This window comes from Doryrhamphus excisus, linkage group LG5, assembly GCF_037039965.1.
Source record: "Doryrhamphus excisus strain RoL-2023G ecotype Guam linkage group LG5, RoL_Dexc_Guam_v1.1, whole genome shotgun sequence".
Lineage (NCBI taxonomy): Eukaryota > Metazoa > Chordata > Actinopteri > Syngnathiformes > Syngnathidae > Doryrhamphus > Doryrhamphus excisus.
The window spans coordinates 10015990-10258252 of NC_136361.1; the positions used below are offsets into that span (position 1 = coordinate 10015990).

The 242263-nt window shown below is 43.4% G+C and overlaps 10 protein-coding genes and 3 long non-coding RNA genes across 19 annotated transcripts; 7 read left to right on the forward strand and 6 right to left on the reverse strand.

Annotated features, from left to right (window-relative positions):
* Window positions 1-34237: 34237 nt before the first annotated feature.
* On the reverse strand, window positions 34238-47808 carry LOC131105497 (uncharacterized). The gene is made up of 3 exons (XR_009119946.2): window positions 47485-47808; window positions 35293-35523; window positions 34238-35230 (listed from the first exon to the last, which is right to left on the reverse strand). It is a non-coding gene; the product is annotated as an uncharacterized LOC131105497 (long non-coding RNA).
* il11a (interleukin 11a) lies at window positions 34567-44670 on the forward strand. Its single transcript, XM_058053656.2, has 5 exons — window positions 34567-34866; window positions 35414-35571; window positions 42470-42565; window positions 42691-42852; window positions 43913-44670. Exons 1-5 carry the CDS (start codon window positions 34860-34862, stop codon window positions 44090-44092), a joined length of 603 nt encoding a protein of 200 aa, XP_057909639.1. The 5' UTR covers window positions 34567-34859; the 3' UTR covers window positions 44093-44670.
* znf628 (zinc finger protein 628) lies at window positions 47007-59779 on the forward strand. Of its 2 annotated transcripts, XM_058053655.2 has the most exons (8): window positions 47007-48037; window positions 48124-48196; window positions 50332-51258; window positions 51375-51545; window positions 53173-53506; window positions 53665-53819; window positions 56475-56717; window positions 57508-59779. In XM_058053655.2, the coding sequence occupies exons 1-8, from the start codon at window positions 47670-47672 to the stop codon at window positions 59278-59280; spliced, it is 4044 nt and encodes a 1347-aa protein (XP_057909638.2). In that variant the 5' UTR covers window positions 47007-47669; the 3' UTR covers window positions 59281-59779. The 2 variants fall into 2 exon arrangements, with proteins under 2 accessions (XP_057909638.2, XP_078646802.1); XM_078790676.1 differs by lacking the exons at window positions 47007-48037; window positions 48124-48196 and adding an exon at window positions 50040-50231 and having other exon boundaries at window positions 57508-59778.
* Window positions 59780-59951: 172 nt separating this feature from the next.
* nat14 (N-acetyltransferase 14 (GCN5-related, putative)) lies at window positions 59952-67244 on the forward strand. Of its 3 annotated transcripts, none has more exons than XM_078790677.1 (4): window positions 59952-60275; window positions 60543-60646; window positions 60764-61069; window positions 62248-67244. In XM_078790677.1, exons 2-4 carry the CDS (start codon window positions 60566-60568, stop codon window positions 62686-62688), a joined length of 828 nt encoding a protein of 275 aa, XP_078646803.1. In that variant the 5' UTR covers window positions 59952-60275; window positions 60543-60565; the 3' UTR covers window positions 62689-67244. The 3 variants fall into 3 exon arrangements, with proteins under 3 accessions (XP_078646803.1, XP_057909993.2, XP_057909994.2); XM_058054010.2 differs by having other exon boundaries at window positions 59952-60273; window positions 60523-60646; XM_058054011.2 differs by having other exon boundaries at window positions 59952-60273; window positions 60538-60646.
* Window positions 67245-82802: 15558 nt separating this feature from the next.
* aicda (activation-induced cytidine deaminase) lies at window positions 82803-89804 on the forward strand. Of its 2 annotated transcripts, none has more exons than XM_058053471.2 (5): window positions 82803-82877; window positions 88511-88657; window positions 88716-88998; window positions 89093-89208; window positions 89286-89804. In XM_058053471.2, the coding sequence occupies exons 2-5, from the start codon at window positions 88535-88537 to the stop codon at window positions 89334-89336; spliced, it is 573 nt and encodes a 190-aa protein (XP_057909454.1). In that variant the 5' UTR covers window positions 82803-82877; window positions 88511-88534; the 3' UTR covers window positions 89337-89804. The 2 variants fall into 2 exon arrangements, with proteins under 2 accessions (XP_057909454.1, XP_057909452.2); XM_058053469.2 differs by lacking the exon at window positions 82803-82877 and adding an exon at window positions 84713-84808 and having other exon boundaries at window positions 88492-88657.
* Window positions 89805-91370: 1566 nt separating this feature from the next.
* LOC131105635 (beta-1,4-galactosyltransferase 3-like) lies at window positions 91371-101537 on the reverse strand. Its single transcript, XM_058053987.2, has 7 exons — window positions 101408-101537; window positions 101287-101334; window positions 98801-99036; window positions 94760-94947; window positions 94554-94676; window positions 94386-94490; window positions 91371-92059 (listed from the first exon to the last, which is right to left on the reverse strand). The coding sequence occupies exons 1-7, from the start codon at window positions 101496-101498 to the stop codon at window positions 91852-91854; spliced, it is 999 nt and encodes a 332-aa protein (XP_057909970.2). The 5' UTR covers window positions 101499-101537; the 3' UTR covers window positions 91371-91851.
* A 2821-nt stretch (window positions 101538-104358) lies between these two features.
* On the reverse strand, window positions 104359-105145 carry LOC144898513 (uncharacterized). Its single transcript, XR_013627396.1, has 3 exons — window positions 104943-105145; window positions 104849-104876; window positions 104359-104751 (listed from the first exon to the last, which is right to left on the reverse strand). It is a non-coding gene; the product is annotated as an uncharacterized LOC144898513 (long non-coding RNA).
* Window positions 105146-113534: 8389 nt separating this feature from the next.
* Window positions 113535-122857, forward strand: dync2i2 (dynein 2 intermediate chain 2). The gene is made up of 9 exons (XM_058054025.2): window positions 113535-113758; window positions 114509-114769; window positions 114844-114953; window positions 115034-115191; window positions 115263-115372; window positions 116779-116946; window positions 117106-117338; window positions 117406-117563; window positions 121924-122857. The coding sequence occupies exons 1-9, from the start codon at window positions 113681-113683 to the stop codon at window positions 122160-122162; spliced, it is 1515 nt and encodes a 504-aa protein (XP_057910008.2). The 5' UTR covers window positions 113535-113680; the 3' UTR covers window positions 122163-122857.
* A 1496-nt stretch (window positions 122858-124353) lies between these two features.
* Window positions 124354-137202, reverse strand: ptpn2a (protein tyrosine phosphatase non-receptor type 2a). Its single transcript, XM_058053591.2, has 9 exons — window positions 136978-137202; window positions 136410-136500; window positions 133334-133434; window positions 131419-131517; window positions 130374-130511; window positions 128678-128887; window positions 127034-127195; window positions 126196-126365; window positions 124354-125090 (listed from the first exon to the last, which is right to left on the reverse strand). The coding sequence occupies exons 1-9, from the start codon at window positions 137032-137034 to the stop codon at window positions 124898-124900; spliced, it is 1221 nt and encodes a 406-aa protein (XP_057909574.2). The 5' UTR covers window positions 137035-137202; the 3' UTR covers window positions 124354-124897.
* Window positions 137203-137923: 721 nt separating this feature from the next.
* On the forward strand, window positions 137924-143640 carry seh1l (SEH1-like (S. cerevisiae)). 3 transcript variants are annotated; one of them, XR_013627397.1, is made up of 10 exons: window positions 137925-138131; window positions 139154-139204; window positions 139360-139506; window positions 140890-141101; window positions 141217-141315; window positions 141410-141550; window positions 141619-141773; window positions 141932-142076; window positions 143019-143175; window positions 143299-143413. XR_013627397.1 is itself a non-coding variant. In XM_058053589.2 (9 exons), exons 1-9 carry the CDS (start codon window positions 138021-138023, stop codon window positions 143471-143473), a joined length of 1236 nt encoding a protein of 411 aa, XP_057909572.1. In that variant the 5' UTR covers window positions 137924-138020; the 3' UTR covers window positions 143474-143640. The 3 variants fall into 3 exon arrangements, 2 of the variants coding, with proteins under 2 accessions (XP_057909572.1, XP_057909571.1); XM_058053589.2 differs by lacking the exon at window positions 143019-143175 and having other exon boundaries at window positions 137924-138131; window positions 143299-143640; XM_058053588.2 differs by lacking the exon at window positions 143299-143413 and having other exon boundaries at window positions 143019-143233.
* Window positions 143641-144347: 707 nt separating this feature from the next.
* Window positions 144348-190668, forward strand: cep192 (centrosomal protein 192). The gene is made up of 51 exons (XM_058053670.2): window positions 144348-144572; window positions 145358-145561; window positions 147578-147688; window positions 148416-148573; window positions 148652-148713; window positions 148788-148929; window positions 150180-150301; window positions 150498-150647; window positions 150744-150888; window positions 151827-152035; window positions 152097-152219; window positions 155617-155706; window positions 155851-156034; window positions 156100-156237; window positions 157441-157505; window positions 158517-158741; window positions 159151-159292; window positions 159396-159478; window positions 159544-159747; window positions 160872-161328; window positions 161426-161537; window positions 162211-162361; window positions 162913-163492; window positions 164646-164831; window positions 165501-165649; window positions 167138-167368; window positions 167508-167633; window positions 167749-167889; window positions 167975-168038; window positions 170774-170913; window positions 173393-173485; window positions 174110-174222; window positions 174896-175072; window positions 175147-175237; window positions 176280-176459; window positions 176545-176805; window positions 176873-176994; window positions 177810-177919; window positions 178170-178332; window positions 178464-178554; window positions 180267-180345; window positions 181542-181665; window positions 181819-181921; window positions 181988-182204; window positions 183942-184018; window positions 184230-184325; window positions 184557-184676; window positions 187259-187371; window positions 188190-188316; window positions 188476-188534; window positions 190157-190668. The coding sequence occupies exons 2-51, from the start codon at window positions 145410-145412 to the stop codon at window positions 190293-190295; spliced, it is 7497 nt and encodes a 2498-aa protein (XP_057909653.2). The 5' UTR covers window positions 144348-144572; window positions 145358-145409; the 3' UTR covers window positions 190296-190668.
* Window positions 190669-200566: 9898 nt separating this feature from the next.
* LOC131105624 (uncharacterized) lies at window positions 200567-209505 on the reverse strand. Its single transcript, XR_009119967.2, has 3 exons — window positions 209461-209505; window positions 209173-209341; window positions 200567-201019 (listed from the first exon to the last, which is right to left on the reverse strand). It is a non-coding gene; the product is annotated as an uncharacterized LOC131105624 (long non-coding RNA).
* A 9766-nt stretch (window positions 209506-219271) lies between these two features.
* On the reverse strand, window positions 219272-226122 carry LOC144898485 (uncharacterized). The gene is made up of 2 exons (XM_078790507.1): window positions 224318-226122; window positions 219272-219866 (listed from the first exon to the last, which is right to left on the reverse strand). The coding sequence occupies exons 1-2, from the start codon at window positions 226120-226122 to the stop codon at window positions 219272-219274; spliced, it is 2400 nt and encodes a 799-aa protein (XP_078646633.1).
* Between the last annotated feature and the right edge of the window lie 16141 nt (window positions 226123-242263).

Below are 242263 nucleotides of genomic sequence, written 5' to 3' on the forward strand. Positions count from 1 at the left end.
CCCCACTAGGGCAGAAGGGCATCGAGGGCCACACACCAGTGGGCACAAGGGCGCCCCCGCCAACCGGAAGGGAGCCCGCCCACAGCCGAAGGCGCCAACCCCCTGCCCCCCCCCCACATACCCACAGGAAGCGGAACCCGGCCCGCCCCAGGTAACCCCAAGCCCGACCACTGACAAAGGACTGCCCTGGCCGGGACAGAAGAGGCCAGGACCCACTACTCCATGAGGCCCAGACAGCAGAAATGGGACACCCAGCGCCAGCCCCCTTCAGAGCCGTATATCAGAGCTGTATATCTACATATATATATATATATATATATATACACACACACAACATACGTATATGTATATACACCATCCAGCCAGCACTTCTGAGGGACAAGCTGGAGCACACAGGGGTGGACCTGTACCTCACATCGTGGATACTGGACTACCTCACCAACCGTTCACAGTATGTGAGGACACGGGACTGTGTGTTCGACAGTAAGGGGGCCCCGCAGGGAATGGTCTTGGCTCCATTCCTTTTCACCTTCTACACGGCAGACTTAACAATACACCAACCTGCCACCCGCAGAAGTTCTCTGACGACTCTGCAATCGTCTGCTTCATCACAGATGGGGACGACTTGGAGTACAGAGGACTGACACAGGACTGACACATTGCTAAGAAGGTACAGAAGTTTGAAATATGGGGCAAAGTGGAAAAGATGGATCAGAAGGTGGAGCAGACACTGGAAAAGATGGATCAGAACGTGGAACGAAACTTGGGCGCACTGATGCAGGAGATCCAAGATTTGAAAGTGGTGAACAAGAATTACAGGAGAGTAATGCCATATTGAGGGCCACCATGAAAGGCGATAATGAGGAAAAACATAAAATAATTGAGGAGCTGAAAATCACAATCGCCGACATGGATCAGAACACAAGGATGAATGACATAATAGTGACGAGGATGATGATCAAACCCAGGTCTTATGTCGGAGCAGTTGGGAAGATGAACCAGACAAAATGGATGTCGCTTCTACAGAGCAACAAGTGGTTGATTTCGTAAGATCTGAAAAGGTAGATGTAGACATCCAATCCATCAACACTTGCATCCCACTGTATGGCAGGAACATCACCACATGCATTGTCATGGTCGAGTTCACTAACAGGAAATTCATGACCGCTGTACTGTTACAGGGAAAGAAGTTGAAAGGTACAAACGTCTACATGAATGAGCATCTGACAAAGCGTAATGCTGAAATCTCTAAGAAATCATGTGACCTGAGAAAGCAGGATAACTGCAAAATTTTTATCAAGCCAAATGAAGGACCGGAGGCCAGAGTGCCCGTTGCCAAAAACATCAAGGATTTGGAAAAATGTGGATTTGGAAAAAAAGATTACTCCAATGTGGAAATGGAAAAGGGCTTAAACATCTTCAGTATACCACAAGAAGATCTGCAAGTGGGCCCCTTTTGTTCTACACCTCACAAACAACTAGAATTGGTCAAGGTCTTTTCTGACCAGAGCGGTGACATTCCATGTGCCAAGAACGAGATTTGGCCGCCGAAGACCAGGTCGCCCAGGCACCCGCCCTTGACCACCACCCAAAACACAATGCGCCGGACCCTTATGCTTGCCCCAGCAGGGGAGAAAAGCAAAAAATGCGTGTTCACAATTACAACCGTCATTATAAGAAAAGACTGATGGAGCCTACCAAGACTGTCCAAAAACTACGTTCAGAGGACAGGGTCAATGCTTTCAAGAAGGATCTAGAACAGAGGTAGGGAACCTATGGCTCGGGAGCCAGGTAGGGCTCTTTTGATGACTGTATCTGGCTCTCAAGCATTTCTTACCACAATAAAAATGTATTTTTGCTAACATTTTAAAGTAAACATCACAGAAATGATATTAAAAATCAACAACTTTTTTATGCATTTTAATTCGTCCATCTATATTCTGCTGCAATACGGCCAACCATATCTATCTTTCCTGATATTTTCCAGGTCAAACACCAAAACTTGATTATTACTGGGTAATGCTGTAGTCTACCTCGGTCATTGAGATGTCAACATGTAAATATAAACTTTTCTCCTTTAGTCAAATAGTCACCTAGCTAAAGCTGCAGAACCAAGCCTTCTGGCAAAGATGGCCAAAAGAATGAAATATACTGAGTACGGTGCAAAATTATGCAGCAGCAGAAGTTGTATTAATGGCAACAAGTATTTGATTTATTATTAGACACTGCGCTGCTCACGAAAGTGTGCTGGCCACACCCCATTGGCGTGGGGTAGTGTGCCTGGTCTACGTAATTAGAGCCCATTATATCTAAAACTGTTGGTCTTACATAAAAATGCACACATTTTATTGCATTCAATGTTTAAAAAAATGTATATGGCTCTCACAGATACACATTTTAAAATATCTGGCCTTCATGGCTCTCTTAGCCAAAAAGGTTCCCGACCCCGGATCTAGAAGAACAAAAACGGGAGTGTGTGTTCAGTGCTAATGATGTGGATGAAGCATACGTATGAACACTTTCTACATACTTGTATGAAGCTGTACGATAAGAACTGTACCTGGAGATAAATGTCCAAGAAGCAAAAGAAACATAATCAGCCATGGATGACAAAGGAAATTGAGAATGCTTGTAAGAAGAAAAACACACTATACAGGAAATTCATCGTTCAAGACTAAAAAAACAGCATGAATATATCCATCCATCCTTTTTCTGTACCGCTTATTCTCAGGAGGGTTGCGGGCATGCTGGAGCCTTTTCCAGCTGTCTTCAGGCGAGAGGCGGGGTACACCCTGGACTGGTCGCCAGCCAATCACAGGGCACATATAGACAAACAACCATTCACACTCACATTCATACCTATGGACAATTTGGAGTGGCCAATTAACCTAGCATGTTTTTGGAATGTGGGAGGAAACCGGAGTACCCGGAGAAAACGCACGCATGCACGGGGAGAACATGCAAACTCCACACAGAGAGGCCGAGCGGGAAATCGTCTTCTAGCTGTGTGGCTTTCGCGCTAACTGCTGGACCACCGTGCAGCCTCCAAAAAACAATTAGACAAGTATGAAAACAATATTAGAGAAACCTGGGGCATCCATCCATCCATTTTCTATGCCACTTATCATCACAAGGGTCGCAGGGGTTTGCTCGAGCCTAACCTGGGGCATTTTAAACAGGATTATTAGGAAAAGTAACAAGAACTCAGACTACCCTCATTATGTCATGGTTGGAAACACCTATAATGATGATATGGATAGTTCAACAACTACTTTGTCAATATTGGTCCGAAAATGGAAGAGGAAATTTCAAAATTAAGGTCAAAGGAGGAAAGGAATGAAACAATAGAAAGGAATCCTAATTCTGTGTTTCTCATAGATGTAACAAAAAAGAAAATCATTCATATTTTTAATAATTTCAAAGCAAAAACAACTGATGGGATCGAAATGGAAACTACAATAGTAGTTTCATTTTTTTTAATTAAATTAAAATAGAGACAAACGTCAATTTACAAACGACTGGCCGTAATATCTCCTTACCACACTTCTCTAAAATTATTGAGAAGCTATTCAATAACAAACTTATGAATACGAATGAATTACTAGAGAGAGAGCTAGAGAGCTAGAGAGCTAGAGAGCGAGATAGACTTTATTGTCATTGCACAATAACAGCAGTGAAATTACCAACAAAATGTTGTTGCCTTACACGTTACCGTGTAATAATAATGATAATAATAATAATAATAATAATAATAATAATAATAATAATAATAATAATAATAATAATAATAATAATAATAATAATAATAATAATAAAGAGAATAAATAGATGACATCAAGTATGAACAACAATGTACAGCGTACATTAATTTGTACAAATAATTTAAATAATTTTGAATAAATAATAATAATTTAAAGTTTTGCGTGTGGGCAGGTAGAGGGGCTTATTTGGCATTCAGCAGTCTGATGGCCAGGGGAAAGTAGCTAAAGTCGCTAAACCTGGTTGTTCTACAGCGGATGCTGCAGAGCCTTCTCCCCGACATCTGCAAGTTAAAAAATTACATGTGGAGTACCCCAAGGGTCAATACTCGGACCAAAACTGTTCAACTTGACATCTGCAAAGTCACAAAAGACTTAAAGCTGGTATTATTTGAGGATGATACCACTGTCTTTTGTTCCAGAGGAAATCATTAGAAAGGTCAGAGAAGAAATGGCCATATTAAAACGATGGTTTGATAATACTAGATTGTCCTTGAACCTAATTAAAACTAAAATCATGCTGTTTGGTAACAGTAGAAAGGACACGCACCAGCAAATGCAAACAGCTGGTGCTGCTAGATGAAAATATGAGCTGGAAACCTCATATTACAAATATACAACATAAGGTGACCAAAAATATTTCAGTATTGAACAAAGAAAAATTTGTTCTCAATCAGAAATCACTCCACACTCTTTATTGTTCTCTGCTTCTACCATATCTTACTTATTGTGTGGAGATTTGGGATAATAACTATAAAATCACTCACCAAATGTACTGCAAAAAAGGTCAGTAAGGATAATTCATAATGCCGCCTCCAGAGAACATACTAACACCTTATTTCTAAAATCACAAATACTAAAACTTGCTGATATAGTTAATTTTTCAGCTAAAATAATGCATAAAGCTAACAATAACCAATTACCTAAAAATGTCATCCAATACTTCTCTACAGCAGAGTAGAAATATGATCTCAGGGGAAAACTAAAGTTGAAACACTTATAACGTTAAAAAGCCATGGCATTTCAGTATGTGGACTCAAACTATGGAATGGATTGAGTAAGGAACTCAAAAAAATGCACAACAATGAGCGAATTTAAGAAAGAATACTGTCATGCCTGTCATCGCCTGCCCCGCCTTCACCTTGGAGACCCCGCCTCCTGCCTGATTGCGCTCAGGTGTCCCTCATCACCTGATTTCCTGCTTGCTATTTATTGCCTCTGATTCCTCCTGTCTGGTGCAAGTTCGTTGTACGCTCATGTCTCGTCCTAGCATTCCTTGTGATCGCCTCGCCTGGTTTTCGACCCTTGCCTGCCTTTCGACCTCTCCTTCTGCCTGCCGCTCTTGGATACCTTTGCCTTATTGGACTGACTTCCTGTGTACCGACCCTCACCCTCGTGTAGAACCTTACCTCGTGTAGTGCCTGCCAATTCTGCCTTTGGGTCCTCCTTCTCACGTCCTGCCTTGACAAATACAAGCAGTTGATGTTTGCTAAATACAAGATGAGTCATGTTGTGTTAATTTGTTACTATATATCACCATTTTGATGGTTATATCTATGATTATTATTGCTATGGTTGTAAAGAAATTACCATTATGTCACTATATGGTTACATTACATTATACTTCTTTATGTAAGAAAGTACTAAAGGTAGCAAATGGGGGGGGGTCAGGATTAAAAAAAGCTTTGCTTTTTCCTACTCCTTTTGGACATGTGGAGCTGTGAATTGATTTATGTGATGTATTCTTTTATTACCTGATGCATGTTCAAATAAAACTAAACCATTACGATTACTATTACCAAGATATTATGGGAATAAAGTCATAATATTATGGTAATAAAGTCAGAATATTATTGGAATGAATTCCTAACATTATGAGAAGGAAATGTAGAAAAACATTTTTTGGGCAGGAAAGTTGAATTCATGTGACCTGATGATGGGTTATTGTTACGTCCCAAAAGGTGTCTAGAGCAGAAATGGGGCGTAACAAAGGTGTAGAAAGAAAATACCAGGCAACAAAAAGCACAGCGCACAGTGACACCTGGGAGACCTGGGCACTACTTGCTGTCTGCCTCCTATATGCCAGCTCCAGCTGATTGGCAACCAGGTACACCTGGGATGCACCTTTCAGGTGTGTCACCACTGTGCAGAGAAAAAGGGACACACACACACACACACAAACAAAAGCATCCCACACACTACAGGACATAACAGTTATTGTTATGCCTGCATTGAAAAAAAAAGAATGAGTAGATACTAATGTTTTTTTTTTTTTACCTACATGAGGTGAAATATATACATATAACATCTTAGCATATCTCCAAAATATCAAAGTGACAATGTTGCATGCTTTGATTTTTCATGTTATGTCATGATGCACGTGTCCTTTGGTCCCATGACAAAAATCCCACGCTTAGCAACCAAGTATGTCTTTTTAAAAATATATTTGTACCAGTAGTGAGCCACAAGTGTGAAGGCAGCCTTTTAATTGGACACAGATGGAGCCTGAGACGGCTGCTGGTTTCATTCTTTGATCTTTTCCTGATTGGGATTTAGTAACATGTCAGCTTTAGTCAGCATGTGACACACAAAAAGCTTCCTGTGATTCCACACAGACCACATGTCACCCACACTTTCACTCGGAATTGCACGGCCTGGCCTCACGCACACACCGGGGACCAACCAGGTGCGCGGCCCCCCACACCTGTTGTGGCGTTTGTCTGTAATTAGCCCGCTGCACAATTACCAATGCCGGCTGCAGGGAAGCTCGCGGACAATGGGGCAGTTCTTCTCTCCCTATCATCTCCTATACCTTGCCTTCCCTCGGCCTCGCACGTCCAGTAATGAAAGATCTGTCCCCGCTTCAAAGAGACGGAGTTTCCTACAAAAACAGCTGAGTCAGAAAAGAAAAGGATGAGAAGAGGAAGAAAACAGTAGGGAGGTGAGTAATGCACACAACACTGCCGCACCACAGCACACGTTTTACAATGTTTGCTTAACCTTCACACTGGAATTGGCGTCATACATTTCTAAGCATATTTCATACTGATATATACATTCAGGTGGATGGGTGGTTTGCATGTTGGCCACACAGTCAGGAGAAGGGGAAGACCTGGGTTCAATTCTCCACTTGCGCATGTTTGTATGTTCTCCCCGAGCGTGGATTTTCTCTGGGTACTGCACTTTCCTCTCACATTCCAAAATGCATGTTAGGTTCATTGGGGACTCCAAGTTGTCCATACGTATGAATGTGAGTGTAAATGGTTGTGTGTCTATATGTGTCCTGCCATTGCCTGGCCAGTAGTCCAGGGTGTACACAACCTCACACCCAAAAACAGCTGTGATAGGCTCCAGCATAACCCCGCGACCCTAGTGAAGATCAGTGCCAATTCCAAAATGTACCATGTTTCTAAATTTTCACGTTAAGCTACAATATTTCACATAAAGTTATGCGTTTGCGCTGTGCTCTGTAGCATTGTGTGGAATGGAGGAGCCAAACAATGAGCACCCTTCACGTTTCTGACTCACTGTCTGCGCCAACATTAAAGGGACACTGCACGTTTTTCAGAATGCTGCCCATCATTCCCAATCCTTGTGTCCTTGTGTAAAACATGAACATATATATATGTATTTATATATTAGCTGTCAATATATATATTAGCTGTCAAAGTTAACATGTAAATGACACGTTAACCGAAGTTCCCTTTAACACTGCAAATTTTTTGATGTGCAATTAACTGCACTCCTCTTCTTTGACCCTTGGCCCCCACCATAGTTTGATTGAAGCAGGTAAATCTGGAGCCACAAGCTGGAACAAATATTGATGGGAAATAGAGAAAGAAAAGACTATTCAGATTGGTAAAGTTAGCTTCAAAGCCCTGGCAGATGGCTCTTGTAGTGAGACCAAAATTATTTGGATCTACTGTCGCTGTGTTTGACTTAACACGGATTACATGGTAATGAAATGACATTAGGTTTGCAATTTGGATGAAATGTTTTATGACTACTGCCCTATATTTTAGGTATTTTCATTTGGACATTTCATGAAGGAAAGGTGCATTGAGGCAAATCTGTCAGGACTACGCTGCGTGGCGCGGAGGTCGGATCCCAGGATGCAGGACACAGCAGGCTCAGGTAAGGTTTATGACATTTAATACCAGTTGAGTGAAATGCAAGAAACTAAGGGCGACAGAGCACAAAAGAGGGGGCTCTGTGGCTGAGTGCACGCAGGCACAACACAAATTACCACAAGCAACAGTAAACAGTCTTAGAGGCAAGCGGGCTACCGGACGGGTAGGAGGTGAGTGGCGGAGGCGTGAGTGGCTGAGGGGTGAGCAGCGCTGGAGGGGCACAGGAGCAGGGTAACAGCTAGGAGCTGGTCTGTCACGTCCACAGAGGAATAATCCAGCACCCTCCTGCCGCAGCTCAGTGCATTATGAAGAAGACTGGGAATGAGGTCGATTGGCGACAGCTGCGCCCGTCTGGTAGCTCCGCCCGACTCAAGGGAGGTCCACATCTGCAAAAGCACAAAAATAGCAGAAAGGGTCCAAATAACAAAATAACCCAGGACGCACCCCCAAACAGAAACACAAGGAAAAAGCACATGTCACAGCGCAGCGTGACAATATCTTTAATAATAAACGTTTCTGAATGTTCCTAAATAGGCTTTTTACTCACAAACATTTAGAATTTAAAACCAGTATCATAAATAAACAAATCTTATTTTGAGCTGACGAATAAACGAAAACATATTAGTGTGAGAGGTCTCACTCACTCACATTTTGGATTTGCTGAACGTTTGTGGGCGAGTTTAAGAGCTAATACGCTAATAATAAAAAAATTGTAATACAAAAGTATGCTTGCTGACTGTATTTTTGAAATAATGGCCCAGAGTTCCCAAATTGATATCCTTGTACATAAAATTTATTGTCATTATTGTCGTAGTTGCACATCGAATCATTTATCACAAAGAGATTTCCCCTACTTATTATAGATAAAAACCTTTTCCATCTGCGATTAAATGATTAATTGTGAGTTAACTGTGGTCAAAATGTGATTAATCACGATCAAATAATTGTATCTATTGACAGCCCTAATATATATATATATATATATATATATATATATATATATATATATATGTATGTATGTGTATGTATGTGTATATGTATGTGTATGTATGTGTATATGTATGTATATATATATATATGTATATATATGTATGTATATGTATATATATATGTATATGTATGTATATGTGTGTATATGTATGTATATGTGTATATATATGTATATGTATATATATGTATATATATAGTATATATATGTATATATATATATATATAGTATATAAACGCCTAAAGCCCTGTGTTCCATTGACAGCTATATATGTGTATATATATATATATATACACGTTTATATACTATATATATAGAGAGAGATAGATAGATCAATCATAATATATATATATACACATATACATATGAAGAGCTTGCAACCAAAAGGCGCTAAATCCATTTTGACTGATTTTGAGAATATCAATGATTTTTAATTACGCACATATCAATCTATTTGGTCATCAAGTCTATATTGCAAATGAAAGAGCTATCAATATAGATCATAAAAATGCATGCTATAAAAATCCTGCACACACCATGTATTTTATACAGTAAAGTCTCGTTATATCGATATCGGTTATAACGAATTACTACTTATTACGATACTATTTTCATTTCCCAGCAAATTTCTAGTCTTTTATGATATAATTAGTTCCGTTAGTACGATACCCGGTTATTATGATAATCCGGTTACTACGATGCCCTTTTCATCTCCCGCCAGCCAATTTGGTCTGCTTATATCGATACAAAAGCAGCTTAAATCAATCTTTGCTTAAGGATTTCAATACCAAAAAAGAACACGGCGAACGGCTGCTTCCAGTCAACTTTATTTTTCACACTTCCACCACCAGAGCACAGCACACACACCGATTCCCGCACTTCCTGGTTCACAGGTCATGCTCAACCCGCCCCACATTGCTGGCCAAACACATGCCTGCAACAGAAGAACCAACTGACATAGCATACACACCTATTCCAACAAAGACACAAGCGTTGCAAAGTGTTATGGAATTACGAGGTTACTTAGAGTCGAGAGAAAATGCATCAGATTGTTTAGAAATGTTAAACAATATTGAATCGTTTGTGTTAAAAGGTGAAAAGAGGAAGCAGAAGAAGATGGAAGATTTTTTTAAAGTACGTATTGCAGAATAAGTACAATAATAGTAATGTAAACATTGCAGTTTTTGTTTTCCATACATGTACTCATACATGTACTGAGTTGCAAGAGTGCGTTATGAAAATAATAAATGTTGAAAAAAAATGTGACCCATCTGACTTTAACCGAATTGTGTTATGTATATGAATGCAATCATTTTTTGCAACAATGTTTATGGTTTTGTCTGCTGAAGCGTGAGGATTTTGCATTGGTTGAATTTTAGAAAAGAAATAGTCATTAAAAAGCGTAAAGACGTTTTTATTTAATGCATTGAAGCGCCGAAGAACTGGAGTCTGAGGCGGAGTGTCGAATTTGGGAGAAAACTTTATTTTTCTTGCCAACATTAACTTGCACTCTCTTGCTACGTAAAGGCATGAAAGACATGAAAGCCACAACAGGAAGCAGAAAACCCCCGTCCCTCGCGCCTACCCCTCCGGGTGGCAACACCTTCCCTATCGATAGTTCCGGGGTGAATTATGTCCCGGTAACCTATCACTACAGCGTAAGTTTATTTTTATTTACTGTAGTACAAAATTTATTGTAGTACAAAAGCATGCTAGATACGCAATCCATGAACTCAAGGAGAAAATTACATGCCATATCAAAGATCCGCCCACTTTTAATGCAGTTCGGCGCAGGATCGGATATATGGATAGTCCGGTTATATCGGTATTTTTTCCGACTTGGTGAAAATTGGATTTAGCGCCTTTTGGTTGCAAGCTCTTCATATATATACACATATATATATATATATATATATATATATATATATATATATATATACACACATATACGTATATATATACATATATATATATATATATATATATTTATAAGCCCTGTGTTCCATTGACATAACTTGTAAGGCTGGTGCGTGCGGTGTGCGGCAGGCGTTGTGGCCCCCAGAGCAGAGACGAAAGCAAAGATGGTAAAAAAAGGTATTTAATGCTAACAAAACGCGCTTACAGTGGAGAGAAAAACGCAGTACAACAGACGCCAGTAACAGAAGGTCACCGGGGAGCTAAAAGTACAACAAAAAGCCATAAAGCAGCAAACAAGGAAAAACTAGGGAGCTCAACTACCCTAAATAGTACTAAATAATAGTAGTAAAGAAAGTTAGGCAAAGGTGTCATGAGTCGCGAGGCATGAACTATGCAGGGAAAACGAGAGGACAATCTGACAGGGGCTCGAGAGGCCGTATGGCATAAGAAGGCCTAACTGAAGGGGGGGGGGGGTCCAAGTAGCAGACCAAGCAGAGTAAATCATGACATAACTGACTTGTATATTAACCAAGCTAAAGCCATATTATAATTGTAGCAGCTAACATGATAAACAAAATTTCTCTGGCGGACTAACACCATGCGTCACTAGCCGCTCGTGTCAGCGTCATTTACAGATGGAAGAGTGGATACCTAGCTCTCAATTTCACTACCAAGACTCAACGAGATGCTGGTTTGCCGTCAGCCTTTTCTACCTGAGGACTGGAGCACACGTCTTGTGCTGGAAGACACAGCCATCCCAAGGACAGCAGACATCGTAAGTGTTGTCACTGTACGTATGCTTACATATGCTTACACTTACGTAGTGTAAGCTCCGAGCCTAGTATGTGAAATCAATGCGCCGATGTTTTAAATCATTAAAATAAGGCAAGATACTGTAAGCATTACATGTTATCATCAATGTACTTGTTCTTGCATGATCACAGCATGTATACCAAACCATAAAAGGCTGTTAGAGGTTTTTTTAGAGGGCTTCGCAGTTGAAAAAGTCCCAATGATGTGCATTGTTAGCTAGCTCATATTAACTCGTTTTCTGGCGTTATAATGCACAGAAAAGGGAAAGAAATATGTGTTCATGTTACACATAAGGATTGTGAGGTGTTGTAGGCATGCCCAGCTGGGAAGGCTCCAAGGAGACCTAGGGCACGCTGGAGGGATTATGTATTATTGGGGATATTATCTTGGCCGGAGACCAGGAAGTCTAGACTTCCCAACTGCCCATATAAGGCAGTCCGCTCCTCTGTGACATCACAAAGAGGCAGTTTTAACACGCCCTCTGAAACAGAGCGTTTTGAGCCATTCCAAACTTCTTCCAGTGCTCACTTCCAATGTGCAATTATCTGAAACTTTGGCATCATTTAACACCAGAATAACATTCTTACTACATTTATTGGTCAGAAAAGTGAAAAAGCATAATAGCTCCCCTTTAAATAAGAATCTTTTGTGACTAATATTGAGTGGTGTCAACCCCAAAACAGCAATCAATTATAAATGAATGAATTTTGAAATTATTGATTGAAATCTAGGCTTTGGTCCCCGGTTAAAAATGTTAAATAACTTATTTGCTATTTGTTTGTGTATGAGCGCAGCCTTTCAAGCTTGCATTTAGTAAAGGCCTTCTATCTATTTGTGAACTGGCAGCACGTAACCTACACCCTACGTCACCCTGAAGCCGGCGGTATGAGGAGGTTTTTCAAGTGGTACATCAGGGCGAACCATAGAGGCTGTGAGACATGCTTGTATCAGGAAATTGGAGGGAAAGTGTGTGGGCTCCTGCAGCTCCAAGGAACTCATCATTACCACACATTGCGGAATCTCTGAATCTGGACTTCAATTGTTTTCGTAACCTGGCCTCATCAAGGGGCAGGGAAGGAGCCAGGAGGGAGGGGGTGGCTATTGAGTCTGGCTCCCACATAAATGGCCTTTTGGGTCTCATACTGAAAATATTTGAAGAGTCTGGCTGTATCAGACACAGTCAGACAGTCAGAGAGTGGAACATTGTTCACAGCTGAGTCCTGTGTAAAGGTGAGTTAGAAAAGGGGGTTGGGGGGGTTCTCTGTTAGTTCACAGACTGGCAAAGAGACAAGACTGGGGGTGTAGACAGACGGCTCTTGTAGGCCAGCAAAGGAAATAGGTCATGTTCATTCAGACAGACAAACAGGCAGCACAGACAAGACACTGGGAATGTTTTTTTTCCTTCTTGCATCAACCAAACGTGCCACGCACGTATTGTATGATGTAATACATGGGTGTCCAAGGCACAGCCCGGGGCCCATTTGTGGCCTGCAGCTGTTTTTTATTAGCCTGCATGACACAGCCAAAAAATATCATTTAATAAGAAAACTAACAAAAACAATAACAGCAATCATGGAGGAGAGTCAACATAATAGTAGAAAAAGTGAAATATTAAGAAAAAAAAAGTTGTCATCTAACAAAAAAGGTCATTGAGAAGACCGTGTGAAGGCCCAGACCCAGAAGACTATGAATAACCACAAGAGGAGGGACTGCACCTCACCTGGACATGGGATACCGGGAGGGCTCGAGGGGGGCTGGATCTTGTTCTACTGCACCTTTGCGTTTGACTCAAAAATCACAAATCTCTCCAGCTATGATTTTTATTGGTAAACGAGACACAATGAGAGATTACGTCGCACGTCAATGGAAAGCCAGGATGTAGGTTGGGCCATGTGGGGATACATTTGATTGGTTTGGGACCTGACGTGTACATGTGAGTGCTGCTCAGAGGCAAATTTGATGACTGAAAATAACAATGATTGGCCAAAATGTGGAGATTGGCTGAATTTGAGTGAATCGCCACATAGCTGCCTGCTGTTTGACACCCCTGCACAACCTGATGCTCCATTGTTCTAGTGAAGGAGGATGATGATGTGGAAAACATCTCAGGTGGGATCTCTTTGTTACGCCAGTAAAATTGGAAGCCATCAGGTTCATCAAGGACCGTTTTTAAATGAAGAAAAAAATTTTTCTTTAATATTTAGACTTTATGCTATTTATGCTTTATGCTATATACGTATACCCTTACTCTTGTAAAAAATACCAACTTTTTTCTCGTATAATTTTGACTTCATTCTTGTAAAACGACTGCTCTTTTTCCAATTTTTGCTGTTGTTTGTTTTTAGTGTTCTAAATCTAAACACTTTAAAGCAGTGGTTCTCAGTTATTTTCCGTCATGCCTCCACTGGGTGACAGAAATGTTTTCACACCCCTCAATATGAAATACTCTTTCACCGCACCGCACCACCTCCAGGGGAAGCCACCCCACGATTAGAGAAGCACTGTTAAAGTAAGTTTAATACATTTTCCTTGTGTAATATTTTAAATCTGACCGATTATGCTAATTTATCGGCCCTTTGCATTGAGTTGTGGACTCCTATAGAGCAGCTACACACCATAACCCGCTAAGAAAGCTTTCTAGTTCTTCCAGAATCTTGGCACAACATCGGTGGTGGAAATTTGGTCAATACACGTGTTTTGCAGCACTACTCATGTTTAAGAAAAATAGGGTAGATCCACCAACTGTGGTGAAAAAGGCTATTAGCAACTCCAGACCTTGGCGAGCTAGTAATGAGCATGCATGCAGGAAAGATGCTCTCTACATGCACACTCTATAATGCTACACAGGCAACTGCTTACTTATACAAAATGAACACACATAGGACACTGACAAATTACAACTTGTGCTTCTGACTCCTCAACATGACCAAGTAATGTTGGAAAGGCATGTGGATTCAGTTTGGTGGATAGCTCAACTTCCCCAATGTTCACAAAACAATCCCATGTTTTTCTCTTGCTGGAAGGGAATCTGCAACTCCAACCACTTCTGCCTGACGCTTGCCTCTTAAGGCAAGTTAGCGTTCCTTCAAACCTGAACAGTCATTTCCTGGAAGCCATTTCACCATGCTAAAACGGTGAAATCAGAGGCATCGCATTTCTTTCAGAGCTCACTTTGAAATGCACAAACCTCATTATCTGAAAGCTTTGAATCATTTAACACAAGAATACAACATTCTAACTATATTTATAGGTCAGAAAAGTGGAAAAAGCATCATGCTTGCATATTAATATGCATATTTACTTGCATACAGTATTATAACTTTTTGCCAAACCTAAATTTCCCCCAAATCACAACTTTTATTTTGCTATTTTTTGTTTCACATGTTATGACTTACAACCAGTCCAGGGTGTACCTAGCCTCTCGCCCGAAGACAGCTGGAATAGGCCCCAGCATGCCCACAACTCTTGTGAGGACAAGCATTATAGAAAATGGATGGATAGATCTTTGGATTTTTTTGTCTTAATTTTTTTCAACTCTGTTAAAATTACATTATTTTCCTCACAATATTAGCAGTTTATTTCATAAAATTTAGATTTTTCCTCATTAATTTTTTTCTTTTGTATTTTGACATTAGTTCGAGCTGCACAGTGGGAGATGGGTTGGAATCTCCACTTGCGTATCTCTGTGTGGAGTTTGCATGTTCTCCCCGTGCATGCAAGGGTTTTCTCCGGGGACTCCGGTTTCCTCCCACATTCCAAAAACATGCTAGGTTAAATGGGGACTCCAAATTGTCCATAGGTATGAATGTGAGTGTGAATGGTTGTTTGTCTATATGTGCCCTGTGATTGGCTGGCGACCGGTCCAGGGTTACCCCGCCTCTCGCCCGAAGACAGCTGGGATAGGCTCCAGCACCCCCGCGACCCTCGTGAGGATAAGCGGTAGAAAATGAATGAATGAATGAATGAATGTTAAAATTACATTATTTTCCTCACAATATTAGCAGTTTATTTAATAAAATTTAGATTTTTCCTCATTAATTTTTTTCTTTCGTATTTTGACATTAGTTCAAGCTGCACAGTGAGGAGTCAGGAGATGGGTTGGAATCTCCGCTTGCGTATCTCTGTGTGGAGTTTGCATGTTCTCCCTGTGCATGCGTGGGTTTTCTCCGGGGACTCCGGTTTCCTCCCACATTCCAAAAACATGCATGTTAGCTTCAGTGGTGACTCCAAATTGTCCATAGGTATGAATGTGAGTGTGAATGGTTGTTTGTCTATATGTGCCCTGTGATTGGCTGGCCACCAGTCCTGGGTGTACCCCGCCTCTCGCCCGAAGACAGCTGGGATAGGCTCCAGCATACCTGCGAACATAGTGAGGATACGTGGCATAGAATATTAAACGATGGATGGATTTTGACCTTAATCTTGTAAATTTTTTTCCATTTCTGCATTTTTTTAAAATAAATATTATTTTCCAATTATTTCTTGAATTTCTTGAATAATATTTTTCCTTTTAACAGGCAATTTGTGGCTTTGAAGGAGATGAGGCCTTTGAAGATGTTTCTTCTCTGACAGATTGCTTTTGATGGTGATTGGACTGAACTCAGGATGGACAGACGAACAGTCAATGGGATCCTCCGGCAATTTTTTTGGGTCCACCACTTTTTTGTTCCATGACCCTCTGGATGTTTTTCAAAAGTTTGGAATGACTGTCTTACTGCATCCATCTTCAGCAGCAAAGGCGCATTGCGAGCGGCCTTGCCTGTCATCAATCCATGCTGACTTCTGCAATTTGTCACCTGACATCACATAAAAATGACCCGGTGGGGTGTCTTCACTTTTTCACAAAGTATAAACATGTACCGAAATGGGAGCAGTACACAAGCTGGGGTATAAAGAAGCCCTGTGAGGTCAGATCCAGCCTCAGAGTCTCACCACCACCACCAAACCGCCACGCCCTCCCCCGGCCCCAGCCCCGTGTGTGTCCCGGGGGCTGACGTTTGGGGCAGTGCCACCAATTTGGAATGGTGGTGTTTTTCTCAGCTCTACCTTTACCCTCCATTCCCTGTCCTGGCCTGCTTTCGCCCTCGGCCAGGGGACCTGTGGGCCTGCGGGCAGGGGCCTTATTCCATCAGTTTGGGGCTTCTGTCAAACGCTTGTTCCATTTTGCGTCATGGTGTTGACTGAGCAGACCCCACACTTAACTCCCATAGTGCTGAAGGGCTGGGCGTCAGGGCGGCCGGCGCATGGGGTTAGCATGGCCCCCGTTTTCAAGCGTGGTAATCTGATGGCTGTGTTTATTTTATGTAGCTCTCCTTTGATGGAGCAGAAAAAGTCTTTGGGCTTTTTGTTTCGGTAGTTTCCCTGTCAGGTCAGAGGTGCTCGCCGTGGTAACGGTCAGGAAGAATAATATTTGCCCTTAAATTCGCTCCAAACAGGCTTTTTTCCATATTAGTGTCAAGGATACTCGTAGGGATTTCTGCCTTCCATTGATTGGGCACATTGGAGGTAAAAGGATGGCATGGAGGGAGGGCAATGCTCCCCCGAGGATACTCGGGGTGTTCCACAGGTCATCCCGCTCGTGGATACCCTTCATGTCTTCCTGAGAAAACTGGGTCTCAGTAGTTCAGGAAAACACACACACACACAAAAACTGAGGAAAACGCTGCTTGGCCGCCCGCCCCCGGGCTCCACCTCAGCTGTCAGTGGTCCAAACGTCTTTTATCTAAAAACAGTGTTACCTTTCCCTCCTTCATTGCCTCACCCCACCAAGTCACACAGCCCGCCCGCCCCCTGTCTCCCGCCCGCCGCCTTGCGTCAGCTGCTTCAGTCACAACCGCACTATGTCATTATGCGAGAATTTAACCCAAACCAATCAAATTCCGACCCCAATTTGCTTTGTGAAACCACACGGTGACACAAGCGACGCCTGGCGTATTGTCTGTCTTCACGGTGTTCTGCGCCCACTCACCCTCCCAATGTTGATCTGACCCACCAAAGGAGTCCTTTAAGTGGCTGTGTTTGCTTTTTCACCAAAGGTCAACTCCCAAGTCAGACAATGAATTCGTAGGACTTTGCAGTGGAAAAAAGCGCTCCAGATCGCGGCTGGAATATTGTGATCCATCTCAATTTGGTTATTGCAGTTGGCCAAGGTCTGCCCTGTGATCTGTGATATTTTGGAAGAATTCAACATTTTCATACAAAATAAGAAACCCTTGGTGGTTTTAAGGGGACAATCTTTCATTTGCTTTAGTAGTTCTGATGATGATGATCTTCTGCAAACAAAGAAGTCTGGGTTTGCCCCAAAACAGAACAGTGGGAACAAGACATCCTGGTCAGGGTTGAGGCAGGAAGTTGGAGCCTATCCCAGTTACTTTGAGTGAAGCATGGATCTGACCTTGGACTGATCAACATTCAAAAGCAGGATGATCGTTAATGGGGCATAGACAGGGAATGAATCCCACAATCAGCTATGTGAACCACTAAAAGTCAGACAGAGACCATGGTTTATTCTGCTATTCTTTCGCCATTCTATTCGGGGTCACGAGGACGTTGGAGTCTATGAGAGACGGCACATACTGGGAATTCAACCCTATTGTTAATCCTGTTCAGGATTACTTGGGGTGAACGGCAGTTTCCACTGTTGAACTGGGGCATAGACTGGGAATAGATCCCACACCAGCTGCAGGAAAGGCATCAATGTGAACCACTACACTCACAAAAGCAGGACAGAAACAGTCATCCAATTTCTTTTGTACTTATCCTGGTAGGCAGTCTACACAGTCGTTCCTTAGACCTGGAACAGATCCCACGCCATTTGAAGGAAAGGCAGCTATGCAAACAATTACACGACCATCTACTTTTTCAGTATGAATCAAGGCAGAAAGTCTAGCCCTGACTTTGGATGAAAGGTGAACTACACCCTGGACTCATCAAAACTCAGTTCATACCCCTGGCATGAAAGTCAGCAATGTGAACCACTATATCAACAAAAGATTCTGTACTGCTTTTTCTGATCGAGATCACATTGGAAGCTGTAGACTGACTTTGGGCAAGAGGCAGACTGAAAGAATCACAATCACAAGACAGGACACAAACAGTCGTGTCCATGCAGTTTCTGAAGCACTGATCTCGTTGGTGTCTGACTTGACTTAACAAAAGACAGACCACTGCTTGGCCTGATCAGCAGGAGAATTGACTGGGAGTTGATCAGCAATGTGAACCACTAGGCTACTGACAGTTAGCCAACTCCATCCACCTGTGGGCATTTGTCCCAGCTGTGTGAACCACTAACAGCAGGGCATGGTGACCAAAGAGATAAGCAACAATTCCCATTTGTCGGTCTTGTTAGTCACCAGTGCCTGAGAGGTATGTGCTCACTCACACATGCGGGAGCGCCAATTACTGAGGTAATACAGGAGAAACTTCCCCTGCTTGTAGGTAATCTGATCCCTCCGGGCACACTTCCGCAGTTCTAAACAGTTGAAGCAAATAGCTTCTAAATTTGGTGGCCTGTTCCAAATGAGACGTGAAATGTTGTTTTAAAACACCGATGTGTGGGCGAGCATCAAAACGTCGGGTGGTTGACTCATAACGGGACGCTGTCAATCAAACAGAAGGACTCAGCAGCCAAACATCTGCCTGAGGAGCTGTCACCCAATCAGGTGTTTATCCTCACCAAATATCGTCTTCCTGTCTCACAGATGCGCCTTACTGTGACCCGACACCCTTCACACAGGCCTGTTTTATGTCTCTGCCCTCACTATCTGCCATTGGGTCATCCTTTGTTTGCTCTAATCCGACTGCATCCCATCCATCACTGCCCATTAAGTTCTTTCTCATGTCATCCCCACCCATAAGACCCCCTCCACTTTCCCCCTTTTCATGTGTCATCACTCCACCTTCGTCATGAGGATAGCTGCTGTCACCATGTTTATTAACTTAGCCTCAAACTCACAGCCCCTCTTTGTCGTCATCCTTCTTTCTTCCCAGCGATTATCTCCACAGACCTGTTGTTTCCCCCAGCCTGCAGTCCAATCAGATGCGGGGAATTTCCTTCCTATCACTCACCGGAGTCATTCTTTGGATTCCTGGCGTGTTTCCTGCCACTACCGGGGGTCTGGGCCAGATGCAAGGGCATTGGTAAAACAACACAGTCGCGTCTGAGGCCCGACCGGCACCATGCTTATAGTTACAGTATGCTTGCACAATGTTTCTGTGAACATTTACTTGAGTTGTACCTTCTTTTTTTTACTGAATGAGCCATCTTCTTATTTTCTTATTTCTCTTTCGGCTTTTCCCTTCAGGGCTTCTTCACCTCCTTTTCACAATCTCCATTGTTCTGAATTGTTGCTCCCAGGTTATTTTTTTAAATTTCTGTATCTCTTCTCCCTGTAACCTCACTCTTCCACTCAGGTCCCTCTCATTCACACACATATACTCCGTCTTGCTGCGGATAATCTTCATTCCTCTCCTTTCCAGGGCAAACCTCCACTCTTCTAGTATCTCCTCCACCGGTTGCCTACTCTCATTACAAATCACAATGTCATCCGCAAATCTACTGAATAATCTACTGAATAAGCCATCACCTAAAAAAATACAAACGCAAAACACGTCTATGTGCAGAAAATACCCTTTTTTCCTCAAATATTACTGACAAATCCATATAAATATGTTAGTGACCAAAAAAGGTATCCATCTCACACCATGGTGAGGTGGCCTTAGAGGTGGTTCGCGTGCAGGCCTCACAGCTAAGAGACCCGAGTTCAATTCCACCGTTGGTCATCTCTGTGTGGAGTTTGCATGTTCTCCCCATGGGTTTGCTCCGGGTACTCCGGTTTCCTCCCACATTCCGAAAACAGTTTAATTGGCCACTCCAAATTGTCCATAGGTATGAATGTGAGTGTGAATGGTTGTTTGTCTATATGTTCCCTGTGATTGGCTGGTGACCAGTCCAGGGTGTACCCCGCCTCTTGCCCGAAGACAGTTGGGATAGGCTTCAGCCCCCCCGCGACCCTCGTGAGGAAAAGCGGTAGAAAATGAATTAATCTTAACTTCTTGTCATTGATTTATATTATGTGTTTATCTAATGTAAATAAAATGTTATTATTTCATTTGATTTTCATTCAATTGAAATTCAATTTGATTACATAATTAATTCATTTTATTTTAATTGAAATTTGGCAGTTGACAACCTGTGCAATAATTCCTTATACCTTCATGAAGTCCAAACGACAAATAAAGAAAAAAAGATCCCTTCCAACATCCAGTGGGTGACTTTCTGGCACAGCGAGTGTGATTGATGAAAAGAAAGTAAGGCAGCAGCCGGGGAGAAAAAGGGAGGGAGGGCTAGACATTACAAAAAAAGACGGCGGCGACAGTGGTGTAATGCTAACACGTGTGAACTCGCTGCCAAAAATAGAACATTCCAAATGGCTTTCATTTCAAAGACCTTGACTCAAACAGTTATTGATAAAAGAAGACATGTCAGGCATTCAGATCCTCCTCCGCCCCTCGCTTCACTTCCCCGGCAGCACAGCCATTTGTGGCAAATTGGGAACAGTGGGAGGTCAAAGTGCACATTAAACAGTGGGAACTAGAGGGATTAGAATACCGACCGTGTCATTCCCCTTAGTCACGGCTCTCTTTGCGATAAAGGTGGCCCTGCTAACAAAGCGCCATTCAACTGCCAGCATCAACAAAGGATGAAATAGAAGTTGTGCTGTTGTTCCTTCGGAAGATGTGCTGTGGAGATACTGCTATTGGCGCTGAGCAAGAATGCATGCAAACACATTACTTCCATATCGTGCTGTGCCACAGATAAGCCTTTTGTTTTGTTTGTTCAGGAGGAATGATGCTTGTGTAAACAATTACTGTATTATACAATACTGTATTATACCATTAAAGTATTATTGAAGTACTATTACATTAAAAAGTAGCATCGCCACATAAAAAAATGGACAAAACAAACGATTCACTCACACGTGCTGGTGTCTGGTTCTGTGGAGTTGCTTTGCTGCTACCTGTATGCTTTGTCTTGCAGTGCACCGCAGCATGGCGGAGCTGCCAGTCGCACCTGTTGCCAATTAACCTCTGGCTTCTGAAGCATGGCTGAAGAACACCTTTGTTGCCAGATGGTGCCTCTGGCTTCACCCACTCTGCGCTCTGGCTGGCCTTGTGGTGTTAGCGTTTTATCCTGTGTCCTGGCTTTTAGCTTACCTTAACTAATGTACCTGCTTGGCCTTCTTGGTCTCTTTATCCTGTTTGGCTCAAATTTCACTGACTCGCAGGAGCTCAATGAAGACTCGAGGTTCACTAATTCACAGGTGCTCGACAAAGGCCCAAGTTTCACTGACTTGCAGGTGTTCAATGAAGACTTGAGTTTCACTCATTCACGGGTGCTTGATGAAGACTCATCTCTCCACTGATTCATGGGTGCTCGACGAGAAGACTCGAGTTCCGCTGACTTGTGGGTGCTCAACAAAGACTCGAGTTTCACTAACTCATAGCTGCTCAACAAAGAGTCGTGTTTCACTGATTCATGGGTGCTCGACAAAGCTGACTGAGCTGCATCACACACTTGACAAAACAAACAATTATTTGGCTCAGCCCGCAAGATTTGAAAACTTGACTATCACAGGACTCACTGGTGCAACATGTTGCACATGTATGTTTCTGCACATGCCTCCCCCCGTCCACTCCAGAACATAAAGCTCGGCAACGTGCGAATATGAAATTTCCTTTCCTGTGTTTGCTTGCTGCCGTGACGAAATGTACACACTCTGAGATCTGACGCACAGGAAGCCACCCGCCAGGAATCAATACAGCTGTGATGTGATATCCGCGTTTGCCTTATCTCTTGCAGCAGCCTTGATTTACAACGGCCCGGGTGTAATGAGCTTTAATTTAATGAAAAGCGACCAAGACCGAGGGTGAGGGTGGGGGCTGAAGTGCGTCAGTAAGGCGCTGTCACATTAAGATGGTAGTGGGTTATAAATTGCTGGAAACACTGGACACACAGACGTAAGCATATTTGTGTTGTGCTTATGTGCGTCTGCAACAGCCAATCCTTCAGTGCAACGACATCACAAAGCTTCTCATTTTATCTCCTGACTTCCCACGAGTACAAACACAGGGCTGCGCATCGCTGACGTCTGACGTGCCGGTAAACGACCATCAGCTTTGACACGTACAAACTCTCCAGCACAAAAGGGGGACAGCACAGAAAATGTCTCCAGGGGCAACCTTTCAGCCCACTTAAGGAATGCACCCAAAATAGGACAAGGAGTTGAAAAACTGGTGAAATAATCTAGTGTTGGATTACAGGATTGCACTGTTTATGCTTTGGAGAGAGCGCATGGGTGGCAAGGGAGCAGAAGTGGAGGCGTGTGGGAGAGAGGGGAAAGTGAGATGAAGCACTTTGGAAAGTCGAGGAAGGGATGAGGGATGCAGACAGATGGGACAGTGCGAGCGGTGACAGACGAGGAAAGAATGTTTAGGGCGACTGAGAACGGGGGCTCTAAGGTGGACGAGGGAGCTGCTGAGGCTCGGCACTCATGGGCCGATTGACACCAGTCTGAGAAGGAAAGGACGATGGAAAGAGTGTTTGCAAACGAAAAGTTCCTTTTTTGCAGTTCCTCATCTTTCCCTTTCTCTCACTCTCTCTGTGTCCTGTTGCTTCAGGTTGATCCATAGAAGCTTTCCCCATACATTCGCCATTCAGCATTCACGACCCCACAAATTTGCAAAGTTTGTTATTTATAAGTTATTTATATTTTCTTTCTCCCAATATACGCCATTTTTCCCTACAGAAGACATGCCGTTCATCATTATGCAATTATTTATAAATTGGTGATGATATGTCTTTAAGCTTCATTGATGATGTTTTTTCATCAAGCATTGAGATTTTGCACTTTTTTCAGCGGACAGATGGCCATCTTACATCAGTGGTAAGAAAGTCATAATTACAAGAAAAACATTTACAAGAAGATTGTCAAAAAGAAAGTTCAAATAATTTACTGTTGCTATGATGTTCTTTTTCTGAAATGCCAGATGTAATAGGGCACACACCTTCCTGGTCCGAACGCAGAGTATTTTCCCAAAGGTCTTGGGGATCATCAAAATGGGACAGGACATTTTTGCCCAGTGTCTGTCTTATGGTGGAGTCATGAACACTGACCTTAACTGAGGCAAGTGGGGCCTGCACTGGCCGTGTGGGTTTGGAGTTTGTTCTCCCTTAGTTACAAAAGGTTTCATTTATAACCGCATTTTGTGTTTAGTTGTGTGACAAAGTGTGACAAACATGCCACACTTTGTAACAGTATACACTGTATACTGCATACATTTAACTTTTGTGCTTGAAAAGGCTTCATTTATACAAATTAATAATAGGGTTTATTCAACCACGTTCTTATTACAATGGTGTGTGAAAGTGTTGTGCAATATTTCACTTTGCCTGTTTCTGTATGAAAGGCACTGGTAGATAAATGCTGGACCTCTTCTTACAGAATGGTCCTGGAGTGCTGTGTGTCGTCGCAGAGGGCTGACTTCACATGGCTCAGCATCTCCTGCAAGAGTGACACATGTGCATGATTGATGCCATACAATTCTTAAAGGGGACTTATTATGCTTATTTTTCGGGCCTTTGGATTGAGTTGTGGAGTCCTATAGAGCACTGGATTTTGTAGTTTCCGCGAAAACGGTCTGTTTTAATGTATTGCAACTATGGCCCGTGTTCAGGCACACCCACTCTGCTGTGGTCGGTCACACTGCTGAGTGCATCTAAAGAGGTACGATTAGGACTTGACAAACGGTACAAAAGTAGATAATAAACAGCGATTTATTACAGCGACACATAAAGACTTCAATTTTTGCCCCCTGCTTTATAGGAGTTGATAAACGGTGATTTATCTTTTTAAAAAGTCTGCTTTTAACAGACAGCCATATGTGTTGGATCCTGAATCCGATCCGGAAGAGGAGACTGTAGAGTCTGAAGTTTCTCAAAAAAAGAGGTTACTTCGTCTCTCAATTGTAAGTCGCTTTCGCATTTTAGCTAATAATTCTACAGCATTGATAACAAGTGAGGCTAATATAAACCACGCTTCCTCAATGCTATGTGCATAGAGGAAGATACATACGTACATACATCCATACACAGAGAATCACTTTTGCTCCATGACAAAATAAAAAAATATACAAAATAAAAACAGTTCGGATACTGATAAACTGTTACTGCTTGCTCTTCTGACCCTTCCAAACGACCAAGTAATGTTGGAAAGGCGTAGGGTTTCAGCAAGTTTGTCGGCTAGTCCAGCTGCATACTGGCCCATGCTCGCAAAACAGTCCAGTCTGAAATGCCGTTGACAAAATTTCTATTGCTGGTAGGGAATCAGGAACTTCAATCACTTGTACCTGATTGTGGCGTCTTTAGAAATGTGGTGTTCCCTTTCTAGGCATTGCTAGCAAGTATACAGCAGAGCAGCGCTTGGAGGAGGGCAGAGAGTTTATATGTATAAGGAAGTCCGCCCCTCTGTGACATCACAAAGGGGCAGTGTTACCACGCCTTTTGAAACCGAGCGTTTTGAGCCATCCCAAACTTCTTTCAGGGCTCACTCCCAATTGCGCAAACCTCATTATCTGAAACTTTGGCATCATTTAAAACGAGAATACAACATTCTAACTACATTTATAGGTCAGAAAAGTGGACAAAGCATAATAGGTCCCCTTTAAGTCATTGAAAATACAATCACATTTGAATAAAGTTTGAAAACGTGGTGTGGTTAAAGGGCTGTACACTCCATAGCACTTACCTCTTACCCCTCTGTTTAAGGAGAAGTGGGACACCACTTGATTGTTGTGAATGCGCAAAACCCAGAGGTAAGGTGTAAGGTTAGGGATGAGGGGTAGAATTGGGATTCAGCCAAAGTCTCTCCAATGTGTCCTGGATTTTCCTGCTTCCTCCTACCAGTCAGGGAGAATCCTGACCAGTGTGCCACCATCCCCGGACTTGGACTTGGAGGTGCTGATTTTCTTCCTGGCCGCTTCACACTTGGCTGTGAAGGAATCCAGTGAGAGTTGAAGATCACGGTCCGATGAAGCCAGCGGGACCACATCATCTACAAAATGCAGAGACCCAATCCTGCAGCCACCTGGCTGTGCCTAGAAATTCTGTCCATAAAAGTAATGAATAGAATAGGATTCTGTTCATAGCATAATCTTGGGACTCAAACCTGGAGCCCTTTAATTGCAGATGGCCGTGCAATGACTTATATGATTACCAGGGGTGGTCCATATCTGTACAGAAATCCTTACTTCCGGTTTTGTCACAGTTGAGTTTTTGAGTTGTGGACTTCTATAGAGCAGCTACACACGATAACCCGCACAGAAAGCTTTCCAGATATTCCAGAATCTGCACCTATTCCAGCTGGATCTCTTTGGATTTTGTTTTAATTTATTCCCCCTACAGCCCGCTTCTGGGCAAGCCCACTCCGCTGTGCGTGGTCACACTCCCAAGTGCTACCAAGGGCTTCCGGACTACTGCTGAACCCAAATGTCTAATTTTGTGGGTATAGGAGTTGATAACAAATAAATAAAACCTTTGGAGAGCTACTTGGAAAGTGGTTAGGAGCTACTGGGTAGCTCATGAGCTACTGTTTGGAGAGCCCGTGTATGAACTCCGTGTATTTACTGCGTGCGGACAATCTTGACACAACATCTTAGATGAACGGAGCCTGTGACTTCTCACAAGGCCGGTGTTGGAAAAAAAAACTCTCTGAAAGCGAGCATTCGGACCATTCTAAACTTCTTTCAGGGCAAACCTAATTATCTTAAACTTTTGCATGGTTAAACATGAGAGTACAACATTCTAACTACATTTATAGGTCAGAAAAGTAGAAAAACGTAATAAGTCCCCTTAACACCTTTGGGTGTCTGTGGACAGATGACTCGGATTTACATTATTTTCTATGGGAGAATTTGTTTGGGTTAGAGTCCGTTTTGGTTTGAGTCAGACCTCCTGGAACAGTAACTGTATTTAGTATATGATATACATAGTCATGATATGAAAGGGGGCTGCACGGCGGTAAAGTGGTTAGTGCACAGACCTCAGAGCTAAGAGACCAGTGTTCAATTCCACCCTTGATGTTTGCATGTTCTCCCCGCGCATGCGTGGGTTTTTTCTGGGTACTCCGGTTTCCTCCCACATTCCAAAAACATGCTAAGTTAATTGGCGACTCCAAATTGTCCATAGGTATGAATGTGAGTGTGAATGGTTGTTTGTCTATATGTGCCCTGTGATTGGCTGGCTACCAGTCCAGGGTGTACCCCGCCTCTCGCCCAAAGACAGCTGGGATAGGCTCCAGCACCCCCGGCACCCTTGTGAGGAATGAATGAATGATATGAAAGGGTCTATATTTGGAAAGCCCAGAGGACTGCCAAGACCATGTAGACGTGTCCTTGAACATGTGAATGGATGTCTGAGCGCCGCACTTGTGAGTCACTAATGCAACAAATGCTACTCTCCTGTGGCGTCGTTACACATCACATCTGTCTGGGGGTAAATGAATTGAGGAGGGTCTCTTGTACAACTTTGACCGGCACGTTGACCCCAAAGAGACGTCACTTTATTGCCCAGTGAGCGCGGCCCCCTTCCTGTGTGTGACTATTTCTCCCCGTAGGACCATTAACACACTCACTTGCTCTCTGACGTACATTGAAGTGTAAGGGGGGTTTAGGGGGCAACAAGCAGCAGCAAGTTGGGTTACCATGGCAGTTCCACAGATAGGATGCCCACTCTGAATCATAACATAGGAGAGAGTTAGAGGGAATAACTGAGGGGACTGAATGACGGAGGTGAGGGGGTGGGGGGACAAGGTCACGTGGAAACTTAAAAGTATCCTGTTATAGGAGAGTAAATATTAACATTAAAAGGTTGGACCTTTGCTTTTGCCTTTGAACGTAATCACCGGCTTTGTTTACACAAGACCCTGCTGGAATTCCCAGGAGGAAATGAGCGTGCCGCATGTATAAAAAAAAAAGAGTGATGAATTTATGACTACTTCTCATAACCCCGTTGACCATCTGAGCGGTGTTGCGTCATGGCCGACATTCTGGTTGTTTACAAATGACGCCTGAGGGAAGGGGAACATGAAACTTGCTTCATCATCCACTTGGACGTGGAAATACTCACAGACATAAAATGGATGGGAAATAACAGAATGGACTCACAAGCTCAGCGTCATCTCCGAACTCATAACTGTGGTGCATTATGATGGCAATAGTTATTGCTACTCATCACAACACAGCCATTTTGTGGTCATCAATAACACGTTTATCTCATTCATTCAGTTTTCTGCATGTCAAGCAGTAACACAATTAACGTTTTGCCTTTCTGAAATGGATTCATTGAATTTAAATAATTTTTAGGGGAAAAATTTATTCGGGTAGCGTCAGTTTCAGTTCAGAGTTGGACTTTCTGGAAGGAATTGATGGAAATGATGTTAACCAAGGTTCATCACATCATGAAACATTAAATTATAGATGTACAAAGTCTTCGCACCACACTGATAACTTTCTGCTTTTCTGGACCAATATGGTACCACTAACTTTTTACATCATTTTTTCAAACTTGCACATACATATATACTGTATTTATTTATCTGTTCTGATTAAATGTTGGTTAAAAAGGAGTTAGATGTGGGCTAACACTGCTAGCTTATTTCATTATGGACATTTAAGCTAACAAGTCTCAAACTATCTTGTGTATCAGGGGGTGGAGCAGGGTGGGTCTTGGCGGGATTGATTTTATTGTTTTTGACTACATTTAAAACGGACCTATTATGCTCATTGACTTGTTGACTCCTATAGAGCAGATACACACAATAACCCGCACAGAAAACTTTATAGATCTTCCAAAATCTGCACATATTCCAGCTGTACTTCCATTTGTGCTTCCAGCCAAAACAGTCTGTTTTAATTTATTCCACGCCCAGTCCATTGTGATTGGTCACACACCCACAATACTTCCTGACTACTACAAACCCCACTTTCTAATGTAGTGGGGGTAGGAATTAAAGATAAATGAATAAAGTCCTTGAAGAGCTAATTGAAAATTCTTTAGGAGCTATTTGTAGCTCACGATATGATGTACTGGCTGTAGACTCCTGACTTACCGTGTGCTAACTTAGAGGGCTAACGTAGCTGTCAGGTTCAAAAACCCGACGCTTGTAAAAAACACTGCCTGTACAAAGGAAGACACAGAGAGGTGAGTTTCTTTTTACTTGCAAGGAGAGATGATGGAGACTGCACTGTTACAATCCTCCTACCAACTCTGAAACAGTCTCCATTCTCCTGCTATTTATTGAATCAGGAATGCCCGAGTTACACGTGGTTTCACCTGCTAAGGGAAGGGGTGTCTAACTATTCCAGTTGAAATCGGTTCTTTTGCACAACATGTTATCCATAGTGTGTGGGTATCTCCTCTTTGGCATGTGATTTTCCGGAGACACTCACACACACACATATACATTGTGGGTCACATGTAGCTATTTCCTGTCCACGAGGGTATGATAGAACTATCTGGTGAGAGAATGTTCTGTCACGTTCTGTTTTCTCTAATCATGATATACACCAAATGTGCAGGCGTCACAGCATTAATCTTACATTGCTATGTGAGTGATATGAAACATTTGTAGGTCATAAGAAAATAGGTCATAAGAATATAGTAAAAATAGAATAACTTTATATCAATTCTTCCAACAGTAGCACAGTGGTACTGCGGTGGAGCTCAGAAGCCGGACGTGAGGGTGCCACATTTACTAACTGCAGACAATCTTGGCACAAAATCGGTAGTGGAAATGTGGTCATTTCACGTCTTTTGCGGGACTACCGTGTTCCAGACAGTGAGCACAGTGGTTCCGACATAAATGCACCTTTCCCAGCGAGAGCGCCCTGCTTCTGGCTTCAGCAACAGTTTGGTGGATATTTCACGCTCATGTTCACAGTCAAATTGTGCATAGGTGTGAATGTGAGTGTGAATGGTTGTTTGTCTATTTGTGCCCGTCCATTGGCTGGCCACCAGTCCAGGGTGTCCTCTGCCTTTCGGCCAAGACAGCTGGGATAGGTTCCACCATACCCCTGTGATGTTAGTGAGGATAAGCAACATCGAAAATGGATGGATGGATCGAACCCGCAACCACGGAGTCCTGTCCCAAATATTATCAAATTTGTGTGAATGCTTCCGAGCAATATCCACACTGGTGTATGGATAGTGTTGGAGATGAAATAGCGATATGGCGACACTGCTGGTGGCTGTGAGCAACAACATGAGTATGTTTACATGATAGGAGAATACCAGCCAAATGACTGTGAATGTGTTTGAATCTGTGTGTTCAAGAGGCTTTGGCAAACACTCCAATGAATCGAGCGCCTGTGCGGGCATAGCCGCCAAAAGGTGAGCGAAGAGTGGCGGGCATTGAAATGATGTGAAGCCTGTGTAATAATGTGTATCGCGCCACTGGCGCACAGGAAACCCAGTGTTGTGCCGCTGAGAGAAGCTTGTGTGAGTGAAGCTTGTGTGAGTAAAGTTTGTCTGGCGGCGAGGCCGTGTCACAGGTTCCCCTTCCTCCCTGCCCGATGCCTTTGAGGTCGCAGCCTAAGTGTCTCACTCTGTTTCTCCTCCCGTGGCGCTTTAACACACACACGGGTGATGTCATGGTATACCGTAATGGGCATAGGAAGGCCACACACACGTAGGATGCACACAAACACCGATGCCCTCGCGTGCGCTACACAGACACCGCATTTATTCAGCCACATGCCCATAATTACACACGTGTACAGTACGCACACCCACGTACGCAAAGCCTGGATTCCCCCTTTTCCAGCAGGCTCCCACACACACAAGCTGGCAAACAAAAAGCATGCCCTTGTGTTGCATGCACACACACACACGTAGCGGGTAACTCCAGTTCAAAGTGGACCCCAGGGGCATCATAGTGATAATTATCAAACTAAACAATAGTAATAATAATAAAACACTTGGAAAAGGTCTTGTGTCCCCCATGGATTCAATGATTGGCCTATAAAAGGGTGTGTGTGTGTGAGAGAGAGAGAAAGAACCACCCAGGAGACCCCCATCACTAGCAGAGAGAGTGACTAACTTCACTCTTTCTTTTCTTCTCCTCCACAGCTGCGTCTTCAAACGCCCTTTTCATGTGGTAAACGAGAAAGAGCGAGCGAGTGTGTCAATATCTTCCCGTCGTTCCTTCCTTCTCTCCACCTGGGAAGAAGGGAGCGCGACCTTTTCGCACCACTGGAGGCCTCGTGACCGCTTCATTCCCATTTTTTCCTGCTCCGCTCTTCCTCTCGTGGTGAGTCTTTAGTGTGCATTTCCTTGCAAGTCACGCTGATGCGTGATCCCTCTGGCATGACTGGAAAGTCATTTTGCCCCTTTTGCAACTGTGGCTCACACTTTGCTGCACCTGACGGACTATTTCCAGTCATCCCGACTCAGCTCCACTCTGTGTGTGTGTGATTGGGAGACGTATTGTGTAGCATTTACTAAGAAGTCATACAAAGCATGATTAGATTTCATCTTGAAATTGGGGGGAATCAGGACTTGACAGACTCAACTTCTGCCCTTTGAAAAGCCCTCATGTCATTTCTACATATCTTATATTTAGACTTCATAAAAATTAGACATGATTACATTTACCCAAATTAATAAAAAATAATTTTTAAAATATTTATCTATTTTTTATTCTTTTTATTTCATACATTTCTCATAATGCTAGTGACATTTTCTCATTAGATTCCAACCATTTTTGTTGTTTTTAAATTAAATTATGGCCCCCACTTTGCACACTCCTGACAGTATCCAGAACAGTGTCACAATTGTCACATTGTTGCACTGGTTACGTGCAACGCGTCGGATTCATTTTCCTCCTTCTCTCAGATTCACAATTGCTCTCTCTGCTTTTTATGCTTTTCATGTTTTTCATCTCTAAATGCCGCCATGGCAGACATTCAAGCCTATCTACGGCCTGAAGACGTCATGGACTAGGACACAGCTGTCAATCACACATGTCAATACTTGGGCTTCCATGACAAATGGGTTGTGTCAAACAAAAGGTTGAAGTGCCACATTCATACTTTGTCCAGCTTCACATGTAGTTTACATGTGCTGAGAACAGTAGTTCATCATCATCTTTTTCCCCCATCTTTGCTGTTCATTTTCCAAATATTCTTCTTCAAGAATCTAGATCTTCTTCTCATCATATTCTGATGTTGTTCCCATCATATTATAAATACATATTTTCCCAAACCAAACTTTCTTTTTGTAAATATTTGAACTCCATGCTGCTAATATTTTTTTCACATATTATTATTTCCTCGTTAGAATCTGACTTTTGCCATCATATTTTGACTTCATTCATCAAATAACAGCTGTTTTCCCAGTTTGGATGCTGTTTGCTAACATTTCCATATTTTACTTTTTTCTTGGAAATGTTCTTCTCATATTTATGAATTTATTCCCATTACATATTCTTGATTAAATAAGATTCAATCTCCAAACAATCTCACATTTTTCCACAACCTAATTTTCCACAAATTACAACTAAAATTATGTTCCTTTTCTTTTATGATATGTTATTCTCAAATGTTATTTCTCTTAACATTTTGACTTCATTCATATCATATTGCTTTTATCAATAAATAATTATTTACAAAAGAAAACTTATAGTTGTTATAGTTTTTCATGTTAAATTATATTTTTACAATTAATCTACTGTCAACAACAGTAGATAAATGCATAAATTCAAATATCATCCTTGAATATTACTCATTCATAGTCAGAAATATGCATATTTAAGCACATGTGGCTAAACAAAGCATTTCCAATCATAAAGATGTAGTATTCCACACTGGCCACTATGTGTCAGTAATGTTACTGCAACCTTGGCTCAGACACTCAGGCACCAGACTTGATTGCCTTAACAGGCTTTTATTTTAGTATGGAATGATCTCACAACACGGGCTACTAACCCGTGCCACGCAGAGCTAAAACTCAACTTTGAACCCCCGACTTCCTGTACCTTAGCACTGGAACAAATTTATTGTAACACACACAAGAATGAGTCTTATCTATGTCTTATTTTCTCTTATGATGTCTACTATATTGGGTAATATGAGTGTAAAGGTGACTCTAGGGGTGTTATCTTGTGTCTATATGGCTCTAATAATGTTAAAAGGTTTATTTAGAAGGTCGTAAACAGATTTTCCATGACTTACAGGTGTTATTTTCTCTACTATGTTGGGTTTTAAACAGATTTATTATGACTATTGCGTCTTATCTTCTCTTATTATGTCTACTATATTGGGCAATAGGAGTGTAAAAGTGACTATAGGGTGTTATTTTATGTTTAGAGGGCTCTAATAAATTTTAAAAAGTGTGTTTAGAAGGTCATCAACAGATTTTACATGGCTTATATGGCATATCTTATTTTCTCTCATTATGTCAACTACATTGGGTAATAGGAGAGTAAATGTGACTATAGGGGTGTTATTTCAAGTCTAAAGGGCTCTAATAATGTTAAAACTGTATTTAGGAGGTTTTGAACAGATATGTAAAGACTAATGTCTTATTTTCTCTTGTTATGTCTACTATTTTGGGTAATAGGAGTGTAAAAGTGACTAAAGAGGTGTTATTTCATGTGTAGAGGGCTCTAATAATTTAAAAGGTTGTCAACAGATTTCTTATGACTAATGTGTCTTATTTTTCGTATTATGTCTACTATATTGGATAATAGGAGTTTTAAGGTGAGTATAGAGGTGCTATTTCATGTGTAGAGTCAAGTCAGGTCAAGTTTATTTATATAGCCCTTAATGACAAAAGAGCCTCAGAGGGCTAGAGAGCTCTAATCACGTTAAAAAGCATATTTAGAAGAAGTGGAAACTGTTTTTTATGCCCTAAGTACCAAAATATTTCATTTATGAATAAATTGACCTTGATAAAGAAGGGACAATACTGCATCTAATCAGTTTTTAACCATATAATCTGGCCCTCCAGTCTTATGGTAAATTGTGGAGGACCCGTGCAGTAGAAGCTGACTGAGGTGACGTCACGACAAGGCCGCTCTTACATCTGTAAAATGGAGTTGCTAGTCATGTATAGTAGGCTACATTGCATTGCTTACAAGCTGTGTTGGCTTGCATGTTTCGGGCATGTCCTGCATGACCCCACCCACACATCGTGTGTGCTCATGGTGCCCCCTACATGAAGCGTGTGTGCTCACTGTGTCTGCTCTCCGAGGAGGCCCCTTCTGGTCTTACGGTCCGCACAACATCTCTCTCCTCATGCTCCTATCCGCCGCTCACTCCTCACTCTTTCCTTCACCCCAGGGCGGCATGGAGAGAAAATGTGAGGTGGATAGTGTGTGTGTGTGTGTGTGTGTGTGGTGGGTGGGAGGCAGTGGAAATAACAGGCTGCTCTCTCAGAGAAAGGTGTTTGCAGCCTTCAAATAAATGGAATATGATGAGAAAAGTGAGCATGAACACAGGAGTTGATGAGCGAGGCTGATACACGTGAAAACAATAGGCTAGTTTCCTTTTTTGATAGACGGGGGGGGGGATTGATGGCCTGATAAGAAGAGATGGGAGCATGATGTGGCCGGAGGAAGTAATGCAAGATATGACGGGACAGGGAACGGGATGGGACGGGAGGGGAGAAAGTGATAGAGCAAAGAAAACAAGGGGAAAAAAACACAAGGGAAGGTTTTTTTTGCAAGTTTCGCAAAGAGAGAGAGGGGGCAGGAGAGAGAGAAGGGAGGGGAGAGAAAAAGAGAGAGAGTGTGTGTGTGTGTGTGTTTTTATGAATGAAGTGAGTCACTGCCGATGTGTCATAGGCCCGACGTCTTTATAAAGGAAGTTTTAAACAAGCCTAAACACTTCACTTGCAAAAATTGGGACTTAGCACACATCGCATCCCTTCGCTCTCTGCATTTTCTCTTTCCGTCTGTGCGTCTGTCTATATACCTCCACTCTATCCAAGTGTCTCTCTAACCTTCCATAAAGTCATCTCACTACTTTGCTCCACACGCAGAAAAAAACAGAAAAGAACAGAAAAAGTTTTTTCACTTCTACTTGTCTTCTCTGGACACATTTTGCTCCTCATTTTGACTGACAAGGATAACACTGACTGGAGTTTCATATTTATTGATTTTGCCTGCTGATTGGGGGTTGTGTTGGATTTCAACCAATATGAAATGTACGTAAGTGGCTGCGTTCCAGTATGAAACCTTTGTTTCTTTGTGTGTGTGTGGGTGCGTTGCTGTCCTGAAATTATCCCGGTGTGTTATTTGGCCTTGCGGTCCACCTGTAATTATCAAGCACTGCTGTGGTCCAACCCCTTTTTTTAATACTTTACACGGGCTTGTATTTGAAGTTGAAAGGCAGAAAGAATGAATGAGCTGACTGTTTTGTAGAGTCTGACTTGGCCCCCGTGCCGCTCTGCCATATAATTTATAGCAGCAACACATGCACCTATCCACTTGCAGGTGTGACAATCAGCAGCATTCATGGCGCTGCTTCTTCCCCGTCCAGGAGTGATGCTGATGTCTTTCATGATCTGCCTGTAAAAACAGCAATCTGTCAGCAAAACGCTGCACCAGCCAAGTCTGGAGTTATTGTTTACATTATGCTGCAATATCTTCCCTGGAGTTGACAGCCGTGGCCTGAGGTCATCATCATTACGGCCAGATGACGGCGCTTCCACCGCTAATTGCTTCCGTTTTCTTCCTCTTCTCCTGCCGCAGTGCTGCTGGACTCCTCCTCGTCTCTGCTCTTGTCGCTGCTGTTGGCCCAGCTGCCTGTCTTCATGTCTGCCTCCCCGATGCCTCAGCGGCGGCCCGGCGACATGGACAAGCTGTCCAATCAGACCAAAAATCTCATGAAGCTCACCCAGGAACTGCTGGTAAGTGCAAGCCATTGGTTCGTGTGTCATTGGTTCATGAGATTAGGACCGGGGTGTCAGGTGCATTGCTCAAGACTGTGCCGTTTAGACCCGAGTGTTGACACCATGGGGGACCACGAAAAGAAAGCTTGTGGGGCGCGACTTTGACACTTTTCACATGTTCATTCATTTTGAGGTCTTAAACATACCAAACACATAGCAAATCTTGTAAACATCACAACAAAGTTCGAGACTTAAGGAAACGGTAAAATTTCAGCAATAAAAGAAGCTGAACATTTACCGTTAACACTCAGGGTGTCCAAACTTATTCCACTGAAGACTGCAAGTATAAAAATGGAAAGCTTATTGGGCCCTGCTTTGATACTCACATTTTCTCCTACTCAAAAACATACCAAAACTTCCAGACATCGGCAAAAAGCCAGAGACCTAAAGAAGCCGGGGAAATGCAAGCAAGGGATTCTGTATAGATGGTTTTCTCAACCAATCTTGCTCAAATTTGACACACACGTTTTACTGCAAAGTTGTGTACCAAAGTTGCAGGTGATTCTACTGAACACCTTAAAGTTACAGCAGGTGTTTTGTGTGCAGCAGTAGAAGAGTTACACCATTGGTTGTGCTGACACTGATAGGAATGCTGTGGAAAATGTAATGCCAGCATATGTGGAATACACTTTTATACTCATCAGACCTATGGACGACTAGTTGCCAAATAGAAAGATGTTTTCTTTCACAGTCGTTTCCAACCAATCTCGCTCAGTAACATTACTGACACCTAGTGAACAGTGTAGGATACTACACATCTTCTCAATGCCTTATACTGTATTTGTATTTTACTTCATCCAGACATTTTCATGCTGACTTTAGGCAAAATAATATGTTATACCTGCTCAAAAAATATACACAACATTTTGGACTACAGATGTACAATATCTTTTAATATCTTTTAACACTGCCCAAAGACTCAAAATGGTACCAATAACTTTTAAATGTGTAGTTTGTGTACACCTGGAGGTAAGATGGACTGGAACAAATGAGGACGTGGCCAAGTGTAACTGTTGATTAGTCCTAATCAAATATCCTGACATGACTACTAGCACATGACTACTATCGGGAGAAGCAGAATATGGGGGGGAGGAGCCACCTGCTGTGGCCCAGCAAGGTGCACTGTATTCGGGCACATGTTACGAGCAGCCAACAGAAAGCCATGGAGGTCTTTGGGAAAACCTTTGCACTTTTCAAACACCACGGCGCTGCTGTTTCAGGTGGCTAAATTCATGTGTATTAATCACATTATTATGTATTATTCGCAATTAAACTCACTAATTGAATTCATATTATTTGAAATTAAATTAATGAATTTAATTTAGTGCCATCGCCAATGAGTGGGGGTGGCATGCACATGACAGCATTCTCGCTGGATTTGTCACTGGTACAAGGTTGCTGTCATGTAAACATAGCCTTCATCACCAATGCTTGTGATGCAGCTGACCTAGCTAAACGCATGAATTCCAGCACTAATGAGAGCAAAGGTTTGCAGGCATTCATCAGCTGGCGTCAGACTTAAGCTGATTGAACTGATGACAGCCTGGCCGGAGTCCATGTGCGGGCTTTTCCACTGAGTGACCTCACACCGAACCAGAAAGCATGACAGGCCTGACTCAGCAACCTCTCCGCTTTGTCACCTGACTTGCAAAACTCCACGTCAATGGGCTACAAAAAACAAAGTTCTGAAAAGCATGCCAACATTTCTCCCTGCAGCCAGGACGCATTCCAGCCCTGAAATGACAACAAACGTCAGATGTTTACATGAAAACATGTTTGCCTTCTGCGGCCAGACGCTGGAAGTGCAACACGTCTATGGCTGGAGGTGTAGGTAGGGAAATCAGAACTGCTTTGGATCAGGTGAAAACAAATGGGGTTCATATCTTTGGTTTCACATGACTGATCCACATTCTAGTTTTGCATCATGCAAAACCCCAAACGCTTTTGTTTGAGAGATAAAGCTAAAAATAGACGCATACTCTCTCTAGTCTTGATTGTGTATGGTGACAAAGTGAGGACATCCCATAATGTGCAAGCTAACTGTTCTTCTTCACTCCTGACGCGCTGCACACAAAAGGGTGAAAATGAAGGCTATTTTATCGTGATTAATCACATTTTGTCCATGGTTAACTCTGAATCACTCTTGATCACAGACAGAAATACGATTTTTCTCCATAACAAGTAGGAATGTAAATCTCTTTCTGGTAAACGATCGGACACGCATCATCAAACATCACATTTCATGTAAAGGATATCCATGCATTTTCTATACCCCTTATCTTCACTAGGGTCGCAGGGGTATGCTGGAACCTATCCCAGCTGACTTCGGGCGAGAGGCGGGACTGGTCGGCAGCCAATCACAGGGCACATATAGACAAACAACCATTCACACTCACATTCATACCTATGGACAATTTGAAGTCACCAATTAACCTAGCATGTTTTTGGAATGTGGGAGGAAACCGGAGTACCCGGAGAAAAAACACGCATGCACGGGGAGAACATGCAAACTCCACACAGAGATGCCCAAACAGAGAATCAAACCCACGTCTTCCCGATCACCTGAATATGTGGCCTCCATGCTAACCAGATGGCCACCATGCGGCCGTAAGGACATCAGTTTTATTCAAAAGATAATATTACTGTTGGAAATCCCACCGTTTAATGCCAATGGCCTTTAGTTCCACTTTGTTGGATGGTCCTTGAACCCACTATGTAACTGCACAGATAGCTTATTATATCACTCAACACCCACCAGATGCATTCACTGACAACATCTTTACTATGCATGTCAAATAAACAAACAATCATTGGATATACTTATCTGCCACTAAAAGTATAGTTGGGATTTTTTGACATGAAGTTGTATGACACCTCCATGAGCAGAGAAGTCCTTCAACAGTGGTTCACTCCACACCTTCGTGTCCTGAGCAGACTTGTGGTCGGATTTCGGAGCTGAGAAATAACACAGAGCGATTTGTGAGATCAGATTTTTTATTAGTCGGCATTTTTGTGATGCAGATGTATTATGCTTTTGAATGCATATTGTTTTGAGAAGCCAAACACTTTACTTAACTGTCCCCAGCAGCTAGCTGGAACTACTTTCCTCTACTCCGAATTCCGACCAGAACTCGGCTCAGGAGTCGGCTCAGTGAGTCGCTGTTGATGGACTTCACTGCTTATGGGGGTGTCATTCAACTTCATGTCAAAAAAATCTGAATTATACCTTTAAGTATGCTCAGAAATCCCAGAAAATACAGCTACGCTCAAAACTGAGAGTCAAATTTCAAAAATGACGTGGTTTCTTTGAATGCAACCCCTCAGGGCTCCTAATAACCCGGTTACATTGTGATTCCAATCTTGTGTTGCTATGAAGAGATCACAGTTAAGCGTGATTTGGAGCTCTTAATACATACAAATGTCTACAAATACAAATCATGTCTTTTTCTTCATCAACTACAGTAAAAGGGCACATCTTACACAGAGTTGCAAGTGGTGATTAATCATGATGAAATAATTTGAAAACTGTGATTAATTCCATTCAAATTCTTAATCATCTGATAGCCTGAGTAAAACAAGGTTTCAAACGGGCACCCCGACTGTGTTGACTCCAAAGTTGACCCTTATATAGACCAGGCACAGGCGCAGCCAAGCCATTAGTGCCAGTGGGAAAGAGGGAGAGAGAAATCAGACGTGAGAGGATTTAACACAGTCGAGTGTAATCTAAACTAATCAAATGAATGCCTCTCATTGTCTTTAAATGCACAGAATTGGACTGCGCATCTGAGGCCACCGTATGCATCATTCACCACATACATCACCGCGTGGGACACGTCTTTTGTTCTTGACAGTTACATTAAACACAGCATCAGGCTAATCCAGGCATCTTACTTGTTTCCCACCAGCATTCCATATAGGAGAACCTTTGATGGTATATTCGTGGTATCTCCTGCTCATCCTCCTTGAGAAAAAATGACTTTATATGAATCGTTGGTTTTAGTTGTTATTAGTTATTAGTTATCTAATCACTTTCTCAGTTTCCACAAAGTCTGCGCTGCGTGTTGGCTCATTTCTGATTGGATGGTTAATAAGGGGTGGGGGAATGAGGGATGGGGCGATCTGGCGTGCATCCAACACAAATCCAAGATGTAAGTGGAGCTGTTTTGAAATGTTGATTTCAGGGGAGTAATAAGTAATTTATTTTGGGGGACACACCTTTAGAGGGCTGAGTAGCATGTGTGTAAAATTTGAGCAAGATTGGTTGAAAAACAGCAACTGAGTGATGTCACAACAGGCACAATAATCCCCAAAACGGCCCACACGAAGCTGAAACTGAATTCACTTCCTGTCCGGCCCCTCTTATTATGTCTAGTATATTGGGTAATGGCTGTCTATAGGGGTGCTATTTTATGTCTGGAAGGCTCTGATCGTGTGAAAAAGTGTATTTAGAAGATCATAAAATCTATGCTCTAACTACCACAATAGTTTGTTTCTGAAGAAGGTACAGGTGCTGTAAAGCCCACAAGGTTATTTGTGGCGCCACGGGTGGAAATGTTGACAAATCACTACCATAGTATTTGCACTTTTTCCCCAACCTAATTTCCCTAAAAAAAGGAAAAAAATGAAACTATTTTATTTAGCTTGGCTATGACATTATTATATTCTTATTCTCATAAAATTGCAACTTTTTTTCTCCTAATATTTGGACTTCTTATGAGAATATTTGGACTTCTCATAAGATAATAACTTTTTCCCCAACTTTATTCATTGTTTCTCATAATATAACAACTTTTTCTTTAACAATTTTTTCTTTAATGGTTCAACTTTATGCAACTAAAATGATGTCATTTTTTATTATTTTACTCTTTTTTTTAGTTTCCTTTTTATATTTTGACTTTATTACCATAATATTTTGGATTTATTCTCTTAACATTACAAGTTTTTCCGCAGCCTAATTTTCCAAATATCACAACTTTATTTGTTGTTTTGCTTGGTTCTCCTAACATTATGACTTAAAAAAATGTTTTTCTTTAATGTTAGAACTTTATCCTCCTAAATGTGTTTCTTTTCAAGTTTTGACAAGTTTTTCCATTTCTGCTGTTTTTTAGTTTTCTTGTTAAAGGGGACCTATTGTACTTTTTCCACTTTTCTGACCTATAAATGTAGTTAGAATGTTGTATTCTGGTGTGTCAAGGTTGCCAAGGTTTTAGATAATGAGGTTTGCGCTGAAAGAAGTTAGGCTTGGAAAAAAACTGCCCCTTTGTGAGTTCCTTATATGGGCATGTCAGCCTGTCAGCCAAATAAACCCATTTCCCTTCAAAGTTTTTATTCATTATCAACTCCTATACCCACCATATTAAAAAGTGGGGTTTGTCTGCAGTTTGGAAGCACTTTGGGCGTGTGACCAATCACAGCGGAGTGGGTGGGGCCAGAGGTGAGTCATGGGTGGAATAAATTAAAACTGAAAAACAGGAAGCACAAATCCAAGGAAACATAGCTGGAGTAGGTGCAATTTCTGGAAGATCTACAATGTTTTCTGTGCGGGTTATGGTGTGTAGCTGCTCTATAGGAGTCCACAACTGAATGAGCATAATAGGTCCACTTTAAATGACATATGTGAAGGAAAAAGCCATGAAGGTGTGTTGGGGGGACAGTATTAGACCCTGTTCACTCACATGGAAGACTGGCTTTTTTCTTATTGTGTGGAATTTTGCTAAAAAGAGGACATCGTTTGGAAAGATAAATAGAATAGGAATCTGTGGAAAGTCCCGGCAAGAAGAGCAATGAGACTCATGCTTTAAAAAGCGTGGTGTGTATACAGTACATATAGGAGTTGACATAAGTTTATGTGACAAAAACGGTGTAAATGTGGCAAGTGTGTCTGTACGATGGCAAAGATACATTTGTATGTGTGCATTTTTGCGGTGCGGCGTGTGTGAGTTGAGGTTTCTGGAAATAGTCGAGGTTGTGTCGGTGTGGTGTTTAGTGTTTTTACTTCTGGTCGCTACAGCAGAGGGACTTTATAAAAATCAAAAAAAGATTTATCACATTCTTGCATTTGCATTCAGGAAGAAAGAGGCTGGACGCTCAGTTTTGCTGGGTGAGGTCATGGGCCGCAGTGGGGAGAGAGAGCGACAGAGGGAGGATTAAAAGGCTGAGAAAGACGGAGCTGAAAACCACAAGAGATGAAGAGATCATGGAGCTGGTGTGTGTGTACCTGGTAGAGGACAAAAGCAGCAGAGACAAAACATAAGTGAGCTTTTATGACGCTAGACAGCAAAAAACCATCAACACACAAACAAGCAGACAGCAAAACAGGCTAAGGAAACAACATGTTTGCAGGAAAGCATTTCCCTAATCACCTTAATGTTGTTATGTTCCTCTCATCTAGTGGATGGAAATGACTCATGTCCATATATTCACGTTCATTAGCCTGTTTTTGCTCAATTGTCCTGCTCCAAGTGCCCCCATAGACCCGCATTCACATTGTTGCGCCCCCTCTGGCGGCGCAGATGGGAACCGCAGGCGCTGTAAGCAAGCCCAGACGTGGATGACAACCCAGCCCGGAGCCGGGCAGTGGGCAGCATTGCGTCATTGCATCTTTTTATAGCGCCCCTGGAGTTTCCCTTCAGTTGTGTGCTGTCGTTCTTGCAGCGTTGGAGTGCCTTGTTGTGTGCAGAAAACATCCTGTGGCTAGTGGGATCATTTTGTTCCTCGTTCTTGACATTGGGGGGGAGTGCGGGTGAACTCACGCCGAACCCGTCCACCGCATGTCCCTCAAGTCAGCGCTACTGTCTGAAAGCGCAGGAAACCCGTCTCATACTTTCACACTGACCCACTGCTTTTCCCCCTTCAGAGGGCGCATGCTTTCGACTCTGACGTGGAACCCCACAGGTTCAGGTCTCTGCCAGAAATGAGCAACAGATCGGCCAATGATCTCCACAACCTTCAGGTAATGCTCTGATGGGGTTTCTTCCTCCGAGAGAGGGAGAGAAAGCGAGAGGCCTTGTTTTGGTTACAGCACATCTTACCACACCCATGCTTAGTCTCTGGTGCTTTTTTGTCCTTTTCCAAAAGCTCAAGCCAACACTCTCTCAGCTCCATGCCGACCTGAAGCTGTACGAGCACCACTTTGAGTGGCTGAACAAGGTCTCCAAGAAGCACCACCACCCCGCGCTGCCCAAGCTGGTGGAAGTGATCAAGGAGATGAAGTCGCTCATCAACCTGCTGCACCATCAGGTATCCCCCAGCTTTTCACTTTATCAGCTTTATTCATCCAAACAGAAGCACCTGAAACTATTTTCCCAAAATGGCTTCCTTAGTAACAAAATCTGAAAATGCCAGCTTGCAGTTTGCGTATGATGGCTAAAACGCTGACGTCACATGAGCAGACGTGAGCTTTGACGACAAGGCGAGATAATATATAAATATTTGGACGGACATGACTTCCCAGCTGACATTCTCCTCATATGTTCTCTCAAATGAATCGAGAAGTAATTCCGCTTCCTCATCGGTCTAGACAAGCAGGCAGAAGACGGACTTATGCGCATGCATCCTTCTTCTATAGTTTTGGCACAATGGTTCCTTGTTCCTTGAGTACGGCATCATTTTCAGCCTGTGATCGGTCCCCGTCCTGATGCAACTATTTACTCATCCGGGACAGCGTGGATGCCAATTTTCTTTCCAACCCATCGACCTTGCCAAGCAGGAGGTCACCTACAGCCATTGCTGTCACTGTTTTCTGAGCAAGCACTAATTAGAGATGCAACCCGGACACTGACGTCATCAATCATTAACGAACCATGGGCCCAGACCACATGTTGCCAGATGTCCGCCAGATGTCCGCACACCCACCCACGTGGAACTAATTAGAAGAGTAAGACAATGTGAAATCCCTTTCATTTTTCCCTCAAGTTCCCTTTTGTTTTTTCTTAAATTCTGTTTCTTCTATTTATATTTTACACTTATTTTATCTCCGTAGATTGCGTGTTTTTTGCGTTTGTGAATAAAATGACAGTCAAGCTTTTATTTATAACGTGGCAGCAAAACGAGGCAGTTGAGCACAAACAGATTAGCACTGCAAGGTAGCCCCTCTCACTTCTGCCTTCCTGACCCCTGACCCCTCCACCTACAAAAATCCTCTCCACTGACCCCTCCACATACCCAAGGCCAAAGCTCCAGTAAGCCCCCCTTTATTATAGCTGTCTCAGACAATGTCTGTAAAGTTCCCAGTTTCAGCCATAACTGCTTAAAACGGTGAAAAGCAGGTTGTTCTAATCGATGCTTGATGTGCCGACAGATGCTGAGGGTTCAAGCGCCGAAGCTGACCCCGGCTCCCCCCTCCCTGCCCCCAGAGCTCTCCTACCAGTTTGACGTGCTGCAGTCAAGCCAGGAGCTCCTCCAGCACTTCAAGCTCTTCTGCGATTGGGCATACAGAGCCTTCATCAGCCTCAAGACCAAAACCTCCGCAGTTCAATGATGACTTGTTCAACGTGAGCGGCGGCAGAGCAAGAGGACACGCAGACAGGGGCCCTGCCTCGGGCAGAAAAGTGAACCAAGAGACCCCAGAGGTCTAAACATCATCAGCGAGCCAAAGAGCATACGCTGTAGAGCGACTAGGACACCCTTCTGCCCGTTCAACCTTATTTCCTCAACCCTGACCATGTTATTTATCTATTTATTTATTTATTGACTGTCAGTCCTTTATTTAATGTTATTTATTTGAAGTTGTGTGTCACTCTCATCTTTGTTTCTTTATTGACGTGAATCCTTTTTCCTTGTGCCTAAGGTAGCGTTTCCTGTCTTCTTTTTTCACTGACTATTTTATTTTATTCTTCCAGTAGATCTGACACAGTCACGTTTAGTTTTGGGGTTTTTTTGCAATTTGTCACACAGCAGTGCCCTTCAAGTGAGTGCAGCTTTCATCTAACTCAGTGATCCTCACCTGGTGGGTCGGTGAGTTGCTGCTAAAAATAACGTGATGACCCAATGTCCCCTATGCACCTGTCGGGGCAGCGGCCTAACCGTAGTCAATATAAACCGTGGTCACTTGTCATTGACAAGTGATGGTGGGGCCTCTGTGCCCAAACCAGTTGAGAAGCAGCTGTCTAAGTACTGTGCAAAAGTCAACATGGATGAAGACAAGTGCAGGCTTTTTAGTAGCAGAAACAGCGTTTCCGTGTTTAAATGGCTGTTTCTTTGCTTGGGAAGCATCTCTAATGTGGTCAAGTGGCTTGTATGGGCGCTGCTGCTGAGCACTGATGGTCCTGATTAGATTCTTTGCACAGACTTGTAGGATCAGCCTCTTGGATGGAGAGATGGCTGATTTTTATAATATGTTTTGGGAGTTTTAAAATAAAGATTTTTTAAAAGTTAAACACTAAAAGTTAGGGGTGCACGATAATTATCCACCCGATATGAGTGAATTCTGACACTATCTGATAACTATATTCTAAATAGCTCCAATGAGAAACAAATGCTCCAATGACACTCCAATGAGCAAATCAAGTGCTCCTTTTTTCTCTTGCCTGTGACGTTAATGGCCCGTCGTAACTTCCTAAACTCACTTGTTTGCCAGAGACCTCGGTGGCGTCACACCAGCTTCTCGGAGTGTGTGTCCGAATACTCTGTAACCTTCCTGGGCCGCAACAGGTGGCTCCTCCCCCATCATTCTCCGCTTCTCTTGATGGTAGTGATGTGCTAGTAGTCATCTCATGATTATTCATTAGGACAATCATCAGGTACACTTTGGTCTAATCCTAATTTGTTCCCGTCCGTTTTACGTCCAGGTGTACACAAACTACACTTACATCTACATTTTCAAAAAGTAGATATTAACAAGTCATCTTTTGGTTATCAGTATCATATCAGTCTTGAGAAGCAGAGCGTTATCGGTATGGGTTTGATATCGTGCATCCCTACTAAAAGTCTTAAAATACTATGTATTGTGACACTCCTGTTTGTAAGGTGTACATAATTGTACATGAATGTAAATGCTTGTACAGTGCTTTTGCGTATGATGTTGTCTTCTACAATATAATTCAGACGACCAATTTTGTCACTATCATGTTTTTGTTCATTCCTATCTAGTATTTGTTACAGTATTGGATATTTATTTAAGTCACTTGGTGGAACTATTTATTTTTGTGCTGCAAGGGAGCAAGTCTCCTATCTTTTTATACTTTTATACAGTTTGTATTCCTATCTACTACAATTATAATGTTTAAATTATTGTAACATCGAGATGCCTCTTCCAAACACTGATTGGCCTCAATGTGAAATCCGTGCCTTGGTGAAATAAATACAGAATGTGCAAAAAGAACACGTTTGGCCTTTTTATAAATGACTGCAACTTATTCATGTTCTTCTTTTCGGGACTTCATAAGAGTCCATTCTTCAAAGTAAAACGCTACCTTGACACACTGGAAGGATGTTGTGTGATGATGAAAGCCTCTAAAGATAGAAAGCATGAAGTTATGGCAGGGAACCTGTGGCTCCTTTTATTCCCTCCTTTTTATATCATATTTTATAAGTGAAATAGCATGTTTGAGGCTTTGGTCTGCAATATAATGAATATGATATAATTTTAACAATTAAATGTGTTTTATTTTTGAGCAATTACTATTGTAAGTTCAATTTTTTTACCTTATAATTAAACATAAGGCGGAGGTCCAGCAGCAACCACCCCCTTCAAAACTTGCTTCATCCACCTCACGTGGTGGACGTTTGATCACGTTTAGGGGTGGAGTATTTATTTATTATTGGCTCGCTTCAGAAGAACACATTCAGAGATTTGCATTCTAAAATTGCTAGTCTTGATTAAAAATCAACGCGTTTAGTTGTTTTATTTTTTAATATTATCCAACCCCTGAGTTATGGTCGCTATTTAGATTTAGATTTAACATAATTTGAGACACCCCGCCTCTCGCCCAAACACAGCTGGGATAGGCTCCAGCACCCCAGCAACCCTCGTGAGGATAAGCGGCAGAAAATGAATGAATGAATGAATGAATAATTTGAGAAACAACGTTAGATATAATTCGCACTTCAGTACTTTTTACATTCTGTAACTGTGATATTGTTTTTACCCATTTTGCTATTAATTGGATACGATTAAATAAAAACGTTAAAAATATATACGTTCCCGGTATGGAACACTACATTTCCCAGGGGACTTTGCGCCGTAGAGCGAAAAAAAACAAAACGCCATATTTTATTCTGAAACGTGGACAAAAAGTTTTACATTTTCATTTAAAAAGTGTAAATTACAATGAAATAGTTTAATCGCGCTTCAAACAGCTACGCAGTCATAATGAATTGACATTTAAGAGATCGAAAACGTGACAAACATGCTGTGGGAAGTGGACATCCAATAGGAAGAGTTTATCATTTCCCGTAAACAGCCAATCGCTGTCGTCGTTCTTAGCAGGCGGCATCGGGTGGAGGATGTTAGTCTGTACTGTGTTTATTGTTAAGGTTGTGTGGATTAGCACTGCGGTATGCATCTCATTCTCATATTAATCATGAATATCCTTTTCAAACGACTTATGAAGATAAGCGGCGAGGTCCGCTTTTAATGCATCGTAGTTTTTGTCTATCACTGTTGGGTCATTCTTCAGTTTGAGACGGGGTAGACGCAAGGCCAGCACCGTTTACTGTAAAAAGCCGAGCAGGTTTGGTATGTTTATTTTCAGAGTTAGCTTGCTTTTAAGGTGTTAGGTGAGGACAAATTGTTTCATGGTAGCTGATGCTTGTGCTATTGCTAGCAAACACCGCAGTGCGGATTGAGAAGAAATGGCAACTAGGCAGAGAGACGGTGGGGAATTAAAGCTTGCAATACAGGGAGAAAAATAAGCGAGGGGGCGTCCTTACCTCGAGTAAATAGTGACGCTGTGTTTTTCTCCCACGTCACCTTTGACTTGAGCCGGACTGTTTCCGGTGCCTGCCAGGAAGGAATAGAACAGTAACCCAACAAAAGATGGAGAGAAGAATACAGACTGCAATAAGGCTCTAAAACTGATCAGCATACCCTCACCTGTCACCAGTACTATCTGCCCATGGCTAACTCAGTAGCCACTCTGGTTGTCCAAGCAGAGCTCTTAGCGCCTCAGTCCTCAGTATCCCTTTCCCCTTTCCCATCACTTCTTGCCTCGGGGGAGGAGGATGACCGGGAGAGGGGGGAGCTGCTGGAGGGAAACAAGGGCGTAGTGGACGGGGTGGAGGAAGTGGTACTGGACATGGTGACGTCCTCGGAGTCAGCTCAGCAGTCCGAGCATCCTTTCCAGTGTCTGGAATGTGGCAAGACCTTCAGGTGGTCGTCCCGGCTCACGCACCACCAGAGGAGCCACAACAACGAGAGACCCTACCGCTGCAACCTCTGCCCCAAGGCCTTCAAGGGCTCCTCTGCACTGCTCTATCATCAAAGGTACACAGCTTGTCATTGAAAGTAGTTGCTGGCGACTATGACCTTTTATGACCTTGGCATCTGTTTGAAAATGACTTGTGCTGCAGGTCTCACTCGGGGGAGAAGCCGTACAAATGCCAGGATTGTGGCAAAGCATTCAAACGCTCGTCGCTTCTCCAGGTGGGCTCTCAAGTATGGAACCTCAGGTCCAACACAAGAACGTTCAGGTTTTAGTATTTTTGTGTGTTGTAAAAACTGTAGTGTGGAGATTTTCAAAAACTCCAACTGAATCCGCTACGGCAGAGATACTGATCCAGTTTTCAAAGTGACGCTCATACTGACGGTAGGCACTGCGGCGAGTGTCCTCGCTGGCTACGGAAAGCGCGCTTGTTAGACCAGATGTTCACTCGTGTTTTTTTTTGGTGCCTTTTGATTTCATACAATGAATAAGTACAATACTGTATCTTTTTTTAATGTTTCTTATTTTTAAATAGCTTTTAATGACTTCATATTGTCGTTTGTTCCTTGAGTGTACAATGGTAATACAGTGTTATGAAAAAGTTTGGCCACCGCTGATGATAACTTTCAGGTTTTCTTTTATAAATCACTGGTAGTTGGGATGAGCCATTTCAGTTAAATACAGTGCATTCATATTCACAGCGCTTCATTTTTGCCACATTTGTTTATGTCACAGCTTTATTCCAAAATTGATTCAATTCATATTTTTCTAAAAAATTCTACACACAACACCCCATAGTGACAATGTGGAAAAAAATGTTTTTTCAAATTGTTTCTAATTATTCTTGTTGCTTTTGCCGTGAAGCTCAAAATTTAGCTCAAGTCCATTCTGTTTCCACTAATCATCCTGGAGATGTTTCAGTAGCTTAATTCGAGTCCACCTGTGGTAAAGTCAGTTGATTGGACATGATGTGGAAAGGCACACACCTGTCCATGTAAGGTCCCAGGGTGTGCACAGTGCATGTCAAACCAAAACCCAAGAATGAAGACAAAGGAATTGTCAGTAGACCTCCTGGACAGGATTGTCTCGAGGCACAAGGCTGGGGAAGGTTACAGAAAAATCTCTGCTATTTTGAAGGTTGCAATGAGCACAGTGGCCCCGTCATCCATAAGTGGAAGAAGTTTGGGACCACCAGAACTCTTTCTAGAGATGGCCGGCCATCTAAGCTGAGTGATTGGGGAGAAGGGCCTTACTCAGGGAGGTGACCGACAACCCGAAGGTCAGCCCAGACTTCTCGGTCCCCAGCCACCTCCTCCAGCTCCACCGGGAGGACACCAAGGCGTTCCCAGGCTAGTTGTGAGACATAATCCCTCCAGCATGTCCTTGGTCTTTCTGGGGCCTTTTCCCGGCTGGGCATGCCGCCCAGCATGTGTTATACTTTTGAACGCATATTGTTTTGAGAAGCCAAACTCTTTACTTGTCCCCAAGTTGTCCCCAGCAACTAGCTGGAACTACTTTCCTCAGCACCCAAAAACCGACCAGAACACGGAGTGGGGAGTGAGTCACAGTTGATGGACTTCACTGCTTATGAGGGTGTCAAACACCATCCGAACTATCCTTTTAAGCCAATGACACCACTAGTCATTTAGTCACGCAATCATAAAAACATGTAAAAGGAAAAAAAAAGACATTTCTGCAATGGGCACGATCGGTGACTTTTCCACCCAACCTACACAAGATAGCGGCTTCAATTATGAAAGTTGTGTGTAGCTACGAAAAATCGTCGCAGCCCTGATAAAAGGTAGAGGAAACACTGAGATGACGGATTTACTGCACATGCGTGTCATGAGTCTTGTGCAGTCTCCGGGCAGTGGGGCCTGTGCTGCCGGTGGCTTGCATGCCTCGGTGGCAGCTCGGGGTTGCTGCGCTGTGATGCGCCTGCTGGGGGGGGGGCCAGGCTGTGTGTTGTGGTGGGGCTTGGTCTCACTCATGGGGACCGGGGGCCTGGGTGGAGATTTGCTCTAGCGATTTGTTATGCACCAGGTGTCGGCTGGTGCTGAGTGGGGGGGTTTGCCTTGTTACTGGTCTGCTCATGTGCTGGCTTTCCCCCTCGCCCACTCTTTTGTCTGCCTCACTGTTGTCAGTTGGGGGGGGGTGTTCTTGTCCCTTAGCAGTCCTCAATCTCTGCGGCTCGGGGTCTGGGGTCTGCCCCATCGCGCCTCGGGTGCTCCCTGGCAGAACATATCTGTTTAGCATGTAAGGGCATTTAGATTAATAATACCATCTGTCCCAATGCGGGGTTGTACAGTGCCATAGATTTCAAATGTTGATTTTTCTGCCTGTCCTCCAACAAAAGGTCCATCAGAGTGTCCACACAGGAGTAAGGACTTTCTTGTGTCCATACTGCCCCCTGACGTTTAAATGGAGTTCCCACTACCAGTACCACCTGCGCCAGCACACTGGGGAGTGCCCGTACCCGTGCGACACTTGTCCCAAGGCCTTCAAGAACTCCAGCAGTCTCCGGCGACACAAAAACGTCCACCTGGGACTCAAGCCGTACACCTGCTCCGAATGCAACAAGTCCTTCACTCAGTCCACCAACCTGAGGCAGCACATGAGGATCCACACGGGCGAGAGGCCCTATGTGTGCGACGAGTGTGGACGCAGCTTCACGCATTCGTCCAACCTGGCACTGCACAAAAACTCTCACTCCATCAACGCAAGTGCAGGAGGGAAGGAGGGAAAGAGTGGCGAGGATGCGGGGAGGAGGAGCGGTGTGGTGGAGGTGGTGGTGGCATCCGAGGAAGAGGCGTCATCTATGCTGACCGCCATGGTGGGATATGTAAGCCAGGAGGGCACCGACGGAGTCGGGGTGGGCGTGGAAGAAGTCTTCTTGTCCACCACTTCGTCCGCTCAGAATCCAAACCTGCTCGCCCTCGCCCCCTCGGGGGCGACCGAGTGCGCATCCAGGCCGATCGGCACGGAGGTCCGCCTGAGCATGGAATCCGGTGCTAGCCTGTTGCTGTACAGCTGTGGCAGCTGCAACCACACCTTCGCCACGCGCACCGACCTGGAGGAGCACCAGGCCATACACGCGTCTCCCGAGGAACACGCCTCTGGCGGGGAAATGGGAGCTGCGGCGGCGGGGGTGCAGGAAGGGGACAGCTTGGTGGGGGCCAGCCACCTGTTGGCAGACTTTGAGGAGGTGGTGGAGACAACCACAGCAGCGGAAAGCGGACACACCACAGAAGTGCTATTGGGACTTGCGGACGGAAACAACCCAGTGAGTGTTGATTAGCTTAAGGGGACCTCTTCATCAGTTTGGAGGCATCCCATGCGATTTGACCCCTGTCATAGTGCAATTAATAATGTGCATGACTTCCCTTGGTCTGTTTTCAGAGTGTAGGCACCACCCAGGCCCAGCTTGACCTTCTGCAGAGCTTCAGCAAGGTGACTCAGAGCTCTGAGGTGGTTCAGCCTGAAGTCCCAACCACATGGGCTGGGCTGTTGTGCGGCTACTGCAATAAGTCCTTCAAGACCAGCGGAGGCCTCAATAGACACATGTCACTGGTGAGAAAGATCTGTGTGTTTACCACAGGACTGCAACCTATCTGCAACCTAAACACCCAGCTGTAATTTTACAAGATTGTTTTTATTTTTGAAACGTTGAGGGAATAGATATAATATTATGGGAATAAAGTCTTAATTTTAAAGAAATTTTTACATTTAAAAAGATGATTTAAGAAGTAAGCTAAAATAAAAGTACATACGTACAAGTTCAAAATAAAAAGAAAAACAGCAGCGAGAATGGGAGTTGATTTTAATAATATGCTTTTTCACCATGACAAAGCTGAGATGTAATATATATAATTAGGGCTGACCAATAATTATTGGCCCGATATCGGCCTAAAAATCGAAATCTAAAAATTGTGATCTTCCATGCAATGAGAACTGATGTAGCACATGCGTACATTGCATTTGTGGAGATTGCAGCAATAGGCGGTTAGTACTTTGCACTGTGCCGCATAAACGTTTTTTGGAAAAGCAACAACACTACTTAAGCAAGCAGAGCAGTATCAGAGTTCACAAGCAGCTTAACAGCTGCAAAGAAATCGTGGACAGGTTAATCAACGTACTGTTGTTACTGTGTGTTACAGAACGTGCTACAAAAGCGATGTGATAAGTAGATAACAAGAGATAGGACACCATCAGCAAATAATGCAGAATATCCAACAACATGGAGCTTATTAACCATGTACACCACCAGTACAGCAAAGCACACTGGGAAACAGGAAGAGATCCCACATTCAGCGCTGAGCATACGTACGTCAACGTAGCTGCCATATTGGATGTGCTGCCCTGTAAGTGAATACAAGTAAATGTACTTACTTTAATTACGCATTTCTACAAAGACATTTGAGAAGGAGTTTCATCCCGTAGACCGCATGCAAACCCCATTGGAAGAAGTCCTAAGAAGTCCTCCCCACCTCCGTGTACGCACAGCAGCATAGCATATCCGACATTAATGCCCCTTGTCCGGCCACTGTGAGCAACTTCTCCTGCTGTACAGCCATAGGTGGCATAGGAAGCTAGTATGTCCATCTTGCAATGAGAGTGATGCCCTCCGATGCACACACACCCTCTGACTACCCTATTTCCTCTATGTGCTGGCCATGGCCATCACATTTCCCCAAAATTGCGGCGCCCGTGTGTATGGTAACACATGCGCAACAAAGTCAGCTGTCTTATCTTTTTCAGACTTCTGATTGTCCAAAAACATGCATGACAGTCGGTGAATGTGTTTTTATGTGGGCATACAATTTTTTTTTTAAAACACTGGAGTGGGGGAAAGAGGAAGATTAATGTGTTCCTTCATATTTGTCTCCAAAATTGTCGGAAAATATACGCTTTTTTGAGTTGCTAAGCCGGCAATGCTATGATGTGCGTTGTCTTTTACCAAATTCAAAGCAAAGATGGGATGCCATCTTCTGTTTGAAGAGTTGCTACATGCTACACGTGTATGTTCATGTGCCATGGTATATAGAAATGTACTATCTGTGTGGATCTAAATGTGTTTGTGGTGGCTCACCACAAATAAATGTAAGTAAAGGTACAAAAGTGCTATGTTGTTTATAGAATCAGTCCAGCAGTTTATTGACCATCCTGGAATACCTCTGTTTGTGTGCCTCATCCCTAGATGCACTCCCTCTCCCACTCCCAGTCCCGTTCTCAGTTCAGCTGCTCTGCCTGCGACCGCTCCTTCCCGCTTCTGTCCTCGCTTCTCACCCACCAGCACTCCCACACCCCCGAGCAGCGTCTCCTGGCCGAAGCCGAGGCAGAGATCGTGTGCCCCCCTTCCCTCTCCTTGTCTCTCCCGCTTCCATCCCCTCCCGGCCAGGCTGACAAGCAGGGAAATAAGAGGGAGATCCACGCCGGCGTCACAGCCTCCAGCGAGGACCAGGAAGAAGCACTTGCTAAACCGGTGAAAAACTCCAAAAGGGCCAACACTGGCAAGACCGCTACGGCTGGAGGTAAGCGCCTAATTTTTCTAATGGTGCAGTTAAACGCAACAGGTTTCTTGGTGGAATTCAGGTGTATCGAATGGTCAGGCCAGTCAGTCTATTGGAATTGAATACATTCCAGCTTCTGTGGTAATCTCCCATTCTGTTTTGTGATTTTTTTCACCCAGAGAGGCCGTATCGCTGTTCAGAGTGCGGAAAAGCCTTCAAAGGCTCGTCGGGGCTCAAATACCACATGAGGGATCACACTGGCGAGAGACCTTACCGCTGCACCGAGTGCGGAAAGAGTTTCAAAAGGTCCTCACTGCTCTCTATACACCAAAGGGTAAGACATCCCTGCAGGAGAAAACAAAAAGACATACTTACAATAGTGTACAGTGGATTCCTGAGCAGGCCGCACAGTGGAAGAGTGGTTAGCATGTAGAGGAGATCGTAAAGAACTAGGTTCGATTCTTCACTCGGACATCTCTGTGTGGAGTTTGCATGTTAATTGGCAACTCCAAATTGTCCATAGGTATGAATGTCAGTGTGAATGGTTGCTTGGCGGTTGCTTGAATGTTGCATGTGCCCTGTGATTGGCTGGCAACCAGTCCAGAGTGTACCCCGCGTCCTGCCCGAAGACAGCTGGGATAGGCTCCAGCATACTCATACCCTAGTGAGGATAAGCGGCATAGAAAGTGGATGGATTTCTGATCATTCACCGCTCTGCAGTGTTTGTTGTTGTTTTGAAAATGGGCGTTTTTGTGTTCCGCAAAAACCACACGACACCTCTCATTCACCCTAAGTCATTTATAAATATAACATGTTTTAAAAACCCATGATGATTATATTATTATTATGCCTGTTGTGAGAACGTTTAAACCTGCAATAAAAGCCTGACAATGAAGTCTGGCGTTTGTTTCACCGGACAATTACTGACACCTGGTGACCAATGTAGAATACTACATTCACAAATTGAATGTTGGTTTAATGGCTCATATCGTATTTGTATTTTAGTACAGTTGTTTATGTTTGGAAAGGCTTAATTTGTGCAAAAATACATCATTTTCTTAAATATACAGTTGTGCCCAAAAGTTCCCCTGCAGAATTTAAGATTTTTTTGGCCTTTTCTCAGAAAATATGAATGATAAAACAAAAACCTTTCTGTCACTCATGGTTAGTGTTTGTGTGAAGACATTTATTGAAAAAAAATTCCTCCTTTTAAATCATAATGACAACAGAAACTTCAAAAATGACCCTGTCCAAAAGTTTAGACTCCCTCGTGGTTTTGGCCTGATAACATGAACACAAGTTGACACAAATGGCTTTGAATGGTCCCTGAAGGTAACCATTCTCACCGGTGATGTGATGTATGAGCTTGGAATCAATGTGTGTGTAGAAAAGCTTAGAGCTGCGTTGAAGCTTCTGGTTTCTGTGTCATGGGGAATGCAAAAGAATTGTCAAAGGATCTGTGAAACAAGGAAATCCAATTGTATAAAACAGGAAAAGGACATAAAAAGACATCCAAGGAATTGAAGAGACCAGTCAGCAGTGTTAGAACTCTATTCAAGGATTTGAAGATGCCACTAAGCAGTGTTAGAACTCTATTCAAGGATTTGAAGATGCCACTAAGCAGTGTTAGAACTCCAATCAAGAAGTGGAAAGGAGGGATTCTTGAAACCAAACCACAGTCAGGCAGACCGACAAACAATTTTGCACCAGCTGCAAGGAACATTGTTCGAGATGCAAAGAAAAACCCTCAGATAACTTCATCTGAAACACAGGCCTCTCAGAAAAAAATTGGGATGGCTGTTTCCAAATCCACAATAAAGAGACACTTGAAGAAACTGAATGGGCAGGACGCCAGAAGAAAGTAATTTCTATGCAAATACCAGAAAATATCCCGCTTACAATACGCCAAACAGCACAGTGACAAGCCTCAAAACCTTTGGAACAAAGTCATTTTGAGTGATGAGACCAAAATTGAACTTTTTGGCCACAACCATAAACGTTAAATTTGGAGAGGAGTCTGTTTTGGAGATGTGTGAGCTACAAAGGCACAGGAAAATTGGTCAAAATTAATGGAGGGATGAATGCATGAATGTTATCAGAAAATACTGGAAAAAAATCTACACTCATCAGCCCAGAAGCTGTGCAGGGACGTTCTTGGATGTTCCAACATGACTGATCCAAAACGCAAGGCAAATCAACCTGCCATTGGCTACAGCAGAAGAAAGTCAAGGTTTTAAATTGGCCATCTCCGTCTCCTGACCTCCATATCATTGAGCCACTCTGGGGAGATCTCAAACGTGCAGTTCATGCAAGACAGCCCAAGAATTTCCAGGGGCTGAGTTTTACCATCCGAGAAAATAAAGACCCTCATCCACAACGACCACAAAAGACTTCAAGCCGTCATGGATGTTAAAGGGGGAAATTCAGGGTATTAAAAACTAGATTTTTTAAGTTTCTGTTGTCATTATGATTTAAAAGGCATAAGAAAAATTTCAATAAATGTCTTCACACAACCACTAACAATGAGTGACAGAAAGGTTTTTGTTTTATCATTCATATTTTCTGAGAAAAGGCCAAAAAATCTTAAATCCTGCAGGGGGTTGTAAACTTTTGGGCACAACTGTACATGTATGTATTTTTTTTTTTTTACTAATAATAGACTGTAGACAAACAGTCATTCATTCATTTAAGCGATGTTTGACTTATTTAGGGCTTAAATCTGATTTGGAGTGAGCTGGGTGTCAAAACGTCACATTTTTTTAGCCGTATCAATAACTCTGGTTTTTCGCCATTCGCTGGTGCTCCGGGATTGGAACCGCGACTAAAAGCAGGGCTCCGCCATTATTCTCAGCCAAGAGCTAATGTTTCAATAGTGTTTTATTGTTTATAGATCCCAAAGATAATTGAAATATGAAAGAATCCCATTTGTCCAATTTGAGCAGAACATTTATGTATGTATCTTACATCCTATCCTATATATCTTATCCAGGTGCACACAGGTGTGCGAGCATTCCAGTGCACCCACTGTGCTCTCACCTTCAAGTGGAGCTCCCATTACCAGTACCACTTGCGGCAGCACACGGGGGAGAGACCCTACGTGTGCAAGGAGTGCGGCAAGTCCTTTAAGAACACCAGCTGCCTGCGCAGACACAGTCAGATGCACTCGGGGCTGCGGCCTCACATCTGCACCGTCTGCTCCAAGTCATTCTCGCAGACGTCCAACCTCAAACAGGTAAGCACCCTTCACAAAGTCAGGGCGTCTCTAGTTCACTATGACATGTACGATCTTGTGTTAGCAGATATTCAGTCATTTACAGCACATAGTAAGACCACCCATACATGGGTAGTCATCAAAGAGAACAACATACTTGTGCAACAAAACGAAAACACAACACATCCATAGCAAGTAAACACATCACTACTACTGCTACTACGCGGGTGACAAACAGCAGCTAAGCGGTAAATATAACATGTAACAAACTGTTATTAGCAAGTGCCCACAAGGCATGCAGGGTAGTCCAACAACAATATGAGCTACTGTATGAACTATAAAACATAGGCATCAAGAGTATGTTAACGTCCCTCCCTGACTACGTCCTCAATATATTTTACAATCGAGCAAAAATGCAACAAAAACAGCAAAATGCTGGCAAGAACATGCCTTGTCTTTTTGGCATGGGCATTGTGCGTAGGTATTTCTTTGTATGCACGTATGGTGCAGTTTGTTGACGTGTTGTGTTTGTGTTATTGGATACAGCTCCGATGTTAAAGGTTAAAAAAAATAGATACAAATTTAAATAAAAGGATTTTGGATATGCTCAGTGGGCCAGATTAAGACACTTAGCCGGCCCGATGTGGTTCGCAGGCTGCAGTTTGCCCACAACTAGTCTCTTACCGCTGTACAAGATGCACACTGACTACTCTACAGCATACATGTTTCTCTTCTGTCACATTGCTCATTGCTGTGTTTTGAACAATTGTCATCATGTGTTTTCTGGTGTTTTTTCTCTGTGTCCCCACAGCACGAGCGCACCCACTCTGGTGAGAGACCCTTCCAGTGCTCGCACTGCAGCAAGAGCTTCACACACTCCTCCAACCTGCAGCTCCACCTTCGCACGCATTCCCCGCAAAAGGACTTCAAATGCCCGTATTGCAGCAAAGAGTTTGTCATGCATTCGTACTTGCAGAGGCACATACGGACGCACAGCAGCTCTCTCCCGCTGCCGTGCCCAGAGGGTGTGTCTCAAGACGGCGTGGCGGTGAAAGCCAGCGTTGGCGGGGTTACCACCACTACCACGCTTCTAAACCCCATCACCCTGGAAGCGTCGGGCAATAGTGGGAGCCTGATCGTGTCCCAGCCGGCTCTCAACATCCCCCCAAACACCTCTCAGAACTATTTCATGATTCAGACAGCCAGCGGCTTGCAGCTCATCCCGCTGTCATCGCCAACACCGCCGGCCCCTCCACCGCCACCACCGCCTTCATCCCAGCCCCAAAACTTCTTGCTGCTGCAGTGTCCGCCCACCAGTGGCTCTCAGTCAAGTTTGATTCTGATCCCGACATCCAATAACCCTCCGTCTGCCCCGGAGCCTCCAAGCGTCCCCGTGCTTCACACCCTGCAAGCGTTCAACAACCACACTCAGGTCCAGCACCAGCAAACCCGCATCGTCATCACCAGCAATAATAAGAGCACAAGCTCTCCCGTCACCATGCCGACACACACCATTCCAGCTAATTCGTTGCTTCGCAGGCCTATACTGGGGAAGCGCAAGCACATAGCGAGGGGCAGACGGGGACGCAAACCAAAAGCGTCTCTTCAGAAAAGCACAGATTTAAACTGTACCCCGAGCGGCGTGTCACAGGCTACCGCTCCCGCCCCATCTTCTGTCCCATCTTCTGCAGCCATTGCATCTGACACTACTCTCCAAAGCCTCTCGTCTTCCACCAGTGTAGCATCGGAAGCCACACCAGCCTGTCCTCTCGCTTCCAACAATAAGCCGGAGATGACATCAGCGAGGACCGAGAAGCAGTTTGTCTTATGTTTTGAAAATGAAGAACATGCCAAGGAGGATTTGAACGTCAACGAGAGAGAGGAGTCGTACATGTTACACTTTGAGGAAGGGGGCTCCTCCGAAGAGGCGGGCGGGGAGGGGAAGTCCCTGGTGCTGCAGTTCAAGGCAGATGCTAAAGTAGGTGCAGACAAAGAGGGAGATAAAGAAGGCATGATGTCCCTCCTGCAGGAGTGGGGTGGAGATAAGCCTGGCCATGGCCAAACAGGAGAAGCAGAAGGCCAGGGAGGGTCCTTTGTCTTCCATTTTCACACCCAGAATCAGGAGAGCCATCCCGGAGAGCAAGGGCCTTTTGACCAAGAGCATGACAACAGCATGTCCAGCCACGCTTTGGTGCCCCTGGACAGACCAGGCGTGGTGTTCGAGGTCAGTGACGAGAGCAAGATGGAGCAGGACACCGAGGAGGGTATGCAGATGATAGCGCTGATAGAAAGTGAGGGGGGGGTGATGGGAGAGGACAGTGCAGGTGGCAGCAACACGGGAGGCACCAGAAGTATCTTTCAGCTGGAGGGCGGGGAAGAAATCGTCATCATTGAAGTGAGCACCAGTAACTTAATAGAAGAAAGGGTCCCTGCGGGCACCTCCCAGGGCAGGCTTGAAGGTGAAAACGAGGACATCACGGAGAAGTCGGCAAAGGAAAATGGTGGTACGCCATTACAGACAGCAGAAGAGCACACAGGAAATGGAGCGATACCCAAGAGATGCACGTCTCTTACTGAAATATGAGTTCCATGTTGTGGGCTGGGCATGCTAGCACTTTACTTTCAGTTGAAGGTGTCCTGGTTCTGATGCATTCATGCAGTTGGGGAAACAACTGTTGTAATGCCACGGTGCCACTAATTAGAAATGTTATACATTCAAATTGGCTGGGCATGAACTTTTCAATAGTCTCTAATATATTAGTTGACATGACACTGTCAGAGGCAAGTGTATTTGTTTGAAATTGCTTTGAATTATTTTTTGTTTTTATGTATATGTAAATGATTACTTTTGTTCACAATTGTTAATAGGAGCTTAATAATAAATCTCTTCATCCTTCGTCTTTCCTTCTGTCACATACCCGCCAACATTTGCAGATGTGTGTTAGATGATGTGTGTGTATATATATATATATATTTGTACGGGGGACTATAACTTGCATATATGTTCGAGTTCCCCATATTAAGATTACCGTATTGTCGTATTTTCCCCATATTTGTATGTGTGTGTGTAGGGGGATAATAACAATAAATGCCGTAGTTTTCGGGTAAAAAGACAAAAATATATCATTGACATGTATGCTGTGTCGCACGTGAGACATTTCTTTTATTTAGAAGGCTTGACTTTACCGGCGACGGGATGTTGCCGAGCAAACCGGAAGCTGTTCTCCTGCAGAAGCGGTTAAGTTGTTTTTTAATGAACTTCAAAGTACGGTGAACTATGGTTTATATAATATTGTGGGGAAATTGGAAATTCCGGTTAAAAACTTGATTTTTGACAGGTATTTTTTGTCGCACGTGTGCGTCACGCTGCTTACGTCGTTACGTCGCGTGTGCCGTTACGTAGTCAAACGGCGTAGGCAGCCAAGTTTCCGAAGACAAAACTGCGTAGATTGTGACAAGAATATCTGAATTACTACTACACAACTGCGGTCATTCAATCAAATGTGCCAACACGCAAGAGGAAACCCTTATTTTTGTTACATTTTGTCAACGTATTTTTCTTTGCGCTGCAAAGCCGGTAAGTAGAACCGTGTATATTCGACGGGTTGAAATTTAAACGACATCGACTTTCCCTTTAATGGTCACCAGCAGCACAGTGCGTTTAAAAAGCAGACAAGAGAAAAATTAAATACATGTCTCTTCCATTATAATCCCCCATCTGCCATTTATTGAAAAGAAACATACATGAACAGCTCACGAAAGGTAAAATCTTGCATATAGTGATTGTAGGTTGACAGCCCACTGTCCATGTCACTCTCTTCTGAAGGATTTTTTTCTTTAGGTGGCGTCAAACTTAAGACCAAGTAAAGATGGTGAAGCTGGAGCTGGGTCAAGTGGTGATGAGGAGGATGAAGGAGGACGACATTGAAATGATTAAAGCTCTCATTAAGGTTTGTGCAGCAGGGGGGGATGGTGGTAGCCTTATGGTCTGGAGCCCATCAGTGCTGCTGGCACTGGGGACTATGTATTGTCTTGTGTTGTCTCATGTTCCTGTCATGTGTCTGCAGGAGGGCTGTGAGGGCACAGAGAACCGCCTCATTCTGCACATCCTCACTCGCCCGCTCTGCCTTTTTGTGCTGGCCGTGTTTTCCTCCGGCCTGCGCTGCCTCGTGCACTCCTTCATCCTGGCCCTGGCCATCCCCGTCTTCCTGCTCATTATCTACCTGAAAATCACCATGCCATGCTCCACGGGGGTTCTGGGCAGCAGCCGCCCCTCCTGGGACTATGTGGGCAGCAGCTTCCGGGGGACGCATGATGAAATGCTGCAGAATCCTTACGCCAGGATCAGCGACAAGAAACCCACGATGAGGAAGGTTGGTTGAATTGGAAAAGGTAAACAAGACAATGTGTAACCTATGTTATACCTGTGAAATATACATTTTCCCATCACATCCTCAACTAAAATTCGACTTTCAGTGACTCACGGGTGCTCACTGAAGACTCGAGTTTCACTAGCCACGTTTACATGAGGAGTTGTTCCTCTTTTCGAATGGAATCTTTCCGAATGACTTCTCCGAAAAAAATGGTATCCATGGAAAGGAATATTCCAATCTCTTGTCGACATGCGCTGCTATAATCAGACAGAATAGTCAATAGGGCATGCCCAGTGAAGCGTAAACATCAACATCACGTTATTGCCAGTTTTTCGTTCGTCCAGTCCTGAAATTTAGTTTGGATCAAAAACAAACCTTCCGCGGCAGTCCGGTGCCAATTGTTCACCTCCATTTTTAAAACTGAAGAACGTCTCGAGCTGCGTGTTACGTCATATCTGAGCATGCGCTGAAAGAACGCACCCAGGATAAATTTAAACAGGAAAAGATAAAAATTCAATCTTGCTAATATTTTATAATTAGACACGGGATATGTTTTTATATATTTTCTTCATAAAGAAAAGCTGGACTTGTGAATAAACTATAGAAGGCTTTAGATTCTGTTCCACAGATGGCAGTAATGCACACCGAAAGATGCTTGCCAACCGGCAATAAACAACAGAAGAAGAAAAACACGACGAAGAAGAACACACCGTGAACCCTGAACACATCTCAACTTTCTGTTTCAGCGGATACAAAATACCTCAATTGGATTGGGGAAAGGAATATTCCACCCTTGTGAAAATGTGATTATATGTTCATTCGGATTGGCACTTTTCTTTCGGAATGAGGTGTATACAAAGGTTAAATTCTTTCCATTTGCGCAAATAAACCGAATGCAATTGGAATATTTGGGTCCATGTATACGTGGCTACTGACTTACAGGGGCTCAAGGAAGACTCGAGTTTCAGTGACTCAGGTACTTCAGGTATTTAACACAAACGTGAGTTTTACCAACTGGTGCAACTTGTTGCGTATGTGAGAGTCCCTGTGCTTGTACTCTAATGGGTCAGCGAAAGGAATGGTTTTCATCATCTAAGTTTCCCACTAATAGAAAGCCATGTTGGTGGAAAAGCAGTTTGTGATTGTTAGTCCTAAAATGTGTTGTACCTTTTACACAGCCAAAGCGGAGGTTGGTCTCCAAGGACAGCGAGGCATCAACAGAGAGCATCACCCCAGAGAGGGAGCAGGCTGCAGGGCTGGTCTGGGTGGCAGAGTGCCAAGGCGAAATCTTGGGCTGCCTCTTCCAAGAGAGCGAGAAGCACCCGGGCATCCGACGATTCTGTCGACTGGTGACGAGCAGCTGGTACCGCAGAGAGGGCCTGGGCCGGCTCTTTGTGCAGAGTTTGGAGCAGAAGGAGAGGGAGGCGGGGGCACTGCGAGTGTACACGCACGTCCCGTACCCTTCTAAGGTGGGCGAGGTGTTTTTCTTGAAACTGGGCTATCAGCAGCTTGGGGAGAAGACTGATGAGAGTGCTGAGGATGAGGATGCATGGAGGGAGGCTCCTGAGAGAGGATTTCTGGGATATCCGCTCACAAAAGTCTTCTACAAAGACTTATGATGGGGTTTGAATCCTTCCAGGACTTCAAGGGATGGACATCAGGATATAAGCCCCCTGCAGTACATACTGTACATACTTAGTATGTACTGTAAGTATTATTTATACACTTATTTATCACCTTCCCCATTCAAACGTCCCTGCTTCAAATGAGACTTTACCATGAAATACACTGCTGATCAAAACACTCACCACAGTTAAAATATGGCACGAATGTACATTTTGCACTGTTGAATGTGAAGGAGGCTCTAAGTAGAGCTTCAAAATGCAAAAAGAAGAAATGGGACTGAGACAAACACAAACCTTTCTCCTTCATGGCGACAAATTGTTCGTTTGGAATGAGCAGGAGAAGAAAGTTTTCTACTCCCTTGATGATCCCTTGACTCCCTGATGGCATGACAAAGAGATCCCACCTCCTCATCCTTCGATGGAACAGTGCTTCAGCTTGTGCAGGGGCGTCAAATGTTCTTTGCCTTTTTTCCAATAAGTTGGTTTTTGTCTACCTCCCTTCTTTTTGCATGTTGCAGCTCTACTTGGAAGCTCTTAAAGATGCAACATTGATACAACAGTGGTATGAAAAGGTTTGGCCACCCCTAATCATTTTCAAGATCAGCCATTTTAATAAAATATATCATATAGCAGATAACAGTGATACATGACAAGTGAAATCAAGTTTATCGCATTTACAGAAGGTGTGTAATAATTAGGTAAAAGTAGGAAGATGCATAAATCAATATTTAGTAGGTCCTCCTTTTGCAGGAATAAATGCTTCCTTTAGCTTCCAATGAGGGTCTGGATTCTGGTTGAAGGTATTTTTGACCATTCTTCTTTACAAAGGTTCAATGGTTTCCAAGCATGGACAGCCCGCTTTAAATCACACCACAGATTTTCAGTAATATTTAGGTCTGGGGACTGAGATGGCCATTCAAGAACGTTCTACTTGTTCCTCTGCATGAATGCAATAGTAGAATTTGAGCAGTGTTTAGGGTTGTTTGAAGGCTCCAGCCCCGGCGCAACTTCAACTTTGTCACTGATTCTTGAGCATTGTTGGCAAGAATCTGCTGATACTGACTGGAATCCATGCCACCTTCAACTTGAACAAGATTTCCAGTACCTGTACTGGCCACACAGCCCCACAGCATGATGGAACCACCACCAAATGTTACTGTGGGTAGCAAGTGTTGGTCTTGGAATGCTGTGTTCTTCATCCACCATGCATCCCGCCCCATGTTATGTCCAAACTCCATTTCCATTTCTGTCCACAGCACCTTATTCCAAAATGAAGCTGGCTGTCCAAATGTGCTTTAGCTTACCTCAAACGACTCCATTTGTGGCGCACTCCTATACAGCGTCCCCTTGTGCAAAGTGCACTGAATAGTTGAACGATGCACAGTGATACCATCTACCGCATGATCATGTTGTAGGTCTTTGGAGGTGGTCTGTGGGTTGAGTTTGACTATTCTATTTGACATTTATGTTCACAAAAACAGTCTTGTGTGAAATGCCGTTGACGGATTAAAATATTTTTCTCTTGCTCCAATAACTTCTGCCTCAGCTTGCCTTGTAAACAGAGAAGCAGAGCTTGGGGGAGGACAGAGAGCTTACATTACAACGCAACAGTTTTGCCCTCTGAAACCGAGAGTTGAATATTTTGGTTAGAAAAAATACTCATGAGAATTAAGTCCAAATTTTATGGAAATAAAGTTAAAATAGGGGTGCTTGGCGGACGAGTTGTTAGCGTGCAGACCTCACAGCTAGGAGACCCGAGTTCAATCCCACCCTCGGCCATCTCTGTGTGGAGTTTGCATGTTCTCCCCGTGCATGCGTGGGTTTTCTCCGGGTACTCCGGTTTCCTCCCACATTCCAAAAACATGCTAGGTTAATTGGCGACTCCAAATTGTCCATAGGTAAAAAGCAATCTTCACTCACTAAATGTACTGCAAAAAAGGTCAGTAAGGATAATTCATAATGCCGCCTACAGAGAAATACTAACTATACTAACTATACTTAACTTACTCATATAGTAGTTAATCTTCAAACAGCTAAAATAATGCATAAGGCTAAAAACAACCAATTAGCTGAAAATGTCATCCAATACTTCTCTACAAGAGAGGAGAAATATTATCTCAGGGAAGAAGTACATTTGAAACACTTCTATGCTAGGACTACGTTATGCTAGCCATAGCATTTCAGTATGTGGAATCAAACTATGGAATGCAGTTGATGTTTGCTAAATACAAGGATGAAGAGTCTTGAACCAGTCATGATGTGCTATATATATCACTATATTGACACTTACTATGGTACACATTATGACATTGGATGCTCATATCACCTCGTAATTCAGTATGAGGTACATTATTTAAAAAAACAAAACAACAAAAAAAACCTTAAACTGTATTATGGAAAGCAGGAAGTGAACAAATGTAACAGTTAGTGATTGTAAAAGTACCAGATGGAGGGGTAGGATTTAATAAGCTTTGCTTCTTCCTACTCCTTTTGGACATGTGGAACTGTGAACTGATTATGGGATGCACTCAATAGTAATCTGATGCATGTTCAAATGAAATAAAACCATTACCATTACCATAGGTATGAATGTGAGTATGAATGGTCATTTGTCTATATGTGCCCTGTGATTGGCTGGTGACCAGTCCAGGGTGTACCCCGCCTCTCACCCAAAGACAGCAAGGATAGGCTCCAGCACCCCCCGCGACCCTCGTCAGGATAAGCTGTAGAAAATGAATGAATGAAAGGAGTGAAATTGATAATGAGATAAGTTTTGAGATGAGATGAGATGAGTTTTCACCTGTTAGCATGCGTAGGCTACATGTGTTCCTGGACTAAACTGTGCACTGTGTGGCCCCCAGCGGACACCCCTGCCCTGCAGTTATGACTGCTATGAAGCTGCATCCTGCGTGGGTGTGTGGTTGTTTAACACAGATACAGCCTGTTAACAGTCAGAGGTGTGTTGTGAAACCATATACAGTATGTATGCTATGTACTGTACCGCATGTATCGGAAGTGTTTAGTGGTTGACGTGAATGCTTTGTCTTAAACCACATCTCACCTGCATGCACACAGCAGCTACACTGCTTCCCAAAATGCCGTACTTCTTACACCATGTACACAACTAGTATATTTGCATTGATGGATGCTGGGGCTACTGTTGGACACAACATTAGGTACACCTGTGCATGAGACCTCCATCTGATACAAAAGCTGGATTACAAATTTACTTTTTATGACAGTCCCTGTTTCTTTTTTTAAGCTACAAAGAAGCCCAAAATGATTCCTTCCCTGGACAAATTTGAGGTGAAGTGTCCCCAGCCAAGCTGCCCCGCCTGGGCTGTGCCACCGGTGAACCTCCTGCCTGGGAAAAGCGGAGGGGGGTGGATGGCCTCACACTCCAGGAATCATTCAAACTCAAATATTGAAGACTCAAGGTCTATTTGTGTACACAGATGAAAGCAAAAACAGAAGCGTGCCGAAGCGGCTGTCTTTAACTGGTCCACGGCACATTCTAAAAGTCCTAATTACAAGAAGAAAGCTGAAATAGTTGGAAAATTAAAGCAGCACAGCAGCAGAAATTGGGAAAAGCTGTCATTTTACCAAAATATTAGGATGAAATTTTAGTGGTATATCCTTTTTAAGTCATGCTCTAATGAGAAACAAACAAAACAAATTAAGTTGATATTTTGTGAAAATTAGATTGCAGAAAAAGTTTTACTGGAATCATCAACTGATTTTAATGGAATCGAAACGGACACTATAAAAACGGTAATCAATGAGACCGTAGAACCGCTGATGTACATCAGCAATTTATCTTTTCAGACTGGAAGATTTCCCCAAGAAATGAAAACAGCAAAGGTTGTTTCAATATTTTAAAATGGTGACAAACACCAATTTACAAACTATTGGACAGCCTCCTTACGACCACAATTCTCCAAAATTATTGAAAAGCTATTCAAAAATAGTCTGGATAAATTTATTCATGCGAACTAATTACTATCAGAAAGTCAGTATGGATACAGAGCTAACATTTCTACCTCCATGGCACTGATCAAAATTACGGAGGAAATCACTAACGCTATAGATCATAGGAAGTGTGCAACCGCAGTGTTCATGGATCTGACAAAAGCCTTTGATAATCAATCAATCGTGACATCCTAATAACTAAATTAGAAAGGTACGGAATAAGAGGATTCGTTCTGAACTGGGTCAAAGGCTACTTAGCTGACAGGAAACAATACGTAAAGCTAGGAGAATACACATCTGCAAGTTCATATAGTACATGTGAAGTTCCCCAGGGGTCAATACTGGGGCCACAACTGTTCATCTTATACATCAATGATATCTCCAAAGTCACGAAAGACTTAAAGCTGGTATTATTTGCGGATGATACCACTGCTTTTTGTTCTGGAGGGAGTACAGACGAAATCATTAGAAAGGTCAGAGAAGAAATGGTCACACTAAAAAGATGGTTTGATGATAATAGATTGTCCTTGAACCTAAATAAAACTAAAATCATGCTGTTTGGTAACAGCAGAAAGGACACGCACCAGCAAATACAAATAGACGGTGTGGACATTGAAAGGGTGAAGGAAAATGAATTTCTGGGGATCACAATAGATGAAAATATGAGCTGGAAACCTCATATTACAAATATACAACATAAGGTAGCGAGAAATATTTCAATATTGAACAAAGCAAAATTTGTTCTCAATCAGAAATCACTCCACACTCTTTATTGCACTCTGGTTCTACCATATCTTACTTATTGTGTGGAAATAAGGGCTAATAACTATAAAAGCAATCTTTACTCACTAAATGTACTGCAAAAAAGGTCAGTCAGGATAATTCATAATGCCGCCTACAGAGAACATACTAACTCCTTATTTCTAAAATCACAAATACTTCAACTTGCTCATATAGTTCATCTTCAAACAGCTAAAATAATGCATAAGGCTAAAAATAGCCAATTACCTAAAAATGTCATCCAATACTTCTCTACAAGAGACTTCGGTATGGGACAAAAAATTACAAAATTAAAAAAACAAAAACAAAAAAAACCCCTTAAACTGTATTATGGAAAGCAGGAAGTGAACAAATGTAACAGTTACTGATTGTAAAAGTACCAGATGGAGGGGTAGGATTTAATAAGCTTTGCTTCTTCCTACTCCTTTTGGACATGTGAAAAAAGTATAAGATACACTTGTAGTCAAAATGACTAATGACCCTGTTGATTAGATTAATTACCCTGATGATTAATGACCTGTCATGACATCATCACCATGTGCCGGAAGTGGTATTATCACTCTGTACCGGAAGTGGCGTCATCACCGTGTGCCGGAAGTGGCGTCATCACCATGTGCCGGAAGTGGCGTCATCACCATGTGCCGGAAGTGGCGTCATCATCATGTGCCGGAAGTGGCGTCATCACTCTGTACCGGAAGTGGCATCATCACCATGTGCCGGAAGTGGCGTCATCATCATGTGCCGGAAGTGGCGTCATCACTCTGTACCGGAAGTGGCATCATCACCGTTTTCCGGAAGTGGCATCATCACCATGTGCCGGAAGTGGCGTTATCACTCTGTACCGGAAGTGGCATCATCACCGTGTGCCGGATGTGACGTCATCCCCGCGCTCCGGATGTGATGTCATCACCGTGCGTCAAACTGCCGGACATGGCGCCATCGCCACGTGGCGGCCGTGACGACGTCGCCACGTGCCGAACATGGCGCCATCACCGTGCAGCGGCCTACAAAATACCCGAGATCGATTTATCGACTAATTTGGATTAAATATTGGTGTAATTAATACAATAACATATATTATTTATAATTAATTGTAAACCACCCCCCTACCCCTCCCGTCAGTCCTCACACAGCCCTTCTTTGTCGATCCATCGGGCCGGTTTTCTCTTATGTGTTTTCTGTATGTGAATCAATTTTAAAAAACATGTGAAGGAATTAAATAATGAACGCCTTACCTCGTAGATCCACCGGCATCTCCGTCCGTCCATCGGGCGTGTGGGTATAAACTCTGATAGAACCGCTTTTGGAGATCCTCAGAATCTAACCTCAGATTTTAACAAAGTATTTTAACAAAGGGCCGACTGCAGCTTCAGGCGTGAGCGTCTTAACAAATGGCCGTCCGCTTCCTCAGGGATGTGTGTGCGTGTGAGCTGCCTAAGGCAACCCGTGAATGTGCGACCGGATGGGTTAATTTGATAAAAAACATAGACGTTTGACCCCCCTCGTACTCGTCGACAGCGTCTCCGGATGTGTGTGACTGGGGGTTGCCTAAGGCAGCCCGTGACCGCGCGACCGGATGGTTTAATTTGATAAAAAACATACATTGTTAAAAAACCTCGACGTGTGAGGGGCCGACTTAGACATGTGCGGGCATGTCCGGATTTTAAAAAACTACCGCTGCGTCAGCATGGCGTATCGGGGGGATGTGGGGGCGTGGGGCACAATAAGCCACAAAACCTAGCTCCGGATGAGAAGGCCTCATTGTACTCAAAACTCGTCCGTCTTCATGAAAGCATTCTACCCCCGACAGTATTCCACGGGTATAAAACAAGATCAACAGTCAACCAAAAGTCATTACCTACATACACTTCTGCAGAGAACTCAACACATTTGTGATGAAACCTGGTGACTATGCGTCGTTTTGTTTTATAACTTAAAACCAAACCTTTAACTTCAAGAATCCAATCAATTACTGGCGTTATATTTTTGTAGATATTGTAAAAGCAGGAGTTCATCCACAACGGGGAAATCACACTCGTGAGTACTTATGACAAAATTTAAGTCTGCGATATTCACATTGTTTTAATTGACGTCGTTATGACTTGTAGCGGACTTTGATGAGGAGTTGCCGCAGGTGGAAGTTGGTAAGTACTGATTTGCATTAAGTTTGGATCATAAGCCTAGTAAAGCTAATTTTAAAACATCAGCTACAGAGCTATGTGATACAAGATGTATGACTTTAAAAACATCAATTACAGCGCTACACAAAGTTGCGGAAGGGCAATTTTGCGGAACGTTCAAAGACCGGAGAGAAGGTGATCATACAAAGGAGAATGATTTTGAACCACATGGTCACCGAATGAGCGTTGAAGCGCATCGACGGGACTTGGGTATGTATCGATCTACATCAAGTTAACAACGAGGCTCGTGATGACATTTAAACATGAATTACAGGGTTAAGCAACATCGCAAAGGAGTGTGTAGAAGCGGATGGAGGCCGTGAGAAAGATCCGGCTTCTGTGGTGATAGAGTCTGTGGTGACAGAGTCAGGGGGGTGTGACCAAGACTCTGATGATAAACCAGGTAATGTGTGTAATTGATGATGCAATACAATATCCGATCATTATAATATGGTGATATCCGATCATTATAATAACGACGGTGATATTATTCATTCGCAGAAAGAAGCAGAGGTCGGGGTAAACGACAAAGCAGAGGAGCGGCGGATCGAAAGAAAAGAATCAGAGCTCGAAAGTTGTTGATGAAAAGTCTTCTCACTCACGCGCTTCACATCTTAGCTGAAGTCTGGTAATGTGGAGCGTTTTTTTGTTTTTGTCAGACCTATGGATTTTAATATGGATGAGGGTTACCCCGCTGATGTACCGTGTGGACTGGCGGATGTCATAAACGAGTTAAATAGAATCCCCAACGAGCAAAATGACCCACTACCCGAAACAAACGATCATTATGATGCTGGTGATGATCCTTTTTTTGCTATCAGGCAAATCGCAGACTTTGAAGACTTTTTTAATCCGCTTGAAAGAGCGCTCGAGCGGCTTAATCAGCCATCAGCGTCTGGTTGTATACACGACGAGCCGTCCTCACAAGCCGGGGGAGGTCCGGCCGAGCCACTACCCCAAACAAATGATGGTTATGATGATGGTGAAGATCCTTTTTTTGCTTTTGCCAGACCTATGGGTTTTAATATGGATGAGGGTTACCCAGTTGGTGCACAGTGTGAACTGATGGATGTCATAAACGAGTTAAATAGAATCCCCAACGAGCAAAATGACCCACCACCCGAAACAAACGATCATTATGATGCTGGTGATGATCCTTTTTTTGCTATCAGGCAAATCGCAGACTTTGAAGACTTTTTTAATCCGCTTGAAAGAGCGCTTGAGCGGCTTAATCAGCCATCAGCGTCTGGTTGTATACACGACGAGCCGTCCTCACAAGCCGGGGGAGGTCTGGCCGAGCCACAGATTGTGAACAGAGACCGTTTCAACAATGTGGAAATAAGACGTGTGCTAAACATTCCCCCTCCTGAGCGTGTACCTAACTTTGCGACCTTCTACGTAGGTGTTATGGAACATGTGAATGATTTAGTCGATAGAGCTATAGGTGTTTCAGCACCGGGCGATGTTGTGCAGCTGGAGTTGATGGGGGAGGGATTGAGACAACACATAGTCGTCCGAGCGACGGATGACCCTAACGATATCAGATCAGCGTTTCAAGATTTACTGGATCGATTGGTACAATCCAATCTAGAAGTCATGACCGATGCTGGTTTAGAACTCGTCATGCAGGTGGTACGTGACCAGAGAGGTGGGGGAAAGCGCAAGTTGGAGAATACACTTGATTGTGAAATCATCCAAAAGAAAAAACGGCATTTGTACACTCTGTACAATAGAGATCAATTATGCTTCGCCACCATTACAGCTCTGATGCTAGATAGCCATCAGACGGTAGAGTCTGCCAGGCAACGGGGTCGGCACCTACAGCATTGTGTAGGCTTGAGCGAACATACCCCGGTGGGTTTTAATGACATCCATAAATTTGAGACGGTTCTGAATCGTAAAATTGTTGTCTTGTACAGAAATGAGGGATTTACACCGCTTTGTCATTTTGAGACAAATTTCACCAAATCGACAGACACATTGTTTTTGTTTTTGGCGCAGAATCACTACTACGGTGTAAAATCAGCAGCGGCTTTTGTCGGGCACAGGTATTTCTGCCATTTTTGCTACAAAGGTCACGACAATCTCAACACACATCGTTGTCAATGGCATTGCCCCGTTTGCACCACACACGACTGCATGCGGCAGGAGATGGCCGGAGTTTACTGCTCCGATTGTCGCAAAGTATGCCGCACCAAAGTTTGTTTTGCCAAACACAAGGAGCGCAAACACACGACCAAAAGCGGGGGCTGCGTTAGCACGTGCGACTTGTGGAAAAGGTGTGATCGATGCAATATGACGTACTACGTCAACAAGAACAAACCCCCCAGAAAGCATGTATGTCCTGTTAGACGATGTCAGACCTGCAACGAACAAATGCCTCGTGATAATGATGCAACCCCCCACCTGTGTTTCATGCAACCGCTAACGACAGAAAAACCATGCGATAGCCTGATATTCTATGATTTTGAAACCTACGTTGATCAAAACAACAAACACGTCCCTTACCTGGTGTGTACAAAAACATTGGGCGGAACTGAGTTGAGTTGGTTTGGGGTGGACTGCGTCAAAAAATTTCTCCTCCACTTCAGGAGAGATAAGTTTAAAGGGTCGACTTTAATAGCTCACAACGCAAGAGGATTTGACAGCTATTTGATCCTCAATCAAATGATAGAGATGAAACTCACGCCATCCATTATCATGACGGGGAGTAAAGTTCTGAGTTTTACAGACCAAGATTACAATTTAAAGTACATCGATTCGCTGTCGTTCCTCACCATGCGACTCAGCGCCATGCCCAAAGCCTTAGGGTTTGAAAATCAAACTAAAGGTTATTTTCCGCACGAGTTCAGCTCCATGGAGCATCTAAAGTACGTAGGCCCATACCCGCCGCCCGACGCTTACGGCCTACAACGTATGGCTCCGGCTGAGAAAGAGTTGTTTCTTGCTTGGTACGGTAAAGAGTGCGGTGGCACATTTAACTTTGAGGAAGAAGCTTTGCTCTATTGCAAAAACGATGTTGACATTTTGTTCCAGGCGTGCTCTAGATTCAGAGATGAATTTCTTAGCGAGACGGATGTAGACCCGATGAGCTGCATCACCATAGCCTCAGCCTGTATGAAAGTGTTCAGGACCAGGTTCTTAAAACCTAACACGGTCGCCATACCGCCGCCAGACAATTATGCGCGTCAACACAAATCATACTCACAAGCGGGCATCCAATATTTGGAATGGGTTGCTCACAGCGAAAAAGTGTTCATTAAACACGCGCTGAACTCTGGTGAAAAAAAGATTGGCGAGTACTTTGTAGACGGTTATGCCGAGTCAGGGGGTATAAAATATGTCTGGGAGTTCCTGGGGTGTTTTTTTCACGGATGCTCCGATTGTTTTCAACCGTCTGAGATTTGTCCATTGACGAATCGCCCCTTTCAGGAGCTGCGTGACAAAACTGAGAAGAAATTAGAGGCGTTAAAGACCAAATACGGGACGCGTGTCACGGTAATGAAGGAGCACGAGTGGGATAACATGAAAAAGACGCATCCGGGGGTGCAGGCATTCCTGCGTAACTATAACCCTCCGGAGCCTCTTTCACCGCGGCAGGCCTTTTTCGGGGGTCGAACGAGTGCGTTTACTCTAAGGTATACGGCTGCGCAAAACGAACGCGTGATGTACGTTGATGTCACTTCCCTGTATCCTTATGTGAACAGCAACTTTGCTTACCCGCTAGGTCACCCCCGCGTTATCCACAGAGACTTTGATGACCCGCGAAACTATTACGGTCTCATTAAAGCGAAAATTTACCCGCCTAGAGGCCTTTTCTTTCCTGTTCTTCCGCACAAAACATCCAAGGGGAAACTGGTGTTTCCACTATGTCGTACATGTGCCGAAACAAACAACCAGGAGGGGTCGTGTTCCCATGATGATGACAAGAGGGCTCTGACCGGTGTGTGGGTCACGGTTGAATTCAACAAAGCCGTTGAATTAGGTTACAGGGTGGCCGCGATTATGGAGGTGTGGCATTTTGAAAGGTCTAGCGACGCCATCTTTGTGGATTATATGCATACTTTTCTGAAGGGGAAACAGGAGGCCTCCGGGTACCCCCCAGGTGTGGTTGATGACGAAAGCAGAGAAAAGTACCTACGCGACTACCAAACCCATCAGGGTATCCGCTTAGACCCGTCTAAAATCAAACCAAACCCGGCAAAGAGACAGATGTCTAAACTCTTTCTGAATTCTCTTTGGGGGAAACTAGGACAGAGGGATAATTTAGCCCAAACCCAACTCGTCAGAAACCCTGACGATTTTTTCAACCTCATGTTTTCGGGTAAATATGAACTCAAGTACTTTTCCTTCCTCAACGATGATGTGGCGATGATACAGTATAATTACAATCGGCGTTACATCAAGCCCTCCGGTAAATCCTCCAACATCTTTTACGCCTGTTTTACAACGGCGTACGCCAGGATGTTAATGTACAGGTACCTGGAGCAGCTACAGACGCGGGTTCTTTACACTGACACAGACAGCCTTATTTACGTCGTTAAAGAGGGGGAGACACCTCTCCCGCTGGGGGATTACTTGGGTGATTTGACGGACGAACTGAACGGTGACAGCATTCAGGAGTTTGTCGCAGCCGGTCCTAAAAGCTACGCTTACCAAACCCGCGACCGTATTGCACAGGTGCTCCGTGAAACCCCGGAGTTGACCCCCCGGCTTGATTTTCATAGTAATGGACGAATCGGTATAGATCAGGACGAACCTCGATCATCACCATCTTTTATTTATTTAGATGCTTTAAAATGTAACGTCACAATCACTTTTCCGTGTCTAAAGTCAACGGGTTGGTTCTGGTCGGTCTTGATTTCAACGCCTATGTTTTCAATATGCCTTCTACAAATAGGTATATAGTAAGCCGGGTTAAAAGAACGAGATACGATCTCTCCGTATTCCCCTTGAACCGGAACCGTCCTTAAAAGCGGAGCGAACGCGTCTCCGACTATCTGATGCGAGGTGATGTCGGTATAAATGAATAAATTATAAAACCCCGCGTTTATATCGGCTGTGTGAGGTGATTCGACCGCAAACGGACCGCACGTAAACCACCGTCCGGGGTTCAAACCGAGTATGTACGCCAGCGGCGGGGAAAACCTTAATTTAAAACGACCGCTCCCCTTCCATGTGAACTTGCGTTTGAGCGTGTTGTAATGTAGACCAATTTCTGGAGCAATTTTTTTAATAGCATGGTTTATCTCTTTCGTAATGATTTCTACCGTGTTATAACATCCGGCATCCGTGGTTAGAGTTTGGATTTTAAATCGATTCTCATCAAGAGTTTCGGGGGACTCGTATTGCAGCGTCTCATCGATGTAAGTATCCCCACGCCCATGGCGTACGTTAAAGTCTTCGGGTTTGATCTCGGTTGTCTTGAGTTCGGGGGCTCCGTGTTGCCACATGTCAACGATGTGAAATACCCCGGACCCTCGTTGTACATTGAACCAGGTACGGGGGTAGCATATCTCTGTGAGAGCCACCTGCCATTTTCCTTGGAGGTGAATATGTTGAGCTAAATTTACTCTGTAAGCGGCTGTTGTATTCCCTGGAAACACGTCGTAGCTGGAGTTTGACGGTAAAGTCACATAAAAACCTTCCTCCGAATTGGACTCCATGACCGCTTCTGCGGGGGTTTCTACTGTAGGGTGAGCTTTATACATCCGTTATCTCAGCGGCTGGGACCCACGAGTCAAACTTTTCAGGCCAACCCTTCCAGCGTATCAGACACTGCTTCTGACCTCTAAACGTACGTCTTTTAAGAATTTTTTCAATGTGAAACGCCTTATCTTTTGATATTTTAACTTTTTGTAGCTCCGCCTCATAAAATGAGCCTTCAATGGGGTCCCCGTCGTAATCCACAAGCTTGTACACGGGGGGAAACCTATGTACGGTTTCGGCTATTGTAAACAATTCATTTGTAAAACTCTGCTCATATTTCTTATCAAATACACCCCTCAGTTTAGAGATTCTTACGAGATCCCCTTTTTTGAAATTCATTTTTAATTGTTTTTGATACCTGAGGGGGATGGCTCCGTACAGATTTTGAAAAACCTGCAGAGTATTTTCTGAATTAACTTGATTGGGTTTTCATTTTTATACTGCTATGGTATGCGTCATTGTAGCTATTGACTAAATCCTGTACGACATCGATGTATCGCTGCGTGTTGTTAGCCGTGAGGAATTTAGCCATCCTGGTCTTTAGACTTCTGTTGAAGCGTTCGACAACCGACGCTTTCAGATCACTGGCTGTGGCAAAATGATCGATGTTGTGCTTTTTTAACAGAGCGGATAACTGTTTATTGAAAAATTCTTTGCCTCGATCCGTTTGCAGCTTCTTGGGTATTTGACTTTCTAAAAAGATGGATCGAAAAGCTCCCGCGACTTCTGCCGCGGTCTTGTCTCTCAGCACACGCACGTAGGCTTTTTTTGAAAACACGTCTATGACGTTTAATAAATATTTATAACCGTCGTTGTGATCAGCGAACGCCTGCATATCGCAAAGATCTGCTTGAAATTGGTTTAAAGGTCTTGGTACAAAAACTTTATTCCTGGGGAAATGAACTCTAGCCGGTTTATGCAGAGTATAAGCGTCTTGCTTGGATAAAAAATCTTTAACTTTGGCGATTTTGACTTTGCGACCCGTTTCATCCTGCAGGGCTTGATGTAATCGGTTTACACCGCTAAACCCAGCGGGGTGTGCGGGATCATAAAACATTTTACGCATGCGACGGTCACTCATAATGGAAATGGTGTATTTCTGATTTAACACCCTAATTTACCAATGATGTGACACACACACACCCCGCCCACCCCCACAAGGAGCTGGCATGTGGTCGCACGTTAACTTGGTTTAAATGCAAATGAATCAATACACAACCAACAGGATACAACTTGTATATTTTATTAAATTGTCACAAAACATACATTTTCTACGATCTAATGAGCGTTAAACCTTGAATCAAAATTGAACGTTTTACATTCGTATCAAGAAAAGATTGTAATGATTTCAACTCTGAAAGAATGTTTAAAGGCAGGTTGTTTTGCATACGGTATCTTACAGCATCCACAAACAAGGTGTAAATTGTAAATAAACGACCGACATTAAAATCATTCTGCCAGTGTGCAAGTATATCTTGAATTGTGTCAGACAGACTTGTTTCAGACATGTAAACCAGTTGTAAGACCAACGCGTCCCACGGTAGCTCCGACAGATCGAGAGATCTGACTTTTTGCATGGTTTTTTCCAGTTTTTCAACGACGGCATCCCCGTCCGAGGTGGGTCTTAATGCTCTGTCCAAAACGTCCATCCACCGCTGCGATATGTACCGGCTTTCGAGCCGGTTGTAAAGCGTTGTAAAGTAACCACCCATAATTTAGTCCTGATAAAATCTGTAGACCTCTTCAAGGAGGGGGCGATGCTCGTCACATTCATCGGTCTCGACGTCTGTAATATCTACCTCAAACTGAAGCAGTGATAGGTAGAATTCGGCAAGGTTTCTCACAGTGGCGGGGTCGGCTTGGCTGTCGCCCAGACGGATCATGCGGTGAATAGCCGGTAGAAATCTTGGTGTACAGACCCTCTTCATCAAAGGATAAAAGTGATCTCTGATCCAAAAATGGCGGTCCACATAAAGACACATGTGCTCGGTCTGGCTGGGGTGGTTCACTAGGCATCCGTAACACTCGTCTTTCACATATCCCCGCATTACACGCTTGAAAATGTGGCGGGTTGCCCTTTTAACGAGGTACATAGTGTAGGGGGATGGAAAGTTGAAAAAAGGACGTGCTCCGGGACCATCCTCATCCGCCTCGGTCTTTACAATGTTTAGACCATCATCATCTTCAATCTCACCGTCCTCTCTCTCCGGTGAGTTGGGTGGGGCGATGACGCTCGCCTCTTCTTCCTCCCCCTCCATGGGCTCTAGTAGGACTCTGTTAATACCTTCTCTCGGCCGGTTATTCGGCAATGTCGGCGGTCTGGGTGAATCGGGCCTTGGCCGTGGTAAAGTTGAACCCTCTGTCGCTGTCCAGGGGTACACCGGTGGTGGAGGCCTTGGCGGGGAATCGGGCCCACGGGCGGCTGTCTCAATCGCCGATGCCCCTGAGATCTTTAGCTCAGATTCAACCATGGCCTCCCAAAAAAAGCGATCGGCAGGAAAAGCTGTCTGTGTCCAGGCGTGTGTCTCTGGTTGTGAGTGACCATTTTTATACCCCATCTTCACAAGAGGTTACGTGTTGGGGGGTGTGCGACGTGAAACGACAACCCCCTAAAGCGTTTTCACGACCTGGACCAAATTCTGCCATAGGCGGGCCTGATAATATAGCTCGGTGAGCTCCTCCTTCAAGGGGGTAATCATATCGATCCAGGCTCTCAAGGGTAATTTCAAAATGTTAAAAAAAACTCCACAATCTGAGTTGTATGATTCTAACATGAACTCTGCATCGTCCGCATCATCATCCATCTCTGGCTTTTTGGTTTTCTTGGATACCTTTACTCTGAAGAACCAGCGTCCGCTCGCAGATTTCCGAGACATCCACACAGCGCTGAAAGCCGTTTGTTGCTGCATGATCAACGGAATGATACAATCGAACACACCCCAGTCATTGGAATTCAGCGTTGCCACGTCGGGGAATGTTGTTATTTGAACATCTTCGGTTTGAAAAAAGGACAACTCTCCCAGACCGTAGTGGAACTTGTAACCCCAAAAACCACTTTGTCCATAATCCTCCAGACTCCATCTCGCCTCCAAAGGGTAATTCGGAAGCTTCTGCCTCCGTTGCAGAAACATGAGGGTTTTACGTGAAGCATTTTTGTCGTCATCTTCATCGTGGTGGTAAATAGAGACCGAAGTTTCACTGATCATACTGTCGGGGGTAGAATGCTTTCATGAAGACGGACGAGTTTTGAGTACAATGAGGCCTTCTCATCCGGAGCTAGGTTTTGTGGCTTATTGTGCCCCACGCCCCCACATCCCCCCCCCCCCGATACGCCATGCTGACGCAGCGGTAGTTTTTTAAAATCCGGACATGCCCGCACATGTCTAAGTCGGCCCCTCACACGTCGAGGTTTTTTAACAATGTATGTTTTTTATCAAATTAAACCATCCGGTCGCGCGGTCACGGGCTGCCTTAGGCAACCCCCAGTCACACACATCCGGAGACGCTGTCGACGAGTACGAGGGGGGTCAAACGTCTATGTTTTTTATCAAATTAACCCATCCGGTCGCACATTCACGGGTTGCCTTAGGCAGCTCACACGCACACACATCCCTGAGGAAGCGGACGGCCATTTGTTAAGACGCTCACGCCTGAAGCTGCAGTCGGCCCTTTGTTAAAATACTTTGTTAAAATCTGAGGTTAGATTCTGAGGATCTCCAAAAGCGGTTCTATCAGAGTTTATACCCACACGCCCGATGGACGGACGGAGATGCCGGTGGATCTACGAGGTAAGGCGTTCATTATTTAATTCCTTCACATGTTTTTTAAAATTGATTCACATACAGAAAACACATAAGAGAAAACCGGCCCGATGGATCGACAAAGAAGGGCTGTGTGAGGACTGACGGGAGGGGTAGGGGGGTGGTTTACAATTAATTATAAATAATATATGTTATTGTATTAATTACACCAATATTTAATCCAAATTAGTCGATAAATCGATCTCGGGTATTTTGTAGGCCGCTGCACGGTGATGGCGCCATGTTCGGCACGTGGCGACGTCGTCACGGCCGCCACGTGGCGATGGCGCCATGTCCGGCAGTTTGACGCACGGTGATGACATCACATCCGGAGCGCGGGGATGACGTCACATCCGGCACACGGTGATGATGCCACTTCCGGTACAGAGTGATAACGCCACTTCCGGCACATGGTGATGATGCCACTTCCGGAAAACGGTGATGATGCCACTTCCGGTACAGAGTGATGACGCCACTTCCGGCACATGATGATGACGCCACTTCCGGCACATGGTGATGACGCCACTTCCGGCACATGGTGATGACGCCACTTCCGGCACACGGTGATGACGCCACTTCCGGCACATGGTGATGACGCCACTTCCGGCACATGGTGATGACGCCACTTCCGGCACACGGTGATGACGCCACTTCCGGTACAGAGTGATAATACCACTTCCGGCACATGGTGATGACGTCATGACAGGTCATTAATCATCAGGGTAATTAATCTAATCAACAGGGTCATTAGTCATTTTGACTACAAGTGTATCTTATACTTTTTCATGTGGAACTGTGAACTGATTATGGGATGCACTCAATTGTAATCTGATGCATGTTTAAATGAAATAAAACCATGGCCATTACCATAACCATTACCATTACCATTACCATTACCATTACAAAGAGCCAGGGTTCGAAAAAACTCTCTGAAAGCATTCAGAGCCATCCCAAACTTCTTTCAGGGCTCACTTCCAAATGTGCAAACCTCATTATCTGAAACTTTGGCATAGTTTAACATGAGAATACAAGATTCAAATACATTTATAGGTCATAAAAGTGGAAAAAGCATAATAGGTCCCATTTGAGAGAAACAAGAAATGGTGTCGTAGCAAGAAAAAAAGTCTAAATAATCTAACTCTACTGGCAGTTGAAAGAGTCAAGGTCAAATATCTTTTTTTTTTAAAGTCGTAACATGAGAAACAGAAACCCAAATAAAGTTGTAATGTTTGAAAAAATACGTTGGGGAAAAAGCCATACTATGGTAATACATGTAACAGGGTTATAATGTTATTTTAAATATTGTATATATGTTAATATCATAATTACACAAATTTCTGTTTAATTTAAGTAATACCTGATGTGTTTGTGTTGTCATGTTGATGTGGAACGCTAAGAACGTCACTGTGTACCCCCTACTGCTCCTAATTAGTGCAACACCTCTGGTGTATATTGTCATGATTCACTCAGCTTGGTCTGCTGTCCTCTGCTGTCTCCTTGCAGCCCTGCTGAGGACTCCACCCCAATCCTGCGTCTGTCGTCACTCTTCGATCACAACGCAGAGAGTCAAACACCACCAGTTACATAAATTCCAAATATGATGGGAATAAAGTTGAAGAAAGGGTCTTTCCCTTTTTGGGAAAGTGGAAAGGGGTGGAGCTACACCCCCATTGATTCCGTGTGATGTCGTGGAGCCGTCCCACGAGCAAAGCCTAATCTCTGCCAGACCTCACAGGACTGGCACGTCCTACCTCGCCCTGCCATCATCTGGGGTTTCCCATGCTGTCAAATGTGGGTCGGCACGCACGTCTGCTAGACTGGACGTCCCGGCCACAGCCCCTGGAGAGGCACGGTCCCTCCTCGCCAAGGGTGTGTGCTCGTTTTGTCTTCCTCTCTGCTCTCTGTTACCTCCCCTCACCCTCTCGTGCACTCTGCGGTTTGGGGAATTCACCATTCCCAGGGTACTTGTGTGTGTGCACATCATGTGGAAGAAATGAATGTGTGCTTCATGTCTTCAAATTACATTAGCAGACTGCTGTAATCCCTTTCATCTTGTCAATTAAGGCGCTTCACACGCTGACCAGGCTCCACGCACTTCATTTGGATGTCACGTACGATCAGACGAGCAGACGTCTCATGCATCCACTGAACCGACGAAGGAAATGCCGAGTCATAATTTCCGGGAAAAAACAACTTTCGCCCACGCTCTGCGCACGCGCATGACAGCAGCGGCAACCACGCTTTCTTTCCAGTGTGTGAACTCACCATCTGTTTCCTGGCGCCATTAATAGCAGCCATCCAGCTAGCAGGTGTCTGCTCTTTGTCAGCCATGCAGAAACATCAACTTATGATGACGATCATCATCATCATAAGCTGCATGAGCAGAAACACAATTAGCCACGTTAGCATTGTACAGACATCCTGCACTGTCCTGCGGTCTGGAATGTGATGATGTTATACGCAGCCTATGTTGGCAACGTTTAAGAATGAAGCACTATGGGCTGGCTAAATTGTAGGACATAACTACTCTATCATCATCATCATCATCATATACTCATACCTGCACATGCACTGCAGGTTAGGGTAGCATAGAACATAGAAATACGTGCACAACATAGAATACACGCTTGGCCACTTTGAATAACGCATGGGTGTCCAGTGAGGGGCACACAGTGAAACATGAAACTTTGCCTTTTTGTAAAACAACACGCATAGGAGATACACTACTGTGAAAATGTGTTTGCCGGCTTCCTGATTTCTGATTTTTTGCATGTTTGTCACACTTAAGTGTTTCACATCATCAAACAAATGTCAATTTTAGTCAATGACAACACAACTTAACACCAAAGGACATTTTGAAATGAAACTTTTTATCATTAAGGGGAAAAATATCCAAAGCTATGTGGCCCTATGTGAAAATGGATTTGAGTTTATTGTTTTTAGTATTAAAATTAGGACTGTCAAAAATAACGCCTTAACGGCGGTAACTAATGTATTTCATTAATTACGTAATTAACACAGGCAAGCCACCGCTCTCTGTTATGACGACAGAGTAAGTAGCTCCCCACAGAGTCACACAGACTCTGTCGCCTCTTTATAACTTTATTCTGAGCTTACACATCAACAGCAGTGAAATTCAAACACCGTTTGTCTCTCAACTCTAAAACAAATACGTCTCTCGTCCGTTCATCATTGCAACACTTACTAGATAGAATGCGAGATGCTTTCGCTGACACCCCGATCATCTCCGCGACCTCTTTATTCTGTATGCATGTGTGGTCTAAATCAGGGGTTACCGACAAACTGTCCTCTAGCACCAGGTCGCTCCTAAAGATCACGAGTCTCATGCCAGCCTGTTCTAAACATAGTCCAAGCACCACTTACCTGGGTGCTGCATCTCATTTTTTCCGTTGTTATTCTTGTTTAAATCACGATTATATATAAAAAAAACACTTACACCTACATTTGTACAGAGACTTTTACTAGTGTCGATTCTCTTTTACTGCTTTAAGTAATATGATTAAACGCAGCTCCCATTTACGACACTAGATGTGCACGTGAATGCACCAGGGTAGCAGCGCAGGTTTCAGAGTTGTCGTAACATTTGATGTTCAACTAACAGTGCAGCTTCTAAACGCGAGTAACCTGGTTATTTCTCATTCCTTCATGCTAGACGCTGTTTGCACCGTCATATTGGAGTCTTTTGGGATTCAGCCGCCGAGCTGGTCGCTAACTGCTGAGCTAAGTTAGCCATCGCCACTAATTCATGCTGTCGTTAGCATGCTATCTCAGCGTGTTTAGTGTACTGCTCATAGCTGAGATGTTATGCGTGTGTTTATATTGCTAACTGCTAGCTTTATAAGCATTACAGTAGGGTAGATGAATATCATTAATTATTCACAATAACATATAGTAAGAGAAGTGTGTATCAAACTGTTAGTCCTTCACATTCATCAGGACCCAAGAAGTAACTCTGGGTTTCAAAAAGAAAAAAAAACACAAATGCAAATAAAAACAATAAGTGGATATTCTTGTCACTCACCTTTGCTGCTAAGTACATTTTACTGCATCCCAATAAATTCACTCAAATTATGTGAATTCATCTTAAATGGCATGATGTTTTTGAATGCAACTCCTCATTGCTCATAATAAAACAGTTCAAGTCTGGGGAAAGTATTCAAATAATCTGCTATCCATTTTCTATGCTGCTTATCCTCACTGAGGTCGCCGGGTATGCTGGAGCCTATCCCAGCTGACTTTAGGTGAGAATTAAATAAACCAGTGTTAGGTAAATACATTTTAAAATAAATTCTCTAAACTTGATTTGTATCTTTAAGTTGATTTGACGCTGTTAATACATACAAATATACATAAATCCTGCTCTATAATTCATCTTTCTTTCAATAAAATACGGTTGAATCAATATAGGATTTAATTCTGTTCATTGATTCAATAGAGGCTGCATGGCGGACGAGTGGTTAGCACGCAGGCCTCACAGCTCGGAGCCCCGAGTTCAATTTCACCCTCGGCCATCTCTGTGTGGAGTTTGCATGTCCTCCCCGTGCATGCGTGGGTTTTCTCCGGGCACTGTGGCTTTTTCCCACGTTCCAAAAACATGCATGGTAGGTTAATTTCAAATTAACTATAAGTTAACTCTAAATTGTCCATAGGTATGAATGTGAGTGTGAATGGTTGTTTGTCTGTATGTGCCCTGTGATTGGCTGGCCACTAGTCCAGGGTGGACCCCGCCTCTCGCCCGAAGACAGCTGGGATAGGCTCCAGCACCCCCGCAACCCTTGTGAGGATAAGCGGTAGAAAATGAATGAATGAATGAATGACTTTCGGGCTGCACAGCGGATGAGTGGTTAGCGCGCAGACCTCAAGCTCGGAGACCAGGGTTCAATTCCACCCACGGCCATCTCTGTGTGGAGTTTGCATGTTCTCCCCGTGCATGCGTGGGTTTTCTCCGGGTACTCCGGTTTCCTCCCACATTCCAAAAACATGCTAGGTTAATTGGTGACTCCAAATTGTCCATAGGTATGAATGTGAGTGTGAATGGTTGTTTGTCTATGTATATAACACGTACAACATCATGTATAACATGATGCAAAATTGCTAACAAATCAATGGACAACTGAACATTTAAAAGGGAGCTATTATCCAAATATTTTGTACCGTTTGTATTGAGTTGTGAACTCGTTTTGAACAGCTGCACACAAGAACAGCATAGAAAGCTTTCTAGATTGTCCAGAATTTGCACCTATTCCAGCTGTATTTCTTTCGATTCCGTGCTTCCTGTGAAAAAACATTTTAATGCATTCATGTTCTACCGCTTATCCTTGCAAGGGTCGCTGGGGTGGAACAGATGGTAGCCTATCCCAGCTGTCTTTGGGCGAGGTACAGGACTGGTCGCCAGCCAATCACAGGGTAAACAACCATAGACAAATAACCATTCACACTCACATTCATACCTATAAACAATTTGGAGTCACCAATTAACCTAGCATGTTTTTGGAATGTGGGAGGAAATAGGAAACCGGAAAAAAAACAACATGCAAACTCCAAACAGAGAACAGTGTTGTGCCGCTAACTGCAAACTATGTGTTGGGATCCTGAAGTAGAGACTGGACAGTCTCACGTTTCTCAAAAGAGTTTACTTCAAGACGTCTCTCAATGGTAAGTAGTTTTAGCATTTCAGCACCGATAACGTCTAATGTGGCCACCGATTGTGGTGGGAAATGGTCTTTCTATTAGCAACACCGGTCCCTGTATGCACACTTTTTCTCCATGACTTACACAAAATAAACACAGTTAGGACACTGATAAATTATTATTTACTGCTTGCTCTTCTAACTCTTCCACACGACCAAGTAACATTGGAAAGGCGTAGGGCTTCAGCAAGTTTGTGGGCTAGTCCAGCTGCATACTGGCCTATGTTCACAAAACAGTCCAGTGTGAAACGCAGTTGACAGATTAAAATGTTTTTCTTTTGCTGGTAGGGAATCAGGAACTCCAACCACTTGTGCCTGACGGTGGTGTCTTTAGCAGCAAATGTAGCTTTCCCTTGGTAGCAGCGTAAACACAGAAGCAGAGCTTGGGGGAGGGCTGAGAGTGTATCTGGCCTACAGCCACATCCACATAAGGAAGTTCGCCCTTCTGTGACATCACAAATGTACATTTTTCCAACGCCCTCTGAAACTGAGCTTTTTTCAAGGCTCACTTCCAAATGCGAAAACCTCATTATCTGAAACTTTGGCATCATTTAACACGAGAATACAACATTGTAACTACATTTGTAGGTCAGAAAAGTCACTTTTACCTCGTTTTTTTGGGAAAAAAAAGTCCACACAAAACCGTCATGGACAAAATAAACACATTGTTCTGCGACAATTTGCAAATGAGTCAAAAATATATCAAAGTAAATATCAATGTTGTAGAACCAATAACACGTACCTTGCCTTTTATTATAGAAAATGGAAGAAAAAGCTGGTGAGCTGGTGGCAGTGATGCGGTGGATGTGAGCTGGTGATGTGTGCTGTTTGACTGTGTGAACAATGCCTAGCTAGGTTGAATGCTTATGTTTTGTTGTTGGAAGCAGAAATGAGTGTTGGGGATGTAAAATGAGTCAGGCAGAACGCAGAGTAGATGGTTGCACGGATGTATGTGCACCGCAAACATAATTGAGAGGTCTTGCACCCTTGTCTGCGTATGGCCCATAGCCTTTCTCTTTTGTGCGGTCACACCAGTCAAAACTCAGCCAGGATGCATTCATAGTCTCACAGTAAGTCGTATTTTATGTAGCTCATTACAATCATGCACATTTTACCCACTCAAAACAAAAACAACATTTCAGCATTGTTTCTTTTTGTCTAGATCAGTGTCAAACTCATTTTAGCTCAGGGGCCACATGTTATATATATATGTCATGATTTTAATAAAACAAATAAATAATACAAAATAGGACTGGGTGATATGGACCTTAGCACACTGAACAATCGTCCAGCTGTTTACCCGTGTGTGCGTAAACAATACAAGAGTGTCATAAAAATATCTTCCATATGCAGTTGGAATTGCATGGGTGACTACATCTTCCTTAATACAAGCACAGGCATTACAGTTTGTTGAAGATTTAGTAGCAATGTGTGCAGAGGCTGACATCCCATTTTGTGCCTGATCCAGCCCGTGGGCCATATGTATGACACCCCTGGTCTAGATATACAGTATGTGAATGGAGCCCATTTGTTGTCATTGAGGCTAGTTTTCTCTGAAAATGTCGATAAGTTTTGTCATTTTTGTCTCTCCTGACTGCAGGATTTAACAAACAGAAATAATTCTAGTAATCTTAACTGACCTAAAACAGGGAACGGTGAGTTTGATTTCATTTCAGATAGTGAGAATAAAATGCTTACAGTGTGTTCCTGTTTGAGAAGTGTATCTGCATACACACACAGACACGTTATCATCAATCTCTGTATGAGCACGCCCATTAAAAGCCACTTTCAAAAATCTTTCTGTCCAACCAGAAGCTGCCTGTGATGGATGCAGGATGTTTGTGATGAGATGAAGCTTCTCAGTTCCCCACCGCTGCAACACACACACACAAAACACACACACACACACGCTTTCACTCTTTGTCACTCACCTTCATTCCGTCCCCACGCCCTACGATTGACGCATCTTTCCAAATGATTACAAAACTAGACAGGTGAGCGAAACTGACTCTTTAACATTGACGCCAACCATATTCCGTAAGGCACGGTTTTCATGCGGTGTAAGATCTGCTCTCCTCGTTGGTCCCCAGAGGCCACGCTGTTAGTAATGATTGTGTGTGGAGGTTTCCGTCTTAATGAGTAATAAACTAGTGAAAGCGAGAGTAACTGCAGGCGAGGCTGCCTTCTCGCTGTCCATCACTTGCTTTCGCTTAACCGCAACTCTGTTCTTAAAGGCCTCCAATGTACAGTATGCTTTGTCATATGGCTTCAATAATCATTTATACAAATACATGCTGCAGTAGTGCACACAATACTGAGGTACAGACGTCTATTGTTATCATCAGGTGGAGGTAGTGTACAGTAATGTACAACTTTGATACTTTCTAAATCTGTAGAAGGAAATTATATACTGTATATTTCAATAAAAAAATGCATCTCAGCCTTGTCATACACAGTGGTGTGAAAACGTCTACGACAACACTCAACACAAAATGCATATTTTCAATGAAAGTCCAAAGGTACTGGTGTGAACGTGTGAAAAAGTGACTTATAAGGGGACCTGTTGTGCTTTTTCCACTTTTCTGACCTATAAACATAATTAGAATGTTGTATTCCTGTGTTAAGCCATGCCAAAGTTTCAGATAAGGAGGTTTGCGCATTTGAAGTAATCCCTGATTACTTTTTTTCTCTTGGTGTGATTTTTTTTCTCTTCATATTTTAACTTTATTCTCGATTTACATTTTTTTATTTCAACGTTCTCCTTGTAAATGTTCTTTTCATTATTATGACTTTATTTTTAATTAATTAATTTTATTAGATATTTTAAGAGAATATTTTTTCTTTTATATTCCAACTCAATGCTATTTTTTACAATTGCAATTTTCACAGTATATTTACTTTCTGTTCATATTTTTATTCTTACAGCTGTTATTTCCATTTCCAATTTCCAACTATTTCAAATGTCGTCTTGTACATTTTCTTCTCATAGTTACGTTATTCTTATAATATTTTTTAACTTTTCCTGCAACCAAAGTTTTCAAAAATGACAACTTTTTTCAATGTTTTGTTTGTTTCTCATACTTGTGATGATAAAAACTTACTTTTTCATAGTTCAAGTCTATGCTATTATTTTTCCTGGTACTATTACGTTTTTATTCTGGTAAAGTGACTTTTTTTCACTTTTGTTTGTTTGAACTGCACTCTTTCCGCCTTTTTTCTATTTTTGCTCCTGTAAAGTTTTTATTTTCCAAATTTGTATTTTCCTCTTGTACATTTTCTTTACATAACTATGACTTTATTCTTATATTGTATTGTATTGTATCTTATATAGTATTTTGACTTTATTGTCATAACTTCTCAGAACTTTTTCCGCAACCCAAGACAATGTTTTTTGTCTCATCACATTATGACTTAAGGCTTGTGACTTAACATCTTTTTCTATAATATTTCAACTTTTAAAACATTTTTTCTGATACTATGACTTGTTTTCTCATTAGATGAGAACATGTTTTTTTTTTTATTCTTGTAAAATTACTGCTGATTTTTCAATTTTTGCTGTTTAGTTTTCTTGTAACAGGCTATAAATGGCCCCCGGCCCAACGTTGGGCACCCCGGTCTAAAGCAAATGTGTTTTTCCTTTGCTTGAAGCGTGCTTTTGCCCCAGAAGAAGTTCCTGTACCACTACAAGAACATGCGCTGGGCAAAGGGTCGCAATGAAACCTACCTGTGCTTTGTGGTGAAGAGGCGGGTGGGGCCGGACTCACTGTCCTTTGACTTTGGACACCTGCGCAATCGTAACGGCTGCCACGTAGAGGTGAGATGCCAAGACGAACCTCGCCAAGAGGAAGAACTTGACATGTTCATGTGTTCAGCTGTTGTTCCTGCGTTACCTGGGAGCCCTGTGCCCTGGCCTGTGGGGCAGCGGAGTGATGGGCGAGAGGAGGCTGAGCTACTCCATCACTTGGTTCTGTTCCTGGTCTCCCTGCGCCGACTGCTCCATCGCTCTGTCCCGCTTCCTGGGGCGGATGCCCAATCTTCGCCTCAGGATCTTCGTGTCCCGCCTCTACTTCTGCGACATGGAAGACAGCCGCGAGAGAGACGGCCTGCGGTTGCTGAGAAAAGCCGGGGTCCAAATCACAGTCATGTCTTACAAAGGTACTAGCAACAAGTATGCTATATATGCAATATATATATATATATATATATATACTTCACAGGTTTTAATGTACAAAAACCAAATTCTCCTCAGACTTCTTCTACTGCTGGCAAACCTTTGTTGATCGGAAGCAAAGCAGCTTCAAGGCCTGGGAGAGCCTGCAGCAAAACTCTGTCAGACTGGCCCGGAAACTCAATCGCATCCTCCAGGTACACCAGCACGAAGAATTGAAACGATATTTCATTCATCATCATCATCATCATCGTTATCATGTCCTTTTTTCCAGCCTTGTGAGACTGAAGATTTAAGAGACGCTTTCAAGCTGCTTGGACTTTGACTTCCTGACGTGTTTTGCTTCATCACTACAGTTGCTGACTCAGATAGAAGACAAATGCTTTTACGCCCTCAAGGCTTGCAAAATATGTCTTTCTTCATTTTTACTAACAATTACTGTATTTTCCAGACCATAAGTTGTACTTTTTTATGGATTTCCTGCGACTCTTACCCCGGAGTGGGTTCTAGATGTTGTTTTTCACTCTTACGGCCACAAGAGGGCGCTCTTGGCGTGTGTGCCAGTATCTGCTCCTCACTCCTGTACTGTCAACAGGGCAGTCACGTCCACGAATATACAGTAGATGACTACTGTTGTTTATGCTGACTTACCTGGTTAATATGTCAGCTTAACTTACCACCTCTTCACGTTCTGTTAGCCTGTTGTTGTTGTCCATTACATTTTTTCTACTTTCAAGATGAAATGTCTGTTCTTGGTCTCTGATTTCATAAAATACATTACTGTATTAGTGTAAAATGCAACTTACAGTCCAGTGCAGCGTATATGTTGTTTTTCCCTCCTCATTGTGCTTTCATGGCTGGCGTGATTTATAGTCCAGGAAATACGGTAAATGATTTTGGCCCTGTCATTTTTTGTCTTTGCTAACATAATTTCTTGTCATAAACATAATATTTCCATTACATTTTTGTTCGCCCATGAAAGACCAGTTTGTTTGCACTTTTAGAAAAAGAAGCTGAGAAATGAAAATGCTTTCTTGTGCTAGGTACAGGAGCTCCTCCGTGTACGGCTTACAGCTACGTGCTGCCATGTTTTTCACGCTCCCGTAAATGAATGACAGCAGAATTTTGCTCCATAAACTCAACACTGGTGAGGGAACGCAGCAGAAGAATACACTGAATGTGTGCAGGCACTTGTGGTGGCAGTGCACCAAAGAAAAGGAAAGCCATCACCATGGAAGTAGATCACGGAGAGCAGACACGGCCAACAATTTTGCTGTCAACACTGTACTAGTGACTCAGGGGTTGGCAACCTTTATTATCCAAACTTTATTATGCAAATTTCCCCACTGAGGGACCAATAAAGGCATATCTTATCCATTTTCTATGCTGCAACAGTCCAGGGGTATTCTGGAGCCTATCCCAGCTGACTTCGGTTTCTCCCTGGACTGGTGGCCAGCCAATCACAGGGCACATATAGACAAACAACCATTCACACTCACATTCATACCTATGGACAATTTAGCCAGTGAACCTAACATCCATGTTTTTAGAATGTGGGAGGACATGCCAACTTTTCACAGAGATACCCAAGTGGAGATTCAAACCCAAGTCTTCCCCATCTCCTGACCCTGTGGCCTACGTGGTAACTGAGCTACCGTGCGGCGTCCCGCTTTCCTACTAAAGATAATTTGGAGCCACAAACTGAGGTTTTTGAGTCTCTCTGTATTAATTTCAGTAAAATTGTGTCAAAAAACGTAGCTCACAAAAAAAGACTACATTCATTTACATTCAAGTTTGTTTCTTATCATACTGTGACTGTTTTTTTTAACATAATTTTTCTTTAATATTTCAACTCTACTAAAATTCTACTCTGTTCTATGAAATTGTGCCTTTTTTACTCTTAGTAGTTTGATTGTATTCCCATAAAATTACAGCTTTCCCCCCAATTCTGCTGTTTTTTCCCAACTATTTCAACTTTCTTCTAAAGATGTAAATGTTTTTCTTGTAATATGACTTCCATAATGTTATGACTTTATTCCCATAGTACTATAACTTTTCCCACCAAGTAATTTTCCAAAAATTACAGCTGGATTTTGATATTACCAACGAAAAAAAGAAAAAAATCTGCCAGACAAACACAAACTCATTGTAGCCATGTGGTAGGGCTCTGAATGCAGCGATTGTCAAGCCACCCCCTGCCCCCAAACTGCTACTGTCCAATGCTACGAATGCTATGGTACTTTATGATACTTTAAGACAACTCAAAGGTGTATATTTTTGTGTGCTATGCTCCAAGAAGCAAGTGTATGCTATAGGGGTGGAGCCGAACCCGAATACGTTATTTGGAACGGCTTGAATAATAATTTTTACTAATGAATAATTTGAACAAATACTTTTAAATGTTTGTATTCGGGAGCAATTAAAACATCAGAAGGCTGCGTTTCTGAGTGACTGGTGTTCAGAAGCCTAACTTCATTTCACTTCTCATCTATCACTGTGTTTGTCTGCTATATGACATTTAACTGAAATTTTCTGATCCCAACAACCAGTGATTTCTAATGGAAAATCTTGAAAATTAGGGGTGGCCAAACGTTTTCATACTACTGTCACTGTCACATATCACTGGGAATCACAGCCAGACATACTGTACTAACATTACAAACCATTTGGTGATTGATCAAACATCAGTTTATAGCATTGTGGAATTCATAAGATCAGGCGGGCTGGGTCCAAACTGATGTGCCTTGCAGTCCTGAGTGTGGACTTTGAGAAGCACTGCTCTACAGCAACAACAAACTTGCGGCCAGCAAGTAAGGCCAAAGTGTGAAAAGCCAAGCAGACTATTTTCCATCTTTGGCAGGAGCCTCTGCAGTAGGGTGGACCGGGGACAGCAACATTTGTGGAGGCGAATGTAGGCCAGCCTTGGTGCCGATGTTGACAGTGATGTTGGTGTAGAGGGGCAGGTCTGCCCGATTGAGGAGTTCGTACTCCAATGTGTTCATCCCGTCCTGCCTCCACATCTGATGCGTCATATTCAGCACTGCCCACCTTCACCAGGGATGATATCAGTGGTGGAAAAAAAACCATTATTGATTCAAAAATATTTTCATGTCAGAGATTATCACACTTCTTTAACAAATAACCAAAGCATCAGGAAGTCAAGCACAGTCACAGTCACCGTGTGCAGTCTCATGCAAATGAAGTTCCCATGACCACTTCCCATGACCAAGCTGGTACATGGTTACCTGCCAGATGTCCTGCCTGACAGACAACAAACACTGTGTGGTTTCTTATGAATTCAGATCTATGGAATTGTTCAGGTTCTTTTTGCTGCTGACTGCACATTTGTGTGGCCACTCGTTGTTTGGCAGATTTCACATACCTGCCCCTTATATCATTAAGTCATATGCCAGTTAGAAAGAAATTCTCAACAAAAAAAAAAATACAAAACCATCACTTAATAGAGTAACACAAAATAAAGACATTATTCTGCTGCAACCACAATAGGCAAAACCGTTAAAACTATATCAAACTAAATATCAGCATTCTAACCAATAAACATGTCGTTTAATGTAGAAAATTGAAAAAAAAAACTGTGTCCAACGGGCATGCATAGGTCTAGTGATGTCTAATGATGTCTAGTGATGTCTAGTGATGTCTAGTGATGTCTAGTGATGTGTGCTATATTTGACTGTGGATGCCGCAAACATGCACAGTAAGCTGGAACGTTTATGTTTTGTTGTTGGAAGCAGAAATGAGTGTTATGAAAGTAAAATGAGACAGGCAGAAGCCCCCTCGATGCCCCAACGGGTTGATAGACTGTTGTTTGGGATGCTGGGTATGCATGTGCGTGTGTGCAGCGCAGCCAATGACTGATATACCTTTTCATACCTCTGAAATGAAAGCTGTCTTTAAAGGGGACCTATTTTACCTTTTCCACTTTTCTGACCTATAAATGTAGTTACAATGTTGTATTCTCATGTTAAACCATGCCAAAGTTAATAGATCATGAGGTTTGCACATTTGGAAGTGAGCCCTTTGGGATGGCTCAAACTGCTCTGTTTGAAAAGGCGTGGTAAAACCGTTCCTTTGTGACATCACAGAGGGGAGGACTTCCTTATATATAAACTGTCTGTCCCCCCAAGCGCTTCGCTGTTTATTTGCTCGCAATGCCTCGAAGGGGAACGTTGCATTTGTTTCCAATTCCTAAAGATGCCACCATCGGGCACAAGTCGTTGGAGTTCCTGGTTCCCTACCAGCAAAATCATCATTTATCAACTCCTACAAAGTTGGCTGCACAAACCCGAAGGGTTTCTATACACTCGACATTGTGACCAACCACAGCAGAGTGGGCGTGCCTGGAGGTGGGCCATGGGTGGAATAAATTAAAACAGACCGTTTTCGCAGGAACCACAAAAAGGTGGGACCAAGGTGGGATCTTGTCTGTTTTGCCCAGCTGGGGCCCACCTGGTGTAATCCTACCTTAAACCCACATGGTCAATATTTTGGAACTTTGGGACCAATATGGAACCCGCTGACAATCCCATATTGGTGTGATCTGAGAATCCCACATAGAGCCCATTATTAAGGCCACTTTGTACCCACATGGGCCCCACATTAAAATGTTGGCTAGCCACTCAAAACAAATAATAATAATAATAATAATAATAATACATTTGCTGTGCAGCTTTGTTCTGGGGACCCTGAGGGCCGAAAAGTGAGCATAATTAAGCCGTGAAGTTCTTGCACCCTTGTCTTGGTATGGCCTTTCTCTTTTGTGTGGTCCATGTCCATTATTTTGCTGTCACGACATGTATAACAAACATCCTAAAATAGCGCCCTCGGACCAGAATGCATTGCCTGATCACATGCAAGTATCACAAGATTTTGTCTTGTGTGCGTGATCCAAGATGGTGCATGGGATTTTTGGATGCTAAACTAGTGCACAAACGCAACCCAAGGCAGCATTTTTGCAAAAACTTTGGTTGTTAACCAAAAAAACTTGTTGAACAGGGCGAGCATTAACCGAGGTACCAGCATAATAAAATGTTTTTATCTGTACACGGTTTTAAACACTGGTAAGGTTTAGCAATGAGTTGGATTAGACCTCTTAATCTTAATTATTCATTTTAGTAAAGTATTTTGGACAATTGTATTCTTATAATGTTGTGGGAATACTTTGGGGAAGGTCCTTTTTTCTTCACAGTGCTCTGTGCATGGTCCATAAAGCCATGATTGGAGAAGCATGATATGGACAAACAAGCCATCAAATACTGTGGGACCTCTGACCTTACAAATACGAACACAGACTAAAACTATCCCACAGACACTGGAAAGTCTGTTTACTTAAACATCACCAAAGAAAGCAGTTTACCTCTGCGGGTTGTCAGGGTTGCCTTTGTCCCGCTTGTGTTTGATCATCTTGTAGTGGCCCACTTCCAGGGACGGCCGTGCAGTGGGCATTCCTGCCAAAGACACTCTGAGGAGACCAGAGTCACATGTGTCAACACGAAAAAGGGAGATTCACCACACCTGATTTCACCTGATTTCGATGTCATCGTCCTCGCAACCCCAGCCCCAGTAGTTGTTGGGAAAGCCATTTATTTTGCGGTACTGGTCAGGTGTGAAAGCCGTCACTCCTCCAAAGTACTTCTCGTATGGAAGTCTGGAGAGTGAAACCAGGTAAAAAGAAACCAACAGTGTGAACAATGTGCTTATGTTACATAATCAAGGTGACAGAGGGCGCACTTGTAGTCAAACTTGTCAATGGCGATGGCAACGTGCTTGGGACTGGAGTCACACATGTAGGTGTTGCGGTCGTCCTCTGGAATCAGGTCTACATCGTGAAAAAAAAGACAGTCCCAGTCCTCGTCTGACATGGCCTCACGGAAACCGACATTCATCAGCCTGGCCTTGTTGAACGTGTAGTCTCCAGCCTGCACATGAAACAAACAACTAAATGTTGCATTTCATCCTACACTTGTACACCACTGCAAACTACTTTTGTTAAATTACACGTCTTGTTAAACCAATACCTTATCTCTGGAAAGCTATCGTGCATGAACTAGCTGGATTTACAGTTTCACATTCTCAAAATAACATGGACAAACCTCCAAACAACCTATTAACAACAGAATTGAATTTCTCATTGATTTAATCGAATTGTAATTGTCTTAGTTCATGTCTCAATGTGTAGGTTCATCTTTGCAAATGCACAGTTAACCTGCATTGAGCGCCATTTCCAATTGAATAGATCTTGTTGGCCTCCAATGAGCTCACCACGGGAAAGGTCCAAAGGGTCGGGTGCAGAGTGAGTTGAGAACCTTGGCTGTCCGGTCCTGACCGAAAGTTTAAGTATATAAAGTATATTGTTTGGGTTAGTTTGGGCGCCTAAATTCCAATTGACTGGGGCAAATCTTAGTGTCCGTACTGGTCTCCCAATCGATCCAACTGCCTTTGCAAAGCCGAATACTTCTCCAAGATGGCATCCGAGTTGTGATTCGCAGTCAGAGTGTGAACAGCTGTGCCCACCAAATCCATCACGATGGGCAGCTTTGGGCCAACTCGAACCGCTCCCTCCATCATACGAATTCTGTGATACACCAGGAAAGTCCCCAATCCAATCAGCAACCGACCTGTTATCATGGTGCCGAATAGGTAGACGTCTTCCATGTCCTCCACGGAAAGATTCGCCAAACACATGACCTTCCACTCCCCCCAACTGTCCATCATGTACCCCGCGGTGAACATTCCGTCAGGGAAGACAGGTTCCCCCGAACCTGAGCTTCTCGTTGAGAAGATCGTGTCAATTGCGTGGAGAGACCAGTTGATCAATTCCATGGTTTAGGTTTTTGGAGAACAGTGCAGAGAGAGGCTCTTAAAAAGTATGAGATGGGACTAAATGAGACATAAGAAGCAAGCAAAACAGGCAAAATAAGGGAGGAGAGGGGAAAGATGCCTTCGGTGAGAGCCAGAGAGAAAGGAGAAGGCCCCTGGGACATGCTGGGGGGATTATGGCTCACAGCTGGCCTTGGGACCATAGGGTCATCACGGTGGAAGTGGAAGAGGTGGCCAGGGACCGGAAAGTCTGGACTTCTCTATTGAAACTGGTGCCCCTGGATGAAAATGGATGGACGGATGGACAATGGTAATGGTAATGGTAATGGTTTTATTTAATTTGAACATGCATCAGGTTACAATTGAGTGCATCCCATAATCAGTTCACAGTTCCACATGTCCAAAAGGAGTAGGAAGAAGCAAAGCTTATTAAATCCTACCCCTCCATCTGGTACTTTTATGATCACTAACTGTTACATTTGTTCACTTTCTGCTTTTGTAATATAGTTTAAGTTTTTTTTTGTCACGTACCGAAGTACGAGGTGATATGAGCATCCAATGCCATAATGTGTACCAACGTCTGTTGAATGATGAATTTCCTCTATAGTGTGTTCTTCTTGCAAGCATTAGTAGGCCTTTTGTCATCCTGGTTGTTTTTCTTTTGCTTCTTTGACTTTTCTCTCCAGGGACAGTTCTTATCGTACAGCTTCATATAAGTATGTAGAAAGTGTTCGTGTGCTTCATCCACTTCTTTGGCACTGTACACACACTCCCATTTTTGTTCTTCTAGATCCTTCTTGAAAGCGTTGACTCTGTCCTCTGAACGTAGTCTTTGGACAGTCTTTGTAGTCTCCATTGGTCTGTTGTTATAATGATGGTTATAAATTGTAAACACTGGAAGATGATCACTGATGTCTTTGATTAGCAGGCCACTAGTGGTTTTGTTATCAAAGTCATTGGTCAATATATTGTGGATAAGAGTGGCAATGGTCTGTTATTCTACTTGGTCTGGTGATTTTGGGAAACAAACTTAAGCTGTACATTGTATCTATAAAATCCTCAATTACCTTGTTATTGTTTGGATTCAGCAGATCAATATTGAAGTCTTCACATATGAAAATTGTTTTTTGATTGTTATATGAAAAGGTTGTTTTGATCCAATCTTCAACCATTTCTATCCTTGAGTGTGGCGTTCTGTTTAAACTTATTAACTCTTTAAACTTCTTATGTACACGTTTTTGCTTTGTTCTTTACAGATTTCAATTGTTATGCATTCTAGGATATTGTCAATAGCGACTGACATATTCTTTACCACTTTGTAATGTAGTTATTTATCCACATACAGGGCGACTCCTCCCCTCGTGTTGTTCCTGTTGATGCAGGTCATCTCATAACCTTCCAACTCAAAGTCTGTGTCTTTGTCCTCGTTCAGCCAGGTTTCCTAGATTGCGATTACTATGAAAGGTTCCTTGAATACATTCAAATATTGTTTGATGTTGTCATAGTTTGCATACATGCTTCTGCAGTTTATATGTATGATTGATAACTTGTCGCCAATATTTAAATTGTTGTTGTTTTCCTCTTCTGTATAATAACAATTCTCATGTGTGAAAAAAAATGTGTGTCCGGATCTATGTCCTTTTCCAATTCCAATTGTTTGTGATTTGTAGAGCCAAAGGTGTCCAATTGCAGATCTTCTTGTGTCATAATGGTAATTTAAACCGTTTTTCATTTTCAAGTTAGAGTAATCTTAGAATTGTTCCAGATCCGCAATATTTTTGATAACAAGCACACTGGCTTCCGGTCCTCCATTTAACTTTATGAAAATTCCAAGTAGCTTGATTCTTTCCCTGCTTTCTCAGGTCATGTGCTTTCTTTGCAATTTCAGCATTACGTTTGGTCAGGTGGTCATGTAGACATTTGTACCTTTCAGCTTCTTTCCTTGTTTTAGTACAGTGGTCTTGGATTTGCTGTTAGTGAACTTGACGATGATGATGGGTGTGGTTCTGTTCCTGCCTTACAGTGGCATTAAGTGTTGATGGATTCGTTGTCAGCATCTACCTTTTTAGATGTTAAGAAATCCACTTCTTGTTGCTCCGTTGAGGCAACGTCCATATCGTCTGCTTCCTCACTGTTCCTGACTGCCCTGGCATAAGACCTGGGTTTGATCTTCAGCCCCGTCACTATTATGTCGTTCATCCTTGTATTCTGATCCATGTCGTCGATTGTATTTTTCAGCTCCTAAATTATTTTGTCTTTCTCATCATTATCTTGTTTGATGTTGGTATGACTGTCTTCTAATTTTTTATATGCGTCTTTCAAATCTATCATCTCCTTCATTAGGGTTTGAATGTGCTCATCCATCTTCCGATTTTTCCAACTTCGGAGTCATCTTTTGCAGTTCATCACCGTTTTTTCTTAATTTCTTATCCATGTGATCCGTCCTCCGGGTTAAGTGATCCACCTTATTTATCAGCTTCGATAACATCTCTAGTATGCTACTCTCCATTGGCGGCTGTGGCTTCCGGTGGGAATCGGCGGCAGATCTTTGAAGACTTTCTCAGTGTCTACAATTGTGTCCGGAGTGCTTCGGCCCGAGCTCCCAGGTACACTTTGATCCGAGGTACTTGGGCTGAGAGGTTCACTATTTTGTCTGCAGTTACCTACAGTTCATTGATGTGGTGAGTTCAGACCTCCCTTGTCCTGAATTAAGACAGAGTTCTCAGCAGAGTAATTTGAGGTGCTGACACGAGTAATGGTCGGGAATGTTCCCAACAAAAATTAAAAAAAACTTAAAAAGTCTGGCTGCAAAGCAAGAGCTCATGCCACCCATGTCCGTCCTTGTCAACAGGAAGTGACGTCACAATTGACCACTACCATGAACAACTGGTGGGGGAGCGTATTTACAAAGAGAACACTAGAAATAAAGCATAGTAAATGTACGCGTCTGACCTGGTGGATGACATAGATCCTGTAGCTGAGCTGCTGCCGCTGCAGGAAAGGATGCAGGTAGTGAAGCAGGAACCTGAGGTGTTGCTCGCGTGCCCTGTGAGGGATGATGATGGCCGTGCGCTGCTGGGCCTTGCAGTCGAGTGGTCGATATCCTCCGCCCCGCACCACCAGAGGGTTCTTCTCCTGCACCTGGGCGAGGGTGAGTTCCAATGGGAAGCTGATGTTGATCTGTGTGCCTGTGCACCTCAACAAAAGATATGAAGCTAGACATGAAGTGGTGTGAAGAGCGACAAATAGGTCCATAGCAACAGTACAGTAAAGTCTTGTTATATCGATATCGGTTATATCGAAGTACTGCTTATTACGATACTATTTTCATTTCCCGGCAAATTTCTAGTCTTTTATGATATAATTAGTTCCGTTAGTACGATACCTGGTTATTATGATAATCCGGTTACTACGATGCCCTTTTCATCTTCCGCCAGCCAATTTGGTCTGCTTATATCGATACAAAAGCAGCTTAAATCAATCTTTGCTTAAGGATTTCAATACCAAAAAAGAACACGGCGAACGGCTGCTTCCAGTCAACTTTATTTTTCACACTTCCACCACCAGAGCACAGCACACACACCGATTCCTGCACTTCCTGGTTCACAGGTCATGCTCAACCCGCCCCACATAGCTGGCCAAACACATGCCTGCAACAGAAGAACCAACTGACATAACATACACACCTATTCCAACGAAGACACAAGCGTACAAATACATGTATTTAATTGTGTTGTATTCAGATATCTTTTTATCGCTTGCAATAATCACTGTTTTTCATATGTACATGCTGGCGTTCGTGGTGTGTATGGAATCTATACACACGAGAGAAACCACAAACGCAGTTGGTTCTTCTGTTGCAGGCATGTGTTTGGCCAGCTATGTGGAGCGGGTTGAGCATGACCTGTGAACCAGGAAGTGCGGGAATCGGTGTGTGTGCTGTGCTCTGGTGGTGGAAGTGTGAAAAATAAAGTTGACTGGAAGCAGCTGTTCTTTTTTGGTATTGAAATCCTTAAGCAAAGATTGATTTAAGCTGCTCCACATTGTTCTACACTATAGAACAATGTCGAGTGCATTATTGCCCACTTTTAATGCAGTTCGGCCCAGGATCGGATATATCGACAGTCCGGTTATATCGATATTTTTTCAGACTCCCGACAATATCGATATAATGAGACTTTACTGTATATACTGAGGTATAAAAACACAGAAATGCATATACTATATACACAATTTCCCCTAGGAATTATTGATGCTGTGGTGGTGGGCTGTAAGAGCGACAGACTGCCTCCACTATGTAGTGCTGTTGCTGTTTTTGCAATTTACTGTTGGTAATAATGTCAACCTCATTAATGTCAACCGTAGACAGGCGAGTGGAGTCCCCAGGCACTGCTTCTTCATCTGTAGATGTGTTGGGGGAGACTGAGCAGGTCTTTCAATGATTCATTGCACCAGTCTACAACATCTCAAGTTGAGGTCAGCAGCACACCATCTCCACATACACAATGTTGTCAAATGTACTGCTTCCCACTCCTGGTGTGGCAAATGGTGCTCCAGAATCTTTTCAAAATCATCCTGAATTTGTTTGCTTCCTCAAACAAATCCCCTGGCCAAATCTTTTTCTTGGCAACTGCCAAAACTGCACCCCTTTTGGGCGTCCCTCACCGCTGATGTCCACCTGTGGGTTCTGGGATTACAGCCACGACAGACAATGAATGGCGGCCCAAATCCCGGTGCCAAGTTCACGTATGGACACGATTATGTTGGAACATGGTGTCTATTGTGAACAATCTGTGATGAGAACAGAATTCCATTAATAAAGCACCGCTTGGGTTCAGATCAGGGGACTGTTACAGTCATGCCTCTACAGGTCTCACTGTAGAAGTCCCCTTTCTTCTGCAGGGAGTACTGGAACTGCTGTGCATAAGCATAAGCGCAAATAAGAGCAGGGACCCATCCCCCTACCCTTGTGTTCACCGAGTTAAACTCCAGCGAGTTAAACTCACCGCTGGTGAATAAAGTCCAACCCCTTCAGAAGGCTGGTTCAAGAGCCCGTGCTGTGCATCAAGGTGAGTCCTGACTATCTGGCCGAAACTTCTCCACATCGCACCCACCAGCTCAGGTTCCTTTCCCACATATTGAGAGGTGGCTCCCCACCTTTGGCGGCCACCTTGCTCACTCTGCACCCAACCCCTTTGGCTCCTCCAATGAATATTGAGCTCAGTGGAGGCTTGCTTCCAATTACATTTCCTTGGGGAACCTGATGCCATTGATCACCAAGCCCATATTGTACAAAGACAAATAAAAGAAACTATTTGTTCAATTAGTTCAAGGTAGTACTCTCAAAGAATTGTGAGAAACAAGACTAAACATAAAACAGTACGAGATGTCTAAGATAGAACAAACAACAACATTTGGGTGGGGTCTTTCACACTCACCTATGTGAGGGGAGGTCTTAGGACAGTAAACCTCTCCATTCTTCTGACCTGTGGACATATCAGAGAGGTTAGTGTCCATGTTGCCTTCTGGTACATTGGTACATTTGTGGTGTGATTTTACCTGATGTCCCCACGCCATCCCACTTAGAGTAGGAGACCATCTTCGGTGAGTCCTCCCAGGACAGCAGCACCATGACTATCGTGACTACCATTATGAGGGCCAGGGACGTTTTGCCTTTCAACCTAACCAAGACAATGCTATGAGGAAAGTCTGAGGAGAGAAGGATTTATGATGTGTGCCAACCTCAGTTAACATTTGCCTTGGTCAGCATGTGTTTTGGTTAACAGAGAAAATTTACGTTAGCGTAGAGCGTTGTTATGTTATTGGCAGTGATGGGAATAACGGCGTTTAAAATAATGGCGTTACTAACGCCGTTACTTTTTTCAGTAACGGATAATCTAACTAATTACTTTTACTGTCAGCATAACACCGTTGCCATTTTTGACACCCCGTTACTGAAGCTGCCTAAAAATATATATCACTGACTTCCTAGCTAATCTGCAGTGCAATAAGAGTGTGAGAGTGTTGCAGAGTGACAAGGCGAGGTGAGATAACCACATAAGCAATGAGGATTGGCTAAGGTTTTAGGTAGAATTTTAGTAAAATTGGCTAAGGTTTAGTAAAATTGCATCTTCGGCCAATCAGAGAACTTGGGTGGGCAGGTGTTTAGAGCACATAAGCAATGAGGATTGGCTAAGGTTTAGTAAGATTGCGTTTTCAGCCAATCAGAGAACTTGGGTGGGCGGGTGTTTAGAGCACGTCCAAACAGCGTTTGCCAAATGGAAGTACAGACACTACTTTAACCTTGTTGATGTCGAAGGTCAAATGTACATTATGTCCCTGAAAAAAACTTTCTCCATGTCTTGTGTAAGCAACTTCAACCCACAGAAACACCTGTCGACTCCAATGAATGCAAACCTCTGTAATGGTACCCGTCTTTGCTGTGGTGGGGGGGGGGGAGGGCAATAGTTACTACTGGTAAGTAGTTACTTTTTCAGTGGAGTAACTCAGTTACTTTTTTGAGAAGTAACTAGCAACTATAACTTATAACTTTTTTAAAGTGACATGCCCAACACTGGTTATTAGCCACTGGCATTTGTTGTGTGTATTCTTGTTCTGGGGTTTGTGTAGCGCACCCTGGAACTGTTATAAGGATGTGGTGTGTCGTCACACGCCAATTTTAACTGATTGAAGCCGGGAGTTCATCGTGTGTCCATGTGGAAAGTTTCAGATGGTATGTAGCAACAAATAACCTTTTTCTTTTTTGTGTGTTTAACTTTGTGCTTTGTTTGTTTGGTTTGCTTAAATTGATACATTTACATACATTGCTCACTTGGTCCTATTTTAACCTTGTCATAGTAAATGAAATTGTTTGTATGTTTTAGTTTCACAGTGTATATGGAATAAGGACAAGATTGAGCACCAGTCAAACTCTAACGCTGTGTTATTGATGCCAAGGGCAGCTACAACTACATTGTTTACATCCAACTGTGTTCTTCATATATTTTTATCACAAAACGTCTTGGTAATACATGGAAACAGGAATCCAACGGCGAGCTCCGTTGCCTAACTTTGATGTCATCAACAGTTGATTTCGTAGTTCTTTGCTAAGAAAGTTATGATACAAGCCTCAACAATGTTAACACAAATGACATTTTTTGTAGTTTTACAATGATAGTTTACATTCTTAAAATATTCATAAATATACATTAATGATGAATAAAAGGGATAAATTAACGATTCAGGTTACTTTTTCCTTCCCTGAAGGTAAAAGACATGATGTAGCAGCCAAACACAAAAGTGGTGTCTGTGTTGATTTCGTTGTCCTATCGTTTCCCTGAAACGCAAGAAAATGTCTTCAATGAAAGTAAAAGTCCCATCATTCCCACTAGTCGCTACCTTTTCTCACGTTGTGAATCCTGCAGCGCATACTGTGACACGGCTAATTCATGATCATGTTGTCATACTTCAGAATAGCCATTTTGCGCTTCATGCACACACGCTTATCATGGAAAACACACAAAGAAATGGATATGATGCCACTGACTGAAAGGTGATTAACCTAGCAACAACTGTCAAAAAGTCCACTATCAAAAAGGGGTTTTGAAATGCTGGACTGCACCACAAAAAGATCAATGGCTAATTGCCTAGAGACAAAAGTGACGCCGAAAGGGACAACAAAAGAGAGAGACTGACAAAGTGTGTGAGGAAAGAATTACAAGGCGGAAAAAAGGTCAGGAAGTGTAAGATGAGAACAGCAATGAATGGTAGGCTACTCTTTAACTTGCTTAGAACAAAGATTAATACAACGTTGGTTGTTAAAATCTGGCAGTAAGGATATATTTTTTACCATTATTTTTTTCTTGAGGACAAGGAGATACCACGAATATACCATCAAAGGTTGTCGTATTTGCCGATGTAGCGCACAAATGATGGTGGAAAACAATCAAGATGCCTGGATTAGCCTGCTGATGTGTTTAATGTAACTGTCAGGAACAAATGATGTGTCCCATGTGGTGAATGAGCGCATGGTGGCCTTTGATGCGCAGTCCAGTCATGCCCATTTAAAGGCAATGAGAGGTGCTCATCTGATTGGTTTTGGCCAAGATTACACTCGGCTGTGTTTAAACCCTTTCACGCATTCTCTCCTCCCTCTTTGCCACTTGCGCTGGTGGAAGAGATGATGAGAAGGAACCCGCCACGTTTGATGGCCAAATTGCCCAGCTGTTCAATGCAAATACGGAAGATGAGGACTTTGATGGATTTGTGGGAGGAGATTCATTAAAAATATGGTGAGTGATATGGTGAGTGTATTGTTAAATAGTAGAAAAAAAGTGCTTAACTCACTGTTTGTCAAGGCAGGACATGGGAAGGAGGACCCAAAGGCAGAATTGGCAGGCATGACACAAGGTAAGGTTCTACACAAGGGTGAGGGTCGGTACACAGGAAGTCAGTCCAATAAGGCAAAGGTATCCAAGAGCGGCAGGCAGAAGGAGAGGTTGAAAGGCAGGCAAGGGTCGAAAACCAGGCGAGGAGATCACAAGGAATGCTAGAACGGGACATGAGAGTACAACGAACTTGCACCAGACAGGAGGGATCAGAGGCAATATATAGCCAGCAGGAAATTAGGTGATGAGGGACACCTGAGCACAATCAGGCAGGAGGCGGGGTCTCCAAGGAGAAGGCGCGGTAGGCAATGGCAGGCATGACAGAACCCCTCCCTCAATGGCCGGCTCCTGACGGCCCAGGAACCTCAGGGTGAGCTACATGAAAGTCTTTGATGAGGGAGGGATCCAAAATGAACCGGGAGGGTACCCATTGGCGTTCCTCAGGTCCATACCCCTCCCAGTCGACGAGATACTGCCAACCTCGACCCCGCCGTCGAGCAGCCAGCAGTTTCCTGACTGTGTAAACCGGACCTCCCTCCATGATTCGGGCAGGCAGTGGGTGGCTGGCTGGTGGGACCAGGGTGCTGGTTTTCGCAGGCTTGATCTGGCTCACATGAAAGGATGGGTGGGTTCGCATGGACCTAGGTAGTTTCAGACGGACTGAGACAGGATTAATGACTTTGGAGATTGGAAATGGGCCAACGAACCTGGGGGCAAGCTTCTTAGACTCCACTCTCAGGGGAAGGGTCTTGGAGGATAACCAAACTCTTTGACCCACCGTATAGGCAGGAGCAGGAATTCTTTTCCGGTCCGCCGCCACCTTGTAGATATCGGACTGCCTTTGAAGGTTCTTGAGAGCCCTCTGCCAAACTCTCTTGATTCGCCCCACCAAGGCCAAGGCGGAGGGCACAACGGAATCCTTGATGAGCGAGGGGAACAGGGAGGGTTGGTGACCAAATACCACGTGATGCGGAGACATACCGGTGGATGCACTAGGCAAGGTGTTGTGGGCCAACTCCACCCACAAGAGCTGTTTAGGGATTTTGAGATGCGAGGCATCGCAACTTTGTCTCCAGCACCTGGTTGATCCTCTCTGCCTGTCCATTAGACTGGGGGTGAAATCCAGATGAGAGACTGACTGTGGATCCCAGCAAGCCACAAAATTCCTTCCAAAACAAGGAGACAAATTGAGGACCACGATCGGACATTATGTCCTGCGGGAAACCAAAAATGCAAAATATGTTGTTCAGCAGTGCCTCGGCCGTTTCTTTGGCTGAGGGAATTTTAGCAAAAGGAATGAGCCTTGACATCTTGGAAAATCTGTCCACGACTGTGAGTACCACCGTCTTCTCCTCCGACGGGGGCAGTCCACAAACAAAATCCAATGAGATATGGGACCAGGGCCGGTGGGGAATAGACAAAGGCCTGAGTTCCCCCACGGGTTTCTGTGGTGAAGATTTGTTAGCCGCACAGACAGGACAGGCAGAGACATATTCAGACACATCCTTTGCCATGTTGGGCCACCAAAAGCATTGCTGGGTTACGAACATGGTCTTTTTCACCCCCGGGTGACATGAGGTCTTATTGGTATGAGCCCAATGAATGACCGGACCCCTCATGGCTTCCACAACAAACAATTTATCTGGAGGGCAGTTTGGGGGCCGAGGCACTTCAAGTCCTGCCTCCCTGACCTTATCTTCTATCGCCCATTGCAAGGCAGAGACAAAGCATGAGTTAGGTAAGATGGTTGCGACCTCAGGTTCCTTTTCCAACGGGAAAAAAATTCGGGACAAAGCATCAGGCTTGGTGTTCTTGGAACCAGGACGGTAAGACAAGGTAAAATTGAAATGGCTGAAGAACAGTGACCACCTAGCCTGTCGAGAATTTAATCTCTTGGCGGATTTGAGATACTCCAGATTCTTGTGGTCAGTCCATACCTGGAATGGCAGCGTAGACCCCTCCAGCCAGTGTCTCCATTCTTCGAGAGCCGTCTTGACTGCCAATAATTCACGATCCCCGATGTCATAATTGCACTCTGCTGAAGACAATTTTTTTGACAGAAAGGCACATGGATGCAGTTTACCGTCCTTAGCACCGATCTGGGACAGGACGGCTCCGACTCCAATATCTGATGCATCCACTTCGACCACGAACTGCAGATGGGGATCAGGAATGGCAAGCACCGGGGCTGTGGTGAACCTATCCTTAAGCTTCACAAAAGCTTCCTCACACTCAGAAGTCCAGTGGAATGGTTTGTAAGGAGACGTGAGAGCATGGAGAGGAGAGGCTACCGAGCTAAAGTTTCTGATATATTTACGATAAAAATTTGCAAATCCCAGAAATCTTTGAACATCCTTACGAGACGAAGGAGTGGGCCACTCTGCAACAGCAGAGACTTTTCCTGGATCCATCCTCACCTTCCCCTCGGACAGAATAAACCCTAAAAATGATACCGAAGACTGGTGAAAGTCACATTTTCCACCCTTAACAAATAGGTGGTTGTCCAGGAGTCTTTGCAGCACCTTCCTGACATGCTGCACATGAGTAGATTCGTCGCGAGAATAAATCAGAATGTCATCGAGATAAACAAACACAAAAATATTTAACATGTCCCTCAAAACGTCGTTGACAAGGCCCTGAAACACTGCTGGGGCATTGGTCAGTCCAAAGGGCATCACCAAGTACTCATAATGTCCGGTTGGGGTGTTGAAGGCTGTTTTCCATTCGTCCCCCTCTCGTATCCTGACAAGATGATAAGCATTACGCAAATCCAGCTTGGTAAAAATCTTAGCTCCTTCCAGGAGCTCAGTGGCGGTGGCAATGAGGGGCAGGGGATACCGGTTCTTGATGGAGATGTCGTTAAGTCCTCTGTAGTCTATGCATGGCCGAAGGGTTTTGTCTTTCTTCTCTACAAAGAAGAAACCAGCCCCCGCAGGAGATGAGGAAGGCCTGATGATCCCTGCTGCAAGTGACTCCTGAATGTATTCCTCCATAGCACGACGTTCAGGAGGGGACAAGGAAAAGAGTCTTCCCCGTGGGGGTGTGGTTCCTGGTAACAGGTCAATAGCACAGTCGTGGACCCGGTGGGGGGGCAGTGACTTGGCCTTGACTTTACTGAAGACAGCTGCTAAATCATGGTAACACTCTGGAACAGAGGCTAGATTGACCTCCCCTTGTTGTTCCATCACTGTTTTGGCACTCACCAAACAGTTGTCCTGACAGCCAGACCCCCAAGAAACGATCTGGCCAGAAGCCCAATCGAAGTGGGGGTTATGCTGCTTTAACCAAGGGTGCCCTAATATAACTTCATGATCAGAGCTAGAGAATACATGGACACTTAGTCTTTCTGTATGACTGTCGGGAAATGAAATCTTGACCGGATGAGTTCTGTGATTAATTTTGCCCAGAGAACTTCCGTCCACCGCCTTCACCGTTAGGGGGTGTCGTAGAGGGCACAGGCGAAGCTTTAGTTTCCTGGCGAGAGAAGTACTAATGAGATTGGCATCTGACCCAGAGTCTACAAATACTGGCACCATGATGGATGTATGCTGAGAGCAAAATTGTACCAAAGGTTTATAGAGAGCAGGATTGCTTAAGACATTAAGACTCACCGAGCCGTGTCCCAGGTTGCTTATTTTGCCCATTTTGACCCCACAATTAGCCACTAGATGTCCCCCTTGACCACAATAAAAGCACCTGCCCTCACTTCGGCGGCGGGTCCTTTCTTCTGGAGACAGGCGGGTTAGTCCCAGTTGCATGGGTTCGTCAGCAGAGGGCGCAGCAAGTGGCACGGCGATAGGGGTGGGCCGGACGTTGTTGACGTGCCCTAGGTTGCCACCCCAGTGTGTGGTGGAATCTCGCCCGCTCGACCTGCTCTCCTCTTCGTGATCATGAAGGCGCTTCTCAATCATGACAGCCAAGGCGATGAGTTCATCAATTGTTCCTGGCAGTTTCAAAGGGATCATTTGTCTACGGATGTGGGGGGACAGTCCAAGAAAAAATGCGTCTAACAACGCGGGGGCGTTCCAGTCGCCGTTTGCCGCGAGAGCGCGAAATTCGACAGCGTAGTCGGTGACACGCTGACGCCCCTGACGTAGCTGGAGAAGGGAGCGAGCCGCTTCTCTGCCGGACGGCTGGCGTTGGAACACTTGCTCCAGTGCCTTGGAGAATGCTGCGTAGGACTCGCACACAGCGGACCGACGGCTCCATTCCGTGGTGGCCCACGCTCCTGCCCTGCCCGTGAGGTGGGAGATCACAAAAGCCACCCGGGCACGTTCTGACATGAATGCGGGGGCTTGAAGTTCGAAATGGAGTTCACGCTTGGTCAAAAAGGGGCGTACGTCGCCCGACTCGCCAGAGAACCACTCCGGCCGTGACAACTGTGGACACGTGGCGGCCGGCAAGGCGGAAGTCAGGACCGGTGGAGGGAGCGAAGCCGCTGCTGGATCCACTGGAGCCGCGAGTTGAGCGGCGGGTTGAAGAGCCAATAGCAGGGAGTTAAGCTGGGAGCGAGGAGATCACAAGGAATGCTGGGACGAGACATGAGAGTACAACGAACTTGCACCAGACAGGAGGGATCAGAGGCAATATGCGTGTGTATATGTGTGTGTTTGTGTGCCTTTGTGTGTGTTTGTGCCTGTGTGTGTATGCCAAATAGCCCCAGAGCCAGGTGATAAACCACACCCCATTTAATGGCAAAAAGGAAACGGGAGGCCACGCCCCAGTGTGCCAAAGGCCCCCCAGGAAGGTGACCCGCACCAGCTCCCTATAAACCATGGATCATCCAGTGCAAGCTTCCCCCATTCAATAAATGATTTAAAATTAAGTGAATAATCAAATACAGAGACACCCATTGGACCAATTGGAGGGAACCATGAGTAACAAAATAGCATACAACCACCAGCCAAAGCTACTGTTTCTTTACATGCCACAAACATTTCCTGTCCTGTACTTGTTATTTCAACATCGTAAAAAGCTGACTTGGAGTTCCTCACCTATGAATATTTGCCTCAACTGTTATTATAATAATGTGCATTGTAAAATGCCTCCATCTGATGATCACAAAATAACATCAAGGGCACCCAAGTGCTTTGTTAATAAAAGAGTACAATTGTAATGAAAGAGCTCACGTCTCCTTCAGCTCTAACATTATAATGCAATCACAAAACTTACATTGATCTTGCCATTGTGCCTGTACTGCTCAGGTGCGCTGCTCGTGTGTGTGTGTGGAAGTGGCGTGCCTTTGGAGCATCGTCATCACGTCTTCGGCATGTAGCTGCCAAGTGTTTACTCCCTTAACTCTTCTCCATGCCCTTCTCCGGCTGTGTTATTAATGTCACAGCCAGAAGGCATTCTTTTAATCAGCAAGTTTGGGATAATACCATCGTATTTTCATGTATTCTTATATGGAGTACAAATTGCATTAGATAAATGACTTTTTATGTTTGAGGTTTTTAAAGCTGTTGGACTGTATTCAGCTCATGAACACAAGCTACTGCTCAAAGACCAGTTGAAAAATGGCAAGAATGTAAACTAGTATAATAATGAGCTGCATTTTTCAATAAATGACCTGGTGTTCTAATTACGACCCCTACATGGTGCTATAGTAATTGTGTTAAGCAAGCAAACCCTATTAACCAGCATAGAGCAAGTCAAGTGCAGCCAGCACCTTGTGTTTTACCTGTGTCATTTATTACAGCTTCCGGATTTAACATTATGTGCTTTATGTGCTTTATGTGCTTTGGGACCCTCATTACCCCAATAGGAAAAAATGGAAGCAGAGTGTTCCATGAAAAATGGTTTATTCACAGAAGTGAATGGGAACTGTATGTTCCGTCGCCACTATGTGAGTCTTCATGCCGACAAATATGACAACTTTCATTGACAGCAGAGAAGAGAGAAGGTGAATGTGTTAGCGGATCTGAGTTTACTCACAGACTGCAGACTACTCACAAACTACTCACTACCAGGACATCAGAGCCTGAGTGGAAGCTAGCAGGGTTAGCTTGTGTGGTTATGTGTGCGCGACTCTGGCTCGATGAGTATATTTTCACCACCTTGTATTTTACGGCTTTAATGTAAGGAATGTTGCACAGCGCCCGATGACAATGCAGAAGTTCTGAGTGAAAAAAATACACATAGCACATTTATTTTTGAATGTAGCTTGTCTCCACCATACATTTTCCACACACACAGAACACACTTCCATGACCGTCCTTCAAAATAAGAGCGCCGTTTGCCACATCTTCATAAACATAACATGCCCCCCCCCCCAATGAGGAGTTGAACAGTTTGATGGCACTGGGAGCAAATGAGTTCTTCAGTCTGTTGGTCCTGCACTTAGGAGCAGCCCCTCGCTGAACATGCTTCTCTGGCTGCTGGGGACAGTGTGCAGAGGGTGGCTGGCATTGTCCAGAGTCACCCGCAGCAAGTTGAGAGTCCTCCTCTCTGCCACTGTTGCCAGAGAGTCCAGCTTCATCCCGACCACTGAGCTCGCCCGCTTGATCGGCTTCTCCAGCCAAGAGAGGTCTGCTTCTGTTGTGCTTCCTCCCCAGCACACCACAGCATAGGAAAGAGCGCTGGCAACCACAGACTGGTAGAACATCCACAGGAGCTTTTTGCAGATGTTGAAAGCTCTCAGTCTTCTCGGGAAGTACATCCTGCTCTGAGCTTTCTTGTAGAGTTTCCCCGTGTTGCATGACCAGTCCAGTTTATTGTCCAGCTACAACCCAAGGTATTTGTAGTTCTGAACAACCTTCACCTCCTCCGCTCCCAGCAGAACTGGTCTAGGACTGGGTCTGTTCCTCCCAAAGTCGATGACCAGCTCCTTAGTTTTGGAGGTGTTCAGCTGCAGGTTGTTATCGTGGCCCTCACCAGGCTCAGGTACTCCTCCTCAGCGTAATCTATAATAAATCCCATAATGGCTGTGTCATTTGCGAATTATATATATATATATATATATATATATATATATATAGCTATATATAGGCACCCTGTCATAGCCTTTCTCCAGAGCTACAAATATACAATGCTGCTATTAACATTCTTAAAGCAAATACTGCATCTGTAGTACTGTTTTTGGCATGAAACCATACTGCTGCTCACAAATGCCGACTTCTGGTCTTAGTCTAGCTTCAACTACTCTTTCCCATAACTTCATTGTATGGCTAATTCGCTTTATACCTCTGTAGTTGCCACAGCTCTGCACATCACCCTTGTTCTTAAAAATGGGCACCAACACACTTCTCCATTCCTGAGGCATCTTCTCACCACCAAAGATCCTATTCAACAACCCAGTCAGGAACTCTACTGCTACATCTCCTAGACACTTCCATACCTCCACAGGTATACCATCAGGACCAAGTGCCTTCCCACTCTTCATCCTCTTCAATGATCTTCTCACTTCCACTTTACCGATCTTTGCTACTTTCTGGTCCACAGCCGACACCTCTTCTACTCTTGTATTCCTCATTCATCAACTCTTTAAAGTACTCTTTCCATATTCCCACCATACTACTGGCATCTGTCAGTACACTTCCATTCCTATCCTTGACCACCCTAACCTGCTGCACGCCCTTCCCATCTCTGTCTCTCTGCCTTGCCAACCTGTATAGATCCATCTCTCCCTCCTTACTGTTCAACCTAGCGTACAAGTCATCATAGACCTCGTTTGGCCTTTGCCACCTCTACTTTCACCTTACCATTCATCTCTCTGTACTCCTGTCTACTCTCTTCAGTCCTCTCCATGTCCCACTTCTTCTTAGCTAACCTTTTTCACTGTATACACTCCTGCACCCCCTCATTCCACCACCAAGTCTCTGTCTGATTTCTTTTCCAGATGACACACCAAGTACTCTCCTACCCGTCTCCCTGATCACATTTCCTGTAGTTGTCCAATCACCTGGAATTGTTTTTCCAAGTGAAAGACCATTTACTGTTTAAAATTAGTTGCTTGGAGCTAGTGCTAGTTCCCCCTTGGGGTGAAGTGCCACCCCCTTGGTCAGGAACCAAGGGCCCAGCCCACTCCACCATTTAAAATAGTCACTTCCCTGCTGGTGTGCGTGTGTGGTTGCAATCAGTGGCCATTTTCTCTGGTTTTCTAATGTTTTCAGAGCTATATTCGAAGCATGAATTTCTTCTGCTCTGTGTGTGACGTTTTATTGATATCCTGATGCCATATAGTGGGAATGACAGCTGTGTTTGTTGAGTAAATAACATCTAACTGCTAAGCAAATGAGGTACTACGCCTAACCTGCATATCTGCAGTTGGTAGGTGTGTTAGTGTGTCTGTATCAGTGATGTGCAGTCAGGAGAGGCAGGTGAGGATCATTATGAAAAAAAACACAATCAAAAAAACATATAACAAAATGCTAATATTTTCTAAATGTATTTACTATTTTAGTCCAATCGCTTTTAACAGGATCTTAAAAATAAAATGTAATAAAAATAAAAATTCTCTGAATTTGCACACTTCTCGTTCAAGTGAGGCGGCTGCAAGTTTGACACGCTACACATTGAGTTGGGTCAGGGTGCCTGCCAGTTTGAGTTTGTGAGCATAATGTCTTTAATGTAAGACATGAGTATGGAAAATAACTCATTGTGTATATTTCAAAGTAATAACTGACATCAATGAATGAAATGGCTATTTTTAGGATTACAAAATGGCTGTGAAGGATCATACACGTCATAAGGCAGTGCCCCGGGCGGGACTGGAAGCACACATTAACATTAGAAACCTTCCTGCACTCGATGTTCCCAGCACCACTCCTTCAACACTGAAAAGCATGCTAAGAGCATTCATGGAAACTTATCAAACATTTCTAAATGTGCCTGCATTGTTTTATGACTCACTTCACAGTCTTGTGGGGTTGTGCTTAATCACAATAGGAGTGAATAGTGACTGTTTCGCTGTGGCATAAATAGTTAAATACACAGCTGCAACAATGCCAAGTATAACATAGTTTATTTGTAATAAAGGCACGCCAAATTACCCTGACTATTTTTAAAAAAGTAAATGATTCAATAAATAAATAAGTAAACATTTTTTTAAATTTATATATATATATATATATATAAATGTATACACCCTTATTACTTCATTCATTCATTAATTTTCTACCGCTTTTTCCTCACGAGGAATATTTGTTTTGAGTAACTTACCCCAACAATGGCATTTAGGGACAGTCCGAGATTTCAAAACAAACAATTAGGCGCTTTAAGATCACAGCTCATTGATGAGATCATGTCTACATTTACGCCATTTTTCTCCCTTCCTGTGTGGGGCGCTGGTTGACCTCAGACTGGCTGGCCGCCCCCAGACATCCATAGAAGAAGAATAGCAACGAACAGAAGAAGACATTTGTTGACGGGTGTTATGACAACATTGTTTGCCTGCGGTTGGTTTTATTAACAAGAGGAAAACGTTGATTCTTTGGTATTTATTGCTATGTTTAGCGACGAAGCTCAAGTGCCTGTGAGTATACCGTCCTCATGGAAGAAATGTCAGCAGTTGACCCAGGAATCGGTACGTTTCACCAGCAATGTCAATACCGGAACCCGTATTGATTTGTATCGATGACGATGAACAGGAGGGCATTTGTAGTGATGAGGCTTCGTGAAGAAGAAAGAAAGTGTTTGTGTGCTTTTAAATCATTTCATACAAAAACGTGAAATGAAATTGTATTAGCAACTTAGCTTCTAGTTAAAATGTCGATAAACACCTGGACTTTTACTGTTTTACTATTTAATGTTTTCCAGCCTGAAATACACACCTTGACTTCTCCACCCTTTCTCATGTAAAGTTAGATTGCAGTGTGTGTGTGTACTGTATGTGTGTAGACCTGGAGATGCAACTTTTTCTTGAAGTATGTATAACCTAACATTTCAGCTCTGTGCTACTAAAATGACATTATTTTTCTCATATTACGAGTTTATTCTTGTGAAATTACATCTGATTTTCCATTTCTGTTGTTTTTTCCCCCAATTTCCCAATTCCCAATTTTCCAAAACTATAACTTTAATTTGTTTTAATTCTCATGTTACCACTTTTTAAAAATATTTTTTTCTTTAATATTTCAACTCTATGCTGCTATAATAACATAACATAATTTTTCTCATGGTATTACCTGTTTATCCTCACAAATTGCTTTACAAAATATCAAAGTTTGATTTTCACCCCTGCTTTATTAAACACATTTTTGGAGCAAGACCTAATGTATGCATTTTCCCCTTGTGTGTCTCTGTGTGTCTGTGTGTCTATGTGTAAATGTTTCAGAGAGGCTGTCAGACCAGGGTGATTGACAGCACTGAAGCAGGAGTCCAGGCTGTTTCCTGTGTGATTGGTGCTACTCAGACGGAACTGCAGGATCAAGTCACAACTCACTTCCTCCAAGACCCCCACGACGAGCTCTGTTCTCCGGGCCTGAAGGATTTCCTACGCCGGGTGGAGGTCCCAGTCATCAGAGAGTTGGTCAGGAGCGCTAAGAGTCACGCTTTCGATGGCTTTCAGGTCAACTGGGAAGAACACAATCAGATGGTAACACAGTACAACACTATGCTGGCAGAGAACACATGGCGGGTTCCATGGTTCCATGTCTTTTTATTTTGTAGGTTTTGTGCCTTCACCAACTTGAACATCCCAAAGCTGTGGAGCGATCGCTTCCTGTAACGAGTGTATCCTGGAGTTGCACTGGTGCATCAGTCGTCTGTGCATATGGCCGGTATGTTCCTACAGCCATCATCAAACACCCATTTGGCGTGAGCGTGTGCTTCACTGGCTGCTTTTTGCGTTGATGGGCAGGATGGGAGAAGGCGACTGGAGCGATGACAAGTCATACGTGTGCATGTGGAACCTGGACCATAGAGGTCTGAACCCCAAACAAGCTGATCTGGTCATCAATGTTACAACTGCAGTGACTTCCCTGAGCTGCCACCCCATGCGGCCTGCTCTCATCGCAGGTAGGCCATTCATTGCTGCAACCTTCTACCATCCCACTTAGGAGTGAACGTGTGTTCTGTCGTGGCTGCAGGTGGTTTGTACAGTGGAGAAGTGGTGGTCTGGGACACCAGTCAGACGACAGATCCAGTGCTGATGCAAACAGGCATGTCTGCAGACAGCCATAGGGAGCCTGTTTGTCAGGTCAGTGAGTCCACATGAGATTTTCCTTGGCTAGGGTAGGTTTAGGGTAGAGATACTTGAACTCCTTCAGCTAGTACGGATGCCTACCAGACGCCTCCCTGTTGAGGTGTTCCGAGCATGCCCAGCTGGGAGAAGGCCCCGGGGCAGACCTCGGACAACGCTACAGCCACAGCATTTCAGTATGTGGAATCAAACTATGGAACGGATTGAGTAAGGGACTTAAATAATGGACTAAGATTTGCCAATTCAAGAAACAATGCAAGCAGTTGATGTTTGCAAAATACAAGGACACTGGTTGTATGGATTTTTGTATTTCAGGTCCTGTTAATAAGGGGGTAGTGGTTGCTTTACAGTTGGGACATCATGGAAAGATTCCAGTCAAATATTGGACACTTCATACTCAACAAGCAGGATCAAAACTAGCAAACTCCTTTCAGTGCATGAATGAACCACTGAATTATCTTCAATAGTTCAATAGTTACCACAATAAGGTTCAAGAGTGGGGGTACATGGCTTCAGGTCAAATGTCTGAAGGGGTACGTGACTGTATAAAGTTTAGGAAGCACTGTTATAAAGGATTGTGAAAACACTTTAACAATTACATTATGTATTAAAAATCACATCTGGAGTACAGGAAGTGAATAAACGTACTGTGAAACTGATAGGGGTTGAGGGGTAGGATTTAATAAGCTTTGCTTCTTCCTACTCCTTTTTGACATGTGGAACTGTAAACTGAATTATGTGATTTATTCCAGCTTGATCCATGTTCAATAAAATTAAACCATTACCATAGCTCATTCCCCAACACATTTTTCCAAATATATCCACTATGTGTCATCATATTTCAGCTCTTTGTTACTAAAATGACATTTTACCTCATATTACAAGTTAACTTGCATAATATTGCAAGTTTTTGTCGATAAATTCAAACTTTTTCTCTTACCTTTTTGGCTGCATCGCACAAGTGGTTAGCACGTAGGCCGCACAGTCAGGAGATTGGGAAGACCTGGGTTTGATTCTGTACTTGGCATCTCTGTGTGGAGTTTGCATGTTCTCCCCGTGCATGCGTGGGTTTTCTCCGGGTACTCCGGTTTCCTCCCACATTCCAAAAACATGCTAGGTTAATTGGCCACTCCAAATTCCAAATGTGAGTATGAATGGTTGTTTGTCTATATGTGCCCTGTGATTGGCTGGCCACCAGTCCAGGGTGGACCCCTAAAGTCAGCTGGGATAGGCGCCAGCGTACCTGCAACCCTAAGTGATGATAAGCGGCATAGAGGATGGATGGTTGGCTTTATTCTTGTAAAATTATTGCTGATTTTACCATATTTTTAAAATGTCTCCTTAATAGAATGGCTGAAAAGAGCATCATGATGTGCTCTCTCTCTGTGTGTGTGTGTGTGTAGGTAACCTGGGTGCCACTACACGATAAAGGAGAGTTTGGAGTTCTGAGTGCATGCTCAGGAGGAAGACTCCTGCTGTGGACGGTCAACTCGGAGCAAGGAAGATTTGTACTGAAGGCAGCATTTGCTTTGGTCCAACAGCAGCTTCCTTCTGTCAGCAGCAGCTTCAAGGTGAACATGACCTGGCTTTATTTATGTCTTCTTACAGCAGATACTTTTATTTGTCTGCAATGAAAGACCACCGTTTATCAGCTAAACGCTGACAAATCCAAACTTGTGGTTGTTTCTGCCGAGAATGTCATTCCAAGCGTTCTTTGATGTTGCATGTAGGCCCAAGGAACCATCACCGTGGGTGTCACTTCCATGGATCTCTCCGCCTGGGACCCGGATACCTTGATTGTCGGCTCCGAGGGAGGCCTTCTGCTGAGATGCTCCCTCTCCTCCCAGACACCAGCTGCGGTCCCGCCTCAAAGTCAAAGCGTTCCACTGAGAGCTCCGGTAGTCTTCTCCTTCAGGCCCGGCAGCGGTCCCGTCCACTCCATACACTGCTCACCTTTTCACAGGTACAGACGTGACAGCGATGGCTAACTAAAGCTATGGTGACCCACTGTGCTGTTTTTTTTGTTTTAGGAACCTGTTTTTGAGCGCAGGGACTGATGGTTTGGCTCACCTACATTCTCTGCTGCAGTCCAACCCCCTACTGTCCCTTCGAGTGTCAGACACATATGTGTTTAAGGTGCAGTGGTCTCCAAGCCGGCCTTTGCTCTTTGCTGCAGCCACAGGACAAGGTACAGCAAAGTTTTCTGTCTTATTAGCAACAAACGCGAGTATACCCTGAATGAAAATGAACAAACTGGGCCCAATTAGTCTTTTTCCCCCCGGGGTCGTGTCACTTGTTAGTGTTAAAATGCGAGCCAGTGGATGTGTTTTTATGTGGACGTACTTTTGTTTTGTTGAAACTGGACATTTCTTCCACAGTTATTTGAAAATATTGCTGTCATTGCTGTCCATCCAACCGTCTGTAAGGCGGGAAATGTGTCCTGACTTCGGTATACTGTCCATCCAACCGTCTCTGAATTATGTCACTTTTTCATCCACGCCCGTCCCAAATTTTCCGGGACCACGCACACAGTCTTGTCCCCGCATCTGAAGTATAGCAATACTGCCATTTATATGAATCATAGTGCAGAGACCACTGGGATAGCCTAGCCATGTGACAAACCTCTTCATTTGCTGTCACAGCAGCAAATAAAAACAAAACAATTCCTCTTCTTCAAGAAGTAGACGTGCAAGTGTCGCCATGTTGGCAGCTGAGTAAACAATGGCAAATTTCTTCCTGTGTTTTCGATATACTGCCCCCTGCAGTTTGGGAGCAGACGCCGCAATAAGTACAGTGAAGAAAATAAGTATTTGAACACCCTGCTATTTTGCTATTTCTCCCACTTAGAAATCATGGAGGGGTCTGAAATTTTCATCGTAGGTGCATGTCCACTGTGAGAGAGATAAACTAAAAAGAAAAATCCAGAAATCACAATGCATGATTTTTTAACAATTTATTTGTGTGATACAGCTGCAAATAAGTATTTGAACACCTGTGTATCATCTAGAATTCTGACCCTGAAAGACCTGTTAGTCTGCCCATTAGAAGTCCACCTGCACTCCATGTATCATCCTGAATCAGATGCACCTGTTTGAGGTCGTTAGCTGCATAAAGACACCTGTCCACCCCATACAATCAGTAAGACTTTAACTTGTAACATGGCGAAGACCAAAGAGCTGTCCAAAGACACCAGAGACAAAATTGTACACCTCCACAAGGCTGGAAAGGGCTACGGAGCAATTACCAAGCAGCTTGGTGAAAAAAGGTCCACTGTTGGAGCTATCATTAGAAAATGGAAGAAGCTAAACATGACGGTCAATCTCAATCGGAGTGGAGCCCCATGCAAGATATCACCTCGTGGGGTCTCAATGATTCTAAGAAAGGTGAGGAATCAGCCCAGAACTACACGACAGGACTTGGTCAATGACCTGAAAAGAGCTGGGACCACCGTTTCCAAGGTTACTGTAGGTAATACACTAAGACGTCATGATGTGAAATCATGCATGGCACGAAAGGTTCCCCTGCTTAAACCAGCACATGTCAAGGCCCGTCTTAAGTTTGCATATGACCATTTGGATGATACAGAGGAGTCATGGGAGAAAGTTTTATGGTCAGATGAGACCAAAATAGAACTTTTTGGTCATAATTCCAATAAGCGTGTTTGGAGGAAGAAGAATGAAGAGTACAATCCGAAGAACACCATCCCTACTGTGAAGCATGGGGGTGGTAGCATCATGCTTTGGGGGTGTTTTTCTGCACATGGGACAGGACGAGTGCACTGCATTAAAGAGAGGATGACTGGGGCCGTGTATTGTGAGATTTTGGGGAACAACCTCCTTCCCTCTGTCAGAGCATTGAAGATGGGTCGTGGCTGGGTCTTCCAACACGACAACGACCCGAAGCACACAGCCAGGAAAACCAAGGAGTGGCTCCGTAAGAAGCATATCAAGGTTCTAGCATGGCCCAGCCAGTCTCCAGACCTGAACCCAATCGAAAATCTTTGGAGGGAGCTCAAACTCCGTGTTTCTCAGCGACAGCCCAGAAACCTGACTGATCTAGAGAAGATCTGTGTGGAGGAGTGGGCCAAGATCCCTCCTGCAGTGTGTGCAAACCTGGTGAAAAACTACAGGAAACGTTTGACCTCTGTAATAGCAAACAAAGGCTACTGTACCAAACATTAACATTCATTTTCTCAGGTGTTCAAATACTTATTTGCAGCTGTATCACACAAATAAATTGTTAAAAAATCATGCATTGTGATTTCTGGATTTTTCTTTTTAGTTTATCTCTCTCACAGTGGACATGCACCTACGATGAAAATTTCAGACCCCTCCATGATTTCTAAGTGGGAGAAATAGCAAAATAGCAGGGTGTTCAAATACTTATTTTCTTCACTGTATAAAGTCACACATGGTCTCTCAAGCTGCTCGTTCGTGCGGGAAGTATAACTCTGCCTTTAGCTCTCCTGTCTGTCAAAGTGTCTGTGAAGTGTAAATGTGTCCTGACTGGTGATTCGATGAAAAGTTGAATATTCTAAATTACTGCTTCATGCTCTAATCAGCAAACAAACTTACTGAAGCGTTATAAAATTATGTAAAGTTGTACTGTATATTTTTGATTATTATGATTGTCTATATGTGCCCTGCCATTGGCTGACGACCGGTCCAGGCTGTCCCCCGCCTCTTGACAAAAGCTGGGATAGGCTCCAGCATACCCCCGCAACCCTATTGAGGATAAGCGATATAGAAAATGGATGGATATATTTTGTCCAGACAACCTGTAAATATTTTTTTGCTTGATTTTTAAATGTACAGTGCATCTGGAAAGTATTCACAGCGCTTCACTTTTTCTACATTTTGTCATGTTACAGCCTCATTCCAAACTGAATTAAATTAATCTCTTACCTCAAAATCCTACACAAAATACTCCATTATGACAATGTGAAAAAGGTTTTTTTGACATGTTTTGAATTTATTAAAAATAGAAAACAAAAAAAATCACATTTACATAAGTATTCACAGCCTTTGCTTAATACTTTGTTGATCCACCTTTGGCAGCAATTACAGCCTCAAATCTTTTTGAATATGATCCCACAAGTTTAGCACACCTATCTTTAGGCAGTTTTGCCCATTCTTTTTTGCAATAAGTCTCAAGCTCCATCAGGTTGGATGGGAGACGTCTGTGCACAGCCATTTTCAGATCTCTCCAGAGATGTTTGATCGGATTCAAGTCTGGACTCTGGCTGGGCCACTCCAGGACATTCACGGAGTGGTTCTGAAGCCAATCTTTTGAGATCTTGGCTGTGTGCTAATGTCTACTGTCTATATGGTCAAGGTACATGACCAGTCTACTGAGGTCAAGAGCGCTCTGGAGCAGGTTTTCATCCAGGATATCTCTATATATTGCTGCATTCATTTTTCCTTCTATCCTGACTAGTCTGCCAGTTCCTGCTGCTGAAAAACATCCCCACAGCATGATGCTGCCACCACCATGCTTCACTGTAGGGATGGTATTGGCCTGGTGATGAGCAGTGCCTGGTTTCCTCCAAACATGGCGCCTGGCATTCACACCAAAGAGTTCAATCTTTGTCTCATCAGACCAGAGAATTTTGTTTCTCATGGTCTGAGAGTCATTCAGGTGCTTTTTGGCAAATTCCAGATGGGCTGCCATGTTCCTTTTACTAAGGAGTGGCTTTCGTCTGGCCACTCTACCATACAGGCCTGATTGGTGGATTGCTGCAGAGATGGTTGGCCTTCTGGAAGGCTCTCCTCTCTCCACAGAGGAACGCTGGAGCTCTGACAGAGTGACCATCGGGGCCTTGGTCACCTCCCTGACTAAGGCCCTTCTTCCCCGATCGCTCAGTTTAGAAGGCCGGCCAGCTCTAGGAAGAGTCCTGGTGGTTCCAAACGTCTTCCATTTACGAATAATGGAGGCCACTGTGCTCATTGGGACCTTCAAAGCAGCAGAAATTTTTCTGTATCCTTCCCCAGATTTGTGCCTCAAGACAATCCTGTCTCGCAGGTCTACAGACAGTTCTTTTGACTTCATGCTTGGTGTTTGTGCTCTGACATGCACAGTCAACTGTGGGACCTTATATAGACAGTTATTATATTTCCAAATCATGTCCAATCAACTGAATTTACTGCAGGTGGACTCCAATTAAGCTGTAGAAAGATCTCAAGGATGATCAGTGGAAAAAAGATGCACCTGAGCTCAATTTTGAGCTTCATGGCAAAGGCTGTGAATACTTATGTAAATGTGATTTCTTAGTTTTCTATTTTTAATAAATTCAAAAAAAGTCAAAAAAAAACCTTTTTCACATTGTCATAATGGAGTATTTTGTGTAGAATTTTGAGGTAAGAGATTAATTTAATACAGTTTGGAATGAGGCTGTAACATGACAAAATGTAGAAAAAGTGAAGCGCTGTGAATACTTTCCGGACGCACTGTACATACGTATTTGTTTATTATTGCTTAAATTATTTTCCTTTTTCTTTAATTTTCTTGATGAATGTGTCTCAAATGTAGGTTGTATTCTCCTTGGCCAGGTGAGGTGCAGATATTTGACCTGAGCGGCAGGTCACTGAGGCCGGTGGCCACCATTGGCCAGGGAGGCGATGGCAAGGCTGCAACATGTTTGGCCTTCAACGGCCAGCACAGCGGCCTCCTCGCAGTGGGAAGAAGTGACGGAACAGTTGGCGTTTGGAAACTAAGCACCGACTTGACAGAGCAGAAGCCCACAGAGACCAACCTGCTGGAGCAGATAGCCAGTCAGGTGGCAGAATGACACAACATGACAATGTTTCTTCTAGCTTGGGTGGTTGGCGTGGCTTAGGAACATCAACAACATGCACAGGAGAAGAAAGAAAGTAACCAAAGCAAGATACTGAATTTTTAGGTGATGGATTGCTGGGTTGCCACCATGTGGCCAAGAGTAGTCTGCCTTACTTCTGGTATTTGAATGGGGGGGTAAACATTTCAATGACTTTTCAGCGTCTTCATGTGTATGTGGCTGTACTTCTCTGCTGTATAATGTATGGCAGATGAAAGGGAAAAAAATGCCCCTTACATTATGTTGCTTTTCCGTGTTATTGTCATGCAACAGCGCGGGCTTTGTAATCATGGTGGTATATTATGCAGTTTGTTGAATAATTTAGATGAAAAGGTCTTTTACATTTTGGAGGCTAACAAAAGGTGATGACACAACTCCACAATAGAAGAGCGCACATTTGCTGCAGTTTTAAGCTGGAAACACGGCCACAGGGTGGCAGAAGTGCATTGCAACTCGGCCTGCAACTTTTCCCACATAGAACTACATGCTGCATAGCAACCAGGAGGTGAAAAGTCTTGTAGCGTTCAAGAGATTAGGCATTGAGGGGAAATTTGAATGTATCCTCCCATGTGCACACACACAGTTCAGTTGCAAAAGTGAAAATTGCAAATAGTTCATGGTTTTATATTTGTAAATAAATTATTTTCATGTAAAGCAAGTTTCTGTGTTTATGTTGTGACATCAATGTTTAGACATTTAGGTGAAATATACGTATGTGGCTACGTTATGTCAACGTAAAAGTTGATATTTTTCCCCAAAAGGTTGGCTTTCTTTCTTTTCTAGTTTGGAAGCTGATTACCAAAGAACGCAAAAAGCTAGAAACAAACGTCTTCCTGATGAAAGATGAGTTTGAGCTTTGTTTTGGTTCAGTACATACCACTTCCATATAACCTAAGAACACAATATTCTGTGTTTCAAAAAGTCAAAATGGCCGGTACCAAGAGGGACTGAATGAGTTAATGATAAATTGCGGTAAAATTCCCGATGCCGAGTTAACTGTTTCAAATCAAACTGATGGTAAAACAGTGACTGAAGACCTTTGATCAACTCACGGACCAGTGACACTGCTCATTTCTGGGAGAAACGGGTGTTAGTTACGTTGTGTATCTTTGTCTCTCACAGCATCAACTCTGATGTAAACAGAAGTAGTACTTCCCACACAAACATTCCATCACTTCACGATGACAGCATTTCATTCAAATTATTTCTGCAAGAGTTGGTTTTACAGTAAATTCCATTACTTTCCACAATTCCTTCAAAAGGGGACCTATTATGCTTATTTCTTATTGAGTTGTGGCTTACACACCATAACCGATACAAAACTTTCTAGAGCTTCTAGAATCGGCACCTATTCCAGCTGTATTTCCTTGGATTTCCCTCGGGTGTTTTGAGCCATCCCAAACTTCTTTCAGGGCTCACTTCCAAATGCGCAAACTTCATTATCTGAAACTTTGGCATCGTTTAACACGAGAATAGAACATTCTAACTCCATTTACAGGTCAGCAAAATGGAAAAAGCAGGAAAGGTCCCATTTAACGCAGAAATCATAGGGCCCTACAAAAGCACTTGTTCTCAAAAATGGCACCCATGGAACAGATTCGGAGCTTTGGTGCTTCAGTGAAAAGCAACGTGAGCCCATGTGGTGAAAGAGTTAAGTCAAAGCCATCTGTGTCACTAAAATAAGTGAAACACAGGTCGCCATTACAATCAAACAAGCCAAACTTGTTCAGTTGCTTGGCAGTGATATACACAAGCTAGCGCCAAAATAAGCAATGCAGTGTCAATGCAATGACAGCCATTAGTCCATTTCAAACAGTCACCGTGTGCTGTGACGTATGAAGTGCCAAACGTCAGTCACGTGACATTTGCAGCGCAATACAAGCTCCAAAGGACTAAGTTGAAGTAGTGCGATTCAGAGAATTCTGACTCACTTGCCCATCTCTATTACATCCCTACAGCCCAGCAATACATGGTCACCCCAAAGCATGACAAAGTAGAAAATCCTGGATGTTCTCCTCACAGTGGCTTGCAAAAACACCAATGCAAGGCCAAGTCTTAGGAAAAAAGGTCATGTTTTATTGATGTATGTGATGATTAGTTGAATATTAAAAATAGTTAAAACATGGAAAGCAACAATAAATGGAATGCCAAGAAGTGCACCCCCCTCCCCCCATCCTCCCCCACTTGAAGGCACATCCTCAGCAATCAAACACGTAGACACTTGCATTCGCTGTCACTTGGAGGAATTTCACGTGCAAACAAGATGGCTTGGTCCCAGTCACCTGCTGAGGTGTCACGTACAGAATACACACCGACGCTTGGCTTTGCTTTGCTTCATCAATGAACGCCAAAGACGCAAGTGTCCGCTCGGCTACAAATCTTGATTAGGAACACTTACTCAGAGAACGGAAGATGAAGTCCTGGAAGGATTCCAATTGTGTGGAGTGAGAATAGAAATAGGATGTTGCACTGCACCTTTGGTAGTACTTAGCCAGGGTACAGTACATTCAGAGATAAAGAAAAGGCTGGCACCAAGATCCTGAGATGTGACTTACATGTCGATGAGGTCTAAGAGAAATACACACGCATTCCTTTGATCTAGCACTCTCACGTGGTGACCTGAAGAAATAAATACCCTCTAGATCTACGCTGATCAGTACTTGGTCTCTTAGGAGTCTGTGTGGAGAGCCTTATGACTGGGAGTACATCCAGCACACCAACAGGCCCAAAGCCAAGGCAGCGCCAGCGCCGACATTCAGGACCAGGGGTCTCCAGGACTGCCACGTGTCCCTTTGTCTCTCACACTCATTCAGTCTCCGCTTCATCTCCTGGACCTTCTGCGAGGTGAAGGCAATCCTCTCTTGGCGCTGGCGCTTTCTCACGCTGCACACAAGGAAAGCACCAGCCATCCATCAACACACACAAATGCAACTTGAGAAGAACTGCTTGAACTCATCACAGCCCGTACAGGAAACCTTTAGCAGCGCTCATGTTGTGACAATCCCAGACTATGGTTCCCTAAAGAAGAAAAACTTGACATCCATTTAGCAATAGCAATGCTTTGTGCACAGATGCACGATCCTTTTTTCCAAACCGATACCAACCACTTTCTGCTTCTCAAGATGATATATGTACTTTTTTATTCAGATGTAAGCGTAGTATGTGTACACCTGGAGGTAAGAAGGATGGGAACATCAGGAGAGCCAGAGTATAGAGGGGAGGGAGCCACCCGGCATGGCCCACTAATGTGTACTGTATTAGGGCACACGCTCAGAGCAGCCAGTGTGATGCTGCGGAGATCTCTGGCAAATCTTTTACACTTTTTTTTCCCCACTCACTCATCACTGGGCATTTGGTACAACTAGCACATGAAATGTTCCTTATAGAGTCAATGAACTCGTAGGAAGGAACAGGCCATTCATCTCAAAAAGAGGATTTGAGCAAGTGTACCTGTTGATTTGTCCTCATCAAATATCCCACCATCATAACTACTAGCAGGAGAAACAAGAGCAGGAGGAGACATTAACACGCTGTTGGACGTTCCCGTGAGCTCACTTGTAAACAAACTTCCTTTCCAAGGAAGATGTGGTGTGCTCGTTGTACCAAATACTCCATGATGAGGGAAAAAAAACCTTATCAGCCACCTGAAAAGCCAGCACCATGGCGTTTGAGTCCTCCGTGGCGTCACACCGGCTGCTCGGCGCGCTTATCTGAATACAGTGCACCTTGCTGGGCCAAGACATGTGGCCCCTCCGCTCTATACTCTGCTTCTCCTGATAGTAGTGATGTGATTGATGTGGTAGTAGTAACGTCATATTTTATTAGCACAATTAACAGGTACATTTGGTCACATCCTCATTTGTTCCAGTCCTTCTTACCTCCAGGTGTACACAAAGGGCATACAGGTACATCATCAATTAGGGGATCAAATACTTATTTGACCACACTAAGCGTCTTGACATTATTTTTGTATAGTTGGGTTTCTTACTGTCCGGAGGTGTCTGTCTCGTTGTGGTCTTGGTTCTCCAGCGGGAGGTCTTTAGAGTCCATGGAGAGTGACTGCAGAGTGCAATAACTGCTGTTGTTAAGGTGAGGTCTGGGTGGAGGGGGTGGTGGTGATGGGGGCAGGTCTGGCTCAGAGTCATTGCTTTGCTCCATCTGATGGCAAGGAAAGTGCTTTACATCACAGGGAACGATGCACAGTGGTGTGGATGTTTGGTGCAATTTAATATTTCAGATCATTAAAAAAATTTCAATATTAGTCTTTTTATTCTTTTTAAACTACTTCAATCCCAGCTACTCTACAAAAGCTGTCTCTGTCTGTAGATATATTTTTGACTATTTGGATTGATTTTTCAGGGAATATTGTGTTGTAGGGCTATATATACAAATTATTATATATATATATACAAATTATTATATATATATATATATATATATATATATAAAAAGATTAGACTCTCATCTTTCATCATGAAAAAAAAGTTTGTTTCTACGTTGTTCCCGTTCTTTAGTAATCATACGAATACGTCTTTGGTAGCTAATTAGTTAAAGGGGACCCATTATGTTCATTTTTCGATCCTTTGTATTGAGTTGTGGACTCGGGAGGAGCAGCTACACGTGATAACCAGCACAGAAAACTTTTACAGAATCTGCACCTATTCCAGCTATTTCCTTGGATTTGTGCTTTCCGCCAAAACAGTCAGGTTTTAATTTATTCCACCTATGGCCTGCCTCCAGGCACGCCCACTATGCTATGATTGGTAACACGCCCAAAATGCTTCCTAACTACGAACAAGTGATATACTACATGTATTTGTTGCTACCTGTGGTGAATTGCTGGTCCCAATGAGTTTGGCTCCCTCAATGACAGCCATGTAGGAGAAGCGGAGCTGGTCAGGCGTCTGGATCAGGCCCATACGGTATTCCCTCATGTCCAGCAGCACCTTCTGTATGTCCACTGAGGATGGGTTATTCCTGCAATCCATCTGTAACACACGCCCTTCCTGATGACAATCAACAGGCTTTCACAAAATGACTGACATTTGTCGTGGTGATCAGCCACTTGTGGGGGCTGGTAGGGGAATCACTGAGGAAGACGTGGTATCGAGACACGGAATTTGGAATCGTGTTCTCACTAGACATGGGTCGGTATGAGATTGTGACAGTATGATAACCTTGGGAAAAAATATTCACGGCTTGATGGTATTGTCATTACTGGGGTGTCACGAGGTTGGTCATGAGAAGGAGATGAGATGAGATTTTAACATTACTTTTGAGAACAAACACCCAACAAAACCCAGACAAGGATGACAACCGCAACGCAACAGGTTGGACTTCTGGACATACTGATGGAATGAACAAGTTACGCGGCTGAAGGGCCGAGAATAAAGAATAAATCAATCATGGGTTGCAGGAGGACGGCGACAGTATTGCAGCAATATGTTTTAACAAAGATACAAAACAGTACAAAAAAGGCACCAGGAAGAAAAGGTGCAGTCAAAGGAGTGAAAGATGCCTGAGTCACTTCATTTCTTGTGTCCAACCTCGTAGGTTGATCATTAAAATTGAGAGGAAGATTTGAAGGTTTCAGTGTTTAAACAAGCGAGCAATGTGAGAAAAAGTTAATCCCTGTATGAGAAAAGTGTATGGTGAGGGATTTTACAGCCTTTCATTCATTCATTCATTTTCTATCGCTTATCCACAAGGGGCATGGCGGTGCTGGAGCCTATCCCAGCTGTCTTCGGGCGAGAGGCGGGGTACACCCTGGACTGGTGGCCAGCCAGTCCTTCTGCTTCCTAACTACGAACATATAGACAAATATAGACACATATAGACAAACAACCATTCACACTCACATTCATACCAGTGGACAATTTGGAATCGCCAATTAACCTAGTATGTTTTTGGAATGTGAGAGAAAACCGGAGTCCCCGGAGAAAACCCAGTTTTGCACGTGGAGAACATGCAAACTCCACACAGAGATGGCCGAGAGTGGAATTGAACCCGGGTCTCCTAGCTGTGAGGTCTGTGCGCTAACCACACACCGCCGTGCAGCCCGATTTTACAGCCTTAAAACACATAATTGTAAAACTATATAAACTATATAAGTTGGCTACTTCACAGATCCCCCCACAAACAATGTACACACGAGGGAACACTGTATACCAATTATCCTCAACTCTTGTCTCGTGCTGAATCACCACATTCTCCACAATCTCCACATTTGGTGACCCTCGACATGAGTAACATGTCGACTGACAACAGCGTGGCCGTATCGGCAGCGCTCAATACTAACGAGGCAGATAACGACTTTTGCCGAAGTTTCATCTATGAGGAATAACACAGGACATGACTAAAGTATTTCCACATGGCAGCCACATTGAACCTGGCCTGTTTTTATAAAAACTGACTTTTCATGCCGTGGTATACTTTGAAACTGGTAACTGGCGTGTGCCTAACTTTCTCACCAAGACCAGGCAGGTGTCCACCAAGGCAAAGGTCCCGGAACGACCAATCCCGGCACTGCAGTGCACCACTGAGGGTCCATGCTCTGCACTCAGAGAGCCCGATTTCCGAACCTTGAAGAGGAAGTTGAGGAAGGAGGCAGGGGATTCTGGAACACCAAAATCAGGCCATGCGGTGTAGTGGAAGTGGTAAATGTGTCTCTGTTCCTCTGTCTGCAACAGATAAGATCACATGTAACAAATGTACTTGGAGCAATGCTGAAACATCACTTTTTACTGTTGCTTTAAGTCTATGCAGACAGGTTGCTAGGCAATCTTATCAGCTTGCTTCAAGCTTGCATATGTTGAAGGCACGCATTCACTACACTGACACCAACTGAAACCAGTTCGATGCAGACCAATAGCCACACCACTGATCCACATAGGGGAGCGGTACCAACCCTGTGAGGGTGGGACCCGGGAACAGCATGTGTGTGTTCATGGGACGGACTCAAATCCAGTGCTAAGCTTTGTGGCACCTTCCAATTACTTCACTAAAAGACTGGAAACATAAAAAATAAATAAATTAAAAAATTCAGTGTCCTGACTGATCTCTTCTCAAGATAAACAAACGTTCCAGTGCTGAGAAAGGTTACACCAGGGGCTACTTGTAGCCCACAATTCATTTTTGGTTGGCCTGCTCAACATTTTTCTTTTTTTATGTCTTTTTACTTTAATTTTTCTTATATTCTACTTTTGCTGGGTTTTTGTTTATATATTTTTTTGATACTGTCCAGCCATTGGGGCAGATATAATTGATCCAAATGCCCTCGCATGTTGCTAAATTGTTGCAACACAAATCTCTTCTACGTATGAGGTGTGTTTTGAAGCAGATGGTTGCAGATTGTCAATCGAAGCGCTCAGTGATTCAGGGTGCAGACAAATCTGAACATCTACATGGGTTAGATCTGACAAATCTCAAGTAAGATTAATCAATTATACAATTACGTCAGCTTCTGATTGGAAACCAACAAGTAGCAAGCAGCTCTGATGGAAAACAAAACATCCACACGGCACTTGCTGACGCTGACACTGAACACCAAAGTAGGTGTTCCAAAAATGCCTTGAAATTTTTACACCTCTGTTGTTGAGTGATGAGTAGCTATGCATTTTATACTTGAAATGCGTTTCATATGTGTGTGAAGCCTATTTACATACAGATAAGACCTGGTTATAAAAGACCATTGTGGCCGATGTAGTCCTGTTTGTTTTTGCTGTTCTGTTATTGTCATTGCAATGTTGCTGCTGTTCTTGTCTCTCTTTCTATTGTCCCCACCTTACTCTGCACTCCTTCCTGTTTTATTTTTTCTTCTTTTCAATCCTCCCCGCTCCAGTCTATCAGCTCCAAATTTGTATAACAACAAAACATCAAATTAAGCCAAATAGTAATGTATATAACATAGGCTCTACCACGGCCTTGGGCCCTTGTGCCCTTGTGAGTATAAGCGGAAGAAAATGAATGAAGGAACAGGGAGGATGTAGCGGAGACTTTTCCCTGGCAGAGCAAATCTGTTTATCGTGCCAAGGAATTTAGATCAATAATACCATCTGCCCAATGGTTGGACAGGACAAAAAAATAATCAACGGGGGGATTCACTGGTAGGTGTGGGAGGTAAATTCCACCAAAAAAACATCTTTGTTCTCCCTGACTCAAGCATACCTTTGTGTTTTGTAATTCAAGCAGTCGGATTGTGAAATACGATTGGTCTTCCTCCGAAAGTAGCCTGACGACAAAGCCGGTGTCTGGAAAAGACATGTGGAGCTCCTCTGTCGTTGGCCAGTACTGCGCACACTTTTCCTTCAAGAATGAAAGGCAATCACATCAGCAATACTACAGATTCACAATGTCTTTCTTTCCATACTGGTACGATATCTTTGATGTGCACGGGGAACCTTTTTGGATACGAGAGCCATGAAAGCCACATATCTTTTAATGCATTTCGATGAGAAATGTGTACATTTTTAACAAGACCTCAAATTTTAGAATATACGTCTCTGAATGTATTCTTTTTAAAATTTAAAAAGGCAAGATTGTTATACTGAAGCTATCCAATAATTCATAAAATACTTCTTAGCATTAATACTTCTTACAATTCATTAATTCTAGTGTTGCATAATTTTGCAACTGCACTCCCCATCGTTCTTTCTTTTCGCCATTTTCTTCGTCCAAAAAGCCCAGCTAGTTACACTATATTCGGGCACACGCTACAAGCAGCCGATGTGACACCACAGATGTCTCTGGCTCTATGGGGTTTTTCCCCATCATTGCAGAGTTGCAATGGGATGTTTTTTTCTCATTAAGGCATGAATTTCAACAGATTATGACACAATTCACCAAGTTTGTACTTTTTCTTCCAAAAAAGGTGCAGCATCCACATTTGGTGATAACATATTACATAATCCATAATACTACATAAAATTATTACTAAATGCGGCAAAGTTTATTGCAAAATGTATCAAGTTTTTCAAATTTTATGACAAAATGTGGCGTTATTACATGAGGTGAAAATGTAGTCCATAATGCATTACATTACATATTATTACATTATGTCCATTAACTATGAATCATATACACTATTATCTACCACTGCTAAATAAACGTCAATATACTATTATACCCTTTTACTGCTCCAATCCTTCAATCATGGACCTCTCTGATATTATTTTAGTGGAAAAAAAATGATGAGGTGTTAAAATATACTTACAGATCCCTTTTCAATGATTCTATTCAGCATAATGACAGCTTTGGAACACTGCTCCCAAATCATTAGCCAGAAGTGACCACAGGTGTTCCTTAAAGGACCCTGGACATGAAAACATCCAGAAGAAGCATCAACAAAGCCCAATAGTACAACAGTGGATATTAATTAATTAATTAGAGATGCACAGTATTTTTCATCACGCCGATAACGCTAACTTTATGCTTGTCCAGACTGAGAGATAAGCCATTACATTTTTGATGTACTTTTTTAGTTCAATTGAAGTGTATTTTGTGTACACCTGGAGGTAAGACTGGAGCAAATGAGGATTTGACCAAGTTTACCTGTTGATTGTGCCAATGAAATATAATGGCACAGCTACTACCACATCATTATTATCAGCAAAGTATAGCACAGAGGGAGCCACCTTGCTGGGCCACTGTATTCAGGTACATGCTCAGAATAGCTGGTGTGATGCCATGGAGATCATTTTTTTTGCAGTTTTTGTTTCACTCACTCATCGCTGGGCAAGACGTCTATGGTCGTATTTTGCTTTGGGAGTTACAGAGCAAAATGTGTGTGAATTTCAGAGTTGTAGGTCAAGTATTTCTGTCCCAGCAGGGGGAACAGTTCTATTTTCCAGCATGGATATGAAGAAGGCAGAAGTCGCTGAAATGCGTGTGCTGACAGAGAAAAAATAGCGACTCACTTGCTAAAGACTAAAGTACAGGCAGCTTACACTAGCAAAGTTTGTCTGGCTGTGGAGCAGTCCCCATCGCCAAGGATGGGGTGATGTTGGTGACACTGTTGTTGCTGTTCGTCTATGCACAGTTTGCAAGCACACACGTGTGCGTGCACACATACGTCTGTAGTTTACACACGAGCACACATCTGCAAATGGTTGAAACACATGCAATGCAAACATCTACAAATAGATGATTGTTTTGAGTTATGTGGTAAATCTGAATAAATTATTTTTTATTTTATTATTTTCATTATTTTGTCATCAAAATCTTTTTTTCCTGTGTTGTTTCATAGACAAATCTGTAAATGCTAATTGTCTCAGTTTTTTTGTGAAAAAACTGGTGTTTTGGTTGAAACCGTCCTATGTTCGACTGCCCATTTATAAAGACCCAAAGAGGCTACAAACACTCATTTTTTTCTGATGGAAAAAAAGAGAGGCTAAAGTATCTTTACATAGTTTCAATGTTTATGTAGTCCTAAAACTCAACATTCTGTGGGTCTTGACAGTTCAGCAAAAATGCCCAAGGAGCTCCCTTCTCTGGCAGTCAATGAGTTTGTCTGCACTTCAACACAGTACTGGTAATTTCGCCTCATTGGAGCATATTTTGAAAAGGGACCGATTATGCTCATTTTTTGACCCTTTGAATTGAGTTGTGGTCTCCTATAGAGCAGCTACGCACAACAACCCTCACAGAAAACGTTTTAGATTTTGCAGAATCTGCACCTATTCCAGCTGTATTTCCTTTGATTTGTGCTTCCTGCCAAAACGGTCTGTTTTAATTTATTCCACCGACAGCCCGCCTCTGGGTATGCCCACTCCACTGTGATTGGTCACATGCCCCAAAGTGCTTCCCAACTATGAACCATATAAGGAAGCGCTCCCCTCTGTGACATCACGAAAGGGCAGTTTTACCACATCTTTCGAAACAGAATTTTGAGCCACCCAAAACTTTCAGGGCTCACTTCCAAATGAAACTGAAACTTTGGCATGGTTTAACATGAGAGTACAACATTCTAACTACATTCATAGGTCAGAAAAGTGGAAAAAGCACAATAGGTCCCCTTTAAATGAATTAATGTTAGTAAATGTATCTGTATGATGTATCAGAATTCCCTCCCATCGGCCCAATTAATTATGGTGCAGCCTAAGAACCACAGTAGAAGAGTCAAGGCTCACCTGAGAAAGAATGTAAGCTCTTTGGACTTCTTCCACCATGACTAAACTTGCATTGATGTAGTCATTGTCCGAGTTTGCCAGTTTGACGCGACTGTGATCATCTACAATGGAAGATAGAATCAGCACCAGATACTTAAACATTTCATTCATCTCAAAACAATCAAAGACAAAGTTCAGTGTAACTTCCCTTTGGCCTATGATTGGGTTCAGCAACACTGAGTGCACCATGATGGTAAAACTGGACTAATTGGGGCCCAGTTAGCCACTTTTTCTCCTCAGTGTCATGTGGCTCAGCTTGATCATCCTCACGCTGCTCACTGGAAGTTCAACATGGCACTTCCTGGCAAAGAACTTACTGAGGACGTGGAACAAAGGAATGGTGTTATAGGCCATGGGTGTCCAAAGTGCGGCCCAGGGGCCATTTATGGCCAGTGGCTGTTTTTTTTTTTTTTGGCCCTTGGCACATTCAGAAAACAGTAAAAATGGAAGCATGCCTTTGCACATGCCCACTCCTGTGTCCTGTGATTGGTCACACAGCCAAAGTGCTTCCTAACTATGAACCATAAGAAAGTCAACCCCTCTGTGACATCACAAAGGGGCCGTTTTACCACGCCTTTTGAAACCCAGTGTTTTGAGCCATCCCAAACTTCTTTTCAGGGCTCACCAAAGGCTCAAACCTCATTATCTAAAACTTTGGCATTGTTTAAGATGAGAATACAACATTCCAACTACATGTATAGGTCAGTAAAGTGTAAAAAGGATAATAGGTCCCCTTTAAATAAAAGAATTAATAACGCTGCTCTCAAGCAAAATACTGCCAGAACAGACGTAGTGACATTTTTCTTGTAAAGAAAGTCAGAAGCGCAGATTGCCTATTGTTTCCAAGATATTGGGTGAAAATAGCGAATGGTTACCAAATAAGGCTGAAAGGCTAGTTAATCACAAGGTACAGTAGGCCAAAAGGCTAGTTAATCAGAAAGTACAGTAGGCCAAAAGGCTAGTTTATCAGAAGTGTGTCTACAGGCAAGTTGTTCCATCTGAAAGCCTGTCTGCACATTCCAATATATCACGCAAAATCATTGTCATGACAACAAGACAGCAAACTTGTTCAGTGACACTTGACGAAGTTAGTTCGTACCCCATGAACGTAATATCCACTTCCCTCTGGGACAAAAACAAGCTCCAGGACGACTTCTTCTGGAGCTTGTTCTTCTTTAAGCCATTGCTTGTTTGTTTTAACAACAAAATGTCACTGCACTAAAAAGTCACATTTGGAATCCAAAGACCAGAAGCTGATCCATTTAAAAAAATACGTAAATTACTTTTTTTAATCTTTGAACTATATCTTCTTGGTTTTAAACGCAGCATATCGCTGTGACCACAAGATGGCAGTGTTGATGTGTCTTGTAGCAACTTTTTTTTTTAAACAATATTTACTTTTTATAATATTTTCTTCCAGTTGATTGATGCCTCAGTGTGCTTGTGCCTCCAGCATATATTGTAATGTAAGAAGACTGACAGGCTGAGTACTCACGCAAGGACTGCTGTGACATGCAGTGCAGGAATTAGCACCAGGAGCCAAGGTGGGGGCGGGGGGACTGCTTTGAATACTTTCTTGATGTTTGTGTAAACCAAGTCCAATGTATTCTCCCCTCTGATAGCAAAATCGACATGCTAGTAAAAATTTGGAAGCACCGTCTTCAGCAACAATAAACAAGCTGTCCGGGTGTGGATTGCATGTCACTGATGGCAAGGTAGAGTACATTCAGGGCTTGCTTACAGTTAGCATCAGGTGGAACGTAGACAGCAACAATTGTGCCGCTGATGAATTCTCGGGGTAGGTAGAAAGGTGTCCATTTCACAATCATAAACTCAATGCCCACACAGCAGTGACTGGAGACCAGGGTAGTGTTGTTACATCAGCTGTTATTAGTGTAGATATTAGTGTAGATGTTTATATTTATTTTATTTTATTTTATTTATTTTTATATTATTGGTATATGTGTATCATCTGGGAATACTCTTATTCTTTCCATATTTTGTCTCTGTGCCCCCTCGCAGGTTGGGTAGGTTCTCAATAAATGCTGGCACCATATCCAAATGAGCTTAACAGTGAAACAGTAGCACTTTCATAGTCAATCTTAAGCTAAAAGCCTGTGCAGCTGCTTTAAAAGAGAAATTACTTGCGTTTGTGTTGTCATGACATGAATTGTCATGTCACCGCCGCAGAGCAATCACTTCTTGTGATAGGCTTTGAAAGACATTTATCAGCATATGCCGATCACATGTTTTTAAGAAAATCAACGGCCAACTGATCAGAGCACCCCTAGTTTAGACCACACATACATGTATATTAAAGACATTGTGATGTTTGGAGTGTCCATGAACACACCTCTCGGTCAACTAGTGACAATGAGAAAGTGTAGTTCCCAATAAGGAGCAAACAAGACAAGATGGATATCAGATGTCGGAATGAAACTGCTGTTCATGTGTTTATGTTAGAACAGCTATGAAAGACTGTCTGTCATAGGGAGGTATGAGGTGCATGGGTTAATGATGTTATAGATTTCAACATAATTAATTACTGAAATAGGGCGTCATGGCGGTCGTGTGGTTAGCGTGCAGACCTCACAGCTAGGAGACCAGGGTTCAATTCCACCCTCGGCCATCTCTGTGTGGAGTTTGCATGTTCTCCCCGTGCATGCGTGGGTTTTCTCTGGGTACTCCGGTTTCCTCCCACATTCCAAAAACATGCTAGGTTAATGGGTGACTCCAAATTGTCCATAGGTATGAATGTGAGTGTGAATGGTTGTTTGTCTATATGTGCCCTGTGATTGGCTGGCCACCAGTCCAGGGTGTACCCCGCCTCTCGCCCAAAGACAGCTGGGATAGGCTCCAGCACCCCCCGCGACCCTCGTGAGGAAAAGCGGTAGAAAATGAATGAATGAATACTTACTGAAATAAATGAGCTACCACCATTGCATGTACTGTTATATACGAAATTACAGCTAACGAGTGTTGTTCCAAGTGACACACACAAACACAAAGTGTACAATCACGTCATCGTGACACTTACATGGGCTAACGTCTCTGTAGCGGTTTAAATTGCGATTGACAGGAAGTTTAGCCACTTTGTAGGGATGTTCATTGGCCTGGTTGCGGATTTCCTGCAGGGACAAGGAAAAGACAAAGTGAGGATTATTTATTAGGGACACATTTGTGCGACAAGATAATTGAAAGTCACGGTCAAAACAACTCTTGGCCACAACTAAACACTGCTCATATTCCTCAATACATGCTGCTATCACCGCATCACTGCTTGTACATTTCTTAACTGTCACGCTTTCTACTAAAAACTAAAACTAACTGAAAACGAACTACCGGCTAACACTAGCTACAACTGGCTAGAGCTGTATTAGCACGTTTTGATGCTACGGAAGTGGGGGAACCACTCGCTCACGAAGCTACTTCGTGGGTCAAAAGTGTGTGTGTGTGTCAACATGAAGGTGGAGTACCAGGTGGCACGTTGATGTCAGTGAATTAACGTGAATGGAAAGGAAAATGAAAGCTTTGAAAATGTGTTGTGTGTGTCGCTAGCTAGCATACAAAGCGTCGTCAACATGAAAGGCCAGTGTTACACTTACGTTGTAAATGTTTTGCCACCTTCCCGAACAATCAATGTCTTGGAATTGTTCCTCCATTGTACTAAGCTACTTTGTGGGTGGCTAAACAACGTTTGAAGCAACTTAGTCGTCTCTGGGAGCCATCTAACAATCTTCTAAAAGCGTGGAATCCCTGCGGGGAGTCACCCTGATACCAAAGACTTGAGAGCGCCGCTAAAAGACTCCTACTGTACTACTACTTCCGTAGTGGACAGGCGAGCTTGGCCGCCATTTTAGTAAGCAGGATGCTCACTACGTCATCGGCATGTTGTTCGTCTTTTGTTCAAATTGACACTAGCAGATGTGTCATTTTCCTAAAAAATAAAGACAGATATGTGCCATAAATACATTGTAGTTTTACAATGCATTTTGCATATGACACATCACTTTTGCTGGGCGATAACTTTTCCGGATCATTGAATGAAGACATACAACAAAGAATTACATTAACATTCACTAGTGGGGGGTACAGTTTATACTTTGTGATTAAAAAAATTACGTGAGGCATTTTAAATAAAAAGTTAAATAAAAAAAGTTAAATATAAAGAATTACATCAGTATCATAGTATCAACTACAAATAACACATATATTTGTGAAAATAAACAGGATAAAATTAAAATACATGTAGCTCTTGCCGTGGTATCAATTCGGTATTGGTATTATCACTGGACTTGATTGGCTCGGTGTTTACATCGATTACAATCGATTATTTTTATTGACTCGAATTTGAGTTTATGAGTCAATGAATCGAGTACTCAAAATCTGTTGCTTTTCCACTGGGTTAATAAACGTACAAAAAATGCAGTTATAGGTCACAATCAATGCCATGTTGCTTTCGTTTGTGTCGTTCAGGTTGCGGCAGCAGTCAGCGAAAGAGTTAACAGAGACGAAATCCCAATACTGGGAGTCACAGTTCAGTAAAAAAAAAAAAAAACTCGCGAGTTTTGGACGACTCGGTGAACACTCGACCATTACTTTTGCTGCTAGCTATTGTGTGCATCGTGTTGCCTACTGGATAGGAAAGATGTTTGTTGCACGCAGCATTGCAGCAGATCATAAAGATCTCATCCATGACGTTTCTTATGATTTCCACGGACGGAGAATGGCGACTTGTTCCAGTGACCAAAGTGTAAAGGTAAACAGTTAGCTTGTTTGTGTTAGCGCGGTTAGCGTGACTTCATTTCTGTGTTTACGCAAACTTCATAAAACAAGCCGTCATACTAGCAGGTGTACTTCGTACAAGTTGTTGATATATTGTTGGCAAAAGCTTTAGTCCCATGGAAGTTGCTGCTTTTTACACAGGTAGACCAGACTAGCATACAAGCTAGTGATGTATACGAATAATTTGTTATGCTACTTAAGTCGGGCTTTGATATTTGTACTTAAGTATTTCTGATATAGCCGACTTTTGCTCATAAGTTTAGTATAATTTCAAAAGAAAATGTATACTTTTATTCCACTACATTCAAATGAGCACTGTCGCAAGTCGTTACTTTTCGTTTGGCTTCGGCAACCAATGGCTGTAAAAAATACTGTGATGCCGCTCGCCGAAGAAGAAGGCGTATTATATTGTGGGGTAGCAACTACGTGACCGAGAGGCAGCTCGCGTCACATGCATATTCGTATCGCAACAATATTTATGGTGGTAATTTAATAATTGTTATAAATGTGCAACCTATAGTTTTCTGTTTTGAGGCAATTCTTGCTGCATTTGGCATTTTCCTTAAAATAGTGAGCCCCACCAAATATTTTAACATTCCACTCGAGTCTGCAGCCACCTTCCTCTTGAGTTTTTTGGTTGTGAACTATTTTTTATGGCACCCTTGTTTTATTTACACAATTAGACCACATGTGGCAAATAGCGGTCGTATTTTGAAAGCCGAAAGTGTGTTCTGTGTGTTTAGAATAAATGTGAGCAAGAATACATGTGCCTTGTGTGATTCCGTGTTTATCAGTAGTTGTTATTGGCCAATTCCACGATTCTGTTAACACGGAAATCATATGGCCCTATTTATGGTGGACTATCTTAATAATATTATCACTCCAACTCCCATCTGCTTGAGCCTGTGACGACACGAGCAAGACCTTATGCTGGGATGTTTGAATGGAGCTATACAATTACATAGTGACTTCATCTATTAATCTTGTATTTTGCAGGTCTGGGACAAGAGTGAAAATGGAGAGTGGCACTGCACAGCTAGCTGGAAGGTGTGTGTGTGTTGTAACCTAATTTCTATGGAAAACCATGCAACTTGTCCATACTGATGTTCCAGTTGGTATTTTAAGATGAACACATTTGTCATGGCTGATTCCTTCAATCCAGTTGTCAACAAATTGTGCTTTGTCTCCCCCTCCCTCCATAGACACACAGTGGATCAGTGTGGAGAGTGACTTGGGCTCACCCAGAATTTGGGCAAGTTTTGGCTTCGTGCTCTTTCGACAGGACAGCAGCTGTGTGGGAGGAAATTGTAGGAGAGTCAAATGACAAACAGAGAGGACTGAGCCACTGGGTCAGTGCAATTCTGTATTGTGTGCTTCTTGCATGACTGATCTTATGAAGTAGGGGTGCACCATAATTATCGGACTGGTAAATATTGGGCTGATGAGAGGGAGTTATTACATCATACCGATAACATTAAAAATGTGGTGACAGTATTGGTTTGACAAAATGTAGAACGTGCATCTTTATTGTAAAGCATTAAAAGGAACATGACTAGTAAGTCAAATTCAGTAGAAATTGAATGCTGATCTAAAAATGATCTGAAAATTGATCTAAAATGTAGAATAAAGGTTGAACTATGTGATGAAATGCATACATGTCGTAAGTATCAAACCAGCAACCATTGGGGAACCATTGGGAGATCACCACTGGGTGACCTGAGCCATCCCAGCGTGCACAGAATAATGTCAATGAATTCCCACCAATAGGCGGAGACATTGAAATTGTCCATTCATTTTCAATTTAGAATTATGGAAAGCCTTGAATTTTTTTTAGGAAAGTACTGCTAGACTCTCAAAACAACATAATTTGAAATGTAAAAATGGAGAGGAGTTGTTGAAATTAGAGATGCACGATCCCAAACTGATGCTGATGCCTTTCTCTTTTCAAGACCTATACAATCTATATCTATCTATCTAAATCTATAGCTGATACCGTTTTTAGATGTACTTTTTTTTAACTGCAGTTTGTGCACACCTGGAGGTAAAAAGAACTCAAATTACGATTGGATCAAGTGTACCTGTTGATTAGTCCTAATAAATCAAATATCACTATCATGACTACTAGCACATCAGGAGAAGCAGAGCATAGAGCGGAGGAAGCCACCTGCTGTATCCCAGCAAGGTGGACTGTATTTGGACAAGTGCTCCGAGCAGCCGGTGCAAAACCTTTTGCACTTTTCAGGTGGCTGACAAGGTTTTTTTGCTTGTTTGTTTTTTCCCCCCCTCATCGCTGAGCATATGGTACAGCGCCCTCAGTCTTAAAGTGAATGTTTGTTTACATGTGAACTCTGGGGAGGTTAGGGTAGGCCAAAACAAAAAGGAGCATTTGTTTTGCTCATCCACACAGTATGGGTAATCTCGTGTCAGTGGAGCTTTTTTTTTTTAATTATTGGTTATCTGGGCTATTTTGAATGTTATCAGATTTATCAGTATGAGGTCATAATGCTCTGATAACGGCCCGATAAGGATTGTACACCCCGAGTTAAAATGTATACACACATAACATTACACGACCCACAAGGATGGACCAGTGTCAGCCTGGAGAATAAGCAGGTTACAGTGATGGGAATGTTTTCCACCAGCATTCGCACTATTAAGGAGAGCATAGAGTGGTATCGTGTAGAAGCAGTTTTTGATCGCAGACTAATCTGTCTTTTCATCTTCCGTCCTAGATCAAAAGAACCACACTTGTGGACAGCAGAACATCAGTGACGGATGTAAAGTTTGCTCCTAAACACATGGGCCTGATGCTGACCACATGTTCTGCAGACGGCGTGGTGAGGATCTATGAGGCTCCTGATATCATGAACCTGAGTCAGTGGTCCCTGCAGCACGAAATCTCCTGCAAGCTCAGCTGCAGCTGTATTTCTTGGAACCCCTCAAGGTTGGACCCTTCTAAGAATGGCTAGTGTCTACAGCCACAAGGAGCTCACCTTTGATTAGTGTTTGATTGCTGACATCATGCCCCAATGTAATACTCCAACATTCCTCCCAACCAGTTCACGTGCCCATGCGGCAATGTTTGCTGTAGGGAGCGACGACAGCAGCGTGGCGTACGGCGGCAAAGTCCAGATCTACGAGTACAATGAAAACACAAGGTAGTGTCTTCTTCCGGTTCTTCTGGTTCGCTTTGTGTGTTACGTATGTGTCGTGTGTGTTGACTTGACTCTTCTCTCTGCATGTGTCCTCCAGGAAGTACGCTAAAGCCGAGACGCTAGTCACCATCACCGATGCCGTGCACGACATTGCTTTTGCTCCCAACCTGGGAAGGTCTTTCCATGTCCTCGCCATCGCGACCAAAGATGTTAGAATCTTCAAGCTGGTGCCCGTCAGGTGACTTTTGCGTGCCGCTGTTGTGCACCAGTGAATGGGCCGAATGCAAATGCATTGTCTTCATCCAGGAAGGAGAGCACCTCCACGGGACCCACCAAGTTTGAGGTGCAGATCGTGGCCCAGTTTGACAACCACAACTCTCAGGTGTGGCGTGTGAGCTGGAACATCACGGGCACACTGCTGGCCTCCTCGGGGGACGATGGCTGCGTGCGCCTCTGGAAAGGTTGACTTCTTTATCCTGTCATTGAAGTGACCTCTATTCTTCATGAGGCTGTTAATTTAAAAAATATTGAAAAATGTATGGTGTGTAAAATGATACATGTATGTAAGTATACAGTATGTATTATAGGCTGCTCCCTTGTAACTCCTGGTCTTCCACAGCCAACTACATGGACAACTGGAAGTGCACAGGCATCCTGAAAGGAGATGGCAGCCCACTGACTGCTTCATCTGGTCAGCCCACAGCCATGAGAACCGTGATTGGTTCCTCGGCTCAGAACACCCTGAATGGCCTGCCTGCAGGAAGGTAGGTGGTGTTGAGAGCCTGACACTGCTCACCCCGCCCAACCCCAGCTGCTCCAACTTCTCCACCTTGTCCCAATGCTAACCTGATGCAAAGATGAAGATAACCAGTATGAACACCTCCTCCAGCCATACTTTATCTATGCATTGTTCTTTTACCCAACTCCCTCTTATTGACAGGAAAGTGTGTCTTTGCATCGCTCACCTTTCCAATTGATCACCTGTTCTCTCTATCGCATGCGGAGGAGTGATTGCATTCATTAAATGACATGTCTTTATTTTGACTTGGGGAATCTTTCTATTATGATGTGAAGGGTAAATGTAACTGTGGAGAGCAATACAGTCAGCTACTCTGTAATTAGGAAAAAGCCGAAACAAACAAACTAATTACATTTGTGTCAGCGACTACATTTGAGTAGTTCAAGGATATGTTTGCATTAGTAACCATTTATGTGTGTGTGTGTGTGTGTGTGCCCGAATGTGAATTTTAGCTTTGTGTTACATGTTTGTTACTAGTACTATAGCATGTGAAGTGTGTTTCGCAGTGTCTTACATGGGAGGTGTGCTTTCATAGTGTGTTACATCTGAGGTGTGTTACATACGTAGAATGCGTGTTACATGTGAAGTGTGTGTTCCATGGAGGTGTTTTTTCACTAAGTGTCTTGCATGGTGTGTTACATGTGAGGTGTGTTATGCTTGAGGTGTGTTGCATGGCGTTACATTTGAGCTGTGTTACATATGGGATGTGTTACATTTAGGTCTGTTAACATGTGAGGGTGTTACATGAGGGGTGTCTTAGATGTGAGCTGTGTTACATGTGAAGTGTGTTGCATGGTGTGTTACGTGGAAGGTGTGTTAGATGTGGGGCGTGTTACATGTGGGGTGTGTTACATTGTGATGAAGTGTGCTTACATAGGTGATGCTTGTGTTATTTTGTTGCATGCAGGAATTGAAGGAGGACACTGTCTCCCAGCTGACCTGTCCAAAGACACACCAGCGTCCTGCATACTACTAATGTCCACCGCACAACTAACGTGTACATCTTTGTTGCTGTGCATGAACGTCTGCTACGCCATCTTGTAGACTAGAAGAAAAAATAAATTGTATGATGTGACTGCACTCCTTTTCACATCCCTCCTTTGTTCCCACAACTTTCTTTTAATGTCATTTCCTTTCGTTTTTGTTTCCATTCTTGTCTGTGTCTTCTCCTTCTGTGGTGTCTTCAGGTATTTCTTTCCACCTCTGGACCCTCCCAGAGCTGGAAGCGTGCATGGTCACCTGCTGCCTCCCTCCTCCCTCATTGAGCCCTGTGATGTTGAGCCCAGTCAACAGCAGGCTCTCCTTCCACACAGACTTTCCTCAAGGTCGCTCGTGTCCTTGTCACCGTCTGATGGACATTGATACTTTACCTGTCACACACACACCACTTTAAACAAATATTTCATTTCTCTTGATGTCTATTTGTGTGTGCATGTGCGTGTGCGTGTGTGTGTGTTTGTGGTAATGCAGTTTTCTGATGAACAACGAGAAAATGAACAAAAAACAAAAGCGAAAAATGACTTTATTAAAAAATATAGAACATAGGTGACAGATGTCAAAAAAGATTTGTAAATTATTTAATATAGGTCAAATTATGAAAAGCATGTCATTGCAGTGCTACACACATTTTTTAACTCTCGCAAGAAAATACAAAATATGTAATTCTTCTCTAAAAGAACCGTTCTTGATGCTCCCAAGTACAATGTTGTATGGAAAGCGAATCGTAGATAAAAGGTCTACAGTTTGGTCCTTGGTAATATTTTCAGGCAGGCCATTTTAGACAATGTTTTAAAAGCCAATGTTTTAAAAAATGTATGACCTTTTAAACATGTTCAAAAAACATGAAATAACAGCCCTATAGTTCAACTATAGGGTATATTGGGTAATGCCCAATATATTGATATATGGCATGGGTTAAGGCTGCAACAGCAGCATGTGTATTATTGTGCCTGCTATGACTCATTCAAATAATAATAAATAATAAACAATAAAAGCCTATTTTTCCATCAATCAGGTCTGGTGCTTGTGTGTCTCACCCAACACATCCCCAAAATGCATCCTTGTATTTGACTTCATTACGTTATTTGTGCGCTCGGAAATGCTTAATTTAGGCCGAAAAAGCACCTAACTGGATGTGCACGCTTTGAAGAGAAATTGCTTCAAGTGGCACATCTTTTGTCCAATTGGGAGTGAGAATGGTTTGTGGCGCTCGTCCAATCAAGTGATTCTTCTAGCTGAGAAGAAGCTGTGCAGTGGCGGGCTTCCTGCTCTCAGCCGTCGAACTTTGGCATTTTTCTTTCGTCTTGTTGCTCGCTTTTCCCAGACGGCGACCAGACTCTAAAATATATGTCTAGATGTGTTTTTAAGTGTGTAAAGTAGTTTGGTTTGCAGGTCAGCCATTACCTGCTGGAACTTGTGTTCACAAAGGAGACACGATTGGAAGTCCCTGCATTGACGTTAAGTGAGTCAACTCGTGCTTTATTCCACTATTCATGTAGTTCATGACACTATATCACGCTTAACTTAAACTAACTGATTACATTGTACTACGAAGCTGCTGTTCTTGTATACAACGCGTGTGTTTTGTCACCCAAGTGATGAAACCTTTGTTTTTAGCCGCCAGCTAATTAGCCCGCTAGCTAGCAGCGGTATCCAAACTGCGACTCGGGGGACATTCAAGTTCCCGCACCAAAAAACATAAAATGAAATAATGCTTCATTTTAGCCTGTGCCATGTTCCAGTGTTAAAGTAGGGAGTTGTTACTTGACATCTAAACTGTTGCATTGAGTTGCACTCCTATATTGAAAGGGGTTTGGTAAACAAGAGGGCTATTATGTGTTTTGTTAAGTGATGTGCAGCTCGATAATTAAATATCAATACTTCCGATACCAGCTCTTCATGCTCTAACATCAATTCTCATCAATTCTTCAGTCATTGGTGGATATGTTTGTCTGGAACGTGTGACATTGTAAACATACAATAGCTGTGTGTGACTTGTCATTCCTATAGTAGTTTTTCAAAAATGTTTTAAAGCCTTTTATTTCAGCAGTCCAGTCCAGTACGTGTGCCAATACATATCAGACATAAGAAAAATATTATTTTTTCTGTTGTAAAAAGGTCAGACCCCGTGTGTTCAAGGTTAGCTTGTGGCTTACATGGCAAGTTGGTGAAATGGCTTATTCATGAAAAATATGATTTGTTTTGTGCTTTCTTCATGAAATATTTTTGTCTCATCTTGGCTGTAAGTGTTTCAGATGGTCATCGGCCGTGAACACAGCAGCTTGCATTGTTGCAGTAAATGGCAGAGAGTTACAGGTTAGAAGATGAAGCCTTCCCCAGCTTCCTGTCTTCGGACAGCACCACGTTGGGGAATATGACCCAGGGACCCGGGCCTGGCCTGCCAGTGGCAACTTCTACAGTGGCTAAGATTAGACCTCATTGTGACAACAGGTGGGTGTGCATGCTTCTCCTTGGGGCGTGTGTCACTACCATCATGTGTTGTCTATTCCTGCATGACACACAAATGACTCAAACACCCGGTCAGTTTTGATCATTTTAAATTTGTTTATACAATTAGAATTTTGTTAAAAGTAATATTATTTTACTGTATGCAGTTTTTTGGTCAACAAATTTATTTCCTTCAAAAATAAGCCATTTTATTCTGTATGAAACACATCTGAACACTGTGAAACACACAACAATGGACAGAGAAACTAACACAGAGCGATTTGTGCTGTGTGATTATTTTTCTAGTAGGCATTTTTGTGACGCAAATGTTATGCTTTTGAATGCATATTGTTTTGAGAAGCCAAACTCTTTACTTAACTGTCCACAGCAACTAGCTGGAACTACTTTCCTCAGCACCGAAATCTGAGCAGAACTCTGCTCAGGACACAAAGTGGGGAGTGAGTTGCTGTTGACAGACTTCACTGCTTATGGGGGTGTCATACAACTTCATGTGAAAAAATCCCAACCATCCCTTTAAACTAATGGGGTGTCGGACTAAAATGCAAATTCTGATGTCCTTTAACACGGCTTTTTTCCATTTCCATTGTAATGTAATGTTATTGGGACATGTACGTACATGTACATTCTCTTAGGTCAGGGGTCGGCAACCTTTACTATGAAAAGAGACATTTTACCCCTCTTGCTCACTAAAGATAAATAGCCCAGAGCCGCAAAACATAGGTTTAAAACATCTTATAAACTGAAAACTCTTATAAACATGACCCCCCCTCCCCCCCCCCCCCGCCTCCACAACATTTGTCATCATTAAAGTTTGTGTTGTGCATGCTAAAGACCTCTGATAAGCAGACACGGCTGCTCCAATTCGAAGTGTGTGTGTGCGCGCGCGCATACACATAACACAACGCGCATTTAACCTCAGCCCGGCGTTCGCCGAATGAAACTCCTACAAACACAATGGGACTGAATTGACAACACTGACATTAAAGCGTATTAGCATATTAGCCTTCAACTACATCAACAGCTCCCTAATTCCAACGGTAGGCACTTTTAAATATGAAGCATTCAGCAGCATTCCTGTTTTTCAGACCCACAAACTCAACTATCTTTTCAAGCACGTATACTGCATGCACTTAGCGTTCATGGTTCCTATTTCAAAACAGGTGGCAATATTTCAACTAAGTTTAACTGTTAGAGGCTAGTTAAAAGTTGAAAACTTACCCTTGTTGTGATTCACCACTTTTGCAGTGGGGGAGGGGCACCGCGACTGCATGTGTTGCAGGGTCCAGCAACACAACACAAAGCTGCCCGGCGGATGCCTGTCTGTAAATCTTGCGGCGGAAAAATACATCGGCGAACCCACGCACGTATGGCCGATACCGATTGAAGTAAAGAACGCCCAATATATTGGCCGGCCGATGTATCGGTCGATCCTTAATACTTACATGTAGTATGTGTCTATGCTACCCCTTCTACTGTATTTTTCTGCCCAGTCATGTTCCCTTGTCATTACCTTCCAACAAATGTAACTTATCGATTCGTCTTCATTCTTGTTCATTCTGTTTTAAAACTGAAATATTCCCACACTGGGACTGTGGCCTTCATCTTAAACTCTTACTTCTGTGCCTTCATCATGTTGGCATATGCTAACTTGCTGCTAGCACTCTAGGATCGTTCACTCCCAGTTTATTCCACTATAGCACCAATGCACACAGACAGATGCAGAGTGAACACTCTTGGCATCAAGCATGTTTGGTTTACTGAGGCGAGGAAAAGAAACACACACACGCATACATACACATGCAATTTACAGATTCCGGCATATTATAGACTTTGATTTTTTTATTATTCGCTTAATCGGTTTAACGACCTTTGTGATAGGCCCACACGTGAGGGCAAGAGCAGTAGAAAATGTGTGGATGTTATGTGTTTTGTCGCGTATTTTAGCCCTGTTGAAATCAGTTCCAATGTGAATGAGTTGTGTGTTGTCACCATGAACAGAGGTGATCACATGGAGGCGTCGTATCTGGAGGAAAGACCACTACAGCAGAACAACTCCCAATCATCTCAGGCCCAGCAGCGCAAGTTTGCCCTCAGCTTCAAAGATGACATGTGAGTAAGCAAGTCCACGTGTCCACAATTACTGATGCTTCACTTGCTGATTTTATGTGTGCACTTAGGATAACACATTGACCACTTCTATACAATCATTTATTAAAAGGGTGCTGTTATGCTCATTTTCTGCCATTTTTATTAGGTAGTGGCCTCCTATAGAGGAGCTGCCCACACAGAAAGCTTTCTTGATCTTCCAGAATCTGCATCGATACCAGCAGGATGTCCTGCTTCCTGCCAAAACGCTCTGTTTTAATTTATTCCACACCCAGCCTGCCCTTGCACTTGAAAAATGCAAAAGATTTGCCAGAGACCTTCACACACCACCTGCTCGGAGCGTGTGCCCGAATACAGTGCACCTTGCTGGGCCACAGCAGGTGGCTCCCTCCGCTCTGTACTCCTGATAGTAGTGATGTGGTGGTAGTTATAATGATGGTGACATTGGATTAAATCAACAGGTACAGCTAGTCAAATCCTAACTTCGTCCAGTTTTTCTTTCTTCCACTTGCGGCCAACTACAGTTAACTCGTAAAAAAAGGTGATATAAGCAAGTCAGTTATCAGTACCATAGCGACGTTGGTCTGGATCTCATGCAATCAGTTTCAGTTGCATGGATGAGCCTGGCTTGCTACTACTTCCCAACTGGTCAATCATTATCTCGCCCCTGATTGCTGTGTGTTTCATTGAAAAGGAGCCCTGTTCATGATTTTTCTATTTTTTTTAATAGGGGCAATGCGGACGACTTCATTGCAGCCCATAATCTATCAGACATGCTGCTCAAGTTTCACGTGGATGACACTCCATCCCAAAACCAAGGCTCCCTGCTGCATCTTCTTCCCACTCACATGGCCTCAATCCAGGGTGGTCACACAGAACTTTCGACAGGTAAGAACATCCCTCTTATTGACCAAGAGTCCAAACTCCATCCTCCTATCCCTAAATGGTTCTTTTCTTCTTTGACAGAGCTTTCAGCGGGCCTCCTGACATTTGCTCAGTTTGAACACAAGCATTGTACAGATACCAAAGTAGGTACCAAGCTATTAGCATGTAGGTTTTACAAATTTACAGTCCCCCTCCTCCATGTGGTCTTTTTTGTTAGGCTTCATCCCCGCCATCCACAGCTGAGAAAGAGAATGTTGAAGGTGAAACCATGGACAGCGACCATTTCAGTGGCAGCAACTCCAGTTTTTTGGCAAATGAACAGCTCATGTCTGTGGACAGCATGAACAGTGACATAACTGGTATTTATCAACCCTCAGTACTTAATGACACGCCAATCCCTCATCTATGGCGGCTTATTGGTTCCAGACCTGGTGATAATATCATTTCCACAAATGAAATGCATGTTAACATTGGGAGAGTTCCGCGTTCAGTACAATATTTCCTGCGGTGGCACCTAGTGACCTGTTTACAATACTGCATGTCATCGCAACATCTTTGAATGTGAATGCCCTATGTTTGTATTTGACTATTTGGTAGGGGTGTCACAAGATCTAGCGAGATTAAAAATAAACAATAGTATTGAATTAATTAATCACACAACAAATGAAAATGACCTGGCCTTAATATGTTTACATGCGCATGCGTGTCTCGTCTCGTCTCCCACCTCCAAACAGGCAGTAATACGGTTCCCTCTGTGCATTGCTTTCAGCACCTTGGCAACATTTCTTGCATAGAACAGCATGAACGGAGTGAGCCCTTTTGTCAGTCATACATTCTCTTTGTCTTGGTGGGTGGTGGCAGGGCCACTAGCATACACACAGACTGCAAAAGAGTGTAATGTAGTATACATCATTTAATTAGTAGTTTCCTGTGTATTGTCATATTTTTGGATATTTTGTCATTGCACCCTTTTAAAAAAAAAGAAAAAGGTAATGTTAAAATCCAGTCACGTCTTGTTCTCATAGACCAAGTCTGATATATCGTCTCCTCTCATGACAGCCCTATAATTAATAATACTTAAAAATACACAGCATAACCTGTGTACTTATATATTTACTTTACATTTTATAACGCTTGATTAAGTTGTTGCACAACAAACATTTTTGGAATGTGGGAGGAAACCCGAGTACCCGGAGAAAACCCATACACGAGGAGAACATGCAAACTCCACACACAGATGCCCGAAGGGGGGGAATCGGACCCGCGTCTCCTAGCTGTGTGGCCTGCGTGCTCACCACTGCGTGCAGCCTTAGAAAATGCGTCATTTAGATCAAAAATATGTAAAGATTTTTGTAATGCATGGATGAGTTCCATCTAGAATAACTCCTTCTCTCTTTAGCTAACATGCTGGGAAGGAAGCTAACAAGCTACTGTAAATAGTTGACCTTAAAATGAAAGTACTCAAGATTGGCTGACAGCATGTGTGTGAAGAATTACGATGAACTTACATGATTGTTCCATCCTTTTGAAGTAAAAGTTCCAGAACAGCATTGCAGATGCTGTCCAATGGCTTGTCTTATGGAGTCACTGCCATGTGTGTCACCCTCAGATGATGACATTGATTTGAACAACTTCCCTGATGAACTGGAGCTGTACTTCAATAACATGATGCCTGCAGCCATGGAACGAGGCACGGTGGAGGGCCAAGAGCTGCCTGCTGCTGATGCTGCAGTAAGAGTCAATCTTGTAGCGTACTCTTTCCACTGTCAATATTCCCTGTCATTGGTTGGGGCCACCCCAAATGTCCCATTCAAGGACCATCCAGCATGTCCAGTGCAGACATCCAATCTGTGACGGTGATCAGGTGATTTAAGGAATTGGGACAAAATAACTATCCATGATGTGTGCAAATTCTCCATTTGTGCAGGTCAACTTCCAGATGCCTGATGTACGTCTGGCTGCCACAGGTATGGACTCCTGTCCTGCCAGCGACGAGGACACCGAGGATGAACTGGAATCTGCTAGACGGACCAGTTCCACAAGAACAAAGCTATTACCAAGCACCTCCAGACAGTTGGTCAGAAGTAGAATAGAAGTATTTCTGAGTGAATCTAACCCCAATGTAATGTATATTGTAACTAAGATGGTTTGTGTATATCTCGTCTTCATCCAGGTTGGTGAGAGTCATCATCCCAGCTTTAGGCCAGGTTTAGAAGGAGGAAGCTCTGATGATGAGCCATCAAGTGGCCTCGACGCTCCATCTCTGTCTGGAATTGAACACAGACGATCCGCTGAGGGACAAGTTATTAACACTACAGGTTGTACAGCTACTCTCACAAATGCACCATGTTATTTGTTTTAAATGAATACCCATAACTTTCTGCTTATAGAGACCAATATGGTACCATTAACTGATAATCCAAAATGTAAAAAGTACATATAAAAACGTTAAGTGTGGGTTGTGCACACCAGGAGGTAAGAAAAAATACCAGGTGCACATGTTGTCCTGATCAAATATGACATGACTACTAGCACATCACCACTATCGGGAGAAGCAGAGTATAGAGCAGGAGGAGCCACCTGAGGTGGCCCAGCAAGGTGCACTGTATTCGGATACATCCTCTGAGCAGCTGGTGTGTTACCACAGAGGTCTCTGGAAACCTTTTGCACTTTTCAAATGTGTTTGGGTTTTCCGTGTGCTCCATGGGTTTTTTTCCCCCTCATTGTGGAGCATTTGACTCAACTACTATATGAATGTCTTCCTTGGACAGTGAATGTTTGTTTACAAGTGAGCTCAGGGGAAGTTACAACAGTCCGTTACTGTCATAGGCAGGAGCGCTTGAGTTGCTTACCCTCACAGTAAGGGTAATCTCGCCTCATTGGAGTGTTTTTCAGTTATCTGAGCTACTGTATTTGTAATGTCATCAATATTTATCTATATGACATAATTCCCTCATATCAGCCCTCCTAAATATTGCATCCCTAAATATTATCATTTTTATTTTTTGACTTTTAATCAAATGCTTTTAAATCTACAAATATAATTATTTGGCACATTTTAAGTTTAAATGAATGAATAAATTAGTCCTGATTACCCCAATACCAGAACATGTTTTGTGATATTTTTTTAACAATAATAAAAAAAAAATGAAGGATGTTGTCATGATATAAGTATACGATATAATAAAGTATAAAAGTATATGATAGAAGTCAACCTGCACAGAGAAAGTTCCAGTTCATTTGTTTTTGTGTGAAGCAGGGGATGGAGGCGGTGGTGATGGGAGCAGCGGGAGTGAAGAAGTTGGAAGTAACAGTGGGGTTTCAGCAATGCCTTTTCCAACAAGTACGAATGATGTGCTGCGTGGCCTGGGCCTGGTGGGTAGCAGTGCTGTTGGTGAAGATGGAGATGGCGCTCGTAAGAGTCTAACAGCACATGGAAGGAGCAACATTTCCACCCTTGCAGAGGTAACAAAGGCAAATCCTAGTTATTGCTCATGATCCAACCAGTCATGTTTATGTTTTCCAGATGGGAGATCGTGTGGGTCCTGTTGGAACTGTTGAGGCCAGCAGCTGTAAAAATGCATCAGGGGGAAGTCAAAATGTCTCTCCTGTGAACTGGAGCATGCTTATGGACAGACAGGAGGCACATGTGAGTGTAAATAGGATCCTGAACGGTGACCAATTATTATGCTAATTGTCGTCCCTTTATATTGAGTTGTGGAATCCTATAGAGCAGCGACACACAAAGCTTTCTAGTTCTTCCAGAATCTGCACCTATTCAGCTGTATTTCTTTGGATTTCGTGTTTCCCTCAAACTGTTTTTCTGTTTTTTAATGGATTCCACCTCCAGGCATGCCTACTCAGCTGTGGTTTGTCACAGTTCTTAAAAGGACTTCCGGTTTGTGCTGCTAGCTGTGAACAGTATAGGAGTTGATAGTAAACTGTGATGTATCTTTAAAATGTCGGCCTTTGACATACAGCCATATGTGTTGGATTTCGAATCTTATCCGGAAGTAGAGACTGGACAGTCCCAAGTTTCTCAAGAAAAAAGGTTACTTCAAGACGTGTCGCAATGGTGTGCAGCTTTACCATTTTAGCGTTAGGTTATCGTTAGCATCGGTAACGTCTAATGTGGCCACTAATTTGTGGTGGGAAATGGCTAAGTACTTTCGGTACATTTTTATGTATACAGTGCATCCGGAAAGTATTCACAGCGCTTCACTTTTTTCCACCAATCAGGCCTGTATGGTAGAGTGGCCAGACGAAAGCCATCAGACCAGAGAATTTTGTTTCTCATGGTCTGAGAGTCATTCAGGTGCTTTATGGCAAATTCCAGACGGACTGCCATGTTCCTTTTACTAAGGAGTGGCTTTCGTCTGGCCACTCTACCATACAGGCCTGATTGGTGGATTGCTGCAGAGATGGTTGTCCTTCTGGAAGGCTCTCCTCTCTCCCCAGAGGAACGCTGGAGCTCTGACAGAGTGACCATCGGGGCCTTGGTCACCTCCCTGACTAAGGCCCTTCTTCCCCGATCGCTCAGTTTAGAAGGCCGGCCAGCTCTAGGAAGAGTCCTGGTGGTTCCAAACGTCTTCCATTTACGAATAATGGAGGCCACTGTGCTCATTGGGACCTTCAAAGCAGCAGAAATGTTTCTGTATCCTTCCCCAGATTTGTGCCTCAAGACAATCCTGTCTCGCAGGTCTACAGACAGTTCTTTTGACTTCATGCTTGGTGTTTGTGCTCTGACATGCACAGTCAACTGTGGGACCTTATATAGACAGTTATTATATTTCCAAATCATGTCCAATCAACTGAATTTACTGCAGGTGGACTCCAATTAAGCTGTAGAAAGATCTCAAGGATGATCAGTGGAAAAAAGATGCACCTGAGCTCAATTTTGAGCTTCATGGCAAAGGCTGTGAATACTTATGTAAATGTGATTTTTTTTGTTTTCTATTTTTAAGAAATTCAAAAAAAGTCAAAAAAAAAACTTTTTCACATTGTCATAATGGAGTATTTTGTGTAGAATTTTGAGGTAAGAGATTAATTTAATACAATTTGGAATGAGGCTGTAACATGACAAAATGTAGAAAAAGTGAAGCGCTGTGAATACTTTCCGGATGCACTGTACAGCCCTTGGTGGGTAAAACTGTGTACAACTCTGATATACATGTACTGTGTACATAAATACTCTTACAAATATTATGTATATGTATATATACATATATATATATATATATATATATATATATATATATATATATATATATATATATACAGTGAAGAAAATAAGTATTTGAACACCCTGCTATTTTGCTATTTCTCCCACTTAGAAATCATGGAGGGCTCTGAAATTTTCATCGTAGGTGCATGTCCACTGTGAGAGAGATAAACTAAAAAGAAAAATCCAGAAATCACAATGCATGATTTTTTAACAATTTATTTGTGTGATACAGCTGCTAATAAGTATTTGAACACCTGAGAAAATGAATGTTAATATTTGGTACAGTAGCCTTTGTTTGCTATTACAGAGGTCAAACGTTTCCTGTAGTTTTTCACCAGGTTTGCACACACTGCAGGAGGGATCTTGGCCCACTCCTCCACACAGATCTTCTCTAGATCAGTCAGGTTTCTGGGCTGTCGCTGAGAAACACGGAGTTTGAGCTCCCTCCAAAGATTTTCGATTGGGTTCAGGTCTGGAGACTGGCTGGGCCATGCTAGAACCTTGATATGCTTCTTACGGAGCCACTCCTTGGTTTTCCTGGCTGTGTGCTTCGGGTCGTTGTCGTGTTGGAAGACCCAGCCACAACCCATCTTCAATGCTCTGACAGAGGGAAGGAGGTTGTTCCCCAAAATCTCACAATACACGGCCCCAGTCATCCTCTCTTTAATGCAGTGCACTCGTCCTGTCCCATGTGCAGAAAAACACCCCCAAAGCATGATGCTACCACCCCCATGCTTCACAGTAGGGATGGTGTTCTTCGGATTGTACTCTTCATTCTTCTTCCTCCAAACACGCTTATTGGAATTATGACCAAAAAGTTCTATTTTGGTCTCATCTGACCATAAAACTTTCTCCCATGACTCCTCTGTATCATCCAAATGGTCATATGCAAACTTAAGACGGGCCTTGACATGTGCTGGTTTAAGCAGGGGAACCTTTCGTGCCATGCATGATTTCACATCATGACGTCTTAGTGTATTACCTACAGTAACCTTGGAAACGGTGGTCCCAGCTCTTTTCAGGTCATTGACCAAGTCCTGTCGTGTAGTTCTGGGCTAATTCCTCACCTTTCTTAGAATCATTGAGACCCCACGAGGTGATATCTTGCATGGGGCTCCACTCCGATTGAGATTGACCGTCATGTTTAGCTTCTTCCATTTTCTAATGATAGCTCCAACAGTGGACCTTTTTTCACCAAGCTGCTTGGTAATTGCTCCGTAGCCCTTTCCAGCCTTGTGGAGGTGTACAATTTTGTCTCTGGTGTCTTTGGACAGCTCTTTGGTCTTCGCCATGTTACAAGTTAAAGTCTTACTGATTGTATGGGGTGGACAGGTGTCTTTATGCAGCTAACGACCTCAAACAGGTGCATCTGATTCAGGATGATACATGGAGTGCAGGTGGACTTCTAATGGGCAGACTAACAGGTCTTTCAGGGTCAGAATTCTAGATGATACACAGGTGTTCAAATACTTATTTGCAGCTGTATCACACAAATAAATTGTTAAAAAATCATGCATTGTGATTTCTGGATTTTTCTTTTTAGTTTATCTCTCTCACAGTGGACATGCACCTACGATGAAAATTTCAGACCCCTCCATGATTTCTAAGTGGGAGAAATAGCAAAATAGCAGGGTGTTCAAATACTTATTTTCTTCACTGTATATATGTGGTGTGTGTGTATGTATGTATATGTATGTGCGTGTGTATATATATGTGTATGTATATATATATATATATGTGTGTGTGTGTATATATACACATATATATGTATATGATGAGAACTTCTGACAAGGTCTCGGGCTAACATGAGGAATTTGATTAGCAGGATGAGTCCAGGACCAGAACTGAACCATCCCACTCTGTTGACGTGAGAAGTGAAGCCCAAGTTCAAGTTGCCCAGGACACCTCTCAGGTACATGTGGATGACAAAGATGATAGGCCTTTGACAGTTGGGGTGGCAGTTATTCTGTTTGCATTAAAAAGAGTATGTAGAGGCCTAGACGTTCATTTGTGGAGTAAGTGATGAGTCTTACCCCAGACGTGGACTTTATTGCAGTTGAGGGGAGGGCCATGTGGTACTGCATCAGAAGCTCGGGCGTCAGACACGACTAGTGAGGACGGAGACCCTTCTACCCCCCTGGACCCCAAGTATTTTTGCCAGAGCGTCCAAGAGGAACAAGGGGAATCAGATGATGCCTGGTTCAGCTGTCCAGAAAACCTGCAGTTGGAGTTTGACCAAGGTTGGCGGGAAGTAGATTAAAGGTGTTTATAGAATTGTAAGGACTTATTGATTTTGTCTTTCCAGGTGCCAGTGCTCCTCACAGTGTGGTGTACCAGAATGAAGAAGGGCAGTGGGTGACAGACCTGGCTTATTATACCTCTTTTGAGAAGGAGACAACGCAACATCATGCACAATTTTCAAATGAGGACTTTGTTTCTTCAGGTATGTACTCGGATCACGCTTGCACACATCATGATACCTTAGGGAAAAGAAGAAGATTTTAGTAACTTTATCCTGTCTATAAACTAGGGCTGGCAAAACTGGCAAAATAGCGCCTTAAAAAGGACATATTGTGCTAATGTTGGGCCCTTTGTATTGAGTTGTGGACTCCAGAGCAGCTACACCAAAACCCAGCACAGAAAACTTACTGCATGTTCCAGGATCTGCGTATATCCCAGCTGGATTTCCTTGGATTTCCAAAACCCTCAATTTATCATTCACACTCACATTCATACCTATGGACAATTTGGAGTCGCCAATTAACCTAGCATGTTTTTGGAATGTGGGAGGAAACCGGAGTACCTGGCGAAAACCCAGGCATGCATGGGGAGAACATACAACTCCACACAGAGATGCCCGAGGGTGGAATCGAACTCTGGTCTCCTAGCCCGCAACCAAGTTATTTTGGGAATTACAATAAAATGTCGAGTGCCATTAAAACATGCTCATCATGTCAAGCCACATCTGTTATGATGGCAGTCAGCGCTACAAAACGTTTCAACAGTCAGAGTCTGATGCTCTCTTAGAACTTCAACCTGAGCTGAACACATCAACAGCAGTGAAATTCAGTAAGTATTGATGTATCTCCAACTCACAAACAAAAGGATTGTGGATGATGGACAAAATTCCCAAAATAGTGCAGTTTTCCTTTTTAATGTAACCTTAAAACTTATTCTGCTACATAAATGATATACCTGGGAAGAGGAATGGACTAAATTAACGTAACAAGCCTGCAAGTTACCACCGAGCAAGTTAACCAAAGTCCCAATCTCATTCCACATCACTGAAGCCATTGAATTCTTCATCCTTGGTATCCCCAGCCTAGAGTGCCCTCTTGTGCCTGTGAGCAATAGTGTTCGCTGGTTTATGTCAGTCAGTATGATTTTTTTAAATGTAGAAACGTTTGCAATGCAACATATACATTCTGGATATATTCATAATTAAAGTGTACAAGTTGCAGTACCAACCAACCAACGAAGACTAGTGTGACTCATAGTTGGGAAAATACAGTATTTCACTCAATCAGATATTCTTAAGAAGCTGAAAGTATACTGGATATGAAAGTTATTTTCACACCTTGTATTTTATAGTCACTCAGAGCGTGTACGTTGTCTGAACTTGATATTGTCATGTTTTGTTTTATAGGGGATGCTTTAGAGAAGATCGTGAAAGACCAGGAGGAATTTGAGAAAGAGCACCAGTTCATGCAGGTATGGGAGTGTTGCTTTGTACTTGGGATCGACCGATATGTTTTTTTTCCCGGCCGATGCCGACACCGTTTTTTTCCATCACCCTTAGCCGATGTCCGATTTTGCTTGGGCTGATATTTGTGGCTGATACTGCTTTTGCTGCCTCAATTTATATGAAAAAATGACAATGATAACAAATATTACAGGTCTCAAGTTTAAACAAATATTTATTGAAATGTAAACACTGAACACAGTAGGATTCAGCATTCTTAAACACACATTTAAACGGCATTATCAACTTTAAAAGGAGTAAATATTCAACCATGTGCAAAACCTTTCTGTCGTAGTTTTAAGTTTTATCTAGCATCGATGTGATGACTGCTTCGATGTGATGACTGCTCCTCCGCAGTGTGACGCACCGCCGATGTAAATACTTCGTCAGTTTGTAGTTAAAGTTGCATAGTTGTTCACTCTTGGTCTGCTGAACTAGTGAGAGTGCTTTTATTTGTCTTTTGCGTTGGTATGTGATGTTCTTGGGATTTCCTTGGGATTTCTTGTTGTCAAACCATGACTTAAACTGTCATGCCTAGCGATCACCCAGTGAAATGTGATGGGTCATGTATGGTGTAAAAAGCAAGCTTATTCTTTTACTTAGCATTTATGTTTCCTATTTCAAAGCAGGTGGCAATATTTCAACTAAGCCTAACTGTTGCCGCGACTGCGTGTGTTGCCGGGTACTCCGGCAACACACAGCTGCCCGGCGAATGCCTGCCTGTAAATCATGCGGCGGAAAAATCGGCGAACCCACGCGCGTATCGGCCGATACCGATTCAAGTAAAGAACGCAAATATCGGTCAATCCTTACTTTGTACGGTCCCTGCAAAGCATTGGATTGGGTGCGTTTGTTCTACATTTCTAATCAGCATCCCACATTTCAACTTTCAGGCGCGATTGCACCCTGATTTTGCTTGTTATTGTTTTTGCCTTGTTTTGTAATTGCACTTTGTAAACGGTGTGCTGCTGTTGTTGCAGGAGGAGCAGATTGTACCAGCCAGCAGCAACAGTACCTTGCTAATGGACTCTTCTTGGAAAGCTGCTAGCAGCAGACACGTCTTGATGAGGGCCTCTCAGGTTTCTTCGGAGTTTAACCAAGGGGACCAAAGCTACCTGCGGCTGTCATTAGGGCAGTTTTTTCAACAGCGTTCTGAAGCCCTGGGCTGTCTTGGCAGCGGTAGCCATGTGGACTGGGTCAAACGGGTCAGTGATTCTGCTTTACTTCTTCTCTGCTTTTCCTTCAAGTTCACAAAAACGCTCGAGCTGTTTCTCATACCAACTATTGCATTGTCTAAAGGAAACTATTTTTGTTATTCTGATCTGCTTTAATTAGTAATAGTTATAGACACCCCATCCAGTCTTTCTTCTAGGTTCACAGCTTTAGGGTGTCCATTCCATAATAACAAAAATAGACTGAAAAAATAATCCACAACATCAAAATAAAGATGTTTCATGAATGCAATTGCTCCTCCAGTTATATTACACAACCATTCATAATAAGGAAGAAATAGACTGTTAAGTAATCCACTAAGTCCAAGCTGCCATCCATATGCATGTGTATCTTGAGAGAACATGAGTTACCGCATATCTTCATGTTTCCTCCACACTGCAGCCATCTTTTGGCTTCATTATCAGCTCTCCAGAGAAGAGGGAACCGTTTGCGCTCATCCACCCCTCTGACTTGTCACCCGAGGGGAATTCTCCTCACAGTGACTCCATGGACATCGGTGAGAGTGATCAAACACTCAATCCTGGTGAGTATTGTTGAAGTGTCCAGCCAAAGGCTTACTGATCAAAGGAATGCTCTGCTACCTTACAAGCTCATTGGATCAAATGACTGAGTTGAAGTTTTTGCAGATGACTTGGACAAAACGTTGGTGGTAGTGGATGAAAGGATGTTGCCAACCGAGAGCAAAGACATGAAGTCTTCCAACCAGGAGGTAGAAGCATTTACTTACTGTAGAAATAGCCATGCTTGGCATACAATGAGTTGTCTGCTTTTCAGGGTGCCATACTTAGCCGCAATGAGGGTCCTGACTCTGCAGCCAATCAGAACTCAGTGTCCCCCAAAAATAACCTTATGCTGAATATCAGCACCATTGCATCGGCCATCGCGGACGCATCCATCAGTACCAACCCATCGCAGCTGGCTGCTATGATCTTGGAGCTTTCTAAGAAACGCAGGCAGGAAGCACGCTCTAATCAACATGTAAGACTTTTGTTTTTGTTTTTCCCCAATTTGATTTTGTATATTGTTTTATATACACTGTCATGATCATATCATCAGGAAATTGATGAAAATTTTTTTGTCGAATGAAAGATCCTAACAGGGGTGTCAAAAACTCTTCCACCCAGAGCCACGTATTGAAAAATCTAGAGACTTAAAGGGGACATATCATGCTTTTCCCACTTTTGTGACGATAAACGTTGTATTCTCATGTTAAACGATGCCAAAGTTTCAGATAATGAGGTTTGTGCATTTGGAAGTGAGCCCTGAAAGAAGTTTGGGATGGCTCAGAACGCTTGCGTTCAGCTTTTTCTACAGCTGTGATGTCACAGGGAGCCTTGGGAGAAGTCACCGGCGTCATCCAGCTGGTGACCTTCTTATACGGGTGTGTCCCGGTATTAGCTGAGTGGGACCAATCACAGCGGATTGGTCCCTCATGAAAATGAGCGTGACGTTCTCTCTTTTTTTTGGAGGGGGTTGTGTTTGAAATAGTCAACTTTCAGCTTTATAACTTCCATCCGCTTATCCTCACAAGGGTCGCAGGGCATGCTGGAGCCTATCCCAGCTAACTTTGGGTGAGAGGTGGTGTACATCCTGGACTGGTCGCCAGCCAATTGCAGGGCACATTCACATACCTATGGACAATTTAGAGTCACCAATTAACCTAGCATGTTTTTGCAATGTGGGAGGAAAACGGAGTACCTGGAGAAAACCCACACGCACACCCAGGAAGAACATGCAAACTCCACATAGAGATGCCCAAGCGGAGATTTACCGATTTACTGTGTGGCCAACATACCACTCGACCATAGTGCAGCCGGCTTGATAACTTAATTTCCATAATACATATTTTGACTTCATTGTCATAAGATATATATATAGATATATAACACTTTATTTTGTAATATTCCAACCTAAAAAACTCTTTGTGCTCCTAAAATGACGGTATTTTTCCTCATGTCACAATGTGTTTTTTTCTATAAAAGTATGGCTTTTTCTGTTGTCTTTTTTGTTTTTTAAATTTTCTTGATAAACCTTTTTTTTTGTTTTTTTTAGAAGGGCGTGTGCACTTTGGATATCCCAGCTTATGTCTTATCTGTCCTCAGGTCCACCCCATTGTGGAGCAGAAGAGCCAGTCGGACACGCTACAAATTAGCACTAATGTAGGAGAACAGAGTGCCTTTGACTTGGAGAAATACCTGAAAAAGACGAACACGTCGTGTCACAGTGACACATCTGCAGCACAAACTACCTTTGACCTCAGCGACTGGCTTGGCAACTTCAACTCCTCTAAGGTGCGGACAGAAGAAGAGGAATGCTCACCTCAGGAATCGGAGTGTGCGAGTGGTACACACCGTGAGAGAAAAGAATCAAGATTCCAACCCGGATCTTCCAGCACAAAGGCTGATTCAAAAAGAAGCTCTAAGTCGTTGACTCACTCTCCGGGCAGGAAATCCAAGCCAGCCAAGATTGTCACAGCTGCTCTTCTGCATCAAAGCTCTGCGGAGAAACATGGAGACTTTTCTTCCCAAAACACTCAGCCTGCCCTTGAGCACACATTCAGTGAGTCCAAGTCTTGTTTCCAACATTTTGCAGTAGTCTCTAAATGTGTGACAGCATGAATATGCTTTAATTTTACTATTGCACGTTGCTCCTGCAGGGCTGCCACCTGAACCTCACATGCAAGAAGAGACACAATGCAACTTCCGACCCTCCACCTCCCCTTTAACACACTCCTCTCCAAGTCAGAGCTCCCCTTCTGAAGCCGACAGGTACTGCATGGCACGGGTTCCCTTTATATTTAGTAAAGGTCATATTATGATGAATTATTTTCATTTTCTTTATAGCGCCACATAACAGTGTAGATTATTTGTAGCAATGTTCCATATGCATATGCTGATCGTGTGTGTGATAGCAATCATTCAATGATTTTACAAATTTAGTTTTTTGACTGCATTGTTTCGCGACTCGGTTAAATTATAAAAATCATTGTGCAGTCATATAGTTCCATTGTACTTAAAAAAAGAAAAAAGTTCAAATCTCGCCTCATATCATTCTTGTGGACCCAATCTCTTGCATCATCTCTCGTTTTGTGAGTAGGGTGTCTCGTGGCGCCCGTGTTGGGTCATAAACAGGTTTTCCATGGTCTAAGTACCGTAAGGAATCCTACTTTGTGGACATTCCGTCTGGTCTGGAGCCAATTCGCCACCAAACGAGGGATTACTGTATTTTTTATTTCTCTCTATTATAAAAGTTTATAAAATGTAACTGTTGAGGAAGATTTGCAGTATAGTCTGCTAACACTGTATGTACCTGCCATCCCAAAGCTGTTCACCTTGGGGAAAGACTGGATTACGAAGTCATGTTACACTTGGGAGTGGATAAGATGTATATCTTGAATGATGTTGTTGTTTATGATGTTTATGTCCTTGTGTTTCCTCCCAGTATGGCGTCACCTTCCTCAACTAGTGGCATCCTGACACACCTGGGTCACGACCTCTCTCCTCAGTCTCCCTGCTGCAGCCCAAGTCTCAACAGGCTCACATACATCTCAATGAAAGACTCCACCCTCGTACCCACACCAGACAGGCACAAGGTACAGTATGTCCTGGATGCATGAGCTCCCTGCAAGCAATCATATGACGCTAATCTAACTTTATGGCGCTTCGTTGCTTCCAGGCCCAACCGTGATAAGTGAATTTCCACAGAGTAGGATTCCTTATTTATCAACTTTGTAAATACGGACTTTAACATGATTAGGGACATTTAGACATGAAACACATTAAAAACTGAGTGAAACTGTGAAATTTGAAGATGGGATTGTTGAGCTGCATAAGCAAGGCATCTCGCAGCACGCCTTTGCTGCTCATTACTCACTCCTTATTTCAACATTTTATTTCTGTTTTAGCAGGGGTTCACATTTTTGGAGCTATGTTCTTAAATTTTTGGTCAGCTCATGATCAACCATTTCAATTTAATGCTTGTTTGCAATAAATTGCTTAGGCAAACCATTTTTCTCACTCCCGTTTCTTCTTTTTGCATTTTGAAGCTGTGCAAAATGTTTTCAACTGCTGTTAACATTTTAATCAGAAGTGTAGTGTATCTTTGAATGGACTGATTGTTTGATTTGTTGTATCTTTTAAACAGAATAACTGTACCATGGCTCTCAGCACCACCATCATCAGAATCAGTCCAACCCCTCCTGTGGAGCCAGATGCCCCCTCTAACAAGGATCCACCAAAGCAGAGTCAAAGTCTGGAAGAGCTGCCGGTACAGTATTATCAAAAGATATCACATGGTGGAACTCCTCTGAGTTGTACCCGCAGCCAGAGTGAATGTGGCTGTCCCAGCCTTCAAACTCTTAGCCACGAGAACCCCTCGGAGTCCAATGGAACGAAACTCACTAAAGTGGACTCTGGCTATTGCAGCCATTCTCACATTCCACAAAGCAACACCACTGCAGCTCCCCAGACGTCTGAACATTGGGGAGCTCCCACCTCTGTCTCATCACTATTTTCTGGTGGTTTTCATGCCCTTCCTAACTTGAAGCCTACATATCCCGGCATGATGAATTTAATGCAGCAAGGAGATGTGCAGTCCCTCCTGGCAGGACCCGCCCTCAACTCCCAACTGGCTCAGCAGTATTTAGGAAGTGACGTTCTGTTAAATCCTGGGATGTATAACGTTGGAGCGGCAGGAAGCGGCCTCTACAGCATCTCGTCGTCAGGCATGTACTTTTTCAACTTCCACAAGAAAGTATTGCTTTATAAATAACTAGAAAAGCGCTCAGTGTGTGCATCCCTCAGTCAAGCCCCACAGCCCCCCCATGCCCCCTTGTGATTTACACCGGAAATATTAGCCCTTTATTTATTTCATTTACATATTTAGATTGCTAAGTTTAGCATGTTAGTACTGTTTTTTATGTTGGAACACCTAGCATAAAAGTGTTTAGCTATGAAAATGGAAAAATGCTACTAAAATGTTAGCATGCTAGTAATGTTAAAATGACAACATGTAGCATAATTGTGTTCAGTGTTTATGTACAGTTTGAGTCTAGCTATGAAAATGGTTAAAAATGCCACAATGATAATGTTAGCATTGCAATGTTAATGTATTAATATTAGGATGCCAACACCTAGCATGATAGTGCTGAGTCTTTATAGAACTGCTTACCTATGAGAAAGGCTAAAATGCTACTATGCTAATGTGAGCACACTAACACATTAACATGCCAGCACTTGGCATGATAGCACAATGTTCCGGAAGGCTAAATGTCCGAAATGGGTTGAGAATTGTGACTTGGGAACGATCTGAATCGGTTTGGAAATGTGGAAGTAGTAGTTGGTGATAGCAGTTTTACAGAAAAGCAAAGATCATGCAACAAAATGATCACTGCTGCGCTTTTGCTTTGTGGAAGTGTTAATTAATAGTGAATGTAATTCCCCATCCTTATATTAGTTTCAGGCCACACGGTCAGGAGATCTGGGTTCGATTCGCTGCTTGGTCGTCTGTGTGGAGTTTGCATGTTCTGTGTGCATGGGTTTTCTCCGGGGACTCCGATTTCCTCCCACATTTCAAAAACATGCATGTTAGGTTCATTGGCGGCTCGAAATTGTCCATAGGTATGAATGCGAGGGTGAATCTTTGTTTGTCTATATGTGCCCTGCGATTGTCCAGGGGTGTACCCCGCCTCTCGCCTAAAGACAGCCGGGATAGGCTCCAGAAAACCCACGACCTGACTGATAAGCGGCATAGAAAGTGAATGGATATTTGTTTAATTTTCTACATAGTGCCCCTCGAAGGTAGAAAAACTGAAAATCATCTGCATGCTAGCAAATATCTATTATGTTGTTAAATCCATGCTGCGTCATCTTTTCTAGGCGTGTCCAACAGTGAGCCGCCAGTGAGACATGTCCATCCCACAGTATGGCCTTTGGGGATGACTGCTGCTCCTGGGTCCCATTACCTTCCCAGATCCGCGCAGAACCATCAGGACATGGGGGTCAAACTCTTCAGCCAATTTGGTGCAGAACCACTGCTGGCAGGTGGTCTGGAAGAGCTAAGCGGTAAGCTTTATCTGTAAGATGAAGTATGAGAGACACTATATGGTAATTTAACTCCTATACCTTACCACTAGGGGTGCTCTGATCAGGGTTTCTTGCTGCCGATACCGATCATCTCTGAGTGAAATTGGCAGATACCAATATCGATCATGTGGATTAACATTTAACAATTTATAATTTAGAACTAATTTATAACAGAATAACATTTTAAATATCTATCTTATAGAAATATGTCTTTCTTAATATAAACGAGCATCGAGCGTGCTGATTTACTAAAGCTACTTGGACAAATTGTATTTAAAGTTATTTATTTATATTCAAGTCCAATGAAGTGCTTGAAATGATACAAAGGTAAGTGGTAAAGTGTCAGACCTAAGTACGCTTGGCGAGCGGACTCACTACTGTAAACACAAGGGGCTTCAAAGTATTTATGCATCAACTTGCATAAAAAGACCCACAAATGTTGCTCAAATGGAAGTTATAGATGTGCGCCATCCATTGTGTGTAAAGAATGAACTACGTGAGGCACCGTATTACCTGAGGTGGCTAAATTCAGCAATGTGGCTTGTCACAATTTTGCGACCTTGGCACTTAAAGGGTTAATAACTTCACATTGCACAAGTATTTGAGTACATGAAGTATGATTCCAATCCCATGTTTGATTGTCTTCAGTTCAAGTGGTGGTGCCTGAGGAGCTGCACTTTCCTAATGCCTGCTGTGTGGGCATCGCTTCCCAGACCACCCTCAGCCTCTTCAACCCCTCTGAACGATGGCAGCAAGTGTCCATCGCAGTTGCAAGTCTTGCCATCGATGGAGAGAAGGTACTTCTTAAGTGACAGCTCTGTGGCCTCATCTATAAAAATGTGCATGGAAATTTAATGAAAGTCCCCAAACGCCAAACCCCCCAACCCCATTAGAGTAAGAGAAGCCTAACAAATAATTAATAAATATATATATATATATAAATAAGAAAAAACAAGGTTGAGTGACAGCATGTCTGCTCACATTTTTCCTAATTTGGTTAATATAACCAGATTTGGCTGCCGAAGACCAGGCAGGTCGCCCTTGACCGCCACCCAACACACAATGCACAATGATATAACAGGGTGAGGAGCTCAGTCATCCGGGAGGGACTCAGAGTAGAGCCGCTTCTCCTTCACACCAAGAGGAGTCAGATGAGGTGGCTCGGGCATCTCGTCCGGATGCCTCCTGGACGCCTCCTTGGTGAGGTGTTCCGGGCATGCCCAGCCGGGAAAGGCCCCGGGACAGACCTAGGACACGCTGGAGGGATTATGTCTCACAGCTGGCCTGGGAACGCCTTGGTGTCCTCCCGGTGGAGCTGGAGGAGGTGGCTGGGGACCGGGAAGTCTGGGCTTCCCTACTGAGACTGCTGCCCCCGCAACCCGGATAAGTGGAGGAAAATGGATGGATGGGTTAATAAACATATAAATATTGGCCCTTCATAACATTTGGCGTAAAAACCTATGTCCAGCAGCAGCCATGGGTCATTTTCGTTTGATTTGACTGAGATTGAAAGTGGAATGAAGACACCTATAGTAAGGGGGGTTTAATTGGGCGTAGTACTGGTCAACAATCACTCCAGGGGGTCGGGTCAGGACAGCAATTCTGTACAGATGAGTTCAGTAGTAAGGAGGGACTGTCCACATCCAGATTGATGTCTTTTTTAATTTATTTGTAGCCACGTGACTCATCACAGGTAGGTAGGTGTGCATGGGGGTATGTGGGTGTGGTTTTCTATGAGGGAACAAACACACAAGACAGTGCTAGTGAGCATAAACACTTATGAGCCTATTAAGCGGCTACAATGAAACTAAACATAAGCACAAGGCCTACTACAGTACACATCTAGTGGCAATGCTAACAAGGCTAACTAACAAGGCAGTTAGCAACCAGCTTGGTGGTTGGATGTAAAGGCACATGACACTATACAACACAATATATGGATCAAATGGCGTCTAACACTAAAAACAAGTGAGAATAAGAGTTACTAATGTTTATAAATGCACACAGCTATTGATAGCATCAACCCTGTGTGTCTGTGTGGATACAATGGCTCCCAAAGCTAAAGGCCTGCTGTGACACATTCAGGTACCCGACCAGCGTAGTAATTCTGAGTTACATTTGCATACATGTCAACTTGAAATAAACCAAAACGGAACAGGTATCACAAAAAGTGTCAAAATACAGTAAACACAGGCACCTATCCTCCCATCTGAAACTGGAAGTTTTAGCAGAGAATCTGCACATAGTTGTCATTATAATGTTTTTGTCTTTGCCAATCTCCCCAGGTGGCTGGTGTGCCTTACCAATGGCTGATTGTCAAGAACAAGACAATCATTGCCCCCAAAAGTACAGAAGAACAGAAAGTGTTGTTCATGCCTCCAAAGGCTGGGCTCTACCACTGTGTCCTCAGTGTTTGCTCCTGGCCTGCTTCTGCCAACACACAAGTGGCTGCCAGGGCCACTCTTTTTGCCAGAAGGGTGCTGCTGGTCGCCATCGCAGAGAATCCCTCCATAGAGGTCAGCCACGTATATATTATCATCTCAATCCACAGCCATTTCAAAATCAAATGATGGTGGATGTACATAGAAGGGGTGACATTCCTTAAATTATAAACTACACACTCATTGACTTATGTTACGTTCATTCCATCCTCAGGTTGAAGTGGACAAATCTGGATGTTTGAATTTTGGTGATCTACCAGGAGGTAGTTCTAAATCAATTCCACTGAAACTTATCAATATGACTCGAGCTACAGTTCCCATCAGGCTGGTCGCCAATGCTGTGAGTGTACACACACGTAATCAGCTGTAGGCTACAGCAACCTCCAGCGGCATCTGTCACTTGATCTTCAAGTTGAAGTGTTTAACAATGGCTGGCTCATAATAAATGTGTGCAGAATGCAACATCATGGCGCTGCTTCACGCTGTCTAAGCAGCCTGCTCCCTTAGCATCTGAGACGGTGCAGCCAGCAGGAGCCATGACACCACTGACATCTCCTTCTGTGGTCAATCATGTAATGCATGCCATCTATGGAGAGGTGAGTGTGTCTCCTGTCAGTTTAGGCTGGTGAACCAGTGCATTCAGCTAGCTACACATATCTCACTCTTCTCACCCACCTCTAGAATCCAGAATGTTTGATGGTTTGGGTTCACTTCAAGGCCTGGCAGAAGTACACAACCTCATCAGGTACTTAATTGCTGCTGTAGCACCATTTATAGAGAAGACCATGGCATGTGTTTTTCATGCAAGCTAAGTTTGATTACATTAAAGGCAAAACTTTTATTTGTGCTATAAGTGAGTAAACGGAAAAAACAACAAAATATTTTTTCAGGGTGTTCTGTTCTTTAATGGGAGGTTCACTAGCATTAAAAATACAATATACTGATTACTTTCTGCTTCTCAAGACCGATGTGATATTCATAACTTTTTCTTTTTTTTTATATCTACTTTTGCAATTTAGAACTATATTTTAGTTTGGACCAGAGGGCTAAAGCAAATTATGATTTGACCAAGTGTACCTGTTGATTTGTCCTTATCACATATAATTACATCACTACTAGGCCTGTCACGGAAATTCATTTCACTGGTTGATAATCATGCGACAAAGTATCGATGACCAATATTTTTTGAGACCATTTTAAAATTATTTATTCTCATGAGCTGGTGACCTGTCCCGGGTAAACCCCGCCTCGCTCCCAAAGACCGCTGAGATAGGCTGCAGCATACTGCCGCAACCCTCGTGAGGATAAGCAGCATAGAAAAGAGATACAGTAAAGTCTCGTTATATCGATATTCTCGGGAGTCTGAAAAAATACCGATATAACCGGACTATCCATATATCCGATCCTGCGCCGAACTGCATTAAAAGTGGGCGGATCTTTGATATGGCATGTAATTTTCTCCTTGAGTTCATGAATTGCGTATCTAGCATGCTTTTGTACTACAATAAATTTTCTACTACAGTAAATAAAAATAAACTTACGCTGTGGTGATTACCGGTTACCGGGACATAATTCACCCCGGAACTATCGATAGGGAAGGTGTTGCCACCCGGAGGGGTAGGCACGAGGGACGGGTGTTTTCCGCTCTGTGTGCTGCACTCTGGTGGTGGAAGTGTGAAAAATAAAGTTGACTGGAAGCAGCCGTTCGCCGTGTTCTTTTTTGGTATTGAAATCCTTAAGCAAAGATTGATTTAAGCTGCTTTTGTATCGATATAAGCAGACCAAATTGGCTGGCGGGAGATGAAAAGGGCATCCTAGTAACCGGATTATCATAATAACCGTGTATCGTACTAACGGAGCTAATTATATCATAAAAGACTAGAAATTTGCCGGGAATTTAAAATAGTATCGTAATAAGTAGTAATTCGTTTTAACCGATATCGATATAACGAGACTTTACTGTATTGTCATATAACCATATATATTTTGCAACGTAGCGAGCAACACGGTCTGTGAGAGCGTACTCTTTAGTTTATATTTACATTGCAGACCAAACGTCTCAGAAAGCATTGACTGTCGTGATGAAGGTGCTGCTGCCCGAGGCACCTCCGTCAGCAAGCGTACAATGCAGTTTCGACTATGAATCCCTCTAAACAAAACAAAAAACTCTTAGTTTTTCTCGATTGTTTAAACACATTTTCTGAAAGGATGCCTCATACTCTCAGAACACACACAAATCCAAAAATCACTCGCACATTTCTGAAAACCCCTCAATTCTCCTGCAAAATGAAGCTTTACATCCAAAACAGCCTTCATTCTTCTCAAAATGGTGTTTTGTCTCCAAATGACACACACAAGCCACTATATGAACAAACATTTATATGAACCAGTTGAACACTGATGTGCTCAGTGTAAAACACTGTGATTACATCATATTCATCATGACTCGGGCCTTTTTGTGTTCAGTGTGACACAAAATATTTTAGAATTGTTTTTTGGTATTTTTTTGACTCAGAAGACAAAATTACACAGAAATATATATTTTTATTTTTCACAGAAAAACAATGTACGAAGTGTTCATCACAGCCAACACAAAGTTCCACATACAGTGGTCTGCATCTAAATGTATACAGCTTCAGTTAAAGAAATAATAAAAATCATAAACAAAAAATCAATCAATAACAGAGCAAGAGACTATGCTGCATCACGACCAAGCAGCGGGGGAAATATCGTCTAGCATGGCGAATCCAGCCATGGAAAGCATCCGCTGGAATCTCTCCACATGCATCTTCCATAGCTTGGAGAAGGGGATTGTGTGTTTTTGGATTTCTGACCCTTTGCCCAGCCTCCCTCGTTGTTAGACTGCTAATTGTAAAAATGTGTGCCAGGTGTTTACCCATGTGATGAGTCAGTGTGAATAATAGGAAGATTAATTTTACTGTTTTGAGTGACATTGTGTTCTTTGTGAAAACAAGAAGTTTACTTCATGAAAATTGTGCCAAAACTCAGAGAATTGTGTGTAGTGTTTTGAAAAAAGTGTGTTGTAGATCTGCATTCTGAGTGTAAAGCAGGAATTGTGCTTATTGTTTAGCAGACTTGGTTCATGGAGTTGGTGCATTGGTTATATGTTGTGGTAATTGTGTCTCAGGCATCACAAATTGTGTGTAAACAATCGAGAAAAACTGTATTGCATTCATTGCATCATTTGATATGCACGCTCTGATCATGCATTAACACGTAACCTGGTAATATTATGTATCTGGAATGAATTTTAGATCTTTAAGTCCTTCTTGTGAAAAATGGGAGCAAAAACAGAAGAGTTGCGTTTATACTATTGAATAAATAAGAAAGTCGTGATGTCACAAAGGAACTAAACAAACTTATCAGCCACCTGAAATGCCAGCGAAGAAAAAAAGAAATCAGGAAGAGTGAAAACACCACTGTATTGTCTTACTGTCAACAACGGTTTGTGCTCCTCAGGAGAGCTGGGTCCCGCTGATGAGTATAACGCCCGCATAGACATTGAAGTGGACACACCCGGAGCCAGCCATGTGATCAAAAGTGTTCCTGTCAGAGCTCGGTCTGGAACTGCCCGAGTCCATGCACCTAAAGATCTACAGGTACAGTAGTCAAGATGATGCTTTCTTTGTGTCCAATACATGACAAACGTCCATGGAGAATATGAAGACCGATTCAAGGTGATTCAACGGCTTACTTTTGAGTTCCTCAAAGTCTCATTGATGCACATAAACCAGTGTCTAACTTGTGTCCCACAGCTTCTCGGCATATTGTAACAACTTTATAGATTGTTACAATAATCTAGCAGAATGTTGTATTATTCTGGTGTTAAACTATGACAAAGTTTCAGATAATGAATTTTGCGCATTTGTAAGCGAGCGCTACAAGAAGTTTGGGATGGCTCAAAACAGACAGTTGAAAAAGGCATGGTCAAACTGTTCCTTTGTGATGTTATATACGGGTGGACTTCCTTATATGGTTCATAGTTAGGAAGCACTTTGGGCGTGTGACCAGCGAAGTCAAGTGGGCATGCCCGGAGTCGGGCTGTTGGTGGAATAATTAAAACAGGCCTTTCCTCTGTGAATAGATGAACACATTTAATAACAATAATGCAACAGGGAAGAAATGGAAACAATCTGCCCTCAGACCCTGGGATATAGTGGGGTGTGTCCAACATGACACTGGAGGGTTTGGTCTGGAAGCAACAACACCAACTTGGCAAAAGGGTACTCCAACTGAACAGCGAAACATGGTGGTAGAGGAGGTGCACCATCAAGAGGAGGCATCCAGGTGTGCTAAGTGCTAAGGCAGTCTCCCAAGCCCTGCAAGGCCGCTGGATGAAGTGGGCGTGGAGAGGAGGAAAATCACATGGAACGACATGTGGAGGATGGAGTCCCACAGGTTTCATCATCGGAGCCACATATGATGTCCTGCCCTCTCCAGCCAACTTACATCTCTGGTATGGAGAGGAACCAGCCTGCCTCCAGTGTGCAGCCCCAGCAACCCTCAAACAAATCCTGGTGGGCTGCAACGTCGGTCTAATTCAAGGAAGATACACTTGGCTCCATAACCAAGTACTGAAGTGCTTGGCTGCCGAACTTAAGAGCAAAAGGACTACCACTAACACCATGCTGCTAAATGTCCAGACTGCCTTCCCACGAAAGATAACATTCATTTGAGAAGCGGAGAAAGGGAAGAACAAGGCATCACCTCCAAACTTAGGCTCATTTCCATTTGGGAAATGTGGGTGGACCTAAACCAGAGGCTCACCTTCCCTCCTGAAATTGCATTGACCAACCTGCGTCCAGACCTGGTCCTTTGGTCCAAGTCCTGCCACCGTGTCTTCATTGTTGAGCTGACCAACAATGGGAAGATGCCATCGCTGAACCATACGAACGTAAGAGACTGCGGTATGCCAACCTAGCAGCGGAAGCAGGGGGGTGGAGATGGATTGTGAAAGTGTGGTGCAGAGGCTTTGTAGCTCGTTCCACCACAAGGCTCCTGAAGTTGGAATCAGAGGACGGCCCCAACAGAAGGCAGTTAAGAAGAAGCTTAGGGACACAACATGGGCGGTGAGATAGATGATTACGAGGTGCCATCGTGTGACACGCACCCTGGTGTTGATGAGCCTTTGGTGGGCCAACCTTGACAGGTGTATTGTGATAAGAGGCCGAAACACCTAATGAAGCTGAGGCACCTCGGGATCTTGGCCAACCACCCCCCACCGACATGACATTTAGTGTGCTGAGATACATTTAGGAAAATGTAAGTAGTCCTAAGAAAAATCCAATAATAATAAGAGAAGGGAGAAGGGGTGTAGCAATCAAAATGAATGCCAAAATAAAAAAAATGTAAAGAAGGTAAATAATTAAAAGTAGTTGACCGAGGACTGAACCTTGAGAGACACTGTGAATGATTGGGGAGCTTGAGGATTTGACATTTTGACTTTGAATAAAGTGTGAACGGTTGGACAAGTATAGGAATAGAACCATTTGTGGGCCATGCCAGAGACCCCAGTGGAGGCTAAACGATCCATGAGGACAGTGTGGGGTATGGCATTGAAAGCTGCGTAAGGTTGAGGAGGATGAGAATGGAGAGAAGGTCATGACTTCAATATTCAATCTACATTACAATTCAGTTTGTAATGTCTACTGAAATTGCTTTATCTAGGTTTGAACATGGACAAAATTTAGTGCACAAATTCTATCCATGTGATCCCCGTCTAAGTTTTTCTGTACAGTATATGACCCTAACTAGAACAATTCATTCTATTTTATGAGTGTTCTTAGCGCCACACAATTCCTGGTGCTGACACATTCCTCACATCATTCAAACCATTCCTACATTAATTCTAATTTCCACAGCATTTCAGCTTCGGCTAGTCAGAATTCACACGCGATGTTGTGTGTGAGCAAAAGAGTCAATGAGAGTAAAAGAGGGTGAAAGAATGGAAATGACAAGGTGAAAGTTAGAGTGTAAAAGTAAGAGAGGGAAAAATAAAGAAAGGAACCAGGCGGCTGTGAAATAACCTGAAATGTTTTTTCCATTGCAAATGTGTTCATTGATGTGTTTTGTTTCCAGATTGTCACCTTGCGTGCTGCACTGGGTAAATGTTGTCAAAGCACACTGCCCTTAAAGAATGCAGGAAACATTGATGTGCAGATGAAACTCAAGGTAATTCTCACCTTTTGACTCTATGTATTATTAGATCAGACATTGTTGCTGTGCTGCAGCTGTTAGGTTGTTTGGTAGCATCAAAGCTGTATGGGGCCAATGCTCTGAAAAGTTCCACGGAACTCGGCAAAGGATAGAGAATTGTAGTTTTCCACAAGTTCTGGAAGAAGACCCATGCTGTTGCCCTCAAAGGAAGGAAACATGGTAGGATGTTGAGCAAGAACCACCAACAATCAATCCTACCATTGCCCCTTTTACATCACCATGGATGGAGAGGACGCCACCCAAGAAAGCCATGACCCTGCCATGAATCAACACCTTCAACCTTGACCGACATCTGAAACTCCTTACATGGACAGGACGTGTGTCTTCTGGATAAAAGTTTGATGTCTGGCAAAGTGTCAGGTTCACCAATTAGAGGAGCAGCTGTCTGAGGAGAACAGATATGCAAAAAGCCATCCACCTGTTACTGTGACAGATCAAAACAGAAAAATATATCATATTTACCTTTTACCTATTTATCATATATACCTTTGTGTCTTCCCTGTATGTATGGTGTATTACCTTTTGTCTTACTCTGGCCTTGCAAACATTTCTCTCCTGGTATTTGTCTTCTCTTCCAAGAGCAACGACGAGTGTTTCTCAGTCACACCTGATGAGTTGTTCCTCGCGACTGGAGAGGAGCGACACGTTGTGGTTTCATTTCAAGCGCGGGGAACTAGGAAATGCAGAGAGAGGTAACACATATGAATTTAGAAAGTATTCACAGCACTTGTCTTATTTCAAAATGGAAAAAAAATCCTGAAATTTCTTAACCCCTAATCTAATAATGACAGTGTTGTATGTGATAAGTATTGAGTTGATATGAGTGGAATTATGACATCATAAATCTAATAACATAAAAAATAGCTCAGCTCACCTATAAAGTTAAGCACACTAACATAGTCAACTATGTGAAACGCCAGCATTGTATCATTTGAAAAGTACAAAAGGTCTGCCAGAGACCTTCATGGCGTCACACCGGCTGCTTGGTACATGTACCCGAATACAGTGCACCTTGTTGGGCCACAGCAGATGGCTCACTCTTCTCTCTACTCTGGTTCTCCTGATAGTAGTGACATTTTGGTGGTAATGTCATGATATTTCATTTTGGCCAATCAACAGGTACACTTGGTCACATCTTCACTTGTTCCAGTCCTTCTTACCTCCAGGTGTACACAAACTACACTTAAAACTGGATCAGTTATCTGTACCATTGGTCTTGAGAAGCAGAAAGTTATCGGTTTGGAAAAAAAAGACTTCAAAACATTCACATCATGCTAACGTTACCATGCACGGTGCTTGGCAGAGGTCTTTGCTCTTCTAATGCTTTTCTACTTTTCTACTTCACTATTTTATTTTTTTTTTCAGCCTTCTCAACATCTTGGTGCTGCCTTCAGGCCCTCAGTATGAAGTCATGTTAAAAGGAGATGTTGTCCCAGATGAGCCAGCTGCCATCGTTGGCTCTGGCCTGGCCAGTGAGCTTCCCCCTATTCTCTCTAACAAGCAGTTTGTGGCCTGGGGAGGGGTGACCCTGGGGCAAGCTGTGTAAGTCACGTTACAAGTTCTTGATTATTGTAGTCACAAATACAGCCTGACAAAGAGCTGCCGTTGTTTTTCAGTCAGCAGAAGCTGGTCCTAAGGAACAATTCAAGCAATATCACTCAGCAGCTGCGGTTGCTTATCCGTGGCCAAGACCATGACTGTTTTCAGGTAGCTTTTTTACACTAGCACACTACACCATGTCTGAAAGAGGAGGAGGAAGCATTCATTTCATCCTTCCCCTTCTTCGTCTCAGCAGTGACGGGTCATTGATTCACTTCCACAACGTTTATCTCTTTTAGAAAGCTAAACACAGAAACAGCGTATGCAGGGTTGAATTAAAACCGAAGAAAGGAGGCGTGGGTGGAAAAAAAATTACAACTGTAATAGAATAAAGTGAATACATACAAAGAAGTAGGGCTATCGGTAACTAATTTAATTACGTTATGTAACTAACGCATGTGCATCATGGCAACCCACTGCTCGCTTAATGACAACAGACGGCGACACAGTAGGCCCTCTCAGAGTTTGACACTTATAAGTTTATTCTTACCTGAACACATGAACAGCAGTGCAATTCCAACACCATATATGTATCTCAACTCTAAACACCTCTGTAGTCCATTTGTCATTCATTGCACGTCACGCTGAGACGCTTTCACAGACACTCTGAACACCACATCACTGTCTGCATTATGTGTTGTGTGCCTTAACATCCAGCTAAGTTAGACTTAGCAGTCAGCATTGCCACTAATTCATGATATTGTTAGCATGCTATGTCAGTGTGTTTAGAGTACTGCTGGTAGCTGAAATGTTATTGTTATAGTTTCTGTGCATTTGTTTGTTTGCCAACTGGTAGCTATGAGCATTGCAGTAGGCTTGATTTAATATAATTAACTCATTCAATCCCAACCATTTTCAAAAGCCATTCCTCTCGGTACGGACGTTGTTGATGATTTGGACTGATTTTTCAAGGTACACAGAATATTGTTTTCTTTGGCTATATACACATGGTACACCAAAAGAAAGTTAGTTTCTCCCTTCTGTTCTTTAGTAATCAGTAGTAAAACAGTTGTGCAACATGGTGAAATGCCACTTCTAGGTTGCTGTGCAGCATGTATTTCTATGGGAGGGATGCAGAAAAAAGCGTGCAACTGTGTATTTGGCTAAGATGGCTTATTTGGATGTAAACACAAGGACTTATCTTTCTCAGCTGCAGAGTTTGTTCACTCCAGAAGAGCGTTTGACCCGGCATGGAGAACTCTCCATTCGCCCCAGAGAGGATGTGGCCATCCACCTGCTCTTTGCCCCTACAAGGGTGGCCTGCATGTTTGCCAAACTGGAGATCAAACAGTCTGGAGTCCGGTCATCTCAACCAGGGGTCAAATTCACTGTAAAAAGTTTTCTCCTTGGTGGTTTTACCTCTTTTGGTTATCAGTCCTTGAGTTGTGGCTGACCGTATTGTGCTTTTTTCTCAGATTCCCCTTTCTGGCTATGGAGGCACCAGCAACATCATTTTGGAGGACCAGAGGAAGCAGGCGGATGGCTATGTGGCGACAATGTGGGACATTGCTGTGAATCATGTCAGCAAGGTGTGCCTGTGTGTGAGGAACACTGGGTCCAGAGCTGCTTTCATCAAAGCTGTGGCCTTCTCTGATTTACCGTCTCGCTCGCTTATGGACCCAGCTGTCATCAGTCTGGCACCGTCACAGTTTGTCCTTAAGGAAAGGACACAAGAGGTAGGAGAGTGCACGCCGGATGCAGCACGGAAAAGCAACGTGAATCACAGCTTTGGTGCTTTTTCAGGTGGTCACCGTGCTACTCAAATCTACACAAAGGGAGCAAAACCTGTGTCAGTCGGAGACACCCCTGCTGGCCACTGTGCTACTCTTTTGTGGAGATGAGGTTTCCAGGCAGCAGTACAGGAGGTGAGGCCTTCACACTTTCATGATGCTGCACTAGGAAGTAACCCAGCTTTGGGCTGGCCTTGGCCAAGCAGTTTTTCTGACGTATAGTGGACTATTTCCAGTCTTATCTAGAGTCAGTACTTGCAAGAGGGGAGATTACATTGACTAAACCAGGCTATTCAGCACTATTACCACAATTTCCATGACTTTGGAGTACTTTATTAATCCCTTTTGTATTCCCTCTGAGAAATTGGTATTTCCACTGCTCCATGTGTAGCACTGTTTAAAGAAAATAGAATAAAATATAAAAACTCAAAAAGATGGACACCATAGGCGTCATACATGTCATATTGTTAAAGTCTGGTTTATTGCATTATAGTATTATATTATAGTCCTGTCTGTTCTGTTTGTCCCCCCCAATGTGGAGTTGAACAGTTTGATGGCATGGGTTATAGTCTCAGTTATGTGCAAATGATTTTAAAATAACATACTAAATTTAATATAAACTATGGTGTGGGCAAGGGTCAAACAGGAGGCATGTAAAAAAAAAAAACAATAATAATAATAAAAATACAGCCATTAAAGGAAACTGGTGGGGTTGATGGGGTGCTCTGGCAATGTTGTGGAGTTTCCCCACTTTTTTTGTTTTTGTTTTTTTTTTTGTGTGATTGTATGTGTGGATGCAGAATGAAAAAGAAAACACTCCTTACATTAAAGTAGTGAAGAAGCACATATAGTCTGAGTCACAACCATGCGAGCATGCAAGCAGATCTGTTCATCGATGTCCAGTCTGTGTAGTACTCAACACTGTTTCTGAAGACACTTTTTTTCTTCAGACTGCTTCAAAACAAACCAGAGGCCGGACAGAATGTTCTTGCTGAGAACAGTTTGCAGAAAAACTCCAACTTTGATGAAAGGTTTTTGGGAGAGGAAATGATTAATGAAGGTAAGACATAAGATTAAAACAAATAATAACAATAATACTAATAATAGACAAATCATCTTAAAAGAACTCTTAAGAGTGTGACATCCCACAATACCCAGTGTTTATAAATGCAGTTGTGTATTTCTGTCATAACTTCCTGACCTGACACTCATGGTGACTCCTCGTGTCTACGGATTGTATTCAAACAGGATGTGGGATATTTATTGTGATACGTGCCCTTCAACGTTTGACTACACTTACTTTCTTGTAGCGTTGGATATGCCTCCACGGCCCAATGAGGCATACGTCTTCTTTGGGCACATGAGAAAGGTTGCAGTGTTGTTACTGGGAAGCATGCATGGCAACGAGTGTGAGGAGAGTGACTGCACAGAGTTACTGCTGACCTCTACTCGACAAGAGCTGGTGACAGACGGGTAACCTAACCATGGCAACTTGCAGTATCATCACTGTCTGCCTTTCATTTCATTTGTATATAGCAACACAACACTAGTCCTTGAAGGATGCTTCCATGTAATTTGATGTCATGTGTCTTGTTGATTGCTAGTGGCATCACAAATCGTAATGTGTCTTTGGACGTGCTGCCAGTGAAGGGTCCGCAAGGTCCAGCCATGCCAGTCGCAGCATCCTCCTTCCAGGTACCGTGAGCCCTTCAAGACTAGGTTTTACTAGCTGGCTTATCAGTGGAATGATGCAACACAGGCGTGTTCAAACGATTCCCAGCAAGGCCCACATCATGAAAAAAGGAAGGGTGCAGCTTTGTGGTATTGTTAAAAAAGCCTCTACTTACTACAACTTTGGGCGTGATTTCCTTCCAGTAATATTATGACTTTATTTTTATTTTATTTTAGAATTTGAATATAACAAACAATACATTATATGTGACTATCATCATCATTACTTATATTTTTTATTTCTAACTTCCTCAAGCTAATGTTTCAAAAATGACAACTTTATTTGATTTGTTTTTTGTATTACATTTTTATTTTTTCTTTAATATTTGGACTTTAGGTTGTTAAAATGACTTTTCCTCATAATACTACAAGTTTATTCTTTAGTATTTTCCCACTATATCAACATTGTTCTACGTTTTTGTCTCATAATTATAACTTTATTCACATATTTTCATTAATGGTAATGGTTTCAATTCATTTGAACCTGCATCAGATTACAATTGCATAATGTGCATCACATAATCAGTTCACAGTTCTACATGTCCAAAAGGAGTAGGAAGAAGCAAAGCTTATTAAATCCTACCCCTCCATCTGGTACTTTTACAATCAGTAACTGTTACATTTGTTCACTTCCTGCCTTTCTAATATAATTTAATGTATTTTTTTGTTTGTTTTTTTATTACTTTTTTTGTTACATACCGAAGTACGAGGTGATATGAGCATCCAATGACATAATGTGTCAATATAGTGATATATATAGCACATCATGACTGGTTCAAGACTCTTCATCCTTGTATTTAGCAAACATCAACTGCTTGTATTGTTTCTTGAATTGGCTCATCGTTGTGCATTGTTTGAGGTTCTTACTCAATCCATTCCATAGTTTGATTCCACATACTGAAATGCTACGGCTAGCATAACGTAGTCCTAGCATAGAAGTGTTTCAAATATAGTTCTTCCCTGAGATCATATTTCTCCTCTCTCGTATATTGGATGACATTTTTTAGCTAATTGGTTGCACGGCGATCGAGTGGTTAGCGCGCAGATCTCACAGCTAGGAGACCCGAGTTCAATCCCACCCTCTGGCATCTCTGTGTGGAGTTTGCATGTTCTCCCCTTGCATGCGTGGGATTTCTCCGGGTGCTCTGGTTTCCTCGCACATTCCAAAAACATGCTAGGTTAATTGGCGAATCCAAATTGTCCAGAAGGTATGAATGTGAGTGTGAATGTTTGTTTGTCTATACGTATACGACCAGCCCAGGGTGTACTCCCCCCGAAGACAGCTGGGATAGGCTCCAGCACCCCCGCGACCCTTGTGATGATAAGCGGTCGAAAATGAATGAATGGTTATTATTAGCCTTATGCATTATTTCAGCTGTTTGAAGATGAACTATATCAGCAATTGAGTTAGTATGTTCTCTATAGTAATAACTAAGTAATAAACCCCATATTTCCACACAATAAGTAAGATATGGTAGAACCAGAGAGCAATAAAGAGTGTGGAGTGATTTCTGATCAACCCTCTTGTAAAATTACTTCAGATTTTTCCATTTTGGCAGTTTGTTTTCTTGTTATAGTATGCTGGGCCCCGATTTGCACTTGACACTCTTGATATAGCCCATGCTCATGCATTTGAAGAAATTCAAAGGGTATTTGAATGTGTTTTTACCCCACAGACCTCAGAGCTTTCCCAAAAACAGCCACCATCCTGGACGGTGTATCCACAGCAACTTGTCCTCGCAGTTCCCTCTTTGAGTAAGTCTCCTTTTGACATATTTCACCCAAACTATTCCTGCTTTACAGATGGAAACATGATGACGTGCCTTTGTACCCCTAGTTAAAGGTGAACAAAATGTAATACAGTCTTCCCTTGTTTATTGCTGGGAATAGGTTCCTAAAATAGCCTGCAATAAGTGAAATCCGCCAAGTTCATGATTGTCTATGTTTTAAGGCTCTAAAACCCATCATAACATTTTCCCTCACTTTTCTCTTTCTCTTCTCCGTCCTTTGAATTTTAATCACCAACCTAGGTCTGAAACATGAAATTATGAAGTCACTCATGCATATTTTTCACTCCTGTGACCGTGCCTTTTCCTCCTGGTGCCGTTTTACTGTAGCGTTTTTGTACCCTTGTTAAAACATGTTACTGCAGTACTCCTGCTGCCACCCTCCATCCAACCCAAGATTCATTTGCTAGCTAGCGATGACACATGCAGAAGACATGACAGGGCAGCACGAATGATTGATTGATTGACAGTGGTCTACAGCCAGTCAGGATGCAGAAAACAATGGACGTTGCAGACAAAGGGAAGAGACACGGGAGCCTTCTTAAAGGGTCAAGCTCGGCCTGTAATGCTACGTTCACACCGACGCCGAATGTCGCGCTTTGAATCGGCGACGAATTCTGCGTCATTTTTCAAAAAATCTCACGATCTCCTCAGATATGTTTATGCTCTGATACGCTCTGATACGAAATTCGTTCCCGCTTTAGGCGACAAATTATTTCCCGAATCACTACGGCTACTCACGCTTTGATGCCGATTGATCAGGATTTGTTACGCTTTAAATCACGCTTTGATACGCTTTAATACTCATTGATAAGCTTTGGTGCGCTTTTCATGCTTTAAATAACGCTCTGATACGATTATCAAGCTCTCTTGTGCATTGATAGGCTCTGTTACGCAATGGAAAATGTTGAGATCCCGACTGCATCCCGCCTCTGATCCAGAGCATAATGGTCTTTACGCTTTCATTAAGCTTTGTTACGCTTTTCCGCCGCTTTGCTTGCCGATTTAATTCGCCATCGATTCGGCGTCGGTGTGAACATAGCATAACAACGTTGATATACTGTAATTAAAAAAATTAAATAAATAACTATCTGCGAAGGCAAACCGTGGTTGAACATGTATTTTTTTTCGAAATGATTGTTGTACATGACTTTGTCTTGGTAGACGCTGTGTCCAGCACCAGTCAGGTGCAGATCACAAACAAAACCTCTCGAGAGCTGAGCTTTGACTTATCCTGGCCTGCCCACTACCTCATCATCACCCCTCAGCATGGCGTCATTGAGCCACAGTAAGAATCAGTACCTTTTTAAATATGTATTTTGCTTGCACACCAACATGCTTAATGCACATGTATAGCCATTATCTGACCGAATGAAAAACCTCACTCTTGCAGTTGTGAACAATATAGACATCTTTTTAAGTATATTCCTTGTTTACAAAGGTGCCACCTGCAGATTTTGATCAGCCCCAACCCTTCACTCGCCAAGTCTGTCACGCTCCCTTGGAGTGGACAAATATACGTCCAGTGTGATGGCCAACAGAAGGTACCACAACTGCACACAACTATTCTCTGGGGATGTATGATAAATAAAGAATCTGCTTTTCTACAGTTCATCAAGATCCAGATCCGTCGGGATCTGACCCTGGATGTTTCTGCCGCCCCAGCGGATGCGACTCTGTCAGCTCTCAGCCCTCAGGCCGCCACTCCCGTGTTGCCGACATCTAAGACAGCACTGAACCCCACACCACAGCAGTCAACTCCAGCTCTGGTCCACATCAGCAACAAAAACATAATCTTCCCCAACACCCCGTCAGGAGAAACATCAGGTAGCACATTCAATGAAAAATGAAAATTTGTCATTTTACCCCCTGACAAACATGGGAAAGTCCATTCCATGTACATGATGCCACAGGGCATTCAAAAAGTGAGTGTACAAAAAACACAATATGTTTCAAATTAGAAATTGGGAAGAGCGATTCATGCTTTCATGTGACTGTCCAAACATGTCCAGTAGGGGTGTTCTTAGTCAATATGGATATGCGTTATTGATCTGACATCAGTCAAAAAAAAGACACAATTAGATCATATTGATCTGCATTTAAAGTCTCTGATATTGGGACTCTGATGCAAAGAGTCCATTTCAGACTCTGCGCAAGCCAGAACGCACGTGACCGTAGCAGCGTGTGCTAGTCTGTTTGGTGAAGAGTAGGAGTGATGTCATTGCAGCTGAGTGCAATACTTGTCATGCACACCTTTGGCACACACCTGGGGAAGTCATGTTGGGTTTAAGCTAGGGATGCTCCCATCCATATGTCATCGATGAACATCTGCCGATTTCCGTGAAAAAGCATGTGATCGGCATTCACCAATAAAAGCCTCGAAATGCTGATCACAAAAGCCAAAACAAGCGGGGAGTAGCATTTTCAAAAGCTTGAATTTAATACGGCATTTTGAGGGAGTATGGTGAGTTTTCAAGGATCACAGCGTGATCATCAGTTAAACGGCAGCTAATGCAGCCGAAACTAAAGTTTCACCAGTAATATAACCTATATTACTCTTGAAAAAGTGAGTCAAATGGTTTACCTCTATGAAGGTGATTTTCTGGTTTCTTTTTTCAGATCATATAGCCAAAGCAGGGCTGCAGCCAGGAATTCTGTGCCCTGTGAAAAATAAATCAAGTTGGAGCCCCCTGCCTGAATAATTATCATTTTTTTTGGCCATGTCAGTCAGGGGACCTGGGAATTATCCAAACTGTTCCACCTTATATGGCACCTCCGGCCAATAGCACTGGCATCCATCGCATATCCGAGTCAGGTCAGGGGTGCAGCAGCCTAAGCAGGGAAGCCCAGACTTCCCTCTCCCGGCCACTTTGTCCATCTCCTTCCAGCATTTCCCAAGGCATTCCCAGGCCAGTTGAGCATGTCCCGGGTCCCTGAAAAGATTCCCGAGCCACCTCATCTGGCTTCTCTCAATGTGAAGGAGCAGCAGTTCTACTCTGAGTTTCTCCCAGATGACAGTGCTATTTACCTTATCTCTAAGGGAGGGCCCAGTCACCCGATGCAGAAAACCTATTTTGGCTGCTTCTACCTGGCATCTTGTCCATCATATGCAAAACCCATACACCCAATCATGCAGCCACCAAACCACCAATAGCTCTCATTATAATTACATTGGAAAATCTGAAAAGTTCCATGCAATCGGCCAATCTCTCTCGTGGATGATGGGTATTAGAATCAGCAGCATCAAGCCCTGATCGGAGCATCCCTAGTTGAAATGCTTAGTTGAAACCTACTGTTCCTATTATTCTCAAGTTTTTTTGAATTTTTGAAACTTTTTAATATTTCATGCCACTAAAGAAGGTGAAAATATTGGATCATATTGGAGTAATTTGATCAGTAATATGACCAGAAAAAATATCCACATCTGTCACTAGCATCTTTATTGGGAAATAAATAAAAAGGGGAGGGGGTATCTAGATGGGTATGAGTACTCGCCAAAGTGTTGCATGTTGGCTTGAAGTCCTAATGTGTCAGCAGTCGACATTGTCTCTTCCTGCACTCCAGAGGCACAGCTGGTGGTGGAGAATGGGGAAGTGGAAGTGAGGTGGTACCTATCATCGTTTGCACCTCCCTATGTCAAGGTGATTGTTTCAGTAGTTTGAATGCATGACTTTCTATTCTGTCCTCTTTAGGCAACCCATATTCATACCACACTTGGTCTTCTGATTTGCTTCCTACCTGGCTGTGGCTCACACAGCTTGTACATCTTTTTCCACTAATTAATTTTCTAGTTGTCTTCTGTGTTGGTTGGACACAGTGACGCAGACAATGAACCCTTCTCTCTGTCCTCAGGGGGTCGACAACAGTAGTGACGTCTACCGGGCCACCTACACTGCTTTCAGGTGCTCCAGATTGTCAGGCACTTTGGGAGCTCGTGAGAAAATGCAGGTGGGACATGGGACACGTGCATTCCACCTCTTATTAAAACACCTCCAACAAGGTTTTATATCCATGCTGTGACCATGTGCTGTAGTATCAGGCACATTTACGATAACATGGAATACTTAAAGCACTATGGTGTCACGAGGCCAGTAACATATTCCTGAGGCGTAACAATGCTAATGCTAATAAATAAATAACAATTACGTTGCAGCTTGGTTAATGTAATGCCTCCCACAGGTGCTGATTACATTCCTGCCGAGAGACAGAGGCGACTATGCCCAGTTCTGGGATTTGGAGTGCCACCCATTGTCTGAGCCCCAGCTGAAATCTCAAATACGCCTTGAACTATGCGGAACGGTGAGGACTATTTTACCTGGAGTGGAACCTCACCTTCAATGGCATTCTGTAGTGGTGGAAGGCTGTTAGTTTTACGAGAGAGTTGACTTGATAATGTTTGACAGACTAGTTTTGGGGGCGCAGTGACCCTCTTGGAATGGCTTTGACTTTTAACATGCATACATTCATACATATTTTTTGTGCAAAGAACGCACAGGACCTCACAAATTTGAGGTCACTGAAAAGATAGTATGTAGTGGAATAATTACTTCTGATGTAACAGACTTTTATCTGCCATTGGGATTAGGGATGCTTGATTGACAGCCGGCAATCAATATCTGAGGATTTGTACGTGATAAGCATATCCTGCTAAATTTTGATGCTGATCTCAAACGCCAATCACCTATGGCTGGGACTATTTACAGTGAAGAAAATAAGTATTTGAACACCCTGCTATTTTGCTATTTCTCCCACTTAGAAATCATGCAGGGGTCTGAAATTTTCATCGTAGGTGCATGTCCACTGTGAGAGAGATAAACTAAAAAGAAAAATCCAGAAATCACAATGCATGATTTTTTAACAATTTATTTGTGTGATACAGCTGCAAATAAGTATTTGAACACCTGTGTATCATCTAGAATTCTGACCCTGAAAGACCTGTTAGTCTGCCCATTAGAAGTCCACCTGCACTCCATGTATCATCCTGAATCAGATGCACCTGTTTGAGGTCGTTAGCTGCATAAAGACACCTGTCCACCCCATACAATCAGTAAGACTTTAACTTGTAACATGGCGAAGACCAAAGAGCTGTCCAAAGACACCAGAGACAAAATTGTACACCTCCACAAGGCTGGAAAGGGCTACGGAGCAATTACCAAGCAGCTTGGTGAAAAAAGGTCCACTGTTGGAGCTATCATTAGAAAATGGAAGAAGCTAAACATGACGGTCAATCTCAATCGGAGTGGAGCCCCATGCAAGATATCACCTCGTGGGGTCTCAATGATTCTAAGAAAGGTGAGGAATCAGCCCAGAACTACACGACAGGACTTGGTCAATGACCTGAAAAGAGCTGGGACCACCGTTTCCAAGGTTACTGTAGGTAATACACTAAGACGTCATGATGTGAAATCATGCATGGCACGAAAGGTTCCCCTGCTTAAACCAGCACATGTCAAGGCCCGTCTTAAGTTTGCATATGACCATTTGGATGATACAGAGGAGTCATGGGAGAAAGTTTTATGGTCAGATGAGACCAAAATAGAACTTTTTGGTCATAATTCCAATAAGCGTGTTTGGAGGAAGAAGAATGAAGAGTACAATCCGAAGAACACCATCCCTACTGTGAAGCATGGGGGTGGTAGCATCATGCTTTGGGGGTGTTTTTCTGCACATGGGACAGGACGAGTGCACTGCATTAAAGAGAGGATGACTGGGGCCGTGTATTGTGAGATTTTGGGGAACAACCTCCTTCCCTCTGTCAGAGCATTGAAGATGGGTCGTGGCTGGGTCTTCCAACACGACAACGACCCGAAGCACACAGCCAGGAAAACCAAGGAGTGGCTCCATAAGAAGCATATCAAGGTTCTAGCATGGCCCAGCCAGTCTCCAGACCTGAACCCAATCGAAAATCTTTGGAGGGAGCTCAAACTCCGTGTTTCTCAGCGACAGCCCAGAAACCTGACTGATCTAGAGAAGATCTGTGTGGAGGAGTGGGCCAAGATCCCTCCTGCAGTGTGTGCAAACCTGGTGAAAAACTACAGGAAACGTTTGACCTCTGTAATAGCAAACAAAGGCTACTGTACCAAATATTAACATTCATTTTCTCAGGTGTTCAAATACTTATTAGCAGCTGTATCACACAAATAAATTGTTAAAAAATCATGCATTGTGATTTCTGGATTTTTCTTTTTAGTTTATCTCTCTCACAGTGGACATGCACCTACGATGAAAATTTCAGACCCCTCCATGATTTCTAAGTGGGAGAAATAGCAAAATAGCAGGGTGTTCAAATACTTATTTTCTTCACTGTAAGTGATCCCTGCGTTAAGTGTGGTTTCTTGGGTAGCAAGACACCACACCCGCCTTCCTCTCAGTGTGCAGGTGAGCCAAAACAATTATGACTGAACTTCTTTTAAAAGTAAGTCAAATATGTTTTTGTCTAAATGAGGATGATTTTATGGTCCCTTTTTTCATGTTATCTGGCCAATAGGAGGGCAACCAGGAATTGTGTGAAGAAAAAAAACACCGCCATGACCTATTTTTGGGCTCTCTGTCAGTCAGTGGACCTTGGAATATTTTTCATCCTTATACAGCACCGTTGGCACTCATCCTAAAATCATTACAAAATGTGAACAGTATCAGCCGCTCTCACTCATGGATGATTGGTATCAGAATGGGCAGCATAAAACCCAGATAGGAGCATCCCTAAATTGGACACCGTGAAGATGCATTCATGTTTGTTTATATACATGAGTGTTTACCGAGCCTGCGCTTATAATTGTATGCTGCAATGGGTGATGCTGTATCATTCCAATCTCTACTGACAAGCTTTTCAATGACAGTTCTGTTAAACAGTGAAGAACTAATTGTGTGTATGTCTGTAGGGGGTCAAATGTGGAGAAGTGGTAGGACCCCGGGAAGGAGACTGCTCTCTGGTCAAAACCGAGGTCACCGTTAAGACGAGAAAGAAAGCTGAGGTTGAAGCAGGGAAGAGCAGGTATTGTCCACTTGGCACAAATTCATCTACGTGAGTCCTTCAATGTGTGAACAAAGACCTGAGCTTCCATCAATCTTTCCATAGCCACGTGTGGCATCATACCACCATATTGTACGTGTTTTTATACTAGGGTAGGGTGATATGGGCCTTTGCATATATCAGGATATTTTTTAGGATGTATCACAACATGACGATATAAAAGTTTTATTCAGCAGAGTCTTGTATAAAAAGCTACAAACATTAAGACATATAATGAAATACACTTCACTTCAAATTGTAAAGCACATGTATTTATTGGTAAGAAAGCAGCTAACTTTTCTAATGGGCTGTCAGCCTCTGCACACACTGTTACTAAAACTTCAACAAACTAATGCCTGCGCTTGTCATAAAATGTAGTCGCCCATGGAATCCAAACTGCATATGTAGATATTTTTTATGATACTCTCGTTTTGTTTAAGCAGCCATGGGGCATCTTGTGTATATTTTTTTACTCAAGACCTACATCTGGTCATGGAGCGCAGTAAAATGTTCCTTCCATTAAAGCCATAAAACACACTGTGGTGGAAATATACTCATCTAGCCCACTCATCACACTTTCGCCCGCATTTACTCTGCATACCGCTTAACCGCTACAATTAAGCGGTCTGCAGAGTAAATGCTTCCCAACACGAATGTTTCTTATGCGCACAATGACAACATTTAATTTAATTTAAACTTATATTTCCACTGGCTTGTTTACGTTTGATGATTTATACCAATAAAAGTATTATTATTATATCGCCCAACCCTATTTTACACCTGTTTAAACTTGTCCTCAGCCAGGAAGAGCCGGTGTGGAAGGGAGTTTATTCCCCTCAAGAGCTTTACACGTTCCCTGATACATGCGTGGGCCAGTCCAGCACGCTGAAAGTCACCATCCGCAACAACTCACTCAGCGAAGACGAGGTAAGGACTGAGAAGTGTCCTGTTAAACACTACACTGTTACACCATTTTGCTCACCAAAATAACATGACTAAATTGTTTGAATCATATGTTAGCACTAACACTTGCTGTGTTTTGCGTGGATTTGATTTTGATGTGTGGCTTCTCAAATTGACTTGCAGCTGAGGTTTGTAAAACCTCAGGAGCCCTTCCACATCAAGCATTCCACATATTCCCTCAGGTGAGTCAAACTCTTGTTACAATCTCCATAAGACACCTTTAACATCACCATGCTCAGCGTTTCATTCCATCCCGTCTGGCTAACTGATGTCTTTGGGCTCTTACGCCCAAAGATGCCTACGCCGCGCCAACGGGGTGTGGCCAGCACACTTTGCAAATTTTGTGAGCAGTGCAGTCTGGCGCAGTTCCATGGTTCCATCATGCTGTGGGGCTGTGGGGCTCTGTGGTCAGTGCAGGTACTGGAAATCTTGTTCAAGTTGAAGGCCTCATTGATTCCAGTCAGATTCTTGCCAACAATGCGCAAGAATCAGTGACAAAGTTGCAGTTGCACCGGGGCTGGATAATGAGCCTAGACAATGACCTTAAACACAGCTCAAATTCTACGAAGGCATTCATGCAGAGGAACAAGTACAACATTCTAGAATGGCCATCTCAGTCCCCACACCTAAATATTATTGAAAATCTGTGGTGTGATTTGATGCTTGGAAACCATCAAATCTGACTCAACTGGAGATGTTTTGGAAAGAGGAATGGTAAAAAATATCTTCAACCCGAATATAGAACCTCATTGGAAGCTATAGGAAGCATTTATTTCTACAAAAAGAGGATCTACTAAATATTGATGTAATTTTTCTGTTGGGGTGCCCAAATTTAGGCACCTGCCGACTTTTGTTTAAATAATTCATTCATTCATTTTCTACCGCTTTTTCCTCACGAGGGTCGCGGGGGGTGCTGGAGCCTATCCCAGCTGTCTTCGGGCGAGAGGCGGGGTACACCCCGGACTGGTGGCCAGCCAATCACAGGGCACATATAGACAAACAACCATTCACACTCACATTCATACCTATGGACAATTTGGAGTCGCCAATTAACCTAATTAATTCCTTTTTGGAATGTGGGAGGAAACCGGAGTACCCGGAGAAAACCCACGTGTGCACGGGGAGAACATGCAAACTCCACACAGAGATGGCAGAGGGTGGGAATTGAACCCTGGTCTCCTAGCTGTGAGGTCTGCGAGCTAACCACTAGACCACCGTGCCTGTTTAAATAATTATTACACACTTTCTGTAAATCCTATAAACATCATTCCACTTCTCATCTATCACTGTTTGTCTGCTATATGATATATTTAACTGAAATGGCTGATCCCAACAACATTTATTGTCATTTATAAAGGACAATCTTTAACATTATCAGGGGTGGCCAAACTTTTTCATACCACTGTATTCCAAACTTCCACACAAAATGCGTATAACCTCCCCCAAGCTCTATTTCAGCCATGGCGTGGCAGCTGGGCTCTGCTAACTGTAGCCAGTCTCCATTACTGATCCCTAGTGACTACAATACTTACATATAACTTGGCTTTCAATAGTTTTTGTCTCATTATATGCCAAAGTCAACCATGAAACGGTGATCATTTTCAGAAAGTCTGATATAGTGAAGGAGCAATATTCCAACCATGATAGCAAGGGACAGTTGTATATGACAAAGATGGGATGCAACATATCTTTACAAAATATCAAAGTGACAAAATGGTATCATTTCTTTTTTCACTGTAAATGTTTGTACACTCCTAGTCTATATTATATTTTCTATGTCTTTTTCCTGTTTGATTGGTTTTAGGCCTCAGCACTATATGAAGCTGCCTGTGAAGTTCAGACCGAGCAGTGCTGGCAAACACGTCGGCTTGATGCTCATCCAAACGGGAAGCAGTGGAAGTGTGCTCATCCAGCTGGCTGGTGAGGCATTGTCTTCAATGTAGAGCCGGACTAGAAAAGGGTGCCACACGTCAAAGGCCCAGGCTTGGAGTGATCTGAAAGAATGAAGTTCTTATCTTGCTTCTGTGTAATGTGCCATAACTCCACAATGAGGATGTGTCTCCCTTTTGGTTCCCAGCATGGCGTCATGCCTACTTGTTCACATACAGTAAGTTGTAGTATTTCATTGACATCTACTATGCTGCTTTTAACATACAGTACGTTATCGTAGTAACACCTTCATCGTTTATGTAGTTTAGTTTATCTACAGCGTTCCCAGCACACCTTTTTCACACTTGTGCATAGTGGATTGACCTGGACTATGAGTTTTATTGTGAAGGATGCAAATATGTACATACACTGCTGTATTGATATGTTGGAAATAAAGTCTTTATTAAATAATAGCGTTGCCTCTTGTTAAAGCTGGATAATTATTACAAATGTTAATCATGTGGTTTATGTGATTATCTGCAATTAATTGCGCTAAATACTACTATGCATACAAAATGTGATGATTGATTCAGAAGTTGTGTGGAGTAGATCTCCACTTTTTCACAGGTGAAAATATGTGACTGCTCCCCCCGTCCAAGCTCTACTTGCTCGATGTTGACCTTGAGAAGCAGGTGGGCAACTTTCTACAATGAAAGGGGACGTCAACAACCTGGATAAATCAATTCCAATGCAAGGTGGAAATATTACATCATCCATCTTCTATCAATTATCCAGGATGAGGTTGCCGGTGCAGCTGCCTAAGCAAGGAAGCCCAGAATTTCCTCTACCCGGCTACTATGTCCCACGGCGCGATGAAGCCAGCAGGACCACATCACATGACAAATGCAAAGACGCAATCCTGCAGCCAACAAAACAGACCCCCTCAACATCCATGTGACGCCACACCTCTCACCTACAATAACGTTTATTTGTCCATGGTCACCAATAAATCTATATGCAAATACTAATCTTCATTCATTCATTTTCTTCTGCTTTTCCTCACGAGGTTCGCGGGGGGTGCTGGAGCCTATCCCAGCTGTCTTCGGGCGAGAGGTGGGGTACACCCTGGACTACTGGTCGCCTGCCAATCACAGGGCACATATAGACAAACAACCATTCACACTCACATTCATACCTATGGACAATTTGGAGTGGCTAATTAACCTAGCATGTTTTTGGAATGTGGGAGGAAACCGGAGTACCCGGAGAAAACCCACGCATGCACGGAGAACATGCAAACTCCACACGGAGATGGCCGAGGGTGGAATTAAACCCTGGTCTCCTAGCTGTGCTAACCACTCGACCGCCGTGCCGCCATCTTCATGCCATGTGAAGGAAATTCAGTGGTTCTCAATTATCTTCTGTGTTTCGTTTAGCTTTTAGCTGATGCTCTTATTATTAACTAACTTATTACTAACCACTCGACCGCCCTGCCGCCCAAATGCTAATCTTTTACATTTTAATTGTATTTTATCTATTTGTCTACATTGACCCTTTTCCTTAATAATATATAAATATTGCAAGCAACATGTAAAAGTTATACTGTGTAAATGATCAGTGATAGATATGGGGAATGGGTGGGGTTAAAAAATACTTTTTTTCCCTACTGTTTTAGGTAGTTCCTTAACAAACAAATGATCCAACCAAGCAACATCTTGATGCAGCCCTTAAATATGCCAGTGTACTATCTATCCATCCATCTATCCATCCACTTCCTGTGCCGCTTATCCTGACTATTGTTTCCGTTTGCCGCCCTCTGCTGGACACTTTTATTACGCCCGTTTGGGACATACCAGCTGTGGTATGCGGAAGAGAAAAAAAAGTCTCTCAATATTTCAACTCAGGTTAAACATCTTTTGGATTTTGAGGTTTTTGTGTGAATATAGAATAAATAATTTCGCCAATGAGACTAAAAGAAGAAACTGTGTGAATATATGCTGTTGGCACTGACGTAAAAAATCATATACCGCTCATATACAAGCAGGAAAACAATGGAGACCTGCAGACGTACAGTGTGAACTTTGGCTGATGAAGCTTCTATTTCTCCTTTGTATTTTTCATTTTTAATGAAGCAATTTAGCAGCACCTCCAAGTCAGCCCAAATGAGTTCTCATTTCTCACATTAGGTGAGAAGCACTGTCTGGGAGAAACGGAGTAGAAGCGATGCTCCTCTACATTGAGAGGAGCCACCATGAGGAGGCTCGGGGCGTCCGACCAGTAGGAGGCCTTGGGGAAGACCCAGGAGATACGTCGGAGAGACTACTGTACAGTATCTCAGCTGGTCTTGGAACAACTGGGGGTCCACTAGGAGGAGCTGGATCTGGGTTTGCCTGCTTAGGCACTGATCTTGGATAAGCGGAAGGAGATGGATGGATGGTGAAGCGCTTGGGGCGTCACCATCCACAAGTGCGTTTTATAAGAACTCTGCCTGCAACTTTCCTATAGAAATACAACCAGGAAGTGAAGCATTGAAGAGATTACACATTGAGGGGAAATTTGAATGCGAACACACACAGTTGAATTGAACATTAGAAATAGTTCATGGTGTTATATTTGTTTAAAAAAAAGTTTGGTCATCATTGTGAAGGTATTTGCTCATATTTTGGCTAGCTAACAATAAAGTTAAAATCAAGCACATAGCGTATGAAGATGTTTTTTAGTATGCGATGCAGCGGATAGCTTAAACACAGTTAAATACAAACACATAGTTTCACAAGTACTGACAAACTTAGTGTGACCCTTGACACCACACACACACACACACACATACACAAGAGAACTAGAGTGATGACCAAGGCAGGAGATATCTGCTATGTATGATATGGCAGAACGTTCCAGACGTCCTGGCATCGTCCTTGCTGACAAGAAAGACAGAGATGGGCCGGTGATGCTGAAACCAGGGCGACGGCGCGTGCTGATTGGTCCACGTCTTGCACAATCTTGAAATGTATTAAAAGCCGAGCAGGGAAATAAAGGGTGCTTTTTGCAGCTGCGCTGTACTAAGACCCACCTTACTGTTGGTATACAGGGAATGCAATTAAGCCCGGACGTCTGTATTAAATATTGTTTGTATCAGGAATAAATACTCTGGTTTTCATATACCGGTTTGGTTATTTAGTCTTCCCATATCCTCAATTCGACACCCACAAGGAGATCGCCTCGAAGTAAGGGAGGTCGAGATTTCCTTCAATTGTATTAGACATTTTGGCTAAATATTCAGTCATGTAAAATGGTTATATTTTTCCAAACAACTGTGCTTAGTTGTACCAGGCATTTAAATGAACAAGAACCTGAAGAAAAAATAGTGCTGTGATATTTTTTCCATAAGGCTACATTTGTGTTAAAGTGAAAGTTATGCCTGAAATGTATCTTTACACAAAAAGTCACATTTAGCTGAAGCTTACCTATGTTCTACTGCTGATTACTAAACTGATTCAAAGATGAGTCTCATCTTTCTTTTGGTATGTAATATGTAGTTCAAGAACACAATATTCTTCATTTGAATGAGTAGAAAATATTCAGAAACTTATTATATACGAAAATTGTTGGTCTTGCTTAAAATGCATTTAGTTGTATTCAATATGAAATATTATTATATGCCTTGCACAGTAGTACATTTTGTACTAAGTACAAATGTGGCTTTCATGGCTCTCTTAGCTGGAAAGGTTCCCGACCCCCCGGTCTAGGTTGTGTGTGTTTGTGTCTTCTAAGTGAAGTAAGCTGCAGCAAGCCGATAACGTTGCCAAGCAACCTGTCTGTAGAAAGTTGAAGCAATAACGCCTGTATTGTTTAATGGTGCAGTGCCGTGCTGTTTAATAGTAGCCATCTCGCTCCACGAGGATGCGGGTGTTGGATCTGCCTTTCCAGCCAGAGTGCAAGCAGATGATGCACGTAGTTATCACTATGGCTTCCACGATACCATCTACTCTACCTGCTTCCTGACAGGTGCCACAGTTGAAGGGCTAAGACCAGAAAGCTGCCAATGTTGTTGTTGTTTCTTTCTTCTCAGAGCTTCTGATGATGTCCTTTTTCACTTTTCTTTTTCCACCAGAAGAGCCCCCACCCCCGCACCCCCGCACCGGATGCTGCAGCCAGCCCGTGCCGTCTGTACAGGCCTGATAAACCCCAGCTAAGTCAAGAGTCAGTCGGGCAGAAACAAAATGCTGCCACTTCAATCACATTGACAGGAATTCTCTTCAGTGCCCCGTATCGCCCGATGGGAAGTTGATGTCAAACTGAGCAGGTCCCCCCTAAAGAGAGGAGGAGTTTTGCACCATCACCTGTTGTCTTTGACATCTGACTCACCGGCTGAAGTTGATGGGTGGGTTTCAGTAGAAGACTGGTGAGAAGAGCATTGAGGTAATCAAGGTGAGAGGTGACCAAAGCATTCATGGACATTTTTGTTGATTGCTGGGAGACAGACAGAGAGAGAGAGAGAGAGAGAGAGAGAGAGAGAGAGACTCAAAGTCTAGAGATGGAAGAAGGCTGGACGTGAAATATTATTAATGTGGGATTTGAAAGAGTGTATGCTGTCAGGCGTAACTCCAAGGCTCTTGACTTGAGGAACAGTAGGAAATAAACAACCATCCATGTCAATATTGAGGAAATGGGCCTTGGAGAGTGTTGACTTAGAGCCTACAAGATGAACTTCCCTTTTATTGCCATTGCATTTAAGCATTTCGGTGGACACGACTTGGAGACGGTCAGTCAGGGCAGTAGGGGTGATGTTGAGGAGGGTGACAGTTCTGGGTGTCATCACTGTAACAATGAAAACAAATAGCAAAACAATGACACATATTACCAACAAGGGGAAGAAGATCAATTCTAAAAAGTTGTGGACTGAGGACTAAACCTTGGGGGACACTGAATGACTGCTGAGCATGACCATTTGACATTGTGTCCTGTAATACACTTGAACGTTTGGAACTACAAGAAAAGAACCACTGTAGAGCCAGTGACCCACAGATGATCCAGGAGGACAGAATGGAGTGAGGAGGTGATTCATGATTTGAATGAGTTATCGGTTGAGAGAAGATGGTCCTGGAGTTGTACAGGTTCCAAATATGTCAACTTTCTAATCTTGGTCAATTTTTATGAAATGAATGGTAATGGTAATGGTTTAATTTCATTTGAACATGCATCAGATTCCAATTGAGTGCATCCCATAATCAGTTCACAGTTCCACATGTCCAAAAAGGAGTAGGAAGAAGCAAAGCTTATTAAATCCTACCCCTTCATCTGGTACTTTTACAATCACTAACTGTTACATTTGTTCACTTCCTGCTTTCCATAATTTTTTTTGTTTTTTTTAAATAATGTACCTCGTACCGAAGTACTCGGTGATATGAGCATCCAATGCCATAATGGGTACCATAGTAACCGTCAATATAGTGATATATATAGCACATCATGACTGGTTCAAGACTCTTCATCCTTGTATTTAGCAAACATCAACTGCTTGTATTGTTTCTTGAATTGGCTCATCGTTGTGCATTGTGCTTAGTCTCATAAATCATGACTGTTTGCATTAAAAAGCAGGTTTTCTTTTCTCTTAAAATGTTCTACTTTCTTCTGGTTAGTTTTCTACTATGACTGCAGTATGACTTCATTTGTACATCCATATATTCATATTTTATTCATATAGTTTGACTTTATTCTCACCAATTATTTTGCAACCTAATTTCCTTAAAAAATTGCTGACTTTATTTGACGTTTTGTTTCTCATAGTATGACCTTTAAAAAGGACTGTCTTTTTTAATGGTACTAAAATGCTGTCATTTTATGACTTTACTACGTAAAAACTTAAACAAAACAACATCTTTATTTAATTGAAATAAAATTCATGTTAGTTCCATAGCGGTACATTTTGCTATGGTGCCTTTTTTGTTTTGGCTTTGCTTGGACTTTGCTCATTAAAGAGACTGTGTTTCCGTCCAGACCGTCCAAACTTATTTCATCTTCTCCAGCATTAATGTGTTTCCTTGTTGCTGCAAACCCGCTTAGTCATCCTCTCTTGTGAATGTAACGTTCTTGTTTCCCCACAATTAGAATTATTAGAACGACTGCGAACATGAGTGACAAGATGAGGCCGGTAATCGATACAAACAATCCTGTGTCTTCAAACAGCGTTTAGAGTAAATGTAAGAAGTCTTTGCTTGGTGAGTCTGTCAAACAAAGAAGCTGTATCCTCAGAAGGGTGCTAGACAGTCGCTCGACCTTAAAAAGCGTCCGTGATCTCCATCCTCCATCCTGGCCTCAGGCCAAGCTCGTCAAGCTGGAGTCCGGTACAGATGGAACTAATGAAGCTGACTAACATGAATCATCAGTGGCGTGATCTTCATCTATCTGTGTGTGTGTGTGTAAAGAAGTGATCTATGAGCACATTACATGGCCAACTTCAAGTCATAGATTCAAAGCTTTGTGGGACGCTAAGGGTGCCAATACGAGGGAATTCTGAAGTACCGATAAATCTGATAACATTAAAAATAGCTCGGATAAGTCATTTTAAAATGTTCCAAAGAGGCAAGATTACCCATACTGTGCAGGTGAGCAAACCAAGCGCTCCTTTTTTCTCCTGCCTGTGATGTTAACGGCCTGTCCTAACCTAGTTAGTCATGAACTAGTTGTACCAGATGCTCCAAGATGAGGAGCATCCCCTAGACCAGGGGTGGGCAAACATTTGACTTGCGGGTCGCACCTGGAATAATTGTATCTGTAAAAGTGTGCTTGTGTCCCTTTTTTCCCCAGGAGTACTTTGTAAACAGCAGACCACATTAAATAACAAAATTGATAAAACAGCTACTTAAACCATCAAAAGGTTGGCTCAAGCCATGGTGCCAGGTTGTATGGTAAGTTTAAATTAAATACTCCAGAAAGAATGGGCGGGCCGTATTCAAACACTTCGGGGGCCGTGTTGTGGCCCCTGGGCCTTAGTTTGCCCACCCCTGCACTAGACCATGATGTTGACCAATCTTTGCTTTCAGGTCATTTGACAGTTGTTTTAAGGCTACCACGGTGCTATTCTTTAGAGAGGATGCTACTTGCATTTGGCCACCTTAAATACCCTTTCTCATAGTTGGATTCACTTGTGTATGCAGGTCAAGGGTCAATTAGCTTACCAAACCAAGTTTCTGTTCCAATAATTAGTGTTAAAGGTATTAAAATCAATAAAACAAGGGTGCACAAATTTATGCACCAGACACCCAAACGCCCGGGAGAGCATCGCCTCCCCCCCAGCAGGCCTGAACTCAAGGCGCATGCGCCCCACACGCCACCCAGGTCCCCGTCCCCACGACCGAGATCAGGTCCCATCCCAACAAACAGCCGGGTCCCCGCAGCAGCCACCACAGCGCAGCAACCCCAAGCCACCACCGCATACTTCAGGCCACCAGCAGCATGGACCCCACTGCTCGGAGACCGCTGAAGGCCCTCCCCCAAAGGCACGGAGGTGCCCGCGAACCAGGACCGACCAAGGGAGGTACCGCCAACCGCACCCCGAGGGCAAGACCCAGTATCAGCTGGTTCCAGCGGGACCCCCAGGAAAGCAGCTAGGCAGACCAGACCAAATCATCAGCGAGCTGCCGTGCCCCAGCAGCCAGCGGGCCAATTGCAGGGGTAGGCAGAAGGTTCTCCGGTCCAGCCCGCCACGCCTGTGTGTGTAATGATGGTATTGTGTAGATTGTGCAATTAAAAATAGGCCTGCACCAAAGGGCTGACCTATGTGGGGTGTATGTGTGTGTATGTATCATATGGAGTAATTAAAAATGGAGGGAAGCTGAGCAATGGTGGGTCCCATGCCTGCCCAGATCCCCCCAGAACTGAGTGTCTAAGGTGTACTTAAAATTGAAGGGTGACCAAGCCAGGGGTATGCCGAGGGCAAAGGGGCATCCGCAAGGAAACCCATCACCCCCGGCACAACCAATTGCAGATCACCCTCCAACGTCCTACATGTATGTGAGGTGGTGCAATGCAGCATGGAGGCCCGGGGCCCACATACGCCCACCCTGTATTTCGATCAACTGAGCGGGGCAAGCCAGCACAGCACCGCCCGGAGCAAGCCATGGGCTGCCGGACCGGCCACAGGCCCCACCAAGCCCATCATGGCAACCAGTTCGGCCCGCCAACCCCCCCAGCAATGGCCTACGACCACCCCAGAGACCGCAGGGGAACCGGGACCCGCATGAGGCAGAGCACAACCACGTCCCCAAGGCACGTGAGCCAAAAGTGCCAGGTAGGGACAGAGCCACACCACAAGGCAGAGCCCACGAGAAATGCCCCCCCAGCCCCATCCTCTGCCACAGCGCTGAACCGTCTCCACCACATCTCCCATCCGCCCACCAACCCGCCGAGTTAGACGCCCCGGAGGCGGGAAGAGCGGCACAAGAACGGAAACAGAGGGGGCCAGCCAGACACCGGAAAATAGCAGGGGTCGCCTGCGAGCCACCAGCCAGACCCGCTCCCAAACTCTTGGCCAAGGCTCCCCCACGACCCAGAGCCCACCACCCCGCCCCCAAGCAAGCCCCCTCGCCAATCCTGGGCCAGAACCATCCCACCCGCCCCGGCACCCGTGCACTCACAGCCAGGGTGGGGGGGCCATCCTAGAGCATTTATATGTTTCTCCTAAAAAAGCAAAATGCTGTCACTTCAATCTGTGGCTGCGGGAGATCACATTGACAGGAATTCTCTTCAGTGCTACGTGTCACCTGATGGGAAGTTGATGTCAAACTGAGCAGGTCCCCCCTAAAGAGAGGAGGAGGTTTGTCGTCTTGTGTCGTCTCTGTCCCCCAAAGACTGTCTTAGTCCACCACTTGTTTGTGGTGAGTCTGGATGGAGGAGACAGACAGAAGCAGTTTATGTGCAGACCTCGGGGCCTTACCTGGGGAGTGAGGCTGCAGGAACTCAGACAGGTACAGTGTGGCCAGTAAACATTTAAAAACTGACAGCAGCGCTTTTAAAATGAAACCCTTAGGCCCTGCCCAAATGTCGATGTATTGTTCAAGCGCTTCATTCTGACCTGAACACACACAGCAGTACAGCTCCAACAGCGTATCATGCATGTATCATGTATGTATCATGTATGTATCATGTATGTATCATGTATGTATCTCCTTCATCCTGTCTTTCTCATTGTCATTACAAGAACACCAAATGCTTTCATCGACACCCCGAACATCACAAAAATGGCTTATAAAGGGCAACGTACGGTACGTGTGGCAACACTGGTCAAAACAACGCTATGGTGGTTGTGGGGGTGGTTGGTGCGGAGCGGGGGTGTAAAAATAACGTGCATATAGGGACAGTCGTTTGCTCTGACAGATGAGATCAGACAGGAGGCTCCGTGGACAATGATGTTCACAGATGATGACCTGATCTGCAGTGACAGCAGGTGGAGAGGAATGACGGGAAAGATTGACAAGATGATGAGGAGATGGCGGTTTTGTTTGACCACCAGACAGGAGGCAGACCTGAAGATGTCCAGATGTTCCTTGGGAGTAACAAGGATGGAGAGGATCAGTAACAAACAGATCAGAGGAACACTGGAAGGGAACATCTCAGTTGTCCATAGGCATGAATGGTTGGTTGTGTACATGTCTTATGATTGGTCGATTACCAGGGTCGGCTGAAATAGGCTCCAGCTGAAACATGCGCAATGAGGACAGCAGATTAGAAAATGAATGGACCACCTCCTCCAGCGCCACTGGGAGGACACCAAGGCGTTCCCAGGCCAGCTATGAGACATAATCTCTCCAGGTGTCCTATGTCTGCCTCATGGCTGGGCATGCCCAGAACACCTTGCCAGGGAGGCGTCTGGGAGGCATCCCGACGAGATGCCCGAGCCACGACCATCTTCAGACTGGGCCCGGCCAGGCCCCACAGGTGAAGGCCCAACCACCAGGTGCTTGCCTGTGAGCACCTCCCACGGGCCAGGCTTCAGAGTGACACCCGGTATTCCACGTCCGGGTGTGGTGCGCTATTGCGTTCATTGGGTCCTCTGAATTACTCTTGGTGTGGCCCATCACCTGGGACCTGTTTGCCTTTGGAGACTCTACCGGGGGCATACAGTATCGATCCAGACAACATAACTCCTCGGAGCTCAAACCCCTCCAAAATGGTCACTACAAATATAATATAGAGAAGAAAACCAAAAACCAAAGGTTCCAAAAACACTTGCAACCTGTTTTAATAAAGGAGCATTTCCTTTGCAATGTGCTTAGAAATATTTCCACCATCCAATGTAATAACGCATAGTGTTAAACAGCAAGTGTCTTTCTTTCTTCACTTCCTGTCTTCATAGATTGCTTTCAGTTTATTATAAAATGAAGTGATCCACATCCATTGAGGGAATAATTGGTGTATGGATTTGGAAGTAACGCTGACAATGGTTGGCAGGGCTCAAGTTAACAACACGCTCATGGGACTCATTAAGCACCAAAGCAAGCAGCAATCAAACTCTGCATCCCCTGTGGTGACACTTCAGGTGGAGTCTGCATTGTTGAAATGTGTGAGAAGGAATACATGCGGCAAAAATGGTCCAAACTTTTCTGGAGTCTATGAACATTACCATAAGTACAATACACAAAGAATAAAATCATCTTCTTCAGGACATTCCAAATGGTCGTAGTGCCTATGACCAATGTTGATTGGTTTTCCATCGCCTCAGGTTATTTCCTATAATGTTGGTGGGTTCAAACAAGAGGTTGCATCTTCTAAATTATGCATCAGATCCAGATGTAAATACCTGGAAATAAAAGCTTTGATGTCAACCCAAATGTTTCAGTCTTTGTTTTAGCCTGACGGAACCCCTTTTTTCAATTGCTGGGCATGCTAATCCAACCTTTGGAAAGTCCAGCATGATCTAATTAAGATGTTTTACCTGGTGATCTTAAACCAATTCCTGCAAGAATTTATTTTTTTTAATGGCATGTAAATGTATGGATGTTGAGGGACTGTCTTGGCTGGCATGTCTCTTCAACATTGAGTGGAAGTCGGGAACAGTACCTTTGGATTGGCAGATGGGGGTGGTGGTCCCCCTTTTCAAGAAGGGTGACCGGAGGGTGTGTTCCAACTATAGGGGGATCACACTCCTCAGCCTCCCTGGGAAAGTCTATTCCAGGGTGCTGGAGAGAAGAGTACGACCGTTTGTCGAACCTTTGCTACAAGATGTCCAATGCAGTTTTCGTCTTGGTTGTGGAACACTGGACCAGCTGGTCCAGTGGCAGTTTGCCCAACCAGTCTAAATGTGCTTTGTGGATCTGGAAAAGGCATTCGACCGTGTCCATCATGGCGTCCTTTGGGGGGTGCTCCGGGAGTACAGGATTGGTGGCGCGCTACTACGTGCTATCTGGTCCTTGTACAAACGGGGCAGGAGTCTGGTTTGCATTGCCAGTAGCAAGTCGAGCCTGTTTCCGGTAAACGTTGGCCTCCGCCAAGGCTGCCCTTTGTCACCGATTCTGTTCACAATTTTCATGGACAGAATTTCTAGGCGCAGCCAAGATGTTGAGGGAGTCCGGTTCGGGGGCCTTAGAATCTCATCTCTGCTATTTGCAGATGATGTGGTTCTTATGGCCTCTTCGGGCTGTGACCTTCAGCGTTTACTGAGATGGTTTGCATCTGAGTGTGAAGTGTCTGGGATGAGACTCAGTACCTCCAAATCAGAGGCCATGGTTCTCAGTCGGAAAAGGGTGGAGTGCTCCCTCCGGGTTGGGAATGAGGTCCTGCCCCAGGTGGAAGAGTTTAAGTATCTCAGGGTCTTGTTCACGAGTGAGGGAAAGTGGGAGCGTGAGGTCCACAGACGGATCGGTGCAGCCTCGGCAGTAATGCGGTCGCTGTACCGGACCGTCGTGGTGAAAAGAGAGCTGAGCCGGAGGGCTAAGCTCTCAATTTACCGGTGGATCTATGTTCCCACCCTCACCTATGGTCATGAGCTTTGGGTCATGACCCAAAGAATGAGATGGCGGATACAGGCGGCTGAAATGAGTTTCCTCCGTAGGGTAGCTGGACTCACCCTAAGAGATAGGGTGAGGAGCTCAGTCATGCGGGAAGGGCTCAGAGTGGAGCCGCTTCTCCTTCACATCGAGAGGAGTCAGTTGAGGTGGCTCGGGCATCTAGTCCGGATGCCTCCTGGACGCCTCCCGGGTGAGGTGTTCCGGGCATGCCCTGCAGGGAAAAGGCCCCGGGGCAGACCTAGGACACGCTGGAGGGATTATGTCTCACAGCTGGCCTGGGAACGCCTTGGTGTCCTCCCGGTGGAGCTGGAGGTGGCGACGGGGACCGGGAAGTCTGGCCTTCTCTCCTAAGACTGCTGCCCCCGCGACCTGGACCCGGATAAGCGGAGGAAAATGGATGGATGGATGGTAAATGTATGGACAGTTTCGACCATCTTTCTTCTTGCTCTTTAAAGACCCTTTTCCACCTCAGCCACTTTAACCGACAGCTGGGAACTTACCCACGCTGTCCCAGAATTCCCTCAGTTTTGCTGCAGCGACTGACTGGAAATACCTTCAACACTCCTTTAAACTTTCAGCTCTTCCTTCACTCTGCCTGCTAAAAAGAAACCGGAAGAGTCCAGATTTACATGATCATTTAGGTATGTTGTCTTATTACATTATAGATTCCTGTACATGTTTTGTTTTTACTTTATGTTGGGGCCTCTTGCCAGATAATCAATGTAAATGAGAAGCTGTTCTCTGTTGATTTTATCTGGCGAAATAATGGTGAAATAAAAGAAATAAAAATAAGTAATGAGTAGTGGTCAGGGTTAGGCAGATTGATTCCTCATTAACTGCTGTAATTTTGTTGTACTGTCATTGTTTTTGGAAAGTCAGTCACTTCTCCGTCTCTGGCCATCTCCTCCAGTTCCTCGGGGGGCACCAAGACGTTTTCCAAGACATAATCCTTCCAGCAGGTCCTAGGTCTGCCCCAGAGCACCGTCCAGGAGGTATCCGAAGTATAGGATCATAGTATTCTCATGAGGGGGCAGCAGTCAGTAGGGACTTCCCGGTCCCCGGCCACCTCCTCCAGCTCCTTCGGGACGACATCAAGGCGTTCCCAGGCCAGCTGTGAGACATAATCCCTCCAGCGTGCCCCAGGTCTGCCCTGGGGCCTTCTCCCAGATGGGCATGCCCAGAACACCTCACCAGGGGGGCGTCTGGGGAGCATCTCATATTTGCTTGTGGCTTGAGCCCACCTGTTTCCAAAACAAGTTTCTCCAATGGTGTTTTCATGTCAACAGGTTCTGATGAACCTAGGATATGTCCTTACCCTGGTAAAGTCCTGATAATGTTTGTATAGCGATGTTTCTGTCCTGTGCTTTGGGGGGACACTTTCAACTGTCTTGCCTTCTGCAGAATAAATACCCATAAAATACAGTTGAACAGTTGATTTCTTCTCTCCACCAAAAATCCTCCACAACAGTGAACAAGACACAGAGATACTTGAACTTCTCCACCTGGGGAAGGACCTCATCTACTCAGAGGGAGCGCTCGCTCCACCCTTTTCCGACTGAGAACCATGGCCTCTGATTTGGAGGTGCTGAGCCTGAATTTGCATGATTCACAAACAAACCAGCTCATTAAAAATAACTAAGAATAAAGTCTCAAGTGTCAAGGATCACTTGACACTTGCTAATGCTAGCACAGCCACGGTCATCATATGGACAGCCCTGGCAGTTCAATGCAAAAATCAGTGGAGAGACATGTAAAAAAAAACACTGGTTAATTAATCATTTCTAATGCACGATTTATTGCAAAAGAATGTTGTATGAGGTTTAGTGTGAGGTCTCATTGCATTTAAAGGCGCAGGGCCCACTGGACTGCGCATCAGAGGCCACAGACGTAGACCAACTCATGGGACACATGTCATCTGTTCCTCACAGTTATATTAAACATAGCAGCAGGTTAATCCAGGCATCGTGCTTACCAAATTGGCTGTGCTGGTGGTTCGGTGGACCAAATTTACCACCCTGCACCACCTTGCACTGAAAGGGGGAACTTGGGGGTGGCATGGCTCAGTTGGTAGAGTGGTTGTCTCTCAACCTCAAGGTTCGATCATCCATCCTGCTGTGATCATGTTGAAGTATCCTTGGGTGGTGGAAAAGCACTATACAAGTGAAAGACCATTGACCATTTACAACATTAGAGCCTGTATGACAATAAAAACAATACCTGAACTGCTCCAGTCTCTGGCGGGCCATGTCATCCGCCATAAGTCAAACACAGCACCATTTGCCAAATTGTTAAAGCTAACTTTAACAATTTAAATACGATTTTCCTTCTCCATTTCTGCTCAATATTTGTTTCAGCTTGTGGCTACAGAGTTATTGTGCTTCAATCACATAGCACAACATAAAACAGTAAGAAAACAAATCTTTAACATGACATAGCATTAATCAGTAACATAGAACAGAAATCACGAAGAACAAAAATCACTAACATGACATTTATTAATAACAACATAAATCACTAATATAATGAATCAAAAAGAACATAAATCACTAACATAACATGCATCAATGACAACATAAATCTGTAAGATAACTATATGAAATAACTATATGAAGATGAATGACATAACATGACATAAATCAATAAGATAACAACATGAATGACTAACATTACATAACAAAAATTGCTAACATAAAACTGCACAATTGTATTTGTTATGTTTGTGTGCACTGAGTGTTCCAAGGGAATGAAGGAGAAGGACAGACACTTCCACTTGTTGTGTATCCGTATTGTGATAAGAAATCTGCAGCGCACCTGACAGGGTGTGTATTTGTTTACCATCAGTCTGCTTTTTGCACAATGTCTGTGCTCATTCTAGCATTTTATCCTCTCGCTCTATTTTCACTTTCTACTTGACTTCTTATTTTGTGTCTCCATCACATTTGTCTGATTCATCTTGTTGAATCAAGTTCATTGTTTCAGTCTGCTTTCCAAAAAAGCCCCCGGGCCCTCAATTATTTTTCCTTTATTTCCTTTATTTGCACATGTATGCTCTCAGCAGCAATACAAAAACAAATGCTGTCCATCAAAAACAATCATTCATTGATTGCCAGACCGCGTTCTCCACCATTGGGGGGTTTAATTCCCTTCCCATACCCATGTTGCATTTATTAATGGTAATGGTAATGGTAATGGTAATGGTAATGGTAATGGTAATGGTAATGGTAATGGTTTTATTTCATTTGAACATGCATCAGATTCCAATTGAGTGCATCCCATAATCAGTTCACAGTTCCACATGTCCAAAAGGAGTAGGAAGAAGCAAAGCTTATTAAATCCTACCCCTCCATCTGGTACTTTTACAATCACTAACTGTTACATTTGTTCACTTCCTGCTTTTCATAATACAGTTTAAGGGTTTTTTTTGTTTTTTTTTAAATAATGTACCTCGTACCGAAGTACTCGGTGATATGAGCATCCAATGCCATAATGTGTACCATAGTAAGTGTCAATATAGTGATATATATAGCACATCATGACTGGTTCAAGACTCTTCATCCTTGTATTTAGCAAACATCAACTGCTTGTATTGTTTCTTGAATTGGCTCATCGTTGTGCATTGTTTGAGGTCCTTACTCAATCCATTCCATAGTTTGATTCCACATACTGAAATGTGGAGAAACTGAAAGTCGATCAACAAGAGTGGTGCTTATGGCTTTGTTATACATGTATGCTTTATTGTATCATTGTATCAATATTTGCATTTATCAAAGTGTATTTGTTTTATCCTCTGTTTGCTATATCTCTAGTCTAATAAACAGTATGTACATTTTAGGGCTGTCAAATTATTAAAATTTTTGACCATATCATATCATGGGTTTCAAACGAATTCATCATGATTAATCAACATTTTTAAACATCATTTAAGTTGAATTTACTTTTTCAGTGTATTTTCTGTGATTGCCGAGCAAACTTCCGCAGTTCGAGTTGTGAGTGATGGTATGGTGGATGAGTGGTTAGCGTGTGGCCACACAGTCAGGAGATGGAGCTGGGTTCAGATCGCCGCTTGGGCTCTTGGATCTCTGTGTGGAGTTTGCATGTTCTCCCCGTGCATGCGTGGGTTTTCTCCGGGTACTCCGGTTTCCTCCCACATTCCAAAAACATGCTAGGTTAATTGGCCACTCCAAATCGTTCATAGGTATGAATGTGAGTGTGAAAGACACACTCCACCTGCTTTCCACTCAGGCCCACAGATATACTCGTTCTTCTAAAAAAATTAGCATATTGTGATAAAGTTAATTATTTTCTGTAATGTACTGAGAAACATTAGACTTTCAAATATTTATTGTTTATTGTTTTAATTTTGATGATTTTGGCAAATAAGTAAAGAAAAAAACATATTCCCCATCTCAAAAAATTAGCATATTATTAGCATTAGCATATATTCCATCCGACCAATAAGTGTTTTTAATACAAAAAAAGTCAACCTTCAAATAATTTGTGTTTAGTTATGCACTCAATACTTGGTCGGGAATACTGGCCTGTGGCACTGCTGTGGTCTTATGGAGGCCCAGGATGCTTCCATAGCAGCCTTAAGCTCATCCACAGCATTGGGTCTGGTGACTCTCAACTTCTCAACTTTGGCACTGTGAGCAGGTGCCAGGTCATGCTGAAAAATGAAATCTTCATCTCATAAAGCTTTTCAGCAGATTTAAGCATGAAGTGCTCCAAAATCTCCCGATAGCTAGCTGCATTGGCCCTTGGTAAAACACAGTGGACCACCACCACCACCACCACCACCAGCTGACATGGCACCCCAGGCCATCACTGACTGTGGGTACTTGACACTGGACTTCAGGCATTTTGGCATTTCCTTCTCCACAGTCTTCCTCCAGACTCTGGCATCTTGATTTCCGAATGACATGCAAACTTTGCTTTCATCCGAAAAAAGTACTTTGGACCACCGAGCAACAGTCCAGTGCTGCTTCTCTGTAGCCCAGGTCAGGCGCTTCTGCTGCTGCTTCTGGTTCAAAAGTGGCTTGACCCGAAAGAAAAGTGCCAATCCGAATGAACATATAATTGGAACATTCCTTTCCCCAAACCGATTGAGGTATCTTGAGGTACCCACTCAAACGGAAAGTTGTCAGGGTGTGTTCTTCTTCGTGGTGTTTTTCTTCTTCTGTTGTTTATTGGCGGTTGCCAAGCAGCTTTCGGTGTGCATTACTGCAATCTGTGGAACAGAATCTAAACCTTCTATACTTTATTCAAGTACAGTTTTTATTAGAAAAGAAAATATATATGTATATAAAACATGTCCTGAATTTAATTATAAAATATTAGCAAGATTAAATTTGATCTTTTCCTGTTTAAATTTAGCCCCGGTGCGTTCTTTCAGCGCATGCTCAGATATGACGTAACACGCAGCTCGAGATGTTCTTCAGTTTTAAAAATGGAGGCGAGCAATCGGCATCAGACTGCTGAGGAAAGTTTGTTTTTGATCCAAACTAATTTCAAGACTGGACGAAGGAAAAACTGGCAATACGGAGTTATTCCAACAAGTGAAAGAAAAACTCGGGGAAGTCGGTATCACATGATGTTGATGTTTACGTTTTACTGCCCTATTAATGCCCTATTGACTATTCTGTTTGATTAGACTGGTGCATGTAGACAAGAGATTGGAGTATTCCTTTCCATGTATACCATTGTTTTCGGAAAAGTCATTCAGAAAGATTCCATTCGGAAAGAGAAAAACTCCTCATTGTGTTACCCTCTTGCTTGAGGGTGTCAATGCTGGCCTTCTGGACAGCAGTCAGGTCGGTAGTCTCCATGATTGCGGTTTTGAGTAACGAACCAGACTGGGAATTTTTAAAAGCCTCAGGAATCTTTTGCAGGTGTTTAGAGTTAATTTGTTGAATCAGATGATTAGGTTAATAGCTCGTTTAGAGTACCTTTTCATGATATACTAATTTTTTGAGATAGGGATTTTTGGTTTGTCTTTACTTTTTTGCCAAAATCATCAATATTAAAACAATAAAAGGCTTGAACTTCTTCAGTTGTGTGTAATGAATCGAAAATATATGAAAGTCTAATGTTTATCAGTACATGAAAAATAATGAAATTTATCAAAATATTTTTTTTATCAGGGTCTTGCCCTGGGAGACCGACAAAAACAAGATTGATACAGGTTGGGAAAGTCTTTGAGTATTTTTAAACAACAGGATATTCCAAAATCATCATTTGAAACAATTATACTTAGGTTCGTAGGTGAGAAGTTGTTTGGTCTAGAGACAGTGCCATTGAGGAAAAGACAGGAAGCAGAACTGGAGGTAGCAGAGATGAGGATGCTGAGGTTCTCATTGGGAGTGACCAGGATGGATAGGTTCAGGAAAGAGGCCTTGGAGATAAAGTCAGTTATCGGCCAGACTGAGATGGTTGGGACATGTCCAGAGGCCAGATAGTGAATATATTGGTAGAAGGATGCTGCCAGGTAGGAGGCGTAGGCGAAGACCAAAAAGGAGGTTTATGGTAGTGAAGGAGGACATGAGGGTAGTTGGTGTGAGAGAGACAGATGTGGACAGGGTTGGATGGAGGCGGGTGATTCGCTGTGGTAACCCCTGAAGGGAAAAGCCCAAAGAGAAAGAAGAAGAAGAGGTGAGACGTTGAGCCTCTCTTAAGAGAAATGGTGTTGGAAAGTACATTAACTTTACAAAATACCACATACCAACTTCCTTTTCAATCTGACTGTGCTAATGATGCTGAAGGTATCAACTGACGTTCTTATTTTTATATTTTAGTGCATGAAATTTAGATTTCACATTTTTTTGTGATGAATAGCATTTTTGACTCCGTGCTGTATCAGCCTTCTTATTGCTTGGCATTGAGCAAAGTATTCAGGGATGGACGTTTGAAAATGATCACCGTTGAAAATGTTTTCTCCAGTTTGTCTCACCTTTTTGTATGGCAAAGGCACAGCTTTTTCCGTGTGTGTTTGCATAAGCAGCCTTGGCTTGTTTATCTGTGCTGGCAGCCAGACCGCTCATCTCATTCAGCTGCTTGAAGGTGAGGTTACTGATGTTGTTCTGTCCGCATTCACATCCACAGTGTGACGTGCGGGTTGGCTTTGTAACCCAAATGACACAAAGACAGCAATAAAACAAAAGAAGAGAATAAGTTACTTTGGTTACAGATATTGTTTTCAAATATTTTTTTATGAACTGAAAAGCAGTTGTGTTCTTACCTTTCATCTGGATATGAAGTACTGTATATGAAGTCTATACTTCTATACTTTCCTGTAAAAGCTTGGCTATGTACTGCATATCCGCCATGTTGGCAGCCAATTTGTTGTGATCTGTGTTCGCTTTGCTGCCGCCTTCTGCCCTTTTGTTGCAGCGCACCTCTGACTGGCAGGAGGCGTTCTTCTCATGCACACACCTGCTGCCAATGACCTTGTTGGCCTTTTAAAGGGGAACTGCACAAAAAAAATCATAGGTGTATCCCAATGACAGTATTTTAAGCTTGCAGCTCATTTTCGTGTGTAAAAATCTGCAGAAAAGGGAAATAAATATGTGTTCATGTTTCACATAAGGATTGGGAATGATGAGCAAGATTCCAGAAAAAGTGCAGTTCCCTTTCAGCGGGAAGCGGGAATCCAGTGGAGCAAATGGACGGTAGGGGTGATGAGACGTTTACCAAAGTACAGTTCCACAACCACACAGGCTTGCACACTCTCACCAAAACCGTAGCTGCAGTTTGGAGCCCCTGCAGGCTCTTGCCAGGGGTCCCGTTGAGAAGTGCATTGCAATAGTCCAAGATCTGTGACCGCTGATGAAAGAGGGACATTGGTGGCAGAAAACATCCTACTGGTTATGCGTGATGACTTGGATGGCTTCAGTTTTGGAGCTGTTGTCCTAGGCCTCAGGGGACTTAGAGGGACTGAAAGGGAGTCAGGGCACCTTACTCTCAGGGGACTTTTTACTAGGGAGATGCGAAAGGGACCTGGTAAAGGTTTTCATCCTCCTGATGTAGGTCTGCACCTCTTTGTGGTTGAAACGTATCAAAGTTGGTGAGGTGGTTTTGGTGGGAGGACTGGAAATGGCAGGCAGATATGTAGTCTTTGAAGTCAGGGAATCCAGCAAGTGATTGCACTGCTCCACCATTGTACCCGTAAGGGGGGAGGATTGTGGCTTATGAAAGATCCATCCATTCATCTTCTTCAGTTGCCGAAGCAGGGAATCCCAGACTTCCCTCCAAGTCACTCCAAAGTCTCTCCTGGTTCTTCCAGAGATGGGTTTAGTTTTTGTGTTTGGTAGATGTGGAAGAACAGTACAAGGTAAGGGAGCTTACATTTTAATGCAAGGCATTCAAATGAAGAGCGCTCAGATAATATTTTCAGGGATAATACCAAATCACATTAAAACGATGGTTTGATGATCATAGATTGTCCTAGAACCTAAGTAAAACTAAAATCATGCTGTTTGGTAACAGCAGAAAGGACACGCACCAGCAAATACAAATAGACGGTGTGGACATTGAAAGGGTGAAGGAAAATACATTTCTGGGGATCACAATAGATGAAAATATGAGCTGGAAACCTCATATTACAAATATACAACATAAGGTGGCCAGAAATATTTCAGTATTGAACAAAGCAAAACTTGTTCTCACTCAGAAATCACTCCACACTCTTTATTGCTCTCTGGTTCTATCATATCTTACTTATTGTGTGGAAATATGGGCTAATAACTATAAAAGCAATCTTCACTCGCTAAATGTACTGCAAAAAAGGTCAGTAAGGATAATTCATAATGCCGCCTACAGAGAACATACTAACTCCTTATTTCTAAAATCACAAATACTTCAACTTGCTGATATAGTTCATCTTCAAACAGCTAAAATAATGCATAAGGCGAAAAACAACCAATTAGCTAAAAATGTCATCCAATACTTCTCTACAAGAGAGGAGAAATATGATCTCAGGGAAGAAGTACATTTGAAACACTTTTATGCTAGGACTACGTTATGCTAGCCATAGCATTTCAGTATGTGGAATCAAACTATGGGATGGATTGAGTAAGGAAATCAAACAATGCACAACGATGAGCCAATTCAGAAACAATACAAGCAGTTGATGTTTGCTAAATACAAGGATGAAGAGTCTTGAACCAGTCATGATGTGCTATATATATCACTATATTGACACTTACTATGGTACACATTATGGCATTGGATGCTCATATCACCTTGTACTTCGGTATGAGGTACATTATTTAAAAAAAATACTTGAACTGTATTATGGAAAGCAGGAAGTGAACAAATGTAACAGTTAGTGATTATAAAAGTACCAGATGGAGGGGTAGGATTTAATAAGCTTTGCTTCTTCCTACTCCTTTTGGACATGTGGAACTGTGAACTGATTATGGGATGCACTCAATTGTAATCTGATGCATGTTCAAATGAAATAAAACCATTACATTACCATTACCATTACCATTACCATTACCATTACCATTACCATTACCATTACCATTACCATTACCATTACCATTACCATTACCATTACCATTACATATCTTTTATTCCACTCTGATGTTGACATCCTTCCCTTTCAATCCATTTCATCTGAATAGATTTTAAATGTCCAGTCAAAGTGACAGGTTTTCACCACTGAGGCCGTGCAGGGATTAACTGCATTAACCATTACAAATGACATCTTCAAGATGCAACTCTCTTAATACACAAAGCAATGGAGTGGGTTGTTCCACCGCACTAAACTGGACATTGACTATCGTGTCATTGAATATTTGCTGGGCTCTGGGGGTCCACCTGGCAGCGCTGATTCAGATTGCTGAATCATTGCTGAACAATTGCTGATAAAAACCTCCACTGGAGCATTTCCCAAGGTTTTCATTTTGTTTTTCTGAGCTGATCTGGAGACTTTGCAACGTTTTCTTTCTTAAAAACAGCTAGCGCTGTGTTTGGTGACTTTCTTCTGTCACTCTTTCTATGCTGCATGAGGAGCAGCAGCTGCGGAACCTCCCCCCCTTCACACACATTAGCACTCACATTTGGTCTTCTTCTGTGAGGGACAGAGCCAGTGAAGGACAGACTCGCATGCCTAGACACCCAGCACTATTTGAATGAGATGATAAGCATGTGGGGGACTTGTTTTGGGAGACAAGCGGCCTCATACTCAAGTTGCAAGTTGAACTTAATGTGTGCTAATATTAGTCAAATCAAACGTAATAATAGACAAGACATTTAATGGGTGACACACAACAATTGGCCAGTTTGTTCTCATGTAAGAGGCAAGATGTGTTTTGATTGACAGTTTGGTTTTTCTGTGGGATGAAGTGAAGTAAAAGGTCAGGTTTTTGGACCCAGCACACAAACACACACACACACACAGCAGTGATGCATTGTCTGAACTGCATGGAGGAGACAGTCTGAAGGTCTCTCTCCTGTTCTCCATCGCTAGCTCCCTCCCGTGCTGAGTCATCACAACCGTGTCATGTTTAATTATCCTGATAGCACACGCCAGACAAGGAGAAAAGGAGAAGGAGAAAAAGACCAAGAAGAACAGAGACATAATGCCAGATGGATGAAGTTAGGTTTTACAGCAGGGAGGCTGGGAAAGGAGGAGATGTACAAAAGAGGGATGAAACAGAAAAATCACAACACTGAATTTAAAGGTCTCTGTGTATGTATGAAAATAAGAAGTGTATATTCATATGCTGATGTGTGACATCATATGTTTTTTCACACTACCCAAGTAAAGCTGGAATTAATTTTCGTTTAGAATGAAAATCATTTTTATAACTATGCTTTGTCTCAATCGGGGATTGCACCCCCGGGGGCCATTCTAAAAGTGCAATTGCAGGAAAAAAAAAAAAATGAAAAAGCCACTGTAATTTTACAAGAATAAACTCATTATCCATCTATCCACATTATCCATCCTTCCATCCCCTTTCTATGCCATTTATCCTAACTAAGCTCACGGGTATGCTGGAGCCTATCCCAGCTGTCTTCGGGCAAGAGGTAGGGTCCACGGTGTACCCCGCCTCTCACCTGGCTCCAGCATATCCGCAACCCTGGTGAGGATGAGCGGCATGGAAAATGGATGGATGGATAGTAACATGAAGTTCATTCATTCATTCATTCATTTTGTACCGCTTATCCTCACGAGGGTCGTGGGGGGTGCTGGAGCCTATCCCAGCTGTCTTCGAGCAAGAGGCGGGGTACACCCTGGACTGGTGGCTAGCCAATCACAGGGCACATATAGATAAACACCCATTCACACTCACATTTATACCTATGGACAATTAACCTAGCATGTTTTTGGAATGTGGGAAAACCCACGCATGTGTGAAGGTGTGAAAAGAAACAAAAGAAAGGAGGGTCAATTTGGCAGACATCCTCATATTTTATATATGCATATATATATTCATATATAATATTATATATAATCTATTTTTGTGCATATTGTCAAGGGCGTCCTCTTGACATCTTTATTGTTTTGATTTCTACCTGTGGTCGTTGGTTCTAAGTGGAGCACTTTTACCGCTCGGTGTTGTTGCACGGTTGCGCCACGGGAGGGCGTTGAGGCTTGGTTGTGCGGGAAAAGTCACGCCCAGCAGTGAAGAAGAAAAATAAACTGCTGTGTTGGAAAGACACCAACTGCTTCCGTTCTTTGCTGTGTTCCAGGTTGGTGAAAAAAAGAAGTGTTTAAGTGTTTTTAAGAACGACAATTTGTAGTATTGTCATGTAGAGTGACTTTTGATACCTTGGTAATGTTTGGAGTTTGTTTTAGTGTAAATTCGCTAATGCTAACAAACCTGGCTTGTTAAAGGCATTGCTTAGCACTTATTTGATGAGCAAATACAACTACAGTGAAGAAGAAAAATAAGCTGCAGTGTTGGAAAGACACCAACTGCTCCCGTTCTTTACTCTGTTTCAGGTTGAGAACATAGTTTAGGGAGGTAAGACATGCACAGGGAGAACATGCAAACTCCACACAGAATGGGTGGAATTTAACTCGGGTCTCCTAGCTGTGAGTCCTGCGTGCTAACCACTCGGTCGCCAACTGAATAGCGGAACACTTAACTTCTTAAACACTTATTATTAACACTGCTTATTCTCACGAGGTATGCTGGAGCCTATCCCAGCTGACTTTGGGTAAGACTCAGGGTACATCCAGTACTGGTCACCAGCCAATGGCACAGCGCGTATAGACATTCATACCTATGGACATATTTAGAGTCACCAAGTAACCCAACATGCATGTTTTTGGAATGTGGGAAGAAACCGGAGTACCCAAAGAATTTTTAATTTAATTTTTTAATTTAATTTAATTTTAATTAATTTTTCTTGCTGACTGGTCTCCCAACTCCCTTGACATCATCACCCAGCTGCCCTTGTAATTCTGGGCTGCTTGTCATTTCTCACAATCATCCTATCTTCTTGGGGTCCAATCCAAAATCCAAAGGTTCCATCTACAGCAGGGGTGGGCGCCAGTTGCTTTCTAAGTATTTCAACTTTTAACATAAAAACTGGCCACATGACTTGCAAGTGGAATGTCTTATTTAGTTAAAAAAAACAACAAAAAAACTAAACAAAACTGTCAAATGAAATGACATAGTTTGATGTGGTCTGATGTTTAAAGTACTCCTGAAAAAAGGGATATGAGAACATACAGCTGATAGTATAACACTTTTACACATAAAATTAGACAAATAATTCAAGGAAAATTATAAGCATAAAATAGTGTGTGTGTGTGTGTGTGTTAAATATATGTTCTGGCCCCCCGGGCAATTTTGTTAACTCAATGTGGCCCACGAGTCAAAATATTTGCCCACCCCTGATCTACAGGGATTGTACAGCCTTCCCATGATGCCTGAGTGGACCGACTCAGAAGCATCCTGTCATGTGTCTCCGCATCCCTTGGAAATTTGGACACCTCTGCTATAAATTATTATTAAAACCAACCTAACTTATGCCTGGTTGCCCCCGGTACCGGGTATCTTGGGCACAAAGAGGTTCTTTGAAGTTTGACCTTTCAAGTAATATGGACTGAAGTGAAGTTGTTCTATCTTTAATCGCATTTGTTTAATGAGTTGGAGTGCCTTCAAAGCTGCTGATGACATCTTGCCGGCCGCTCATCAATCAGTCGTGGCATTTTCACATCCCTTCACCGAAGCTGTGTGTATGGGACGACAGGAGGGGGGCGGAGGGGTTAATGCTTTTTACCTTGCCTTCTCGCCTTTTTATGGCTTTGCTTTGTTTTTCAGGGGGTTGTGGGGTGTCCAGTTACCGTTATTGGAGAGAATCGGAGAATTCTATGGCATTACACAACAGACCGAGGGAAGATGCAGACAGATGACAGATGGGGTAATAGATGATACTCTGTACTAACTCTTGTAGTTGCGGCTACTGTAATTCCCATGCTGGTCTGTATTCTCAATTAGATCTCTTTTTCTTCCATCCTCCCCCTCCTACCACCGTCTAGACCAGAGCAGAAAATGAGAGAGGAGGAAATGCAGCATCATTTGCTTTCTCACTGCCAAATGGGAGAATCCCAGTGACTGGCACAAGGAGACGAAACACTTGCTGTTCCTTCGTGACCAAGCTGCTTCTGTCCTTCTGTGGGCGAGAAAAAGAGAAATTGAATAGGTGTGTGCTTGGACAGGGATGATGCTGTACAAGGATGATGCGGGTATGAAAGGAAAGACTTGTATGGTGTAAAACAGGGGCCAGGGGCCTTTTGGAGCCTATGGCTGTTTTTTATTGGACCACAGCAAATATCAACACAACAAAGTCATCTAGGTCTTTTTTAGAGTTCCATAGTTTGGGGCCAACCACAGAAAAGGCTCGGTCCCCCCTGGTCTTAAGTCTCGTCATAGGCACCACAAGTTGGAGCTGGTGCTCGGACCTCAGCGACCGCACCGGAGAGTAAACCTGGATGAGGTCCGAGATTTGGGGGCCAGCCCATTCAACGCCTTAAAAACAAACAATAAAATCTTAAAATCAATCCTAAAACAAACAGGCAACCAATGCAGGTAGGCCAGAATTGGGGTGATGTGCTCCCCCTTTTTGGTTCCTGTTAAAAGCCGTGCCGCAGAGTTCTGGAATAACTGTAAGCGGGAGAGAGACTTTTGGCTAATTCCAGAGTAAAGTGCATTACAGTAGCCCAGACGTGATGAAATAAAAGCGTGCATTACTTGCTCAAAGTTTTGCAAGGATAAAAAAGATTTAATTTTAGATAAAAGCCGAAGATGATTAAAAACAAGATTTTATAACTGCATTAATTTGTTTGTTGAGTTTAAAATCACTGTCTATTATGACGCCAAGGCTGGTGGCTGAGGGACGAATGTTGTTTTGGAGGGAGCCGAAGTCTATAGGGGGGCCTTTATAGTTGAGGAGGATTGCTTCGGTCTTCTCCTCGTTAAGCATTAAAAAGTTGTGGGCCAGCCAATCCTTGACATCCCTTAAGCACTCGAGAAGGGGTGTCAGGGGGGCATGGTCATTTTTTGCGAGTGGCAAGTACAGCTGGCAGTCGTCCGCATACAGGTGATAGGAGAGGCCATGCTTTTTAAGTACTGTGCCAAGTGGGACCAGGTAGAGGGCAAATAAAATGGGCCCAAGAATTGATCCTTGCGGGACTCCACAGTCAAGCGGAGCAGTGGAGGAGTAAGATCCCCCAAGTCTCACGGCAAGGCATCTCCCTGACAGGTACGACCTAAACCACTCAAGAGCAGACCCCCTGACACCCACACAATTCTCCAGGCGAGATAAAAGAATGGTATGTTCCACTGTGTCAAAAGCAGTAGTCAGGTCTAAAAGCACTAAAATGGCTGAACCACCAGAGTCGTTAGGTCGTTAAAAACCTTTACAAGTGCAGACTCAGTGCTATGAAAGGCCCTGTAACCTGACTGGAAAGTGTCTAAAATCCCATTCTCATCTAAAAAAGGTTATCTTTGAGATAAAAGGCAGTTTCGAGATTGGCCGATAATTTGATAAAATTGAAGGATCCAGACTAGCTTTTTTCAACAAAGGTTCAACAGTAGCCTTTTTACAGAAAGATGGCACGGTACCAGAGGCCAGGCTACTGTTGATGATGGCACACACAGAAGGACCCACGGTTGGCCACATCTCCCTAAAAAAGCGAGGTGGGACTGGGTCGATGGGGGAAGAAGAAGGCTTAAGACCCTTTACCATCTCCGTAATAAGCCAGTGACACCGGTTCAAACTGATAAAAACCTTTAGAGCACTGTGTCAATGTGGGCATATTAAAAGAGGGGGGTGATATATTACTTCGTACAGATGCAACCTTGTCCTTAAAAAACTACAAAAAGTTTTCACATGTCTCATATGATTGTTCCAGTATAGTGGATGGACTGGGATTTAAAACAGAGTCAATGGTTTGTTTGACGTGGGTTGTTAATATTGTCTGATATCAAGTCTGAGAGGTATTTTGTTTTCTCAATCTTCACCACATTCTGTTAATGTCTCCAACTGTCCTTGAGGATTTGATAGGAGACCTGTAGACCGTCCTTCTTCCACCTGCGCTCTGCTTTTCGGCATTCACGCCAGGCTGCTCGAGTGACATCGTTGAGCCACTCTTCCTGTTTAGCTTTGGGGCGCATGGCTTTCAGGGGGGCTAAACTGTCCAAGACAGTCGCACAGGTAGAAGTAAAGCAGTTCATCAGCTGCTCGGTGTCCAGTGCAGCGTCGGAGGTCATAAAAGACTGCGATGCCGTGGAGAACAGAGTGGCAAAGGCCAAGGCCGCGTCAGGCTTGATAAAGCGACCAAAGCGAACAGGAGCAGGCAGTGTGGTGTTACAGTGTGCGTCTAAGTCAAACCTAACCAGACTGTGGTCCGAGAACACCGCATCACCTACAGAGACGTTATGAACAGTAAGACCATAAGACAAAACAAGCTCTAAAGTGTGTCCATGTATTTGTGTAGCTCCTGTGTCCTGTGTCAAATTAAAAGCTTCCATTAACTCTAAAAAGTCTTTCGCCATAAGCGTAGAAGGGCAGCAGACATGAATATTAAAATCACCCACAATTAAAATTCTGTCATATTCTACCAGCATTGCAGCGACAAAGTCAGAAAAGTCCTGAGTAAAATCCTTGTTGTGCTTGGGTGGTCTATAAATGACAGCGCAAAGCACGCAAAGTTCGAAGCAGCTCACCTCAAATGAGCCGAAAGACACCATTGACAGTGGCTTATGGCGCAAAGACGCTTTTAAAATAATAGCAATACCTCCTCCATGGCCAGTGGTTCTTGGCGTGTTGATGAAGGTACAATCAGGAGGCACCAGCTCAGAGAAGGCAGCGGACTCACCGGCATTAATCCAGGTCTCCGTGATGAATAATAAATCCAAACCGTGCGATTTGAAGAGGTCCTGGAGGATAAACGTCGAAACTGACCCCGCATTCAACAGTGCACATTTCGTTGGGAACTTAAGTGCTGCTGAAACTGCATGGTTTAGCGGCCGAAAGTTGCCGGGGCTGACCCCGGCAGCGGCCCATTGAGGACGGCGAGGACGCAGTGCACGACGTTCGTCGTGTTGCCCAACGATCAGCACCAGCCAGGCCCCAACAGAAGCGAGGAAACGCCAAGAGAGGAAGCGGCGAAAACAATCATTATAGTCGCTCGGAATATTATGTGGGGACCGTGCCACCTCGGGAGAGAATGCCAGCCAAGCTTTGAGTTTCACCAGTTTCACCTCCTCCCCAGCAGCTGTCATCATCTGCTCCAACCACACCTGTTGCATCATTGGCCCTGGTGGGTCGACTTCAGGTGGAAGCTACGTTGTCCTGGGCGGGGGGAGCTGTCGCATCACTGCGTTAACTGACTCTGGGGCGGACGAGAACTTTATTGACAGCGGACTGGTCAATTTTCTCAACATTCCCACTGTTGAGCTTGTTACAAGAATGTCCACTCGCTAGATGGACGTCACCTGGCTTGCATTACTCGTCGTGCCATATCATTGCTATTGTCGGGCTACCGCCTCAAAGCCATTCATTTTTTTCTTATGCTGTCTCGCTCAGCACGTGATGCACGTCTCAAACCCCAGCATCCTCAAGCCGGTTGCTTCCTCCATCCTGAATCCTCCTCCCACACGGTAGGTTGACAGCCACTCGGCATTCACAGTAAGGTCCATCCTGGATGCCCGAAGACTGGGCAGGAGAGTGCAGTTTCTGATCGAGGAATCATCCTCTCTGCCTCCCCGGCTGGAGCTACAGAGGGCCTCAGATGGGGTTTGGGCTCTGGAGCATCCAGCCGCTAGGCACGGGAGCCATGGGTTGCAGGGGCTTGAAGCCGCAAGGTTTAGGCATCTGATGGCGTCATGCAGCTTGGCACGAGAGCCAGGTTTTGGGAACCCTTGGGACTTCGTGATTTGGGCACAGGAGGAATCTGGGGCATTATGCAGTTTGGCATGGGAGCCAGGGTTTGGGAACCCTTGGGGCTGTGTGGCTTGGGCACAGGAGGGATCTGGGGCATCACGCAGCTTGCCACAGGAGCCGGGGTTTGGGAACCCTTGGGACTGCGTGGCCTGGGCACTAGAGGAATCTGGGGCGTCATGCAGCTTGGCATGGGAGCCGGGTTTTAGGGAACATTGGAGCTGCGTGGCTTGGGCACTAGAGGGGAACGTGTGCCGTGCTCTTCTCCGTGTTGCATGGGAGGCAACGGGGATTCCGAATAAAAGGTGGGCGGCAAGCCCTCATCGCCAGAGATCCACCAGCCCCGTGGGTGCGGGCAAAGCCAGGGCCGACTCCCCAAGACCCGCCCCCGAAGCATCCCCCCAAAGAGACCAGCAAGGGGCCACACCCACGAGATCGGCAGGAGACCATACCCCACTAGGGCAGAAGGGCATCGAGGGCCACACACCTGCAGGCACAAGGGAAGGGAGCCCGTCCACGTCCGGAGGCGCTGCCCCCCCACACACCCCCAGGAAGCGGAATCCGGCCCGCTCCAGGTAACCCCAGGCCCGACCACTGACGCAGGACCGCCCCAGCCGGGACAGAAGAGGCCCGGACCCACTGCCCAGCGCCAGACCCCCCGCAGAGCCCACCTCCCATATATCTATATAGCTATACATACACACACACACACACACACACATATACATATAATCATAATAAAACTAATAATTTGTAAGTATTTAAAACAATAAATACATAAAAATAGCTCAGACACACGCGCACACTCCATCCAGTCAATACGCACACACGCAAGCACACACGCAAGCACACACCGTGGACGTCCCCGAGTGGGGCGTCCGGGGTGCTATAGGGCGGAGGACCAGATCCACAACCAGGCCCCGAGCCCAGGGAGACACAGACCGCCAAGGGATGGCACACCAGACTCCCCTCGACCACTCGAGGGGCGCAGGCGGGCAGCAAGGCACCCCACCGCGCCAGCCGACACCCGCCAGCAGCTCACCCCCGGAGAGCAAGTGCCACAGCTCCAAGCCATGGGGAGGCCAAGCACCAAAGCCGAGGAGTGAAGACCAGCGCTAGGCCACCAACGGACCCCACCATCCACCGGGAGGCCTGACCTCCCCCAGAAACAGCAGCACACCACCCACGCACCGGAGAACCATCCCCGACAAGCCCCAAGATAAGACCGGGGACGAGCAAAGACAAGGAATGCGATGCAGCAGAGCATAGAGACCAGTGGTAGCAGGCACCCAAATGCCTGGGCCACCCAGGCCCCCGTCCCTACGAGCGAGATCAGGCCCCATCCCAACACACAGCCCGGTCCCCCCAGCAGCCACCACCGCACAGCAATCCAAAGCCACCACCGCAGACTTCACCAGCCACCAGCAGCATGGACCCCACTGCCCGGAGACCGCTGAATGCCCCCTCAAGGGCACGGTGGTGCCCACGACCTAGGACTGACCAAGGGAGGTAGCGCCAACCACGCCCCTAGGGCAAGCACCAGCATCAGTTGTCAGCCAGTCCAGCCCGCCAACCCCCCCCAGCGATGGCCTCCAGCCACCCCACGCAGGAGGCCCCACCAGAGATTGTGCCAGCTACGTCACCCCCAGACCACCAGGAGCCGCGGACAAACCACACGCCCCAAGGCAGTTCCCACAACCGCCAGAACAGCAGGGGCCGCGCCCCGGCGACACATCCATCACCATGTTTAATTTTCATTTGAACATGCATCAGATTACAATTGAATGCATCCCATAATCAGTTCACAGTTCCACATGTCCAAAAGGAGTAGGAAGAAGCAAAGCTTATTAAATCCTACCCCTCCATCTGGCACTTTTACAATCACTAACTGTTACATTTGTTCACTTCCTTCTTTCCTAATATAGCTTAAGTTTTTTTAATTTAATTACATTTTTTACATTTTTAATTTTATTATTTTTATTTTTTTTATTTTTTTGTCATGTACCGAAGTACGAGGTGATATGACCATACAATGACATAATGTATACCATAGTAACCATCAATATAGTGACATATATACAGTAAACCTCGGATATATCGGACTCGGATATATCGGAAATTCGCTCACAACGGACAGATAAAAAAAAAAAATAAATTCTGTAATGCATTTCCAATAAAAATTCATTGCATATATCGGATTTTTTATAACGGATTTCGCCTATTTCGGACAAAATCTCCAGTCCCGTTCCAATTTCCCTCGCATATATCGGATGGCCGCATCGTGGCCTTTGATCCATCTTTGATACGATAAACGTAAGTGCAAACGATAATGACGTCGCATGCTATTGAAATGTATGGGAACTTGCCGACTTGTCAATAGCCTGTGACGTCATTATCGTTTGCGTTTACGTTGCTCGTTTGGTTTCTAAACCTCCCTAATAGCAACAACAAGGCATTTCTACAGAGAGAATTTTTTTTTTTTCCGTTGTACATGCTCATGTACATGTCTGTAATTCATACAAAGATGTTATAATCTTCAGCTTTGGCTGTGAACATGGATCAAAGAATGTTCCCCCATGGCATTGCGCATCCGTGTAATGAATGTGGCGGACATTTTCCAGTATACGCATATAACGGATTTCGCTTATATCTGACAAAACCAGTGGGAACAATTGAATCCGATATATCCGAGGTTTACTGTAGCACATCATGACTGGTTCAAGACTCTTCATCCTTGTATTTAGCAAACATCAACTGCTTGTATTGTTTCTTGAATTGGCTCATCGTTGTGTATTGTTTGATTTCCTTACTCAATCCATTCCATAGTTTGATTCCACATACTGAAATGCTATGGCTAGCATAACGTAGTCCTAGCATAGAAGTGTTTCAAATGTACGTCTTCCCTGAGATCATATTTCTCCTCTCTTGTAGAGAAGTATTGGATGACATTTTTAGCTAATTGCTTATTTTTAGCCTTATGCATTATTTTAGCTGAAGATTTTAGAAATAAGGAGTTAGTATGTTCTCTGTAGGCGGCAATATGAATTATCCTTACTGACCTTTTTTGCAGTACATTTAGTGGGTGGAGATTGCTTTTATAGTTATTACCCGCCTGCCCGTGGGTAACGGCCACATCGTGGCCACATCGTAGCCTTTTTTTTTATCAAGTTGAAGTGGTAATTTTAATAAATTATGTTTACAAAGTTGAAATACTATGACAATAATATCCAAATGTTTTATTGTTAAAAGAAAATTTACAAGAAATTGAAATTGAAATAGCTGGGGAAAAAAAACCAACAGAAATGAAAGTCCCTGTAATTTCATAAGTCAAGTCAAGTCAAGTCAAGTTTATTTATATAGCCCTTAATCACAAAAGAGCCTCAAAGGGCTTAACAAGCAGGCAACAGTAGATGATAGACATTAAACAACAAACGACATCCCCTGATCTGAACCCCCATCAGGGCAAGGAAAAACTCAAAACCCATTAAAGAAAAAGAAACCTTGAGAAGGGACCGCAGATGGGGGAATCCCCCTTCTAGGATGACCAAGCTGCAATGGATGTCGAGAGGGTAACATGTGACAGTTAAATATAAAGAGTATAAATATAAAGAGTATAATAGTCCAGGTCCAAGATGTAATGCCATTAGGACAGTTGGGCAGCCGCGGGTCTTGAGTTGATCACCATCCCTCTGCTGCAGCGCCTCCACAAGGTAGGCCACGTCAGATGTCCAGTTCCGTCAAGGCAACTTCCAAACAGCCTCTCCTGGACCCCCCCCCTCCACCGGGGGGGGCGGTATGGGAGAGAGAAGGAGCGGCAGTCAACACAGGCAGGGAATATTTTTAACTGAACGCTAAAGTATAGAAATGAGTCTTAAGTCGGGACTTGAACATTTCTACTGAGGTAGCAGCTCTAATATTAACAGGTAGAGCATTCCACAACGTTGGGGCCCGAATGGAAAAGGCTCTAGAGCAGAGGTAGGGAACCTATGGCTCGGGAGCCAGGTAGGGCTCTTTTGATGATTGTATCTGGCTCTCAAGCATTTCTTACCACAATAAAAATTTATTTTTGCTAACATTTTAAACCATCACAGAAATGACTGTTAAAAATAATATTCAAAATCAACAACTTTCTTATGCATTTTAATTCGTCCATCAATATTCTGCTGCAATACGGCCAACCATATCTATCTTTCCTGATGATATTTTCCAGGTCAAACACCAAAACTTGATTATTACTGGGTAATGCTGTAGTCTACCTCGGTCATTGAGATGTCAAAAAAACATGTAAATGTAAACTTTCCTCCTTTAGTCAAATAGCTAAAGCTGCAGAACCAAGCCTTCTGACGACGATGGCCAAAAGAATGAAATATGTCTACGGAGTACGGTGCAAAACTATGCAGCAGCAGAAGTTGTATTAATGGCAACAAGTATTTGATTTATTATTAGACACTGCGCTGCTCACGAAAGTGTGCTGGCCACACCCCATTGGCGTGGGGTAGTGTGCCTGGTCTACGTAATTAGAGCCCATTATCTAAAACTGTTGGTCTTACATAAAAATGCACACATTTTATTGTATTCAATGTTTAAAAAATGTATATGGCTCTCACAGATACACATTTTAAAATATCTGGCCTTCATGGCTCTCTTCGCCAAAAAGGTTCCCGACCCCTGCTCTAGAGCCTGCATACTTCTTTCTGGCTCTCGGGATAGTCAAAAGACCGGCGTGTTGTGAGCGTAGGTTTCTAGACGGAGCATAGGGTACAATTAGGTCAACCAGATAAAAAGGTGCCAACCCATGTAATATTTTGTAAACCAGAAGCAGTACCTTAAAGTCACATCTTAAATGAACTGGGAGCCAGTGCAGGTTGGCTAGTATTGGAGAAATATGGTCACACTTACGTGTCCTTGTAAGAAGTCGCGCTGCAGCATTTTGTACTAACTGTAAGCTTTTGAGACTCGCCATTGGAAGACCAGAAAGCAGTACATTACAGTAGTCAAGGCGAGACGTGACAAATGCATGGACTAGGGTCTCTGCATCAGAAATGGATAGAATAGGTCGTATCTTCGCAATATTGCGAAGATGAAAAAATGCTGTTTTAGTAACATTCTTAATGTGTTTATGAAAGGATAAAGTCGGGTCCAATATCACACCCAGATTTTTTACAGAGTCACTTTGGGAAATTATACTATTATCAAAACTCAGAGTGGTGTCCTTAAACAGGCGGCTCTGTTTAGCAGGGCCGATGATCACCATCTCAGTTTTATCAGGGTTCAAGAGTAAAAAATTACAGGACATCCAATGTTTAATATCAATGAGACAAGCCTCCAAATTAGAGCAGTCGTGCAGGTCAGTTAACTTTAGTGGTACATATAGCTGAGTGTCAACCGCATGAGAGTGAAAGCTAATCTTATGTTTGCGAATGATGTCGCCAAGCGGCAACATGTAAATGTTAAACAAAAGAGGGCCGAGCACTGAACCTTGTGGAACTCCACAAGTGACACCACAGAACTCTGAAGTCATATCATCACAAACGACACGATGCGTCCGATCCTCAAGATAAGATCTAAACCAAGAGAGTACCGGACCAGTAACACCAATATATGTTTGAAGGCGTTCCAGTAGGATAGAGTGATCGACAGTGTCGAAAGCAGCACTGAGATCAAGTAACAACAATATTGTAGATGTGTCACAGTCCATAGATAGAAGAAGATCATTTGTCACTTTTGCAAGGGCTGATTCAGTGGAGTGGTTCATCCTGAAACCAGACTGAAAAGGTTCAAAAAGATCACCCAAGACCATGTGATCATTGAGCTGTTGTGCTACAATTCTTTCAAGGATCTTGGACAGAAATGGGAGGTTAGACACCGGCCTATAGTGGGAAATACTCCGGTCGAGGGTTGGTTTTTTCAGCAGGGGTCGAATCACTGCAGTCTTGAAAGCTGCAGGCACAGTGCCAGATGAGAGTGATAGATTAATTATATTTAAGATTGAGGGGGCTAGAATTGGGAACAATTCTTTAACAAGTTTCCCAGGAAGCGGGTCAAGCAGACATGTTGTCTGTTTTGCTGCACTGACAAGTTTTGTAAGATCGTCCAGAGATACTTCCTCAAAGTAGGAGAAACTAGTGGGACAGAGGATGGAAGTAGTCCCAGCAGCGGTCATGGCGGCCGGCATGTTTAAACTGTCTGGCGGTAGGGTGTCCTTTATTTCCTTCCTGATGAGCTCAACTTTATTTGCGAAGAATCGCAAGAACTCGTCGGCTGAGAAAGGGGAACTACTAGGAGAGGTCCTCTTCTGGGTTAGCAATGCAACTGTGTCGAATAAGTATTTAGGGTTATTTTTATGGAGGTCAATTAGTCTAGAAAAATTGTTGTTTTTTGCCGCAACAAGAGCCTGTTTATATTTAGTCAGACTATCTCCCCATGCCTGTCGGAAGACCTCAAGTTTAGTTGCACGCCATCTGCGCTCCAATCTCCGAGATCCAATCTCCATAAGAATATCATCCAAATTTTCAGAGAAGAAAAGTTGTATTCTAAAAGAAAATTTTATGAGGATAAACTAAACAAAATGAGATCATGAAACTGAATACAAATGTAAATAATGGAAAGTTATATTTTGATTGATGTAAGGAATGCACTATAATGTTTCATATATTTACCCAAATAAAAAAAAATAATAAAAAATTATGTTATAATCTTTGGAAAATTGGGTTGTGGAAAAAGTAATAATATGGTGAGAATAAAGTCCAAATATGATGAGAATAAATTGGAAGATGATTTAAGACAAAAGTTGAAATAATGGGAAAATGAAAACAATGACATGTAACCATCACAACAGTCACTCAAGCAAGCAGGAGGGTTTGGAGGGGGAGGCGTGAGCCATGGTTTTCGGTGCGTACCCCTGGATTATTCGCTGGAAGGCCTGGACTGTAACCCTCTTGGAAAGTAAGGATCTACTTCATGAATTAGTCTGACATCTTCCATCCGAGATCCGAGATTTGCCACCTTTCAGTTTCTACCCCGTTTTTGCTTGAAGCTCTGCGCTGTTTTGGTGCCCCCCCCCCACTCCTTCCTCATTCAAAGGACGAGGGGTGGTCCCTTGACGTGCCACAATCAATGGAGAGAGAGAAGCAGAGCGTGCGATGGAGGGCGAGAGGGTGAAGGACACCATTGGGCTGCGGTGGCTGTGTGCCAGCCCACTTTGATGTGCTGCACCTTCTTTTTCACCAACTTTTAGGAGGAGAGACGACTTGAAACAGCAGCACATACATCCTTGCATCCTTGGCACTGGATGTCCTTCCTCTCATCACATTCTCACCACCCTACCTCATTTTAGTTTCACCTCAAACCTTCTTTTTTTTTGTCTTCATCTCTACCCCTCGCCATCGACACAAACCACTTACCTTTCTATTTTGGGAGGGTTTGAATGGCAAGAATTCCACCTCCACTAAATAAAAGCCTAAAATGGGTACTTCAAATATTTAGCAGTCTGGAGCAAAGTAGTAAAGTAGTCTATAGCTGACATCATGGGAAAGATGTACAAGCTGTAACCTTTGGCTTTTGGAGTGGACTCCGAATGTAGAGGCAGAAGACAGGATGATTGTGAGAAAGGTGAGGGGGCAGCCCACAATGACAAAGTTGATGATGTCGAGGGAGTTGGGAGCACAGTCAGCAAGCATGAGTAAGACACTTTTCTGTCATGAATTGAGATTCTGCAGTGAAGAAGGAAAAGTAAAGGAACTGACCTCCCTGTTCCAATACTTGCAGGGCCTCGTATGTGGATCAACGTCTAGCTTATACCGCCTGTAACCACATGTTGGGTCGCAGCCCCAGATTCAGAGAAGGTAAGGACTACTGTAGGTTTAATAAACGCTTACCTGGAGCATACTTGTGAAGACAAGCAGCTTGCCGCTTGTCGTCACGGGGAGCCCATTCCGGCTGACTTTGGGTGAGAGGTGGGGTACACTCTGGACTGGTCACCAGCCAATCACAGGGCACATATAGACAAACAACCATTCACACTCACATTCATACCTATGGACAATCTAGAGTTGCCAGTTAGCAGAACATGCATGTTTTTGGTGGCTTGGATTAAACCAAAAAACAAAAAAACTCACACACACATGGAGAACCAATGTAGAGATACCAACTAACATCTTCCAGATATACTGACTGGGTGGCCAACATGCTGACCACTCGGCCACCATTCTAAATCCAACTGAAGTACTCGTCACACTAAGAACAAAGAAGCTTGAATCAAGCAGAAGCAGCTGGAATGGAGACATTTTAAAATTGGCACCACCTTTGGGAGAGGATCTGAAATTCCTAAGCTTGGCTCCTTTTTTCTTGACGGTGTGTTGTGAATCGACAATGCATCAGTGGTGGGTGTCAGAACCTCTGCACTGTCCATGCCGGGGTGCCCACTGGTGGAGTCCACTTGGCTCCTTTTTTCCGTGGCGTATGACGTGATGTGACTTTTCAGCAGCAGTTGACTGTTTTTTTATGTGATCAGAAAATTTGGAAGGTTGTTGGAATATTGTACAAATATTTAGAGTGCAGTTAGAATATCTTTTGAATGCTTTTCTTTTTTTTTTATTTTTACACTTCACTCAAAAGTTGTTGACATGCTAAAAACATTTAGGCCAGCCACATGAACGGGCCCTAATATTTGGAATGCACTCGGAATACAGTCAGAATATTTAGAATGCACTTCAAATATCCAGTAATAACTAATACATTTTCATTCAGATGACATTCTGGCTGATTGTGTGACTGTATGTCATTGTGTGTCATTGTGTGTGACTGACCAATCACGGAGTGTGAAGAGTGAATACATAATGAGTATTTTCTTTGAACAGGAATACGGATAATGACGTAATGTACTTGTTTCATACTCTTATCCTGAACAAATGCATTATCCGTAACGGATACTTTTTTATACCCTGGCTCATCCCTAGTCTATAGCTAACATTAGCTTATTTGAGCATATAGTACATTTCTAAATTTAGTGTACATTAATATCTTTGGGCCCTTTCTAAATTGTGCACATGATGGCTTTGACTTTGTCTTTTCTATGTTTTGTTGACACAAATCAACAGCACTATTATCATCATCTCCTACCGTCACCCAGCTAGCAGCCAAGGCTAAACCAACTCATGTTGACTCACAATCTCCCTTCTTTTTATTTCATTTTATGTGTTTTATTTTTGAACAATTACTGTTGTAATGCTGAAGGCCAGCAGCACCTGCCTCCTGGCAAAACTTGATTGATTTCATCCACATCGCGTGGTAGACATTTGATCACGTTTGGGGGCATAAGTTGGGGGCATGCCTGTAGAGGGCGCCTGTCTGCCATGTGCTGACTGGATGAGGATTCGGTGAGCACTGAGCATTAATAAATATACTTTTTTCCCCCCAAAGCTCACTTTTTAAGGGCAAAAACCTTCCTTTGTTTCGACAAAAGTACAAAACACATTTGTATTTGTGTGGAGACAGCCTCAGTTATTGACTTACGGGTGCTGATTCAAATGTATTTCAAGTGCCCGGAATGTCGAAATACAAAAAAGCCTAATTTCCAGTCTCCCACTCCCAAAGCATGTCAGTCTGTGCTCCACTTAGAGGCTTTGACAGATTGATGCAGATGATGAAAAGGAGCAATGGAAATGGATGACACACAACTCACAAGACGAGACAATGCACAAGATGCTTTTTCCACTTTTCTGACCTATAAATTGCTTAAGTTGCTTGAAACGGTACGCTCTCGCCGTGAAAGGTCCAAACGGCGCCCTCACTTCCGGCTTCTGAGCATCATGGCACCAACAGTGCCTTTGGCAAAGTGTGTTCGACAATGAGTGCTCCTCCTCGGGGAGGCGAGGTTGGAAGCAGCGCTACACATCCGGCATCTGCTGAGCTCCGTAGCACCAGCGGTCCATACATGGTAAGTCATGGGGTCTCCACCAGCAGATCACGAGCTGCCCTCCAAAGACTTTATTCATTTATTATCAACTCCTATACAGTGCATCCGGAAAGTATTCACAGCGCTTCACTTTTTCTACATTTTGTCATGTTACAGCCTCATTCCAAACTGAATTAAATTAATCTCTTACCTCAAAATTCTAGACAAAATACTCCATTATGACAATGTGAAAAAAGTTTTTTTTGACATGTTTTGAATTTATTAAAAATAGAAAACAAAATAATCACATTTACATAAGTATTCACAGCCTTTGCTTAATACTTTGTTGATCCACCTTTGGCAGCAATTACAGCCTCAAGTCTTTTTGAATATGATCCCACAAGTTTAGCACACCTATCTTTAGGCAGTTTTGCCCATTCTTCTTTGCAACAAGTCTCAAGCTCCATCAGGTTGGATGGGAGACGCCTGTGCACAGCCATTTTCAGATCTCTCCAGATATGTTCCATCGGATTCAAGTCTGGACTCTGGCTGGGCCACTCCAGGACATTCACAGAGTGGTTCTGAAGCCAATCTTTTGAGATCTTGGCTGTGTGCTAATGTTTACTGTCTATATGGTCAAGGTACATGACCAGTCTACTGAGGTCAAGAGCGCTCTAGAGCAGGTTTTCATCCAGGATATCTCTATATATTGCTGCATTCATTTTTCCTTCTATCCTGACTAGTCTGCCAGTTCCTGCTGCTGAAAAACATCCCCACAGCATGATGCTGCCACCACCATGCTTCACTGCAGGGATGGTATTGGCCTGGTGATGAGCAGTGCCTGGTTTCCTCCAAACATGGCGCCTGGCATTCACACCAAAGAGTTCAATCTTTGTCTCATCAGACCAGAGAATTTTGTTTCTCATGGTCTGAGAGTCATTCAGGTGCTTTTTGGCAAATTCCAGACGGGCTGCCATGTTCCTTTTACTAAGGAGTGGCTTTCGTCTGGCCACTCTACCATACAGGCCTGATTGGTGGATTGCTGCAGAGATGGTTGTCCTTCTGGAAGGCTCTCCTCTCTCCACAGAGGAACGCTGGAGCTCTGACAGAGTGACCATCGGGGCCTTGGTCACCTCCCTGACTAAGGCCCTTCTTCCCCGATCGCTCAGTTTAGAAGGCCGGCCAGCTCTAGGAAGAGTCCTGGTGGTTCCAAACGTCTTCCATTCACGAATAATGGAGGCCACTGTGCTCATTGGGACCTTCAAAGCAGCAGAAATGTTTCTGTATCCTTCCCCAGATTTGTGCCTCAAGACAATCCTGTCTCGCAGGTCTACAGACAGTTCTTTTGACTTCATGCTTGGTGTTTGTGCTCTGACATGCACAGTCAACTGTGGGACCTTATATAGACAGTTATTATATTTCCAAATCATGTCCAATCAACTGAATTTACTGCAGGAGGACTCCAATTAAGCTGTAGAAAGATCTCAAGGATGATCAGTGGAAAAAAGATGCACCTGAGCTCAATTTTGAGCTTCATGGCAAAGGCTGTGAATACTTATGTAAATGTGATTTTTTTGTTTTCTATTTTTAATAAATTCAAAACATGTCAAAAAAAATTTTGTTCACATTGTCATAATGGAGTATTTTGTGTAGAATTTTGAGGTAAGAGATTAATTTTATTCAGTTTGGAATGAGGCTGTAACATGACAAAATGTAGAAAAAGTGAAGCGCTGTGAATACTTTCCGGATGCACTGTACACACTATATTAGAAAGTGGGGTTCATTCATAGTTAGGAAGCACTTTGGGTGTGTGACCAATCACAATGTAATGGGTGTGCCCGGAGATGGGCCATGGGAGGAATAAATTAAAACAGACCGTTTTGGTGGGAAGCACAAAGCCAAGGAAATACAGCTGGAATAGGTGCAGATTCTGGAAAGTTTTTTTGTGCAGGTTATTGTGTGTAGCTGCTCTATAGGGGTCCATGGCTCAATACAAAGGGTCAAAAATAGGTCCCCTTTAAAAAAATATGACTGGACAAACTGTGCATTTAACTGGAATTACCATTAGTGAAATAATTTCTCACACAATTTGTCTAACATTTGCAGCATTTCTTTTCAATTGTATTTAAGAGCAGCATTTCTTTTGCAATGACTTTCTGTGAATGCACACAATTTTTGCACCACATGTCTCAGTGAGTGTTGACTGTTGAAATGAAGGCTTTGAATCATGATGCGTCCTTCTTTCCTAGATGGAATTACTGGGTTGTGTGGATGTGTTTGAAGTTGGCATGTTTGTTATCACTATCACTAAAACCCACGCATGCACAGGGCGAACACGCAAACTCAGACGCAGAGATGGCAGAGGGTGGAATTTAACTTTCATGGTCAGTCTGACGATTCACCACAAAAATGTAAATGTTAAAAACACGACTTCACAAGGTCAGATGTTGTTTTTCCGGTCTGCCGAATGTTCTTGCATGAATTTGGATAACTGTGAGGTGATTATCTCTGAACCCGTTGGCACAGTATGTACGGTATACTGCATGGTGGAAGGACTATTCAGGAGGGATGCCACCACAAAAAGACTTGGTGATGGAATGAGGTAGTGCAGGAGTGTATACAGTGAAAAAGGTTAGCTAAGAAGAAGTGGGACATGGAGAGGACTGAAGAGAGTAGACAGGAGTACAGAGAGATGAATGGTAAGGTGAAAGTAGAGGTGGCAAAGGCCAAACGAGGTCTATGATGACTTGTACGCTAGGTTGAACAGTAAGGAGGGAGAGATGGATCTATACAGGTTGGCAAGGCAGAGAGACAGAGATGGGAAGGACGTGCAGCAGGTTAGGGTGGTCAAGGATAGGAATGGAAGTGTACTGACAGATGCCAGTAGTGTGATGGGAAGATGGAAAGAGTACTTTAAAGAGTTGATGAATGAGGAATACAAGAGAGAAGGAAGAGTAGAAGAGGTGTCGGCTGTGGACCAGGAAGTAGCAAAGATCGGTAAAGCGGAAGTGAGAAGACTGGGAAGGCACTTGGTCCTGATGGTATACCTGTGGAGGTATGGAAGTGTCTAGGAGAGGAAGCAGTAGAGTTCCTGACCTCATGGCAGCTCAGTGTGAAGCTTCTGGGATGAGGCCATGGTTTCCAGCCCGAAAAAGGTGGGAATGAGGGAACCCTTTTGGGTTGGGAATGAGGTCTTGCCCCAGGTGGAGGAAGTCAAATATCTCGGGATGTTGTTTACGAGAGAGGGAAGGCCTGAGGTCGACAATTGGATGGTTATGTTGACAAGTGGTTATGGTGAAGATAGAGCTCGGCCGAAAAACAAAACTTTTGATTTACTGGTTGATCTCCATTCCTACTCTCCTACGATCATGAACAAGCTGCTACCAATGGCAGTTGACTTTTCCCCATAGGGAGGCTGAACGCCCTGGAGGGATTGGGTCTTCACAGCACATCAGTGTCTCGAACTGGAAGAGCTGGCTGGGGACCAAGAAGTATTGCCTTCTCTACTGAGACTGTGCCCCCGTGACCCGGACCCATATAAGCAAAAGAACAGGGGTGGATAGTACGCCTCTACCCAACCAAAGGTTCTGTACCAACAAATGTGATTATGAACCATTACCATTACATCCTTTATAGGTAGTGTCCTGTCAATTTCTCAGTCCATTGTGCGAGTGACCCTGATGTCTCCCCAAGTCTTCTTGCCACCGACCTCTGTGCCGTCTATTAAAATGATGCAACATACGGTCAGACACCTGGCATTGGGGGAGTTCAATGTTAATGTGGGTGGGGGTATTTTTTTGTGTCGCACTATTCTCGTACATGTCTTCTAATGTTGTTGGATGCACGAGTGCACTCTCTCCCTCCCTTCCAGGCCACTTTTTCTTTTGTCTTTCAACAGTAGAGTGCATGCTGGTTAATGACAAGTGCCCCCTTCCTTTCTCCGTACTTAGTTTGATAGACTTGTCTATACACTCGTCTATCGGGGCCCAGTGTGTGTGCACAAGGTAATGATGCAGCTGGGCCATTAAAAGCGGCGGGCTATTTGACAGCACTCCTTCTCAGCCCCGCACACACACACACATTCTGATGCACACATACACACACCTAAATGAACCCCCGCGGGGGTAAATGAAGCCCTCACTACAATATGGACTATTTCTTCCTCTGATGAGGATTATGCATTTGTTTAGAACGAGACAAGAGGCTAGAAGGAAGGGTAGAATCTATTTTTCTAGTAAACCACCGCCTGCCTTTTTCTTCTTTGGTCTTTTGGAGGTTGTGTATGTGCGTGTTTGAAGTCTGTCCATTTGTCTTAGGGGATTGTGAAGTGCCTCCATTGACTATTGAGTGTGTAAGCGAGTGTAGGGAGTGAAGTGAAGGTGTTAAAGGCTTGACATGAATAGCCTTCATCCATCAGTCATGGAGGTCAGCAGGGTGATACCATGATGCCTGGGTGGTCCTGCGTTTTCATTCAAAACACCCGCCATTCATACACACATTTGTCTACTGTAAGACACGGGTGGGCCATAATGTGTGTGTGTGTGTCTTATATATATGTATCAAGTTGAACTTTTGACATGCTGTTCAATTTCAATTTCTACAGATTGTTTTAAACCCTTCAAATGATGGGACTTCTTTTGAGTAGAGCACCAAAGTCATACCCAAATTACAGTGGTCCCTCATCCCAGACCCAACCACGTTAAATTAATTTCCACATAGTCAGGGCACAGAAAACCTGTTTATGTTTCTAAATATGGTTTTTAACAGTACTAGACATGAAATAACATGCCTATAGTCACCTTTACACGCCTATTATTTATTGTTTACACCTGCCACAGGGACTCGAGACAGCCGAGTGAGCTGGGGAGCTAACCACTTACCCTCAAATTTATTTTTACGAAACTTAAGAATACAAAAATGGACCACTTCCACACGGAATGGGAGGATAACTTTTTTAACTCCATCATGTTGAAGATACCATGGCTGTCTTCATGCCATTCATTCATTTTCTACCGCTTTTTTCCTCATGAGGGTCGCGGGGGTGCTGGAGCCTATCCCAGTTGTCTTTGGGCGAGAGGCGGGGTACACCCTGGACTGGTGGCCAGCCAATCACAGGGCACATATAGACAAACAACCATTCACACTCACATTCATACCTATGGACAATTTGGAGTCGCCAGTTAACCTACCATGTAGGTACCCGGAGTACCCGGAGTACCCGGAGAAAACCCACGCATGCACGGGGAGAACATGCAAACTCCACACAGAGATGGCCGAGGGTGGAATTAAACCCTGGTCTCCTAGCTGTGAGGTCTGTGCGCTAACCACTCGACCGCCGTGCCGCCGTCTTCATGCCATGTGAAGGAAATTCAGTGGTTCTCAATTATCTTCTGTATTTCGTTTGGCTTTTAGCTGATGCTCTTATTATTACCATGGCAACACAGACACAGCCCAGCAGCCCCCAGCATCGCGGTAACAGTAGACAGTGAAGGAAATAAAAGTGTGATAATGTAAGGGGGATTGACATCTGTGGACTCGAGGCATGTGTGTGTATGTGTGTGTGTGGGAGACAATGACAATGTAAGAGGTGAGGATCCACATTGAAATGTGCGCCCCCCCCCCAAAAAAGACACACACACAACACTCCCACACACACAGTTGGTGGCCTGACCACTGTTATGTGAATCCTTCCAGTCTGGGAGGAGGTGTCAGACAGTTATAATCATCTCACACACACACACACACACACACACACACACACAGACAGACAAGCACCACTGAAAGGCTTCTGTTACTTAATTTGCTACCATGAGGGGATGCTGCTTTCCAGTGTTCCAATTTTCCACTTCTGTTATAACATTTTTGACTAAAAATCATCTCTATTTACACACCAGAAAATGACTTTAAGGATATATTTTTTCCAAACAGATACTGCTTCTCATGACCGATATGGTACCAATAACAGCTATTTTTTTTACATGTATTTTTTAATTGAGATATACAGCGAAAAAGTGTTTGCCCCAATTCCTTATTTTTTGCATGTTTATCACACTTAAATGTTTCATATCATCAAACAAATGTAAATATTAGCCAATGACACAACTGAACACAAAATGCAGTTTTTACATTAAACTTTTTTATTATTAAGGGAGAAATAGCCAAACCTCTCGCCCGAAGACAGCTGGGATAGGCTCCAGCACCCCTGTGACTCTTGTGAGGATAAGCGGTAGAAAATTGCCATACCTGCATGGCCCCGTGTGACAAAGTGATGATCAAACTTAACTTAGATGAATTGAGCTCTATCAGTGTGGAAAAAGTTATAAAGCCATTTCTTATGCTTTGGGACTCCAGCCAACCACAGTGAGAGCCATTATCCACAAATGGTGAAGACATGGAATCGTGGTGAACCTTCCCAGGAGTGGCCAGCCAACCTAAATTACCCCAAGAGCTCAGCCACAATTCATCCAAGAGGTCGCAAAAGACCCCACACAACATCCAAAAAAGTGCAGCCTCACCTGCCTCAATTAAGATCAGTGTTCATGACTGCGCCGTAAGGACGACACTGAGCAAAAGGCCTGCATGGCAGAGTTCCAAGACCAAAACCACTGCTGAACAAGAACAGTAAGGCTGGTCTCTATTTTGCCTGAAAAGATCTTGATGATTCCCATGACTGTTGGGAAAATACTCTGTGGTCTTGATGAAAGATGAGTCCAAGTCCAAAACTCATCATTCTTGCAATTTTTAATAATTTGACAGGACCCAGTTTTTTGTTAAAAAACAAAAAAGACTTGGGAAGTTAATATAAATAAGCAAAACCCAACTAGGAAGAAAGAATAATGGTTACATAACTGGTTCTTGTCCTTGTAGAGCTACTTGGTTGTGTTCCTGCCCTTTTCAAAGTTATTCTGAGTGCCCCCATTAGTATTCCGCTTAACACCGGCTCTTGTTTCAGGAAGAAATTGCCAAGCCTGAAGCGTAGATCTTGCAATAAGACGCAGCTTTACAGCCCAGACAAAATGCTGTGATTCTCTTGCTTGCCTTCTTTCTTTCTTTTCCACCCCCAGCACTTCCTTCTCTGTGGTTGCCGTTAAGAACTGATTAAGTGGCGGTTTTTGCTGAGCTGAAATTTGGTTTTGGCCTACGCTTATTTGGTCATCAAGTTACAATGACATATTTCCCCCAATTCCTACTGTTCAGCCTTTGGAGGGTCACAGGGAGCTTGAGCCTACCCCGGAGGTGGGGTACACCCTGGAGAAGTTGACACTAGCCAACGGTACCATGTGTGGCTTCACTTTACACGCCAAGTGCGCTACGTTGGACTGGTGTACAATATCACAGAGTAAGCTCCATTTCTGCTGTTTTGTTCATTTTTTCAGCAATTTCAACTTTGAAGCATAATTCAACTATTGTAAACAGATTGTCCATTCTATAACTACAGGAATATTCCATTTATAAATAAGGAATTCTACTTAGTGCAAATTCATTCGTCACAGTGGTTTCTGGAACCAGTTGTATTTTTCTTATATTTTTTTCTTGTATTTGAGTGTTTGCTACCTTTGGCAATTTTTCTGTGTTTTCTTTGATGCAAACACGTAAAGGAGGTGGATGCACACCTGACTCGGTAGTAGTAGTAGTAGTAGTAGTGGTAGTAGTAGAGACAGACTGGCCCAAAGACTCTTTATTCACGTACATCCTCACTGGCTTGTTTTAGATTCAATTCCAAATTTTAGAATTGTGGCCACCGGTCAAAGAGTTTGCAGGCTGAATATACTCTGAATGGGATTGGAAGACGCTGAGTTTAAAACACAGACAAGCACGGAAAGGCGGAAGATAAAGCTTTGAGAGGTTTATAGAGGAAGAGGGCCGAAGATGTTGAGATAAGTATTTCACAGAGGAAGCAGGACTGTCAAGATAAAGACCAACTCAGACAGAGCGAGAAAGAGCTTAGAGGACGGAAGCGGTAAGGAGACCGAGTGAAGGACAGAAAGACTCGCAAAGAGCGAGATGCCAAACAGGAAGGAGGAAGCGCCAATGGCCATAACCACAGCAGCAGCAATGGTCGCTATGAGAACCAGTCCCAGTAGGACTCAGTAATGAGGAGCTCCACCGTTCTTGTTGATCATGTTAATCATTAATCAAGTGGCACCAACTGTCTGCAACTGATGGCCATTTTTATAAACTTCCCCAAATGTTCTCTATGGGATTTAAATCAGGGGAACGTGCGGGATGGTCCAAAGAGGGATGTTATTCTCCCTGAAGAAGTACTCTGCCAAGCCACCATTGTGAACTGCAGCGTCGTCCTGTTGAAGAACCCAGCTGTTACCATTTGACGACCACGCACCACCTGAAGCGCCGCTGTTCCACTGAATGAAAAAGCACGATGGACCCCCCTCCACTATGCCAGGTAGAAAACATCTCAGGTGGGATCTCTTTGTCATGCCAGTAACGTTGGAACGTTGGAAGCCATCTGGACTGCCAAGGTAAACATTTTTTCTCATCAGAGAATAAAACTTTTTTCCACTTTTCAATGTCCCGTGTTCGATGCTCCCTGGCAAAGTCAAAACGGCAGTTTGTGGCGTTGAAGGAGACCAGGTCTTTGAATTCCTTTTTAGTTTTTGAAGGCCTTTACCAACAGATTCCCGTCTGATGGTTATTGCGCTGCAGTCGGCACCAGTAAGGGCCTTCATTTGGGTCAAGGATCACCCTGTGTCTTGACGGACAGCTCATTGGATCCTCCAGCAGGTGTCATTTTTGGGGGTCTACCACTTGACTTTTTTGTTGCATAGTGCTCAGGATCTTTCCAAAAATGTAGAATGACTTATGACTAATGTCTTCCTGCGTCCAACCTCAGCAGCAATGGCACGCTGCCAGAGGCCTTCTTATGCAGCTCCACCATCCGACCACGTTCAAGAAGAGGAAGCTTATTAGCTTTAGCCATCAGGAGGGCATGACCGTGTCAATGCCTGACAGAAAATTAGAATTTTGAGCAGATTTTAGCTTTGATAGCTTGTGGTCTTAAACTTTGCATCAGGTCAACAACAACCTAATTCACTTTATTATTACTATTTTTTTCCATACTTCATGTAATCATGTAAATCTCATTCATCCCTTCCAGAAAGTAAAAAATATTCCGTCTCCATGGTATCCCCCTCAGTGTGGTTTCTGCAACAGGTCCATAATTCTTCTCCGCCACCTGGAGGGCATTCTTTAAGGATCTGGAGGCTACAAATTGCCTATCTTCCGATTACCATCCCCAGTCTAACGAAACGGATCAATGAGAACCTGGAGTCCTTGACCTTGACCCATTTGCCACTCCATTCAAGATGGAGTGGAGGGTGACGTGTCCTCCCTCCCTGAAGTCCCATCCGGTGTTTCATGTATCCCGTGTTAAACCAGTACCTTCCTTCAATCCTCGTCCTACGCCAGTGACTTCTCCTGACTCCGTGGTTGGTTGACCGCCACCCCGCTTTCACCGCGAGGCCATCTTAGACACTAGGAGACTGGGTAGGTGTGTATAGTATCTCATCAACTTCCTCCTGAAGCAAGCCTGAAATGCTTCTCTTTGACTGCTTGCCTGTTTTTGACATTGAAACACTTGTGGGTTGAATTGTCTTCTGTTTTTCGAAAATTTGGAAAAGTTGAGCTTTCAGCTGATGGATACAAGGATGTGCATATAAATACAACAACGCTGTACCAGATTGAGGTAGTTGATCATTTTGGTGAAGGTAATGGTTTTATTTCATTTGAACATGCATCAGATTACAATTGAGTGCATCCCATAATCAGTTCACAGTTCCACATGTCCAAAAGGAGTTGGAAGAAGCAAAGCTTATTAAATCCTACCCCTCCATCTGGTACTTTTACAATCACTAACTGTTGCATTTGTTCACTTCCTGCTTTCCATAATAGTTTTTTTTTAATAATGTCCCTCGTACCGAAGTACGAGGTGATATGGGCATCCAATGCCATAATGTGTACCATAGTAAGTGTCAATATAGTGATATATATAGCACATCATGACTGGTTCAAGACTCTTCATCCTTGTATTTAGCAAACATCAACTGCTTGTATTGTTTCTTGAATTGGCTCATCGTTGTGCATTGTTTGAGGTCCTTACTCAATTTTGATAATCATTGTTGAAGTGAGGTGTGATTTGCAAACACACTTTCAGTTGGCAGTGTGACAGGTTGCATAACTTAATGTATGCATGTGTGTGTTGGGGCATGTAAGTAGATGGCGGTAACGAACAGTGACAAGATAAGTACCAGAGCTTGAATGCTGTGACTTGTCCTACCCAAATCCAGGAAGCTGTCAGGGACTGTGTAGCCTTCCAGCAGTGCAGCATGACACAGCTACTAACTCAACTAACACACACCCACACACACACAAAGCTCACTTCTTGCTCACTGCCTTCTAACTGGAAATACGACCAATGAAAGCATGCTAAATGACACAAAAAGTAGAGAACACAAAGGCCTGACAGGATTGACAATGTTAGAAGAAAAGACGGAGTAAAACAAAGAATCGATGACAAACATCCATCCATCCATTTTATATCCCACTTAGCCTCACTAGGGTCACAGGTATGCTGGAGCCTATCCCAGCTGTCTTTGGGCGAGAGGCGGGGTACACCCTGGACTGGTGGCCAGCCAATCACAGGGCACATATAGACAAACAACCATTCACACTCACATTCATACCTATGGACAATTTGGAGTCACCAATTAACCTAGCATGTTTTTGGAATGTGGGAGGAAACCGGAGTACCCGGAGAAAACCCACGCATGCACCGGGAGAACATGCAAACTCCACACAGAGATGACCAAGCAAAGAATCGAACTCAGGTCTTCCTGATCTCCTGACTGTGTGGCCAACATACTCGGGTTGCTAAGTGTTTTATGGAAACTATGGTAGGTCATTGTTCTTCTTGCTCAGTCTGTCCGACACAAAACTTTATTCTGTTTTTTTGTTTTTTTTTTTTTAAGCGCCTCACTCCTCTCACTCTTGTTTTGTTGGTTGGGGCGAAACCAGGACTAAAAGACGACTGTTGAAATTGAAGCACCGTTACAGTACAGTGGCGGTCCTCAGTGCAGAGGGCCACGTTGTTCCATTTTGTATCAATATAAACACGCTATTCATACACGTAAAAATGCCAGCTAAAGCTCAACCAAAGCATTTTAGAAAAACAGAAAATTCTAACTACTAGCATTTCAATGGACAAATGTAAAAACAAAAAACAAACAGGAAGCAGCATATTGTGGATAATGGGCGAGGGGAGGGGAGGAGAGGAGAGGAGGTGAATGGCTGGAGAGGGGAGTGGAGAGGAGAGAAGAAGAGAGGAGAGGAGAGGAGAGGAGAGGAATGGAGAGGAGAGGAGAGGAGAGGAGGGGAGGGGAGGGGAGAAGAGGGGAGTGGAGAGGAGAGAAGAAGAGAGGAGAGGAGAGGAGAGGAATGGAGAGGAGAGGAGAGGAGAGGAGGGGAGGGGAGAAGAGGGGAGAGGAGGGGAGGGGAGAGGAGGGGAGAGGAGAGGAGGTGAATGGCTGAAGAGAAGAGGAGGTGAAAGAGGCAAGGCTAAGAAAGGACGTTACGGACATCATTACGGAGGTTGACAGGAAAAGAGGCAAAGAAAAAAGCAGAGAAATTGTGGGAGTCTGATCAATCGTGACTTGGGACTGGAAGAAAAGCTTGTGGATCAGCATTCTTAGGGCGATAAAGGTGCCGGCTGCTGAGTTCCCTCACAAGGCCAGTTTGTACTCTGCAAGGCTCTTCAATGTTGGAGTCTGCAACAAAGCTTTAGTGTACTGAGTGAGGTGAGGAAGGAGAAACAGGAAAGGCTACAGTACATACTGGAAATAGTGTAATTAAAAACAACATTGATGACAGGTTACATGCATGTCAAGCTCTGCTAGAGGGTTAATGTGAGGGAGGAGCGAGTGAGAAGAAATGAAAACATTATAGTGGGGCTGTTGCAGGAAAGCCTCAGTATTTCGTTTTATGCAGAGCTTTGTTTGTCAACAGCATCACAAAGATGGAACATCTCTTATATAGCGCTAACATTTATGCCTCAAAAAACCAGGAACAAAAACCACGCCCCCAACCCGCCTGCCGACTGGGTGAGAGACCTGCCCCCTAGTGTCCCCCCCCCCCCCCCCCCCCCACCGAACACCTAGAAGGGAATTCTCGGGAGAAGGCAAAAACCTAACATGCCACATGCCACAATTGCACCCAGTGATGAAATGTGGTGACCTAAAAAAATCTATCACCGGCAGCCCAAACTGGCATCGGGCCGGGTTGACAATGAGGCCGTGCTCATCGAGGCGGCGAAAAACCTGCGTGAGGTGCGACAGGAGTTCCTCAGCCGAAGGACTGGCCACCAATATGTCGTCTCGATATATGAACACAAAAATGAGGTCACGCATCACCAAATCCGTCAGCCTCTGAAAGGTCTGCGCCGCCCCCTTGAGGCTAAAAGGCATGTGCAAAGATTCAAAAAGCTCGAACGGGGTAAGTACTGCAGTCTTGGGCACGTCCTCGGCGTGCACAGGAACCTGGTGATATATATGCACGGTGGCGGCGGAAATCGCCACACGTCCGTCATAGGCACCATGTGCAGGGGTGAGGCCCACGGGCTATTAGACCGCCTCACAACGCCCAAGCGCTCCATCATAGCAAACTCCTCCTTAGCCGTGGTCAATTTAGCTGTGTCAAGGCACGGAGCGCGCGCAAAAAACGGTAGTCC

Excerpts from the sequence above, each read along its gene's own strand:
- il11a (XM_058053656.2), top strand. Across the intron at positions 35,572-42,469 it reads AGCTCACCCAGGAACTGCTG|AGGGCGCATGCTTTCGACTC; the intron begins GTAAGTGCAAGC and ends TTCCCCCTTCAG. Across the intron at positions 42,566-42,690 it reads ATGATCTCCACAACCTTCAG|CTCAAGCCAACACTCTCTCA; the intron begins GTAATGCTCTGA and ends CTTTTCCAAAAG.
- znf628 (XM_058053655.2), top strand. The coding sequence starts at position 47,670 with ATGGCTAACTCAGTAGCCACTCTGGTTGTCCAAGCAGAGCTCTTAGCG. Across the intron at positions 53,507-53,664 it reads CAAGACCGCTACGGCTGGAG|AGAGGCCGTATCGCTGTTCA; the intron begins GTAAGCGCCTAA and ends TTTTTCACCCAG. Across the intron at positions 53,820-56,474 it reads TGCTCTCTATACACCAAAGG|GTGCACACAGGTGTGCGAGC; the intron begins GTAAGACATCCC and ends TATCTTATCCAG.
- nat14 (XM_078790677.1), top strand. The coding sequence starts at position 60,566 with ATGGTGAAGCTGGAGCTGGGTCAAGTGGTGATGAGGAGGATGAAGGAG. Across the intron at positions 60,647-60,763 it reads TGATTAAAGCTCTCATTAAG|GAGGGCTGTGAGGGCACAGA; the intron begins GTTTGTGCAGCA and ends ATGTGTCTGCAG. Across the intron at positions 61,070-62,247 it reads AGAAACCCACGATGAGGAAG|CCAAAGCGGAGGTTGGTCTC; the intron begins GTTGGTTGAATT and ends CCTTTTACACAG.
- aicda (XM_058053469.2), top strand. The coding sequence starts at position 84,732 with ATGTGTTGGGATCCTGAAGTAGAGACTGGACAGTCTCACGTTTCTCAA. Across the intron at positions 84,809-88,491 it reads CTTCAAGACGTCTCTCAATG|CGTGCTTTTGCCCCAGAAGA; the intron begins GTAAGTAGTTTT and ends CTTTGCTTGAAG. Across the intron at positions 88,999-89,092 it reads CACAGTCATGTCTTACAAAG|ACTTCTTCTACTGCTGGCAA; the intron begins GTACTAGCAACA and ends AATTCTCCTCAG.
- LOC131105635 (XM_058053987.2), bottom strand. The coding sequence starts at position 101,498 with ATGGTAGTCACGATAGTCATGGTGCTGCTGTCCTGGGAGGACTCACCG. Across the intron at positions 99,037-101,286 it reads TAAGACCTCCCCTCACATAG|GCACACAGATCAACATCAGC; the intron begins GTGAGTGTGAAA and ends TGAGGTGCACAG. Across the intron at positions 94,491-94,553 it reads GACGATGACATCGAAATCAG|AGTGTCTTTGGCAGGAATGC; the intron begins GTGAAATCAGGT and ends TGGTCTCCTCAG.
- dync2i2 (XM_058054025.2), top strand. The coding sequence starts at position 113,681 with ATGTTTAGCGACGAAGCTCAAGTGCCTGTGAGTATACCGTCCTCATGG. Across the intron at positions 114,954-115,033 it reads GTCGTCTGTGCATATGGCCG|GATGGGAGAAGGCGACTGGA; the intron begins GTATGTTCCTAC and ends GTTGATGGGCAG. Across the intron at positions 115,192-115,262 it reads GCGGCCTGCTCTCATCGCAG|GTGGTTTGTACAGTGGAGAA; the intron begins GTAGGCCATTCA and ends TCGTGGCTGCAG.
- ptpn2a (XM_058053591.2), bottom strand. The coding sequence starts at position 137,034 with ATGGAGGAACAATTCCAAGACATTGATTGTTCGGGAAGGTGGCAAAAC. Across the intron at positions 130,512-131,418 it reads GAATCATTGAAAAGGGATCT|GAAAAGTGTGCGCAGTACTG; the intron begins GTAAGTATATTT and ends TCATTCTTGAAG. Across the intron at positions 125,091-126,195 it reads GAGACAGACACCTCCGGACA|CGTGAGAAAGCGCCAGCGCC; the intron begins GTAAGAAACCCA and ends CCTTGTGTGCAG.
- seh1l (XM_058053589.2), top strand. The coding sequence starts at position 138,021 with ATGTTTGTTGCACGCAGCATTGCAGCAGATCATAAAGATCTCATCCAT. Across the intron at positions 139,507-140,889 it reads AGAGAGGACTGAGCCACTGG|ATCAAAAGAACCACACTTGT; the intron begins GTCAGTGCAATT and ends CTTCCGTCCTAG. Across the intron at positions 141,551-141,618 it reads TTCAAGCTGGTGCCCGTCAG|GAAGGAGAGCACCTCCACGG; the intron begins GTGACTTTTGCG and ends GTCTTCATCCAG.
- cep192 (XM_058053670.2), top strand. The coding sequence starts at position 145,410 with ATGGCAGAGAGTTACAGGTTAGAAGATGAAGCCTTCCCCAGCTTCCTG. Across the intron at positions 164,832-165,500 it reads TGGTCTGGAAGAGCTAAGCG|TTCAAGTGGTGGTGCCTGAG; the intron begins GTAAGCTTTATC and ends GATTGTCTTCAG. Across the intron at positions 188,317-188,475 it reads ACTCACTCAGCGAAGACGAG|CTGAGGTTTGTAAAACCTCA; the intron begins GTAAGGACTGAG and ends ATTGACTTGCAG.
- LOC144898485 (XM_078790507.1), bottom strand. The coding sequence starts at position 226,122 with ATGGAGATTGGATCTCGGAGATTGGAGCGCAGATGGCGTGCAACTAAA. Across the intron at positions 219,867-224,317 it reads ATCCCGAGAGCCAGAAAGAA|TGCCCAAGCCACGCAGCTCC; the intron begins GTATGCAGGCTC and ends GTTCCCCTCTAG.